Source organism: Choloepus didactylus, chromosome X (assembly GCF_015220235.1).
Source record: "Choloepus didactylus isolate mChoDid1 chromosome X, mChoDid1.pri, whole genome shotgun sequence".
NCBI lineage: Eukaryota > Metazoa > Chordata > Mammalia > Pilosa > Megalonychidae > Choloepus > Choloepus didactylus.
Genome location: NC_051334.1, coordinates 150,374,828 through 150,663,185, shown reverse-complemented (window position 1 = coordinate 150,663,185; position 288,358 = coordinate 150,374,828). Strand labels below are relative to the sequence as shown.

The window sequence follows — 288,358 nt, the reverse complement described above, 5'->3', positions numbered from 1 at the left end:
GGGCTCAGCAACATGGATTTCCACTCACCAAGGCTGACCTGCCACAGCCACTGCTGAGTGCCCAATCTGCCAGCAGCAGAGAGCCACCCTCCATCCCCAATATGGCACCATTCTGTGAGGTGATCACAATGCTACCTGGTGGCAGGTTGATTACATTAGAACACTTCCATCATGGAAGGGGCAGCAATTTGTTCTTACTGGAATAGACATGTTTTCTGGATATGGGTTTGCTTACTTGCACAAAATCCTTCTGCCAAAACTACCATGCATGGACTTACAGAATGCCTTATCTACCATCATGGTATTCCACACAGCATTGCTTCTGACCAAGGAAACCACTTTACAGCAAATGAAATGAGGTAATGGGCACATGCTCTTGGAAATCTCTGGTCTTACCATGTTCCCCATCATCCAGAGGGAGCTGGGCTGATAGAATAGTGGAATGGTCTATTGAAGACTCAATTATGGCATCAACTAGGTGGCAATACCTTGCAGGGCTGGGGCAGTGTTCTCCAGGAGGCTGTGTATGCTCTGAATCAACATCCACTCTATGGTGCTGTTTCTCCCATAGCCAGGATTCATGGGTCCAGGAATCAAGGGGTGGAAACAGGAGTGGCACCACTCACTATCACTCCTAGTGATCCACTAGGAAAACTTTTGCTTCCTGTGCCTGCAAGCTTAAGCTCTGTTGGTCTACAAGTCTTTGTTCCAAAAGGACTGCCACCTGGCCACTTTGGGCTTCTAATGCCTCTGAATCAACAAGCAAGGAAGGGGATTACTATACTGGCTGGGGTGAGTGGTCCTGACTATCAAGGGGAAATAGCATTGCAACCACACAATGGAGGTAAAGAAGTTTTCCTGGAATACAGGAGATCCCCTAAGGTGTCTCTTAGTACTACCATGCCCTATGATTAAAGTCAATGGAAAACTGCAACAACCCAATCCGGGCAGGACTACCAGAGGCCAAGAAACTTCAGGAATGAAGGTTGGGGTCACCCCACCAGGCAAAGAACCATGGCCAGCTGAAGTGCTTGCTGAGGGTAAAGGTAAAATGGAATGGGAAGTGGAAGAAGGTAGTGAAAAATATGAACTATGACCACATGATGAGTTACAGAAATGAGGACAATGATGGCATGAATAGTTCCTCCTTGTTTTGTTATGAGTATGTTCATATTTGTCTGTAAAGCAAATATCTTTTCTTTCTTCTCTATCTTATCCCTTTATCATATGACATAAGCTGTATTGTTCATTTTGCAGTATTTAAGTTAAAGGGAATCAATTTTAAGAGTTAAAGTCACCCAAGGACTTGCCTCCTATTCTGGAGAGATTTAGTGCATTTCTGGTTGTACACAGGACAGCAGAGGATTGTTAGGCAAAATATATGTGTGTTATTGTTCTCTACTTAGAGAGAAAGTATGGTTTAAGGTGATATGTATAACTGCCAAGTTGACAAGGGGTGCACTGTGATGGTTAGGTTTGTGTGTCAACTTGGCCAGGTGATGGTATCTAGGTGTCTGATCAATCAAGCACTGGCATAACCATTACTGCAAGGACATTTGTGGCTGGTTAATAAACCAGAAGACTGGTTTATTAAATCATCAGTCAATTGGCTGCAGCTATGACTGATTACATCAATGAAAAGCATGTCTTCCATGATGAGAGAATGCAATCAGCTGGTTTTAATCCAATCAGTTGAAGGCTTAAGCAAAACAGATAGAGGACCTTCACTTCTTCTTTGGCTAGCCAGTGAAGCATGTCCTGAGGAGTTCATCAGAATTGCCACTTCACTGCCTGAGGAGTTCATTGAACACCTTCACTGGAGTTGCCAGTTTGCTGCCTGCCCTACGGAATTTGGACTTGTGCATCCCCACAGTTGGGTGAGGCACTTTTATAAAATCTTTTATTTAGATATCTCTTATTGATTCTGTTTCTGTAGAGAGCTCTAACACAAGACCCAACATGTGGTCCATCCTAGAGAATGATCCATGAGCACTTGGGAAAAATGTGTATCCTGCTGTTGCAGGGTGTAGTGTTCTGTAAATGTCTTTCAAATCTAGTTGATTTATTGTACAATTCAACATCTCTGTTTCCTTATTGATTCTCTGTCTAGATGTTCTATCCATTGGTGAGAGTGGTGTATTAAAGTCTCCAACTATTATTGTTGAAGTATCTACTTCTCCCTTCAGTGTTCTCAGTGTTTACCTCATGTATTTTGGAGCACTCTGGCTTGGTGCATAAATTATGATTGTTATGTTTTCTTCATGAATTGATACTTATTAATATACAGTGTCCTTCTTTGTCTCTGTTTAACTTTTGAAGTCTAATTTGTCTGATATTTGTATAGCTACTCCCACTTTTTTCTGGCTTTTGTTTGCATGAAATATCTTTTTCAAGCTTTTACTTTCAGCCTATTTTTGTCCCTGTGTCTAAAGTGAGTTTCTTGTAGACAGCATATAGATGGGTCCTGTTTTTAACACATTCTGCCAGACTATGTATTTTTGTTGGGGAGTTTAATCCATTAACATTTAGTGTTATTACCGTAAGGGCAGTACTTTTTTCTACCATTTTGTCTTTTGGATTTTATGTCATATCTTACTTTTTTCTCTCTCTCCTTTTACCCTTCCTGATAATCTTCATTTCTACACTCTTCTCCAAATCTGTGTCTCCTGCCTTTTCCTATCAGCCTGTAGCACTCTCTTTAGTATTTCTTATAGTGCTGGTCTCCTATTCACAAACTCTCTCAGTGTCTGTTTGCATGAAAATATTTTAATCTCCCCCTTGTTTTTGAAGGACAGTTTTGTCAGATATAGAATTCTTTGTTGGCAGCTTTTCTCTTTCAGTAACTTAAATATGTCATACCACTGCCTTCTCACCTCCATGGTTTCTGCAGAGAAATCTGTACATAGTCGTATCAAGCTTCCTTTTTATGTGATGGATCACTTTTCTCTTGCTGTTTTCAGAATTCTCTCTTTGTCTTTGACATTAGACAATCTGATCAGTAAGTGTCTTGGAGTAAGTCTGTTGGCATCTATTCTGTTTGTGGTACATTGTACTTCTTGAATCTGTAATTTTATGTCTTTCATAAGAGCTGGGAAACATTCAGTGATTATTTCTTCTATTATTCTTCCTGCCCCTTTTCCCTTCTCTTCTCCTTCTGGGACACTCATAACATGTATATTCATGTGCTTCATTTCATCATTCAGCTACCTAAGACCCTGCTCATATTTTTCCATTCTTTTCCCAATCTGTTCTTTTGTGAGTATGATTTCAAATGTTCTGTTTTTCAGTTCACTAATCCTTTCTTCTGCCTCTTCAAATCTACTGTTGCATGTCTCCACTGTATTTTTCATCTCTTCTATTGTGCCTTTCATTCCCATAAATTCTGCCATTTGTTTTTTCCCAAGCTTATGAATTATTCTTTATGGTCATCCAGTGTCTTCTTTATATCCATCATCTCTTTTGCCACTTTTTCTTTCAGCTCTTTGATTTGGTTTAGAAGATTTGTTTGAACATCTTTAATTAGTTGTTTCAATTCCTGTATATCAGTTGAACTGTACATTTTTTCCTTTGGCTGGTCCATATTTTCATGTTTCCTAGTCTGGCTCATTATTTTTAGCTGCCTCAGCATCTGGTTTTCTCGATTAGTTTATTCTGGAGCTCATTTTCATTCTTTTACCTAGGGTTTTCTTGTCAGTTGGCTTTGTTCTCTCTCTGTTCTTTGGCATTCAGTTCAACTTTTTCTAAACCTCTAACATAGCTTCTGTTTAGTTGATCAGAATTTTTCTTCTCTTGTTTTTCTGATTCTTGTCCTGCCTCTATGTAACCTTGTTTTGAGAGGGTCTCCTCAGATATGGTTGACCCCAATCAGATTTTCCCAGTCCAGACAGGACCAATTCTAAGGAGGAAGGTATGAAATTTCCCTGAGAATGAGACCTTGAAGGTTGTCAGACCCTACTGTGAAGCCTCTAGACTTTGTGCTTTTCCTATCCTGTCTGGCAGGTGGTGCTTGTCAATCCACAGCTCCCCACCAGTGTACAGAGGTTCCACAGGTGCCTTTAATTCTCCAGAGGCCCTGTCCCTGCCAGGGGCCTGTCTGACTCAAGCTGGTTTCTGTTTTCCAGCCCCTGTGGTCTGAGTACTTTGAAGGAGGGCAGCCACTTGAACTGGGCCATGCCCCCCTTTTCTTGGGGAAGTTATGCCCTTTAGGGAATTGTCTCTCCCTCTATATTCATTTCTTTGTCTCATATCTTACTTCCACCCTTGCCTGGGTCCAGAGGCCAGTTGCAAGAATCTGATGCTTTCTCTAATGAGGTACTTGGAACAGTTATTTCAAAAAAAGAACAGAAAAGAAAAGAAAAGAAAAGAAAAGAAAAAAGAAAAAGAAATCCTCCCTTTTCAATGCCTTTCCCCAGCCACTAAGTTTTGTCAGTCCCAGTATAGACTATTTAAAGATATGCCCTTTAGGCTATTATCTCTTTCACCTGAATAGTTACTCTGAAACAACTTTAATTCCACCTTGCCCAGGGCAGTGCTGAAGCAGGAGCACTGATGGGCTATTGAAAAGCAAAAAGATAAAGAGTCAGAGAGCAAGAACAGAAGGGAAAAAAACCCTTTTCAGAACTGGACCCTAGCTTCCTGGGTTTGTGGACAGGAGTTAGTGTCCATTTCTATGTGCCCCTTTTTCTTGGAGTTCATCCCTTTTCCAGTATTCTGAACACCTCCAACTCCAAAAGACTCTGTTTCCTTTTTTGTTTGTTTGTTTCTTTGCTGTTGTTGTTAGCCCTGCCTCCTCTCTGCTGGACTGATTGCTCTCAGTTTCTTTTGTGCCCGCTCTCAGTTTATCTGTGCTTGGAACTTTATTCAGCAGTCTGAGTTTCTTAATTAATTCTGCAATTGGGGCCAGGTTTGAGGCCCATTCTTGCTCCCAGCACAAATTGTTTCTTTTTCCCTTGGGGAACAGCTACAAGACAGTCTTCCATGCCTGGTGGGAGGGGCATCATCCCCCTGGCCAGGGACATGTACAGTTTTTTGCTGCAATCAGCCATTCCACCAGTGCCAGACTGGTGTTAGATGCATGACTGGTCACAGAAGACCCCAAAAAGAGGGATACTTCTTAAAGCTTCTTTCCCCCTCTTTCTTTTGCCCTCATCTTCCCTCCAACTCTTCAGCTTCTCTGAAAGTTCCCCTGCTGAATATGCTGTCTTGACCATTGTGCCAGTTTGTGTGTATGTGTTTGTGTGTGTGTGTGTGTGTATAAAATATCCCACAGAAAAAGCCATGTTCTTTAATGCAATCTTGTGAGGGCAGACATATTAGTGTTGATTAGGTTGGAATCCTTTGATTGAGTGTTTCCATGGTGATGTGATTCAATGAACTGTGAATGAAACATTTGATTGGATTATTTTCATGGTGATATTGTAAGAAAGGGTTAAGTTTATCTTTCACATAAAGGCAACACAGAATAGGGGAAATGGCAGAAGAACTGGCTTAGGCTCTGTGGTAAGGGGAAAGAGAGAGAGAAAGCCATGATGTAAGCCTAGAATCAGCACCAGCTCCTTATATGGGAAAAATAACCAGGGTTACTGGACTGTAATGGGATATGGGGTATAATCAAAGGCAGGAACTCTCAGTGGGAAATTTAAACTAGTTAACTCTCTCTGATAGGCTGTACAATTCAAAATCTCAAAGGTGGGCTAGTTAGCTCTCTCAGATAGGCTGTAAACTCTGGAATACCCAGCCAATGGGGAAACAGGTGAGGGACCTGAGTATTAGTGGTAGGATGTAACTATCGCCATGTTCTTTTTTTGACATGACTGCCATGTGTCTGGCTGTGCATCCATTCTTGCAAGATTGTGAATAGATTCTTTTCTCCTCCACAACCAGGTGAACATTTTTAAGGTATAATGATTGTTTCTAACAATATAGACCCTGCCCATTCAAGGTGTTTCTTGATTTAATCACTGGAGTCCTATAAAAGAGATTACAAACAGAAGGACCACAGTGCAGCTGAGAGTGACATACTGGAGAGAAGCTGGGAGTGACATTTTGGAGAGCAGCTGAGAGTGACATTTTGGAGAACAGCTGAGAGTGGAGCTGGACCACAACCTGGGATCAGCAGATGACAGCTATGTGCATTCCCAGCTAATAGAGGTTTGCCAATGGCCTTCCTTCAGTGAAGGTTTATTCATGTTGATGCCTTAATTTGGATATTTTCATGGCCTTCAGATTGTAAATTTGTAACCATATGTTCTGGTTTGCTAATGCTGCCATTATACAAAATACCAGAAATGGATTGGTTTTTATAAAGCGGGTTTATTTGGTTACACAGTTACAGTCTTAAGGCCATAAAGTGTCCAAGGGAAGGCATCAACAATCAGATACCTTCACTGGAGGATGGCCAATGGCATCTGGAAAACCACTGTTAGCTGGGAAGGCACATGGTTGGCATCTGCTCCAAAGTTCTAGGTTCAAAAATGGCTTTCTCCCAGGATGTTCCTCTCTAGGCTGCAGCAGTGAGCTCCTTCTGTCTGAGCTTCTTATATAGGACTCCAGTGATTTAAGAGCCACCCTGAATGGGTGGGGTCCATATCTCCATGGAAATTATCCAATGAAACCTTTCACTCACAATTGATTGATTTACACCTCCATTAAAACACTCAATCAAAGGATTCCAACTTAATCAACACTAATATGTCTGCCCTCACGAGATTGCATCAAAGAACATGGCATTTTGGGGGAACATAACACATCCAAACTGGCACACTACATAAACCCCCTTTATAAAAGCCAATCTATTTCTGGTATTTTGCATAACAGCAGCATTAGCAAACTGGAATGACCTTCCCACCAAAACTTCCCTTCCCTGATTTCCAAAGTGCTCCTATAATGGTTTTTTAAGCCATTTGATTTTTAATTGCAGAGTTTGAAGCAATAAAACAACATGTTAAGGGAGAAAACAATTATGCACAATTTCACTCAAAAACCATGGGTTAACTGCAGCTCAGAAGAAAAGAGATACATCTGGATTCCTGTAACTCTCACCGAGGGTGGCAATTGTCAAGTCCATGATAGTTGACCATTGATAAAGACTTAAAGTATAGCCTATGTTAGACAATGAATTTGTATTATACTGCTTTTATTTCATTCTAATATACATATTACTATGGAGATATTTTCCTCAAAATGTTCACTAAGTATCCTGATGAGATCTATCCTTCTATTTTTTCCTTCAGTTGTGTTGCATTGCCTTTTTTTCTAGTTCATATCTGCAGCAGTCCTTACAGTATTGTGATCTGACCTTTTCTATTGATCCTGAAGGTAACACCTTTCCACCAACACCCAGATCTGCCTTTCAAATTCAGTCTTCCTTTTTGCCCCAAGCTTTGACTATTTAAATAATTTTATTTTCTACTAATTTAGATTTACAGATAATTTGCAAAGATTGTACAGAGAGTTCCCATATACCCATACCCAGTTTTCCTTAAGGTGAAAACCTTATGTAACCATGGTACATTTGTTAAAACCAAGAAACCAACATTGATTCACTACCAGTAAATAAACTCCAGGTGTATTCTGGTTTGCTAATGCTGCTGTTATGCAAAATACCAGAAATGGATTGGCTTTTATAAAGAGGGTTTGTTTGGTTACAGATTCACGGTTCTAAAGCCATAAAAGTGTCCAAACTAAGGCATCAACAAGAGGATACCTTCACTAAGGAAAGGCCGATGGTGTCCAGAACACTTCTGTCAGCTGGGAAGGCATGTGGCTGGCATCTGCTCCTCCTTTGCTCCCTGGTTTTGTTTCAAAATGGCTTTCTCCAAAATGTCTCTGGGCTTCTGCCTTTGCTCCTTTCTCTTAGCTCCAGTGCCTCCTTGCTTCTTTCTCCCTGGGCATTTCTCTCTAAGCATCTGGGGGTCCTCTCTTAGCTTCTCCAGGGCAAACTCTGGGCTTCATCTCTTAGCTTAGCACTCCAAACATCTTTCTTTCTACATCTCCAAGCACCTCCAAGCATCAGCATGAATCTGGGTCCATGTCAGTTCTTAGTTTCTCTCTTAAATTCTCCAGTGAACTAATCAAGACCCACTCTGAATGGGCAGGGCCACACTTCCATGGAAATAATCTAATCAAAATTATCACCCATAGTTGGGTGAGTCACATATCCATAGAAACAATCAAAAGAAAATATTCCACCCTAATCAAAAGACAAAAATATCTGCCCCCACAAGATTGCATTAAAGAACATGGCTTTTCTGGGGTACATAATATATCCAAATAGGCACATTCCACACCCTAGACCCCAAAAAGACATGTTATTTCCAAATGCAAAAATGCATTCATTACATCACAATATAATAAGTATAAAGTCCTAACATTCTCTTCTGGCTGTGGACCTGTGAAACTCAGAACAAGTTATGTGCTGTCAATATACAAGGGAGGGGCAGTCATAGGAATGCTGTTTTACCCTTGGGGCTTGAGAGAGCAGGAGTCCAACCCTTTCCACGGGACTTTGCAGCAGCCCTTTTTTCTCCAAACACTGCAGTGAGTGCTCCAACATATCCACACCTTGAGGAGACCACCTTCCTCTTGGCCCCACCCTCCTCAAGCACTGGGGTGCCACCCAGACTATCTTCCATTGCCAGGGCCCATAATCTCCCCTCTCCAAACAGTGGGGTGGTGGCTAAACTTTCCCCAATTCCTGGGGAATGTGCGCCACCTTCTCTGAGGCCTGGGGTGGCAGCATTCTTCCTGAGTATCAAGGCAGAAGGCCTGCCCTCTGCCTCTGGGACAAACTCACCCTTTCCATGTGCATGGGTTGCTCTGCTCTCCTTGCCCACAATTTCTTGGCTTCAGACCTTGGCTTCCATGATTCTGCCTTCTAAGAAATTTTTCCTTCAATCTGTCCCTTTTAGTCCAGAGTGGCAGTGGTTCCATCTATGCAGATCTCACAAAAAATTTGTTGGCTTGGCATACACCATACAGGGGTCAAAACTGTCAGACAATAGGACTTTCCACAAACACTTTCTGGATAACTTCATCTCCAATCCTAGCTTGCACTTAAATGGCTGGCTGGTTCCAGGTATTTTTAAATCCTCATGTGGGGCTGTAGCCTATATGGTTTCACTTTCTGGAATCCCAGAGTTTTCCAGACCATCAATTTCTGGTTTCTTTGTACCCAAGAGTTCAGTTCTCAGCTTATCACTTTCCTCTCACATTTTACTGAAATCTGCAAGGAGAAGCCAGGCTGCATTTTCCACATTTAGTTTTGAAATCTCTTCAGCTGTGTATCACAGCTCATTGCTTTCAAATTCTCTCTTCCAACAGACACCAGGACTCAATTTTGCCAAATTCCCCACCACCTTAAACAAGGATTACCTTTCTTTCCGTTGGCAATGACATATTCATCATTTCTGTTTAAGGCCTTGTTTTGGTTTGCTAATGCTGCCATTATGCAAAATATAAGAAATGGATTGGCTTATATAAAGGGGACTTATTCAGTTATACATTTGCAGTTCCAAGGTCATAAAAATGCCCAAACTAAGGCATCATCCTCCAGCATGCTAGTTCAAGTGTGTTCTCTTGTTGGCAGGGTCCCAAGAGACAGAAGGGCATAAAGCCTCTTGAGGCATAGGCTCAGAACTGGTACACATACTTCTACTGTATTCTATTGGCCAAAGCAAGTCACAGATTTAAGATATTAGGAAACAGTCTCCACTTCTTTATGGGAGAAACTGTGAATTTCATTGCAAAGGGTGTAGTGATGACCACAAATTGGACATGAATGCAACCAACCTACCACATTTCTGAGAGGTTTCTGGCTTCATATAGGTAAAAACATGGTAAACCTGATTAAAATAATAATTACAGCATGGAAAACCAGTAAAGAAAAGCATCATGCACTTCTCATTAACAAAGTAACAAACATAATGAAGAATATGAGTGATTTGGAAATCATAATCGTACAATTTTTTTCACAACTTACAACTGTGGGTTTAAACAAAAGTATAGAACAGTGTAATATAAACTATTACTGACCAAAAGCGGAAAGATAGTGGGCTACTTTAATCATTATTTTTCAGCCAAAGACATGACTTACAAAAGAATCTGGAACTGCCCTTCAAGATGTTCAAACAAAATAAAATGGCAGCTATCGCACAATTTTTAAGGCCACCTAAATAAGAGAAATCTTGCTTGCATACAACATTGTCAACATAGAACTTTCTAACTAGTGTCAGTACAATTCTTAAAAAGTTAAAAACATAACTCATAAAAATATAGAATGAAAATGTGTCAAAGAATTATTTAACTCATTCATGAGAGAACTATTAGGATAATAAAGCTGATAAATAATCCTAAGAAATAAAATTTTATCAGATTAGGGGACTTCTGGGGAAGATGGTGGAGTAGTGAGCTCCAGTACTCAGCCCTTCCACCCAAATGGCTGTTGAACATGCAAGTACTGTCTGAGGCAATTGTTCTGTGCTTCTAGAGGCAAGAAGAACACTATACAGCATCCAGGGAAGAGTGGGAGGAAGAGGCTGATAAACAAAGGCAGAGAAGAGTGTGTCACTCTCTCTGTGCAGCAGCAGCTGGTGCCCATCCCCCAATCTCACTGCAGGACACCTTGGGGTCCAGTTCCTGGCTACTTTGCTGAAGTCAGAAAGTAACATAAAAACTCTCTTCCCCAAGAACAGGGGTGGAAATGGCCTATCACTGATCATAGCTTTTGATTAACAAAGTCAGATCACTGGTTCCTGTATCTGAGTACTGTTTCAACCCACCCTGGGAAAAGGCAATGGCAGCCATTGTTTCAATCACACCCCAGACAGGGGCTGAGGCAGTAGAGATTTAAAGAGGCAGTGCTTCCCTCAGGGCTGTGGGGAACAGTCAGCTGAAGGGCCACATTTGCTGGGTAGGCCAGGAAAGCTCAGCTTTGAAGCCATCAAAGGGGCTTTTGACATCATTTCTTATCCCCTCCCCAGGGCATTTTGGAGCCAGTATGTGCACCCCTTTGTGGGTCCCTGGCACTGTTTCATCTGGGAAATACTGACTTAGGAAAGTCCTCTCTGGGGTGACCCTCCTCCCAGAATTTGGCCTCCAGGCAAAATTAGCAAGAGACAATGAAGTTAGTGTAAAAAAACTATAGAAGAAAAACAAAAACAAACATAACATCAAAATTTCTGAAGAAGGAACAAAGGAAAGGAATCTTTCTCCTGGAGGTGAAGCAATTGAACAAAAATTGCAATTGTAAAATTGTACTCCATATTTAGGGCAAGAATCATATGAAGAAGAGCTGAAAATATCTGATCAGTTAAACATGGGCTCTTCAAACGGTCTAGAATAAGTTGAACCAAGCATCAAAGAAGAAATTTAACACAAAACCAATCAACAATAAAACATTAGGCAAGAGAGAGAAACCAACCTTCAGAGTAATCTCATCAAAATAATCAGATGTCTAGACACCAGCAAAAAATTACAAACCATACTAAGAAACAGGAAGATATGACCCAGTCAAAGCAACAAATTTAAACTTCAGAGGAGACACAGAATTTGGAAAAACTAATCAAAGATGTTCAAACAAATCTCCTAAATCAATTCAAAGAAATGAAGGAAAATATGCATGAAGAGGAAAAAGATATTAAGAAGACAGTCTGCAAGCATAAAGAGGAATTTGAATGTATAAAAAGAAACATATCAGAAATTATGGGGATGAAAGGAACAATAGAAGAGATTGAAAATACACTAGAGTGGGAACTTCCAGAGAAGATGATGGATAAGGAAAATCCAGGACTCACTCCTCCTCCAAAACAGCTAATGGACAGGCAGGAACTGTATGAAACAATTGTTCTGGGGCTCTGGAGGCCAGCAGAACACTGTACAGCATCCAGAGAAGAGCAGGAAGAAGAGGCTGATAAACTGCAGTAAATTACTATCAGTAGCCCACTAGATGGCAGCTGCTGGTGCCCATCCCCCACACTTGAGGCATGCACCTTGGGGTCTGGTCTCTGGAAGGCTGCTGCAGATGCAGAGGGACATGGAAGACCTCTTCCCCAAGAATGGGGTGAGGGGAGCAGGCACTGCTGATCACTGATCATGGTTTTAAATGGAAAATTCAGTTTGCTGGGTCCCAGCTCCAAATTGTTTCAGCCCACCTCGGACAGGGATGGCCATGGCCATTGTTTCAATCACATCCCCAACAGGGGTCTAGACAGTGGAGGTTTAAAGACACAGTGCTCCCTAGGACAATGGGAAACAGTTTGGTGAAGGGAGCCATCTGCTGGGCAGGTCAGTAGAGCATAGCTTCAGGGACACATCAGAAAGACTTTTGACATCTCTCATGACCCTCTCCCAGGGGCTCTTTAGAGATGGTCTATGCCTCCTCTGTGGGTCCCTGGCTCTGTTTTGGCTGGGAAATACTGACTTGGGAAAGTCCTCTCCGAGGTGACTCTCTGCCCAGAATTTGTCCTTTAGGCAAAAGCAGCTAGAGACAGTGAAAGAAGTGTAAAAAATATAAAGACAAACAGAAACAAACAGAACAGATCAAGATTCCTGAAGAAGGAATTGAGGAAAATAAGCTTTCTCCTGGGGGTGAAACAATTGCACAAATAGTGCAATCATAAAAATCATACCACATATCTGGGGCAATAATCAGATGAAGAAGAGCTGAAAAAATCTGATAAGTTAAGCACAGGCAATTCTAATGGTCTAAAATAAGTTGAACCTAGTGTCAAAGAAGAGCATTAACACAAAGCCAATCAACAATAAAACCAGAGACAAGAGGGAGAAATGGACTTTAAGAGTTAATTCATCAATATAATCAGATGCCTAGACAACAGCAAAAAATCACAAGCCATGCTAACAAACAGGAAGATATGGCCCAGTCAAAAAAATAAATAAATAAAAAGTTGGAGGAGTTACAGAATTTGGAAAAACTAATCAAAGATGTTCAAATAAATCTCCTAAATCAATTCAGTGAGATAAAGGAAAATACAGCTAAAGAAAGGATATTAAGAAGACACTGGATGAGCATAAACAAGAGTTTGAAAGTATAAAAAGAAACATAACAGAAATCATGAGAAAGAAAGGCACAATAGAAGAGATTAAAAATACACTAGAGACTTCTGAGAACTGTCGGTGGAAGGATGGTGTGCGAGAAATGTGAAAAGAAACTTGGTACTGTCATCACTCCAGATACTTGGAAAGATGGCACAAGGAATACCACAGAAAGTGGTGGAAGAAAGCTGAATAAAAACAAAACTTTACATCAAAAAAAGCAAGATTTGATCCATATGGCAAGAATAAATTCTCCACTTGCAGAATTTGTAAAAGTTCTGTGCACCAACCAGGTTCTCATTACTGTCAGGGCTGTGCCTATAAAAAGGGCATCTGTGCCATGTGTGGAAAAAAGGTTTTGGATACCAAAAACTACAAGCAAACATCTGTCTAGTTGTGATGAAGTTTCTGACTTTCTATATGATTTTATTTTCTGCTTTAAATTTTTAAGGCATAACATAGTTGTTTAAGTTTAAAATAGCATGTTTTAAGACAAGTAATTAAGTTTAAACCAGAAAAGTTGATCAGTATTCATTCTTTTGCTCTCAAGAAGTTCTGAACAGCAAAAATACAATTAGTCTTCTGCCTTAAGTTATTTTCCTTACAAGCATTTTATCAAATTGGAATAAGTGACAAATTTAATGAAAAAATTCCAGTACTATAGGCACTTTTTATTTAATATTATTCATATAATTCCTGTTTTCCCCTCCCTCCACTTTATAGATATAGCAAAGGTGAGAAAATTATTGATATTTTGCTCTGAACTCAGCATCTAGGCTTATAATCCTTACCTCATTCCCTTATTGGTTGCATAGTTCTTAGAATCAGTAGCCCCTTAATTAATACCAGTTTCACAGAGTATTTAAATATTTGAGACCTTTATTGCTGAATGGTCCCTTAGTAATTAGCCCATACTCAAATCAAAGACAAGTTGAATTTGTGATTTTTTTAAATTTGTTCTTGAAGCCAGAATACCAGTTCCTTTTCATATAAGAACAAGAACACAAATAACCCCCATGTGTCCAGAGGCATGCACTGTATTTCAGAACAACACATACACACATTACCTTGAATTCAGACTGTTGTGAAAGACAGAAGAACAGTGTTTGTCCATGATGACATGTCATGAAAATGAATCACCACTCCTTGGGAAAGCTCTTTGAAGCAGAAACCAAACTTTTTGATACCCCCTCCCCCCCAAAAAAGAAATAAATAGAAATAACAAAAAAAATACACTAGAGGCATACAACAGCAGATTGGAACAGGCAGAAGAATCAGTGAATTAAAAGACAGGACAATCAAAATCTTACAGACAGAAAAACATAGAGTAGGGCCTTAGGGATTTGAATGACAGCACAAAGTGCACAAACATGCATGTCATGAGTGTCCTAGAAGGGAAGAGAAAGGAAAAGGGGCAGAAAGAATATTTGAGAAAGTAAGGACCAAAAATTTCCCAACTATTATTAAAGACATAAATATACATGCCTAAGAAGCACAACATACACACACACAAAATATCCTGATAGACCTACTCAGAGAAACATAATAATCATAATGTAAAATGCCAAAGACAAAGAATCCTGAAATAGAAAGAAAAAAGCGATTCATCGCATACAAATGCACCACAATAAGACTCATGGCTAATTTCTCATCAGAAACCATGGAGGTGAGAAGGCAGTGGAATGGTATATTTATACTAAAAGAGAAAAACTGTCAACAAGAATTCTTTATCTGGCAAAAATGTTCTTCAAAAATGAGGGAGAGTTTCAAATACTCAAAGATAAACAGAAACATAAAATTCATCATTAAGAGACCTGCCCCACAAGAAATACTAAACAGAGTTCTACTGACTGAAAGGAAAAGACAGGAGAGAGAGGCTTGGAGGAGAGTGTAGAAGTGAAGATTATAAGTAAGGGTAACTAAAGGGATAAACAGAGAGACAAAAATAAGGTATGACATATAAAAACCAAAGGATAAACTGGTTGAAATAAGTACTGCCTTTACAGTAATAACATTGAATATTAATGGATTAAACTCCCCAATCAAAAGACACAGATTTGCATAATGGACAAAAAAGTATGATCCAACTATAATCTCTCTATAGGAGACTCACCATAGATGCAAAGATAAAAATAGGTGGAAAGTGAGAGGCTGGAAAAAGATATTCCATGTAAACAGTAACCAAAAAAAAGAGTTGTGGTAGCTATACTAATATTGCACAAAATAGACTTTAAATGCAAAACTGTAATAAGAGACAAAGAAGGACCCTATATATTAATAGAGGCAATACAACAAGAAGTAACAATAATATTTTTGTAACTAACCCTTGTGTCTCAAAACATACGAGTCAAATACTGGCAAAACTGATGGGAGAAATAGACACCTCTACAATAATAGTTGGAGACATCAACATATCATTCTCATCAATAAATAGAACATCTAGACAGAGGATCAAAAAGGAAACAGAGAACTTGAGTAATATGATAAATGAACTGGTTATTACAGACATATATAAAACATTGCACCCCAAACAGCAAGATACATATATTCTAAAATGTGCATGGATTGAAGCTAATTTTTTAATGCAAGAGCTTTTTTTAAATTTTTTGATAAATAAAGTTAAAAATTTAAAAAAAAGTGCAAGGATCATTCTCCAAGATAGACCTAACAATTGATCAAAAAATGAGTCTCAAGAAATTTAAAAAGATTAAGATTTTAAAGAGCAATTTCTCTGACCATATGGAATGAAGCAGGAAATCAATAACAGGCGGAGAACTGGAAAAGTCATAAGTATATAGAAGTTAAACAACACACTCTTAAAAAATCAGTGGGTCACTAAAGAAATTGCAAGAAAAATCAGTAAATATTTCAAGACAAATGAAAATGAGAACACAACATACCAAAATTTATGCAATGCAGAAAAGGCACTGCTGAGAGGGAAATTTATAGCCTTAAACACTTATTTTAGAAAAGAAGAAAGAGCTAACATCAGACATAACTGTGCACCTGGAGGAACCAGAAAAAGAATGGCAAACAAATCCCAAAGCAAGCAGAGGGAAAGACATTATAAAGATTACAGCAGAAGATGGCAGACTGGTGAGCTGTATGTTTTAGTTACTCCTCCAGGAAAGTAGGTAGAAAGCCAGGAACTGCGTGGACTGGACACCACAGAGCAATCTGACTTTGGGCATACTTCATACAACACTCATGAAAACGTGGAACTGCTGAGATCAGCGAAATCTGTAAGTTTTTGTGGCCAGGGGACCCGCGCCCCTCCCTGCCAGGCTCAGTCCCGGGGGAGGAGGGGCTGTCAGCTCCGGGAAAGAGAAGGGAGAACTGCAGTGGCAGCCCTTATCGGAAACACATTCTACTGATCCAAACTCTAACCAAACCATAGATAGACTGAGACCAGACACCAGAGAATCTGAGAGCAACCAGCCCAGCAGAGAGGAGACAGGCATAGAAAAAAAACAACATGAAAAACTCCAAAATAAAACCAGAGGATTTTTGGAGTTCTGGTGAACAGAGAAAGGGGAAGGGCCCTGAGGCGCATATGCAAATCCCGAAGAAAAGCTGATCTCTCTGCCCTGTGGACCTTTCCTTAATGGCCCTGGTTGCTTTGTCTCTTAGCATTTCAATAACCCATTAGATCTCTGAGGAGGGCCCGTTTTTTTTTTTTTTTTTTTTTTTTTTAATCCTTTTTTCTTTTTCTAAAACAATTACTCTAAGAAGCCCAATACAGAAAGCTTCAAAGACTTGCAATTTGGGCAGGTCAAGTCAAGAGCAGAACTAGGAGAGCTCTGAGACAAAACGCAATAATCCAGTGGCTGAGAAAATTCACTAAACACCACAACTTCCCAAGAAAAGGGGGGTGTCCACTCACAGCCATCATTCTGGTGGACAGGAAACACTCCTGCCCATCGCCAGCCCCATAGCCCAGAACTGCCCCAGACAACCCAGTGTGACGGAAGTGCTTCAAATAACAGGCACACACCACAAAACTGGGTGTGGACATTAGCCTTCCCTGCAACCTCAGCTGATTGTCCCAGAGTTGGGAAGGTAGAGCAGTGTGAATTAACAAAGCCCCATTCAGCCATCATTTCAGCAGACTGGGAGCCTCCCTACACAGCCCAGCAGCCCAGAACTGCCCTGGGGGGACGGGACTCACCTGTGACATAGCACAGTCATCCCTCAACAGAGGACCCGGGGTGCACGGCCTGGAAGAGGGGCCCACTTGCAAGTCTCAGGAGCCATACGCCAATACCAAGGACTTGTGGGTCAGTGGCAGAGACAAACTGTGGCAGGACTGAACTGAAGGATTAGACTATTGCAGCAGCTTTAAAACTCTAGGATCACCAGGGAGATTTGATTGTTAGAGCCACCCCCCCTCCCTGACTGCCCAGAAACACGCCCCATATACAGGGCAGGCAACACCAACTACACACGCAAGCTTGGTACACCAATTGGACCCCACAAGACTCACTCCCCCACTCACCAAAAAGGCTAAGCAGGGGAGATCTGGCTTGTGGAGAACAGGTGGCTCGTGGACGCCACCTGCTGGTTAGTTAGAGAAAGTGTACTCCACGAAGCTGTAGATCTGATAAATTAGAGATAAGGACTTCAATAGGTCTACAAACCCTAAAAGAACCCTACCAAGTTCAGCAAATGCCACGAGGCCAAAAACAACAGAAAATTATAAAGCATATGAAAAAACCAGGCGATATGGATAACCCAAGCCCAAGCACAAAATCAAAAGACCAGAAGAGACACAGCACCTAGACCAGCTACTCAAAGAACTAAAGATGAACAATGAGACCACAGTACGGGAGACAAAGGAAATCAAGAAGACCCTAGAAGAGCATAAAGAAGACATTGCAAGACTAAATAAAAAAATGGATGATCTTATGGAAATTAAAGAAACTGTTGACCAAATTAAAAAGATTCTGGACACTCATAGTACAAGACTAGAGGAAGTTGAACAACGAATCAGTGACCTGGAAGATGACAGAATGGAAAATGAAAGCATAAAAGAAAGAATGGGGAAAAAAATTGAAAAAAATCGAAATGGACCTCAGGGATATGATAGATAATATGAAACGTCCGAATATAAGACTCATTGGTGTCCCAGAAGGGGAAGAAAAGGGTAAAGGTCTAGGAAGAGTATTCAAAGAAATTGTTGGGGAAAACTTCCCAAATCTTCTAAACAACATAAATACACAAATCATAAATGCTCAGCGAACTCCAAATAGAATAAATCCAAATAAACCCACTCCGAGACATATACTGATCACACTGTCAAACACAGAAGAGAAGGAGCAAGTTCTGAAAGCAGCAAGAGAAAAGCAATTCACCACATACAAAGGAAACAGCATAAGACTAAGTAGTGACTACTCAGCAGCCACCATGGAGGCAAGAAGGCAGTGGCACGATATATTTAAAATTCTGAGTGAGAAAAATTTCCAGCCAAGAATACTTTATCCAGCAAAGCTCTCCTTCAAATTTGAGGGAGAGTTTAAATTTTTCACAGACAAACAAATGCTGAGAGAATTTGCTAACAAGAGACCTGCCCTACTGGAGATACTAAAGGGAGCCCTACAGACAGAGAAACAAAGACAGGACAGAGAGACTTGGAGAAAGGTTCAGTACTAAAGAGATTCGGTATGGGTACAATAAAGGATATTAATAGAGAGAGGGAAAAATATGGCAAACATAAACCAAAGGATAAGATGGCCGATTCAAGAAATGCCTTCACGGTTTTAACGTTGAATGTAAATGGATTAAACTCCCCAAATAAAAGATATAGATTCGCAGAATGGATCAAAAAAAATGAACCATCAATATGTTGCATACAAGAGACTCATCTTAGACACAGGGACACAAAGAAACTGAAAGTGAAAGGATGGAAAAAAATATTTCATGCAAGCTACAGCCAAAAGAAAGCAGGTGTAGCAATATTAATCTCAGATAAAATAGACTTCAAATGCAGGGATGTTTTGAGAGACAAAGAAGGCCACTACGTACTAATAAAAGGGGCACTTCAGCAAGAAGAAATAACAATCGTAAATGTCTATGCACCCAATCAAGGTGCCACAAAATACATGAGAGAAACACTGGCAAAACTAAAGGAAGCAATTGATGTTTCCACAATAATTGTGGGAGACTTCAACACATCACTCTCTCTTATAGATAGATCAACCAGACAGAAGACCAATAAGGAAATTGAAAACCTAAACAATCTGATAAATGAATTGGATTTAACAGATATATAGAATATTACACCCCAAATCACCAGGATACACATACTGCTCTAGTGCTCATGGGACTTTCTTCAGAATTGATCATATGCTGGGACATAAAACAAGCCTCAATAAATTTAAAAAGATTGAAATTATTCAAAGCACATTCTCTGACCACAATGGAATACAATTAGAAGTCAATAACCATCAGAGACTTAGAAAATTCACAAATACCTGGAGGTTAAACAACACACTCCTAAACAATCAGTGGGTTAAAGAAGAAATAGCAAGAGAAATTGCTAAATATATAGAGACGAATGAAAATGAGAACACAACATACCAAAACCTATGGGATGCAGCAAAAGCAGTGCTAAGGGGGAAATTTATAGCACTAAATGCATATATTAAAAAGGAAGAAAGAGCCAAAATCAAAGAACTAATGGATCAACTGAAGAAGCTAGAAAATGAACAGCAAACCAATCCTAAACCAAGTACAAGAAAAGAAATCACAAGGATTAAAGCAGAAATAAATGACATAGAGAACAAAAAAACAATAGAGAGGATAAATATCACCAAAAGTTGGTTCTTTGAGAAGATCAACAAGATTGACAAGACCGTAGCTAGACTGACAAAATCAAAAAGAGAGATGACCCATATAAACAAAATAATGAATGAAAAAGGTGACATAACTGCAGATCCTGAAGAAATTAAAAAAATTATAAGAGGATATTACGAACAACTGTATGGCAACAAACTGGATAATGTAGAAGAAATGGACAATTTCCTGGAAACATATGAACAACCGAGACTGACCAGAGAAGAAATAGAAGACCTCAACCAACCCATCACAAGCAAAGAGATCCAATCAGTCATCAAAAATCTTCCCACAAATAAATGCCCAGGGCCAGATGACTTCACAGGGGAATTCTACCAAACTTTCCAGAAAGAACTGACACCAATCTTACTCAAACTCTTTCAAAACATTGAAGAAAATGGAACACTACCTAACTCATTTTATGAAGCTAACATCAATCTAATACCAAAACCAGGCAAAGATGCTACAAAAAAGGAAAACTACCGGCCAATCTCCCTAATGAATATAGATGCAAAAATCCTCAACAAAATACTTGCAAATCGAATCCAAAGACACATTAAAAAAATCATACAACATGACCAAGTGGGGTTCATTCCAGGCATGCAAGGATGGTTCAACATAAGAAAAACAATCAATGTATTACAACACATTAAAAACTCGAAAGGGAAAAATCAATTGATCATCTCAATAGATGCTGAAAAAGCATTTGACAAAATCCAACATCCCTTTTTGATAAAAACACTTCAAAAGGTAGGAATTGAAGGAAACTTCCTCAACATGATAAAGAGCATATATGAAAAACCCACAGCCAGCATAGTACTCAATGGTGAGAGACTGAAAGCCTTCCCTCTAAGATCAGGAACAAGACAAGGATGCCCGCTGTCACCACTGTTATTCAACATTGTGCTGGAAGTGCTAGCCAGGGCAATCCGGCAAGACAAAGAAATAAAAGGCATCCAAATTGGAAAAGAAGAAGTAAAACTGTCATTGTTTGCAGATGATATGATCTTATATCTAGAAAACCCTGAGAAATCAACGATACACCTACTAGAGCTAATAAACAAATTTAGCAAAGTAGCGGGATACAAGATTAATGCACATAAGTCAGTAATGTTTCTATATGCTAGAAATGAACAAACTGAAGAGACACTCAAGAAAAAGATACCATTTTCAATAGCAACTAAAAAAATCAAGTACCTAGGAATAAACTTAACCAAAGATGTAAAAGACCTATACAAAGAAAACTACATAACTCTACTAAAAGAAATAGAAGGGGACCTTAAAAGATGGAAAAATATTCCATGTTCATGGATAGGAAGGCTAAATGTCATTAACATGTCAATTATACCCAAACTCATCTACAGATTCAATGCAATCCCAATCAAAATTCCAACAACCTACTTTGCAGACTTGGAAAAGCTAGTTATCAAATTTATTTGGAAAGGGAAGATGCCTCGAATTGCTAAAGACACTCTAAAAAAGAAAAACGAAGTGGGAGGACTTACACTCCCTGACTTTGAAGCTTATTATAAAGCCACAGTTGCCAAAACAGCATGGTACTGGCACAAAGATAGACATATAGATCAATGGAATCGAATTGAGAATTCAGAGATAGACCCTCAGATCTATGGCCGACTGATCTTTGATAAGGCCCCCAAAGTCACCGAACTGAGCCATAATGGTCTTTTCAACAAATGGGGCTGGGAGAGTTGGATATCCATATCCAAAAGAATGAAAGAGGACCCCTACCTCACCCCCTACACAAAAATTAACTCAAAATGGACCAAAGATCTCAATATAAAAGAAAGTACCATAAAACTCCTAGAAGATAATGTAGGAAAACATCTTCAAGACCTTGTATTAGGCGGCCACTTCCTGGACTTTACACCCAAAGCACAAGCAACAAAAGAGAAAATAGATAAATGGGAACTCCTCAAGCTTAGAAGTTTCTGCACCTTGAAGGAATTTCTCAAAAAGGTAAAGAGGCAGCCAACTCAATGGGAAAAAAATTTTGGAAACCATGTATCTGACAAAAGACTCATATCTTGCATATACAAAGAAATCCTACAACTCAATGACAATAGTACAGACAGCCCAATTATAAAATGGGCAAAAGATATGAAAAGACAGTTCTCTGAAGAGGAAATACAAATGGCCAAGAAACACATGAAAAAATGTTCAGCTTCACTAGCTATTAGAGAGATGCAAATTAAGACCACAATGAGATACTATCTCACACCGATTAGAATGGCTGCCATTAAACAAACAGGAAACTACAAATGCTGGAGGGGATGTGGAGAAATTGTAACTCTTATTCATTGTTGGTGGGACTGTATAATGGTTCAGCCACTCTGGAAGTCAGTCTGGCAGTTCCTTAGAAAACTAGATATAGAGCTACCATTCGATCCGGCGATTGCACTTCTCGGTATATACCCGGAAGATCGGAAAGCAGTGACACGAACAGATATCTGCACGCCAATGTTCATAGCAGCATTATTCACGATTGCCAAGAGATGGAAACAACCCAAATGTCCTTCAACAGATGAGTGGATAAATAAAATGTGGTATATACACACGATGGAATACTACGCGGCAGTAAGAAGGAACGATCTGGTGAAACATATGACAACATGGATGAACCTTGAAGACATAATGCTGAGCGAAATAAGCCAGGCACAAAAAGAGAAATATTATATGCTACCACTAATGTGAACTTTGAAAAATGTAAAACAAATGGTTTATAATGTAGAATGTAGGAGAACTAGCAGTAGAGAGCAATTAAGGAAGCGGGAACAATAATCCAAGAAGAACAGATAAGCTATTTAACGTTCTGGGGATGCCCAGGAATGACTATGGTCTGTTAATTTCTGATGGATATAGTAGGAACAAGTTCACAGAAATGTTGCTATATTATGTAACTTTCTTGGGGTAAAGTAGGAACATGTTGGAAGTTAAGCAGTTATCTTAGGTTAGTTGTCTTTTTCTTACCCCCTTGTTATGGTCTCTTTGAAATGTTCTTTTATTGTATGTTTGTTTTCTTTTTAACTTTTTTTTTCATACAGTTGATTTAAAAAAGAAGGGAAAGTTAAAAAAAAAAAAAAAAAAAAAGAAAAACAAGGAAAAAAAAAAAAGATGTAGTGCCCCCGTGAGGAGCCTGTGGAGAATGCAGGGGTATTCGCCTACCCCACCTCCATGGTTGCTAACATGACCACAGACATAGGGGACTGGTGGTTTGATGGGTTGAGCCCTCTACCATAAGTTTTACCCTTGGGAAGACGGTTGCTGCAAAGGAGAGGCTAGGCCTCCCTATATTTGTGCGTAAGAGTCTCCTCCTGAATGCCTCTTTGTTGCTCAGATGTGGCCCTCTCTCTCTGACTAAGCCAACTTGAAAGGTGAAATCACTGCCCTCCCCACTACGTGGGATCAGACACCCAGGGGAGTGAATCTCCCTGGCAACGTGGAATATGACTCCTGGGGAGGAATGTAGACCCGGCAGCGTGGGACGGAGAACATCTTCTTGACCAAAAGGGGGATGTGAAAGGAAATGAAATAAGCTTCAGTGGCAGAGAGATTCCAAAACGAGCCGAGAGATCACTCTGGTGGGCACTCTTATGCACACTTTAGACAACCCTTTTTAGGTTCTAAAGAATTGGGGTAGCTGGTGGTGGATACCTGAAACTATCAAACTACAACCCAGAACCCATGAATCTCGAAGACAGTTGTATAAAAATGTAGCTTATGAGGGGTGACAATGGGATTGGGAAAGCCATAAGGACCAAACTCCACTTTGTCTAGTTTATGGATGGATGTGTACAAAAGTAGGGGAAGGAAACAAACAGACAAATGTACCCAGTGTTCTTTTTTACTTCAATTGCTCTTTTTCACTCTAATTAGTATTCTTGTTATTTTTGTGTGTGTGCTAATGAAGGTGTCAGGGATTGATTTAGGTGATGAATGTACAACTATGTAATGGTACTGTAAACAATCGAAAGTACAATTTGTTTTGTATGACTGCATGGTATGTGAATATATCTCAATAAAATGATGATAAAAAAAAAAATAAACTGTTTCGGTTGAAAGGATTTCCCTCTCCATAGGAATCAGTTGATAAGGGTGTATCAGGGTGGGAATATATTTCTATTGTTTTCAGAGGAAGTTAAAAGCAAGAGGTCTAAATGTTCCTATAACTAAAAACTCAGTAAAACTCTGGGTCAAAGAAACAGAAAGAATATATTTATTTTTTTCAGTTTTCATTTCCATGTTAGCCTTAGGTTAAAAATTCAATTTTAATACCATAATAAGTTTGTTTCTATGCAGAAATTGTGGCAGAAATGAATATGCTTGCACCCAGAGTTTGAATATATATATAGTTAAGGTGATCTGTTTGAATTTTACTATGAATTTTTCAATTGCATGATCTCACCAACTTATAGTTTAGTAATTTTTTTCCCCAATCTCAGTAGATTTCAGAGTAAAGTCCAGGAGCAAATTCCCTAGTAGCCTGGGTCTTTCATGATGCTGAATTGGAAATTAAGTGTTTATAGCTCTCATTCTGGCAATTAATCATAGACTACTTCTCTCTTCACTATATAGCTATCCTGTCTCCAAAATGGAATTATAAATTCCTGGAAAGTAAGGTTGTGACATTGTTATAATATGCAGAGTTTAGGACTTGATTGCTTTCTTTAAAATGTTACCAAAATTAGTAGTAATTTTTAGTGTTGCATTAGCTAGCACATACACATGCGACAACTGTTCATGACAAAAACAAGGGTGATTCAAACTTTGGGACTGGCGGTTTGATGTGCTGAGCCCTCGATCGTGGGACTTGCCCTTATGACGCTCGTTACTGCAAAGGAGAGGCTAAACTTGCATATAATTGTGCCTAAGAGTCTCCCCCTGAGTACCTCTTTGTTGCTCAGATGTGGCCTCTCTCTAACTGAGCCACCTCAGCAGGTGAACTCACTGCCCTCCCCCCTACGTGGGACCCAACTCCCAGGGGTGTAAATCTCCCTGGCAATGCAGGATATGACTCCCAGGGATGAATCTGGATCCAGCATCGTGGGATTGAGAATAGCTTCTTGACCAAAAGGGGGATGCAAAATGAGACGAAATAGTTTCAGTGGCTGAGAGATTTCAAATGGAGCCGAGAGGTCACTTTGGTGGACATTCTTATGCACTATATAGATAACACCTCTCAGGTTTTAATGTATTGGGATAGCTAGAAGTAAATACCTGAAACTACCAAACTCCAACCCAGTGGTCTGGACTCCTGAAGATGATTATATAATAATGTAGATTACAAGGGGTGACAGTGTGATTGTGAAAACCTTGTGGCTCACACTCCCTTTATCTAATGTATGGATGGATGAGTAGAAAAATGGGGATAAAAACTAAAAGACAAATAGGGTGGAATGGGGGGGATGGTCTGGGTGTTCTTTTTTTACTTTTATTTTTTATTCTTATTATGATTCTTTCTGATGTAAGGAAAATGTTCAGAAATAGATTGTGGTGATGAATGCATAACTATATGATCATACTGTGAACAGTTGATTGTATACCATGTATGATTGTATGGCATGTGAATATATTTCAGTAAAACTGAATTAAAAAACAACAACAACAACAAAAAAAAGAATCAACAAAAACAAAAGTTGGTTCTTGGAGAAGATCAATAAAATTGACAAACTCTTTGTTAGACTGGCAAAGAAAAAAAGAGAGAAGATACACATAAATAAAATCAAAGATGAGTGGGGTGACATTAACACTGACCCCACATAAATAAAAAGGATCATAAGACAATACTATGAACATGTGTTTATCAACAAATTAGAACACTTAGATGAAATGAACAAATTGCTAGATACATGTGAACAACCTACATTGGCTGTAGAAGAAATAGAAGACCTCATCAGACCAATTACAAGAAAAGCAATTGAATCAGTCATCAAAAACCTCCCAACAAAAGAAATCCCAGGACCAGATGGCTTCACAGGTGAATTCTATCAATCATTCCAAGAAGAATTAAAAACAATTATGCTCAAATTCTTTAATAAATTGAAGAGGAGGGAATACTAACTCATTCCATGAAGCCAACATCACCCTAATACCAAAACCAGATAAAGATATTATAAGAAAAGAAAATTACAGGCCAATTTCTCCAATGAACATAGATGCAAAAATCCTCAAAAAAATTTGCAAATCAAATCCAACAGCACATAAAAAGAATTATACACCAAAGGAACCCCTGGCCCCTGGTGTCCAGCCTCTGTATGGGGTCATCCTTGCTCTTAGTCCGCTTGCCCTCAGGCTGCCAGCAAAACCTCTCTTCTGCTGCTTCTTACCCTGCCAAGGGCTTGTCCTGTCCCATGCTCTGGGGCCTGAGAGATCTGTGCTGTGCACTCAGGGAGGCTGGGAGCACTGTGTTAGTGCATTGGGTGACCTGGGAAGGACACCTGGGAATGCCAGGGTACTAGGGCATGGGGCTGCTCATGGTCCCAACAGGGCCTCCTGCTCAGGGATGCACTGCCTGCACACTCAGAATATCAAAGATAGACACCACAGGCCTTCCTGAGGAGGTGCCCAGATGCCAAGGATTTCTCTGGAAGAATCACACTTAGCACCCTTTTGCCCAGCATCTGGGACTCTCCAAGAGTGACTTATCCCAGTACCTTTACTTGTGATGGAAACAAGAGAACCCTGAGCAGGGAAACAAGCCAAGGAAAGTCAAGGATTGCTGGCAGCCAGCACTGGGATATTACAGATTTTGGGGAGAAAGCATGGCCTTGCTGACACCTTGATTTTGGAAATTTCCTAGCCTCAAAATTGCCTGGGACTGAGAGTCAGGATTAAAAAAGTGTATATGAAGATTTCTCATGACTTCCAGGAAGATGGCAGAATAAGAGAGGCAGAGCAAACTTCTCCCCAGAGGAATAACTAAAGAAAAGGCAGAAAATGACTGGGACAGTGGTTCCAGAGTATGAGTGGCCAGAGAAGGACCTCTAAAATATATAGTGGGGACATGGATGAAAAAGTGGAGAAATTACAAATGAAAGGACAGGGTGAGTTTACTCAGTCATGACTACAGCTGGGGTTGGCAGCTATATGCAGGCCAGAGTAGGAGAGGAGGAGCTCTGTATTACCAGACTCCCATTTCAGCAACCAACTGGAGAGATAACCATTCTCAGCCCTGTTCTCAGTTCCTGTGAGGGAACTCAGAAACCAGTGGACTTGTGTTGGCCATGCACAGTAATCTTGGTGCAGCACATAGTGCCTAACCCCCTCAGTTCTGAGGCAGGTTGCTGCAGGGGCATGGCTCTAGGGAGGATGGAAGGGCCCTCCCCTCAGGAGGAGAAGGGATGCAGAGCTGAGCAAAACCAAGTCAACAATTAGCAGGTGAGAAAGACAGCCTTTGTGCTGCTGCCTTTTCTCTTCCTCCATGGAAGCCTACAGTGTGCACAGGCTGAGAAGCAGAGATGAGGGAGGGTGCCACACAGAAGCACCAGGAGCCCCTCCTACACCCCAGAGGCCCACAGATGCACAGCAGGCAGGGACCTTGTGGGTTGACTCAAAATGCACCTATGAGGTGGCTGAGGGTTGGGGAAGGTGAAACTTGCAGCCCCACAGCATGAGATTGACCCACTCAGGGACCTGGGAATCACCAAACCCAATGTGCCTTTAAGCAGATACTGCACCCAACTGCATAGTGCTTACCTCACGCCCAGGGCTGGCAGTTTCCAGTGTGCATGGGGAACTGCTGTGATGATTGGATTTCCACTTGGTTTGGACCCTGACCACCATGTAGCTGCAGTAAGGGAAAAGCAGGCTTGAGGGGAAGAGGTGATCCAAGAGCACCATCTGCTGGGAAGACACGGAAAGTGCATCCTGGCAAATAGCAATTCTGCCAAATTTTATACAGATGTCCAAATAGAATAGCATCTTCCAAAATAACTGTATTAAGATGAGGAAATGCCACAAAACCAACAGAAAATCACCAAGCTTATGAAGATCCAAAGAGATATAGCCAAGTCAAATGACCAAATTAAAAAGCTGGAGGAGACACAGAATTGGAACAACTAATCAGAGAAGTACATACAAATCTCCAAAACAACTTCAATGGATTGGCTAAAGATATAAAGGACATCAAGAAGACAGTAGAAGATTCATAAGGAAGAATTTGAAAGAGTAAAAAGAAAATAGCCGATCGTATGGAAATGAAAGATACTGCAGCTCAACATAAAAATACACTAGAGACACACAACAGCATATTTGAAGAGGCAGACAAAAGAATAAGTCAACTAGAGGATAAGGCAACTGAATGCAAATGCACAAAAGAACAAATGGTGAAAAAGATCAAAAAACTTGAAATAGAGCGCAGGGAAATGATGGACAACATGAAGCACACAAATATAAGAATCACTGATGTCCCAGAAGAAGAAGAGAAGAGTAAAGGGCTAGGAAGAGTAGTATATGAGGACACAGTTGGGGAATACTTCCCAACCCTTAAAAATGACATAAATATGCAAATCAAAGATGTCCAATGAACAACAAATAGAATAAATACAAATAGACCCACTCTGAGACATACTAACCAACTGTCAAAGCTGAAAGAAGAAGAAAGTCCTGAAAGCAGCAAGAGAGAACTGATACACCACATACAAGGGAAACCACATAAGACTAAGTACTGACTACTCAACAGGCACCATGGTGGTATGACACATTTAAGATTCTGAAAGAGAAAAATTGCCAGCCAAGAATTCTTTATCCAGCAAAGTTCTCCTTCAAAATTGAGAGAAAGTTTAAAATTTTCACAGACAAAGACTGAATTTGTTAACAAGAGACCTGCCCTTCAAGGAATACTAAAGAAAGTTCTGTTGGCTGAAAAAAAAAAAAAGAACAGGAGAGAGAGGTCTGGAGAAGGGCACAGGATTGAAGAGTATTAGTAAGGCTAATTTAAAGAATAAAAAGAGAGAAGGGAAAAAATATATCTGTCAAACAAAAACCAAAGAATAAGATGGTTGGTTCAAGTACAGCCCTTACAGTAATAACTTTGAATGTGAATGGATTAAATTCCACAACTAAAAGACACAGGCTGGCAGAATGGATTAAAAAGTATGATCCATCAATATGCTGTTTACAAGAGACTCATCTTAGACCCAAAGATACAAATAGATTAAAAGTGAATGGGTGGAGTTTTTCATGAAGATGGCACCAAAAGCAAAGAAGGAAGCCCCTGCCCCTCCCAAAACCAAAGCCAAAGCAAAGGCTTTGAAAGCCAAGAAGGCAGTACTGAAAGGCATCCACAGCCACAAAAAAAGAAGATCCACACTTCACCCACATTCTGGTGGCCGAGGACACTGCATCTCAGAAGACAGCCCAAATATCCTCAGAAGAGTGCCCCCAGGAGAAACAAGCTTGACCACTATGCCATCATCAAGTCCCCCCTGACAACTGAGTCAGCCATGAAGACTGAAGACAACAACACACTTGTGTTCTTTGTGGATGTCAAGGCCAACAAGCACCAGATCAAACAGGCTGTGAAGAAGCTCTATGACAGTCATGTAGCAAAGGTCAACACCCTGATCAGGCCTGATGGAGAGAAGAAGGCATATGTTCAACTGGCTCCTGACTATGATGCTTTGGATGTTGCCAACAAAATTGGGATCATCTAAACTGAGCCCAGGTGGCAAATTCTAAATATAAGTTTTTGACCATAACCAAAAGAAAGGAGGGGTAGCTATAATAATATCAGACAAAATAGACTTTAAATGCAAAGATGTCAAAAGAGACAAGGAAGGACATTATATATTAATAAAAGGGAAAATTCACCAAGAATAACAATCATAAATGTTTATGCACCCAACCAAGGAGCTCCAATGTATATGAGGCAAACATTGGCAAAAGTGAAGGGAGCAACAGACGTTTCTACAATAATAGTGGGAGACTTCAATACATCACTCTCTTCTACAGATAGAACAACCAGACAGAGGATCAATAAGGAAATAGAGAACCTAAACAATGTGATAAATGAATTAGACCTAACATATATATAGATCATTGCATCCCAAAACACAGGGATATACATTCTTCTCCAGTGCTCATGGAATATTATCTGGGATAGATATGCTGGGGCACAAAACAAGCCTTAATGAATTTTAAAAGATTGAAATTATTCAAAGCACATTCTCTGACCATAATGGAATGCAACTAGAAATCAATAACAAGCAAAGAACCAGATCTTTCAAAAATATATGGAGGTAAAACACACTCCTATACAACCAATAGGAAAAAGAAGAAATTGCAAGAGAAAATCAGTAAATATCTAAAGATGAAAGAAAATGAGAACACAACATATCAAAACCTATGGGATGGAGCAAAGGTAGTGCTAAGAGGGAAATTATAGCTCTAAATGCATACATTAAAAAGGAAGAAAGAGCTAAAGGCAAAGACCTAACTGAACTGAAGAAGCCAGAAAAAAAAAAAAAAAAAAAAAAAACAGCAAACTAACCCTAAAGCAAGTAAAAGAAAAGAAATAGCAAAGATTAAAGCAGAAATTAATGATCCGGAGAACAAAAACAACAACAACAGAGATAATAAACAAAACCAAAAGTTTGTTCTTTGAAAAGATCAACAAGATTGACAAAGCCTTAGCTAGACTGACAAAGTCAAAAAGAGAGGAGATCCAAATAAAAAAATCAGAAATGAGAGGGGGTCATTAGTATGGATCCCAAAGAAATTTTAAAAATCATAAGAGGATAAATATTAGAAATCTCTTTCATGAACTAGAAAAAATGTATGACACTACTAGAAGTTAATAATAGATGGGTATATAGGGAAAATATGTGCTACAGTTAGTAGTATTTTAACATTTTTTCATCAACAGTAACAAATTCACTATACCAATAGTGAGTCAATAATGGAGGGGGGAGAGATATGGGAAGATTTGAGTTTTCTTTTTTAGTTTTATTTCTTTTCTGGAGTAATGAAAAGTTCTAAAAATTGAAAAAAATAATTACAGTGATGAATGCACAACTATATAATGGTAGCATGAATAACTGATTGTACAGTTTAGATGATTGTATGGTATATGAACAATCTCAATAAAATTGAATTTTAAAAAAAAATCATAAAAGGATACTATGAACAACTGTAAACCAATAAACTAAACAACTTAGAGGAAATGGGCAATTTCCTGGAAATACATGAACAACCTAGACTGACTTGAAAAGGAATAGAAGACCTCAACAAACCAATCACAAGTAAAGAGATCCAACCAGTCATCAAAAATCTTCCTACAAAGAAAAGCCCAGGGCTAGATGGCTTCACAGGGGAATTTTACCAAACATTCCAAAAAGAACTAACACCATTTCTGCTCAAACTCTTTCAAAAAATTGAAGAAAAAGGTACACTACCTGTGCTGGTTTGAATGTATTACATCCCCCAGAAAAAGCCATATTCTTTGATGCAATCTGGTGGGGCAGACATATTAGTGGGGATTAAGTTGGAATGTTTGGATTAGGTTGTTTGCATGGAAATGTGCCCCACTCAATTGTAGGTGATAACTCTGATGAGATATTTCCATGGAGGCATGGCCCCACCCATTCAGGGTGGGCCTTGATCAGTGGAGCCATATAAATGGGCTGACAAACAGAAGGAACTCAGTGCAGCTGTGAGTGACGTTTTGAAGAGGAGCTACAGCCAAGAGGAACACTTTGAAGAACGCACTGGAACTGAGAGAGGAACTTCATCTTACAGAGACACTTTGGAGATGGCCTTTGAAAGCAGACTTTTGCTCCAGAGAAGCTAAGAGAGGACAAATGCCCCAAGAGCAACTAAGAGTGACATTTTTGAGGAGCTGAGGCCTAGAGAGGAACGTCCTGGGAGAAAGCCGTTTTGAAACCAGAACTTGGAGCAGACACTGGCCACGTGCCTTCCCAGCTAACAGAGGTTTTCCGGATGCCATTGGCCATCCTCCAGTGAAGATACCCGATTGCTGATGTGTTACCTTGGACACTTTATGGCCTTAAAACTGTAACTGTGTAACCAAATAAACCCCCTTTTATAAAAGCCAGTCCATCTCTGGTGTTTTGCATTCTGGCAGCATTAGCAAACTAGAACATTACCTAACTCATTTGATGAAGCTAACATCACTCTAATACCAAAACCAGATAAAGATACTACAAGAAAGGAAAACTACAGGCCAATATTCCTAATGAATATTAGGAATATTCTCAAGAAAACACTTGCAAACAAAATCAAAAGACATTTTAAAAGAATTATACACCACAACAAGGTGGGGTTCATTCCAGGCATGCAAGGGTGGTTCAACATAAGAAAACCAATGTAATACAACATATTAACAAATTGAAAATGAAAAAATCAAATGATCATCTTGATAGATGCTGAAAAAGCATTCAACAAAATTCAGCATTCTTTTTTGATGAAAACACCTCAAAAGGTAGGAATCAAAGGAAACTTCCTCAAAATGATAAAGGGAATATATGAAAAACTCAAAGCCAGCAGAGTATTCAGTGGTGAGAGACTGAAATCCTTCCCCCTAAGATCAGGAATGAGACAAGGATGCCCACTGTCACAACTATTATTCAACATTGTGCTAGAAGTTCCAGCCCGAGCAATTAGGCAAGTAAAAGAAATAAAAAGCATTTAAATTGGAAAGGTAAAACTTTCATTATTTGCAAATGATATGATCCTATATTTGGATAATGCTGAGACATCAACGCCAAAGCTACTTGAGCTAATAAAAAAATGTGGCAGTATACAAGATTAATGCACAAAAATCAGTAATGTTTTTATACACAAGTAATGACCTAACTGAAGAGGCAATCAAGAAAAAAATTTCATTCACAATAGCAAATAAAAGAATCAAATATCTAGGAATAAACTCAACCAAGGATGTAAAAGACCTCTACATGGAAACTTATAAAACCTTTGAAAAGGAATCAAAGGGGACCTAAAGAGGTGGAAAGATATTCCGTGTTCATGAATAGGAAGGCTAAATGTTGTTAAGATGTCAATTCTACCCAAATTGATCTGCAGATTCAACACAATTCCAATAAAAATTCCAACAACCTACTTTGCAGACTTGGAAAAGCTAGTTATCAAATTTATTTGGAAGGGAATGGCATCTTGAAATGCCAAAAACCTCTTAATAAGAAGAATAAAGTGGGAGGGCTTACACTTCCTGACTTTAAAGCCTACTGTAAAGCCACAGTGGTCAAAACAGCATGGTACTGGCACAAAGATAGACATATTGGTCAATGGAATCAAACTGGGGAGTTTGGAAATATACCTCAAGATCTATGATCAATTGATTTTTCACACTACCCCCAAATCCACCAAACTATGACAGAATAGTCTTTTCAATAAATGGTGCTGGGAGAGCTGGATATCCATATCAAAGGAATGAAAGAGGACCCCTCCCTCACATCCTACAGAAAAATTAACTCAATGTGTATCAAAGACCCAAATATAAGAGCTAGTACCATAAAACTTCTAGATAATAATAGGGAAACATCTTCAAAACCTAGTAATAGGAGGTAGCTTCTTAGATCTTACACCCAAAGCATAAGCAAGGAAAGAAATAATAGATAAATGGGAACTCCTCAAAATCAAATGGTTCTGTGCCTCAAAGGACTTGGACAAAATGGTGAAGAGCTGACAATTCAATAGGAGAAAATATTTGGAAACCATATATCTGATAAGGGACTGATATCCAACATATATAAATAAATCCTATGACTCACTGACAAAAGTACATAGAGCCCAATTATAAAATGGGCAAAAGATATGAAAAGACAATTTTCTGAAGAGAAAATACAAATGGCTAAAAAGCACATGAAAAAAATTTTTCATCTTCATTAGATATTAGGGAAATTCAAATCAAAACCACAATGGGATATCATCTCACACCTATAACAATTGCTTCCATTAAACAAACAGGAACCTACAAATGCTGGAGAGGATGTGGAGAAATTGGAACACTTACCACTTCTGGTGGAATGTGTAATGGTACAGCTGCTGTGGAAGACAGTTTGGCAGTTCCTCAGAAAACTAAATATTGAGTTACCCTACTTTCCAGCAATTCCACTACTTGGTATATACCCAGATGACTGGAAAGCAGTGACACAAATAGACATTTGCACACCAATGTTCATAGTAGCATTATTGATGATTGCCAGAAGATGGAAACAATCCAAGTGTCCTTCAACAGATGAGTGGATAAACAAAATGTGCTTTATACATACAATGGAATACTATGCAGCCGGAAGAAGGAATGAGGTCCTGAAACATGTGACAACATGGATGAGCCTTGAGGACATAATGCTGAGTGAAATAAGTCAGACACAAAAGGAGAGATATAGTATGATATCACTAATATGAACCCCATGGATAATGTAAAATTAGTGTATTAAAATATAGAATATAGGGGACCCAGACAGAAACTAGAATGGGGGAATGATTACCTAATATGTACAGTCTGGTTAATGAGGTTGAACTTAAAGGTATGGGCATGGACAGGCGTGATGATAGTTCATTAATAGGATTGTAAGGATCAGTGCCTTATTGAAGATGAACACGATTGAAAGTTGTTGTTTAAAGTCATGTATCTCATAGATTAGCACTACAAATATAAATAAGTTCTTGCATGATCTACTTCTAAGGTATGTCACTTGTACAAAGAGCTAACAACAGACTGGTATATGGGAAAAACTACCTATTTTATGCTATGGGCTATTTTAATAGGAATACTGTACTTGTAACACACCAATACTATGGGTAAATAATTGGGGGAGGGATAAGAGTTATGAGGTGTTCTGGGTTATGATAACTGTTTAAAATTAAGAGTGATGATGATCATACATCTAAGTGAGGATAATGTGAGACATTGATTGTTTATTTTGGACAGAATATATTCTATGTGAAACTAGGGACCCCCTCCTTAATAAGTAAAGCCCTTATCTTGAGGCTTGCTCTTATGAAACTTATTGTTGTAAAGGGGAGTCTAAGCCTATCTATAATTAAGCCTAAGAGTCACTTCCAGATAACCTCTTTTGTTGCTCAGATGTGGCCTTTCTCTCTCTAATCCCAACTCTGCAAATGAATTCATTACCCTCCCCCCAACATGGGACATGACTTCCAGGGGTGTGAGTATCCCTGGCAACATGGGACAGACTCTCAGGAGTGAGCCTGGCTTTGGCATCAAGGGATTGAGAATGCCTTCTTGACCAAAAGGGGGGAAAATGTAACAAAATAAAGTTTCAGAGGCTAAGAGATTTCAAATAGTGTTGAGACGCTATCCTGGAGGTTACTTTTAATGCAAGCTTCAGCTAGTTATTGCAAATGACTACACTAAGCCAAGCCCAAACCAACAGTATTCCCCTAAATCCTAAAGAATACCCAGTTTCCTAACTGAGACTCTATAAAAGTTCACTCACTAAGTTTATTTTTCAGAAACTTATAACTTCCAGATTGTCCCTATGCCAGATAAGTCCCAAAACCCAGAGGCACAAATCTCTTCAAGAACAGCAACCAGCTGCATCCCCCTTTCACATAATGTTGATACCCCTTTTCAATATGAACAAGTTAGAGTGGTCATTGCCCAGATATCCCTGTCTGAGACAATGATAAAATGAGAGGGAGGAGTTGCAACAGACAAGATAGGATTTAACAAAGAATTATGACTACTGAGTCATTATATAGATATTTTTAGTCTCTGGTGTATTAGAATAGCTAGAAGGAAATAACTAAAATTGTGACACTGTAACCCATGTGATACTTTGGAATTTGCACTATAACCACTTGTTAAATCCTACTTTGAAAGTTATTACTTTTCTGTATATATGTTATATTTCACAATAAAAATGTTTCAAAAAGAAGAATTATACACCATGATCAAGTGGGTTTTATCTCAGTATGCAAGGGTGATTCAACACAAGAAAATCATTTGACAAATTGATATTAACAAATTGAAAGGGAAGAACCACATGGTCATCTCGATTGACGCAGAAAAGGTATTTGACAAAATCCAGCATCCTTTTTTGATAAAAACACTTTGAAAGATATGAATAGACAGAAACTCCTCAACATGATAAAGGGTATATACAAAAAACCCACAGCTAACATCATACTCAATGTGGAAAGAATGAAAGCTTTCCCTCTGAGATCTGAAAGAAGAAAAGTATGCCCAATGTCACCACTGTTATTCAACATTGTGCTAGAAGCTCTAGCCAGAGCAGTTAGGCAAGAAAAAGTAATAAAAGGCATCCATACTGGATAAGAAGAAGTAAAACTTTCACTATTTGCAGATGACATGATCCTATATCTAAAAGGTCCCAAAAAATCTACAACAAAATTACAAGAGCTAATAAATGAGTTGAGCAAAGTGGTGGGATACAAGATCAGCACACAAAAACCAGTAGTGTTTCTGTGCACTGGTAATGAGCAATCTGAGGAAGAAATCAAGAAAAAAATTCTAATTACAATAGCAATGAAAAGAATCAAATATCTAGGAATAAATTTAATCAAGGATTTAAAGGACCTGTATACAGAAAACTACAAAAAATTGTTAAAAGAAATCAATGAAGACCTAAATAAATGGAAGGACCTTCCATGTTCATGGATTAGAAGACTAAATATAGTTAAGATGTCAATTCTACCAAAATTCATGTACAGAATCAAGGTAATCCCAATCAATATCTCAACAGCCTTCTCTGAAGAAATGGAAATCCGAATTACCAAATTTTGTAGAAATGGAAGGGGCACTGAATAGCCAGAAACAACTTGAAAAAGAAGAACAAATTGATTTACAAAATCAATGTAATCCCAATCAATATCACAACAGCCTACTTTGAAGAAATGGAAAAGCCAATTTCAAAATTTTGTGGAAGTGGAAGGGGCTTTGAATAGCCAGACATCTTGAGAAAGAAGAACAATGCTGGAGGACTCACACTTACTGACTTTAAAGCATATTACAAAGCTACTGTGGTCAAAACTGCATGATACTGGCATAAAGATAGATATATTGACCAGTGGAATCAAATTGTGAGCTCAGAAATGGACCCTCACACCTATGGTCAATTTGTTTTTGACAAGGCTGCCAAGTCCATTCCACCAGGACAGAACAATCTCTTCAACAAAAGTGCTGGCAGAACTGGGTATCCATATCCAAAAGAAAGATAGAGGACCCCTATCTCACACCTTATACAAAAACTAACTCTAAATGGATCAAATATCTAAATATAAGAACCAGGACTATAAAAGTCCTAGAAGAAAATATAGGGAAGCAACTTTAGGATCTTGTGTTAGGCAATGGTTTCTTAGACTTTACAACCAAAGCAGACGCAATGAAAGAAATAATAGATAAATGGGACCTAATCAAAATTAAAATGTTATGTGCATCAAAGGACTTTGTCAAGAAACTGAAAAGACAAACTACTCAATGGGAGAAAATATTTGGAAACCACATATCTGATAAGGATATAATATCCAGAATATATAAAGAAATCCTGCAACTCAACAACAAAAGACAAAGAACCCAATTAAAAAATGGTCAAAAGGCTTTGACTAGACATCTCTCCAAAGAGGAAATACAAATGACTAAACAGCCAATGAAAAGATGCTCAACATCACTAGGTATTAGGGAAATGTGAAGCAAAAGAACAATGAGATATCCTTTCACACCTACTAGAATGACTACTATTAAAAAAAAAACAGAAAACTACAAGTGTTTGAGAGGATGTGGAGAAATAGGAACCCTCATTCATTGCTGGTGGGAATGTAAAATGGTGCAGCCACTCTGGAAGATAGTTTGGCAGTTCGTCAGAAAGCTAAGTAGAGAACTACCATATGACCCAGTAATCCTGCTACTAGGTATATACCCAAAAGAATTGAAAACAAGGACTCAAACAGATATTTGCACACTGATGTTCATAGCAGAATTATTTACAATTGCCAAAAGATGGAAGCAACCCAAGTGCCCATCAACAGAAGAATGGGTAAATAAAATGTGGTATATACATACAATGGAATATTATTCAGCCACAAAAAGGAATGAAATTCTAATACATGTGACAACATGGATGAACCTTGAAGACGTCATGTTGGGTGAAATAAGCCAGAAACAAAAGGACAAATATTGTATGATATGTAAGCATACTAATTGAGTCAGAATCTAGAATATAGGTTACCAGGGGATGTGGTGGGGATAGGTAATGGGAAGTTGAGGCTTAAAATTTATAGCTTTCCTATTTGGAATGACAGAAATATTTTTGTATTGGATGATGGTGATGGTGGCACAACATTGTGAACACAATTAACAGCACTGAAATATATATCTGAATATGATTAACAGGGGAAACGTCAGATTGTATATATGGTAACAATGAAAATTTTTTAAAAATCCATGTAAGTACACTACACAGTGAGCCCTAAGTTAAACCATAAACTTTAATTAATAATACAATTATAAAAATGTGCTATCATCAATTGTAACAAATGTTCCACAGCAATGCAGGGTGTTGGTGGTGCAGTGGTATATGGGAATCCTCTATTTATTCATGATTGTTCTGTAAGCCCACAATTTCTGTAATAATAATAGTAATGATAATAATAATAATAATAATAATAATAATAAAAACTGGCCTAGGGGAAAAAATTTCATTTGCATGATTAAAAAAGAGTAAATAAAAAAGGCACGTCTCCTGGATAAATAAAAAATATAAGAAAGACACTGAAATTATATCCTTTGGCTTTATTTGTGAATTCGGATAAATTTTCTTAACCCTTATTATTATTTGAAAAGTAGTTCATTTGCTTGAATCTACTGAAATGCTACTAAACTGATGTGCCTCAGGAGAGAAAATATACCCTTTTAATACGTGTGGTTAGGATCCTTCCTTCATTCTATTATTGGGAGAAGCTGAAATACACGTATGCATGCAATGAATGCTAAGATACAGGCGGAATTTTATAGATGATTTCGCTCTCTTAAGAGTTACATTGCTCCATTGTCACATTTCTAGATACATGAATCAAGGACAAATTTTTTTCAAATGGTTGTACAAAACAGCAAGGGCTGGTTCCAGTTCCAGTTGAGATGTAGAAAGCACAGTCTACTTGTCTCTCTCACTGAAAGAAGCTATACACCCTTGAAAGAATGCATGGAGCAGCTATTTGAGGACTCTGTAAAGGATGTGTAGCAGACATCTTGAAAAAGAAGAAAAGAATTCAAAGCACCACCAAACTAGCACCTCCAAGCCATCCTATTGTAATAGCAGCAGCCGCAGGGTCCTGCAGGGGCCTAAAATTCTGAGGGAGGGGAACCTTCCTCTTCAGTCAGAGAAGCAGTGATCCCAATAGGGTAATACAACTCCCCATTGCTTCCTTTCTCTCTCCCAGATGTGGGCAGTTACAAGAAGCACACACACCACAGAACAGAGTAAGTAAAGCCCCAGCATTTTTGCCATAGGACTGAAAAGGGGAACCCCAGGAAAGTACCAGGGAGATCATGGAGAGGAAGGAAGACCACATGTGGAGGCAGACCATAACTTACCTCTGGAGAATTATATTGGCCTTGTCAGTGAGTATTCCCCCAGCTTGTCTCCATCTATAAGTTATAGAACTGTACACCCAAAAAGAGTCAATTGTACTGCATGTTAAATTAATAAATAACAATAAATGAAATTTAAAATAAAAATGAATCTGAAGAAAGAAAAAAAGGCAGAGTCTTACAAAATATCAGAAATAACACAAATGACGGCAACAATCTTAAGACTGCTTCTGAAAATATTCAAAAGCATTTTCTTTAAGCAGTGCACAAAATTGACAGAGCTAAGAAATTAGTGTTCCTGCATTGTAATATCAAAATTTTTAAATTTGAAAACCCAATTTTTAACAAAATAAATTTAATAATCTTAAATACAATTTTGGATTTACTCTTGTACTCCAAAAGTCTTTTCTCTGATGGTAATATTTGGTTTGGACCTTGGCTTCAAGTAAATATTGATTTTAACTCTTGGCCATTTAACATTTTGCCTAAATATGTATTCAGCGCACCTCTAGTCATCAATTAAACAAGAACATCAGAATCAGTAGGAATATTCCATTATCCCACTGGAAATTTTCTGATTCATCCAAGAGGAATGTCTTCTGGCTCAATTTTAGGCACACCTTCATAATTTAATACCACCTTGAGTTCAGAAGATATATGCTTAATCCATCTCCATATGCAGAAGCTTCTATTATCACAAACTAGGAGTGACAGATATAAAGAGGGGAATCAAACCAACCCTTAGAAAATCAAAGTCACCACTTTGGGTAGACATTCCCCAACATTTATCAAGTTTAGCACTAACAATTCTATTCAGCAAGTCAATTCATTCAGTTACCTAGGCATACCATTTACAGCCAGCTTCTCTTTGGTGGCTGGCTCATCAGGAAGTTACATTGTTCAAAACAAAAACCTTCCTGACATTCTTTTTCTTGACTGAGTTTTGTTTACTGTTTTAATTTTTTTTCCAGCCTAAAATCACTGTGGTGATTCTCTTTGGTTTAGAATTTTGGAGTCTAGTTCATCTGTGTACTAAAGCAGACCACAACTTACTTCTGGAGAATTATATTGGCCTTGTCAGTGAGTATTCCCCCAGCCTGCCTCCATGCAGAAGGGCAGCGGCTTTCTATTCAAGGATGTGTCCTTGTTTGGCTCATCTTTCACTTGGGTTGACTTTTAAAACACATGGCTCTGTACTTTGGCAGCAATACTAAAGAGTTGTGCTCTAAGGACTTGTCAGAGAGCACACCCTCAAACCCACAGCAGCTCAATACTCATCAAAACTCAGCTTGGAGAAATAATATTCATAGAGGATTGCCTGAAGGCTATGAAGTCAATCCATTTCTCTAATCTAAAATTCATCCTGGATAAAGGTGAGACCATTAAGGAAACTGTATCACTGGACTGAATTGATTTGGCCCCCAAGGAATTGCTGTTTTAATTGAGATATAATTCACATACCATAGAATTCACCTATTTAAAGTGTGCAATTCAGTGGTTTTTAGAATATTCAAAGGATTGGGCAGCCATCACAATAAATTTTAGTACATTTTCATCACCTCCCTCAAAAAATCCAAACCCATTAGCAGTCACACCCCTTTACCCTTCACCACCACTCTCCCCTACCCTCACACCTGGCAACCACAAATCTGCTTTCTGTGCTATGAATTTTAACCTATTCTGGAGGTTTCATATAAATGGAATCATACAATATGTCGTCTTTTGGGACTGACTTCTTTCAACGAGCATGTTTTCCAGGATCATCCATGTTGTAGCATGTATAAATACTGCATTCCTTTTTATGGATGAACATTATTCAATTGCATGCATATACCATGTTTTATTCATCCATTCATCACTTAATGGACATTTGAGTTGTTTCTGCTTTTTAGCTATTGCAAATAATACTGCTACGGAATTGCTTTTAATACTAATAGCCTACACTGAGGGATATCATAACACACATACTAGAGGTTTGATTCAATGTCAGGTTCTTCCTTCCATTGCCCAGGATCCCATTTATGAGTACCCATAAGAGGTAGGCTTAGTGTGAAAAACTGGTTTTGTTTTATATGCTGTGGGACATTGTGAATCCTGTAACTGATGAATTTTCACCCTTGGTGTTCACCTTTACAAAGTGGAGAAACAAATATATGGCCCACTTCTAGAAGGTGTACAGGCCCTCACTCCTGCCATTCAGTTTTAATTTTTATTACTCTTTGTCCTGATTACTTGCTTATTTTTATATTGTTGTATTATCCTTTTTTGAACCAAATGGAATGTAAACATTAGTGGCTGTTTTGCCCACTCTACAAACCATGACTGAAAAGCAATAGGATCTTGAATATCAGAGGAAAGCAAACCAGGCTTCAGCTGGACAAATGAAAACTGTATACCCTCCCTCTTACATTTCAATAACTGACTTCAAAGCCAAGGTGCAAAATTTCAAGTTACCAAGAAAGAAACAAAAAGCCTTTTGCCTTTAATCACATTTTCCAAAATGGGCTCCTAGAAATATTACAGGTTCTTCAGTTAAATATTTTTATCAAAGAATGGAGATTTAAACTACCTGTGGAAATCATTTGTTATTTTTATCTGTTTTACATATACAGGTTCTGTGTACTATTCATTTTACAAAGTAGTTCTTCTGCTAAAATGTTTGAAAACCCCTGGGAGTGAGGTAAACATGACACAGGCTGTCAGGAAAACCAGAGTTCTTATCTTGGCCCAACCTTTAGCCTTGTGGTTATTCCCCGGGCATGCTTCCTTCTGTGTAAAAGGAGGTGAGGTGGATTAGAGATTTCTGAGGTTCTTTCCAGCTCTGCAACTCTATAAGTCACAAAAATTAAATGGCTTTCTGATGCAGCCAAGGAACCGATTATTTAATGGCAAAATCATATTTAAACAGATTGGGTTGATTTAAGTTTGAGAAGTTCTGCCACAAGGGAAGTGAATAAGCCACCAGTAGTGTTTTGTTGTTGTTGAAGCTCTTAAATTAAAATTGCACACTTTTTAAAAACAATGGTAAATTAATTGGTCTTCCAACCATATATTATTTGTGTATGATAAGTTTACTACCTCAGGATCTATTTATTTGGTACCAGGAACAGGTTGCTAGTCTTCTGTGTTTCCAGACTAAATTCTCCTAGCTCAGAAGTTAGGGATAAGGGCTCTTTCTTTCCTTTCCTTTTATTCTGCTCTCTCTCTTCCTCCTTCCTCCCTTTCTCCCTAACTTCCTTATCAACATTTTGCTACAAAACTTTTCAAACACAAGAGAAATTGAATGAATTGCATGGTCAACACATATAAACCCACTTGAGTCTACAATTAACATTTTAATCCTGCTTTATCACATATCCAACTATCCATATCATCCATGAAATATTATATTTTTTACACATTTTGAAATAAGATGAAGACGTCAGTACAGTTCACACTTTAAAACTTCAGCACATTTATTAAATAGAATTAAAAGTTTGTTCACAGTTTTTGTTTTTAGGTGAAATGAAGAAATCTTAAGTTTAGGAGTTTGTGTTACACAAGTCAAAACTTACCATGAACAATTCTGTCACCATGGAAAATTCCCTCATGTCTCTTTCTAGTCAATCCTAGCCTTTACACTTCAGAGACAACCACAGTTATGACTTTTTGCACTACAGAATAGTTTCACCTGTTTTAGAACTTCACATAAATGGAGATATACACTATGTACTCCTTTGACTTCATTCACACAGCATAATGTTTCTGAGGTTTGTCCTTGTTTTGTATATTGTTAGTTCATTATGTTCTATTGCTGAGTCATGGAACATTGTATAAATAGACCTCAGTATGTTTACTGTTCTGGTTTGCTAATGCTGCCATTATGCAAAATACCAAAAATGTATTGGCTTTTATAAAGGGGTTTATTTTGTTACAAAGTTACAATCTGAAGGCCATGAAAAGAGTCCAGGTAAGGCATCAACAATAGGGTACCTTCACTGGTGAAAGGTCATTGGCATCCGGAAAACCTTTGTTAGCTGGGAATGCACATGGCTGGTGTCTTCTTCCTTTGCTCCCAGGTTGTGTTTCAAAAAAATGGCTTTCTTCCAGGATGTTTCTCTCTAGGCGTCTGGGGGTGTTCTCTTAGTTTCTCCCAGGCAAACTCTGGAGTAGCAAAAGTCTACTTTCAATGGCCTTCTTCAAAATGTCTCTCTTGGCTGCAGCAGCATCTGGGCCTGTGTGGCTCTTTTTAAAGTACTCCAGTAAATCAATCAAGACCCACCCTGAATGGGCGGGGCCATACCTCCATGGAAATAATCTAATCAAAGGTATTACCCACAGATGGGTGGGTAATATCTCCAGGGAAACATCCAATCAAGAGGTCACACCCTAATCAAAAAGATTAATCAATCTGCCCCCACAAGATTGCATCAAAGAACATGGCTTTTTCTGGGGGACATAATATATACAAACTGGGACATTTACCTATTCTCCTATTGATGGAACCTGGGTTATTTCCAGTTTGAGGCTATTATTAATAAAGCTGAACATTCTTGTACAAGTCTTCGTGTGGACATATGCTTTCATTTCTATTGAGCAAATACCTAGGAGTGGAATTGTTGGATCATACAGTATGTGAATGTTTAGATTTATAAGAAACTGCCAGACCTTTTTCCAAAACAATGTATGAGAATTCCACTTACCCAACAGCCTTGCCAATATATTATGTTATCAGTCGTATTGATTTTAGCCATTCTGGCAAGTGTGTAGTGTACCTTTTGTTATTTTAATTTGTTTCCCTCATGACTAATAATGTTAAACATGTTTTTCATGCATTTCCTGTCAATTCATCTATACTCCATCGTGAAGTGTATGTTCAAATATTTCGCCCATTTTCATTAGGTATTTATTTATTTTATTGGGCCATTAGGAATTCTTTATATATCTTGGATATCAGTCAATTTTCAAATATATGCTTTGTAAATGTTTACTCCCAGTTGGTGGCTTGCCTATAAATTTTATTAATGGTGTGATTTTATAAGCAGAACTTTTAAATTTTGATGGCTATTTTATCAGTTGTTTCTTTTATATTTATCTATATCCTAAAAAACCTTTACCTATCACCAAATCATGAAGATATATTCTCCTATGAGCATGAGGGATTTTGGCACGTAATTTACTTTTTTGTAGGTCTTTGTCAGGTTGTAGTATCAGGGTTATAGCTCCTAGAGCTAATAAATGAATTCAGCAAAGTGGCAGGTACAAGATCAACACCAAAAAATCAGTAGTGCTTCAGTACACAAGCAATGAACAATTGGAAGAAGAAATCAAGAAAAAAATTCTATTCACAATGGCAACTAAAAGAATCAAATATCTAGTAATAAATCTAACCAAGGATACAAAGGACTTATACACAGAAAACTACAAATCATTGCTAAAAGTAATTAAAGAAGACCTAAATAAATGGAAGGACATTCATCTTCATGGACTGGGAGACTAAATATCATTAAGATGTCAATCCTACCCAAAGCAATTTATAGATTCAATGCAATCCCAATCAAAATTCCAACAACATTCTTTGCAGAAATGGAAAAGCCAATCATCAAATTTACATGGAAGGGTAAGTGGTCCCAAACAGCTAAAGCCATCTTGAAAAAGAAGAATGAAGTTCGAGGACTCATATTTCCCAGTCTTACAACTTATTCCAAAGCCATGGTAACCAAAACAGCATGGTACTGGAACAAGGACAAACATATAGATCAATGGAATTGAATTGAGAGCTCAGAAATCAACCCTTACATTTATAGCTAACTTGTTGACAAGGTGGCAAAGACCACTCAATTGGGAAAGAATAATCTCTTTAAGAAATGGTGCTGGGATAACTGGCTCTCCATCTGTGAGGGGGAAAAAAAAAGAGGACCCCCCCCACCTCACATGATATACAAAAATCAAATCAAAATGGAGCAAATGCCTTAATATAGGAGCTAGAACTATCAAACTCCAATTTTTAAAAAAACTGGGCAAAGGACTCGAATAGACATTTTTCCAAACAAGATAAACAAATGGACAAAAGGCACATGAAAAGATGTTCAATGTCATTAGCTATCAGGGAAATGCAAATCAAAACCACAAGACACCATCTGAAACCCACTAGAATGGCTACTGTTAAATTGAAAATATCAAGTTTTGGAGAGGATGTGGAGAAATAGGATTGCTCATTCACTGTTAGTGGGAATGTAAAATGATGCAGCCACTGTGGAAAACATTATGGTGATTCCTTAGACAGTTAAGTGTATTTTGGATGTTCTTTTTTATTCTAATTTTTATTTTATTTTTTGGAGTAATTAAAATGTCCAAAGATTGATTGTGGTGATCAATGCACAACTATGAACAACTGATTGTACACTTTGAAAGACTGTATGTTATGTGAATATATCTCAATAAAATTGCATTAAAAAGAAAAAGAAAGTTAAGTATAGAATGACCATATGACCTGGCAATCCCACTTCTAGGTATATACACAAAAGAATTGAAAGCAGGGTTTATTCCCAATTGACAAAAGGTGGGAGCAACTGGAGTGTCCATCAATAGATGAATGGATAAATAACATGTGGTATATACACACAATGGAATAGTATTTGGCCATAAACAGGAATAAAGTTCTGATGCATGTTACATGGATGAACCTTGAAGGCATCATGTTGAGTGAAATACACCAGACACAAAAGGATAAGTACTGTATGATCTCACATGAAATAAGCAGAATATGCATATTCATAAATTCAGAAACTAGTATACAGGTTACCAGGGGAAGACTGGGGGAGGGGAATGGGGAGTTAATATTTAATTGGTATGGCGTTTCTATTTGGTGTGACAGAGAAGTTTTCATAAGATGATGTGGATGGAGGCACAACTTTGAAATGCAATTAACACCAGTGAATTGTATATTCAAAAAGGGAAAAAAAAGGAAAACCTTAGGTTGTGTGTAAGTTACCACACACACATACAAAAACCCATAGAATTGTACAACACAAAGCGAGAGCCCTAATGTATACAGTGGGCTGAAGTTAATAGCATGATTCTAATATCGTAACAAAGGTACAACACTAATGCAAAATATTAAGAGCGTAAACTGTGTGTGAGAGGGAGGCTTATGAGAACTGTACTTTCTGCAGGATGTTTCTGTAAACCTACAACTGCTCTAATAAGAAATAGAACGGGAGAAGAGGAAGTCAAGACAGGGAAAGGAGAGAAATGGGGCAGTGCCTAAAGGGGGATTTTTCGTCAAGAGAATGTTTGGTTTGTTTGTTTCATTTTGAAGATGGGAGCTGTTCATAGCTTATTAGAAATGACACAGTTGAGGGGAAAACTAATAATGCAAAGGAGATGAGTGTGGGGATAACTGCAGTGCCTTAGAAACAGGGACAATCTAGCCACTGTAACAGTAAAGAAGTACAGAATGTAAGGATACAGATGCAAGTAGATGGGTACATTTGATAGTGGGATGATGAAGAGTAGTAGTTAAGAGCATGGACTATGGGGTCAGATGGCCTGGGTTCAAATCTAGACATCATTACTTACGTGTTATGTTCCCTTAGGCAAGTTAATTTAAACTGTGCATCAGTTTCCTTATTGGTAAAATGTGGCAACAGCAATGTTTGTTGTGAGAATTAAGTAACACCAGTACAGCACTTAGAATACTGTTTAGCATGCAATAAACACCCAACAAAAATGTAAGTTATTATTTCTTAAAAGTTAATTATAATTTGGCTGTAACTATTGTAACATCATTTAAAAGCTAACTTGCGGGCGGAGGGAAAAATGGCGGACGGGGAAGGCAGGAGAGGAGGCCTGAGAAGCCGCAGCAAGCTGGAACCGTCGGAGTACGGGAGGGGAAAGTTCCAGTCGCAACGCTGAGAAGCGATCAGCTGAAGAAGTAGCTGGTGACCTCCCAACAAAGCCTACAAAGATCTCCAAGTTTGGGTTTGCCATAGGTAGTCAGATGACAAAGCAAGCATCAGTCACATCCATCAAACTTGGATCAAGTAAGCCTAAAGAAACTGTTCCAACTCTTGCTCCAAAAACCCTTTCAGTAGCAGCAGATTTTAATGAAGATGGTGAGCCAGAGGAAATGCCTCCAGAACCAAAGATGAGGATGAAGAATACTGGAAGGGATACACCAGTATCAGCAGGACGAAACTCCTTCAACAAAGGAAAGCATGGGTTTTCTGATAACCAGAAGCTATGGGAGCAAAATATAAAATCTCACCTTGGAAATGTCCATGACCAAGACAATTAAATGATGTGTTTTGAGATTGGGGTGTGGGGGTGGGTGTAAAGTTAAAAGGAACAGTTTCCTTTTTTAAAGAATGGTATAATATTATCTTTGGAGCTGTCTTTCTTTTTTTAAGATTGAGTGGTACACTAATAAATGAGAGTTTGAAATTAGAGGTAGTTTATGTTTTATATACAGATTTCAAGACATTTGCTAGTTTTGTAGTTTCATGTGATTAGTTTCCAAAGGTTACAGACAATAAAGAAATCAGAAATGGTACCTTTTTAAGAATTGCATACTTTTTTAGACACAATTATTAGCACATTAAGAGGGAAGCAAAAAGTTATTGCCTATTTAACCTGGTTCAAAATGCAAGCAGTTGCTCTCTTGACTCACTCATTACCTAAACTGTCTGGCTCCCAGAACAGCCTTATGGAAGGGGAGTATTGTATTGGGAGGAGAATGTTACTGGCTATTGACTGAAAGTAAATTTATATCAATGTAAAACACATTTTTTTTTTCCTATGGGCATTTTTTTTGTTTCAAGTCATCATAAACTAGGTATTGCATTGCTATTAGTGGATACAGAGGCTTACTCTTTAAAAATAAACTTTTTTTTTGAAATTTTATGTAAACTGTTGAGCATTTGAAATAGCTCACTTACCTTAATGGGTCTTGTTTACCTTCATTAGTCTTCAAAGAAGGAGCATTTGCTATCAAAGTAAATCAGTATTTTGAATGTGCTTCTGTTGGTTTCTGTTATTAGCTAGTTCCTCCAAACATTTCCACCAGAACTTGAGGTAAATCACAAAGAAGCTGTTTCTTTTAAAATACAAACCACCACTATGTCAAAGCATTTAAGTTACTAACTTGTGAAATCCAATTTCAATTGAACCTTCTTAATAATAGAATAATTTGGCTTATTTTAAGTGTATATGTATTGACAAATGGCCTCTCAAAAGCACATTTTAGAAAAATGGAAGGAAAATGCATTTTCAAACATTTCATGGAATCTCTGACTACATACACTTGATTCTCTGTGTTGTAGGGTTTGGTTTTGTTTTTGGTATTTTTGTATTGTATATGAACTTTTTTTTAATGTGACAGTTAAATGCATCTTTAAAAGCATAGTCACAAATAAAAGAAACATTCAGTAAAAAAAAAAGCAAACTTGCAAAAGGTTCACAATCTCAAGCATATCCTAAAGTTAATATGACAGAGGGCAAATAAGACCAAGTAAGAAACAGTAAGGTAAACTTACTGTAGCTAACCTTTATTTTCTTTTTGCATTTTCAGCCCAGAACTGACTTCAATTGAGGAAATTTCTTTACAGAAATTTGTTGCTCATTATTGATACAGCTACACAACTAATAAACTATAAAAACTATAAAAAGAAATAGTATTATTTTCCTCAATGGCAGACTAAGGCCTAATAATAACTGAGTCATATTAGTAAACCAATTAATTTATCATGACTCATTTAAAGGCACCCTGTCACTGTTTTGGATACTGGCCAATTCTGAGAACATCGCATACAAAACTAATACACTTAGGTTACCAAAGATATCTGGTTTTGAAAGACCTTTTTCCATTTTTGAGGCTGACATGAGTATCTTTCAGTCTTGTCCCACAAACCCCTTATCAGTTACTGAACAGTTCTTACATCCATGATGGTCCTTCATACTGTCTGCTTTGCCTAGAATTCTCAACTTTGGTCACTCTGCCCCCTTTTCTTTAAAATTCAACCCCAAGTAGCAGCTTTATTCCTAATAGCCAAAAAGCAGAAAAACCCAAATGTCCATCAACTAGTGAACAGATAAACTGTGGTATTATCCTTGTAATAGAATACTACTTAGGAATAAAAAGGAATAAACCATTGATACAACACTGATAAATCTCAAAAAACATTATGCAGTTTTTTGAAAGTAAACATACATGAACAGAATATATACTGTATGTTTCCATTTGCATGAAGTTCTGTAACAGCCAAATTTAATCTATGGCAGAAAGAAACAGAACAGTTGTTGCCTCTGTAGGAGAGATGGAAGCAGTCGCTAAGCATAAAGAAACTTTCTGGGTTGATAGTTAACGTTCAATATCTTTGATAGGGGTTTGAGTAAGCAGCTGTAAGCATTTGTCAAAACTCAGCAAATAAAGTTGTGTACTTCACTGTACATAAATTTTTTATCAAAAGAAAAAAAGGTAAACAAATATTAAACTTAGTGATAGGTATGCTTAAGTATTTAAAAGGTAGCGTACCCACATTTGAAATTTTCTTTGAAATACATCTTTAAAATGAGATGGATTGGTAGATGACCGTGATTAAGTATAGTAAAATGTGTTCATTGTAAAATTCTTTCAACTTTGCTGTTTGTGTGAAAAATTTCATTATAAAATGCTGGGAAAAAATTTCAACTTCACTGCTCAGCCTTACAGGAAGGCTTCCTGAGCACATCCACTGTTAAGAGTCCCTCCTCTGTGTTCCCATAACACCTAGTAAATGCCCAACATTGAACTGACTCCATTTTGTTAATTTTGTCTCTGCATCCTGAACCTCAGTGGAACTGTGAGCAACTTGAAAGGACAGTCTGGACTTATTGATCTTTGGCTGCTTAGCAACTAACACAAGGTCAGGCACACAGTGAACAGTCAATACAATTAGTTGACCTGAAGTGGTATGTATTCAATGAACTTCACCATCTAGTTTCCTTATGACCAAGTCTCATGCTTCATTGGCTTATTTTCTTTGGCTGAATCTTTACAGCTACCAGAATCACCTATATATGACCTGGTACTCATCCATATGAATCCTTGTAGGTTCCTCTTATGGCAGCATACTGAAGACATCTCTTCTGGGTTGTCCTACTCTCCTTCCCCAGCCCTCCAACTTATAAAAACTTATGTTATAGTAACTCTTGATGGGCTCACATTTAATTTATACCCTCTTTATAGAAGCCAGTTGGGTAGCATACTAAGGACAATATTTATTCACACCACTCAATTCTACAGCATCCTTAAAGATGCTCCATTTTCTCACCATGGTACAATGAATATACTATGTTATCTTCATGCAGTTATCTTCGTTACTCTATGTATCAAACAGTTCAAAGCTTCTTAGGACTTAATGCCACAGTAATATTACTGACTAATCAAGTTTAGTGGTTAATGGACTATCCAGCCTGACTGCCTAGGCTTACTAACCATCCCTTACTAGCTATATAACTTTGCCCAAGTTATTTTAACCCATCTTTGCCTCATTTTCCTCACCACCTCCACATTTGTAAAAGAGGAGTTAACATATATCACCTATTCTTGTGAGGCTTAATGAGGTATTATTACATGTAAGCAGCTTTAAACAGTACCCAGTTATTAGCTATCATGTAATATGTCCAGGTCTGTATCACCAATGACAGAAAACTGGTCTTATAATATGACCTACAAAGTAGCCCAAAGTGACCAATGTGCTCGTGTTATACTGACATGAATCGTTTTTTAAGAGTACAATGCAAACCTTATGAATATGTTGATCAGAATCTTTAGGAACTTGATTAGTAAATTATTTTTCATGTTGGCTTTCATTCACCTCCACTCCCTGAGCCCCTTATCTGTGCTTTACACACACATACTCATTCTCTAGCTCGGCACACCCTGCTAGTTTCCTTCCTAAGTTATTACAAGTTTAATTATTTTCTTTATTTGTCCTCCCCACTAGATCTATGAGGGAGGGACCTTGTCTGTCTTGTTCACTGTTAGATCTCTAACACATGCTAGCACATAGTAGGCATACATATGTATCCTGAATGAACAATACAGATATTTGAAAGGGTGTTTAACCCATTTCAGATAGAGTAAAGTAATAATGGTCACAAGTTTCTATTTTAAAGTGCTAATCCAACTAGGATTTAGTCTCATTTTAAAATGCATATGATTTATTAAAATATAAAATGGTGATATTTTCTATAAATTATTTCTACTTAAACATGTTAATGACATAACATAATTTCTAAACCATTTATAGCCACCCTCCCCCATTAATTACAAAAAAAAACATACAACATATTGTAGGTTTATTTTTATTCAAAAAGTTACTGTCTCAAGACATAAATACAAATCAGAAAACAGTACAATTAGGACAATAGAATGTGGAGGACAACAGGTTAGAGTAATATATAAAACATTTTTAGCTGGTTGAAAACAAAGCTGTAAGAACTGCTTTCACAAAGAAGTACTCCTTTCAAGAGTGAGAAAAAAAATCAACTTAGGTTTAAAATCATATATACAGTCCTCTCAGCAGTTCTAGTAAATGCAGTGGCATGAAAAACAACATAGGCAATACTTTTGCACATAACAATATTTGTCAATGGAAAATTTGTTAGACAAGTCTGGTTCCATTTGTTATTAAACATGATTTAACAAAATTGCATGTTATCATGATCTTTTAGCTAACCTATGGTTTTTGGCTACCACAGCCCAATGCTTGTTGATTTTTTACTCTAAAAAACTGAAAGCCTTTTGGTATTCACCCATCTGAAGATATTCTTGTATTGCAAGCATATTAAGGCATGGAATGATTAAAATAATATACCTCAAGAACTGAGAGATGACTGACGATAGATACACATGTAATATAAGTTAATATTTTGTTTTAAATGATGTCTAGCTGCCTAAGCATCGCAAAATGAGTTGATGTCAAAATGGCAAGTAGCCACTTTCTGTTTTAAACTAATTTACTTGTGAAAGGACAGAAAATGAAGTTTAAAGCTTAGCTTTCAAAGAATATTATGGGTTATGAATTCTATTATCCCATCTAATTTACAAACAGAGGAAATGTACTGTAACCTGTTAGAAGTATCTTTAACCTGAAGACTGCTTGCAAAGACAGATAGATAAAACAATATAAAATACAAATTTAAAAATCATTTTAAAGCATGAACACTCATGCTTTTCTATTTTTAAACATTGTTAAACTTTCAATATATTTCTGAAACCTCATAATTTTAAGTTGGAATTTAAAAGTAAGAAAAAACTAAACAAACTGCGCAATTATAAAATCAGCACCAATTTATATATATATATAATTTTATTTAAAATTTAGATCCCTATTCCCACACTCTAATAAGCTGTATAATTTTTGTTTAGAATTTTTCTGCAAACATACTACATAAGCTTCTTTTATCTGGAGACAAAATGCAGTGGCACTACTGGAAGGAATATCACAACATTACATTTTGATCTTAAAGGACAAGCAAACTTTCAGGGATGATAATGGGATAAGCATGTTTGAGACTGGTTACCTTCTGGCAGTTCACTACAACTGCGTATTTCCGAAAAGTATAGAGAAGCTCTTGGATTTTAAAAATATCTTAAAATACATTTTAGATGAAAAAATTGTAAAAGTTCTGCTTAGAAGTTTACTTTTCTCCACAATTAGAATATTTAAAACAAAATTTTGTTGATTCATGTTTTTAGCATTTAAATTGAGAATGCTAAAAAAGTTCTATCCTGTAATTTTGGGGTGAGGGGAATAAATTCTTCCTTAGCTTTATTTCTTGGATGTAAACAGAAATCCAGCAGAAATAATCATTATTTAGTACACCTAGTAAATAAATGTGAGAGGATTCATATTGGTACCGAATACCTCTTCAGATTATTATATTTTTTTTAAAAGCATGAAATAATTGATTCAAAAGCCAACTAACAGCGCATAAATAAAATATTTACTTTCTAAGAAAAACTGTAGCTTATCATCAAATTGTTTACTTGTCCTTTACTTTTTCAGGCAAACAAAACTGCCCCTCAATGCACTTCATCTTGGTAAGCATAAGCGTGTCTCATTCTCCTTAGAGAAAAATCTGTACAGAATTTCACTGTATCTACCACACTTTATTTTAAAATTTCCTCTTCCACTTAGGAAATGACTTCACCACAGATTTAATTGTGTATTGGTATTAAAACATTGACACCCCAAGAACCTAATGAGAGAGAGGAAAAAAAAACTCGTTAAAATAGCCATTTCTTTGCAAAATATATCTGTAACTATTACATTAAAAACACAAAAACATATTTAATACTTGGTTAATATTAATTTCAATAACATGCTAATACTAGCACTTTGAAAACTTTCCCTCTCTTCAGATATGTAATTCTAGAACTAAATTGGCCATCAATAATTAAATAATAAAATCAGGACTAATGAGGATGCTACTTACACCTTACAAATATAACTGAGAAAAGATTTCTACAGAGTGAGCTTCCTAAGAGCAGGAGCCATTTGTCTTACTTATGTTTATATACACCCCTAATGACTAAATAATGCCCTGAACAGAGGCACTCAACATTTGCCAAATGAATGAATGAATGTGCTTCCTGACATATACTTATGGCACAGGTTCACTGGAAAGTGTTTAAGGAAGCTTTATAAACTTGGTCATTTGCACTCTGAAGTAAGCCTGGATTTTGAAAAGGCATTTGAACATGCAGACCAAAAATATTCAAGAACAATACAAGTTTGTAGAAAATAGGAAGCTTTCTTTAGAAAATCTGGTCTGAGTGAATAAACAGAACCACAAATTTTAAGAAATCAAATAAGTAAGGTGAAATCTGGGCAAAATGACGTATAATGATGCTTTTCTACTCATTCCAGTTGGAAAAGGATATAAGCTAAAATCTAACTAAAAGTAAAAGCAGATAATGAGACAACTCCCCCTTGCTCATTAAACAAGAATGGGAGACATAACTTTTAGCTGAATATACTAAGTTAGGCTGGTTAATTAAAATTTCAGCACTTACTATAACAAAATAAGTAATATAATAAAATACTATAATGAGCCAATAAGAACTGATATTAAAGATGGAGGTAATGAGCTGAGACTGGGATCACAAAGGATTTTTACTTGTAAGTAATATCTCACTTTAACAAAAGTCATGGAACTCAAATTGTTTTTATCTGAAGGAAGTGAGGTGTTCAGATCAAAAAACAAGTACCTGACTGCAACATCTTTGTAATGAATTATCAAGGGAAGTGTTTTGAATCCCCAGTAATAGGAACCAACAGGATTAATATACCTCAATTCTTACCTGTCATCTACCATAACTCCCACCACCACTCACCCTCTGTCACCTCCCTGACCCCTCAAAAGCCTCCAAGTTCTCCCCTTTGCCAGTCAGAGCCAGAGTTTGAGTAATTAGAATGTTTCTACCAAAGACACCTACATGATGTGACTCTGGGTAAGGGAAGGTCTGGTTATTAAAAAAGGATAAAATCTTAATTAGCCATTCTTATTGTAGAGTGTGGCATTTACCAATTTTATACTATGGATAATCCTAATAAGAAAATTTCAATGCAGGAGAAGCACCAACATCAGTAATACTTATTCTTTCTGTGCTAACACGAACCACATCTGTTTCTGATGTTAATTAACATTAATAAACAAGTCAATGTGTGTGTGTGATGTGGCAATACTGGCCCACTAGTAGCAGGAAATGATCATTATCACAATGGGATGAACCTACTTTGTTTCCAGATGTGAAACTTACATTACAAATCTAGAAACATATATATATGCAACTGAAAAACAATCTGCTCAGAGATATTATACTACCACTCCTGAATGGTGTGAAAAGATATTAGAATTTATTTAGTAATAACCTCAAGTATCTATAAATGGGTACTTTGAGTTATTTCACTTAGAATCAGAGAATCTCAGAACTTGGCATAAAAGGATGTAAGTCTCAATTTTACTATTGTTTTGATGATTCACTTATAGACGAGTAAAAACAGGTATAGGCTACTGTATAAAGGTAAACACAGATTTTTTTACATTAAAAAATTTCCATTATTCCATTTTTAAAGTTATTGTTGAGATATGGGGTAAATTTTAATGTATACTAAAAAAAAAACTAATATTAACTTTGACCAAACATATTTTTAAAGACTTCTAAAGATACCTGAACCTTTAAAATTATTGAGCACTCAGTTATATGACAGAGTGCTGCCATCATGTGGTAATATTATAAAACTACAGGTATAGGCACATGTGCATATTTTCCTAATCTTAGTAGCAGAAGCAACTGAACTGCTAAACTACTATAAATTAAGAATAAATAAAGCTCTGATTATCCTAACATGTTAAATAAACACAGGACTGCCACAAAGTTGCCATTATTGACAAATAATTGTTAGATCCCCATCTTTGGCCTCAGATTATAGTTTTCTCTAAAGGTTAAGAGTCAAAAATAGATATATACACATTTTACATTGCTGTTTCATTATTTCAGTAATCTGAAGAACAATTTTCTGCAAATCTAGTAATGGACTAGGCAAACAAATGGTTAAAATTCTCCTGACTTCAGATACAGATGAAAAAATTATGGAGACCTCTACTGCCATTATCAATTTTTACTACAGTTAACCATTTCAATTTCTAAATTACTTTTTTTGGTGTTTCTTCCAAATGAGGTCTGATTTTTGTTTCAGGAAGTACAACAGCAGAGACAGCATGAGAATTTCAAATAAAAAAGAACTGAGATCCAAATACTACTCAAGATGCTAGTTATGAAACTGAGTCACTGAACCACCTCTTCAGTCTTAGTTTGGTTAATTGTAAAAGTGGGAAGGAATCCTATCACTTCTCTTCAAGGTTGCTGAGAGATCAAAATAATTAGTGCCTAGCACATTCAAGTTGGACAGACACATAAGCTCTCAAACACTAGCTTCTGCCCTTTCCATTTCAAATACTAGCTTCCATTCTTTCCATTCAAGGTACACAAGAATATAACCTCCTTGAGGACTGGGAGAATATCTTGTTCATTTTAGCACCAACTTCCAGCTCGATAAATTGTTTAATGAATGCAATTCATCACATCTGCTTGAAAAGAGTCTAGCTCTTTTATCCCTCATCACAATCACTGCCTTCATGTTTTAACAAATTGTGAAGATACATATGCTTAGGTTACCAGAAAAATCATATACTTCAATATGGACTCAAACTACAGACTTATGTGTAGGAGGGTCACCAATATGCTATGATTTAAAGTCTTGCTATTCAAAGTATGGTCTGTGGATCTTATGCATCAACAGCACTTGCTAGAAATGCAGAATCTCAGGCCATACTACAGACCTACTGAGGCAGTCATTTTAACAAGATCTCCAGATTATTCATATGCACATTAGAATTTGAGAAACACTGGTTTAAAGGATCCCAAGGCAACATGCCAATTCAAAGATTTCTCTAGCTGCTGCTCGACAAAACTGCTTCCTTTGGGTCAAGTAAGTGGCCTTATTAACATGTTAATTTGAGTTACGTTTTCAAAATATTTCCAAGAGCTATCAAAGCAGAATATGAGATGGGGAGGACAAGGAGGGAATAGCAGAAATTAGGGCATATATAGAAGGACTCAGAGGATGGATCGCAAATGTTAACAGGAAAGAGCATAAATGGGTAGACACTAAAAAGTGAGATGGAAGGGCAATTAAATGATTTATTCATTTGACAAATAAGACTAAGCACCTGCTATGGAAGGCAGAACTCAAGATGCACAAAATTGTCCCCATCCAGAGGAATTCAGTCTATTGAGGGACCTGGACATGTAATATCCTATCTCATTACACTACTCTGGTAATTACCACAATAAAAGCACACACAAAGTGTTTTGGAACTGAAAATAAAGTATTTATCTAGAGAGATCAGCAAAAACTCCATAGGTAATGTTACAGCTGGTATTAAAGAAGGAGTGCACTGAGAGGAAAGGGGGCATTCTTGGCAGAGAGATAAGCTTATACAAAGCCACATAATTGTGAAAAAGCAGTGTATTTGAGGAACTACAAGATTTGGTATGACTGGAGTACAAGAAACTACAAGATTTGGTATGACTGGAGTACAAGATTTGGTATGACTGGAGTACAAGGAAAAGGCCAAGATTAAGGTGGCAGAGGAACCAAATCATGAAAGAGATTAAGAGATTAAGAGGATTAAGAGAGATTAAAAGAGATTAAGAGATTAAGATTAAGAGATTAAGAGGAACCAAATCATGAAAGAGATTAAGGTGGCAGAGGAACCAAATCATGAAAGGCTTTTGTTTGACAGGCTGAAGAGCTAGAATTTTTTCTTATAGGCAATGGGGGAAATTAGTAAACAACTTAAAACTAAGTGAAAGAATCAGATTTGCATTTTAGAAAGATGACTCCAGCAGAGCCATAAAGGATGCTTGGGAGTAGGGTGAAGACAGCAAGATCTGTTTAAAAGCTACTGCAATTTGAAGGTGAAAATTGAGAACCTGAACTAAGGCATTGTCAGGGAGAATGTGGCCGAGTGGACTGATATGAGAGATACTTAGGGAAAAGAACTGACAAAACCTAATAATAATCAATTATGCCTTAGAGGGGGATAACTGATTCTTCATCCTAGATATCTTAATCCTGTTCTCTTTATTACCAAAGCCTTGGTTCAAGTTCTCATTATTTTTCACCATGACTTCTTATTACAATTATCCCAATTCATCCTACCCATCCATAAATGACAGGGAAATCTTTCTGAAATGCAAATTCTGATCATGCTATTCACTCATTTGAAATCCTTTAATGGGAAACCTGAGCCTACAAGAAAAGTCCAAATTCCTTTACATTCAAGTTCCAGTCTGCTAGGGATTCAAAGGCACTTATAATCTGTCACCACCACTGCACCACCTTCTCCCCCACTGAAATCCTGCTTCTTTTTCTCATGCCCAATTGTTTTCATCCATTCTCAATGTGCTGTCTCAGCTCTTCAACCTCAAACTTAGGATTGCCTATACTTTCGATTTTGCAATCCTGGGGTACACTTAAATTGAACCTACTGATTCATCCATAATTGAAGCTGGATCAAAGAAATCAGGCTTGAGTTCTGTTCTCTCTCGTCTATTCTTTGATGGTGGCTAAGGAAAAAAAGGAAACAAGTTGACATTTGCCATCTCTATAAACCAAATAGTAACTGAAAACAATCAAATTACTTATCATTAAGCGTTCATATGGCCCATGTAACTGCAAGTGTACCTTACAATACTTTAAATACTATAGATTCAAACTACAGAATGTTTAAAAGTACAAAAGCAATTGGCTTATGGAAAATTATTCTGAAAGACATTAACTAGAAAAGTAATTTGTCCTTTTACTTTCTTAATGCCTCTCTCAAATCTTCATTTTCCTTCAAAGGCTCCAAATTATACTACTCCAAATTATACTACATTAAATTATATGTTTGTTCTTTTAAGGAGGATATGCCATGACATATTAAAAAGTAGAATCAAGGTTCCGCCCCAGGGTGGGGGGCAGCCTGGGGGCCCTCGGCCACCAGAGCTCGGGTGGGTCGTTCAGCTTGTCTGAGTCCAAGGCGAGGGTGGTACAGGGAGCGCATCTCTGGTGTGGGGCGCTGGCCTGGGACAGCCGGGGTGTTCCCTTCCCCGGCACCCATTCGCTGACCCAGAGACTGTTAGAGCAGAGAGCACTTTCCCTCCCCTCTTGTTAACAAGCGGGACCTTTGAGATCCGCAAATGCAGTCCTGAGGATTTGGCTACTGCGTATAACAACAGGGGGCAAATCAAGTACTTCAGGGTTGATTTTTATGAAGCCATGGATGACTACACATCTGCCATAGAAGTCCAACCCAATTTTGAAGTTCCATATTACAACAGAGGGTTGATACTGTATAGGCTGGGATATTTTGATGAGGCTTTGGAAGATTTCAAGAAGGTATTAGATTTAAATCCTGGATTTCAAGATGTTACATTGAGCTTAAAACAGACAAAGAAGCAAAACAAAGAAGAAATTATTGAACATTTTAACTTATTTGAAATAACTCATAATCCTTATACCTGGCATTTAATTGTCTCTAATTTAAAATAGGTATTGAACTATTTTGATTTATAGTTAAGATAAAGAAATCGATGCATTAGCACCGAAGTTGCATAATGCATATAAGGTGGTTTCAGATTGAGAAAATATGTCAAACAGGTATGCTTTCTATAAAGTATAACTATTATATCAATGTATAATTGAATGTCATTACAGTATAATACTTGAATGTGAAGCATTTTCTTCTGTAAAATGATTTTTTTGCAATTTTTTATTCCCAGCTTTTTATTTAAAAAATTTTGTATCTACAGAGAAGTTGAAAGAATAACAGAATAAATACCTTTAAACTCTTAAATATGAAAATTTGTCTTGGTAATATTGAGTAAATATTGTTTTGATAATGGTAAATAAATGGAAAATTAAAAGTGATGTGATACTTAGTATACTATGTCATAAAGTATTTTTGAAAACTTTATACTCATTAAAATTTATTTGATTTTTTTGTAGTCAATACAACATAATACAAAGCAAAATATATACTTTAAATCTATTTATTCCTGAATTAACCTCAAAGGCAAACATACTACGTTTATCATCTAAAACTAGGATCTAATATAATACCCTCACCAACTTCACCCTCTCTTCAATCCCTTCTCATATACCTAAACACTAGGCAACTATTTTAATTAACTATTTTGTAAAATTTATTTTTTAGGGCAAGTATTTCTCTCCTCTAATAAACAGACATGGAATAAGACTAGCCATATTATAAAAAAGACTAACCAACTTAATTTCCAAAGGACCTAAACTGAAAATCTTACGGAAATCATTAAGTTTCTTACCAAGTCTATATCCATGGTGTCAAAATCTATTCCCTCGTTAAGATCCTCAATCCTCCCTTCTGAGGACATCATAACGTCTTCAACAATTGGCTCTTCATCATCTTCCATTAGGCTTGTACCACGCCGACTAGAGAAATACAAAACAAGGTCAAGATTTGAACCAATGTGGTGGCAGCAACTACGTGGCTCTCTCTATTCAATTATAATGGAAAATGATGAAATTAAAAGTCAGGGAGAATGATTAGGCATTGATCATGTCATCAATGATGTCAAAACCCCAATGATCACTTGTCTAAAAATGCCAAGGAGTTATGTTTATTCTACATTATTTCGAGGCATATAGCTGGATATTTCTGATATCCCATATGCAAGTTCAATGAGAAATTCCCACATGGGAAATACCTCAAATCCTTTTTGAAAGTAGGCAGGGTACAAATTAATAAACAAACATAAAACAGAGACCAAAGAAATGACATTTTCAGAATACATATGTTTTCATCAATATATAATGTTAATTCTAACCATCACTCACTCATTCACTCAGTGCCTAATGTGTACCAGCCACTCACTTATTCATTCACTCAGTGCCTACTATGTGCCAGGTTTCTACTGTGTCCTATGGATGCAAAAAAAAAGATGAATAAGACATGGTTCCTGCCCTCAAGGAGCTCACAGTCTACTATAGGAAACAGATACACAACTGATTATGACAAAATGTGATAAATACTGCCAACAGAAGTATGCATCGAGTGCTTATAAGGATATAGTGAAAGAGGAGATTAATTCTGCCTTAGAAAGAAATGAGCAAAATTTATGCTGGAACTTGAATTGTGTCCTATGAAACTCAAAACTAAGACATACATAGAAAAGTGAAATTAAAAATTAAGACCAACACTGCCTAGACACCCCTGAAGATCAAGAAAGTGATTAAACAAGAGGAAGGGGTAGCAACAGACAAGATAGGATTTAACAAAGGATTACAAATACTGAAACTATATATATGCTAGGGTATTAGAATAGCTAGAAGGAAATAACTGAAATGGTGGAACTGTAACCTACAACATTCTTTGAAATTTGCTCTATAGCTATTCATTGAATTGTGCTTTGAAAGTTATCACCTTTCTATATATATCCTATATTTCACAATAAGGAAAAAACTAAAACTGTGGAACTGTAACCCATAACATTTTTTGAAATTACCTATATAGCTGCTTGTTGAGCTATACTTTGAAAGTTAAAACCTTTGTGTATATATATTTTACAATACTGGAAATACTGAAATTATGGAATTGTAATCCTTAATATTCTTTGAAATTTGCTCTCTAACTACTTGTTAAATTGTACTTCGAAAGTTATCATTGTTATGTCTATATGTTAAAGTTTACGATTTTACAAATGCATAAAAAAGTTAAGACCAAAAGCTTGGTATGTTACCACATGATTGCAGAGAATAAGCTCAAGTTCACAAGTAAGCTCGGATCAGCATAAAGGAGTCAATGTAATAATGCAATTGAGCGTGACTTGTTCCCCAGTTTGACCAAAATTACCTTCTTTTCTCATGCAAAGACAAAAAGACCAACCAATTATTTACTGAATGCTTATTTTACAGGATACTATGCTGGATCTTAAAAGACATAAAGATAAGACATGATTTCTGATTGAGGCTACCTTTCAAGTTTCTTTTAGTGGGAAAGAGAAATGTGTTGACAGTGGTCCTCATTTCCTAAGAGTTCTGGACAGTAAAAGACAATTTTACTGTACTTGATAGAGGCAAGAGTGAAGGGAATGTGTGTGCTTTGTGGACGTTATGGAAAACCAGAAATTCATCCTGCACTTTCATTTGGAGTATAAGGAAGATATATGTGATACAAAATAAGAGAGAGAGAGAATTTGGAAATATTTTCAGTTACAGGGCAAACATGTTTACAGAAAACTTGCTGTAAAAAAAATATTTTAAAATTTAGGCAATATAACACTGATGGCACAACAACCGACAAAAGAATCCTCTGATAATAGTTATTTAACTGGAATATCCCCTGGAGGGGGGTACCTATAATTGTGAATTAAAACAATATGCAAATAAAAAAATTATAAATGGTACTGACTAATGAGATACTGTGGATGATCTTGGGAACTGGTGTAAAATTTCCAGGGGAAAGATATGGACCAAATGGTCACATGGCAGAATTCCGAAATGTCTGGATTGATGAATGACTGGAAGCTAAGAAATCAGTTGTAGATTCCAGCATGAAATAAGAATGTATAGTCTATGTGGTGACAGAAATAGAGAAAAGGGGACAGAACTAAGTGATATCATAGATGATCATGTTACCAAGTTAGGATCAGAACCTATACATGTAATAGAGTATACTTTGTTTCTAGAGGTTCTTAACACCAGTCTGGAGATAATAACTAAAGTGAATCTATATAGGCTACCACAAATGTGGTAAATGACTACTACTTAAGAAAAACAAGTAAAATTCTCATTATTTAAAAGCAAACAAAACAAAATATAAATTAAAAAAGAAGGTAACAATTACTATCTTCCTGTATGAAAACTATAACACATTATGTTACAAGTACAAAGCTTTCACACTTAAAAACTTAATCAGAATAATCATATTTTCCCTTTTGTACCAACCAAGGCATGAGAACATTATCTAAAGACTGTTTGCCCCTTCTTTTAGAGCCATATCTAATGAAGATCCCTAAAATTTTCATACAGATTTCAGTGAAAACAAAGTATTTAAAAGTTAAACTACAAAATTTTAAGTGCTGAACATTTATTCATTCAATGAACATTTATTGGGCACCTTTTATGTACCAAGCAATGACAGGCACTGAATGTGGTCCCTGCCCTTGAGGAGCTCACAGTCTAGAGAAAGGGACAAACTCATAAGCAAATAACTATAATACAATGTAATAAGTGCTACAAAAAATATGAATATACAAAGTGTTATGGGAGCATAGATGACCACAGCTTTAATAAAGTGACACCTGAGCTTGTTTTTTTTAGGATGATTTTACCAGTTGCCAGGGAATGGGATGACACTAAAACGTAAGCAGGGACGAAATTCTGAATGGTCTTGCGTGCCATGAGCTAAGGAGTTTGAACTTTATCCTGCAAGCAATGTGGTAGCCATGGAAAGGTTTTAAGTAGAAGAGTTTACGTGATAAGATTTTTATTCTAGAATAGTAATTGTTGATGGCAGTGTGAACGATGGACTGGTGGTGATGGTGGTAGTGGGAGGATGGTGGAAGGGGAGGGGTTTGGTGAGAGGGTAAATGGGAGATTTAAGAAGAAAACTAGTTATTAGGATGCTGATACAATATTTTAGGTGCGAGATGAGGGCCTGAAGTAAGGTGGGGAAGCAATTAAGATGTAGCAAAACAGGATTTTTGGCTACAATTTTGTGCACCAAAATAAACAAGGATTTATATTTAAACTTTTCCAACAGATCAAGCTAAGTTGGTCCTTTAGCTAACTAGTTAATATTTAATTTAAAAAGTATTTTTTTTTTTTTACTGTTGGAAAGACCAATTTTTCGTTCCTTCATTATTTCAGCTTAGTTACTCTAGAGAGTTTGCTGAAATTTTAGATAAGGCACACATTAAAACATGTTAAAATGAATTAGTGAACTTCCTAGACTCAGACAATAAGGCACTCTCACTTACATGGCATGCTGAAGATTAGTTCGCAGTTTAACATAGCTCATTGCTGCTCTCTCCTGCTGTTGCCTTGCTTCCTCTTGTTGTCTTTGAGCTAACATCCATGTTACCTGCGTGCTTCAAGGAGAATTTTATTCTTCTTTTAACTTAACTTTTTTCTATGTAATTAATAAAGTTATAGTACAGAAAATGATCAAATGTACTTACTTATAATCAAGAGGAGTTTGATGATGTTCAGTCTGCATTGGATAGACACTCATGAAGCTATCCTCAGGTCGTAATCTTTTGGGCTCTCTCATAATAGTTGAGGTGAGTTGGGGTGTCTGCATCATAACTGGGGTGTGCAGTGTTTGTTCTCTGCTTAACCACATACTGTCACTACTACTACTTTCTTCAGCTGAAAAAGAAAACAAACAGCAATGAAGTTCAGTCACTAATTTTGACTAATCAGATGTCTAATACAACCCATTCAGGTCAACAAACATCTGGCTGCTTTCCACATGCTATTGCTAGGAACAGGGGGATAAAAAGGTATGTAAAGCAGAGTCCCTACCCTGTCCTTACAGTTTAGTGGTGGAAAAAACAAACAGGCAATTACAATACAATGTGGTAAGTACTAGGAGAGAGGGGAACACAGATGGAATGTGAGCAATGAGAGAGATCAGATCAGACTATCGGGAAGTGATTTCTAACTAGAGTAGATGTTGGCTGGGCTGCAAACGTTTTTCTAGGCAGAGGAAAGAACATAAGCAAACACACTGACATTAAACAATGACTGAGCCATATTAATTTGCTGATTTCAGCTACTTTTGACCTACAAAACTGGCACTTATATATATGGCTCGACCTCATAGTTTGGTACTCCTGGAGTATAAAGACTGAAGAGAGTGGGAAAAGATAAGGATGGTTCAAGAAGCAGGAATCAATTTGTGGAAGTAGTGTATGTTTGCTAAGGTGACAGGGAACTGCTGCCGAAGATTTTAAGAAAGGGAAGGAATTTGGTGAGTTATACATTTTAGTCAAAATATGTGGAGGCAGTGTGGAGGTGGGCTTAAGAATAGGAAGACTGGTAAGCAAAGAGGCCAGTTAGGAGGCTAACTGCATAGCCCAGGTGAGTGAGAAGTAGTAACTGGAATGGACACAAGGGGCGAGTGGTTCCCAATCTATGGGATGCAAACCCCTGAGCAGGTCTTAAGAATAGCTGCAAGGTGTTCATAAATCCAAACGCAAATCAAATATTGGACTGAAAAAACCATGCTTCACAGGTGCAGATGCTTTCTTTCAAATGTCGGTAGATGTTGCCATAATTAATAAAGGATAAATTCACATACAAATGTAACTGAATAGTGGTTTTTAAATCACTGATTTGGGAGGTAAAATTGACAGCACTTGATGATGGAGAGTTTGGAGGAAAACCATTTTATTAAAAGATTATTTATATAAGTGCACATAAACATAATAAGTTTTTAAAGGAAGAGTGAAAAGAAGTAAAATGTGCCAATAGCTAACATCTTACTAAGAGATGGATCAGACATAAATTTCACAATTTGTAATATAATTACATAAGCCTTTAAGTTTTATAATGTCGAGGCTCCAATTTTGTCTTCGCAATCGATTGACCTGGCCAACCTATCAGTATTTTACCTTTCCTTCTTCTAACTTATTAACACCTCAATTTCTATGTCTATCTCCAGAAACCTTAGAAAGAGAATCTTGACTCTTTCTTTAAAAGCTGGAGTATTTCTAGGGATGAATAATTAGCAGCCGATAAGAGCTTTGGGATGTATTACGTTATGATAATTGTTTAAAGTTGAGAGGGATGATGATTGAAGATAATGTAAGAAACTGACCATTCATCTTGGGATAGAATATATATTAAGTCAAGTGAGGAACCCACTACATAATAAATCAAGCCCTTGACTTGAGACTTGCTCTTGTAAAATTTAGGGTTGTAAATAGGAGGCTGAGCCCTCCAGTAATTATGCTTAAGAGGTGCTTCCAGGCAACCTCTTTGTTGCTCAGATGTGGCCTTTCTCTCTCTAGGCCCAACTCAACAAATAAATTCATTAACCTCTCTCACCAAGAGGGACAAGACTCCCAGGGAATGAATCTCCCTGGTGACCTGGGACATGATTCCCAGGAATGAGTCTGGCCCTGGCAGCAAGGGACTGAAAATGCCTAACTGACCAAACGGGGAGGGGGTGAGGGGGAGGTAACAAGCTGAGGTCACAGAGGCTGAGATTCCAAATAGAGTCAAGAGGCTATCCTGGAGGTTTCTCTTATGCAAGCTCCAGCTAGATATCCCAATTGGCCACAGCATGCCATGCCCTTACCAAGAAAAAACAAAAACAAAAACAAAAAGCAAAACTGAAGTATTTGATTTGATAATCTAACTTTAAAATGTTATATAAAGGCCAATTCTTAAGTGTTCTATGAAATCTAAGGAAAAGGAGAGATTTGATGGCTCAGCACAAACCCATAATTATTAACTATTGGTTCAGATGAGGAAACGTTATCTTTTAATTTGATGACTGTTATACAAAAAAAAAAAAAAAAAAGAGGAAAACTCCATTTAGCTTCTTATAAACCTAAGTATTTTAACTGATCAGGGATACTATACAAGAAATTTCCCTATCGACAGGGATGTTGGGGCTAAATGAACAACCAAGTCTAAAATTGTACAAGCTATAAGTATAAAGTTGATGCCTTTATATTACTGGACAAAAGACATTGAAACCATTAGTACATAGAACAATCAAGTTTTGAACACTATGCACCTGATAATAAATGATGGCTGACTAAATATGTGGCAATTTAAAAATAGGTCCCCCAAATTCTTTCACATTCCTCATATCAAGAAGTGGAGGGTTATGTCTCCCCTCCCCTTGAATGTGGGCTCTGTGACTACTTGGCCAATAGAATACGGCAGAAATGACACTGTGCCAAGTTTCTGGGCCCAGGCCTTAAGAAACTGGCAGCTTCTACTTCCTCTCTCTTGGGACACTTACTCTTGGAACCCAGCCACATGCTGTAAGAAAGCCAAGCAGCCCCATGAAGAGGCCACATGTAGGTGTTTTGGCAGACAGCCCAGCAGTGGTCCCAGCTGACAGCCAGCATCAGATGTATAAGTTAAAGATGCCTCCAATTGATTCCAGCCCCCAGCCTTTGAGTCTTCTAAATTGCAGAAACAGATTTCATGGAGCTGTCATTCCAACTATGTCCTAAGTTTGTGGTGTAATTTGTTACCTAGCAATAATAACTTGAACTAGTTTTCACAAACATGCTAATTGATTTAAAGGTTCTTAAGAAAAGGAAAAGGTTCCCACTCCCATTTGAACCAACCCTAGAGTGCCAGGAGTCAAGAGCTTCAAGAACTGTAACACATTCCTTGCTCTAAAATTACAGACAGCACTTTGCATTTCTAACAAGTTCTTCATGATTAATTTACCTCTTCATAAGAATGCAAAAGTTGCAACTTCTCTGAATCTGTCACTCTACTAGATGATCTGATCTCTTAGGTAATGACTAGCTCTATAATACTGAATTTATATCCCTATGAGTACAGTGTAGCTCAGTGATTAAAAAGCAGGCCTTTTTAGTTTTTAGTTTACTAGAATAGCTAGAAGAAAATATATGAAACTGTTGAACTGCAATCCCGTATCCCTGATTCTTGAAAATGATCATACAACTATACAGCTTATGTGGTATGAATGTATGATTGTGAAAACCTAATGGCCCACACTCCCTTTACCCAGTGTATGGACAAAAGAGTAGAAAAATGGGGACAAAAAGTAAACGAATAATGGGGGGTGGGGTATGGGTGTTTTTTTTTTTTTAACTTTTATTGTTATTCCTATTCTTATACTTTGGAGTAATGAAAATGTTCAAAATTGATTGTGGTGATGAACGCATAACTATATGATGATACTGTGAACAACTGTTGTACACTTTGGATGACTGTATAGTATGTGAATATATTTCAATAAAATTGCATTAAAAAAGAAAAAAAGGCAAGCAGGCACTCTAGAGTTAGACGCCTGGCTCTGCTACTTAATAGCTGAGTAATACTACTTAATACCTTGAGTAAATTACTTAATCTTTCTGTACTTAGTTTTCTCATCTGAAAAATGGAATGTACCTCACCGGACTTGTGAGAACCAAGTTTTTACATGTAAATTGCTGAAAACACCATTCTTACACATAACTTAATGCACTGTGTACGCTATTATTAAACGACACAAATCCCAAATAAAAAATAAGGTGAACTTAATTGCACTTCAGTTGGTAAACATTAGGGATAAATATAAAGAGAATAAACTATATTCTTACTGAGTGCAAGCTGCATGCCCTCAACTACTTTCCGTTTTCCTGTAGATGGTTTTGATTTTTTACTCCGCACAGTTGATCCCCGACTACTGATTCCACTAATGACTGACATGGTGTCATCATCACCACCGGCTAGTAAAGAATTTCGGTAAGACATCAGTGGAAGCCACACATCTTCTCTTCGGAGTGACATCTGAAAGGTCATGAACTTTTCCAAATAAACATACCTTTAAAAGAAGTAGAAACCGTTAAAACAGTCACTGCCTTTTTATCTTTTCATTTTTTTCTCTCCTAATAATCCTAATGCATAAGTCCCATAGGGAACATTTAGTAATTTAATTAGAATTAAATAAAAAGCAAAGTAAGTAAGTATGGTAGATAGCCTACATTTCTCAAAGTATACACTAACAACTGAAGGCAGTTAGTATTTTCATTCCAAAGATGTCTATATATTGTCCTGACTTTTCAGGTCCTCTACTACAGAAGAACAAATCTGAGTCATATTTCTGGAAAGAACACTGGATTTAAAGTCAAACAACTTGGGTTAGAGTCCCAGTTCTACCAACCCATAGTTGTATGAACATTCAATCTCAGCCTCACCAGTACATTGGGGAAATTTTTTTGCTATCAAGATTCTTGCATCAAATTAAGTAAATCAGAGCACTTCAGCTTCATATTTATTAAGCATCTATATGTCCCAAGCACTAAGGATAGATACAAAGATAAATTAGATATGATTCCTATCTGCAGAAAAGTTTCAGCATAATGGAAATGATAAATCTACCCTTATTCAAGTATCACAAGGGTACTATGGCTTATATGTAATTTTGCAATCAAAATTCAACTAACATTTGTGTGGCTCCTATTTGCTAGTCATTTTGCTCTCAGATTCTTTAGTCTTACAATCCTGGGAGGGAGACATTCTCCCCACTTTACAGATGAGGACAGAAAGGATCAGAAAAGTGAAGAAGTAATATGCATAAAGTCATAAAATTGAGTAAGCAGCATAACCATGATCCAAATCCCAGGCTTCTGACACTAAATTCAGTGCTTTATTGCGAAATTATGCTTCCAACAGTTGTCATAATAATGACCAATTCCCACAACTCAAATTTACCAATTTTGAACAGCATTAAAAACAGGAGATAGCAGTTAAAGAATATACTGCTTTGTGTTAGCTGTTCAGTATTTCTTTTTAACCATGATACATTTCATACAAAGCAGTACAAAGCAGCACACTGTAAAGTATGGTCTGTGAACTGGCTATCAGTGTGAAAACTGTTACCAGTCTGTAACAAGTTAAGGAGCCTGAGTCAAAATGTACTCACTGGTGGAGAGATTTACAACTACGAACCCACCACACAGCTTTATAGAACATTACAGATAAGTAGCCCTCCCTGAATCTATTCCTCTTTCTCCTCCTCTCCATTAACCTGAATCTGTATTTTTAATACATATTTACATATAATGTCTGTAAAAATCATAGCAACATTTTCTACTTTGCTTTTTCCACTCAAAATTATGTTTTTAGATCTAGCCACATTACATATGTAAGTTTTAGTTCCTTCATTTTGACTGCTGTATGGTATTCCACTGTAATCAGTTTACTGATAAATTTTTATTTCGTGAAATTTAGGATGTTTTGAGGTTTTCCTTATTCAAACAATGCAACAAAGAGTATTCTTTTATGAGTCTCCAAAGTGCAAGAGTTTCTCTATGCTGTCTACCTACGAATGGAATTGGTGGATCATAAAGGTAGGGAGAATATTAAACTTTATTAGATATTGCCAACTGATTGAACAAAGTTGTCTTGTTCATGAAGACACCCTCACCAGTGGTGTACAAAAGTTTCTATTGCTCCACTCCCTTGGCAATACTTGGCACTATCAGACTTCTTAATTTTTGCCTAATCTGCTAGGTGAGCCATGACATTTCATTATTTTAATTAGTATTTGATTTCTAGTGTCTATGCAATTTTAACTATGATAAATTTATATATAATAAAATGCACAGAAATTAAGAGTACGGTGGGATCAGTTTTGCAAATGAATGCATCTGTGTAACCCACATACCTATGAAGATACAGAACATTCCCATAACCCCAGAAAATATCCTCATTTTCCCACACCTTAGAAGTAACCATTATTCTGATTTCTATCACCACAGATTACTTTTGTCTACTTTAAAACTTGTACTTATTTTAGATTATTTGTTTTTCTTATTCCTCTGTTTTGGTTTTGTTTGAAGTGTTTCTTTTTTGTTTGTATGTTTTTAAATTTTTTGATAAAGTTTAAAAAAATTTTTAAATATAAATAAATAAAACTTCATGTAAAGTCCATGCAAAATACTACTGGATTTTCAGAAGTGGTTATCTATACTATGAGTTATTCATATTCCTCTGTCCTTTTATATCTTAAAGCCGTGGGGGGAAGCATAAAGAAGATTTTGGGAATTTAACTTCATTTGTTTGGTTCTCTTTTGATTCACAATTTTAGCAGACTAAACCAGAGAATTACCCTGTTTCAAATGATTTGTTGAGAATGGGAATACTAGTTAAGGGAAAAAGATAAAACAGGGAGTTCCACTTTCCATTGTAGTCACAGCCTGGAGACACAGACTAACTAGGAGGCTCCGGATGGATCACCAATCTTATTGTCTTTTAAAGGCTCCCATTTTAGTCAAACTAAGATAAGAATGCAAATAAGAATACATAAAACATTTTCAAGTTACCCCCTAAAGCTCACAGATTACAAATGGAGTATCATGAATAAAATATAGTTATAATCCTTAAATTTAAAATTGCTGAAGTAAAAAGTTTTGTGCATTAATGCAATCCTACAATTTTAAACTGTGTGGAGGGGAGAGAGAAACCAAGTATAATGATTGCTCTTAAGAATTCTAAGTCTAAATTAAATGAAAATTTTTTAATAGATACATACACAGTCCTTTTGTCTTGTCGAAGTAGTTTAGAAGAAAATTCACTCAGAATATCAAGAAATGCCAAATTTAAAGGTGGATGGCTCTCCCCTTGTGGATTAGGCTCCTTAAAAGCAAATTCTATGCCATCTCTATAAAGAGGAAAAAAAAAAAGACTGAAATAAACATATAAGGGACTACCATACAAAATTTAATAACTTAGAAAGGAAACCTCTCTCTACTTTCTTCCCACTATTAAGACATGCATTTAATCTGAGGAATAGAGAATATGGCCATAGTATGAGAATGACCAAATCTACTTACCTTTTATGTAACTTACTTTCTTCAAAACAAAACAAACCACACATGCAAATTCTAGCAGTACGCTTCTCAAACCCTCAGAATTAAGGGGCTAGCTTTCAGATTGAATGTGCTTTAGCATATCTACATTCTTTCCTCAGTATTTTTTTTCCATAGAAAATAACCCAAATTCTCTCACACAGTGATCAGTACATTTTCTGCATTTTTAAGACATAAAGGAGACATACTGAAACACAGGATCAACTTTAAAACAATGAAGACTTTTTAACAACCCATTTAGGAGTAAATTTTTAAATTAAACTCCACCGAGGGCTCATTTTAACTGTATTTATATGGCAATATAGTAATACTTTTATTAATCAAGCCAACAACCCACATGGAATTGGAGAGGAACAGAAGACCATTACATAAAGAGTATCACATCACTTCACAAAATAATTACCACGTGTGGTCCTTAAATTTACCTAAAATTATTAGAAGGCATAAAAATTTAATTGTGAGTTTTAGAGCAAGGTGAAAGGAGAGAGAGAATTAGAAGTTGAGGAAGGTATGTGCATAACTTAACCAAGAGCAGGAGAATTTCTACAGGGAGACATTCAACACTTTATAAAAGTCAGCAAGGGGAAAAAAAGAGACACGAATAGAACAGGGAACTTTCAATGAAGGACAGTCCAAGCTGCTTGATTTTCCCAAAGGCAAGGATATTTAGACCACAATTGAGAAATAAAGGGTTTTAATAGGCAAATGTTGGTTTCATTAAAGCTCTAAAACATATCCATATTTTAAAAAGTATAATTGTTCACTATAAATTACATGCCCGATAAAAAATCAGATAATTTCCAACTTTGATAAGGCTGAAGAAAATATGCAGACAACTCGTGGCCCAAAACAAGAGAAAAGTAGTCAAACCTCAAAGATTTTTCTACCTAGAGGTAAGATTATAATCAACACTGATAAAAGAGATTTTGTAATGCTGATAAATGCATACTACTTTCCTTCATATAATTTATAAAGACTTTGTATTGTTTTAATTTCACAGATTTTCTTGTAAAGGGAGTTTTAGTCCCAACTCATTTGTTGTGCTAGCACTATAACTGGTCTTAAATTTAAGAAAGAAGAATACAGTATACATTCATAAATGAATAAAAAAGCATCAGTTTGGCTATTCCAAATGAAAGGGCTAGATACAAAACAATTTCATGATTATGAAATATGAGTTGAATAAAATATTTGGAGATTACTTGTGTAGCATGGCAATGGCTTCTCTTGTTTTCAACTGATCAAGTCCAAAAGTTAAAGCAAAACGTCGAGCAAGTTCTTTTATGCCACTGAATGTTGGAGATGATCTATCAAAATTATAGCCGTTTTCTTGTATCATTTCATTAAAAAGCTGTTTGGAAAGGAAAAAAAGTTAAAGTTTTTTTTTAATTATTAAGGATTATTAACATCTTTTAAATAACATTTTATATTTAAAATATAGTTAGGTTCATTAACGGGATTATAAGAATCAGTGACGAATTGAAGGCGAACATGTTCGTAAATGGTAGTTTAAAGGCATGTAACCCACAGAGTAGCACTACAAAAAATATACATATAGTAGGTGCTCAATAAATAAGGCATTATATTTTATTCTAAAACATGTACTATAATAACCATATGATATACAAATGACCAAAAATGTAGCACTTTGTACCTTTAGACCAGCTGTAGTTATTGACATTAGAAACTCTTCATGTTAGTTTTGCCAGAATACTGTTCTGCTGGTATTAAATGGATATTAACATAGCATATAAGAATATAAAGAAAAAGGAAGCCCACTAAATTATTAGGCAACTATTCTATGTTATTCTTACCATTTTTACAATTAAGTGATGAATCTTCAAATCAAGAACTCTCATCATGAAGTAAGCAAAACAAAAAATTATGTTTCAGGTCCTGAATTGACAAAGTTTTTAACAGACAATGCTCACTACTGATAATTCACTGAAATAAGCACCCTGAGCTACTGGGAGCACAAACCGAGATAACCTTTCTTCCTACAGAGCAATTTGGCAATATGCAGCGAAGCATTCATAATTTCGATGTCCTTTGACTAAGCTATTCTAATTCTAAGACTTTCTCCAAAAAAAAAAGATAAAAACATTTATGCACAATGCCTAAGTACCAAAATATTTTTAGTGCTATTTATAATGGCAAAAAATTGGAAAAGACCTCAACATCAAACAAGAGCTTGGTTAAATTATAGTACAACTACAAAAGAAAATATTATACAGGCATTCAAAATGCTGAGGAAGGTATTTAATAATGTGAAAATGTACATGATTTATTAATATGAAAATTTTAGCCTACAAAATAGAATGCAAAGTATGTTTTAACTTTTGTAAAACATAAATTTCAGAGGCATAAAAGAGACTAAAAGGCTATTAGAAACAGAAGGTTATGGTTAAGAAAAAAAATAGTTAATTTTTGTTTTTCCCATTTTCCTGTATTTTCTAAACTTTCTATAGAGAGTACTTATTATTTTATACTAAAAGTTATTTAAATGTTACCATTAAAACCTTTAAAATTTTAATACAGAATATTCAAATTTGCAAATGAAATTAAGAACTTTCATATCTACATTTCTAAGTAAGAAAAATTTTATCAAATTGGAATAGGATGGCTTTTGAATGCAGATTGGTCTCCAAAGACAAATTATACTAAGCAAATAATTTTTACCTAATTAACCTGCCTTACCATTACCAAAATGAAAATGGCTATTGCATTTTGTGGTAAAACTAATATATTCTCACTGAAAAAAAAAAAAAAAAGGAAAACAAGTAAAATTCACTTGAAACCTACCAAATGTATACACATTAATTGATAGACTACACTATTTTTAATTGCTTCACAATAGCCACTGCAGAGAAGTACTAAATAATATACTTATCTAATAACCTATTGATGAACATCTGGATTATTTCTAATCTTTTACAATTATAGGTAACATTACAATGCACAAGCTTGTATACCTATTTTAGCTTGTATACTTATTTTCCTAAACTTGTCTGATCACTGTCTTGGGTAAATTTTTTAAAGTATAACTGCTGCCTCAAAAGGCATACAAGTTTTAATTTTGACATGAATTGCTAAATTGCCTACCAGGAAGATTTACCAATCTATACTGCTGGCAGAACTTATTTTCTCCATACCTTAGACAGATATAAATTTTGTCAATCTTGCCAGTCGAAAAGCAAAACATGATTTCTCACTTGCACTTCTTTGTTTACTTTATGAGGTTGAATAGCTTGCATTTCTACTTCTATGAATTGTCTATTGCATTCTCTGCCAATCTTTTACTGCCACCTTGTGAACTATTAAGTGTTAATTATGTTAAAGCCAGGATTCTTAATGTCTTACCTGTTGTAAACTGAGAATAAGGGTCTTTGCACACTGAATTTTGTCTATCTGCCTTGTTTTACTCATTGTTTCTTTGATGATATCTCCATAGTCATTATAATACTAGGAAAAAAATGCAAAAATTAGCAGATACTTTATCTTTTTAAATTATTGGACAATAAGACTAATTTTAGGTTAGTCATGTATTAGTATGTATTTGGCTGAAATTATGCTTTCAAAGATGTGGAAGTAATATCAGTAATATAAGAAGTTCCAGACAGTTAAAATCTAATCAAATTAAGCTCTCGTCTTGGTTTTAAGTAAAGGAGGTATGGAATAAAATAATTAGGTTATGCAGATTTTCAGAACACAAAGGATATAAATAAAAACAAAGTTCTCATATTCTTTGTCAACTATTAATACAATATACTCACAGTTACTCTCATATATTTAAAACTTATTTACTGCTATTAGGGTATGTAGTTCATGTGCAGTTTCTAACTTTATTAACTTGGCTTATAAAAACTAACAGCCTGTTTAGTTACTCTTCCAGGAAAGTAGGTAGAAAGCCAGGAACTGCGTGGACTGGACACCACAGAGGAATCTGACTTTGGGCATACTTCATACAACACTCATGAAAACGTGGAACTGCTGAGATCAGCGAAATCTGTAAGTTTTTGCAGCCAGGGGACCCGCGCCCCTCCCTGCCAGGCTCAGTCCCATGGGAGGAGGGGCTGTCAGCTCCGGGAAGGAGAAGGGAGAACTGCAGTGGCAGCCCTTATCGGAAACTCATTCTACTGATCCAAACTCCAACCATAGATAGACTGAGACCAGACACCAGAGAATCTGAGAGCAGCCAGCTGAGCAGAGAGGAGACAGGCATAGAAAAAAAACAACACGAAAAACTCCAAAATAAAACCGGAGGATTTTTGGAGTTCTGGTGAACATAGAAAGGGGAAGGGCAGAGCTCAGGCCCTGAGGCGCATATGCAAATCCCGAAGAAAAGCTGATCTCTCTGCCCTGTGGACCTTTCCTTAATGGCCCTGGTTGCTTTGTCTCTTAGCATTTCAATAACCCATTAGATCTCTGAGGAGGACCCCTTTTTTTTTTTTAAATCCTTTTTTCTTTTTCTAAAACAATTACTCTAAGAAGCCCAATACAGAAAGCTTCAAAGACTTGCAATTTGGGCAGGTCAAGTCAAGAGCAGAACTAAGAGAGCTCTGAGACAAAAGGCAATAATCCAGTGGCTGAGAAAATTCACTAAACACCACAACATCCCAAGAAAAGGGGGGTGTCCGCTCACAGCCATCATCCTGGTGGACAGGAAACACTCCTGCCCATCGCCAGCCCCATAGCCCAGAGCTGCCCCAGACAACCCAGTGTGATCGGAAGTGCTTCAAATAACAGGCACACACCACAAAACTGGGCGTGGACATTAGCCTTCCCTGCAACCTCAGCTGATTGTCCCAGAGTTGGGAAGGTGGAGCAGTGTGAATTAACAAAGCCTCATTCAGCCATCATTTCAGCAGACTGGGAGCCTCCCTACACAGCCCAGCAGCCCAGAACTGCCCTGGGGGGACGGCACTCACCTGTGACATAGCACAGTCATCCCTCAACAGAGGACCTGGGGTGCACAGCCTGGAAGAGGGGCCCACTTGCAAGTCTCAGGAGCCATACGCCAATACCAAGGACTTGTGGGTCAGTGGCAGAGACAAACTGTGGCAGGACTGAACTGAAGGATTAGACTATTGCAGCAGCTTTAAAACTCTAGGATCACCAGGGAGATTTGATTGTTAGGGCCACCCCCCCTGCCTGACTGCCCAGAAACACGCCCCATATACAGGGCAGGCAACACCAACTACACACGCAAGCTTGGTACACCAATTGGACCCCACAAGACTCACTCCCCCACTCACCAAAAAGGCTAAGCAGGGGAGAACTGGCTTGTGGAGAACTGGTGGCTCGTGGACGCCACCTGCTGGTTAGTTAGAGAAAGTGTACTCCACGAAGCTGTAGATCTGATAAATTAGAGATAAGGACTTCAATTGGTCTACAAATCCTAAAAGAACCCTATCAAGTTCAGCAAATGCCACGAGGCCAAAAACAACAGAAAATTATAAAGCATATGAAAAAACCAGACGATATGGATAACCCAAGCCCAAGCACCCAAATCAAAAGACCAGAAGAGACACAGCACCTAGAGCAGCTACTCAAAGAACTAAAGATGAACAATGAGACCACAGTACGGGAGACAAAGGAAATCAAGAAGACCCTAGAAGAGCATAAAGAAGACATTGCAAGACTAAATAAAAAAATGGATGATCTTATGGAAATTAAAGAAACTGTTGACCAAATTAAAAAGATTCTGGACACTCATAGTACAAGACTAGAGGAAGTTGAACAACGAATCAGTGACCTCGAAGATGACACAATGGAAAATGAAAGCATAAAAGAAAGAATGGGGAAAAAAATTGAAAAAATCGAAATGGACCTCAGGGATATGATAGATGATATGAAACGTCCAAATATAAGACTCATTGGTGTCCCAGAAGGGGAAGAAAAGGGTAAAGGTCTAGGAAGAGTATTCAAAGAAATTGTTGGGGAAAACTTCCCAAATCTTCTAAACAACATAAATACACAAATCATAAATGCTCAGCGAACTCCAAATAGAATAAATCCAAATAAACCCACTCCGAGACATATACTGATCACACTGTCAAACACAGAAGAGAAGGAGCAAGTTCTGAAAGCAGCAAGAGAAAAGCAATTCACCACATACAAAGGAAACAGCATAAGACTAAGTAGTGACTACTCAGCAGCCACCATGGAGGCGAGAAGGCAGTGGCACGATATATTTAAAATGCTGAGTGAGAAAAATTTCCAGTCAAGAATACTTTATACAGCAAAGCTCTCCTTCAAATTTGAGGGAGAGCTTAAATTTTTCACAGACAAACAAATGCTGAGAGAATTTGCTAACAAGAGACCTGCCCTACTGGAGATACTAAAGGGAGCCCTACAGACAGAGAAACAAAGAAAGGACAGAGAGACTTGGAGAAAGGTTCAGTACTAAAGAGATTCGGTATGGATACAATAAAGGATATTAATAGAGAGAGGGGAAAAATATGACAAACATAAACCAAAGGATAAGATGGCTGATTCAAGAAATGCCTTCACGGTTTTAACGTTGAATGTAAATGGATTAAACTCCCCAATTAAAAGATATAGATTCGCAGAATGGATCAAAAAAAATGAACCATCAATATGTTGCATACAAGAGACTCATCTTAGACACAGGGACACAAAGAAACTGAAAGTGAAAGGATGGAAAAAAATATTTCATGCAAGCTACAGCCAAAAGAAAGCAGGTGTAGCAATATTATTCTCAGATAAAATAGACTTCAAATGCAGGGATGTTTTGAGAGACAAAGAAGGCCACTACATACTAATAAAAGGGGCAATTCAGCAAGAAGAAATAACAATCGTAAATGTCTATGCACCCAATCAAGGTGCCACAAAATACATGAGAGAAACACTGGCAAAACTAAAGGAAGCAATTGATGTTTCCACAATAATTGTGGGAGACTTCAACACATCACTCTCTCCTATAGATAGATCAACCAGACAGAAGACCAATAAGGAAACTGAAAACCTAAACAATCTGATAAATGAATTAGATTTAACAGACATATACAGGACATTACATCCCAAATCACCAGGATACACATACTTTTCTAGTGCTCATGGAACTTTCTCCAGAATAGATCATATGCTGGGACATAAAACAAGCCTCAATAAATTTAAAAAGATTGAAATTATTCAAAGCACATTCTCCGACCACAATGGAATACAATTAGAAGTCAATAACCATCAGAGACTTAGAAAATTCACAAATACCTGGAGGTTAAACAACACACTCCTAAACAATCAGTGGGTTAAAGAAGAAATAGCAAGAGAAATTGCTAAATATATAGAGACGAATGAAAATGAGAACACAACATACCAAAACCTATGGGATGCAGCAAAAGCAGTGCTGAGGGGGAAATTTATAGCACTAAACGCATATATTAAAAAGGAAGAAAGAGCCAAAATCAAAGAACTAATGGATCAACTGAAGAAGCTAGAAAATGAACAGCAAACCAATCCTAAACCAAGTAGAAGAAAAGAAATAACAAGGATTAAAGCAGAAATAAATGACATAGAGAACAAAAAAACAATAGAGAGGATAAATATCACCAAAAGTTGGTTCTTTGAGAAGATCAACAAGATTGACAAGCCCCTAGCTAGACTGACAAAATCAAAAAGAGAGAAGACCCATATAAACAAAATAATGAATGAAAAAGGTGACATAACTGCAGATCCTGAAGAAATTAAAAAAATTATAAGAGGATACTATGAACAACTGTATGGCAACAAACTGGATAATGTAGAGGAAATGGACAATTTCCTGGAAACATATGAACAACCTAGACTGACCAGAGAAGAAATAGAAGACCTCAACCAACCAATCACAAGCAAAGAGATCCAATCAGTCATCAAAAATCTTCCCACAAATAAATGCCCAGGGCCAGATGGCTTCACAGGGGAATTCTACCAAACTTTCCAGAAAGAACTGACACCAATCTTACTTAAACTCTTTCAAAACATTGAAGAAAATGGAACACTACCTAACTCATTTTATGAAGCTAACATCAATCTAATACCAAAACCAGGCAAAGATGCTACAAAAAAGGAAAACTACCGGCCAATCTCCCTAATGAATATAGATGCAAAAATCCTCAACAAAATACTTGCAAATCGAATCCAAAGACACATTAAAAAAATCATACACCATGACCAAGTGGGGTTCATTCCAGGCATGCAAGGATGGTTCAACATAAGAAAAACAATCAATGTATTACAACACATTAAAAACTCGAAAGGGAAAAATCAATTGATCATCTCAATAGATGCTGAAAAAGCATTTGACAAAATCCAACATCCCTTTTTGATAAAAACACTTCAAAAGGTAGGAATTGAAGGAAACTTCCTCAACATGATAAAGAGCATATATGAAAAACCCACAGCCAGCATAGTACTCAATGGTGAGAGACTGAAAGCCTTCCCTCTAAGATCAGGAACAAGACAAGGATGCCCGCTGTCACCACTGTTATTCAACATTGTGCTGGAAGTGCTAGCCAGGGCAATCCGGCAAGACAAAGAAATAAAAGGCATCCAAATTGGAAAAGAAGAAGTAAAACTGTCATTGTTTGCAGATGATATGATCTTATATCTAGAAAACCCTGAGAAATCCACGATACAGCTACTAGAGCTAATAAACAAATTTAGCAAAGTAGCGGGATACAAGGTTAATGCACATAAGTCAGTAATGTTTCTATATACTAGAAATGAACAAACTGAAGAGACACTCAAGAAAAAGATACCATTTTCAATAGCAACTAAAAAAATCAAGTACCTAGGAATAAACTTAACCAAAGATGTAAAAGACCTATACAAAGAAAACTACATAACTCTACTAAAAGAAATAGAAGGGGACCTTAAAAGATGGAAAAATATTCCATGTTCATGGATAGGAAGGCTAAATGTCATTAAGGTGTCAATTCTACCCAAACTCATCTACAGATTCAATGCAATCCCAAACAAAATTCCAACAACCTACTTTGCAGACTTGGAAAAGCTAGTTATCAAATTTATTTGGAAAGGGAAGATGCCTCGAATTGCTAAAGACACTCTAAAAAAGAAAAACGAAGTGGGAGGACTTACACTCCCTGACTTTGAAGCTTATTATAAAGCCACAGTTGCCAAAACAGCATGGTACTGGCACAAAGATAGACATATAGATCAATGGAATCGAATTGAGAATTCAGAGATAGACCCTCAGATCTATGGCCGACTGATCTTTGATAAGGCCCCCAAAGTCACTGAACTGAGCCATAATGGTCTTTTCAACAAATGGGGCTGGGAGAGTTGGATATCCATATCCAAAAGAATGAAAGAGGACCCCTACCTCACCCCCTACACAAAAATTAACTCAAAATGGACCAAAGATCTCAATATAAAAGAAAGTACCATAAAACTCCTAGAAGATAATGTAGGAAAACATCTTCAAGACCTTGTATTAGGCGGCCACTTCCTAGACTTTACACCCAAAGCACAAGCAACAAAAGAGAAAATAGATAAATGGGAACTCCTCAAGCTTAGAAGTTTCTGCACCTCAAAGGAATTTCTCAAAAAGGTAAAGAGGCAGCCAACTCAATGGGAAACAATTTTTGGAAACCATGTATCTGACAAAAGACTGATATCTTCCATATATAAAGAAATCCTACAACTCAATGACAATAGTACAGACAGCCCAATTATAAAATGGGCAAAAGATATGAAAAGACAGTTCTCTGAAGAGGAAATACAAATGGCCAAGAAACACATGAAAAAATGTTCAGCTTCACTAGCTATTAGAGAGATGCAAATTAAGACCACAATGAGATACCATCTAACACCGATTAGAATGGCTGCCATTAAACAAACAGGAAACTACAAATGCTGGAGGGGATGTGGAGAAATTGTAACTCTTATTCATTGTTGGTGGGACTGTATAATGGTTCAGCCACTCTGGAAGTCAGTCTGGCAGTTCCTTAGAAAACTACATATAGAGTTACCATTCGATCCAGCGATTGCACTTCTCGGTATATACCCGGAAGATAGGAAAGCAGTGACACGAACAGATATCTGCACGCCAATGTTCATAGCAGCATTATTCACAATTGCCAAGAGATGGAAACAACCCAAATGTCCTTCAACAGATGAGTGGATAAATAAAATGTGGTATATACACACGATGGAATACTACACGGCAGTAAGAAGGAACGATCTCGTGAAACATATGACAACATGGATGAACCTTGAAGACATAATGCTGAGCGAAATAAGCCAGGCACAAAAAGAGAAATATTATATGCTACCACTAATGTGAACTTTGAAAAATGTAAAACAAATGGCTTATAATGTAGAATGTAGGGGAACTAGCAATAGAGAGCAATTAAGGAAGGGGGAACAATAATCCAAGAAGAACAGATAAGCTATTTAACGTTCTGGGGATGCCCAGGAATGACTATGGTCTGTTAATTTCTGATGGATATAGTAGGAACAAGTTCACAGAAATGTTGCTATATTAGGTAACTTTCTTGGGGTAAAGTAGGAACATGTTGGAAGTTAAGCAGTTATCTTAGGTTAGTTGTCTTTTTCTTACTCCCTTGTTATGGTCTCTTTGAAATGTTCTTTTATTGTATGTTTGTTTTCTTTTTAACTTTTTTTCATACAGTTGATTTAAAAAAGAAGGTAAAGTTAAAAAAAAAAAAGGAAAACAAGGAAAAAAAAAAGATGTAGTGCCCCCTTGAGGAGCCTGTGGAGAATGCAGGGGTATTCGCCTACCCCACCTCGATGGTTGCTAACATGACCACAGACATAGGTGACTGGTGGTTTGGTGGGTTGAGCCCTCTACCATAGGTTTTACCCTTGGGAAGACGGTTGCTGCAAAGGAGAGGCTAGGCCTCCCTATATTTGTGCCTAAGAGTCTCCTCCTGAATGCCTCTTTGTTGCTCAGATGTGGCCCTCTCTCTCTGGCTAAGCCAACTTGAAAGGTGAAATCACTGCCCTCCCCACTACGTGGGATCAGACACCCAGGGGAGGGAATCTCCCTGGCAACGTGGAATATGACTCCCGGGGAGGAATGTAGACCCGTCATCGTGGGACGGAGAACATCTTCTTGACCAAAAGGGGGATGTGAAAGGAAATGAAATAAGCTTCAGTGGCAGAGAGATTCCAAAACGAGCCGAGAGGTCACTCTGGTGGGCACTCTTACGCACACTTTAGACAACCCTTTTTAGTTTCTAAAGAATTGGGGTAGCTGGTGGTGGATACCTGAAACTATCAAACTACAACCCAGAACCCATGAATCTCGAAGACAGATGTATAAAAATGTAGCTTATGAGGGGTGACAATGGGATTGGGAAAGCCATAAGGACCACACTCCACTTTGTCTAGTTTATGGATGGATGAGTAGAAAAATAGGGGAAGGAAACAAACAGACAAAGGTACCCAGTGTTCTTTTTTACTTCAACTGCTCTTTTTCACTCTAATTATTATTCTTGTTATTTTTGTGTGTGCTAATGAAGGTGTCAGGGATTGATTTAGGTGATGAATGTACAACTATGTAATGGTACTGTAAACAATCGAAAGTATGATTTGTTTTGTATGACTGCATGGTATGTGAATATATCTCAATAAAATGAAGATTAAAAAAAAAAAAAAAAAAAAAGAATGAATGAGAATAAACCAGAGTATAAATGTGAAAATTTGTTAGCAAACTATAAAAATATCATGCTACTAAATGAGAGTTACATGTTCAAAGTTACACCAAGGGAAAATGATGTTAAGGCTATTTTCCCAATTTGTTAATAAAATTAAATAAAATGTGAAAAAAAAAAAAAAAAAAAAAACTAACAGCCTGTAAACAACATTTACAAGAAAACTTATAGCATGTGACATTTACATTACAAATTGCAGGTAAATTTTTTCTAACTTAAGATCCTGTTTCAAAATAAATACATAAAAATTATCAGAGATAACAGGATAACCATTCCTCTATGGTTAATAAAATTGACTTTATTCTAGAATACCTAAAAGTTGAAAATTTGCTAAATGACTTCATAAACCTTAGTTTGTTTAAAAAAAAAAAAAACAACTATCAGTTATCATGCCAAATGACTTAAGTTCCAAAGTAATTTTTAAATTGCTCCATGATGCTAGAGTTTTATTACATAGCATTCATTACATAGAGTAAATTGGAACTGGTCAAATTTTATTACATATATTTTATTTCATGAATGCAAAGCTTTTTAAAAAAGTTTATATTCATAATTAGATTTTACTTGAGAAAGAGGTAAAGAAAAAATCTTAAGTCACTTTGTGTTAGTGCAATTAACGTTTATTATTGCTACTTAACATTAGAGAATCTTGCATATATTTATGAAAACTGTGAATGACCTACTGTGAAGCAAATCTGACTTTCAGAGTTAAAAGACACCTTGGCTATCTCAGTGAAACAAAAAAAGTGGCCGTAAAAGGTGTTGAGTTATTCAAGGTCACAAGCTGCATAGTAAACAAGTCAAAACTATACTATCCAGGTCTCCTGACTACTAGAGCAGCACGTTTTTATGCAACATCAAGCAGAGGAGGGGCACTACCCTGTTATCCTAAAGGAAATCACAAATACAGTTTCTGATAGTGACAGTTAACCTAAAACAGAATGTTTCCAATATTCCAAATACAAATGAACTCAAACTCAAAATGTCCACTGATTGGAAATGTGAGGGTATGAGGAAATGTGACTAAAAATATCAAAGATTTTAAGATAGAGAATTTACTATTAAAAGAATTTAATAGCAACCAAGCACAAAAGCTGAAGTGCTACATCATCTTTTAAGCATTTTAATAAAACTGTGTTGGCAATCTATTTTTTAACTTTACCTTCATATACTGCTTGAAGATATCTGCAGCTGTATTCATCTCCACCACAGTATATACAATTAGCTTACAAAATGCTGCAAGTAAATTCCTTCTCTTGTGCAGAGCTTCAATTTTACTGGCTTCATCCTCCTGCTGACCATCTGGGAAAAAAGTTCTAAACATTAAGCCATCTGTATTTTACTTCACCCATCTTTTCTTAAAAAAAACTCTTGCTATAAAACATCCTTACTTTGGAGTATTTGAAAAATAAGGGAAAAACACCTAAAATAAAATTTAAAATGACTCATAATCCTATAACTCAGAAACACTCTTAATATCTAAGTTAATGACCAGCCCATTTATGCCAATAAAAAATTTTTTGTGAAGCCAAATAATAATTAGAAGGTTGCCTGATGAACATGGAACAGGTACAAATGGAGTGAGGTGGTGGAAATGATGGTTAGTGAAGTCAATTTAAGCTTGCCTAATACATTCATCTACTACCCTAATAGAAATAGTTTACCAATGAGATCTGCACATTCAAAGTCTGTTGGTTAAGGCTCCTTCTTCCCTGGAAGCAGTCAACCTCAGAAAATCTCCTAATCCTTCCAAGGCTGATCCCATCCACCTCACCCCTGACCCTTACTGACACATTCCTCCTTTGCAGATACTACAGAGAGTCTGGCCAATGAATCATTCTGTCTTTATAAGATAACTTCGCATATTTCTGCTCTGATCCATTATGTGATCTTAACATTAGGTTTTCAGAAGACAGACTTATTTCCAAATTCTTTAGCAGGGGAAGCATTACTGCACCCAAGTACTGCCAAAGGATTATTTATAATTATTTGATATTGTAAATAAAACTGTGATAAAGCCTTTTACGTATTAAGTTGTATAAAGGGGGATTTTGAAAATAAAGAGGTGTGCTGAAAGAGGATTCTAGGCTAGGAGTATTACAGAAGCAGAGGCAAAAAGGAGTTGGCCCAAACTAAGATAGAGTAGAAAAAATGTGAACAATAAGTTTGGGTAGATGAGGTAGGGGACAAAGATGTTGGACCTTGAAACCCAGACAGAGAAGCTTGGCCTTGGCATGGAAGATGTTGACAAAGCAGTGAAGGCCGCAAGACAGGCTTTTCAGATCGGCTCTCCATAGCATACTATGGATGCTTCAGAGAGGGGACAACTAATACACAAGTTGGCTGATATAATTGAAAGGGACCGTCTCCTGCTGGCAAAATTTTATGGACGTTTAGATTTGGAGGTAAGTCTCTTTTTCAGACACTGGAGTCAATGAATGGTGAAAAACTAGTTTCCAATGCATATCTGATGGATATAGGAGGCTGCATAAAAACATTATGCTACTATGCAGGCTGGGCTGACAAGATCCAGGGATGCACAATACCGATCGAAGGAGACTTTTTTACTTATACAAAACATGAACCTATTGGCATATGTGGCCAAATTATTCCTTGGAATTTCCCATTGGTTATGCTTATTTGGAAGATAGGGCCTGCCCTTAGCTGTGGAAACACTGTGGTTGTCAAAACGGCAGAGCAAACTCCTCTCACTGCCCTTCATGTGGCATCCTTAATAAAAGAGGCAGGGTTTCCCTTGGAGTAGTGAATATCGTACCTGGTTATGGACCTATCACGGGAGCAGCCATTTCTTCCCACACGGACATAAAGTAGCCTTCACAGGATCTACAGAGGTTGGCAAAAAGATCAAAAAAGCTGCCAGGGAAAGCAACCTGAAGAGGGTAACCCTGGAGCTCGGTGAGAAGAGCCTCTGCATTGTATTTGCTGATGCCAACTTGGATAATGCCACTGAATTTGCACACTACGGCATGTTCTACCACCAGGGTCAATGTCATATAGCTGCATCCAAGCTTTTGGTGGAAGAATCCATTTACAATAAGTTTCTTCAAAGGAGCGTTGAACAGGCTAAGTAGTATGTTCTTGGAAATCCTCTAACCCCAGGAGTAAATCAAGGCCCTCAGATGGACAAGGAACAATATGATAAAATACTTCACCTCACTAAGAGTGGGAACAAAGAAGGGGCCAAGCTGTAATGTGGAAGTAGCCCATGGGGGAGTAATGGCTATTTTATCCAGCCCACAGTTTTCTCTGATGTCATGGATGAGATGTGCATTGCCAAAGAAGAGATATTTGGACCAGTACAACAAATCATGAAGTTTAAATCTTTAGATGAAGTGATTAAGAGAGCAAACAATACTCTCTATGGCCTATCAGCAGGAATCTTTACCAAAGACCTTGATAAAGCCATAACCATCTCTCCTCTGCTCTGCAATCTGGGACTGTGTGGGTGAACTGCTATAGTGTGGAATCTGCCCAGTGCCCCTTTGGTGGATTCAAGATGTCTGGAAACGGATGAGAACTGGGAGAATATGGCTTCCATGAATACACAGAGGTCAACACCATCACAGTAAAAATTTCTCAGAAGAACTCATAAAGAAAACTGCAAGTGTGGAGAGAAGAATCTTTGATGGCTAAGCATCTCCTATAGTCGCTAATATATCGTAGTGGGTTTTACATCCAAATTATTCTTTTCTTGATTTTTTAAAAAACGCTGATCATATTAGCATTAATATCACATGTAGAACACTTGACGTGTAGCTTATTCTGAATCATTTGCCGTCTGATATGTGGTACCAAGTCCTATCCTGGGTAAAATGGATGAGTTTAGATGCAGGATTTCTCTAACTCTCTAATAGTCATGCTCTTTCCTTTGTGGCTATTTGTTGAGGATAATCATTTTCTAGAAGAGGACCAGTTGCCATTTAGCTTTTTTCCCTTAAAGAGTTCTTGGTGAACTTACACGTTAACTGCTAAGCAGGTATGCTGTGTCCCAGTACTTGTTAAATTACTGAGTGCCTGAAACACTCAGCTGCAAATCTGAATATAAACCTCAATAAAAACAAACTTGCATGAAAAAAAAAAGTTGTATAAAGAATTTTCTTCTGGATAGATTTTATAAGCAAAATTACATGTGAAAAAACATTATCTCATATTAATTTACATGTCTCTGGTTACCAGTTAAGTTTGTTTATGTATTTATTCACCACTTATGGTTCCTCTTTTGTGACTAGTCTGTAGTTATCCTGTCAACTCCTCAATGTAAGATTCGCAACATCAAAAGATTTTGTGTAAAATAAGAATGTTAATTTAAATGAGTATTTTTTTTACACTGTCTCCAGTAATCCTTGATAGCTGCTAGTAAATCAAAATGAAATTGTGAGAATAAAAATTTAAAACAGACTATCAGGAAAAGTTTTAAATTATCACAAGTGCATGTTCCAGAATCACAAAGCCATTTGCTTAGACACTTAAAACATACCGTTTATTCTCTTAAAAAAGTGGAATATATTTAACCTAAACTTTTCTTAATGACTCTGTAATTATTACGGATGACTTCCATACAATATTGTTTCCAATCATTGTTCATAGGTATATTGCCTTCCCTCCCCTATAGAATAAATTACCCAGTTACTAAGTGTTTTTTGAGTCCTGATTAGTTTTTTTTACTTCTTATCAAAAATTAGCCACTGTTTCTTTAGTGGGGAGTAAAGAACTTTGGAGAAATACCTAACAGAGGGCCTTATGTAAGTGTTAGCTGTTATTATCATGTATTCTCAGAAACATCCCCTATTTAACCCTCTCTTTCTAATATGATACAGGCTAAAACAAATTAAATAACCAATGGTCTAAAATACTAAGAGGTGGATGAAGAGGAAAAGCAATGGAAACTCATATAAGTTGTTGGTGGGAGGGTAAAATGATAACAACCACCTTGGAGAATAATTTGGCAACATGTGGTCAAGTTTAAAATGCACATGCATACTACAATCCACCAATTCCACTTTCAGATATTACTAGAAGAACTCTCGAGACTATGTGTTCAGATCAGTTTAAGAATATTTCTTATAACACTATTTGGTCACAGGGAAAAAAATGGCAACAACTTAAATGTCCATCAATGGCAAAATGAATAAATTATGGTTAATTTATATCACATAACATTCAGCAGTCAAGATAAATAAACTATAGCCACATGTTAACACTGATAAATCTCAAAAATATTAACACAAAAGAGCAAGTAGCAAAATAAAATGTTCAATCATTTATGTAAAAGTTAGCAAGAGGAAAAAAACTATATATTGTTAACAAATACATAAATTCCTAGTAAAATAAATTTAAAATGCAAGGGCATAATAAACACCAAATTCAGGATAACAGCTATCTTTCAGGAAAAAGGGAGAATAGTGGGACAGGAGGGGGATACAGATGAGGGTTTCTATTGTAACAATGTGCCATTTCTTTAAAAAGTAATCTGAAATATATATAGCAATATTTGACAACTACTGGTGGTTGGGTATGTAAATATGTTATATTTTATACTTTTCCATAGGGTTGAAATAGTTACAAGTATGATCAGAATAAAGCAAACTCCAGAGAGACAAGAGTCTGTGGGTAATTCCAGGAAGTAACTAGAAAATTTAGGAGTATCAACAAACTTATTCTCATTCTACTTCCTATCCTCTAAATGAAGTAGGGGCTGAACCCAATCCATGATTATGTACCAAAAACGTGATCTGGTATCAGGTTTTTGATGGTTTTAATCTACAACTGCTTGTTTTTTTTAAAAATTTTTATTGTGGTAACATACACAACATAAAATTTCCCATTTAAACCACTTTCAACTATACAATTTCATTGAATTGTATACCTGAAAGTGGTTTAATTTCATTCACAATGTTGTACTACCACCTCCACCATTTGTATCAATTGCTGGAATGCAACTGTGCTTTCCTATAGAAGTCTTACTCATCTTTGAGGATCCCTTTCAGATGTTAGCTAATCTCAAAGCCTTTTTGATAACTGCAGACAAATTAGAACTTCCCTTACACTCCCACAACACTTTGTACCTGCTCCTGTTATTTATCAAACAGCACTGTAATTAATTGCTTATAGATAGAGATCTGTCTTTTCTACTTCATGGTGAATTCTTGAAGGAAGGGACTTTGTCTCATTTTCTGATATTTGTAGCACCTAGTATACTGACCAATAAATGTCTGTCAAATGAATGTTAAAAAAAAAAAAAGTATAACGAAATCATTAGATGAAAATAAAAGGTGAAAAGGAGAAAGGATATAAACTTTAATACATGGACTTTGACACCCATTTTGGCTGTTCCAGGTTTCTCAACTGTGTTCTGGGTAAGTTTTTAGTACTTAAGAAAAAAATTCTTTATTGATAAATAAGCTATAAGCCATACCTAGAATTATATATATTTATTTAGGTGCTGGTTTGCAGTGATTTGTCAGTTTATGTATGGATATACACATGCTAATGTTGTATTTTCCTTCAAATATACTTCAAATTAAAAAAAAAAAACAAGAAGCCAGCAAATATTTATTTTTTCCATGACCTCTTGTTCAAGCAAGGCATCTGTGTATGAAATCAGGGTATGAAGAAAAGTTAACTCTAGGCAAGGCTGGTTTGATTACTTTCTTGTGAACATTCTGTACTGCCCTAGATTTTACAGAGTAGTTTTCAAACATTTTCTAACATTCAGAAATCATATTAATAACTCAAAAATTTGAAAATTTATGTAAGTAAAATCATACAACAAAAATGTCACATTTTAAAGAAACATTTCATTCTTCTCAAAATACCTGAATATTGGTACTACTAATGAATAAGGGAAAAGGGTAGTAAACTTTATTGAATACCTACTATATGCTCAAGCATTCTTGAGGCACTTTCCTAAACTTCAATGAACCCTCATAGTAACTATCAGATAGCTACAAATTGGAAAAATAGGCTTAGAGTAGTAAGAAGCAGAGACCCCAAAGTTCATGCTCTGCAATACCAAATTGACTTTCCAATATCACAAGAAATGAACTCAAATGTGTTGGAACATGTGCATGTCTCATGTTTTAAAGAATATCATATATAAGGAAGTAACTGAAACTGTGGAATTATAACCTATAATATTCTTTGAAATTTGCTCTCTAATTGCTTGTTAAATTGCACTTGGAAAGTTATCACTTTTATATATGTATGTTACATTCTACAATAAAAAAGATAAAAAAATAAATAAAAGAATATCTCATAGTAGTGCAAAATCTTGCATCATTGTTACTTGAATTTGATTTATGAAGGATACAGAGATTTAACAAAAAGATGGCGATAAAATTACCTGCACTATTATTATCATCATCCTGTTCAATGAAGACATGATCCAAAATAAAGCTGAGCAACTCAGACTGCAATGAAGAATCAGGGGTGTAAACTAGTGGTTCTAACATGTCACGCCCTCCTGACATAATCTGATGGCTGAAGATCATCAAAATATCACATAGAATAGTGAAGGCCTGTTTAAAAAAAGAGGAGAGCATGCTAAACAAAGGTTTCTCACCAACTGCTACAAGTAACTTACATGTCTAACACAGAAATAGAATCTAATTTTCTCCATTTGAAGCTCTTAAGAAAAATCATGTTTAGTATTTTCCTAAGATTTTAAAGCTGAGAAGTATAATCTTAGAAGAATCATTACTAATATTTGGGTAGTGCTTTACTGACTGCAAAGTAATCTCACGAACATTCTTCTTTATTTTTGGCAACTTTAAGTGACTAGCACAATATGTTATCACTGCCAAAAAGAACAAAACCAGGACTCAGGTTTGCTGACCCAAATTCTATACTTTTTTTTGCAATATACCACAATGCCTCATGGTAAACATTCTCAAGTATGGAATAATCCATAAATTTGTTGCCATTCTTTCGTTCTATGGAAGAAAAAAAAAACCCTATACTAGAGATCAGTATTACAAGAGAAATCACAAAGTCTATGGTACTTTTTAAGAACTCTCATTGTCAATATGCTACAATGATTAAGGAGAGGAAACAAACCGAGGTATAGGCCTGCTTACCACTCATCAGGAAAACCTGATAATATCATAATAAACATATGGCTGAAATTACATCTCAAGGAACTTGAGCCCAATGGCTTGCTAAAAACCTTGGCAGGGGTTTAAAATGAGATGAAACACTGGTAAGATTAGTCACAAAGTAGTAGGAAAAAAGTTAATTATCTGTTGGGAAGGAGTAATAAAAATACAACTTTTAGGACACAGAGTCACCTGAAAAATACATTTAAAAATAAATACCACTGCTGGAAAGATAAGATTATAATACAGAACATGCAGCAAATCTTAATAATAGTTTTCTCATTTTGGAACTAACTGTGTTTACCTTTTACCTTTACTTCATGCTTTTATCCCCTTTATCAGTCTCTTCTTCTTTTATTACTATAGTTCTAATTTATACCTATCAGGATATTTGAGTTTAGTTTACAAAAGCTTTTGCCATACTATTCACTGAGGATATGAGGTGGTAAGTATGCTAATGTTTACTAATTAGGTGAACTAGCAGGTCAAGTGAGCTGACCAGAACACATTCCTGGAAGCTGTTGGGAAGACTGACATACTGGCTGTTTAATGACCAAATAATCTCCAAGGCTTACACAGGAGGCATACATAGGAGGTTACACAGGATAACCAACAAGGAATTATGTGTTAACAACGTAAAAAAATGGTGGGGGAATATTAAGATAATGGTGGCACTGGAAAATGATAATAATATCAAGTAATGTTTCATACATTCATTTTCGATCTGTGCATTCTTCCTCATAAAAATCCTACTCTAAGAGTTTCACTCTCAACTCAAGTTACTACCTTCAGAACCCTTGTTCTTTCCATCTGAATTGTAGAAATGAAGTCCCACAACCTTTACTGTTGCTACTACTACTTCAAAACTGCATACTTAAAATCAAAGAGAATTCAGCAATAGCTATGATAATACAATTTATACTTTTGCAGTAGATGCAAAATTCAGTAACTACTCAAAATAGAATGATACAGCAAAAGTGAAATGTGGAAAAATGTTAAAATTGGTGATCTTGGGTGTCTAGGGAAGGGGGATATGTTGGAGTTCTCTGTATGGGTTTTGCATTATTTCTGCAACTGTGCTACTGTAAGTTTGAAATTATTTCGAAATAACAAGTGTAAAGAAAAAAATTCAATAACTAGATCTTGGCCCATTTAATATCTTCTAATTTATGTGTGCCCAAGCATATGTGTTTGGGTGGGATGAGAGGGAGCTGGAAATGAAAAAAGAAAGAGACTAACAGGTATTGAAAGTAAAATTTTAACTACAGAAAATTCAAATATATTTCATTAAAATTAGCTTTGATATTTTAAAATGAATAAAGATAACTGGCAAACAAAAGGGTTGGCTGTATTTGAACAATGTTCTCGGTGACTAAGAATAAAAGATACTCTGAACTAAAATAAACAGTACCCAACATACCACAAGCTACCAAAAATAACACTCAGGACAACTACTGGGCTTCAATTTACAGATGGGAAAACTACTTCTGGCACTAGGTGACAATCCATTTGTTATCTAGTCTTGGAATCACGAAGGAATATGGAGTGAGAAGGTAATGCTTTGAAGGCAGGTAAGTGATTAAATTTTTTTTTATTTCAGAAAAGGTCCATATAAGGAAAAATAACTTAATCAGGACAGACAGGCAGTGGCTGGGATGTCAATATCTGATAATATTTTCAGAGGCGACAGAAACCTTATGCACTTTCCTCTCTGAAGCATATTTATTGCTTTCAGGAATAATAACTTTTGTGATTTACACACCTAGTTTGTTTTTAAATGGGTCTATTTACCAAGTGTGTCACAAAGAAACACTATAGGATAACTACAATATAAGGACAATCTATGATGCAATTATAAATTCCACATGAAATTAATAAATCAATTTTACTTGTGCAAGCCTGACACATATTAATCTACTTCTTGAGTGTGGTATACATAGGTAGACACAAGATATTTCTATTATATGCAACCATAGTACTACATGAAGTTTCTATATTAGTTCAAATTTTACAAGGGTTGCTTAAAAAAGATTACAATTTATAGTAACTACTAACCTGTTCCTTAACAGTAGTATTCACGTTGGTCAGGTAATGCTGACATATCTGACAAAATACCCTCATTTGTTTCTTTAAACGAAGCAAGTCCTCCTTGAAAAAATTTAAAATGAAAATTTTAAAACACTGTACAAAAAACATTCAATATTTTAAAAATATATTAAAGTTGTAAAATATCTAATTATGTTAACATAACTCTGCTTGTTCACTAGATTCATATTTCTTCTTTATAATTTGCCAGAAAGGAAAACAAGTAAAACTTTCCTTACAAATCTCACCATATTGCAGCCTTAAAAGTATCAGATATATTAATGGAAAATATCCTATGCATTCCTGGGTCCTTTAGAACTAGAGACTATGTATGGCTATCTTTAATGAAGCCACTAGTCCAGAGTGATTAAAGATTTATGCTCCATGATGACTTTTTATAATTTGAAGAGTGGCCAAGTCTAGAACAGAAGAAAATGGTTAATAAAAAGGATGGCATTTTCTATTTTTTTTATTTGTAGGATACTGGTGGTACTTTTCAGAAACTCAATGAAGGACAAAAAAATCAGTTTTGTGGTATTACTCCAGTCTAAAAAGCCTTTAAAATGCCCCTTAAACTTACACTAAAAAGATGAATCTTAGTCTTACACTTTGTCTATTTCTAAATATTTACCAGTTAATTTAGAATAGAAAATTATTCTACGACTATCAACCACATTAATTTATTTAAAGCTCAACATTTGGCCCATCTTCTGATACTGGATGCCAAATGCAAGAATATCAGTACATATCTGGTAAATGTAATAGACAAGTTAAAAATAATAAAAACAAGTTTAATTTGGAGATTCTATTTGGTGAGTAAAACCCAACTAAGCCTCAGCATAATTTTTAAAATAGGTATCATATTTTACCATTGTCTTGCTATTAAAAGTTATTAATTTTATTCCCATTTAAAAAATTTTAACTCAATGCTTTCAAAACTCAAGTGAGCAATCATATATATTAATGTACTGTTCCTAATATCAGCTTGATCTTTAGTTATATAAACTTCCTTGATATGTGACAAAATGTACACCATTTTAACAACAATATACATTGATTTTTCAAGGGGAAAAATCTATTTGTAGATATAATAGCATCTTAAAAGATAGAGAAATTCTAAGCATTTAAAATTTTTTTGTGGATCTATGCAATACAAACTTCTTATCCTAAGGAGGAAAATATGTATGAACAATTAATCCTATAACCCTCCCAAATTACTTTTATTTATAAAAATGAGCCCACATAATGTATCTACTACAAGCATAAGGTTTAAGCTTCTTCAATTGGAAAAGGCGGTAGTATTTAGTTCAATTACTAAACACATCAAGGATTAATCATTATGGGTCAAGTTTTTAAAGTTCTATGATCTGACAGCTGGTACATTATATTCAATCAGAGAATGATGTAACATGAATTTGGAACATCACTGAGAGATTTTCAGTATGAACAAAGTGATCCCAAACAACACCAGGGCATAAGAAGATCTAGGAGCAGCTGGCTTGTTATCTTCAAACTATGTGATCTAACAGCTTTTTCTATTTGTTTCGAAGGCTCTGGGTCATGATTTACAAATGCTATCTTTCTAGCTGTACATTTTTGAGAGTTATCATAATATTATTATTATGGAAAACTATAAATTATGCCACCTTCAAATATGAACAACAGCTTTGAATTTAAAATCGTATCCTGAAACAAAACATATTAATTTTGTTTTTTTGAATATACACCAAAATACAAACAGGACTATTTTAAAGGTATATGTACATAAATAGCAGATTTAAAATAAATAAAAATTTACTTAATTGCTCTTATTAATTAATCAATTAAGTTTGCTGAAAAAGTTAATATTTGATCTAATAAAAACACAACTGAACCACCACAAACCTTTGTAGAGCTGCTTTCAGTTATCTTTGCAAGCTGCCAAAGGATTACATAGTGAGTACACTGCAGTGCATGAATAACAATCTGTAAAAAGAACCAAGAGGATACAGTCAAAATTTAAAAAGTCACAATACTTCATTCTCAAAAGTTAAATATGCAACTTGTAAATAAATAAAAACCTGCTCAGGCATGTCTCCATTTTCAATTCCAGTTTTCAATAGTTTGTAATTACAAGCAAACAAATCCCATTTTGAAAGATCATGGGCACTGTAAAAATAAGAATTAAATTATATTTTTAAGCTAAACTTAATCAGAATTGTTTTCGGTTTGAGTATCAACAGAATGTTGTTAAAGTAGACACAGTAAACTTTTTAACATGTCCCCTCTACAACAAAAATGCATCATTTTTTAAAATAGTATGTTACAATGATAATTTGTCCGTCACCCCCCCATTTAAAACATAACTCTACCAAGCACTTTTTCCTCAAAAGTGCAAGAAACCTAGCAATCTGATAACTTTATAACCCATTAAATATGCAAGTTGATTTTGATTTTGCTCCAGTTTTTAATTAGAAACTCTAAGATCAACTTACTTATGAAAAGCAGTGATCCTCTTCAATGTTGACAATACCTGATAGGCATCATCTTCATCAGGTTCTTCCCCCTGTTAAGATAAATTACACAATATTGAACATTAAGAATCACTAAAGTGAAAAATTCTAGGCTATCAAAAATGGTGATAAAGTCTTGAAAAAAGAAATAACTACAAACTAACTTTGTCATTTAATGCTTAGATCTGGCCAAATTTAAAGCAGTATCAGTCAACACAGAATTGTTATCACAGTTACTGTACACTCAAGAGAGAAAAATAGAATGACAGTCTCCCTTTCTCCCTTAAGTAACTTTGACACAAAACTATGAAGACATCTACTGTTTCATGGGAATAAATGCATCAGGACAAGAAAAATAGAGAACATGCAAGAGATCATAAAGGCAACACCAAAATGACAAAACCTATGCACACTAAACATAGCATTCTTGAGAAAGATGTATTTACCAGACTAATCACAAGTAAATGGAGAAAAATCCTCTGAATAGAGAATAGATATTCTAATCCATTCTGGGCATCAATATTTGTAACCACATTTCCAAATTAGGGTAACCTAAGCTTTTGGAAATGTTTTACAAGTCTCACTACATAAAATTTTGAAAACACTACTGAATTTACTGTATTGAGCCCAAGATCTCTCAAAAAGCACTTACTTCTTTCTAAGCTTTAATTTTTCTACAAAATAAATTAAACTTAAGAGAGTATTGCTTGATTTTAAATTAACTTACCCTAGTCACACAATCATATTCAGCCAAAAGTAGAGCCACTAAAAATTTTAACCAAGAATGTGATAACTGTACATTAAGCCTCCAATTAGTAAAACTTAAGCACGGAATAATGTTAAACAAAGAAACAAAAGTTTAAGAAGTTAGTTGCTAAAACAAGATAATCACAACAAAAATATAAGAGAGTATCTGAGTACCATGCACTTAGCGACCCACTTTGGAAATAAAAGTGTACAACACAGGAAACTCTAGAAGCAACAGTGGCTATAACAACTTATGGAGGCATTATAATTGCAAAGACCATAATGGACTTACCTCACCAACACTGCCAAAACACTAAGAAAAACCCTACTTTTTGAGGTTACAAGACCACAGTATAGCCTTACTTTTCTGTTCTATTAGCACCCTGTTCCCTAGGAGCCCCTTGTTCAACTAACACTAGGTAACTTCTCAGATCATTTCTTTGAATTATAAAAAAAGAAAAATGTCAGTTTTCTTTGACCTTCTCCAAGTCACAGAATCTTACCACCTCCCTATTTTGGTGGTGGAGTTAACAGTAGCATGATGAGCATGATGAGTCACAGAACAACCTAAACATCTTTTCAACATACTGCTAACCAGGACTAACACTTGGGTAACTAATGAGGTCACTGGAGGGGGAGGGGGACGCCCAACTGACAAAATACTTCTAATATTACCTCTTGCAGAAAATCTTCAAGAAGTCGGTTAAATTTATCTGCTAATTCATCTATCATTTGACTTCTTGAAATATCTACTCTGTTGAAGATGGTGAATTCTTCATTACAGAGTGCATGATAAGTTTTAGAACATGCTTCCAAAACGTCTGTATCTGTGTGCTTCTCCACTATATTCCGGATCTGTCGCAATAAGGCATCCAAATGCTGCAAAATCAAAGTTTATCATTTAAACTAGGGTACATATAATAGGCATAAAGTGACTACACCACCCACAGTGAAATACTTCAAATACAGTAACTATACAATCAACGGGGCATACATTTTAAAGTCTTTCTATTTCTAGTCTTGATAAACAAATGGACACACCCATAACTATCTCCTCAACTTTAACTTTTACCTATCTCATAGGGATCTGGTGAGAATTTCAAGTGTTAATATATTCAAAGAACTTATAAAGGTTTCTAGAACATAAAGTACTCAATGAATATTAGCTACTGTTGTTTTGTAATTATTATTATCTAGTTACCCACCCTTAATCTCCATAAATCATCAGTGGTATATATAGTCACATAATGGCTAGAAATGAGTGTATGGGGCTAGGGACACAAAGCAAAAGGAAGACTCAGTAACACCATGCTCTAAATCAAAGTGATCTAAAATATGGAAGACATGTAAAAAAGATGTTTCCTTTCAAATAAGTTACAAAAACATATTTGAAAAAGAGGGAAAAACAATATGATGGAATGAATTAAACTAACAATTTCTCTTCAAGGTTTTTTATATGCAGAAAACATCTTACCTTTTCTAATCGTCCAGTAGTATATATTTCCAAATCAAAGTACTGTGGCAATTGCAACAAGTTAGTTACCTTTTCTGCATCTACAGAGTACTTTGAAAAGGAAAAAAAGAGGAGGTTAAAAACACTACAGTGGGCCTCATAGGGAGGTATTTAGTTAGTCTCCTAGAGCAACTAGTAAATAGCCAGGCACAACTAGAAAATATCTGGAACAACTGATGGGGGAACATCTGTGACCACACAACATCGTGCACCAGCCAGGAATGGGTGGAAAGGCTGAAATCACAGCACAGAACTGTAAGTAAAGCTCCCTAAACTGCGGAGTTGCCCCCACCCCCACCCCCACACCCACCCCCGGCACAGTAGGCTGAATTGCAAAACTTCTCTGTGGGAAAAAGCAGCAGTCCCTGCCGGGAACAAGGGAATGTAGCTCAACCAGGCTCCAACTGAGGTTTTAATTAACAAATCTGGACTACTGAATATATGCTATGAGCACAGGTAAACCCGGAGCAAGCAGGAAGGGAACCTGGAGGTTTATCCTGGCAGAGAAGAAGCAGGGCTGATGGGGAAAAAAATACATAAATAAATAAAATCAGAGGCTTTTTGAGTTCGCTGAGCTCAGAATACTGGAAAAGGACTCTGTCCCAAGAAAAGGGGCATACAGAACAGGGTACCAACTCTGGTTCTAGCCTCATGATCTGGAGGGCTAGGGACTGACTGGGAAAAGGGGACTTCTTGCTTTTTTCCCTTTTTTTTTTCTCTTATTCCAAGTAGCAAATTAGAGAAAGGCTCAGGCAGTTTCAATTGTCAGCAATGAACCAGGCAAGGGTGGAGTTAAGATACTCAGGGAGTCAAAGGAAAAAGTCAAGTGTAGGAAGACAATTCCACAAAGGGCATATCTTCCCTAAGAAAATGGGGGAGGGTGGGGCCTAGCTCAAGTGACAGCCCTCCTCAGAAAACTCACACCCCAGGGCCTGGGTGTGTGTGTGTGTGTGTGTGTGTGTGTGTAGAAACACAGATAGGATCCACTGAGAATTAAATGCACTGCACCTCTTTGCACCCCTCAGTAGCTGTGGTGTGACAAGTGCCAATTGTGGGGTAGGATAGGAAAAGCACAGAGTCTAGAGGTCTCACAGGAGTGTCTAATAATCTGCTAGGTCTCACCCACAGGGAAACCTGATACTGAATAGAGACTCTTCCTGAGACCTGGGCCCCTCTGGTCTGGGAAAATCTGACTGGGTTAATCAAGAAAACCAGATGCCTAGAAAACAAAAAATTATGGCCCAGTCAAAGGAACAAACTTACAGTTCAAATGAGATACGGGAACTGAAACAATTAATTATCTATCAAACAAAACTCCTAAATCAATTCAAAAATCAAATAAACGAGTAGAGGGAAGACAGGGCAAAAGAGGTGAAGGATATAAAGACAAAATTGGGCAAACATAAGGAAGAACTCAAAAGTTTGAAAAAAACAATTGGCAGAACTTATGGGAATGAAAGCCACAATACAAGAGATGAAAAACACAATGGAGACATACAACAGCAAATTTGAAGAAGCAGAAGAAAGGATTCAAGAAATGGTGGACAGGACAGCTGAAATCCTACACACAAAAGAAGAGAGAGGGAAAAGAACGGAAAAACATGAGCAGGGCCTCAGGTAATACAATGACAATATGAAGCACACGAATATATGTGTCATAGGTGTCCCAGAAGGAGAAGAGAAGGAGAAAGGGGCAGAAAGAATAATGGAGGAAATAATCACTGAAAATTTCCCATCTCTTATGAAAGACATAAAATTATATATCCAAGAAGCGCAGCGTAACCCAAACAGAATTGATTCGAGTACACTGACTCCAAGACACTTAATAATCAGATTATCACATATCAAAGACAAAGAGAGAATTCTGAAAGCAGCAAGAGAAAAGCGATCCATCACATACATTGGAAGCTCTGTAAGACTATGTGCATATTTCTCAGTAGAAACTATGTAGGCGAGAAGGCAATGGTATGATATATTTAAGACACTGAAAGAGAAAAACTGTCAACCAAGAATTCTATGTCCGGCAAAACTGTCCTTCAAAAATGAGGGAGAGTTAAAAATATTTTCAGACAGACACTGAGAGAGTTTGTGAAGATGATACCTACTCTACAAGAAATACTAAAGGGAGCACTACAGGCATACAGGAAAAGACAGGAGAAAAAGGTTTTGAGAAGAATGTAGAAAGGAAGACTATCAGTAAGGGTAAAAAGAGAGAAACAGGGAAAATAAAATAAGATATGACATATGAAATGTAAAAGACAAAATGGTAGACAGTAGATATTACATTGAGTGAAATTAGCCAGAAACAAAAGAATAGATACTGTATGGTCTCACTAATATGGACTAGCATTGATGAGTAAAATTTGAGATCTGACAGCACAGGTTATTAGGAGATAGAGGTTACTGATCAGGCATTTGATGCTGAAGGCGTACAGAAGGTTAAACAGGATTGATTGTATAGATCCAGAAGTGGAATGGATAGCATAGTGGTGTGTAATGGTAACACAACGCTGCAAGTACTCTGAACAAAGGTGAGTATGAGTATGGTTGAAAGAGGAAGGCTAACGGCAGGTATACAACAGATGGAAAGATAGAAGATAAAGACTGGGATTGTATAACTTAGCGAAACCTAGAGTGGTCAATAATGGTGATTAAATGTACAAATATAAGAATGTTATAAAATGAGGAAGAACAAATGAATGTCAACAATGCAAGGTGTTGGAAATTGGATGATATAGAAGAAAAATATAATCAATGGGAACTAGTCTATAGTTAACAGTAACATTGTAAGATGCTGCTTCCATTAATCATAGCAAAGGCAATATACCAAAGCTAAATGTCTATAAGATGGGGATGGATATAAGGGAGTGATATGAGATTCTTGGTAGTGGTGATGTTGTCTGACCTTTCCATGTATTTTATTTTATTTTTCTTCTATCTTTTGTATTTTTATTCTTCATTTTCCCCCCTTTTCCTCTGTCTTTGGGGAAGAGATGGAAATGTCCTCATATAAATTGTGATGCTGAATGCGATAATTATGTGATTATACTGGGAAATGTTGATTGCTGAGTTAGGGTGGATTATATGATGTTAAAAAAATAGGGGAATACAAGTGCTAGAAAAAATGTGGAGAGAGGGATGTACCTATCCACTGTTGGTAGGGAAGTAGAAGGGCGCAGCCCAGCTGGAGGGCAGTGTGGTGCTTCCACAGGAAGCTAATTATGGGGTTTCCATATGGTCCTGCAACCCCGTTCATGGGAATATACTTGGAAAAACTCAGAGCAGGGACATGAGCGGACATTGCACACTGGTGTTTCTGGGAGCTATATTCACAATTTGCAATGGATGGAGGTGGCCTAAGGGTACATCAACTGATAAACGGAATGGTGAACTGTGGTGTATACATACAATGGAATACTGAGCGGCTGCAAGGAGAAATGAAATTATGAAGTATGCACCTAGGTGAATGGACTTTGAGGACAGTATGTTGAGTGAAATAAGCCAGAATCAAAAAGACAAACATTATAATGCCTCACTAATATGGACTAACTATAATGTGCAAATTCTGAGAATTGAATCTGAGAGTATAGGTTATCCCGGGAAGGCTTATGGTAAAGGTTCCGAGATCGTAAGCTCTTTCGGCAGTCATATCTATTCATGAGTTGTAATGGTTATCTCTAAATTCTGAGATGCTGAGCTGCTCAGTCCCTGTAACTTCGGTTATCTGTGTGACACCTGAGACTCAGAGCCAGAGATCGGCAGCTATGAATGTCAGCATTACCCCATACAGCAATTGTTAAAAAAGCTGAAAAAGAGATCAGACTTCAATTAGAGGTGTGAACAAAATGGACTTGATTAGAACTAAGGTACAACAGAGTATAGGGAAAAGGAAGATATTGACTGTGTTTTAAAACCTCAACTTCCGTGTGAGTCCAGAGGAAGAGATGTTTATTTGGTGCAAAATGTATACTTTCTGTAGCATGTCATATAATTTAACTTTTACGGTCAGTTTATTCAAACAACATAATTACGTGGAACCTGGAATAGGGGGCGAGCTCTGGTTCATTTTTACAGGTTAGTGTGAAACTCGGCTACATCCCAGAGTAATTTGGGGAGAAAATAAAAAGTATTTGCAAAGCCCCTTTGAGGGCCTGGGGGAAAATGTGGAAACCTTAAACTTCTCCACCTGGGGAATTCCTGATATTCTCGCAAGCACTGGGGACTACCATTGCAGTAGGCAAAGTCCTCAATCTCAGGGCTTGCCCTTAAGAAGCTTGTTCCTGCAAAAGAGAGGCTAAGCCTACTTACAACAGTGCCCAAGAGTCACCCTCACCTCTTTTGATGCTCAGATGTGGCCTGTCTCTCCAAGATCACTCGGCTGGTAAACTCACTACCCTCCCCCCTACGTGGGACATGACTCCCAGGGGTGTAAATCTCCCTGGGAATGTGAGACATGACTCCCAGGGATGAGCCTGGACCCAGCATCGTGGGATTGAGAAAGCCTTCTTGACCAAAAGGGGGAAGAGAAATCAAACAAAATAAAATTTCAGTGGTTGAGAGATTTCAAATGGAGCCAAGAGGTCATTCTGGAGGTTTTTCTTACGCATTATATAGATATCCCTGTTTCTTAAATTCAATTTTATTGAGATATATTCACATACCATACAATCATCCAGTGTACAATCAACTGTTTACAATATCTTCATATAGTTGTGCATTCATCCCCCAATCTATTTTTTAATTTTCCTTACACCAGCAAGAATAAAAATAAGAATAAAAAATAGAAGTAAAAAAGAACTCCCAAATCATTCCCCCCATCCCACCCTATTTTTCATTTAGTTTTTGTCCCCATTCTTCTACTCATCCACCCATACACTGGATAAAGAGATACAATCCACAAGGTTTTCACAATCACACTGTCACCCCATGTAAACTACATTGTTATACAATCGTCTTCAAGAGTCAAGGCTACTGCGCTGGAGTTTGATATTTTCAGGTATTTACTTCTAGCTATTCCAATGCATTAAAACCTAAAAAAGGTTATCTATATAGTGTATAAGAATGTCCACCAGAGTGACCTCTCAACTCCATCTGAAATCTCTCAGCCAGTGAAACATTATTTTGTTTCATTTTGCTAGACTAGCTAGAAGGAATACCAGAAACTGTTGAACTGCAATCCAGTATCCTTGATTCTTGAAGATGATCGTATAACTATAAAGCTTATATGGTGTGATTGTGTGATTGTGAAAACCTCATAGCTCACACTCCCTTTATCCAGTGTATAGATAAATGAGTAGAAAAAAGGGGGACAAAAAGTAAATGAATAATACAGGGGAAAAGGGAGTATGAGATGTTTTGGGTGTTCTTTTTCACTTTTATTTTTATTCTTATTTTTTGGAGTAATTAAAATGTTCAAAAACTTGACTGTGGTGATGAATGCACAACTGTGTGATGATACTGTGAACAACTGTTTGTACACTTTGGATGACTGTATGGTATGTGAATATATCGCAAAAAAATTGCATTAAAAATAATTAAAATTTTTAAAAAACATTACAGTAATGGTAAGTAAACATTATGATAAAAATTTGTTTGTCCTTTCCAAACAAAACCTGCAATTTTTTAGTAACATGATGATAGTGCCACAAACTTACTTTTCCTAATAACTGAGGAAGAGCGACAGCGAAAAGTTCAGTGATTTTTGTCCTGTCATCCAACTGGGTCTTCTTCTCCTTTGCTGTCAGCACCTAAAGTAACCCAAAGATGTTTTTAAATGTTTATTAAGCACATCAACACTGTTAAGTGCTTAAGTGTTGGTTAAGATACACAAAATAAATAATTTTATTTTAAATGATGGATATGAAAATTTCTACATAAAACATTAACCCCAAAACTGACAACAAAGGGAGTAACTAACACATTATACATATAAAAAACAAACAAACAAACAAACAAACAAAGCCACCTAAAATAAGAAAATGCTTTCAAGAGTTCTAGAGGCAAAATCAATACCCAATTAGACTAACTAATTCTACCTTTGGATGGAAGCAGCAGCAGCAGTTTAGGAAATGAAAGTGTAGTTTAGGAGCTTATATAGCAAATGCATCAAGCAGCATTCCCGACTAGTCTAGGCTATTGGGCACAACCCATGGTTATCAATTCAATATAATAAATTGCTCTACAAAGTGTCTTGTAGTAAAAACATAAGATTTCTCAAATTGGGAAGAATAAACGAAATGCTTTAAATTTTAGTTCTACTTTGAACGAGGGTGACAATTCCATTCAATAGGAAAAGAACAGCCTCCTCAACAAATGGCACTGGAAAAACTGGACTTGCACATGCAAAGAATGAAGCTGGACCCCTACCTCACACCATATACAAAATTAGCTCAAACCTATACATAAGAACTAAAGCCATAAGATGATGATGTAGGGGGAAATCTTCAGGACCTTGGAACTTTTGCACAAAGGACATCATCAAGAAAGAGAAAAGATAACCTATAGAACAGGAGTAAATGTTTGGAAACCATATATCTAATAAGGGTTTAATATCCAGAACATATAAATAACTGCCACAACTCAACAAAAAGATAAACATCCCAATTTAAAAAAATGGGCAGAAGAATTCAATAGACATTTCGCTAAAGAAGATCTACAAATAGCCAATAAGCACATGAAAAGATGCACAACATCATTGGCCATCAGAGAAATATAAATCAAAGCCAAAATGAGATTATCACTTCACACTCATTAGGATGGCTCTTATTAAATAAATGGAAAATATGTGTTGGCAAGGAAGAAATCAGAACTCTCAGGCATTGTTGGTGGAAATGTAGAATGGTGCAGCCACCGTGGAAAAGTTTGGTGGTTCCTCAAAAATTGAAACAGAGTTATCATATGGCCTGTCAATTCCACTCCTAGGTATATATCCAAAAGAATTGAAAACAGGGACTCACATAGATATTTATACACCAATATTCATATAGCAGCATTGTTAACAGTAGCCAAAAGTTGGAAGCAACCCAAGTGTCCACTGATCAATGAATGGATAGACAAAATGTGGTACAGACATACAATGGAATATCTATTCAGCCATAAAAAGAAGTGCTGATACATGCTATAACATAGATGAACCTTGTAGACATTATGCTTACTGAAATAAGCCAGACACAAAGAGACAAATATTGCACAGTTCTGCTTATATGAAATATATGGAAGAAAATTCATAGAGAAAGAAGGCAGATTAGAGGTTACCAGAGGCTAGAGGGAGGGAGAATGGAGAGTTATTGCTAAATGGGTACAGAGTTCCTGTTTTGGGTTGATGAGAAAGTTTTGGTAATAGACGGTGGTAACTGCAGCACAACATTTTAACTGTAATTAATACCACTGAATTGTACACTTAAAAAGGGTTAAAATGGCACATTTTATGTTATATATATGTTACCACATTACATTTTTAAAATATAGTTCTAGCACATATTTATAAGCAAAGGTTATCTGAAAAATGACATGTAAGATTTAAAGTTTTTTGTTCTATGATTAAAAGCAATAAGAATTTTGAAAAAGATATTGGAAAAGGAGAAATATAGTTTAGGATACTGAAAATATATTTAGCATACCCTTTTGCCTGTTCCTCTTCCCACTGGAGGATGACATTCAGCTGCTTGTCTAATGGTACAAAGCATTATTTCAATCAGAGCACTCTCTTGTCTGTCTGTTAATGCTGAAAAAAAAATCAGCAAGAGTTAACCTATCTCTTCTCCTCTATGCCTCATGTAATCATTACATAACAATTTCTTCTTCCTGTGAGCAGAATCAGATCTAATGCACTAAAAAATATAAGATAATCCCCTTACTCCATCACTGAAAGGATCAGAACAAGTTAAACCTTGCTAAACCCCTTCGCATTCTAAGTCTGTCCACCACTGGTGCACAGATTCAAGCAAAAAAAAAAAAGAGAGAGAGAGAGAGAGAGAGAGAGAGTGAAAAAGAACCTAGGCACAAAAAAATTAAAAAATGTTGACAGCAATTACACCTTTCTACATAGCATAATCATGTGTGGAAAAAAAAGTATGCACTAAAATTTTATATCAATTACTTTAACAATAAAAGGATAAACAAATAGAATGAGAAAAATCTATTTTCAAAATTGTCTGAAAAATAAAAATTTAAAATAATTTTAAAAACCATAGTATTGTACAATACAAACAGGAAACCCTAGTGTAAATCAGAGTATAGTTAATAGTACAGTTATAATACTCTTTCATCAATTGTTAGAAATGTACCATACTAATGTAATGTGTTGATGTGGGGGCAGTACATGGGAACTATTTTCTGCAAACTTAAAACTTCTATAATTTTTAAAAAAGAAGAAGAAAAATATAAAATTTGTCCAGACAACAAAAATACCATCATTAAATGTCCTTACCTTCCTCTCCACTAAGTGGCTCCTCCAGCAGCAAGCTATTCATACATTCCCAGTCTTTCAGCAGCTCAGTAGCACAGTCCCACATGCTATCCACAAGGTATGCTGCATGCTCATGTAACTAAAATTTTAAAAAGAGCAATGCGCTCTTAGACAAATACCATACTAGCTTTAACTAAAAAGAATTGAAGCTTTGCTGGCGCCATGTGCAAACTCTCAAAGAGTGATGTATTTTTGAGATCAAGTGGAAGAAAGGACTAAGATAAAATCATAAGAGGAGAAACTGCCTTAGCTTGCTGTTCAGTATTAAGTAAACCTATTAGGTGGTATCATTAAACATTTCTCATAATAATCATTAAAACATTAATATGATAATTATTTTTTAAAACACTACAAGCATATTTACTGCCTATTTGGACCAAATTCTACATCAGTTAACTACTCTCTATTCTAAAACATACTATGTATTTATTTTAACTGAATGAGAGTGATAATGGCTGATTAAAACATAAAATGTGTTTACTTGTCAATTCAATTTTATAAGCAAATAATTTCTCATCATTCTGCAAAGCTTAAAAGGCTCTCCATTTCCCAACTTATTTTAGGGGTCCAGCATGAAAACTATAGACTAATACCCTCACAAACATAGAGGGTGTATCCTCCAAAATTGGCAAATTGAATCCAACAATAAATAAAAAGATTAACAGATCTGGACCAAGTAATGTTTATCCTAGGAATACAAATGGTTCAACACTGGAAAAATCAATCAACATAATTCAACACACTAACATAATAAAAGATAAAATCAAATAGTCGGGAAGACTGGTGAGCTGTATGTTTTAGTTACTCCTCCAGGAAAGTAGGTAGAAAGCCAAGAACTGCGTGGACTGGACACCACAGAGCAATCTGTCTTTGGGCATACTTCATACAACACTCATGAAAATGTCGAACTGCTGAGATCAGCGAAATCTGTAAGTTTTTGCGGCCAGGGGACCCGCGCCCCTCCCTGCCAGGCTCAGTCCCCTGGGAGGAGGGGCTGTCAGTTCCGGGAAGGAGAAGGGAGAACTGCAGTGGCTGCTCTTATCGGAAACTCATTCTACTGATCCAGACTCCAACCATAGATAGACAGAGACCAGACACCAGAGAATCTGTGAGCAGCCAGCCCAGCAGAGAGGAGACAGGCATAGAAAAAAAAAAACAACACGAAAAACTCCAAAATAAAAGCAGAGGATTTTTAGAGTTCTGGTGAACACAGAAAGGGGAAGGGCGGAGCTCAGGCCCTAAGGCGCATATGCAAATCCCGAAGAAAAGCCGATCTCTCTGCCCTGTGGACCTTTCCTTAATGGCCCTGGTTGCTTTGTTTCTTAGCATTTCAATAACACATTAGATCTCTGAGGAGGACCCTTTTTTTTTTTTTTTTTTTTTTAATCCTTTTTTCTTTTTCTAAAACAATTACTCTAAGAAGCCCAATACAGAAAGCTTCAAAGACTTTCAATTTGGGCACGTCAAGTCAAGAGCAGAACTAAGAGAGCTCTGAGACAAAAGGCAATAATTCAGTGGCTGAGAAAATTCACTAAACACCACAACTTCCCAAGAAAACGGGGGTGTCCGCTCACAGCCACCATCCTGGTGGACAGGAAACACTCCTGCCCATCGCCAGCCCCATAGCCCAGAGCTGCCCCAGACAACCCAGTGTGACGGAAGTGCTTCAAATAACAGGCACACACCACAAAACTGGGCGTGGACATTAGCCTTCCCTGCAACCTCAGCTGATTGTCCCAGAGTTGGGAAGGTGGAGCAGTGTGAATTAACAAAGCCCCATTCAGCCATCATTTGAGCAGACTGGGAGCCTCCCTACACAGCCCAGCAGCCCAGAACTGCCCTGAGGGGACGGCACTCACCTGTGACATAGCACAGTCATCCCTCAACAGAGGACCCGGGGTGCACAGCCTGGAAGAGGGGCCCACTTGCAAGTCTCAGGAGCCATACGCCAATACCAAGGACTTGTGGGTCAGTGGCAGAGACAAACTGTGGCAGGACTGAACTGAAGGATTAGACTATTGCAGCAGCTTTAAAACTCTAGGATCACCAGGGAGATTTGATTGTTAGGGCCACCCCCCCTCCCCGACTGCCCAGAAACACGCCCCACATACAGGGCAGGCAACACCAACTACACAGGCAAGCTTGGTACACCAATTGGGCCCCACAAGACTCACTCCCCCACTCACCAAAAAGGCTAAGCAGGGGAGAACTGGCTTGTGGAGAACAGGTGGCTCGTGGACGCCACCTGCTGGTTAGTTAGAGAAAGTGTACTCCACGAAGCTGTAGATCTGATAAATTAGAGATAAGGACTTCAATAGGTCTACAAACACTAAAAGAACCCTATCAAGTTCAGCAAATGCCACGAGGCCAAAAACAACAGAAAATTATAAAGCATATGAAAAAACCAGACGATATGGATAACCCAAGCCCAAGCACCCAAATCAAAAGACCAGAAGAGACACAGCACCTAGAGCAGCTACTCAAAGAACTAAAGATGAACAATGAGACCATAGTACGGGATATGAAGGAAATCAAGAAGACTCTAGAAGAGCATAAAGAAGACATTGCAAGACTAAATAAAAAAATGGATGATCTTATGGAAATTAAAGAAACTGTTGACCACATTAAAAAGATTCTGGACACTCATAGTACAAGACTAGAGGAAGTTGAACAACGAATCAGTGACCTGGAAGATGACTGAATGGAAAATGAAAGCATAAAAGAAAGAATGGGGAAAAAAATTGAAAAAAATCGAAATGGACCTCAGGGATATGATAGATAATATGAAACGTCCAAATATAAGACTCATTGGTGTCCCAGAAGGGGAAGAAAAGGGTAAAGGTCTAGGAAGAGTATTCAAAGAAATTGTTGGGGAAAACTTCCCAAATCTTCTAAACAACATAAATACACAAATCATAAATGCTCAGCGAACTCCAAATAGAATAAATCCAAATAAACCCACTCCGAGACATATACTGATCACACTGTCAAACACAGAAGAGAAGGAGCAAGTTCTGAAAGCAGCAAGAGAAAAGCAATTCACCACATACAAAGGAAACAGCATAAGACTAAGTAGTGACTACTCAGCAGCCACCATGGAGGCGAGAAGGCAGTGGCACGATATATTTAAAATTCTGAGCGAGAAAAATTTCCAGCCAAGAATACTTTATCCAGCAAAGCTCTCCTTCAAATTTGAGGGAGAGCTTAAATTTTTCACAGACAAACAAATGCTGAGAGAATTTGCTAACGAAACCTGCACCACTGGAGATACTAAAGGGAGCCCTACAGACAGAGAAACAAAGACAGGACAGAGAGACTTGGAGAAAGGTTCAGTACTAAAGAGATTCGGTATGGGTACAATAAAGGATATTAATAGAGAGAGGGGAAAAATATGGCAAACATAAACCAAAGGATAAGATGGCTGATTCAAGAAATGCCTTCACGGTTATAACGTTGAATGTAAATGGATTAAACTCCCCAATTAAAAGATATAGATTCGCAGAATGGATAAAAAAAAATGAACCATCAATATGTTGCATACAAGAGACTCATCTTAGACACAGGGACACAAAGAAACTGAAAGTGAAAGGATGGAAAAAAATATTTCATGCAAGCTACAGCCAAAAGAAAGCAGGTGTAGCAATATTAATCTCAGATAAAATAGACTTCAAATGCAGGGATGTTTTGAGAGACAAAGAAGGCCACTACATAGTAATAAAAGGGGCAATTCAGCAAGAAGAAATAACAATCGTAAATGTCTATGCACCCAATCAAGGTGCCACAAAATACATGAGAGAAACACTGGCAAAACTAAAGGAAGCAATTGATGTTTCCACAATAATTGTGGGAGACTTCAACACATCACTCTCTCCTATAGATAGATCAACCAGACAGAAGACCAATAAGTAAATTGAAAACCTAAACAATCTGATAAATGAATTAGATTTAACAGACATCTACAGGACATTACATCCCAAATCACCAGGATACACATACTTTTCTAGTGCTTATGGAACTTTCTCCAGAATAGATCATATGCTGGGACATAAAACAAGCCTCAATAAATTTAAAAAGATTGAAATTATTCAAAGCACATTCTCTGACCACAATGGAATACAATTAGAAGTCAATAACCATCAGAAACTTAGAAAATTCACAAATACCTGGAGGATAAACAACACACTCCTAAACAATCAGTGGGTTAAAGAAATAGCAAGAGAAATTGCTAAATATATAGAGACGAACGAAAATGAGAACACAACATACCAAAACCTATGGGATGCAGCAAAAGCAGTGCTAAGGGGGAAATTTATAGCACTAAACGCATATATTAAAAAGGAAGAAAGAGCCAAAATCAAAGAACTAATGGATCAACTGAAGAAGCTAGAAAATGAACAGCAAACCAATCCTAAACCAAGTACAAGAAAAGAAATAACAAGGATTAAAGCAGAAATAAATGACATAGAGAACAAAAAAACAATAGAGAGGATAAATACCACCAAAAGTTGGTTCTTTGAGAAGATCAACAAGATTGACAAGCCCCTAGCTAGACTGACAAAATCAAAAAGAGAGAAGACCCATATAAACAAAATAATGAATGAAAAAGGTGACATAACTGCAGATCCTGAAGAAATTAAAAAAATTATAAGAGGATACTATGAACAACTGTATGGCAAAAAACTGGATAATGTAGAAGAAATGGACAATTTCCTGGAAACATATGAACAACCTAGACTGACCAGAGAAGAAATAGAAGACCTCAACCAACCCATCACAAGCAAAGAGATCCAATCAGTCATCAAAAATCTTCCCACAAATAAATGCCCAGGGCCAGATGGCTTCACAGGGGAATTCTACCAAACTTTCCAGAAAGAACTGACACCAATCTTACTCAAACTCTTTCAAAACATTGAAGAAAATGGAACACTACCTAACTCATTTTATGAAGCTAACATCAATCTAATACCAAAACCAGGCAAAGATGCTACAAAAAAGGAAAACTACCGGCCAATCTCCCTAATGAATATAGATGCAAAAATCCTCAACAAAATACTTGCAATTCGAATCCAAAGACACATTAAAAAAATCATACACCATGACCAAGTGGGGTTCATTCCAGGCATGCAAGGATGGTTCAACATAAGAAAAACAATCAATGTATTACAACACATTAAAACTCGAAAGGGAAAAATCAATTGATCATCTCAATAGATGCTGAAAAAGCATTTGACAAAATCCAACATCCCTTTTTGATAAAAACACTTCAAAAGGTAGGAATTGAAGGAAACTTCCTCAACATGATAAAGAGCATATATGAAAAACCCACAGCCAGCATAGTACTCAATGGTGAGAGACTGAAAGCCTTCCCTCTAAGATCAGGAACAAGACAAGGATGCCCGCTGTCACCACTGTTATTCAACATTGTGCTGGAAGTGCTAGCCAGGGTAATCCGGCAAGACAAAGAAATAAAAGGCATCCAAATTGGAAAAGAAGAAGTAAAACTGTCATTGTTTGCAGACGATATGATCTTATATCTAGAAAACCCTGAGAAATCGACGATACAGCTACTAGAGCTAATAAACAAATTTAGCAAAGTAGCGGGATACAAGATTAATGCACATAAGTCAGTAATGTTTCTATATGCTAGAAATGAACAAACTGAAGAGACACTCAAGAAAAAGATACCATTTTCAATAGCAACTAAAAAAATCAAGTACCTGGGAATCAACTTAACCAAAGATGTAAAAGACCTATACAAAGAAAACTACATAACTCTACTAAAAGAAATAGAAGGGGACCTTAAAAGATGGAAAAATATTCCATGTTCATGGATAGGAAGGCTAAATGTCATTAAGATGTCAATTCTACCCAAACTCATCTACAGATTCAATGCAATCCCAATCAAAATTCCAACAACCTACTTTGCAGACTTGGAAAAGCTAGTTATCAAATTTATTTGGAAAGGGAAGATGCCTCGAATTGCTAAAGACACTCTAAAAAAGAAAAACGAAGTGGGAGGACTTACACTCCCTGACTTTGAAGCTTATTATAAAGCCACAGTTGCCAAAACAGCATGGTACTGGCACAAAGATAGACATATAGATCAATGGAATCGAATTGAGAATTCAGAGATACACCCTCAGATCTATGGCCGACTGATCTTTGATAAGGCCCCCAAAGTCACTGAACTGAGCCATAATGGTCTTTTCAACAAATGGGGCTGGGAGAGTTGGATATCCATATCCAAAAGAATGAAAGAGGACCCCTACCTCACCCCCTACACAAAAATTAACTCAAAATGGACCAAAGATCTCAATATACAATAAAGTACCATAAAACTCCTAGAAGATAATGTAGGGAAACATCTTCAAGACCTTGTATTAGGCGGCCACTTCCTAGACTTTACACCCAAAGCACAAGCAACAAAAGAGAAAATAGATAAATGGGAACTCCTCAAGCTTAGAAGTTTCTGCACCTCAAAGGAATTTCTCAAAAAGGTAAAGAGGCAGCCAACTCAATGGGAAAAAATTTTTGGAAACCATATATCTGACAAAAGACTGATATCTTGCATATACAAAGAAATCCTACAACTCAATGACAATAGTACAGACAGCCCAATTATAAAATGGGCAAAAGATATGAAAAGACAGTTCTCTGAAGAGGAAATACAAATGGCCAAGAAACACATGAAAAAATGTTCAGCTTCACTAGCTATTAGAGAGATGCAAATTAAAACCACAATGAGATACCATCTAACACCGGTTAGAATGGCTGCCATTAAACAAACAGGAAACTACAAATGCTGGAGGGGATGTGGAGAAATTGGAACTCTTATTCATTGTTGGTGGGACTGTATAATGGTTCAGCCACTCTGGAAGTCAGTCTGGCAGTTCCTTAGAAAACTAGATATAGAGCTACCATTCGATCCGGCGATTGCACTTCTCGGTATATACCCGGAAGATCGGAAAGCAGTGACACGAACAGATATCTGCACGCCAATGTTCATAGCAGCATTATTCACAATTGCCAAGAGATGGAAACAACCCAAATGTCCTTCAACAGATGAGTGGATAAATAAAATGTGGTATATACACACGATGGAATACTACGCGGCAGTAAGAAGGAATGATCTCGTGAAACATATGACAACATGGATGAACCTTGAAGACATAATGCTGAGCGAAATAAGCCAGGCACAAAAAGAGAAATATTATATGCTACCACTAATGTGAACTTTGAAAAATGTAAAACAAATGGTTTATAATGTAGAATGTAGGGGAACTAGCAATAGAGAGCAATTAAGGAAGGGGGAACAATAATCCAAGAAGAACAGATAAGCTATTTAACGTTCTGGGGATGCCCAGGAATGACTATGGTCTGTTAATTTCTGATGGATATAGTAGGAGCAAGTTCACAGAAATGTTGCTATATTAGGTAACTTTCTTGGGGTAAAGTAGGAACACGTTGGAAGTTAAGCAGTTATCTTAGGTTAGTTGTCTTTTTCTTACTCCCTTGTTATGGTCTCTTTGAAATGTTCTTTTATTGTATGTTTGTTTTCTTTTTAACTTTTTTTTCATACAGTTGATTTAAAAAAGAAGGGAAAGTTAAAAAAAAAAAAAAAGAAAAAGAAATACAAGGGAAAAAAAAAGATGTAGTGCCCCCTTGAGGAGCCTGTGGAGAATGCAGGGGTATTCGCCTACCCCACCTCGATGGTTGCTAACATGACCACAGACATAGGGGACTGGTGGTTTGATGGGTTGAGCCCTCTACCACAGGTTTTACCCTTGGGAAGACGGTTGCTGCAAAGGAGAGGCTAGGCCTCCCTATGGTTGTGCCTAAGAGCCTCCTCCCGAATGCCTCTTTGTTGCTCAGATGTGGCCCTGTCTCTCTAGCTAAGCCAACTTGAAAGGTGAAATCACTGCCCTCCCCACTACGTGGGATCAGACACCCAGGGGAGTGAATCTCCCTGGCAACGTGGAATATGACTCCTGGGGAGGAATGTAGACCCGGCATCGTGGGACGGAGAACATCTTCTTGACCAAAAGGGGGATGTGAAAGGAAATGAAATAAGCTTCAGTGGCAGAGAGAATCCAAAAGGAGCCGAGAGGTCACTCTGGTGGGCACTCTTATGCACACTTTAGACAACCCTTTTTAGGTTCTAAAGAATTGGGGTAGCTGGTGGTGGATACCTGAAACTATCAAACTACAACCCAGAACCCATGAATCTCGAAGACAGTTGTATAAAAATGTAGCTTATGAGGGGTGACAATGGGATTGGGAAAGCCATAAGGACCACACTCCACTTTGTCTAGTTTATGGATGGATGAGTAGAAAAATAGGGGAAGGAAACAAACAGACAAAGGTACCCAGTGTTCTTTTTTACTTCAATTGCTCTTTTTCACTCTAATTATTATTCTTGTTATTTTTGTGTGTGTGCTAATGAAGGTGTCAGGGATTGATTTAGGTGATGAATGTACAACTATGTAATGGTACTGTAAACAATCGAAAGTACGATTTGTTTTGTATGACTGCATGGTATGTGAATATATCTCAATAAAATGATTAAAAAAAAAAATCAAATAGTCATCTCAAGAGCTGCAGAAAAAGCATTTGACAAAATTCAACATCCATTCATGATAAAACCTCTCAGAAAAGAAGGGAGAGAAGGGAAGACCCTCAGTCTAATGATAATTATCTACACAACACCAATGGTTAACAATATACTTAATATTAAAATACTGGATGCTTTTTCCCTAAAATTAGGAACGATGCAATGATGTCCAGTCTCACCACTTCTAGTCAACTTCCTACTGGAGGTCCTAACCAATTCAAACAAGAAAAAATAAATGGCATAAATGTTGGAAAGGAAGAAGTAAAATTATCTTGATTTGCAAATGACATGATTGTGTACTGTAGAAAAGCCTAAGGAATCTATTTAAAAATTACTAATAAAAAGTGAATTAATAAACTTGCAGAGCATGAGATCAATACACAAAAACCAACTGTATTTTTACTTTCTAGGAACCAATAATTAAAAAATTAAATTAAAAGGCTCTAACACTCATTAAATAATGAATAGTATGAACACCAAAAATATATGTGAACCTTCTCAAAATCTGCTTAACAGGGAGATTTTCAAACTGAGGGAGATGTAAAAGCTGTTGCTAAATCTAAAACGACATTTACAACAATAGCAATAGCAGATACCAACTACTGAGAACTTACAATATGCTAAGTTGTGTGTTAAGAGTTTTATATGGATTACCTCAGTAATACTTGAGAAATTATTACCCACATGAGGCTTAGAAAGAGTAACTACATTAAGGTTGTACAAATTATTAAGTAATTGGTAACCAGGTCTTTCTGACTACAAAATTTTTGTTTTTAGCCTACACATAAATTCTATTATTTGAACATCTTACTAAAAGCAAAAAGCACTTAAAATCTTTTTTTGTGGAATGGGTAGATTGCCACTCTACTCAACATTTACTGCATATGCAGAAAAATTTTAAGACGTACATTATTTTAATCACTTCTCCAAATTTTTTTCAAGCATAAATATAAAATAAATAATATCAACTAACCTCACTTTCCAAAAAGAAAAAAACCAATGTCTTAACAAGGTTAGCATTTGGACCTTGTCTTCCCCTTCTTTTCATTATTCCATCCTCCTCTGGGTCTCTGCGACTGAAGAGCCTATGAACAAAGCAAAATGTTTACTTTCTTTAAAAAAAAAAAAAAAAAGTAAGTTATTTCCTAATCAAAAACACTTAACTGTCTGGATCCATATTCAAGTATCTAACAAAGGAGTTACAGAACACTTCAAGTATATAATCCTTTTCATTTTGCACTTGATTGTCCTCCTTAGTCCCCAGCTAAATTCTCAAGTTAAATGTGCTGAGTTGTGAATTCTTTTAGAAACCTTACTGCATTATATGCAACTGTTTCCTTTTGGGAAAGTATTACACTGATTAAGTTACACCATTTACACACATAGAACTAAGACATATATTCTTCTCTTTAAAATTGTACATATCTTTTCCTTTATCCTTCTTTTACAATTAATTATCCCAATGTCGGAACTTAATGGCCTCTTTCTATGGATGTGATGTCTGTTTTTCCTCAAACGCCAGATAATAATGAACAGAAAACTGTAGTATGACTGTTTTACACCATCTACTCTTTCTAATAACTACTTCTGCCACAATGGGCACCTTGATAAAATTTGACAATAAAGTTTACTACATGTGGTTAGTCAAACTGTTCTCTCCAAAAGCCACAGCATTTGCTGAATGTTTCCTGTGATCATAGTCACAATGCTATTCATACTACCAAATCTGAGATGTTAAATAGCGCCATTAAAGAGATGGTAGGATTCTTGGAGTTCTAATGTCAAACTACATTAAGTACTTGAGGCAGAACTTTTTAATATTTTCTAAAGCAAAGTAAACATAGGTTTAAGCAATATCTATTAAAGATATGGGTACGTTTCCCTTTAAAAGATTTAACTTAAATAAATTAAAGGAATTGGAGGGGGAAAATCTAAACTTTTGAAGGAAACAGTAAAGTGTGAAAACTTCACTTCGATTTGTATTGCATAATTTGTAAAGTCATATGTATTTTTAATATGATGTAGAACACAAATTACTGTTATAAAAGTGTGATTTAGAAAATGAGTAACAAAAATTTAGATTTACTTTTTGTAAAGAAATTCTCCAGCTGCTACTGCTACTGGCCGGTGAGCTGAATAAACCAAATGATATACATTTTCACAATCTTCTGCAGTAAGAACTTCTTCACTACTCCTGAAAAGAAATAAGCAGTATTAGTTTTTAATAATATCATAATTCTAAGGGTAATAAGAGTATAAAAATCCATGCTCATACATTTAAAAATAGTAAACTTTCATAAATTTGTGTTAAAGAAACTAAAAAAGAAGAAATCAATTTTATTTGATTATCATCTGCCAGTAAAAGCTTGCTGACAAAAGAGCAGAGTATTTTATTAAGATCCAAGAAAAATGGGAGGCAAAATTATTGAATATTGGAATGTAAACAAATATATTAAAAGAAGCAATAATGTGACACAGATGCTAAAGGGAAACAAAGACAAAATAATAAAAACTGCTATAGAAATTAAAGTGGAAGCACACTAAGACCTTAGAGTTAATCAGAAAGAACACTTTATATATAATTCAGAGTTATATTAAGGAAAGACAAACTAATGCCCCAAGTTATCTCATATCAATGAGGAGTACTTCATCTGCCATTTACTGAATACCATATAAGGCAATGCAAATGGATTTTCCAAATAATTAAAATTCAAGTGCCAAAGAACTCTAATTTGCAATCATTGAAAAATCTTATTAAAATATAGTACTCATTTTCCCGATTTTATTTTAAAAAAACACAATAAACCTAAGAAAATTTTCTTGGTGAATCACAGTCATTATCAGGTCGATCAACCACAGTAACTCAAGGCAAACCTTGTAGGGTTCTTCCCTTGCTGGCTACATTCAAGGTTCTAGCCTCTGGCAGTCCCTTCCATCCTAATATGCTTTTAACTTACTGTAATATACATTACCTAGGTTTCTAGCATTATATGTAAATATAGGATCATAGGATCACCTCGAGAGATAAAAGCCTAAAAACATTAGATGTTGAACTGAACGGCTCAGACCCTTTTTACTTGTTTTCTTTTGTGCTCAAGGCTTCCATAAATCTGATGTACAAGTAAATAGTACTTTTTGAGAGAAGCTAAACTAAAATATAGTTTTAAAAGCACTTTAATTTACTTAATTTGCATACATTGAATAAAATCAGCTAAAGTATTGTATATCTGTAGTAATTTATTAGTAAAGAAACCAGTAGTTTCTTCAACTTTTTAAGAAGGAATGTTCCCAACAAGTTTCTATTATTAGGTATATACTTTGCTGAATCAACATAAATAGCTATATGTATCACCCTTCATAAAAATATCAGAACAAAATGAGGAAAGATGCCCATAGTATATTATGGAGAACAGGGGAGAAGCTACAAAAATATATGTAGAATACTATTATTTCTTGTTTATATTACGAGCCTTTCAATATTTTTGTAACATGAATATATAATTTTTAAATCCAATTAAAAATTATGGAAAAAAATGCAGTAACAATGAAGACTGCTCAAAATGCCCCAGTTAAGTGAAGAATACTCAGAAAATGGTCCATGTCCAAGGATATCTAGAGCTGCCTTCTTTGTAGAGACTACAACATAACCCATTTCATATAAATGAGACTAACCATCACCACTGTCTCACAAAGCTATTCAGAGTATTAAATGACAAAATCCATATGTAAGATTATATCAGCTTTTCCCTTGCATAATTCTTTCTCTATTGATCAACATCTAGGTTATTTCTAAAATTCTGCTATAAAAAACAATGCTGGGTAAGAGAATGTGAACATTTTAAATTTTGATAGATACTCCCAAATCAGCAAACACTTTGCCAAGCAAATAGGTAAAAATGGTCTTATCTTACCATACATGTCTCTAATGTAAATATGGTTGAGTATCTTTTAATATACTTAAATCTGTATTTCCTTTTCTGTTAATGATCTGATTCCTAACTTTTAACTATTTTCCTCCTGGTTTTCTGGTCTTTTTATTGATTTACATAATTTAATCCCTGGGATAAAAAAATTTCACCCAATTTATGGAATTTTATGCCATGTAGACATTTTTAGTTTTTTATATAGTTAATATTCATTGATCTATTCTAGATTTTGTCATGCTCAAAAAGACCTGGCTCAGTCATGTTACACATGAAATAAAATTTTTAAATCTTTCCTGGTTTTCATCTAATACTTTTATGGTTTCATTTTTTACATTTAAATATTTCACCCATCTGGAAATTTTTCTCGTGTAAAGAATGAAATAGGGATCCAATTTTATTTTTCCTCCCAAATAGAACCTACTTCTCACAAAACCATTTACTGACTCTATTTCTTACTGCCAGGAAATGCCACCTTCACCCTATAGTAGACTCCTGTGTGTGTGTGGGTTTGTCTCTATTTTTATTCTGTTACACTGATCTCTTTGTCTACTCATGCACCAATACCAAAATTTAAAAATTACTATGGTTTTACAATATGATTTAAAATTGTATCAGTACCATGCTGCTTTGACTACTGTGGCTTTATAATAAGCTTCAAAGTCAGGGAGTGTTAAGACCTCCCACTTCGTTTTTCTTTTTTAGAATGCTTTTAGAAATTCGAGGCATCTTTCCTTTCCAAATAAATTTGATAACTAGCTTTTCCATGTCTGCAAAGTAGGTTGTTGGAATTTTGATAGGAATTAAATTGAATCTGTAGATGAGTTTGGGTAGAATTGACACCTTAATGACATTTAGCCTTCCTATCCATCAACAAGGAATATTTTTCCATCTTTTTAGGTCCCCTTCTATTTCTTTTAGTAAAGTTACATAGTTTTCTTTGTATAGGTCTTTTATACCCTTGGTTAAGTTTATTCCTAGGTACTTTTCCAAAAAACACATAAAAAAATGTTCAACTTTACTAGCTATTAGGAAGACGCAAATTCAGACCACAATGAGATATCATCTCCCACCAATTAGATTGGCTGCCATTAAACAAACAGGAAACTACAAATGCTGGAGAGGATGTGGAGAAATTGGAACTTTTATTCATTGTTGTTGGGACTGTAGATACTGTATAATGGTACAAACACTCTGGAAGACAGTCTAGTGGTTCCTTAGAAAACTAGATATATTTTAGGTTATTTGTTTTTCTTACTCCTTTGTTGGGTTATAGTCTGTTTATTTTCTTGGGGTAGGGTAGGAACATGTTGGAAGCAATGTAGTTATTTTATGTTATTTGTTTTTTTCTTATTCCTTTGTTTTGGTTTTGTAATTTTTTTATTGTTTGTTTTTTAATTTTTTGATAAACTAAAAAAACAATGCATGAGTGAAAAATAAGTAAATGAACAATGGGGGGAGGAGGGGAGTAGAATGTTTTGGATATTCTTTTTTATCCTAATTTTTATTTTATTTTTTGGAGTAATGAAAATTTTCAAAGTGATTGCAGTGATCAATGCACAACTGTGAACAACTGATTGTACACTTTGAAGGACTGTACTTATGTGAAAATATCTCAACAAAATTGCAGTAAAAAAATTGTGTCTGGTTAGTCCTTACTCATTACTTTTTATCAGAATTGCACTGGCAACTCAAACAATGAATGTTCTATATGAACAGCAGAATTAGTTTGCTATGATTTTTTTAAAAGATACTTTTGCTATTATTATTTCAATTAAGTAAACTGATCTAGGGAGATTGTAAATCCTTATGAGTTTTCCTAAGTAAACTTTCCAAAGAAGAAAGTACATCTACCCATTAATTCAAGTCTTCTTTTTAGTTGCATTTTATTAAAGTTTTTTTCATATATCTGGGAGATTTGTTAAGTCTCTTTCTAGGTATTTTTGTTGTTGTTTGTGTCTTTTTTTAAATATTTTTTATTGTGGAATATAACATATATACACAGAAGTGATAACTTTCCAAGTACAATTTAACAAGTAGTTAGAGAGCAACTTTCAAAGAATGTTATGGGTTACAGTTCCACAGTTTCTGTTATTCTCTTATTGTGAAATATAACACATATGCAAAAAGGTAATAACTTTCAAATTACAATTTAACAAGCAGCTATAGAGCAAATTTCAAAGAACGCTATTGGTTACAGTTCTACCATTTCAGTTCTTTCCTTCTAGCCATTCTAATACCCTAGCAACTAAGAAAAAGAAAATTATATAAGATTCAGTATTCATAATCCTTTGTTATATTCCATCTTGTCTGTTGCTACCCCTTCCTATATAGTTTAATCACTTTCCTGATCTTCAGGGATGTCTAGGCAGTGACCACCTATTCTGGTTTGGATGTATTACATCCCCCAAAATGGCATTATCTTTGATGCAATCTTATATGGACAAACCTATTAGTGTGGATTAGACTGTAATTCTTTGATTGAGTGTTTCCATGGAGATGTGACCCACCCCAACTGCAGGTGATAACTCTGACTAGATAATTTCCATGGAGGCATGGCCCCACCCATTCAGCATGGGCCTTGATTAGTTCACTGGAGTCCTATAAAAGCTCAGACAGAAGGAGCGAGCTTGCTACAGCCAAGAGGGAAACTTTGAAGAATGCACAGGAGCTGAGAGAGGAACTGCAGTTTACAGAGACATTTTGGAGACAGCCTTTGAGAGCAAACTTTTGCTCTGGAGAAGCTAAGAGGACAAACACCCAACAGCAGCTGAGAGTGACATTTTGGAGAGAAGCTGAAGCCTAGAGAGGAATGTCCTAGGAGAAAGCCATTTTGAAACCAGAACTTGGGAGCCACGTGCCTTCCCAGCTAACAGAGGTTTTCTGGACACAATTGGCCATCCTCCAGTGATGGTAGGTACCTGATTGTTGATGTGTTATGTTGGACACTGTATGGCCTTAAGAATGTAACTGTGTAACCAAATAAACCCCCTTTTATAAAAGCCAGTCCATTTCTGGTGTTTTGCATTATAGCAGCAAGAGCAAAACAGAATACCACCCTAACTTGCTCATGTTGAAAAGGGGTGCCCTAGGTATTTTTTAACAAAATGTTTGTCTCAATGCTTGGTTCAGAAACTAAACCTGATACATATATGTTGAACAAAAAAAATAAATAGCATCGCTATTACTTAACAGAGTAGTACATGTTTTAAATTCAGAATTTTTAAAGTTCCTATGAGAAGTATGACAGAAGTTTTATTAAATACTATTACTATAAAAGTATGAGAAAATAAATAATTTTTAAAAGTATAAAATATAACATATTTTAAAATATGCTAATGTCTAACTATTCAAAAGCATTTAAAGGCAGTAAAATGGAAAGGAAACCAGCCAAGAGAATTGAAACACATGAATTCCTATTTCAGCTAGAATTTCACTAAATCATGTCCTCTTCTAGTGTTTTCTCAACTTTACACGAGGAAATTAAATATCTAGCTGTAAAACTCCATGACTTAAGGTATTAAAATTTAGATGATTTAAACAAATTTGAACCAAAGATTCAAATGTATAATATAGATGTCTGCACATTAGTAATATGCAATAAATACATACTTACTGTAAAACAAGAGTGAGTAATTTTATTGCTTGAACTGCAACATCATATTCTTTGTCAAGAGTCATAGAGACAATTCTATCCTAAGGATAAAAAAATTAAAATATTTTTAAAGAGAGGGTAAGAGAAACGTTTTCAAATTGTAAGTAATTTTTAGATACTTAAGATAAGACCAACCTTGAACCGACTGGTAAAAAGCTCTAGTTTGGAATTAAGCTCTTTGTTATAATAAAGCCCTTGTAGAGCAGTAAGACATTTGAGTCTTACCTCACCTTGCTAAATGAAACAAGAGAAGAAAAATAGATTAAAATTTTTGAGTATTTTCAACCTGAATATGTCAGATCTATACAATGAAAGTCTTAAATATGTTTTATCCAATGGCATTTGTTCAGAAAGTATCATCTTTGATAATGTAACAATGGGGAGCAGTACAAACATTTAAGACTAAATGCTTTGGCTATATTTGTGTTTGTTCAGAGCAAAATAATTGTGAAAGACAAAAGTAGCACACTTCATGGAAAGTTTTCCTTTACAGAAATTAATACCTGTTAGGTGTATATGTCAGGAACTACTTCAAGGTTAGTGAAAACACAGCATAAGAAGAGGATTCAAGCAACAACAAAACGAAGTTCAGAGGCCAAGTTATAATCTGGTTAAGATTCATGTTTATCAAAAGACAATCAAAATTGAGGAATTTTTTTAACATATAACACTCAATAGCTAACATAAGGGCTCTTCTTACTAATCTAAGAAATGCCACACCACCACCAGCATGCCTAAATGATCCTAATATTTTGGTACAAAAATTAATTCAAGATTGAAGGTTAAATCAGTAGCCTGGATTCCAAATGTAATAGAGACCAAATTTTCATAGAGGAGATGGAAGAGAATAAGGAAAGAGGCTTATAGGAATGTGCCCCAGGTATCTCTACATGCAGACAATTCATCATGGATGAGAGCTGCAGGCAGCTATGCCTATGGTAAATAGACAAGTAATCTACAGGGCGCATCTTACCTTATCATGCATAGTCCAACCAACATATTTTAAATAACTGTCATTAAGAAAGGCATCACTATACATTTTCATCCAAATACCAATCTCTTCTATGCATATAGCTCGGATTTCAGCTATTGCATCACTGAATGAAGGAAAGAAAAATTATATATAATTAGTACCATTGTAGCACAGAACTCATGGTTTATTCAATGATACTAAATACTTCATATCTACTATGAGTATTCCACTATCTTAAGTATTACTGGAGTATGACCCTTGAACTCCTATGATCTTACAGTCTACTTAGTTAGATATAATTATTACCATATAAATATTTAAAATTAAATAAAAGTACAAGCAAAATTCCATTCCCACCTTTTACACCATGTCATATCCCAGCCTTTGCTCACACCTGCTGGGCACTGTGTGTTCAGAAAACAGTAGGCACACTCATCTGGCTAGAGCATAATTGTCAAGGCAAGAATTAGTTACACATGACACTGAGGCCATGCTCAGCTAGGATTTGAATGTCGATTAAATTATGTAAAATTTATCCTGTGCATACTGGTGAGTCATTAAACGTTTTTGAGAAGAGGAATGACACAATAAAAGGATATTTTGGGAAAAGTGAAATAAACTCTAGGCATGACATGATAAGGGAATGTACTAAGGTAATGTTAACAACAGAGATGAAACAAGAATGGACACAGGAAACATTCCAATGGAAGCATTAACCTGATTTGATTACTGCCAAGCTGAGAAAATAAGACAGGTGTTGCACGAAAATGCCACCAACACTTAAAAAATGGATTACAGTGAACGTGGTGGCAAAACTGATTTGTTTCTTCTGCTCATTCAAAATAACAAAAGAAAAAGTCCCACTTTAATTATCCAAATTTTTCCACTGGTATTAGGATGTAAGAGAAGAGAGTCAGGAGACTTCATGCACAGTCCCTACTAACATAGTCCATTCAAAAAGGAATGAAGAATTCTGTACCCTGGTTCCTAATAATAGCAATAGATTCCATTTGCTGGACAGCTAGTTACCTCCTATTTCAGATAGGAAATAAGTTCAGAGCAGTTAAATAACTTACCCTGAGTGTCTCATTCAGTAGTAGAGATTAGATTCTAATACAAGTCTTACTCTAAAGTGCTATCCACTGATTTATACTGTCTAAACCATTAAATATCCAAACTTCAATACAGTAAAAATTACATAGTGCTACTTATGAAAAAACCTGTCCTGACTTACCGGTATCTATGTACAAACACTCCTTTAAATATTGCATTCATCATATTTTCTATTTCATCTTGATTTTCCTGAAGCTGAAAAGAAGAATACACCAGTTCTCTTCAATGGTAAAGGAAGACAACCAAAAGAATATTTAGTTATTGTTACAAGCACAAAGGCAGATTTTCTCCAGTGTTTTCGTAATTATGTCTAATTTTAATTCTACTGGACAACAGTAACCACAAAAAGAAAAGAAAAAAAGAGAGAGAGAATTAACAGTGATAATGCATCAGGTAGATAAAGTCCCTTGATACCTGAAATATTTGGCATGGCTTTAAATATTTAGCTGGTAAATTAATTTCTTTAATGCTCACAAATTTACAGTGTGTAACAGTACTTTAAAAACCTAATAAAGTGATTTATTATTACTATAAGCATCATTTATCATATAACATATACATTCATATAAAAAAACATAACAATGTTTCATCTTGATATTTTATAGTCTAAAAAGGAAGAGTAATGTTAACTAGAGCCTTCTCAAAGAACAAAAGGGATTAGAGTAGAATAACTAGGTAAAGTTCATTCCTCCTAAATTATTTTAAGAGAAACAAGACTGACCTAAAATAATCAAGTAAACATTTCAAATCTTGAGTATCTATTCATGTGTGTGTGTGTGTGTGTGTGTGTGTGTTCAATTCAGATCCTGAGAATTAAGAGAAAATTATCTCTTTAACAATCTAAGAATAAATTAGTTTTCAAATTAAATTCTGTACACTTGTAAAATGTATCTTTTTCTTTTCATAAATACAACCTCACGTTTCCAAATAAGACTAACATAACAAGGCCATGCATTGCTTTCATTCATTAGTGCAGATAAATCCCCAAAAGGTACAGGCTGTCTCTCAACAGCTTTGAAAACTTTATCCCAACTCAGAAGTACTAAATATCTTCTATTTGTACAAGAATTTTAATGTCAAAATCCTTTTACCCAAATCTATTCATTCTATGTTCACAATCTTACATTTATGTTCAAGAAATTAGGCCAAAATTTCAAGGAATAGACTGCTTTATGTTCACCTAATAAATCATCTGCATTAAGGGGCAAGTGTCATGTCAATTCTCCATTTCAAATTATATGGAAAAGATGAGGAATTTAGGCATGGGGGAAATATGGGCAAGATTTTTCTGACTTTTATTGAACCAGAGCATTTTAAAGTCCTTGACTATTTCAGAGATGCTAGTTTAAAATTACAGCTACCACCCCTCCCTAAAATTCTGAGATCAAATAAGTGATTTATGGATTACCGTAGCAAGTATTTGAACTCAACTGCCTTCCTAATTTTTTGAAACATCACATCTTGCTATCAGAAATAAAACGAACATCACCATTATCAAATAGCAAAACACTCTATCATCAGTGAAGGAAGAATTTCAATTAGAAGTATAGCATTAAAAGATTTTAGTTACTATTATTTAGAATAAAGCTGATAAAAGTATTTTCCTCATACAACATTAAATGTAGTGGTCAGTCAATGTTAACCAATGCCTCCCACTGTACAAGAAAATGCTAATTTAGACACCATAAATAGTATATACTTTATTTCTCAAAGTGATTTCACATAAGCAAAACCTCATTTTATCCTGACAACAAGCTGAGGGAAGTAGTTAAGAGAGATATTTTCACAGTAGAAATGAATAAGTTTAGAGAACTTGTTAACTGGCCCAGAGGTACACAGCTGAGACTATACTCCCGAGTCTCCTTATTAAAGGCCAATAGTCTTTCTACTAGTACACACAGATAGAAAATACACACATAATGTATTGCTGGCAGGGATATTCAACAAAATTTTAAGTTAGACACTTAAACAATTCAAAATACCTTAATTTTTTCCAAAAATGTTATCTGATGAACTAGCAAAGTTGTATCATTAATAATGGTGGCCATGTTCCACTTGGTCACATATTGATAGCCAAAATATTCATAACATAGGTTTACCTCTTTCCGCTTTTGCAGCAGGAGTTCTAGCCTCTCATTGGCTCGTTTTCCAATCATTTTATTCCGTTCTGCCTCATACTGTCTTTGTGTATTATCCATATTAATGCTAAGATTTAGCGCCACATTCACCAAAGCTGTCATCAACTTCATAGCTATTTTTAAAGGGGTAAAATGTTGATTGAATTAGCCTAACAAATGCAAAAATTTACAATTTAAGACCAAATTAAGAGAAATTAAAAACATCAAGATGGGTTGCTCTGCTTTTAACAGAAAAATACAGCTGCTTCAAATGACAACAATAACAACACCTAACATGTATTGAATACTTACTATATGTATTACCTGTGTTAAGTACTTTTCGTGGATTATCTCTTAATCCTTACAACAGCCCTCAGAGGTGCGTATTATCCCCCATTTCATTCATGAGGAAACTGAAAGTCACGGAGCTTAAGAAATTTGACTCAGATTACAGCTGATATAATTAGTTAAACCAGGATTCAAAACCAGATAATCTGACCAGATTTCATGGAAATCCCACTACGCTATATGTCCCCTATAATGATTTGTTTTAGAGTCTGTGATTCATCTAAGAAAATTAGTTCATACAGCAGTCATTTAGCTATCTCAGTAACCAAAGGGAGTTCTGCTGTTTTATGTCAAATTAAACTGTGTAAAAATGTTTCTTTTATCAGTTATTACTTTCCTTTAATATTATGCCAATGCATATCATCAAGACAATGATGAAATTGTGAAGAACAGATCTAGCTGAAAAGTCAAAAGTACAAAGAGTTACAATGTAACTCAATGAAGTGCTTTCACTTTCCAGATAACCTCCTTCTGTTACTGAACTCTTGTACTCAAGAGAAAACTCTCATTGCCTGTACTTTTTAAAGACCTGATCATTTTATGCTTTCTTTAGGTAACTCCAGACTACCTCAAACCTAGTGCATTCAACAGTAGAGCAAAATGAAACTACATCTTAATTTGTGTTTACTGCCTCATTCAAAGAGAGATTTCCCAGTTTTCGGCTCTGAGCTATTTCATACCCTCAGCAAAGAAGCTGATCATTCTCATCTAAAATGATTCACCCTATGTCATTACACTTGTTTTAATTTACTTTAGCCATCAAACTCTTGACATTGAATGCTCCTTAAATTCATCAAGTGCAACCACATTCATATTTTGTGACTTCAAATCTAAAAACAAAAGCAAAACCTATAAAGGAGATTGCATTTTCTTTTTAAAAGTGGAGGACTAAGCAAAAGTACATCTTTAATCACAGCTTTAATTCTTTGGGAAAGTCTTCTAAAAAGATTTCCCCAGAATTAGAGGATGTAAGATTTTTGAAGTTAGGAATCAAAGTACTGCAAAATTAAGGCTTAGAATACTACAATAAACTATTAAATCCTAGTTGATTTAATCCAAACAAAAAAACAAATATCAATAATAGTGTATAAAGCAATTTTCCCTTTAGCACAAAGGAGGAACCAAAAGATTTTAACACCAATACCAAAAATCACCGTCCTAGAATTAAACATGTGAGGCTTAGTCACTAAAATGTAAATATCAAAGAATTTGATCCAGCCTAAAGTTACCCAGAAACATAAGAAAAAACATTTTGCAGTGTGATTAAAAGACTAGGCATCATCCAGTAGGGGCCATCATACCAGGAGGAGCTATGCATACAAGAGACAAAATACAGGATCATCAATCAGGACTACATATCCAAAAATGACTGTCTCAACCCTGTCTGTCTCCCCAAATTTGCTGTCAGTACCCTCCCTGATAACACATCCTTGAAAACCCCAAAACATACATATCCACCTCTATCCCCGTGCTCCAGCATAGCAATCAAGTAATTTCCAACAGGAAATTACCATATACTAGCTATAGTATGCCTTCAAAGAATCCAAACTGAAAATAGCATCCCATTGCCAGTAATTCACGGAGAGCGGCCCTATTGTGGTCACTTTATCAGCAAAACTAATTAATTTGTGTCACTATTATTTGCCTTCTCTCTTAATGAGAATCTTTTTTTATCTCCAAACTAAAGCACTACACACAAGATATTTCTAAATACTGACCTGCCAGGGTGCTTGTATGTCGAAATGCTCGGACTTGTGAGTCAGACAATCCTGTAAGAAGTGAAATGACTGTATCCATCATGTACTCATCATATATGATACTATACTGACACTGCCGTACTAATACGCCAATGAATTCACAAAAACTGGATTTGAACTTCTTCCACTGAGGACCAGCCATGGTAAGTGGATAATCTCCACTATCCTAAAACAAAAATTTTAAAACAGCAATTTCATTTAAAATGCAGGAAATAAAATTTTACTTATTTTTGAAATACCCTAGGCAGAAGCATGAAAGACTCCTTTATCTCACCTTTCTTGTCCAATAAATCCTCAAAGTAGGCAGAATAATATGCAAGGGTAGAGTTATCTTTGAACACTTGCTCTTTAATTTAAGCAGAATGGACATTCTAAATTCACTTTAACCAATGAAAGTATTCACCAATTACTGAGCTTAAAAATATCCCCCCCATCAAAGCTAACCATTCTTCTGAATAGCATGGATTATGCTTATTAAATTTCTTTGAAACAAAAGCAAAGCAAAACCAAACCCAAATTGTTTTTTAAATGGTTTCAAAATGATGATATCACATAGAATGATGTATGATGTATACGTCAACAAAAGACTACAATGTATATTTTCATTAGCTTTGGGACATCAAATAGACAACAGACCTCAACAATCAAATAATTTAAAAAAGAAATGGAAATGTAGCTAGTATAGGATAGAAAGACTGGTACTCAAGTTTTCCTGTGTACAAACATGGAGCATTCTCAAAGAAGTTAAACTGAGATTCTTCATAAATTAATAAAAACAAGTAAGTCCTTAAAAATAAAATAAAAAACCAATGCTATGTAGAACCTCTAAAAGAAAGGGTCTCTGACATGTTATCAGTATAATTTAGTAAGTTTTTAACAATTAACTTGTGCCATTAGAGCAATATTTAAAAAAAAAGTTTAAGGCATGCTTGGGAAATAGTAGTAAGTTCTATCCATATGGAGTTTTATGACTGTTATCTAGTTTGAAAAACAATGTACCATAAAAGGACTATCAGGGACACCAGGATGCTGTGGATAGTTTTATTTGCCCAATTGAAAAAAAAAAAAACAGACTGTTGGAGGCCAGATATCAACCAATATTAAGAATTAGAACAATTCTCCAACTCTCTATTCAATTGCAACTACAAACAGGAGCTTTCTCAAGAATTAAAATCTTGCAACTGAAAAAGCTACTACAACAAAATTGGCTATTACTAGTTTCTAGGAATAAATGGTGTGCAGGTTTGGATGTATTATGTCCCCCAAAATGCCATGTTCTTTAATGCAATCTTGTGGGGGCAGACCTATTAGTGTTGACTTAGGTGGCTGGAACCTATTAATTGATTGTTTCCACGGAGATGTGACTCAATCAACTGTGATTGGATAATTTCCATGGAGGTGTTACCCCACCCATTCAGGATGGGTCTTATTAAATCACTGGAGCCCTATAAATGCTCACAAACAGAAGGAGCTCAGACGCCAGCTACGTGCCTTTTGAGCTAACAGGTTTTCCAGATGCCATTGGTGTTCTTCAGTGAAGGTACCCTATTGCTGATACCTGAGCTTGGACACTTTTAAGGCCTTAAGACTGTTAACGCTGTAACCAAATAAACTCCCCTTTATAAAAACCAATACATTTCTGATGTTTTGCATAACAGCAGCATTAGCAAACTGGAACAAATGGCTACACATGATTTTAATGGGCAACTTCTTTTCCCTAGATTATTATGTTAAATCTACTTGGCTTTAAGATGTGCAGATTCACAGGTTATAAATAAAACTCTAAATGGGTGGGCTCAACTTTGCATTCATCTTTTAAAACTTTAATTCAAGGACTTTTGTAATATGAACAGAATTAAAACCAAGATGCACAAAAACTTGTTAAAAGAGAACTAGCATATCTCAATATCTTGTTATGCTATGTTTCATATGTAAGTTGAACAGTTTCTCATCTGGGTATAAGGTCCCAATACACCATGAAAATGTTTTCTTCCAAATTTTCTCATCAGCTCGTTTTACTGAATATACTGAAATGTATCATCTTCATAGCAACTTGATTTGCTTACATTTTCAAATCATTTCATGATTCCTATCTCAAATAGTTTTTCCCTTTTACCAAGAAGGTTCTCACTAAAACATTTAATATTAAAATGTTAAAAAGTACCATTAGTCATAATTACCACTCAACTACCTAGCGATTAACAACATTTAGTGATGATCGTTTTTTTAATCAAAGAAGTTGCAGACTGACATAAAAATCTAACAGAAAATACAGAGCTCACAACTAACACAACACAACCCACCCCAAAGTATTAACACCTTGGATTAGTGTGGTACATTTGCTATAACTGATGGAAGAATATTATTATAATATTCTATTAACTATAGTCTTTGGTTAATATTAGGGTTCCCTATTTTTGTTGTACAGTCCTATGGTGTTTTTTTTTTTAATTTTTATTCTAGTAATGTACATACAACCTAAAATTTCCCCTTTTAACCACATTCAAATATATAATTTAGTGTTGTTAACATTCACAATGTTGTGCTATCATCACCACCATCCATTACAAAAACTCTTCCATCACCCCAAATAGAAACTCTGTATAACTGAAGCATTAACTCCCCATTCCCTACTCCCACCACAACTCCTGGTAATCTATATTCTATTTTGACTCTACAAATTTGCTTATTCTAATTATTTCATATCATTGAGATCATACAATATTTCTCTTTTTGCATCTGGCTTATTTTACTCAACATGGTATCTTCAAGTTCATCCATGTTGTCACATGTATTAGACCTTCGTTCCTTTTTACAGCTGAATAAATTTCACTGTATATAGGTATCACAATTTGCTTATCCATTCTTCAGTTGATAAGATACTTGGGTTGTTTCTATATTTTGGCAATTGTGAATCATGCAGCCTTGAACATCGGTGTGCACATATTTGTTCAAGTCCATGCTTTCAACTCTTTTGGGTCTGTATCTAGAAGTAGGATTGCCAGCTCCAATTCTCTACTTAACTTTCTAAGGAACTGCCAAACTGTCTTCCACAGTGGCTACACCATTTTACATTCCTACCAATGAATGAGTGTTCCAATTTCTCCATATCCTCTCCAATACTTGTTTAATTTTCTTTTTAATAGTAGCCATCCTAGTGGGTGTGAAATGGTATCTTGTGGTTTTGATTTACATTTTCCTACTGGTTAATGATGTTGACCATCTTCTCATGTGGTTTTTGGCCATTTATACATCTTCTTTGGAGAAATGTCTATTTGAGTCTTTTGTCCATTTTTTAATTGGGTTGCCTTCTTGTAGAGTTGTAGAATTTCTTTATATGTTCTGGATATTAAACCCTTAGCAGGTATGTGGTTTCCAAATATTTTCTCCTGTTCTGTAGGTTGTCTTTTTACTTTCATGATAAAGTCCTTAAATGCACAGAAGTTTTAAATTTTGATGAGGTCTCATTAATCCATTTTTTTTTCTTTTGTTGCTCGTGCTTTAGATGTAAAGTCTAAGAAAGAAACCACTGCCTAACACGAGTACCTGAAGATGCATCCCTATATTTTCTTCTAGGAGTTTTATAGCTGTAGCTCTTATATTTAAGTCTTCTATTTCTTCTTAAGTCAATGTAGGTAGTAATCTGTGTGTTTCTAGAAATTTGTCCATTTCATCTAGGTTATCTAATTTGTTGGCATACAGTTGTTCATAGTATCCTCTTATAATCCTTTTTATTTCTGTGGGTTTGGCAGTGATGCCCCTCCTTTATTTGTGAGTTATTTGTGTCTGCTCTCTTTTTCTTTGTCAGTCTAACTAAAGATTTTACTGATCTTTTCAAAGAACCAACTCTTGGTTTTGTTGATTCTGTTATTTTTATCCTCTATTTCATTTACTTCCGCTCTAACCTTTGTTATTTCCTTCCTTCTGCTCATGTTGGGTTTAGTTTGCTCTTCTTTTTCTAGATCCTCTAGTTGTGAGGTTAGGTTTCTGATTTGGTTATCTTTCCTCTTTTTTAATGTAAGCTATAAATTTCACTTTTAGCACTGCCTCTGCTGTATCCAGTAAGTTTGGGTATGTTGTGTTTTTCATAATCATTCCCCTCAAGATATTTTCTAATTTTCCATGTGGTTCTTTTTTGACCCACTGGTCGTTTAAAAGTAAATTTTTTAATTGGCATGTATTTGTGAATTTTCCATTTCTCCCTTCTTTACATTGTGATCGGAGAAGATAAGATGTATCGTACAATTTCAATACTTTTGAATTTGAGACTTGTTTTATGACCTAACATATGTCCAACCGTGGAGAATGATCCATGACCCCTAGAGAAAAAGGTGTATTCTGCTGCTAGTGAATGAAGTGGTCTATATATGTCTGTTAAGTCTAATTAGTTTACAGTATCATTCAAGTCTTCTATTTCCTTATTGATCTTCTGTCTAGATGGTCTACATCTAAGCATTTTAACAACTCTATTTTGTAGAATGATAGTTGAAAGTTCCTACCAAAGTAAGCAAGGAAAAATGACCAAAAAAACCAAATGATACAAAGTTTTCTGCTTGAAAATTTATGGTGAAAATTTTTCTGAGAGTAAAACTAATGGCACTGGAAAACAGCTGTTAACAAAACAGACAGTATCTGTCAATGAAGGAGCTTACATTCCAGTAAGTCTAAATTTGTCCTTATTGCTAATAATACTTGCAAGAATCACTGGGATAAAGGATCAACTAAATCTAAGCCACTATTTCTTTTTATTGTTCATAGTACTCTTAGTTGAAATATAAAGGAATTTTTAACAATCTAATGATCTATATATTCCTTTCCCTAAGCTACCTGGTTCCTCAAACACTGACTAAAACTTCCTTTTACAACATATATGCTATAAAATATGTTCTTATGCTCTAAATTTTATTCCTCCTTGAAATTTGAATTTTTTTGACAGTAACAGCTACCATTAACAACCATTAAATTCTTATTATGTGCCAGGTATTGTAAAATGTTAAGCAATTTTCAAAAATTACTGAATTCAACTCACAAAACAGCCGTATGAGATAAGAATTATTATTCCCATTTTACAAATGATGAAACTGATGCTCAGACAATTATTTGCCCAAGGTTGCATAGCCATTGTTTGATAGACCCAGGACTAAATTCTGATTCCAAAGCTCTTCTCTACCCAACACTAATACTCAGACTCTAATAATATATCAAATCAAGATCAATATGCATAAATGTATAAAACATTTTGGGTAATAAGTTACCTCATCAAATTCTTCAGTCATTTTTCGAATTATTTCAGAGTTCTGCATATGTCTAAACATTTCCGCTGTGACAACTCCTGAAATTTGCAAGTGTCAGAAGTTAATATATGGTATAATGAAAAGAATAAAGAGAACATCTAAGTAAGTCTCTAAAGCTAAGAAGTCTACAGTCACATAATAAAGGCATACTTCTTCATGTGATCTTTGCTGTGATATTCAAGCCTATAAATAAAGCACAAACACTGATACCACTCTCAGCACATAGAAAACAGCCTGCACTTGTGACAGGCATTCTTTTTCTTAGTACAATCAGCCATAACCATTTCTACCTGACTTACTTTACTCACTCCTCTAATAAGTGTACTGCCTTAGCCCATTTAATATAAACCATATGCCATCAAGAGTAAGGCAGCATCCAGGATAATGTTTAAAACATTGAAGATAAACTTCTGAAGATTGGAAAAGGAATAATAGGTAGAGTTCACTTTAGTCAGGCTTCTAAATTCCAAAAAGATCAAGTTAATACTTTATTAAGCACAACTGTTGTAGGTCAACTACATTCTTAGATCATTTGAAAGAGGGCATGTAAATAATAAGTTGTAGTTCCCACCCCTCAGGGAGCCTGTAATCTAGTTGGAAGTTAAGATAAAAAATAACAACAAAAAGAATAAAAACAAACTTTTTAAAAAGAACAAAAACAAACTGTTAAAAGCAGTTCATAATAAATTCCCTGATGATTACAATGCCAAGAAATAACATAGTGCAGAAGAAGAAAAAAAAAAGGATCACCATAAGTTAGGGAATCAAGAATGGTTTCACAGAGAAGGAATCTGATAAGGACATTTAGAAGTTCAAAAGAGGATGGGAGAGTGTTGGAGGAAGGGTGAACATTACAAGAAGTAAAAATTAACTAGGTAGAGATCAAACATCAGAAAAGGAATGTCTAGGAAAAAGTAATGAGGAGATAATGCAGGAAGATGTACATGAACTTGTACAGATGGGGTGTCAGATTTATTTTTAAAAAAAAAGAAAGGAAAATATAAAAACTGGATTTTTAAAAACATAATTTCTATTGCTGGATTATTTGTTTGCCTGCCAGTCTTAGCATTGAGAATATCGTAAACATAGCAACATCTAAAAGAAGAATGGCTTGGTATAGGGATGAGGCTTATTTTAAAAACTGGATATAATTTACATTCAACTTACCACAGCAATATTTTGTATATACATGTATTTGTGTGTGTGTGTGTGTGTGTGTGTGTGTGTGCAACAAAAAAAATTTTTAAGCAACAATTAAATATCATGCTCTTTTTCCAAACCCAAACCTGAAAAAACAAGATACTTCAGCTCCTTCTCTATGGGCATGCAATTTAAGATTTTCCACTAGCATAACAAAGCCGAGAAGGCATCCTCTTATTCATGCCTTAATTTGCACATTTTCACAGCCTAAGAACTGTAAACTGTAACTTAATGAATCCCCATTGTAAAAGATAATCCATTTCTGGTATATTGCATTTCGGCAGCTTTAGCAAACCGAAACAGCAGGTACTAGGATCCTTGTACAGATGAGGAAACTAAGGCTAACAGAAGTTAAAAAATTTGTTCAAGATTACCCATCTACATCATGCTGTCGCCCCTAGCTGAGAATGATTTCTAATGGTGTCCTAGAGGAGCCCTTACTACAATCTTAAAGAATCAAATAATTGTTAAAAAAAAATATTGCCTAATTTAGAAGAAAGCACCACTTCCCTGGCAAAAGACACACATTCTCAAAAACCTTTTTAAGGGTTTTTGTTTTTATCCTAGAGCCACTGATATCTCTTCAAATCTTTCAAATACTTTATATCCAAGTGCAGTACACTTGGCAATGCTAGAGAAGGACAAGTAACTAAACCCCATAAACACTTTCTATGAAATAACATTTACATTTAAATGAATATCAAAGCAAACATGCATACATTTTGACAAACTTCCCATTTCTAAAGCCCCTGCCCCATCTCACAGTGTATTTAAGTCAGAAACCCAAATATAAGCAGAAAAAGGCCTCTGAACAGAAATAAAGTAGCTGTCACAAACTCCATGCACTCCTGAGGCAGGTGTGAAGCAACCAAGGCTATCAGGCCAGAGCCCACTGCCTTAAATGTGGAGAACATGAACCAAGAGTGCTAGAAACTGATAAAAACTGACCAGGAAGGAAAGAAGGAAACAAAAATGGCTGCAGAATCACCAACCATAGATCAGCCAGAGGTCATTCAGGATTGAGCCATAAAGCCCTCCACACCCCAGAAGGCATCAGTGTCCACAGGAAAAGGTTAAAGTATGTCAAGTATAGTTAAATAAATTTCTAATGCAATTATCAAAGAATTCTATCAAATTTCATGTGTGCTTTGAATGTTCTTAATGACCTAAACTTTAAGTACATGGCAAATTCCCCTTTATGCATATTACTTGAATCCAATATATTATGGTAGTGATTAAACACGGCTGATAATTTAAGTTTTCAACAGTGCAAATATTTATATATCTTGGTAACCTGGTTTATGACAAGGTATATTCAAACACTGAATTAGCAAGTTCCTTATCATAAAGATACCGATGCCAGAAAAGGAATGAATCTGATAAAGGGAAACTGCTCTGAACAATGGCTTTGTTTTAAAACTATGATTCACAAGCCTAATTAAGAAATTAAAACTGACCAAACTACACTGCAAGGCTGAAGTTAAAAATTAGAAGTCTAAAGTTAAAAATCAGAATTTCAACTAATAAAATTATTTCTGACACCTGTTCAGATGTTCTGTAATCAACTTCCCATTATCAAAGAATCAAAAGAAAAAGCACTTAGCCATTGATTAAATAACACAAATAGTTAATTGTACCCACTCTACTCCAGGAAGATGGACATAGCAAAAACAACTCAAACATTTCATTTTTTAAAAGAAGCAATTAGTTCAGAACCTTAAGAATACATTATCATGACTACATTTCGCTTAAGCAGAATCAATTTTCAAATACTGAATGGCAGATACCCTTAACTAAGTCAAGACTTAGTCAAACTAGGCAGCTCTCACTCTTAAGACAATTTCAAAAAATCCTCAAAGTTGACGAAATTAGGCCCCACATAGATAACATTTAATATGTATGATGTGCAGAATACTGTCAACAATCTCAAACAAAATTTATCAATTCTTACCATGTTGCTTGTTTCCTAATTGCAATTAAGGTATTTTTAAAGTATTGTTTTAAGTAAAGGAGGTAGACCTAAGTAAAACTGTTTCTTGGATTCTTTAATCAGACTTATTTAAATCAGTCAAGTTCTTTAGCATCTCAACTTTTTAGATCTATTTTGAAACAACCTACCCCTCTTGACTTCTAATGCCCATGCTTTGGGTGCCATTTTCATAAAAACTGTACCACCCCTGGAAAAGTTCATAAAACTTATTTCCCCTGGACGTCTTCTAGAATTTCAAGGATGGGCCAGTATTAGGTAGACATGGGATAGATTGGACTAGTCCATGATCTTGATTTACTCATTTCCTCATTCAGATCAGGATGTATGGCTCCTCAATTTACATAATTTTATTCCCCTACCAAATGTCTGTCTTAAATATTTTTGTCTTAAGATAACATTTCAATATTCTATAGTTTCTCCACTCCTACTTCAAAATCTTTTAAAATAAAGTAAAAACACTTTAAAGAAGTAACCACTCCCCACCCCAGAGTTTCTCAACCTTTTAGAATGTGCAATTTCACCAATACCTTACTTACTGTTATTCATGGCACTTTATAATTCCCTACACTTTACAGTTTCCTGCCATTTGAACCTGTATCTTTATTATCTTCCTCCTGCCTTCTTAACACATTTCTTTGTTCCTAAAACCAGATGCTGAAAATGGGAAATATATCTAATAAAAGTATTACATAACAGTAACAAATTTCCAAGTTTTTTTTGATAACTTTCACATATGAATTCAGCTGTCTCAATGGACTTTTTCTGTCTTCCTTTGTTCTTTGCTCTTTTATCCTTATACATTTTGTATGGGTATAGTGCAAATAATTCAATATCTTGCCATTATTTTCCATGTAAAATGCTAACATCTCTTTAGGTGGAACAAAGCAAAGAGACTATTTGAGGGCATTCTGCTTCCATAATAAATATATCTTACCTTTACAGCCTGAACACTGAATAAAAAAGTTGATGAGGTCAAGAAGTGCTATATCTCGGTCATGCTTGTATGATTCTATCCAATCATCTACCACCGACTACAGCAGAGAAAAAAAATAATATGTGGTATCATGTTATTTCAAGTTAAAATATACGCACTTGTATAAAGAAATACAAAGTTAAATATAATAAAAAATATAATCAAATTCAGCGAAAGAAACACCTACTACCACAAAATGAAAATCAATCTTCCTATTTATTTTGCAGTAAAAGGATGTGAAAACCAACTATGGGACCCAACTCTATAAAGAATTAAAAATTTGCTAATGACATTAAACATATCTAAGAAAATATACCCAAATTTATTTTTGACTAAACTTTTGTAATAAATTCTATTTAAATATCAACACTACGCAATAGAATCAAGATAATAATTTTAAAAAATAAGAAGTGAATGCCTGGATCAATGACAAAATGCAGAACAAATTTACAGAATTTAGTCAACAGTGAACACTAATAGACTCACATTAATAAGAAAGTTAAATTGAAGACTAAATAAAGGTCAGTTGAAAGTAGGGCAGTTCACGGATCTTTAGACTGAATATTGTTAAAATGACAATGCATCCTAAATTGATCTACAGATTTGACACAATCACTATGAAAATCCCATGTGGCCTCTATACAGAAATTGAAAAGCTCATCATAAAATTCTTTTGACAACACAAGGGACTCAGAATAGCCAAAACAATCTTTAAAAAGGCTGCACGAAACTCATACTTCACGATTACAAAAGTTTACTACTATGCTACAGTAATCCAGTGTAGTACTTGCACAAGGAAAGATACATAGACCAATGGAACAAAACTGCAAGTCCTGAAATAAGCCCTTAAATTCATAAACTGATTTCCATTGATTGCCTATTAACTGGAAAAAAGAATAGTCTTTTTTTAACAAATGATGTTGAGACAAGTGCATATTGATCTGCAAAAGAATGAAATTAGACCCTACCTCATACCATAACACACAAATTAACTCAAAATGGATCAAAGATCCAAATGAAAGAATTAAAACTATAAAATTCTTAGATAAAAAACAAAGAAGTAACTCTTCATGACCTTGGGTTAGTAAGCAAAGCCTTTGTAAATACTACACCAAAAGCACAAGTAACAAAAGAAAGAACAGATAAACTGGACTTCATCAAAATTTAAAGCTTTTGTGCATCAGAGAACATGATCATAAAAGCGAAAAGACAACCCACAGAATAGGAAAAAAATATTTGTAAATACAATAAGGGACTTGTATCCAGAATATATAAAGAACCTGTATAACTCAATAATAATTTTAAAAATTAACCCAATTAAAAATATACACAAGGGTTCTGAATAGACATTTCTCCAAATTAAATATAAAACTGACCAATAAGAAAAGAAGAGATCCTCCACAACATAAGTTATCAGGGAAATGCAAACAAATCAAAACCACAATGAGTTACTACTTCACACCAACTAGGATGGCTATAATAAAAAAGTCATACAGTAACAAGCGTTGTGAGGATGTGGATAAATTCAAACCTTCATACATAACTGGTGGGAATGTAAAATGGTGTAGTCGCTTTGCAAAAAGTTTGGCAGTTCCTCAAAAGTTTAAATACAGAGTTACCATACGACCCAGCAATTCCACTCCTAGGTATATATACCCAAGAGAAATGAAAACATACATCCACACAAAAACTTGTACAAGAATGTTTATAACAGCATTATTCACAATAACCAATAGCCAAAAAGTCTAAACTAACCCAAATGTCCATCAACAGATGAATGGTAAACAAAATGTAAGATACATATATAATGGCATACTATCTGACAATAAAAAGGAATGAAGCTGTAATACATGCTACATGATAACCCTTGAAAATGTTATTCTAAGTCAAAGAAACCAGTCATAAAAAATGCATACTGTATGATTCCATTTATATGAAATGCCCAGATTAGGCAAATTTAGAGGCAGAAGGTAGATTAGTGGCTGCCTAGGCCTGGGGTGGTAGAGGGACGGTGAGTAACTACTAATTACTATAAGATTTCTTTTTGGGGTGCTGAAAATGTTCTAAAATTAAGAATGGTAATGGCTGTACAACTCCCAATATACTGAAAGCCACTGGATTTTACGTTTTAAAAGAGTGAATTTTATGGTATGTGAATTGTACACTTATATTTTTAAAATAGAAAATTACATACAACTAAGAAATAAAAACACTACTTTATTCCTTTGGGGGCAGAAAAGGCAACCACAAAACTGATTATAAAAACTATAAATAAAGCAAATCAATAAAAACTACAGTGATGAATAGCTAATATGCAAGACTAAAAGGAGGGGAAAATGTTTCTAAGTTACATACCAATAAATATGGAACCAAGGTCCAAACTGAATGAATAAATTAAGCACAACTTAATGTATAACAAAGATAATATGATTACACAATAAAGAAATGAAAAAGGAAACATTACCTATGAATACCCTGGCTCAGACAGATTGACTATATGCTCTGAAATTTTCTTTAATTTCTATGTTTCAATACTTTGCTGTATTTTACAACAGCTTATATATATTAACTAACTAAATATACAAAAAATGTGTTTTAAGATTATTCCCAACTATGATATAGGCAATAAATACCAAGAGACACTATCATGGGACTGTGATGGTTTTAAAACATGGTCCCAAATTCTTTGACATTCCTCCCCATTAAGAGGTGGAGTCTAATTAAGTCATAAAAGGCCATGTAGCTTCCAAATGGGTCTCGTGGAGCAATACTGATCTGGACATTCTCTCCAAACCCAGCTGCCATTCGGTAAAGAAGACCAAGCCACATTAAGCTGAGCCCAGTCTTCAACTCAATCCAGACTAGACACCAAACATAAATGAAGAGCCTTCAGATGATTATGACCCCTAAATGCTTATGTCACCTCCAGCCTTATCCCAACTAAAGACCCAGCCATCACAGAGCAAAGATAAGTCATACCTACTTAGTTCTGTCATGATTCTAGACCCACAAAATCATTAAGCAAAATAAAATGGCTGTCGTCTTACACCTCTAAATTTTGGGTAGATTGTTACGCAGCAATAAACAGATAAATGGAATAGGTGCTAATCTCTCATCAATGAAGATACAAAAATCTTTGAGTCTTACAAAGAAACCACATCACATGAAAATGTTATTAATGAAGTTCAAGTAGAATACATGCTAGCAGAGTAAGGCTGCTGCAATATAATCAAAATTAATAAAAAGCCACTACATTAAAATTTTAATCATCTAATAGTATGCTGAGAATTTATTCAATAAAATTCAACATCTATTACCTCATAAAACTAGGAGGCATACGCATGGATATTCCTTTACTGTTAAGAAGGATTTCCATTGCTGATGTGCTCACAGACATAGGAGACTGGTGGTTTGATGGGCTCAGCCCTCTACCACAGGACTTGCCACTGGGAAGACTGTTGCTGCAAAGGAGAGGCTAGGCCTCCCTATAATTGTGTCTAAGAGCCTCCTCCCGAATGCCTCTTTGTTGCTCAGATGTGGCACTCTCTCTCTAGCTAAGCCAACTTGGCAGGGGAAATCATTGCCCTCCCCCATACGTGGGATCTGACACCCAGAGGTGTAAATCTCCCTGGCAACATGGAATATGACTCCCGAGGAGGAATCTAGACCTGGCATCGTGGGATGGAGAACATCTTCTTGACCAAAAGGGGGATGTGAAAGGAAATGAAATAAGTTTCAGTGGCTGAGAGATTCCAAAAGGAGCTGAGAGGTCGCTCTGGTGGGCACTCTTATGCACAATATAGTTACCCTTTTTAGGTTCTAATGAATTGGAATAGCTACCAGTAAATACCCGAAACTATCAAACTACAACCCGGAACCCTTGAATCTTGAAGACGATTGTATAAAAACGTAGCCTATGAGGGGTGACAATGTGATTGGGAAAGCCATGTGGATCACAGTCCCCTTTGTCCAGTGTATGGATGGATGAGTAGAAAGATGAGGGCAAAAAAAAAAAAAGGCACCCAGTGTTCCTTTTTACTTTAATTGTTCTTTTTCACTTTAATTTTTATTCTTATTATTTTTGTGTGTGTGGTAATGAAAATGTTCAAAAATTAATTTTGGTGATGAATGCACAACTATATAATGGTACTGTGAAAAACTGAATATACAACAGCCAGTACTGTACTTATTCCCTCACAATCACTGACCTAGTAATATCCTAGGAATAGGAAAATAAATAATACACAGTCCCCAATCAAGAAATTAACAATTTAGAAGCAAAATGGGACATTTATACATAACTAACTATAATACAATATATGTATGTGCTGTAATGGAAAGATAAGAGCAAGAAACACATCCAAAGAGAGAAGGAGACAGTGTCTGAGAATGCTTCTCTGAAGAGGAGTGATATTTGAGTTAATAAGTCCTATCTGATAAGGAAGACATGAAGAGAAGACTATTCCAAGCAAAGTAAAGAAAAGAAAGACATGGGGCAGAGTACATACTGTGGCTAGAGAAAAGCAAGTATGCCATAATGAAATCTGGGTCAAAACTTTTTGATTTAACGAAAACCCTTGGAAGTTACTAAGCAGGAAGACTTCCTTGATCAAATTTCAATTTTAGAAAGGCAACACAAGTGGGAGTACATATAATGAATAGAGAGAAAGAAGATTCAGGCAAAATCAAAGGAGTACAGAGGTGGAGAACTTAATATATGACAAAACATAAGCAACACAAACATAAGGAAAATATTCACTGTTCAAACATTGAAAAATCATTAATAGAAAAAAATATAAAGCTAAACCTTCACCATATTCTATTAAAAGAATCTTGATGAAACAAATAGGTAAACAAAAACCCTACAGACTAGACAAAAATAGAACAGCATAATTAGCTGTTGAAGTAAGTTGAGATTTTTGATGTTGACAAAAATGAGATATAAAAAAAGATTAATGCAGGAGGAGGATCTAAGATGGCGGCATAGAGAGGAATGGAAGCTAAGTAGTCCAAATAGAATAAATCCAAATAAACCCACTCCAAGACATATTCTGATCAGACTCTCAAATACTAAAGAGAAGGAGCAAGTTCTGAAAGCAGCAAGAGAAAAGCAATTCACCACATACAAAGGAAACAACATAAAACTAAGTTGTGACTACTCAGCGGCCACCATGGAGGCGAGAAGGCAGTGGCATGACATATTTAAAACTCTGAGAGAGAAAAATTTCCAACCAAGAATACTTTATCCAGCAACTCTCCTTCAAATTTGAGGGAGAGCTTAAATTTTTCAGACAAACAAATGCTGAGAGACATTGCCAATAAAAGACCTGTCCTACTTCAGATACTAAAGGGAGCCCTACCAACAGAGAAACAGAGAGGGGAAAGAGATATAGAGAATTTTAACAGACATATATAGAACTTTACATCCCAAATCACCAGGACACTCATTTTTCTCTAGTGATCACGGATCTTTCTCCAGAATGGACCATATGCTGGGACATAAAACAAGCCTCAATAAATTAAAAAACAAACAAAAAAAAACACAATTGACCATATTCAAAGCACAGTCTCTGACCACAATGGAATACAAATAGAAGTCAATAATTTTTGAATTGTAACTCCACTAGTTACTTCCTACATGATATAAAATACACAAACTCTAATGACAAATCAGTGGTTTTGAACTCAATGTAAAATACGTAACTTTTGAAAGAACTATATAAAGGTGGGGGAATGGAAGAGTATAGGTATATAGTTTATGTGTCCTACTGAAATTAAGTTGGTATCAAAGAAAGACAAGATTGTTATGGATTTAAGAGTCTAATTTTAAGCCCCACAGTAAACACAGAGAAATTATCAGAGAATATGACAACAGAGATGAAAAGTCGAGTTTGGGTTAAGAGAAATGAGGGAAGGGACAATGGGGAGTTAAGAAATGAGTGTAGGGTGCTGTGCCAGTTTGAATATATTGTGTCCCCCAAATGCCATTATCTTTGACGTAATCTTGTGTGGGCAGACGTTACCAGTGTTGATTAGATTGTAATTCTTTGAGTGTTGCTTTGGAATGCGCCCCACCCAGCTGTGGGTGATGACTCTGATTGGATAATTTCCATGGAGGTGTTGTTCCGCCCATTCAGGGTGGGTCTAAGTTGAGTCACTGGATCATGAGCTGACATAACAGAAGGAGCTCAGTGCAGCTGTGAGCGATGTTTTGAAGAGGAGCTACGGCCAAGAGGGACACTTTGAAGAAAGCACAGGAGCTGCAGACGAGAGATATTTTGAAGACGGCCGTTGAAAGCAGACTCTTGCTCCAGAGAAGCTACGGGAGGACAAATACCCCAAGTGCAACTAAGAGTGACATTCTTGAGGAACTGCAGCCTAGAGAGGAACGTGCTCGGAGAAAGCCATTTTGAAACCGGAACTTTGGAGCAGACGCCAGCCACGTGCCTTCCCAGCTAACAGAGGTTTTCCGGACACCACTGGCCATCCTCCAGCGAAGGTATCTGATTGTTGATGACTTACTTTGGACACTTTATGGCCTAAAGACTGTAACTGTGTAACCAAATAAACCCCCTTTTATAAAAGCCAATCCATTTGTGGTGTTTTGCATTCTGGCAGCATTAGCAAACTATTTGAGGTGAAGGGAAATTTCTAGTAATGGATGGTGGGACGGTGATAGCATTACAACGTTCTAAATGTGATTAATCCCACTAATGGAAGGCTAGGGAGGGGGTGGAATGGGAAGATTTAGGCTGTATATATGTTTCCACAATTGAAAAAAAAAAAAAAGACAGTCTAAATAGATGAGAATTGAATGCCAAGGATGAACCTGGATGGGATTGGAGGATGGAGGACAGGAGGCTCAAAGGGACACAGTTGAGACATAAGGAAAAGGAAATATAGAATGTAAGCTTTGTATCATTGTTGAATCTCTTGTACTTCTTAGCTGCACTTAATGGGATTGCATGAAAGAATGTTCTTGTTCATGGGAAGTGTATATGTGAATTACAGTGTTTGTTCAAGGATGTGTGCAGCTAGCTCTCATATGTTCAGAAGACAGAGCAATAGATGATGGATGATAAATAGGGAGGGAGGGAGGGAAAGAAATAGCAGTGTGACCACATGTTAACATTAGTGGATCGGGGTATCGGGGGGGGGGGGGTCAGGGAATGCTGGAGTTCTGTGTATGAGGTTTGTATTGTTTTTGCAACTGTTCCTATAACTTTGAATTTATTTCAAAATAAAATGTACAAAATAAATAAATAAATAAATGTAGGAAAAGAGGAAGATTAAAAAAAAAGATTAATGCATTTAACTACCTGGAACAAAGTATTATAGAGGAAAAGCATGATAAAAAGTGAAACAGAAAGTAATAAAATTGTACATAACGTAATAGATAATTTGTCCTTTTGATAAAATTAACCCAAAAAGGGAACTGGAGAGAGGAAGGTAATTTTTTTAAATTAGGGAATGACTGAATAATCAACAGCACAGTGATATAATATTATATAGCTATCAAAAATGTCAAATGTATATACAGAATGATCACTTAAACATTAAATGTGAAATAGAATCTACACGTCTGTATGAAAGCAAATCTTCATATATTAATAAATGAAAGTAAATTAGAATATGAATAATTTCATAACTATTAAGTTCTTTGCTCTATAAAATTGGTGAAAGCTCAAATTAACAATTATTTTGACAGTTTGCATTAAAACTGATCCTTATTAGTTCCAATTATGATATTTTAAAGTTTATCTGAAAACTACATGTATTCAGATAACTGTTTATGAACAAGATTTGAGTTTCAGTTATTTACTAATAACCAAAAACCTAAATGTCTGTTCTCAGTAAACCATCCATGTGCACCTTTTATAATTAATTCTATGAAGAGAAACAAAGTTTCTCTATAGAGTTTTGTAAGTTAAATTAAACTTTATTAAGTGTGTATATTTCTTGAGTATAGTATTTATTCAATTAAAAAAGCCATAGGTTTAGCCTACACTGTAAAGCCTAAATGCTTCTATTGTCATAAAATTATACAGAAGAAACATAATTGGGATATGACATGGATATGCCTCATACTTTTTACTCTTCTGCTACAAAACAAACACAATCAATAAAATTTTTAATAGACAACAGTAACCAAAATAATTCAATTTGCTAAAGTGGATAGTGATTATATTGGGTCACTCAAGTAAGAATTTTATAAGCACACAGGAATTCATATTTTAATGGCAACTATATAAATATAGTGGAAATTAAAATCACATAGTCAGGGTTTATATCGTAATTTTTGTCCAAATATTTTATTATATACTATTAAAAGAAAATGCAGCAGAAAATGACTCAAGACAGAGTTTAAACTCTTAGGTCTGAACAGATAGATCCCTAGTTTTCTGACTAGTTTTCCTGACTAGTTTTGACTAGTTATTACTTTTCTAATAAGCAGAGTTAGAAATATATTTTAAAGATATAATTAGAGAAACGGGGGATATATTATATATAACTCACTAAAGTTAAAATGTACAAATAAACCAGGACACAATATTACCTGCATAGCACTCTTGCCCATTTTAACAACTTCAAACAACATCATGTTTTCCACTCCATTCTGTTGGTGATGACCGTTCATTCGGTTTGGACCAGAAGGAGGTTTTCCTCCTCCATTTCCACCTTTTCCCTTTTCTCCTGGGCCTTTTTTGCCTTTTTTACAAGTCTGCATGAAGAATACAAGTTAGTAAAGTTATATCACTATCCTTGAGAATTCAAAATAAAGCAACAGCAGAAGCAGTTGACATAGTGCATTACTATATCACACTTAAACTGGACCTAAAGGAGAGTGCCAGCCCCATATATTGTAACAAACTCATATGGTTGTGACATAGCCTCTTTATAGCATCAATTTCTTCATTTATTCTATCACATGCCTTACATGACATTGTAGATTTCATTTAAGAGCACTGCCTCTGAAGACAGAGTGCCTAGGTCCAAATTTCTGCTTCTCCTATTAGTTGAATAATCGCAGGCAAGTTACACTGTGTTTCAGAGAGATTTTCTAATTTTTAAAGTGGGGATAAAACTGTGCCTGCCTCATAGAGTTGCTGTGATAATGAAAACACAAGGTACTTAGTGACATACCCAGCACTTAATTAAGTGTGAAAAAAATATTATTGCTATTATCATTACTGTAAAATGAGAATATATATATATAAAGAAGCTCAATAAATGTTGCTTGAATGTAAATTTGCCAGAAAGCCCAACTGGAATAGCTTATACAAAATCCAGATCTGTATCAAAGCACTCGAAATATCAACAAAGTCTGAAAACCACTGCAAAAAAGATCTGCAAGGTAGACTCTTGAGAAATTCCTGGAAAAGAGTAAATCAGGGTGGCTGCCCCCAAGCCCTATAGTCCCCTTTGCTGCTTTAGGGTACAGAGTGGAGGGAACAGCAAGAATAACAAAACTGGTATCAAATAAGAAACAAACTTTTTCAACACATTAAGTTGATTTGCATTGTTAGTCTTATAATTCATTGAAGTGCTTTGAACAAGGAATTCTGAATTGTATGAATGGGTATATCAATCTCATTCTTGTCCTAGGCCCTCTCTCCAACACTTCTTTATCATGAAATTTCAAATAATGAGTACCATAGAAACAAAGCCATTTGATGAGGCAATACTAGGAATGGAAGCTTCATAAACTAGTGAAAAGTTGCCTACATGCCTCAGTTACAAAATACCTCCCACAGCTTTTATACCTAGTTAAAGATAAATGAGCCACTCCCTAACTCATTTCTAAAATGCTGGGGAGTTAGATTAAAATCTTTTACAGAAAAGGTTTGCCAACCCCTGGATTAGATCATTTTAAGCTCTCTTTTGGACCTATGCATTTCGATATTCTAGACCAGGGGCCAGCAAACTTCCTGTAAAGGGCAAGATAGTCAATATTTTAGACTTTGTGAGACACATACCATCCATGTCACATATTCTTTATTTGCTTATTTTTACAACCTTTAAAAAATGCAAAACCCATTCTTAGCTCACAGACAGTACAAAAACAAGCCATAGTTTGCTAACCCCTTAATCTACAGCCAGTTCTACAAACTTATTTCCACTAATAGCCTGCATGTTTCTGTACTTTATTCCATAAAGGGTCCTTCCTCCTATTTCAGGAGTCCAAAACCACCCTGCTCTTAACAACTAGCTCAAACCACTTTCCAATAATTGAAAAATATCACTTGCTTATTTACATTAGTTTCTTAATGAAATTCAGTCTTTGTGAACCTGTTATTAATTCCTAATTGTAGAAGGAAGGGCTTTTGTTCCCAATTAAAGGAATTTCAGAGAGAAGGGTATAAGAAAAGTGTATACAAAGAGTATACCCAAAAAGTATAAAATGTTCATATTAATTAACATGGAGTTATATACTTGCAATTTATCATATGCTTTAATATTCCCCGTCAGTATGAAAAACTAATCAGTACAATTAAAATGGCTCAATGATGAAGCAGGTCTGGTTAAGACAAGGGCAAGCCAGGCCAAAGGGTAAAGGTTGAAACTGATTGTGTTTTAAAACTTCAACTTCCATATGAGACCAAGGGAATAGATATCTATTTGGTACAGGATCTAAATTTTCTAAACGGTACAACTCTACAGTCGATTTGTTCAAACACCACAATTGCATGGAACTTTGAATAGGAAGTAAGATACAGTCAGTTAGTATAGGCTGGAGTGAAATAGTGACACATCCCAGAGTAATTTGGGCAGATAATAAAAAATATATTTACAGCCTCCCCCTCCCCAGCCCCGAGGATCTGGGGGAAGGTGCGGACGTGTTGGACATCCTCACCTGGACTGGTGTTGATGTTGTCACAAACATGGGGACTGGCGGTTTGATGTGCTGAGCCCTCGATCATGGGACTTGCCCTTATGAAGCTCATTACCACAAAGGAGAGTCTAAACTTGCATGTAATGGTGCCTAAGAGTCTCCCCCTGAGTACCTCTTTGTTGCTCAGATGTGGCCCTCTCTCTCTCTAACTGAGCCATCTCGACAGGTGAACTCGCTGCCCTCCCCCCTATGTGGGACCCGAGTCCCAGGGGTGTAAATCTCCCTGGCAATGCAGAATATGACTCCCGGGGATGAATGTGGACCCGGCATCGTGGGACTGAGAGTAACTTCTTGACCAAAAGGGGGATGCAAAATGAGACAAAATAGTTTCAGTGGCTGAGAGATTTCAAATGGAGTCGAGAGGTCACTCTGGTGGATATTCTTATGCACTATATAGATAACACCTCTTAGGTTTTAATGTATTGGAATAGCTAGAAGTAAATACCTGAAACTACCAAACTCCAACCCAGCAGTCTGGACTCCTGAAGAGAATTATATAATAATGTCGATTACAAGGGGTGACAGTGTGATTGTCAAGACCTTGTGGATCACACCCCATTTATCTAGTGTATGGATGAGTAGAAAAATGGGGATAAAAACTAAAGGACAAATGGGGTGGGATGGGGGGATGATTTGGGTGTTCTTTTTTCAATTTTATTTTTTATTCTTGTTCTGGTTCTTTCTGATGTAAGGAAAATGTTCAGAGATAGATTGTGGTGATGAACGCATAACTATGTTATCATACTGTGGACAGTGGATTGTATACCATGGATGATTGTATGGTGTGTGAATGAATTTCAATAAAACTGAATTTAATAAAAAAAAAAATGGCTCAATGGACATGCTGTGCTAGAGAAAACAAGGTGCAAGGAATTACAAATAAACGTAATAAGCTTGGTACAGTCTTGTAGAGGCAAAAATATAAAATTTCTTAAAAAGAACTTAGGAGGTGGTATGTATATTGGGTTAAGAGCAACATCTTTAATCAGACCTGGGTTCAAATCTTTTAACCACTGAGCCTCCCAGGACCTCAGTTTCCTAATCTATAAAATAGGGAGGTTATCTAATGCAGAGTTTGTTTAAATACTAAATTAGACAACATATGCAAAATTATTAACACAATACATGGAACATACATTGTATAGTATAAATAAGCAATTGCTCTTATTATAATAAATCTTTATCCGACCTCTAACACCTCACCCACAGAAGTGGTTAGATATAATCAACCAAACTATGACACAAAGATATTGGGGAGTCTTCTATTCAGATGTCACCCTGGGTCATGCCCCAAATTGTAAACTAAATCAAGGCCAAATGTAGATTTAAAAAAATGATTTTCTAATAAAAACTGAATTACAGCTGTCTTTAGATAAGGCATAAGTTAACATTTTTGTACACATAACATGTCTCTCTCTTGAAACTTCTACTTTTTAAGGGACTAAGAAAGGATACGAATTTATGTAACACATAGATTATGAGCACTCTAACAAAATATTGCAAGAACTAGTTAAATACATTATGTTACATAAATAAAATGCAATGGCCATTAAAAATGATAGAGTACCATTTACTGATAGGAAAGTTGTTCAAAACATACTGTTGAGTTTTAAACACATATTCAAAATGGTGTGCATAGTTATGATTCCATTTAAGTAAAATTTCATGTACATTTTTATACATAGGTATATGTATAAAAACTACGTTCATCAAAATGTTTAAACTATAAAACAGCTCTGAGTCAGGATTTTGGGAAAGTTTTACTTTGCTCATTGTATTTTCTGTAGTATTTAGATTTTTTTAAGTAAATGTATCATGAGAAATTATAAATACTAAATTCATTTTGGGAAAAAAACGATGCACAAAAACAAGCCATCTTTTGCACAATGTATTTAAACACACAGAGTCAAAGGTATTTTCCAAACAATTATAATGATTTAACCATTCACACCAAGTTATCCATAATACTCAGGCTACCCACTCATACTCTAAACTTACATTCTATTAACAAAGAACTTAATTTTGTTAGTTCTTATCCTTGACATTACTTACATCAAAAGTAAAACAACAGTCATAAACCATTAGATTTACACTGGTTATATGTTACATTTCAGAGTGTTTGAAAATAAAAATATATATTTATTGCTTTGCTTTATAATTGACTCTTCATAGGAAAATTAAAATAAAGCCAACAGAACATCACATTTTGCACAGTGTACTGCTATTTACCAAATAAACTATTATAAACAATGACGTATTAATTTCAACTTTACAGCAGAAGAAATAATCAGAAACTATTTTGTCTAGAAGCCAAACAGACCCCATGTATTCAGAAGGCTTATCATATCAATCAGCAAAAAATAAGTCATCTTTAAAAGATAAAAGGCCTAAAATAATTGAATGTTTACATGATCTTGAGAACGACAATAAAGTCACAATTTTAGTACATACTTTTCCTTTCCCTTGCTTTTGGTTTTTTCCTTCAAGGTCTTCGAAATCTGTGTCAGAAGAAAAATGTGTCTCTGACTCCCTGCAACAGAAAGATAAGCAAATATTTAAATCTTCCTTACAAATGTAGATGGAGTTCCTAATTTTTACCACATTTTCTAAAAGAAATGCTTGGTTAATTCATTGCAAAACTACACATCAGCATAAAAGTAATTAAGATTCTTCCCCCAAAACATCATACTATAGCATATTACCAAAAATGCAAGATTACATAACTACTTGCAAAAACAGTAATCTAAAACACAAATATCAAAACATTTTTTAAAGATTTCATTCATTTTCAACCAAAGCATAAAAAATAACCACTGGCTCTCAAAAATTTAACCCTAGGAACTGTGGTGTTGCATTATAATGGCTGGTTTCATTTTCTAGTTCAAAGTCCATATTGCTGAGAGAAAACTTTTTAACACTACACATTCAGTGAATTCAATTACGGAATTTCAGCAATATTAAGGATCCTCTGACTTCTACTTCACTCAAAAAATATTTATAAGTCTAGGTGTAAGTCACTATACAAAACATATATTTCTGAAAGAGTATGTATAAAGCATATTTTTATAAACTAAATAATTTGAAATACAGTAGGGAAGTGTCCTAATTGATCAAAATCCTTTGTGAAGTAAAGAGATCAATTCTAGTGCTAAGTAACTGTATAAACTTTGACAAGTTACAACCGCTCAAGGCCTCCATCTTTTCATCTTTATAAACACTGTATCGCAGGAAAACAATGAAATATTTAAAGTTCCTTCAGCCTCCAACATATAAAACGATAGTACTAAGAAGCTGATCCTTGTTTGGGTTGGGGGGGGGGGCTGCAAATAATCTGGACTTTCTCACACATAAGAAAGAATGCTGATTTAAATATACATGTATGATGCTTCCTGTATGTGTAAACATAGGTCTGTCTAAACAGTAACAACATACCCTCATTTAAATGCTTAAGGCAAGGCACACTTATTTGGATCACACTGGATTTTAGAATTGAGCCAGATGCATCAAAAATAAAGGTTTTACCACCCTAAATGTGTTACGCTTAGTACCAGAAAAGGTAGTCTTCTCTAACTCAATTTCTTCTGTTTCCATTGTTACTGCTACAATAACCAGTTGTCCACAGGCTGTGAGGTAGGAATACTTTTCTAAAGTAATGGTAAAAATGCTAGTAGGGGAGGCAGGGCAAGATGGTGGCGTAGGGAGGTGTGGAATTTAGTTATTCTTCTATAGCAACTACTAAATAGTCAGGAACAACTAGTAAATAGTCTGGAACAACTATTTGGGGGACATCCATGACCGCACACACATTGTACACCAGTCTGGAATGGGAGAAAGGACCAAGACCTCAGCATAGAACTGCAAGTAAAGCTCTCAAAACTGCAGAGGCGGTGCCCCTTCCCCACTGCCACAGCAGGCTGAGTTGGAACAATTCCATGTGGGAATAAGAAGTGATCTCTGCTGAGAACAAGGGAAAGTAACTCAACCAAGCTACAATTGTGGCTTGAATTAACAAATCTGGTCTACTGAATATAAGCTATGAGCACAGATAAACACAGAGCACGCAGTAAAGGAACTCTGAGGTCTCAACCAGCACACAGAGGAGGCGGGGCTGACAGAAAATATAATAATAATAAATAAATAAAAAGAGAGGCTTTTAGAGATGGCTGAGCTCAGAATACTGGAAAATGGCTGTCTCTCAAGAAAAGGGTCCCAAAGAATCAGGTAGCAAAACCAGCTCTTGACGAGAGAAACTTGGGGGCTGGGGATTGGCTCTGAAAAGGGGATTTCTTTCTTTTCTTTTTTTCTCTCATTCTAACTATTTCATTAAAGAAAGCCTCAAGCATTTTCAATTGTCAGTGCTGACCCAGGCAAGCATAGTAGAGTTAAAATAATCAGCAAGGTAAAAGAAAAAGTCAAGTGAAGTAGATAATTCCCAAAAGGGCATATCTTCCCTAATAAAAGGTGGGGGGGGGGGGCAGGGCCCAGCTCAAGTGGCTGACCTCCCTCAGAGAAATCAGACCCCAGGGGGAGGGGCGTAGGACATTAAACAGCTTAAGCTTGGCTTCTGACCACCCTCATCTGGAACAGGGAGAAGGTCTGCTGAGATTTAAAGGCACTGCAGCTCCCCACAGCTGACAAGCACCACCTGCTGGGCAGGTTAGGAAAAGCACAGAGTCTAGAGGCCTAACAGAAAAGTCTGACAATCTGCTGGGGCTCATCATCAGGTAAGCTTGATACTGATTAAACCCTCCTCCTGAGACCTGGGCCCATCTGGTCTGGGAAAATCTGACTGGGGTAATCAAGGAAACCAGATGCCTAGATAACAAAAAAATTAAGAGTCATACTAGGAAAACCAAAGATATGGCCCAGTCAAAGGAACAAACTTACACTTCGAATGAAATACAGAAGCTGAAACAACTAATTAAAGATGTTCAAACAAATACACTAAATCAAATCAATGAGCTGAAGGAAAATGTGGCAAAAGACATGAGGAATATAAAGAAGACACTGGGTGACCATAAAGAAAAATTTGTAAGCTTGAAAAAACAAATGGCAGAACTTACGGGAATGAAAGGTGCAAAAGACAAGATGAAAAACACAATGGAGATATACAACAGCAGACCTGAAGAGGCAGAAGAATGGATTCATGAAGTACAGGACAGATCATCTGAAATCCTACACACAAAAGAACAGATAGGGAAAGGAATGGAAAAATATGAGCAGTGTCTCAGGGAACTGAATGACAACATGAAGCGCATTAACACACGCTACATAGGTGTCCCAGAAAGAAGAGAAGGGAAAGGGGGCAGAAACAACAGAGGAAATAATCACTGAAAATTTCCCATCTCTTACGAAAGGCATAAAATTACAAATCCAAGAAGTGCACTGTACCACAAACATAATAAATCTGAATAGACCTACTCCAAGACACTTTGTAATCAGATTATCAAATGTCAAAGACAAAGAGAGAATTCTGAAAGTAGCAAGAGAAAAGCAATCCACCACATACAAGGGAAGTGCTCAATAAGACTATGTGTGGATTTCTCAGTAGAAACCATGGAGGCGAGAAGGTAGTGGCATGATATATTTAAGATACTGAAAGAGAAACACTGTCAACGAAGAATTCTGTATTTGGCAAAACTGTCCTTCAAAAATGAGGGAGAGTTTAAAATATTTTCAGACTAACAGACAGTGAGAGTTGGTGAACAAGATACCTGCTCTACAAGAAATACTGAAGGGAGCACTAGAAGCAGACAGGAAAAGACAGGAGAGAGAGGTTTGGAAGTTAGGGGCATGTATGACACCAGAAGGAAATTCAGAAGATAAATACTGGGACTGAATAACTTAGTGAAACCTACAGTGGTCAGTGATGGTGATTAAATGTACTAATATAAGAATGTTTTTACACAAAGGAGAACAAATGAATGTCAACATTGCAAGGTGTTGAAAATTGGATGATATAGGGGAAAAAACACAATCAATGCAAACTAGAATCTATAGTTAACAGTAACATTGTAATATGTTTCCATGAATTTTAACAAAGGCAATATACAAAAGCTAAATGTCTATAAGAGGGGGATATAAGGGGATTCTTGGTGGTGGTGTTATATGACCTTTTCATTTTATTTTATCTTTTTCTTCTATCTTTTATTTTTTTACTCATTATTTTTCTCCTCTTCCTCCTTTGCGGTAGAAATGGAAATGTCTTCATACAAATAGTGGTGGTAAATGCATAAATATGTGTTTATACTAGGAATCACTGATTGTTTACTTAGGATGGATTGTATGGTATGTGAATAAAACTGCTAAAAAAATAAACAGAAGGATACAAGTGCTGGAGAAAATGTGGAGAGAGGGAGGTATGTATTCACTGTTGGTAAGGAAGTAGAAAGGTGCATTCCATAAGAGATGTTTATTTGGTGCAAAATCTATATTTTCTCTAGCACACTATATAACTTAACTTGTATGGTTAATTTACACAAATACCATAATTACATGGAACCTTGAATACAGAGTGAAATCAGGTTGGTTAGTACAGGTTAGTGTGAAACCCTGACACATCCAGGAGTAATTTGGGCAGAGAATTAAAAAGTATTTGCAAAGCCTCCTTGAGGGATTGGGAAAAATGTGGAAATATTAAACTTCCACATCTGGGGAATTCCTGATATTCTCGCAAACATTGGGGACTACCAGTTTAGTAGGCTGAGCCCTCAATCTTGGGGCTTACCGTTATTAAGCTTGTTACTGCAAAGAAGAGGATAAGCCTACTTATAATTGTGCCTAAGAGTCATCCCCAGAGAACCTCTTTTGTTTCTCAGATGTGGCCTCTAAGCCAACTTGGCAGGCGGACTCGCTGCCTTCCTCCCTACATGGGACATGACTCCCAGGGGTATAAATCACCCTGGCAACGTAGAACATGACTCCTGGGGATGAGCCTGGACCTGGCATCATAGGATTGAGAAAGCCTTCTGGATCAAAAGGGGGAAGAAAAATGAAACAAAATAAAGTTTCAGTGGCTGGGAGAGTTCAAATAGAGTTGAGAGGTCATTCTGGAGGTTATTTTTATGCATTATATAGATATCCCTTTTTAGTTTTTAGTTTATTAGAATAGCTATGAGGAAATACATGAAACTGTTGAACTGCAATCCAGTATCCTTGATTCGTGAAGACGAGTGTTTAAATATAGCTTATACAGTGTGAACGTGTGATTGTCAAAACCTTTTGGCTCATACTCCCTTTATCCAGTGTATGGAAAGATGAGTAGAAAAATGGAGGAAAAAAGTAAATGAATAATAGTGGGGGAGGAGGGGTATGGGATGTTTTGGGTGTTCTTTTTTACTTTTATTCTTATTCTTACTTTCATTTTTTGGAGTAATGAACATGTTCAAAAATTGTGGTTATGAATGTACAACTATATGATGATACGTGAACAATTGTACACTTTGGATGTGTGTATGTCATGTGAATATATTTCAATAAAAATGCATTAAAAAAAAGCTAGCAGGAATAAAATTAATATCTATAGCACTTACCTACAAAGTAATTTAAACAGTATATTAAAGATAGTGTCAATCCTAACTATGTTCAATAATGTTGAAAAGAAAGTGTCTACAATAAATGCCATTTCTCAGAAGTACTGCACCCCAAACTGAATGACTACTATAAGGATAACCCTGAAACTCATGCCTGTTACATCTTAAGATTGTTGTCATCAATATTCTTTGCACATACCCCTATGGCCTTGCAAAAAATTGAAAATGTTTAAAAATATCTCAGTGTATCATAACACTTCTTTCTTCCCAAGACATATGTGAGACACCAGCTCTTACAAAGCTTGGTAACCGCGGTCTGTAAACAATCACTATTCTTCCCAATATTCCAATGGCTCAATTATACTCTTAATCCTCATCTCCAGGTTATCCCAAAGTAAAGAATGAACCATCAGCATTTCAATTACTAATGGTAAAAGTCTTTTGAAGAAAGCTGAAGTGAATAATCAAGACAGAAATCTAAAATACCTCCAACTAGAGAAGAAGCGTTCTCCAGAGGCTTTCTTTCTCCAGTGCTTTCCTGGGCTTTTAAGATCAAAAGAACAGAACGGAACAGAACAAAACAAAACACATCTACCCTAGGTAACATACCACGATTATGGACCATATTGGGTTAACCGGTTAGTGGCTTGAAAGTTCATGAGTCCTCTATCACATGACTGAATCTTCCACTCCTTTCTCTTTCTCATCCCCTCTCCCCCACCCAATCAAATGCTGTCTATTCTACCTACGCATCAATTCCCTCTTATCCATTATCCTATTTCACCAGGCCTATTACCTGAAATAGTCTAATAGCCTAGTCTATGATGAAAACATTTTTAGTCGTCTCTAATCTTAACTAACGTATGAGATATTTTATAATAGTCTCTTCAAAACATTAACTCATAAGGGCCTAAGTCTCTAAATAACTCCTCATAGAATCTAATACAATATCCTATTTACATCGGATACTTAATATTTTTAACAACGGTAATAACTGTTACAGAAAAATTCAAAACTAAGAATATATGAAATCCTCATGAAAGATGCTGGTTTTAGGAAACCTTAATGCCTTTGATTGATAATTTGATACTAATCAAACCAAAATTTAACTTTTTTTCTCAGACTATCCCTCATCCTCCCTCAAAAATACAAACCAAAGGAAAAACAAGAAATGTTCCTCAAGAATGTAAAAACAGACTATACACTGTGATGAGAATCACACTTAAAATCATTCTTTGAAATATTAGCAGTGTAATCCCAATAGACCCAAAATCTCCACTGAAGGTAATATTATTAAAAATAATAAAACTTACATACCATTCAAAGCAGACACTGGCTACCAATTATGTACAATGGTTTCTATCACTTGTTTTCAAATTTTTAGCATCCAGACTCTCTATACATGAAGTCTTATACAGACCCTAATATGAAGTATATTATATATGTATATGTATGTGTGTGTGTGTGTGTGTGTGTGTGTGTATATATGAATATATGTATGTACAAAATAAAGTTACAGGTTCCACAGGCAGTTTAAAGGTTCACTTTTCACTGGAGGCATCTCATGAAACTGGAGCTTGGTATGAAAACCACTGTTACATATAGTATCTCAAATTCTTTCCCACATCAAAAAGCAAGGAGTAATTAGAATAAAAGTTGACTAAGGAATATAGGTAGCTTTTAAGACTAGGGTAAAGAAAACACCTGTGTTGAAATCACTTTATGAACCAATATGCATGTAACTTGATCTGCAAAAAATATGGGTAAGTTCCTACCCTCTTAAGATTCATTTTAGTCTACACCATTTTATTTTATAATAGAAATCTAACACTATGTTCTAAATAATACTGCATAGTATATATTCCCTACTAATGAAAATACCCTTAACTCTGAAGAATTTGATGGTGCTCCCTATAAACAGTTGCTATTGCAAAATCAAGTACAGAATCATAGAACTGAACAAAATTCATAAATTTTACAGTATATAAATTAAAAACAAAGTAAAAACACAGTACACACACAAAAAAAATATGTATGGAACAACTACTGCTACAGAAGCCAGTGAGTTTTGATATAAACTGTTTCAAAATATACATACTATCTTATATCTTCTCAAGCAAAAATTAATTTTAACTGAGTTCATTAATACATTTCCCATTTTGTGGAAAAAACAAGTAATTCAAATTACCATGATCTAGTTTACTTACTGTAGTAGATTAAAATCAGTTGGTATTTCTGGAGCTGCTATCATTTCTTTATCATCTTCTGGAACACTCCAATATCAGAAATAAATTCATATATTTACGTGGGTAAAATGATGATTTGCTTCTTCTTCTAAGCAGATGATACCTTCAAAGGGGGAAGGGGACCATATTTATTATAAATGCACCAAAAATATTGGGTGAGGGGGTAATCTATTCCCAAAAGCTAAATTCCCCAGAAACCTGGTAATGTGTTTCATTTAGTAAATAAGAATTTCTTCTCCTTCCACTTGACTGTTTTTTATAGATATGGATTTGTTACAACTGTTGTGGTCCCAACATAACAAGAGACAGAAAGAAACTTGTACCTCACACAATTATTTTTTTAATGTTACAATTCTGTAGCCTGACTTAAAGATTATGTAAATATATATGTATTATACACATATACCCTAAATAGGAACAGGGTGTGGCTCCTTTATTGGTCATGAAATCCCTGTGTCAAATTTAAGCCATAATTCGAGAGGCCTGCAAAGTCTGTAGCTTTTTGCTAATGGGGTACAGATGTAATTAAAAGGAGCTAATGAAGAACCTAATTTAAAAACTCTTAAAACTATGTGTTTCCACCCTAGAGAAAACATACAATCCAAATTCTGGCTTCTTAATAAACAACCATTTCATGATAATTCCACACAGTTGAGAAGAGAAGGGGAAAAAAATGTTAGATCTGATCTATTCCCTCAAGAAACTTAGAATCAACTTAAACACTAATAGTGTCATATGGACAACAGATGGATGCCATTTGTGACCAAAGCAAGTATAAGTTTGGCCATAGGCAGGGTATTATTTCTAGTTTTGAGCATCAATGATGTAGTTCCTAAATGAGAGAATGACACAAAGGCAAATGGAAACAGGCTGGCTCTGGAGCACTTAGCCTCACTGTATATATAATTTTCTTTTATTTCCAATTGAATCCAGTACTTGGTGGTCATCTAAAGAAAAAAGTAAGACTATATCCAGTTAATAATAATGTACAAATATAATATACTGATGAACTCAATAATCTAAAAGGGTATATAGGATTTGAAAAACAAAAATAATTCAATTTTTCCATTCATTTAAAATCTCTAGTAAGCATCAGAAGTAGCTACAAATATTTAATTACTATACTGAAATTTAAAACAGTGTTTCCCAGCTCATGCTAATTAAGCTGCTGTGAAAAGCAAAATAATGAGGTAAAAGGAAGAATAAGAGGATTGAATAATCCACGAATCAGATCCTGATTAATCAAGAGTTGTTCACATCACCAGTTTAAGTGTATTTTATCTTCTTTTCTAAAGAGTACTAATACTCATATTGCAAAATCTTTATTTAGATATGACTATTATTATGGTCTCCCTGTTGCCCTACATCAATGCCCCATGACTGTTCCTATCTAAGGCCACAATGTATTACTTATGGCTTTATTCTTATTGTAACCTAAGGAATTATTCAGATTCTGAGGATCATCATAAGACACATCCCAGGCTCCTAAATCCTAACTTATTGTTAAAATAAAACTATTTTATTTTTTAAAGGAAGACTGCAAAAAGTAGAGTTAATAAGTTTTAGACAACAGGTCAGGTCATCTAGATGGCAAAACAGAAATAAAATTGTCATGCCATGCTTGTTGTGTCTGTGTGTGTGCATGTGTCTCGCTGAGCATTTTATAAATGCTTCTAGTAAAAGGAACCTACCTCAGAGAATATTTCAATATTCTCTGACAATCTGAGTAAAATATATATATATATATTTAAAAAAGGAACCTACCTCTATTGCCACCTAATATTATTAAACAAATGAACACTAAATTCCGTATATCGAGTTTACTATTTTAATCATTCTCTAAATATCCAATGTGCCACCACAACAGTTCACAATTCATTAACAAATATTACTTAAGCTCCTTTGTAATTTAAAGGGGGGGAGGACAATGGGTGAGTTGACATTGGGGGTTATTTTTAAAGAATGTAGACTTTAATCTACATGAAGAGCTGAGAATGTTTCCACTTTTATTTTAAATATCCACTACTGTATGTTAATACAACTTGCCTCCCCCAAAGATTTACATTAAAAATTCATGAAAAACCTTTAAAAGTACTTTATACCAGTTGACCTAAGTTGGGAAACCCAAAATTATATGACTATATAATGCTTAAATAAAAGTATGAGTTTAATAAGCAAACTCAGCACACCATTTCTGGGTTACTACAAGTTATTAATTTAAAAAAAAAAATATGCCCAAAGATCACAAGGTGGAGCTCTCACCTAGCGTCAAGGAAAAACTATAAAATAAAAGTCTTTATCACATGTATCAAATATCTGTAACTAGTATAAAAGAATTAACATTCCAACAGCTTTGGAAGATAAAGCATAAAAATGAAATTTACATTAAGTCTCAATCACTACTTTCCTTCAGGGAAAAAAATTATATCCGATACAACTAGCATTTGCTTCTCCTTTCTGAACTCCCCGGAATCACATTTATGTTTAAAACATACTTTAAAGTATAAAGGAGAACCACTTTTTTAGGTTCATGTGTATAGGATGTTGTCATTAAAAGGTTTATTAAGAATAGTCACATACAATTATTGGATTAAAAATAGGTGATTATATATTTTTAATCCTAAATGTTAAATTCAAACAAATGCTCTCAGTAGCACTGCTTCTGATATAAACAGAGATATGAAAGCTGCAACTTGATCACCAAAACTTTTTCAATTATCTATCTATCTAGCTGGCAATGCTTATAGCATGAAGTTTAGATTCCAAGTTAAATTCACTAACAAAAAATTTTCTTCTTACACTTCTGAAGACCTGTTGGACAGCTATATACTTCAACATTTAACTAGAAATATGTAAAAATTACATGCAATTCCACTTGCATCTTTAACTCCAAATAATAATGACTTGCTAAATTTAATATACATAAATCCCCAATAAAATAACACACCAAAAAAACCCTACCTGACTTTTCTCTTTAACACTGTTTTACAATCAAGGTAATTCTGATTTTGTAAGAGACTGATTGTATTTTAATCCTTTTTAATTCAATCCCAAGTGGTCTCAAGACAGAAAATAGAGAGCTACAGAGCCATCACTGACAATCTTCCTCAGAATCTATATGTCATCAGGGAATTGGGGGGGGGGGGGGCCCACGGGGCGTATACAAGAAAAGTAGCTGGTGTGTTAATTCTCTCACTAAAAATCCAGAAATAGTTAACTGAAAAAAAGCCAGAAAATTCAACACAAACATCACACACCACCTGTTACCTTAACATTCCTCCCAAAAGGGTCACATCCTTCTATCTATAAGAACCACATGCAGAAAATATATATACCCTTCTAAAAATGCCACCATCATTATAATATAAAAACTTTAAAACCAGGAACTACTTACATGTCCAGCCATGGATTAAGCTGTGGTACAATAAATGCAGTTAATAGAACATTCACACACAAACTATTTATGATGACTATGTATCAATGTGGGTAAAGTTTGATACATTAAAACTCCTATATTAGGACACAACAGTAATAAAAAGATTTTACTTGTTAGTATAAAAGTAAACTATGAGTGGAGAAATTTTTTTAAAATCTAAACTATGAATGGAAAAATTTTTTTAAAATCTAAACTACCTGAGGAAATGCAAAGCCATCTATGTTAGTAAAAGCCGATCTATTCATATTTCAGGTCCATAGAGTCATGAAGCTGAACATCTACAAAAAACTATAAAAAGTTACATCATAAAACTGTCATAATTATGTTCACCTACTCAAGATTAGTAGGGAACATTTTCTTACAGGCTCCTGATGAGACCCAAAAGTTCCTTTTATCGGCCTATCAACTTTCTTAGGAGACAGCAAACGTAAGTCAGTCATCTAGTTTGAGACTGAATGTTAAAAGGTAAACTAGTTCCTGCACTTGTACATTTAATCAAAAAAGGAAAGTTTCTATCATTCCTTATGTCAAAATAATACATGGTAGAGAAAGAAAGCCTCAGAGAAAGAAGCTGAAAGCAACGAAACCCAGAAGAGAAGGGAGAGACCAGCAGATACCACCATGTGCCTTGCAATGTGGCAGAAGAGCCAAGGATTGCCCACAGCTGATCTTTGGGAAAAAAGCATCACCTTGATGATGCCTTGATTTGGACATTTTCTCACCCTCAGACTGTAAGCTAGTAAATCCCCATTGTTTAAGGCAACCCATTTCATGGTATCTGCTTTAAGCAGCTTGGGAAACTAGAACAGTGGGATTTATGGTTCTGTTACTTGCCTTCCATCTTCTAATACATCATGCAGTCACATTCTCTGACTCTCTGTCTTTCACATACACAAACACATATATACATGCACACACATACCTCATGTTTCTTTTCCTCCTTTCCTATCAAGCATCAACTCCATGGAACATGATTTTAACCATTCTTTACTCTGGGTCCAAGTTGGGGAGTTTGCAGAATGGGTGCGGCAGAAGGACAGGGGTGGTGGTGGATATTATTTTCCTTTGCTTCTTTTAATAACAGGACATAATAGAGATTGAAGAAAGAAGGTGGCATAGAGAAGTGTGAAATTTAGTTAGTCCTGTAGAGCAACTAATAAATACCCAGGAACAACTAGTAAATAGTCTGGAACAACTGCTGGGGGACATCCAAGACTGGACATGCATCATATACCAGCCTGGAATGGGTGGAATGATTGAGATCACAGCAGAGAACTGTTAAGTAAAGCTCCCCGAACTGCAGAGCTGGCGTCCCTCCCCAACAGGCATGACAGGCTGGTTTGTAACACTTCCCTGTGAAAAAAGAAGCAGGCTACCTGGAGCAAGGGAAAGTAACTCAACCAAGTTCCAATTGTGGTTTTAATTAACAAATTTGAACTACTGAATACAAGCTACAAGCACAGAAAACCCAGAACAAGCAGCAAAGGAACCCTGGGGACACTCCTGGCAGAGAGGAGACAGCGCTGACAGAAAAAAATTATAAATAAATAAAAACAGAGACTTTTGGAGATGGCTGGGCTCAAAACATTGGAAAATGGCTGTGTCCCAAGAAAAGAGGCACAGAGAACCGGGTACCAACACCAGCTGAACAGCCAAACTGGGGGGCTGGGGACTGGCTCTAAAAAGGGGCTTTCTTTCTTTTTCCTATTTTTTTTTTCTCCCATTCCAAGTAGCTCATCAGAGAAAGCCTCAGGCATTTTCAATTGTCAGGACTGACACAGGCAAGGGTGGAGTTAAGAGTCAGCAAGACAAAGAAGGAATTCAAGTGTAGGAGATAAGTCCCTAAAGGGTGTATCTTCCCTAAGAAAATGGGGCCTGAGCCAAGGTCAAGTGCCTGCCCTCCCTCAGAGAATTCAGACCCCAGGGTCTTGGCTTCTGACACCCTTGGCCCCTGGCCAGCACAGGGTCCACTGAGAATTAAAGGGACCACACCTCTTTACACCAGTAGAACACTATGGGCTGACAAGCACCACCTGCTGGGCAGGATAGGAAAAGCACAGAGCTTAAAGGCCTCACAGGCAAGTCTGACACTCTGCTGAGTCTCATCCCCAGGTAAACGTGATACTGAATACACCCTCTTCCTGAGACCTGGGCCACTCTGGTCTGGGAAAATCTGACTGGGGTAATCAAGGAAATCACATGCCTGTATAACAAAAAATTACAAGTCACATTAGATAAAATGAAGATATGGCCCAGTCAAAGAAACAAAATTACACTTCAAATGAGATATAGGAGTTAAAACAACTAATTAAAGGTCTTTAAACAAATATGCGAAATCAATTCAAAAATCAAAAAAACAAGTTGAGGGAAGATGGCAAAAGAGAAGAAAGATAAAAAGGAGACATTGGGTAAACATAAGGAAGAACTCAAAAGTCTGAAAAAAAACAATTAGCAGAACTCATGGGAATGAAACGCACAGTACAGGGATAAAAAAACAAAATGGAGACATTCAACAGCAGATAAGAAGAAGCAGAAGAAAGGATTCATGAACTGGAAGATCTGAAATTCTACACAAAAGAACAGATAGGGGAAAGAATGGGAAAATATGAGCAGCGTCTCAGGGAATTGAATGACAATGTGAACCACATGTCATGGGTGTCCCAGAAGAAGAGAAGGGAAAAGGGGCAGAAAAAATAATGGAGAAAATAATCACAGAAAATTTCCCATGTCTTACGAAAGACATAAAATTACAGATCCAAGAAACGCAGCATACCCCAAATAGAATTGATTCAAGTACACTGACTCCAAGACACTTAACAATAGGATTATTGAATGTCAAAGGCAAAGACAGAATTCTGAAAGCAACAAATGTTAGAGACCAAAAAAAAGAGATCAGACTTCAATTAGATATGAATGAAATGGACTTGGTTAGGATTAATGTAAAAAAAGACTAAAGGGTAAAGGAAAATATTGATGGTGTTTTTAAAACTTCAACTTCTGTGTGAGACCAAAGGAAGAGATGTTCATTAGGTGCAAAATCTGTAATTTTTGTAACACACTATATGATTTAACTTTTATGCTCAGTTTATTCAAACAACATAATCACATGGAATGTTGAATACAGAGTGAAATCTAGTTGGTTTGTACAGGTTAGTGTGAAGCCCCACTACACCCCAGAGTAATTTGGGCAGAAAATAAAAACGTATTTGCAAAGCCCTGTTGAGGGACTGGGGGAAACTATGAAAATATTAAAAATTTCCCACCTGGGGAATTAATGATCTTCTCACAAGCACTGGGGGCTACCAATTTAGAAGGCGGAGCCCTTGATCTTGGGGCTTGCCCTTATGAAGTTTACTACAGCAAAGGAGAGGCTAAGCCTACTTGTAATTCTGTCTAAAAGTCACCCCCAGAGAACCTCTTTTATTGCTCAGATGTGACCTCTCTCTTTAAGCCAACTCTGCAGGTAAACTCCCTGCCCTTCACCCTACATGGGACATGACTCCCAAGGCTGTAAATCTCCCTGGCAACCTGGGACATGACTCATGGAGATAAGCTTGGCCCTGTCATTGTAGGATTAAGAAAGCCTTCTTGGACCAAAAGGAGGAAGAGAAATGAAACAATATAAAGTTTCAGTGGCTGAGAGACTTCAAATAGAGTAGAGAGGTCATTCTGGAAGTTATTCTTATATATTAAAAAGATATCCCTTTGTATAAAAATGTAGCTTATGAGAGGTGACAATGGGATTGGGAAAGCCATAAGGACCACAGTCCCCTTTGTCTAGTTTATGGATGGACGAGTAGAAAAATGGGGAAGGAAACAAACAAACAAACAAAGGCACCCAGTGTTCCTTTTTACTTTAATTGCTCTTTTTCACTTTATTATTTTTGTTATTTTTGTGTGTGTGGTAATGAAGGTGTCAGGGATTGATTTTGGTGATGAATGCACAACTATGTAATGGTACTGTGAATGGTCGAATGTACGATTTGTTTTGTATGACCGCATAGTATGTGAATATATCTCAATAAAAATGAATATATATATATTAAAAAAAGACATCCCTTTTTAGTTTTTAGTGTACTGGAATACACAGAAGAAAATAACAGAAACAGTTGAACTGCAAACCAGTAGCTTTTATTTTTAAAGATGATTGTTTAACTATATAGCTTACACATGTGACCATGTGATTGTGAAAATTTTGTGACTCCCACTCCATTTATCCGGTGTATGGATCGATGAATAGCAAAATGAGGACAAAAAGTAAATGAATAATAGGCAGTGTTCCGGTTTGCTAATGCTGCCATTATGCAAAATACCAGAAATGGATTGTCCTTTATAAAGGGGGTTTATTTGGTTACAAAGTTACAGTCTGAAGGCCATGAAAATGTCCAAATGAAGGCATCAAAAGCATACCTTTAGTGAAGGAAGGTCAATGGTATCCGGAAAACCTCTGTTAGCTGGGAAGGCACATGGCTGGTGTCTGCTGATCCCAGGTTGTGTTACAGCTCCACTCTTAGCTCCTGTGCATTCTTCAAAGTGTCTTTCTTGGCTGCGGCACCTCCTCTGTCTGTGAATGCTTTTATAGGACCCAGGTGATTCAATTAAGAACCACCCTGAATGGGTGAGTTAAGACCTCCATGGAAATTATCCAATCAAAGGTATCCCCCATAGTTGATTAAGTCACATCTTCATAGAAACAATCAAGGGATTCCAAACTATATGTCTGCCCACACAAGACTGCATTAAAGAACATGGCTTTTTGGGGGACATAATACATCCAAACCCACACAGGCAGGGATGGGGAGTATGGGATGTTTTGGGTGTTCTTTTTTACTTTAACTTTTGTTCTTCTTCTTTTTTATGTGTATTAATGAAAATGTTCAAAAATTGACTGTGGTGATGAATGAGCAACTATATAATGGTACTGTGAACAACTGACTGTACACATTGGTTGATTGTATGGTATGTGAATATATCTTAAAAAATTGATTTTTTTAAAATGATACATGGTAACTTTGAAGACATACAGAAATGAAATGCTCACAAAAATTAAAATTAGACATTGTACTGGTTTCTTTATATTATTTCCCCCAGAAAAAGCCATTATCTTTGATGCAACCTTGTGGGGGCAGAAGTATTAGTGTTGATTACATTGGAATTCTTTGAATGTTTCCATGAAGATGTGACTCAATCAACTGTGAGTGAAATGCCTGATTGGATAATTTCCACGGAGGTGTAACCCTGCCCATTCAGAGTGGGTGTTAATTGGATCACTGGAGCTGTATAAAGGAGTTCACAGACAGAAGGAGCTCAGAAAAGCTAAGAGTGACATTTTGGAGAGAAACTGAGAGTGACATTTTGAAGAGGAGCTGCAAATAAGAGAGAACAAAATGCCCCAAGAGCAACATTTTGGAGAATGCCATTTTGAAACGCAACCTAGGATCAAGTAGATGCCAGCCACGTGCCTTCCAAGCCAACAGAGGTTTTCCAGATGCCACTGCCCATCCTTCAGTAAAGGTACCCAATTATTGATGCCTAACCTTGGATACTTTATGGCCTTCAGACGGTAACTCTGTAACCAAGTAAACCCCCTTTATGAAAGCCAATCCACTTCTGGTATTTTGCATAATGGCAGGATTACCAAACTGGAACAGACCTAAACACTTACCATCAAAAAGAGAAGAGATGTTGGGGTTGCAGATAGGATTATGGCCACGGGATGCAAGAATATCTATAGCGACTCGGGCAAGATGGCAGCATAGAGAGGAGTGGAAGCTAAGTAGTTCCCCTGGAACAACTACAAAAACCAGAAACAACTAGTAAATAATCCAGAATAACTGCGGGGGGACAAATGAGACCATCCATTCATCATACACCAACCTGAATTCGGAGGAATGCCCGTGAACACAGCATAAAATCTGTAAGTAAAACCTGCGGAACCAGGTCGGGAGACCCCCTCCCCCATAGCCCGAGCTGCGGAGCAGCGTGGTGCCACAGAGAAGCTCTCTCCCAGCAAGCGAATACAGCTCAGCTGAGCTCCAGCTGGGGTTTTAAGTAGCGAGTGTGAACTGCTCACTACAGGTACGCAGCCCCAAAAAACAGACAGAGGCTTTGGGTGACGACTGACCTGGGAGAGCCGGAGGGTCTCCTTGGACCGGGTCTGAAGGGGACTGTTTCTTTTTCGGCTCAGTGGAGAAAGCCCCAGTCATTTTCAGTTTCCAGGGCTGTGACTCCGGGAAGGGTGGAGACACCACAAGCAGAGAGAGAGACCGTTGAAATGCTAATGACCTCCACCTGAGGGGTCTGTCTTCTCTAGGAGGAAAGGGGTGGGGCCCTTTCCATTCAGAACCAGACCCCAGAGCCTGGGGGAACACGGCCATACCTCTTCACACCAGTCAAGAATTATAGGCTAACAGGCATCACCTGCTGGGCAGAAAAGCACAGTGACCTGAGGCATCAAAGGGTGGAGCAATTTTCTAAGACACACCCTCAGGGAAACAAGATACTGAATATTTCTTCCTTCTGGGACCTGAGCCTGTTCTGGTCTGGGAAAACCTGATTTGGATAACCAAGGAAACCATGCCTAGACAACAGAAAATTACAACCTACACTAAGAAAAACAAAGTTATGGCCCAGTCAAAGGAACAAACGTACACTTCAACTGAGATACAGGAATTTAAACAACTAATGCTAAATCAATTCAAAAAGTTTAGAGAAGATATTGCAAAAGAGATAGAGGCTGTAAAGGAAGCACTGGACATATATACAGCAGAAATCAAAAGTTCAAAAAACCTACTAGTAGAATCTATGGAAATGAAAGGCACAACACAAGAGATGAAAGACACAATGGAAACATACAACAGCAGATCTCAAGAGGCAGAAGAAAACACTCAGGAACTGGAGAACAAAACACCTGAAAGCCTACACGCAAAGGAGCAGATGGAGAAAAGAATGAAAAAATATGAGCAACGTCTCCGGGAACTCAAGGATGAAACAAAGTACAATAATGTACGTATCATTGGTGTCCCAGAAGGAGAAGAGAAGGGAAAGGGGGCAGAAGCAATAATAGAGGAAATAATTAATGAAAATTTCCCATCTCTTATGAAAGACGTAAAATTACAGATCCAAGAAGCGCAGCGTACTCCAAACAGAAGAGATCTGAATAGGCCTACGCCAAGACACTTAATAATCAGATTATCAAATGTCAAAGACAAACAGAGAATCCTGAAAGCAGCAAGAGAAAAGCGATCCATTACATACAAAGGAAGCTTAATAAGACTATGTGCGGATCTCTCAGCAGAAACCATGGAGGCAAGAAGGAAATGGTGTGATATATTTAAGATACTGAAAGAGAAAAACCACCAACCAAGAATCCTGTATCCAGCAAAGCTGTCCTTCAAATATGAGGGAGAGCTCAAAATATTTTCTGACAAACAGACAATGAGAGACTTTGTGAACAAGACACCTGCCCTACAGGAAATACTAAAGGGAGCACTACAGGGTGATGGAAGACAGGAGTGTGTGGTTTGGAACACAATTTTGGGAGATGGTAGCACAACAATGTAAGTACACTGAACAAAGGTAACTATGAATACGGTTGAGAGGAAGATGGGGAGCATGTGAGACACCACAAGAAAGGAGGAAAGATAATGACTGGGACTGTGTAACTTGGTGAAATCTAGAGTATTCAACAATTGTGATAAAATGTACAAATATGTTCTTTCACGAGGGAGAGCAAGCAAATGTCAACCTTGCAAGGTGTTAAAAATGGGGAGGCATTGGGGGAGGGATGCAATCAGCATAAACTAGAGACTGTAACTAATAGAATCATTGTATTATGCTTCCTTTAATGTAACAAAGGTGATATACCAAGGTGAATGCAGATAAGAGGGGGGGATAGGGGAGGCATGTTAGACACTTGACATTGGTGGTATTGTCTGATTCTTTATTCTACTTTGGTTTAAGGTTATTTTTCCTTCTGCTGCTTCCTAGCTGTCATTTTTTTGTTTCCTCTTTCTTTTGCCTCTCTACCCTCTTTGACTCTCCCTCCTGCCTTGTGGAAGAAATGTAGATGCTCTTGCTTAGTATGAGCAGAATGTTCAATTAGGATGAACTTAAATGTTTGGAAATGAACAGGGGTGTTGGTAGCAAGATGTGAGAATAACAGTGCCGAATGGTGTGTGAATAAGGTGGAAAGGGGAAGCTCAGAGTCATATATGAAACCAGAAGGAAAGTTGGAGGTCAAAAGATGGAAATGTATAAAACTGAATCCTATGGTGGGCAATGTCCATGATCAACTGTACAAATACTAGAAATCGCTTCATGAACCAGAACAAATGTATGACAATACAATTAGAAGTTAATAATAGAGGGGCATATAGGGAAGAACTATATACCTATTACAAACTATATACTACAGTTAGTAGTATTTCAACATTTTTTCATAAACAGTAACAAACGTACAATATCAATACTAGGAGTCAACAATTGAGGGGGGTTGGTTAGGGATAGGGGAGGTTTAGAGTTTCCTTTTCTTTTTTTCTTTTTTCATCTTTCACTTTATTTCTTGTCTGGAGTAATGAAAAGTTTCTAAAAATTGAACAAAAATTAAGTGTGATGGATGCACAGCTGTATGAGGGTACCCGGGGGCAAGTGATTGTACACTTTGGATCTTTGGATAATTGTATGGTATCTGAACAATCTCAATAAAAATGGAAAAAAAAAAAAAAAAAGAGAAGAAAACCTACTGCCCTTTTGATGATTAATAACCTTAAAAAATTTCCTCCTTGCCAAAAGATATTTTCCCTCACAGTTTAATCTCCCTAATTTCTGCTATAGTTTTCTGAGTAAATGACAGCAAGAAAAGAATGACAAATAAGGCAGTGATCATGTATAGTAATACCACTAGCAAAATTTTAAGTTCCTTGATAGCATTCTCAAATTGCAGCTACCATATATATCATTTGCAAAAGATGTTTTCCTTTACAAAAACCTGGATGGGAAAGAATTCCTAATTAAAGTCACTGCTCTACTAGAGGAATTGCAGGAAGAGATAATCTGGCAAAGGTACGCCTGAAGGAAATTCGCATTCTTAAGAGAATTAATGACTGTATCTAAATTTCCTATCTAATTGTAAGACAGGTCCAGTATTTGCCCTGATAAACATAAAAAATAACATAATGAAAAAAGTGGGGAGGTCAAAAGTAAAATAACTAAGTAGATAAATTAAACATGCCTAAGACTACAGCACTTCAAAATCAACTTTTACTTTCAGGAAGAGGGAAAGGAGCAAACTGGCGATCAGATACAGCATTCTCTACATTCTACAAAAACTAAAGACAGGCAGAACTGAAACATCCACCTGTTCCCCTCCTATTTTTAAATGTACAATAGTAGGTGTTCAGCAATCTTGCTGATTTCCTGTCTACCTAAATTCTCCCAACATTTTCAAAATATGGCTGAAGCCCTCACTACAAATAGGGACCACCTAAGCCAACTCGCCTACACAGCCATGACCAAGTTATCAACCAACATTTCTGATATCCTTAGAGAATCTAGCCTGCCACTCTTGAACTTAGCAACAAGTGAACACTAACCATATTTTTGGTGGGGAGCAGAAGTGACATCACAAGAAAAAGTTTCTGCCTTATTCCTGTAGACCCTTTAACACCTGATACTCAAGATGTACCCTGTGCCTGAGTCACCCAAAGGATCTAACCACCCCATTTCTAAGAAGTGGAATACTGCTAAGCCCACCCTAAAAGCAAACTCTCTCACGTTGCCCTAATCTAAATGTCACAACATTGTCTTCTCATCTGTCCGACCATATGGGCACTGGCTGCTCCTAGACACTGGATACCATGTCTTACATGACAGATTGGACATATATCTGCTATCTGAGTCCAAGTCTACTAATTTCCCAGTTTTCCCTAGCAAACAGCAGTTGACTGGACATTATCTGGTTCTATCCCAAGATAAATATCAAAATAGGTAAACTATTTTGTTTTATCATATACAATCAACTTAAAATCATTTCAGTTTGCCAAAGTCAACAACTAAACCACGAATAATTTTCCAAATTATTGTCAATGCTCACTTTTCATCTCATTTATTCCTGAATACTATACCACCACATTGAGTCTTTGCAAAGAATTAATTAAACAAATATATACCATGAACATAACTTTTGGTATGTAAAGCCATTATTAAAAAATAGGGATAGGAGGGGGAAAGACGGTGGCATAGAAAGGAGTGGAATTTAGACAGTCCCTGGAACAACTAACAAACAGCCAGGAACAACTAGTAAATAATTTGAAAGAACTGCTGGGGGACAACTGTGACTGTCCACACATCATACACTAACCTGGATTGGGAGGAATGCCTGAGATCGCAGCATAAAATCTGTAATTAAAAACTACGGACCCGCTCTGGGACCCCCTCCCCCCATGGCAGGCTGAGCTGCAAAACCTCGCTGTGGTAGAAAGCAGCACTCTCCAAGCAAGCTTAAATATAGCTCAACCAAGCTCCAACTGGGGTTTTAACTAACAAATGTGGACTGCTGAATACAAGCCACAAATCCCCACAAGCAGAGAGAGGCTTTTAGTGACAACTGACCTTAAAGAACCAGAAAACTCATCTGTCCCGGGAGGGGGAGCCCAGAAAACAGGTGTTACCTATGGCCAACGAGTGAAACAAGGGGGCCATGTACTGGCTCTAAAAGGTGACTTTCTCTCCCTTTTTCTCTCTCTAAACCTGAGGCGCTCAGTGAAGAGAGCTGCAGCAATTTTCAGTTCACAACGCTCTGACATAGACAGGGGTGGAAACAAGAGTCCCAGAGATGACAATTCAAATGCAGATGACAACTCCCTAAGGGGAGTATCTTCCCTAAGAGTACAGAGGTGGGGCCCAGCTTTCCCTTCAGAACCAGACCCCAGAGCATGGGGGTAAATAGCCAAAACAGAAACTAAAGGGACCACAACTCCTTACACCAGTCGGGAGTAAAAAGCTGACAGGCACCACCTGCTGGGCAGGTTAGGAAAAGCACAGCATCTAGAGACCTCATGGGAAAGTCTGTCAAACACTAAGACACACCCCCAGGGAGACTTGAAACTGAATAACCCCACTCTGAGATCTGAACCCATCCTGGTTGAGGGAAATCTGATTGCAGTAACCAAGGAAACCACATTGCTAGACAACAGAAAACCACAATCTACACTAGGAAAAACAAAGATATGGCCCAAAGGAACAAACTTACACCTCAGTCAAGACACAGCTGAGATACTGTTTCACTTTAATGAAACACTCAAAGATTTTCATAGAAATACGCTAAAAAATAAATCAAAGAGTTCAGGGAAGATATGGCAAGACATGAAGGCTATAAAGGAAACACTGGGAGAACATAAGGTAGAAACTGAATGTTTCTAAAACATAAAAATATATATCAGGGCTCCCCTGGGGAGCTGGGGGAAAATGCGGAAGTGCTGGACTTCCTTACCTAGACTGTTGCTGATGTTCTCACAGACATTGAGGACTGATGGTCTGGTATGCCAAGCCCTCTATCCTGGGGCTTGCCCTTATGAAGCTCATTACTGCAAAGGAGAGGCTAAACCTGCTTATAATTGTGCCTAAGAGTCTCCCCCTAAGTAACTCTTTGTTGCTCAGATGCGGCCCTCTCTCTCTAGCTAGGCGAGCTTGGCAGATGAACTAGCTGCCCTACCCCCCTACGTGGGACCTGACTCCCAGGGGTGTAAATCTCCCTGGCAACGCAGGATATGACTCCTGGGGATGAATCTGGACCTGGGATCATGGGACTGAGAACATCTGCTTGACCAAAAGGGGGGTGTGAAATGAAACGAAATAAAGTTTCACTGGCTGAGAGATTTCAAATGGAGTTGAGAGGTCACTCTGGTGGACATTCTTACACACTATATAGGTAACCTTTTTTTTTTTATGTTTTAATGCACTGGAATAGCTACCAGTAAATACCTGTAACTATCAAACTACAACCCAGAACCTTTGAATCTTGAAGATGATTGTATAACAATGTAGCTTATGAGGGGTGACAATGTGATTGGGAAAGCCATGTGGATCACACTCCCCTTTGTCCAGTGTATGGATGGATGAGTAGAAAAACAGGGGCAAAAAAAAAAAAAAAAAAAAAATTAAAGAAAGAATGGGAGGGGGACAATATGGGTGTTCTGTTTTTACTCGTTTTTTTAATTCTTGCTTTCACTTTTACTGGTAAAAGGAAAATGATTAAAAAAATGATCGGGGTGATGAATGAACAACTATATGATGGTAATGTGTTCAATGGATTACATACTTTGGATGACTGTATGGTATGTGAATAAATCTTAATAAAAAAAAATAAGAAGAGCAGAGCAGGCCCCAGGCTCTTAGCATTTGGCAGACGATGGCAACTAGCTTGAATTTAATCACATAATATTGTCTTTATTACATTTATGGCAAAAGAATTTTTTAACCTTTTATTTACGTCAAGTTTCCATTCATGATTGACCTACACATTTTTATTTACTCATTTAATAAATTAGTCAACTGAAAAACAACAACTGTCAGAAACCATGGAAATGAAAGGCACAACACAAGAGATGAAAAACACAATGGAGACATACAACAGCAGATCTCAAGAGGCAGAAGAAAGCACTCAGGAACTAGAGAACAAGATACCTGAAATCCTACACACAAAAGAACAGACAGGGAAAAGAACAGAAAAATAGGAGCAACGTTTCAGGGAATTGATGACAACATGAAGCGCATGAATGTATGTTTCACGGGTGTCCCAGAAGGAGAAGGGAAACGGAGTAGAAGCAATAATAGAGGAAATAATCAATGAAAATTTCCCATCTCTTATGAAAGACATGGTTACAGATCCAAGAAGCGCAGCATACCCCAAACAAAGCAGATCTGAATATGCCTATGCCAAGGCACTTAATAATCAGATAATCAAACAAAAGATAAAGAGAGAAACCTGAAAGCAGCAAGAGAAAAGTAAACCATCACATACAACATACAAAGGAAGCTTGATAAAGCTATGTGCGGATTTCTCTGTAGAAACCATGGAGGCAAGAAAGAAGTGGTGTGATATATTTAACACTGAAAGAGAAAAACCACCAACCAAGAATCCTATACCCAGTAAAACTGTCCTTCAAATATGAGGGAGAGTTCAAAACATTCTCTGACAAACAGACAATGAGAATTTGTGAACAAGATACCTGCGCTACAGGAAACACTAAAGGGAGCACTTCAGACAGATAGGAAAAGACAGCAGTGAGAGGTTTGGAACACAATTTTGGGTGATGGTGGCACAACAATGTAATTACACTGAACAAAGATGACTGTGAGTATGGTTGAAAGAGGAAGGTTAGGAGCATGTGGGACACCAGAAAGAAAGAGGAAAGATAAAAACTGGGACTGTATAACTCAGTGAAACTTAGGGTACTCAATAACTGTAATAAAATGTACAAATATGTTTTTACATGAGGGAGAACAAACGAATGCCAACCTTGCAAGGTGTTAAAAATAGGGTGGTACTGGGGAAAAATACAATCAATGCAAACTAGGGACTATAGTTAACAGAAACATTGTATTATGCTTCCTTTAATGTAACAAAGGCAATACACCAAAGCTAAATGCCTTTAAGAGGGGGACATAAGGGAGGGTTATGGGACTCTTGGCATTGGTGATGTTGTCTAACTCTTTTATTCTACTTTAGGTTAACTCTATCTTTCCTTTTGTTGCTTTTTAGCTGTCTTTTTTTAAATTTTTACTTATTTTCCTTTTGTTTCTACCTTCTTTGACTCTTCCTCCTTCTTTCTGGAAAAAATGGAGATGTCCTTATATAGATAGTGGTGATGGTGGTGAATACATAAATATATGACTTGTACAGGGAACCATCGATTGTTTACTTAGGACAGAAAGTATGGTGGGTGAATAAAACCGTCTTTAAAAACAAAAAACGAGATGATGAAGAAACCTTCAGGGCACTACATTAAGTGAAATAAGTCAGACACATAAGGACAAATATTTCATGGTCTCACTGATATGAATTAATTATAATATGCAAACTCATAGACATGAAATGTAAGTTACCAGGATATAGAACGAGGTTAAAGAATGGGGAGCAGTTGCTTATTATGAGCAGAATCTTCAGCTAGGTTGAACCTAAGTGTTTGGAAATGGACAGAGGTCATGGTAGCATGCTAATTGTGAGAATAACTAACAGTTCTGAATGGTGTGTGACTGTGGTGGAAAGGGGAAGCTTAGACTCAACATATGTCACCAGAAGGACAGCTGGAAGCTAAAAGATGGGAATGTATAAAACAGTGAATCTTGTGGTGGACAATCTCTGTGATTAACTGTATAAATATTAGAAATCACTTCCATGAACTAGAACAAACGTATGACGCTATAACTAGAAGTTAATAATAGAGGGGTATATAGGGAAAAATATACCTATTGCAAACTATGTACTACAGTTAGTATTTTAACATTCTCTCATCAACAGTAACAAATGTACTATACCAATACTATGAGTCAATAATGGAGGGGCAGTGGTTAGGGGTATGGAAGGAACTGAGTTGTCTTTTTTTGTCTTTATTTATTTTCTGGAGTAATGAAAATATTCTAAAAATTGAAAAAAAAAATAATTGTGGTGATGGATGCACAGCTGTATGATGGTACCATGGGCAACTGATTATGCACTTTGGATCCTTGGATAATTGTTTGGTATGTGAACAATCTCAATAAAATAAAAATTTTTAAATGGGGTAATTAAAGCTAGGTATAGTGGCTATCAACATTACAGAAATGAAAACCAATTACCTGGTATAAATGAATATCTAGATCTAAAAATCAAATTGATAACAATGAGCTTAATTTATATGTTAACACTCATAAATGGCATACAGCATGGTATTAAGCACAATGAATTAATACCATCAAAACCATTCACACTGGGCACCATTGGCTTATTAGCAGATTTTGAACAATGGCAGATATTAAAGCAAAGTAGATGAAGACAAGATAATTCTGCCTGGATTTTGGGGAAAATCTAACTTTTTTTCACATATTCTCAATGGATTGCACCAAAAGCACCCATACTTATTTATTCAATTAGTAATATGCATCTAAGTAAAACAAGGACTACTTAATAATAATTCACAAGAAGATGGAGATACAACTGTAACAGTACAATTCAGTTAATGAAAACAAAACAGAAGTGTAAAATAAACCACTTTAACAACTTATTTAAAAAATCTTAGCATCAGTAGTCACATGATATATCCCTCTAACATTCTGGCTAATAACCACAGTCTCAAATTCTCAAGGTTGAATTATATTCAATTTCTGAAATTAAATATGCTTTTACTGTTAAGTTTGTGAATATATTATAGGTAGTCTGATTTTTATTACTGATCCAAGAAGCTGTTGGTTCTTTAGTTCGTGTATCTGTATGACAGCAACACCAGGAGAGTCAAGCATGTACTGTACACTAAATTTATTTTGGCGGGGAGGGAGGTGGTTAAATGGAATTTTACTGAGATTTATTCACATACCATACAATCATCCAAAGCATACAATCAGTTGTTCACAGTATAATCATCAAGTTGTGCATTCATTACCACATTTTGAACATTTTCATTACTCTAAGAAATAAAAATGAAAAGATTAAAAATAAAAATAAGACAAAAGAACACCCAAAACACCTCATACTCCTTTCCCCCCCCCTTATCATTCATTTACTTTTTGTCCCACTTTTTTCTACTCATCTGTCTATACACTGGATAAAGGGAGTGCGAGCCACAATGTTTTTACATCACACATTCACACTATATAAGCTATATAGTGAAACAATCATCTTTAAGAATCAAGGATACTGGACAGCAGTTCAACATTTTCAGGTATTTCCTTCTAGCTATTCTAAAACACTAATAACTAAAAAGGGGTATCTATAAAATGTATATGAATAACCTCCAGTATGACCTCTTGACTCCATTTGAAATCTCTCAGCCACTGAAACTTTATTTTGTTTCATTTCTTTTCCACCTTTTGGTCAAGAAGTCTTTCTCAATCCCACGATGTCGGGTCCAGGCTCATCCCCGAGTGTCATGTCCCATGTTGCCAAGGAGATTTACACCCCTTGGAGTCATGTCCCACGTAAGGGGAAAGGTAGTGCGTTTACTTGCAGTGCTGGCTTTGAGAGAGAGAGGCCACTTCTGAGCAAGGAAAGAGGTTCTCTGGGGGTGACTCTTAGGCACAATTATAAGTAGGCTTAGCCTCTCCTTTGCAATAATAACCTTCATAAGGGCAAGTCCAAAAATCGAGGGCTTGGCTACTACTACTCCAATGCTTGCGAGAATATCAGGAATTCCCCAAGTGGGGAAGTTTAATTATTTCCAATTTTTTTTGGGGGGGGGTGGATTTTTTAAATTACGGAAGTTGCGGGTTTACAGAACAATCATGCACAAAATACAGCATTCCCATATACTGCCCTACTATTAACACTTTTCAATGGTGTTGTAAATTTGTTAAAATTGATGAAAGCCTGTTTTTATGATTTTACCATTAACTATATAGTCCACGGTTTAGCTTAGGGTTCACTGTTTGTGTAGTACAGTTACATGGATTATTTCTTTAATTTTTATTCTATTACCATATATAACACAATATTTCCCTTTTCAGCCACATTGAGATATATATTTCACAACTGTTAATTATGTTCATAATGTGCTACCATCACCACCATTCATCACCAAAACATCTCCATCATTCCAAATACAAACTCTGCACATTTTAAGCCTCAACTTCCATTCGCTACCCCAGCTGTGCCCTGGTAACCTATATTCTAGATTCTAACCCTATCATTTTGCTTATTCTGATTATTTCGTATATGTGAGATCATACACTATTTGTTCTTTTGTGTCTGGCATATTTCACTTAACATGGTGTCTTCAAGGTTCATCCATGTTGTTGCATGTATCAGGATTTTATTCCCTTTTCCAGATCAATAATATCCCATTTTATGTATATACCACATTTTGTTTATCAATTCATTATCTGGGAGGCGGGGCAAGATGGCAGACTGGTGAGCTGTAAGTTTTAGTTACTCCTCCAGGAAAGTAGGTAAAAAGCCAGGAACTGCGTGGACTGGACACCACAGAGCAATCTGTCTTTGGGCATACTTCATACAACACTCATGAAAATGTGGAACTGCTGAGATCAGCGAAATCTGTAAGTTTTTGCGGCCAGGGGACCCGCGCCCCTCCCTGCCAGGCTCAGTCCCGGGGGAGGAGGGGCTGTCAGCTCCGGGAAGGACAAGGGAGAATTGCAGTGGCTGCTCTTATCGGAAACTCATTCTACTGATTCAAACTCCAACCATAGATAGACTGAGACCAGACACCAGAGACTCTGAGAGCAGCCAGCCCAGCAGAGAGGAGACAGGCATAGAAAAAAAACAACACGAAAAACTCCAAAATAAAAGCGCAGGATTTTTGGAGTTCTGGTGAACGCAGAGGGGGGAAGGGCGGAGCTCAGGCCTTGAGGCGCATATGCAAATCCCGAAGCAAAGCTGATCTCTCTGCCCTGTGCACCTTTCCTTAATGGCCATGGTTGCTTTGTCTATTAGCATTTCAATAACCCATTAGATCTCTGAGGAGGGCCGTTTTTTTTTTTTTTTTTTTTTTTTAAATCCTTTTTGCTTTTTCTAAAACAATTACTCTAAGAAGCCCAACACAGAAAGCTTCAAAGAATTGCAATTTGGGCACGTCAAGTCAAGAGCAGAACTAAGAGAGCTCTGAGACAAAAGGCAATAATCCAGTGGCTGAGAAAATTCACTAAACAACACAACTTCCCAAGAAAAGGGGGGTGTCCGCTCACAGCCACCATCCTGGTGGACAGGAAACACTCCTGCCCATCGCCAGCCCCATAGCCCAGAGCTGCCCCAGACAACCCAGTGTGACGGAAGTGCTTCAAATAACAGGCACACACCACAAAACTGGGCGTGGACATTAGCCTTCCCTGCAACCTCAGCTGAATGTCCCAGAGCTGGGAAGGTGGAGCAGTGTGAATTAACAAAGCCCCATTCAGCCATCATTTGAGCAGACTGGGAGCCTCCCTACACAGCCCAGCAGCCCAGAACTGCCCTGGGGGGACGGCACTCACCTGTGACATAGCACAGTCATCCCTCAACAGAGGAACCGGGGTGCACAGCCTGGAAGAGGGGCCCACTTGCAAGTCTCAGGAGCCATACGCCAATACCAAAGACTTGTGGGTCAGTGGCAGACACAAACTGTGGCAGGACTGAACTGAAGGATTAGACTATTGCAGCCGCTTTAAAACTCTAGGATCATCAGGGAGATTTGATTGTTAGGGCCACCCCCCCGCCCCGACTGCCCAGAAACACGCCCCACATACAGGGCAGGCAACACCAACTACACACGCAAGCTTGGTACACCAATTGGGCCCCACAAGACTCACTCCCCCACTCACCAAAAAGGCTAAGCAGGGGAGATCTGGCTTGTGGAGAACAGGTGGCTCGTGGACGCCACCTGCTGGTTAGTTAGAGAAAGTGTACTCCACGAAGCTGTAGATCTGATAAATTAGAGATAAGGACTTCAACTGGTCTACAAACCCTAAAAGAACCCTATCAAGTTCAGCAAATGCCACGAGGCCAAAAACAACAGAAAATTATAAAGCATATGAAAAAACCAGACGATATGGATAACCCAAGCCCAAGCACCCAAATCAAAACACCAGAAGAGGCACAGCACCTAGAGCAGCTACTCAAAGAACTAAAGATGAACAATGAGACCATAGTACGGGATATGAAGGAAATCAAGAAGACCCTAGAAGAGCATAAAGAAGACATTGCAAGACTAAATAAAAAAAATGGATGATCTTATGGAAATTAAAGAAACTGTTGACCAAATTAAAAAGATTCTGGACACTCATAGTACAAGACTAGAGGAAGTTGAACAACGAATCAGTGACCTGGAAGATGACAGAATGGAAAATGAAAGCATAAAAGAAAGAATGGGGAAAAAAATTGAAAAACTCGAAATGGACCTCAGGGATATGATAGATAATATGAAACGTCCGAATATAAGACTCATTGGTGTCCCAGAAGGGGAAGAAAAGGGTAAAGGTCTAGGAAGAGTATTCAAAGAAATTGTTGGGGAAAACTTCCCAAATCTTCTAAACAACATAAATACACAAATCATAAATGCTCAGCGAACTCCAAATAGAATAAATCCAAAAAAAACCCACTCCGAGACATATACTGATCACACTGTCAAACATAGAAGAGAAGGAGCAAGTTCTGAAAGCAGCAAGAGAAAAGCAATTCACCACATACAAAGGAAACAGCATAAGACTAAGTAGTGACTACTCAGCAGCCACCATGGAGGCAAGAAGGCAGTGGCACGATATATTTAAAATTCTGAGTGAGAGGAATTTCCAGCCAAGAATACTTTATCCAGCAAAGCTCTCCTTCAAATTTGAGGGAGAGCTTAAATTTTTCACAGACAAAGAAACGCTGAGAGAATTTGCTAACAAGAGACCTGCCCTACTGGAGATACTAAAGGGAGCCCTACAGACAGAGAAACAAAGACAGGACAGAGAGACTTGGAGAAAGGTTCAGTACTAAAGAGATTCGGTATGGGTACAATAAAGGATATTAATAGAGAGAGGGAAAAATATGGCAAACACAATCCAAAGGATAAGATGGCCGATTCAAGAAATGCCTTCACGTTTTTAACGTTGAATGTAAATGGATTAAACTCCCCAATTAAAAGATATAGATTCGCAGAATGGATCAAAAAAAATGAACCATCAATATGTTGCATACAAGAGACTCATCTTAGACACAGGGACACAAAGAAACTGAAAGTGAAAGGATGGAAAAAAATATTTCATGCAAGCTACAGCCAAAAGAAAGCAGGTGTAGCAATATTAATCTCAGATAAAATAGACTTCAAATGCAGGGATGTTTTGAGAGACAAAGAAGGCCACTACATACTAATAAAAGGGGCAATTCAGCAAGAAGAAATAACAATCGTAAATGTCTATGCACCCAATCAAGGTGCCACAAAATACATGAAAGAAACACTGGCAAAACTAAAGGAAGCAATTGATGTTTCCACAATAATTGTGGGAGACTTCAACACATCACTCTCTCCTATAGATAGATCAACCAGACAGAAGACCAATAAGGAAATTGAAAACCTAAACAATCTGATAAATGAATTAGATTTAACAGACATCTACAGGACATTACATCCCAAATCACCAGGATACACATACTTTTCTAGTGCTCACGGAACTTTCTCCAGAATAGATCATATGCTGGGACATAAAACAAGCCTCAATAAATTTAAAAAGATTGAAATTATTCAAAGCACATTCTCTGACCACAATGGAATACAATTAGAAGTCAATAACCATCAGAGACTTAGAAAATTCACAAATACCTGGAGGTTAAACAACACACTCCTAAACAATCAGTGGGTTAAAGAAGAAATAGCAAGAGAAATTGCTAAATATATAGAGACGAATGAAAATGAGAACACAACATACCAAAACCTATGGGATGCAGCAAAAGCAGTGCTAAGGGGGAAATTTATAGCACTAAACGCATATATTAAAAAGGAAGAAAGAGCCAAAATCAAAGAACTAATGAATCAACTGAAGAAGCTAGAAAATGAACAGCAAACCAATCCTAAACCAAGTACAAGAAAAGAAATAACAAGGATTAAAGCAGAAATAAATGACATAGAGAACAAAAAAACAATAGAAAGGATAAATATCACCAAAAGTTGGTTCTTTGAGAAGATCAACAAGATTGACAAGCCCCTAGCTAGACTGACAAAATCAAAAAGAGAGAAGACCCATATAAACAAAATAATGAATGAAAAAGGTGACATAACTGCAGATCCTGAAGAAATTAAAAAAATTATAAGAGGATATTATGAACAACTGTATGGCAACAAACTGGATAATGTAGAAGAAATGAACAATTTCCTGGAAACATATGAACAACCTAGACTGACCAGAGAAGAAATAGAAGACATCAACCAACCCATCACAAGCAAAGAGATCCAATCAGTCATCAAAAATCTTCCCACAAATAAATGCCCAGGGCCAGATGGCTTCACAGGGGAATTCTACCAAACTTTCCAGAAAGAACTGACACCAATCTTACTCAAACTCTTTCAAAACATTGAAAAAAATGGAACACTACCTAACTCATTTTATGAAGCTAACATCAATCTAATACCAAAACCAGGCAAAGATGCTACAAAAAAGGAAAACTACCGGCCAATCTCCCTAATGAATATAGATGCAAAAATCCTCAACAAAATACTTGCAATTCGAATCCAAAGACACATTAAAAAAATTATACACCATGACCAAGTGGGGTTCATTCCAGGCATGCAAGGATGGTTCAACATAAGAAAAACAATCAATGTATTACAACACATTAAAAACTCGAAGGGGAAAAATCAATTGATCATCTCAATAGATGCTGAAAAAGCATTTGACAAAATCCAACATCCCTTTTTCATAAAAACACTTCAAAAGGTAGGAATTGAAGGAAACTTCCTCAACATGATAAAGAGCATATATGAAAAACCCACAGCCAGCATAGTACTCAATGGTGAGAGACTGAAAGCCTTCCCTCTAAGATCAGGAACAAGACAAGGATGCCCGCTGTCACCACTGTTATTCAACATTGTGCTGGAAGTGCTAGCCAGGGCAATCCGGCAAGACAAAGAAATAAAAGGCATCCAAATTGGAAAAGAAGAAGTAAAACTGTCATTGTTTGCAGATGATATGATCTTATATCTAGAAAACCCTGAGAAATCAACGATACACCTACTAGAGCTAATAAACAAATTTAGCAAAGTAGCGGGATACAAGATTAATGCACATAAGTCAGTAATGTTTCTATATGCTAGAAATGAACAAACTGAAGAGACACTCAAGAAAAAGATACCATTTCAATAGCAACTAAAAAAATCAAGTACCTAGGAATAAACTTAACCAAAGATGTAAAAGACCTATACAAAGAAAACTACATAACTCTACTAAAAGAAATAGAAGGGGACCTTAAAAGATGGAAAAATATTCCATGTTCATGGATAGGAAGGCTAAATGTCATTAAGATGTCAATTCTACCCAAACTCATCTACAGATTCAATGCAATCCCAATCAAAATTCCAACAACCTACTTTGCAGACTTGGAAAAGCTAGTTATCAAATTTATTTGGAAAGGGAAGATGCCTCGAATTGCTAAAGACACTCTAAAAAAGAAAAACGAAGTGGGAGGACTTACACTCCCTGACTTTGAAGCTTATTATAAAGCCACAGTTGCCAAAACAGCATGGTACTGGCACAAAGATAGACATATAGATCAATGGAATCGAATTGAGAATTCAGAGATAGACCCTCAGATCTATGGCCGACTGATCTTTGATAAGGCCCCCAAAGTCACCGAACTGAGTCATAATGGTCTTTTCAACAAATGGGGCTGGGAGAGTTGGATATCCATATCCAAAAGAATGAAAGAGGACCCCTACCTCACCCCCTACACAAAAATTAACTCAAAATGGACCAAAGATCTCAATATAAAAGAAAGTACCATAAAACTCCTATAAGATAATGTAGGAAAACATCTTCAAGACCTTGTATTAGGAGGCCACTTCCTAGACTTTACACCCAAAGCACAAGCAACAAAAGAGAAAATAGATAAATGGGAACTCCTCAAGCTTAGAAGTTTCTGCACCTCAAAGGAATTTCTCAAAAAGGTAAAGAGGCAGCCAACTCAATGGGAAAAAATTTTTGGAAACCATGTATCTGACAAAAGACTGATATCTTGCATATACAAAGAAATCCTACAACTCAATGACAATAGTACAGACAGCCCAATTATAAAATGGGCAAAAGATATGAAAAGACAGTTCTCTGAAGAGGAAATACAAATGGCCAAGAAACACATGAAAAAATGTTCAGCTTCACTAGCTATTAGAGAGATGCAAATTAAGACCACAATGAGATACCATCTAACACCGGTTAGAATGGCTGCCATTAAACAAACAGGAAACTACAAATGCTGGAGGGGATGCGGAGAAATTGGAACTCTTATTCACTGTTGGTGGGACTGTATAATGGTTCAGCCACTCTGGAAGTCAGTCTGGCAGTTCCTTAGAAAACTAGATATAGAGCTACCATTCGATCCAGCGATTGCACTTCTCGGTATATACCCGGAAGATCGGAAAGCAGTGACACGAACAGATATCTGCACACCAATGTTCATAGCAGCATTATTCACAATTGCCAAGAGATGGAAACAACCCAAATGTCCTTCAATAGATGAGTGGAGAAATAAAATGTGGTATATACACACGATGGAACACTACGCGGCAGTAAGAAGGAACGATCTCGTGAAACATATGACAACATGGATGAACCTTGAAGACATAATGCTGAGCGAAATAAGCCAGGCACAAAAAGAGAAATATTATATGCTACCACTAATGTGAACTTTGAAAAATGTAAAACAAATGGTTTATAATGTAGAATGTAGGGGAACTAGCAGTAGAGAGCAATTAAGGAAGGGGGAACAATAATCCAAGAAGAACCGATAAGCTATTTAACGTTCTGGGGATGCCCAGAAATGACTATGGTCTGTTAATTTCTGATGGATGTAGTAGGAACAAGTTCACTGAAATGTTGCTATATTATGTAACTTTCTTGGGGTAAAGTAGGAACATGTTGGAAGTTAAGCAGTTATCTTAGGTTAGTTGTCTTTTTCTTACTCCCTTGTTATGGTCTCTTTGAAATGTTCTTTTATTGTATGTTTGTTTTCTTTTTAACTTTTTTTTTTCATACAGTTGATTTAAAAAAGAAGGGAAAGTTAAAAAAAAAAAAAAGAAGAAAAAAGACAAACAAGGAAAAAAAAAAAAAAGATGTAGTGCCCCCTTGAGGAGCCTGTGGAGAATGCAGGGGTATTAGCCTACCCCACCTCCATGGTTGCTAACATGACCACAGACATAGGGGACTGGTGGTTTGATGGGTTGAGCCCTCTACCATAAGTTTTACCCTTGGGAAGACGGTTGCTGCAAAGGAGAGGCTAGGCCTCCCTGTATTTGTGCCTAAGAGTCTCCTCCTGAATGCCTCTTTGTTGCTCAGATGTGGCCCTGTCTCTCTGGCTAAGCCAACTTGAAAGGTGAAATCACTGCCCTCCCCCCTACGTGGGATCAGACACCCAGGGAAGTGAATCTCCCTGGCAACGTGGAATATGACTCCCGGGGAGGAATGTAGACCCGGCATCGTGGGATGGAGAACATCTTCTTGACCAAAAGGGGGATGTGAAAGGAAATGAAATAAGCTTCAGTGGCAGAGAGATTCCAAAACGAGCCGAGAGATCACTCTGGTGGGCACTCTTACGCACACTTTAGACAACCTTTTTTAGGTTCTAAAGAATTGGGGTAGCTGGTGGTGGATACCTGAAACTATTAAACTACAACCCAGAACCCATGAATCTCGAAGACAGTTGTATAAAAATGTAGCTTATGAGGGGTGACAGTGGGATTGGGAATGCCATAAGGACCAAACTCCACTTTGTCTAGTTTATGGATGGATGTGTAGAAAAGTAGGGGAAGCAAACAAACAGATAAAGGTACCCAGTGTTCTTTTTTACTTCAATTGCTCTTTTTCACTCTAATTATTATTCTTGTTATTTTTGTGTGTGTGCTAATGAAGGTGTCAGGGATTGATTTAGGTGATGAATGTACAACTATGTAATGGTACTGTAAACAATCGAAAGTACAATTTGTTTTGTATGACTGCGTGGTATGTGAATATATCTCAATAAAATGATGATAAAAAAAAAAAAAAAGAACAGCAGGACACATGCTTCATTCCAAGACTGGAGGAAAGAAGTGAAGGGTGAATAGAGAGTTTTAGGTGTGAAGGAGCAAAAGGCCTACTAGGAACTGCAGTTGCTCCCCCCCTAACATAGATGGGTCACAGTGCTTAGTAAGACATCAATAAATTTCTTTAATTTGAAAAAAAAAAAAAAAATTCATTATCTGATGGACATGCTTCCATCTTTCGGCAATTGTGAATAATGCCACTATAAGCATTGGTAGGAAAATACCTGTTCAAATTTGTGCTTTAAATTCTTTTGGGTATATACCTAGTAGTTGGATTCCCAGGTCATATGTGAATTCTATACTGAACTTTCTGAGGAATTGCCAAACTGTCTTCCACAGCGGCTGCACCATTTTACATTCCCACCAGCAGTGGATGAGTGTTCCTTTTTCTTCGTATCCTTTCCAACATTCGTAATTTCCCTTTTTTTTAACAGCAGGCATTCTAATGGATGTAAAATGATATTTCACTATGGTTTTGATTTGCATTTCCCTGATGGCTAACGACACTGAACAAATTTTCATGTGCTTTTTGGCTGTTTATATATCTTCTTTGGAGAGATGTCCATTCAAGTTTTTTGCCCATTTTTTAATTGGGTTGTTTGTCTTTTTGTTGTTAAGCTGAAGGATTTCTTTATATATTCTGGTTATTAAACTTTTATCAGATGTGGTTCTCAAATATTTTCTCCTATTGTGTAGGTTGTCATTTTAGTTTCATGATAAAGTCCTTTGATGCTCAATGTTTTTTTTCACTTTGATAAGGTTCCATTTATTACTTTCTTCTGCTACTTGTGCTTTGGGTGTAAAGACTAAGAAACCATTGCATACCACAAGGTCCTGAAGATGCTTTCCTACATTTTCTTATGGGAAAAATTATTTTAATTCTCTCTCTAATCTTAAACTTTCCTAGACAAAGAGTAAAACATGCAAATTACTTTTTAAAAATTAAATTTAAACACCTTTTCATCAAGTAACTTTTCTCAGATGGCATAACTCACAAGATTTTACTTAAATCACCAAATCATGAGAACACCTGTCTGCTGAACAAGCATATTGTACACCATAAACTACTGGTATCTTTTGGAGTGGATTTCTTTTTACATGTTTTACTGTGAAAGATAACATATACACAGAAAAGTGATAACTTTCAAAGTATGATTTAACAAGTAGCTATAGAGCAAATTTTGAAGCATGTTATGTGTTACAATTCCACCATGTCAGTTATTCCCTTCTAGGTATTCTAGTACCCTAGAAACTAAAATTAAAAAAATTTATATAAAGATTAAGTATTTGTAATCCTTTGTTAAATCCTATCTTGTCAGTTGCTACTCCTCTCTCTCATTTGATCACTTTCTCAATCCTCAGGGATATCTGGACAGTGACCCCTAACTTTTTCATATTGAAAACTGGGGTCAACATTATAGGGAACAGGGATGCATCTGGTTGATGTTCTTGGAGAGGATGTGTAATTTTAAAAATAAAGACACTGACAATTGATAGCTACACTCAGAACGCTTTGACAGATTTTTGTCTACTAAATACAGTAAAAATGAGCCAAAGCTTACCTAATTTTACAGCAAAAGATCAAAAGGTGTATCAGGCTTTTCCTGAAAACATGGAAGCACTTGTTTAAACAATGTGCGCTAATCCCAAATACATTTTAAAAATTACTCACCATAGGGTATGGAAACTATCATTGAAACCCATTCAATCAATGGTCAACATTTCTCTCCCTTGCTCAAAATTTGATAGCACAATAGTCAAGTCTCATAGTTACCCACAAGAAAACAGCATCACACAACTTAAAGGCTGGAAAAGAACCTTCCACTAGCAGTACAGGCAAGCTGCACTCCAGAGCAAGCATGTTAGAACAACCTCAAGTGATAACACCAGGGATTATGAAACACTGATCCCTAAAATCCATTTCATATTATTAAATTTTGGGGAAAGGTGGCTTACTATTAGTGTATATAATAAAGAATGAAAAGAGATATCAAAATGTGGTATCATCAAGATGGAAGAGTAAGATGCTCCAGGGTTCCAAACCGTCAGAATTTTTGAACAATCAAAGCCTGGCAAAACCATCTTTCTCAGGCTGTGGAAACCAGTCAAAGCATTCCAGTAACTGGGTGAGTGCAGAATAAAGAAAAAGACATCTTAAAAAGTAAGAAAACCACATGGCACCTTTGGTGGCCCTTCCTCCAACCCCTCCCCATCTTGGTGGAGAGCCAGCCTGTGTTACCAGGGCAGGTTCCCGGTCCTGATTCAGGAGGAAGCTGAATAAAGCTCATGCATATATTGGGGTGAATGTATACCTGTACCAATACATCTGGTGGCATCCTAAAGTGTGAAGAAAAACAGAAGACATACAAAGAAACAGGAAACTATGGTCCATTTAAAGGAATAAGATAATGAGTTCAAAAACATCAACAAGGAAGCCCAGATTTTTGACATACCAAAAAAAGATTTTTTAAAAGAAGTCATAAATATGCTCAAGGAGCTAAAGGAAAACACAAAGAATGAAAGGAAATTGGGGAAACCATTCACGAACAAAATAAGAATTTCAGTAAACAAAAAAAATCATAAATAGGAACCCAACATAAAGACTGGAGCTGAAGACCAAACTAACTGAAATTTAAAACTCTCTACAAGGGTTCAACAGCACATAGGAACTGGAAGAAGAAACAGTCAGTGAATTTGAACATAAGACAATTCAAATTATCCCATCTTAGGAAAACAAAAAAAGGAATGAAGAAAAGTGAACAGACCCTAAATGACCTGTGGGATAACATCTGGTGTACTGAGAAGGAAAAGAAAAGAGAAAGAGCAAGAACAAATACTCGAAGAAACAATAGGTAAAAACTTCCCAAACATGAATACACACAACCAAGCTCAATGAACTCCAAACAGGATAAATTCAAGGAAATCCAGACTATTTTAATCAAGCTGTCGAATAACAAAGACAAACAGAAAATCCTGAAAGCTGTAAGAGAGATGCAATGGGTCATGAAGAAGTGAGCTGCGAATGACATTGTCAATTTCTCATCAGAAATGGTGGAGGCAAAAAGAAGTTGAATGATGTATTTAAACTACTGAAAGAAAAAAATTGCCACCATGAATTCTCTATCTTGCGAAACTGACTTCCAAAACTGAGAGAGATTAAGAAATTCCCAAATAAAAGCCGACAAAATTCATCATCACTTCATTTGCCTTACGTATGCTAAAGGGAATTCTTCGGGTTGAAAGGAAAAGACACTAGACAGTAGATTGATGCCACATAAAGAAATAAACCTGTCCCATTAAGGTACTTATATGAGTAAATACTAATGCCAGTATGATTGCATTTTTGGCTTGTAAGCCCACATCTTTAACTCTTTCAGAATCTAAAATATAAATGCATAAAAAGTAACCATATTTTGCCCAAGGCATTCTGGGTTGGTATTTCACAACAGCAAAACATTTTGTCATTAAAAAAAAAGAACATTATAAGCTCTTATTGGATTCGGAGTTCTAAATCTGAACAATGGTGAACTTATGCACATAGGCAATGTGTGTTTTCAGAGATATTTATGCTTGTTTAAGTGCCTTTCCTGTTTTAATCAATGTTTGCCGAATTTATTTTAAACCTGAAATGAATTAAGAAAGCATCTTCTTTCTTCAATAAAAACTGCTAATGGCAAAAAAAAAAAAAAAAAAAAAAAAACCATAAATCTACGGTTAAGGACACAATTTAAAACACATAAGTTCTGACCAGAATGAACAACATAAAGGTGGGGATACACAAATGAAATTTTTGTGTGCTGAAGTAAAGTTGATTAAGTTGTTACAGATTTAGGATGTTAAATTTAAGACCCACAGTAACCACAAAAAAAAAAAAAAAACTGAAAAATATACACAGAAGGAAATGAAAAGGGAATCTAAATGATTCGCCACAAAAGATCAACTGGGTATCAAAGCAGTCAATAATAGAAGAACTGGAGGACAAAAAGGTGTAAAGACTTATAAAAACCAAATAGCAAATTGGCAGGAGTCCTGCATTATCAGAGTAGTTACTTTGAATGCATATGGGTTAAACTCTCCAGTCAAAAGGGAAGGAATGGCAGAAAAGATAAAAAAGCATGACCCAGGTATATGCTTTTCACAAGAGATGCACCTTAAATTCAAAGACACAAGTAGGTTTGAAGTGAATGGATGGAAGAAATATTCCCTGCAAATAGTAACCAAAAGAGAGCTGAGGTGCCTATACTAATACCAGAAAAAATAAAATTTAAGTCAAATCTGTTACAAGGTACAAAGAAGGACACTATATAATGATAACAGGGTCAATTCATCAAGAATATATAACAATCACAAACATATATACAACTAAAATCAAGACACTTAAATATATGAAGCAAACACAGAATTGAAGGGAGAAAAAGACAATACTTCAATAATAATAAGACTCCAATACACCACTTCCAAAATGGGAAAAAATATCTAGAAAATAGATTAATAAGGAACTAGAGGGCTTTGAACTATACTATAAATCAAATAGACCTGAAAGACCTTAGAACATTTCACCCAACAATAGCAGAATTCACGTTCTTCTTGAGTACACACTGATCATTCTCCAGGATAGACAAATATTAGGTCATAAAATAAGTCTCAATAAACTTAAAATACTGAAATTATACAAAGTGTCTTGTCTGATCACAATGGAATGAAGCTACAAGTCAGTAACAGAGGGAAAACTGAAAATTTCACAGATAGATGGAAACCAAACAATATACTCTTGAACAACCAATGAGTCAAAGAATAAATCAATGGGAAATTAGGAAATATCTTGAGGTGAATGAAAATGAAAAAACAACACGCAAAAAATTACGGGATGCAGCAAAGAGAGCAATTTACAGCTGTAAATGCTTACATTAAAAAAGAAGGTCTCAAATCAGTAAGCAACCTCATACCCAGAGCAATGAGAAAAAGACGACCAAACTAAACCCAAGGGTAGCAGAAGGAAGGAAAAGATTAGAGTGAATATAAATGCAATAGAGAATAGAAAAACAAGAGAGAATCAATGAAAACAAACAGTTCATCTTTGAAAACATCAATACAATTCACAAACCAGTAGCTACGCTGACAAAGAAAAAGAGGACACAAATAATTAAAATGAGAACTGAAAGGAGTGACATTACTACCAACTCCACAGAAATAAATAGGAATGTAAGAGGATATTGTGAACCACTGTATACCAACAAATTAGATCAGATAAATACATCACAAGAAAATTACAGCCCAATATCCCTTATGAATACAGGTTCAAAAATCTTCAATAAAATACCAGCAAACCTAACCCAACAGCTCTCTAAAAGGATTATATATCACACCAGAGAGTTACTCCAAGAATGACATATGGTTTAACATAAGAAAATCAATTAATGTAACGTACATAGCAAAACAAGGGAAAAATCGAAATGTTCATCTCAATTGACACAGAAAATATATGTGAAAAATCCGGCACTCCTTCTGGATACAAACACCCAGAAACTTAGGAATAGAAGGAAACTTCCTCAACATGATAAAAGGCATATATGAAAGACCTACAGCTATCATCATACTAAACAGTAAAAGACTGAAAGCTTCTCCATAACATCAGGAACAAGACCAGGATGCCCACTGCCACCACTGTTACTCAACACTGTACTGAAAGTTCTAGCCAAAGCAATTAGGCAAGAAAAACAAATAAAAAGCATCTGTATTAGAAGTAAAACTTTCCCTATTCATAGATGATGAAATCCTATATAGAGAAAATCCTGAAGAATATACAAGAAAGCTACTAGAGCTATTAAGCAAATTCAGTAAAGTGGTGGGATACAAGATCAACACATTTTATCAGTGGTTTTCCTGATCAGCAATGAACAACCCAAAATGAACAATGAAACTCTAACAAACAATGAAAATCCACAATGAACAATCTAAAAATGAAATCAAGAAAACAACTCCATTTACAAGAGCAACTAAAACAATCTAGGAATAAATTTAAACAAGATGTAAAGAACTTTTACACAGAAAACTACAAAATATTGCTGGAGAAAATTACAGAACTAAATAAGCAGAAAAACATTCTATATTCAAGGATTAGAAGACCAAATATCATTAAGATGTCAATATTACCCAAAGTGATTTGCAGATTCAGTGCAATCCAACTAAAGATTCTGACAGCCTTTTTTGCATAAATGGAAAAGTTAATCATCAAATGCATATGGATGGAGGACTTCCAGGGAGATGGCAGAATAGGGCATTGCAGGACTCACTCCTCTTCCAAAAACAGGTACTGGACAGGCAGAAACTGTCCAACATAACTGTTCTGGGGCTCCAGAGACCAGAGGAGTATTGCACAGCACCAAGAGAAAAGAGGAACAAAGAGACTGAGAAACTGCAGTGAAAATCTGTAAGTAACTCCCTGGGCCACAGCTCCTGGTGCCTGTCGCCCACCCTCAAAGCAAGCAACATTCAGTAGGCCAAGGTCACTTCCCAACAGCTACTGTAAAACAGGACCACAGAAGCCTTCCCCCCTCAAAAGAGGGGAACATGGCCCAATATTGATCCAGCCATTGGCTGGCAAACACAGACTGCTGGGTCCCACTACTATCGACCATTCCAGACTGCTGCATCATTGTTTCAACCCCCGACACAGGCGGAGCCGCCAGAGGGCTAAAAATACCCTACCTTCTTAGGGCTGAGGGGAATAGGTTGCTGAAGAACGCCCTGTGCCGGGCAGGCCAGGAAGCACACCTTCAGGGAGCTATCAAAAAGCCACCCTAGCGAAGAGCAATATCTGTTGGGCAGGCCAGGAAAGCACAACCTCCTTTTTAGTGTCTTCCTGACCCTCTCCCCAGGGCCCTTTGCAACTGGTTTATGCCGCAGTGCTGGTCTCTGCTCAGTCTTGGCTGGGAAATAAGTTGAACCAAGTGACAAAGAAGAGCATTAACACAAACCCAATCAACAACAAAATCCTACACAAGAAACTAACCATCAGAATAATCTCATCAAGATGATCAGATGCCCAGGTATCAACAAATAATTACAAGCCATTCTAAGAAACAGGAAGATATGGCCCACTCAAAGGAACAAATTAAAATGTCAGGGGGTATACAGAATTTGGATTAACTAATCAAGGATGGTCAAATAAATCTCCTAAATCAATTGAAGAGTTGAAGGAAATTATGGCTAAAGAGATAAAGGATATTAAGAAGATGAGGAAACTGGGTGAGCATAAAAAAGAATCTGAAAAAGTGTGGAAAAAAAACTTAGAACTTGAGGGAATGAAAGGCACAATAGATGATTTTTCAAATATGCTATAGGCATACAATAGTAGATCTGAACAGGCAGAAGAAAGGACCAACAAGCTAGAAAACAGAACATCTGAAACAGAACAGACAAAAAAACAGAGAAAAGAGTGTAAAATATTTAGCAGGGTCTCTGGGCACCATGGGTAACCCAGAAAGAGACGAGCAGGGAAATGGGGCAGAAATATTTGAGGAAATAATGGCCAAAAATTTCCCAACTCTTATAAAAGATACAAAGATATGTACAAGAAGTACAGCATAAGCCAAACACAATAAAATCCTAATAGACATAATTTAAGAAACATACTAATTAAAATGTCAAATGCCAAAGACAGAGAGAATCCCGAACATAGCAAGAGAAAAGCAATTCGTCACATACAAGATAACTACAATAAGACTTAAGTGCCAAATTCTCATCAGAAACCAGAGGCAAATAATAATAATAATAATAATAAATTGAAAAAAGAAACCATAGAGGCAAGAAGGCAGTGGTATGGTATATTTAAGATACTGATAGAGAAAAATTGCCAGCCAAGAATTATTTACATGGCAAAACTGTCACTCAAAAATGAGGGAAGAGTTTAAAATATTCACCGACAAACAGAACAAGAGACCTCCCCTACAAGAAATACTAAATGGAGTTCTGCAGGCAGAAAAAGACAGGAGAGGGAGGTTTGGAGAAGAGTACAGAAATCAAGATTATCAGCAACGGTAACTAAAAGGGTGAAAAGAGAAAAAAACAATATATCACATACAAAAGCTAAAGAATAAAATGGTTGAAGGAAATACTGCCTTTACAGTAATAACACTGAATGTTAATGGATTAAACTCCCCAATCGAAAGACACAGATTTGCAGAATGGAAAAAAAATAAGACCTATCTATATGTCATCTACAAGAGACTCACCTTACACTCAAGGATACAAATAGCTTGAAAGTGAAAGGCTAGAAAAAGATACTTCACACAGAGTAACCAAAAAAGAGCTGGTGTACTGATACTAATATTGGACAAAATAGACTTTAAATGCAAAATCGTTATAAGAAACAAGGAAGGACATTACATATTAATAAAATGGGCAACTCACCAAGAAGAAATAACAATCATAAATATCTATGCACCTAACAAATGTGCACCAAAAGTACATGAGGCCAACACTGGCAAAACTGAAGGGAGAAATAGACATCTCTACAATAATAATTGGAGACTTCAATACAACACTCGCATCAATAGACAGAACAGCCAAACAGAGGATCAATAAGGAAACAGAAAACTTCAATAATTTGATAAATGAACTAGACCTCACAGGCATATATAGAACATTGCACTCCAAAACACCAGGATATACATTCTCCTCAAATGCTCATGGATGATTCTAAAGGATAGACCACATGTTGGAACACAAAACAAGTCTCAATAAATTTAAAAAGACTGAAATTATACAAAGCACTTTCTCTGATCATAATGGAATAAAGCTGGAAGTCAATAACAGGTGGATAATTGGAAAATCCACAAATATATGGACGTTAAACAACACACTCTTAAACAATCAGTGGGTCACTAAAGAAATTGCAAGTGAAATCAGTAAATATTTCAAGTCAAATGAAAACGAAAACACAACATATCAAAACTTACAGCCCTAAACGACTGGATTGAGAAGGAAGAGTTAAAATCAAAGATCTAATTGCACAACTGGAGGAACTGGAAGAAGAATAGCAAACTAACTCCAAAGCAAGGAGAAGATTAGACAAGAAATAAATGAAACTGAGAAGAGAGAGAGAGAGAGAATCAACCAAACACTGGATCCTTGAGCAGATCAATAAGTCAACAAACCTTTAACTAGACTGATCAAGAAAAAAGGAGAGAAGATGCAAATAAATAAAATAAAAAATGACACAGGGGACATTACTACTGACCCCACAGAAATAAAAAATGATCGTAAGAGGATACTATGAACAAAAATTTTTGTCAACAAATTAGACAACATAGATGAAATGAACAAATCCCTAGAAATATGTGAACAAACTACACTGACTGTAGAAGAAAATAGAAGACCTCAACAAACCAATTGCAAAAGACTGAATTAGAGGGAACACTACCTAACCATACTATGAGGCCAACAGGACCCAAATACCAAAGCCAGATAAAGATACTACAAGAAAAGTACAGACCAATTTGTCTTAAATAGATGCAAAAATCCTCAACAAAATACCTGCAAATTGAATCCAACAGTACATTAAAAGAATTATACAACCTGATCAACTTGGTTTTATCCCAGGTAATCAAAGGGGGTTCAACATAAGAAAATCAGTTAATGTAACACTCCACATTTTAAAAAAATGAAGGGGAAAAACCACTTGATCATCTTGGTTGATGCAGAAAAGGCATTTGACAAAGTTCAGCATCCTTTCTTGATAAAAAAACACTTCAAAAAACAGGAATAGAAGGAAAACTTCCTCAATTTAATAAGGGGCATCTATGAAAAACCCACAGCTAACTCAATGGTGAAAGATTGAAAGCTTTCCCTCTAAGATTTGGAACAAGACAAGGATGTCCCCTGTCACCACTGTTATTCAACACTGTGCTGGAAATTCTGGCCAGAGAAGTTAGGCAAGAAAAAAAAATAAAGGCATCCAAATGGGAAAGGAAGAAGCAGTAAAACTTTCACTATTTACAGATGACATGATCCCATATATAGAAAGTCCTAAAAAGTCTACAACAAAGATACTAGGGCTAAGAGTTCAGCAAAGTGGCGGGATACAGGATCAACATTCAAACACCAGTAGTGTTTCTATACAGCAGTAATAATCTGAGGAGGAAATTAAAAAAAACCATTTACAATAGCAATTAAAACAACCAAATACCTAGAAACAAATTTAACCAAGGATGTAAAGGACCTGTATTCAGAAAAATACAAAATATTGCTAAAAGAAATCAAAGAAGACCCATGTAAATGGAAGGACATTCCATGCTCATGGATTGGAAGACTAAATGTTGTTAAGATGTCAAGTCTACCCAAACTGATTTACAGAATCAACATAATCCCAATCAAAATTCCAACAGCATACTTTGCAGAAATGGAAAATCCAATTATCAAATTTATTTGGAAGGGTAAGGGACCCCAAATAGCCAAAAACATCTTGAAAAAACAAAGAACAAAGTCGGAGGACTCACACTTCCTGTCCTTACCACATATTAGAAAGCTACAGTTTGTCATAACAGCACTGCACCGGCATAAAGATAGACATACTAATCATTGGAATCAAACTGAGAGTTCAGCAATAGACCCTCACATGTATGTTCAATTATTTTTGAAAAGGCTGCCAGTCTGCTCAACTGGGACAGACCAGTCTCTTCATCAAATGGTGCTGGCGGAACTGGTTATCTGTATCCAAAAGAATGAAACAGGACCCATATCTCACACCTTATAAAAATAATGAACTCAAAATGCATCAAACACCTAAATATAGAGCTAGGACCATAAAACTCCTAGAATAAAATGTAGGGAAGCATCTGTGGTTTCTTACACTTTATACCCAAGGCACAATCAACAAAAGAAAAAATAGATAAATGGAATCTCCTCAAAACTGAATACTTTCATGCTTTAAAGGACTTTGTCAAAAAGGTGAAAAGGCAGCTTACTCAATGGAAGAAAATATTTGGAAACCACACATCCGAGAAGGATTTAATATCCAGAATATATAAAGAAATCTACAACTCAACAATAAAAAGACAACCCAGTTTTAAAATGGGCAAAAGAACTGAACAGACATTTTTTTTCAAACAGGAATTAGAAATGGCTAAAGAACACATGAACTAGCTATTAGGGAAATGCAAATCAAAACTCCAATGAGATATCATTTCACACCTACTAAAATGGCTACAGCCTGTATCTTTCCTCTGGACTCTAGACCTGTATATCCAACCACCACCTAGATACCTAGATGTTCCAGTCAGCTCACACTTACCACACCCAAATTTTAATTTATCTTCCTTCCCTTTCTTTTCTCAAACCAAGTCCTCCTCCTCAGTTTGTATCCTTGAATGTCACCAGCATCTACTCAGATAGATGCCCAAGCCAGAACCTGGGAGTTACCAAGAATTCCTAAAGCACCTCTGCAATCCACTGATTACTAAATCCCATGGATTCTACCTTCTTAGGATTTCTCAAAACTACACTCACCTTTCCATTTCCTCTTCCCCATTTTAGCACATGCCCACCTCCTTTTATTCTTTGATTAAAGTAACAGGTTCTGAACTGATCATCCTCCCTCAAGCCTTCTATCCATCAGCACAAAATCCACTCTCCACAGAGATAGTAGAACAGTGTTATGACAAGAAAATCGGATCCTGTCACATCTCCTCCCTTTAAAACTCATCATTAAAGTAGAAGGCCCTTCAGAATAAAGATCAAATTCCTTCAGTGGGCTCACAAAGAAGGCTCCTCTCCCTCCTCTCTCCCTATCTTACTCATGTTCCACCCATGCCATTTTACTTATAACTCCCTAAACATTCCACTTCGCCAGCATGTTGTTGACAGGCTGCTTCCTGTGCTTGGAATGCCTCCTACCCCTCATATCTAACGTTTATTTAGAGTTTAAGATTCATCAAAATTGTACCCCTCTATTTATAGCAGCACAATAAAGACTGAAAATTACAGTACATATTATAGTACAAGCTTCCGTATAGTTATCTATTTTCCTACATTAGACAGAAGCTCCTTGAGGGCAAGGGCTATTTGTCCTTGTATTCTCCATGTTTAGCAAACCATTTATCAAGGAATAGGCACATAAGAATTATTAATTGAAAGAATGTCTCTAATTCTTTAAGTTCAGTGTAACAAAAGAAAAAAGGTAGAGTCAAAGGAAATTAAAACCCACAAATATTTATAGGGATGACTTAAAAATAATGGTACTATCATTCACCTAGCCACCCCTACCCCAAAAGCATTCAAACAATTATCACTGATAAGTCTAAACTCATGACTCAATACTATATAACTTTTTCTCGTATGATGGCTACTAATGTTTTGAAAGAGAACAATTACGTGACATTAATTTTCTTCAAATTCTTATAACAATAGAATTATAGAAAGAATAGATATCAAAAACTTTCCCTAATCAAATAAAAATGCATATGGATAGGCAAGGCACTCTAACAGTCAAAACCATATTGAAAAAAAAACAACAAAGTTGAGATGATTCACACTTCCCAATTTCAAAATTTATTACAAAGCTACAGTAATCAAAACAGTATGGCACTGGTATAAGGACGTATAAACCAAGGGAAGAGAATGGAAAATTCAGAAATAAACCTACACATCTATGCCCAATTGATTTCCAACAGGGGTCACATCTACTCAATGGGTCAAAAGTATTCTCTTTAACAAATGTTGCTGGGGAAAGTGAACATCCTCATGCTATAGAATGAAATTGAACTCCTATTTCACACAGCATACAAAAATTATCTCAAAGTGGACCAATGAGCTAAATATTTTTATATAAGCTAAAAACTCTAAAACTCTTAGAAGAAAACATAGGGGAATATCTTCATGACCTTTTATTAGAAAATGTATTCTTAGACTTTCCACTAAAAGCACAAGCAACAGAAGAAAAAATAAATAAATTGGACTTCATCAAAATTTAAAACTTTTATGCATAGGATATTATCAAGAAAGTAAAAAAAAATACAAACCTACAGAATGGGAGAAAATATTTGTAAACCATATATCTGATAAGGGTTTAATATCCAGAATATGTAAAGAACTTCTACAACTCAACCAAAAAAGAAAACAATACAATTAAAAAATGGCCCAAGAACTTAAAATAGACATTCCTCCAAAGAAAATATACAAATGGCCACATGAAAAGATGCTCAACATCATTAGCCATTAGGGAAATGCAAATCAAAACCACAAGGAGATACTACTTCATACCCACTTGAATTATTCATAAAAGGAAAATAACAAGAGTTGGCGAGCATGCAAAGAAATAAGAACCCATTTAAATTGTGGGAACACAAAATGGTACAACCACTGTGGAAAACAGTTTGGCAGTTCCATATAACCCAGAAATACCACTTCTAGATATATACACAAAAGAATGAAGGTAGGGACTCAAAATGTACTTGTACACCCATGTTCATAGCAGCATCATTCACAACAGCCAAAATGTGGAAAAAACCCAACGGTCCATCAACGGGTGAATGGATAAACAAAATGTGGCATATATACATACAATGGAATAGTATTCAGCCATAAAAAGGAACAAAGTTCTGGTACATGATACAATATGAATGAACCCTGAAGATATCATGTTAGGTGAAATAAGTGAGATAAAAACGGCCAAAGACTGTATATTTCACTTACATGAAATAACTAGAATATACAAGTTCATAGAGACAAAAAGTAAATGACAAGTAATCAGAAAGAGGGAGGGGTAATAAGGAGTTAATACTAAATCGGTACAGAGCTTCTGTTTGTGGTGGTGTAAAAGTTTTGGTGTAATGGTAGCTGAATTGTATACTTGAAAGTGGTTAAACCGGGAAATTTTGTTTGCATATATGGTACCACAACCCAATTTTTTAAAGAATGTTACATATTTAGTTAGATTATTGGTGGTAGATATTACCAGGGGTCCCTTCCACCCCATTCTATCCTGTTACCTGTTTTACTTTCAATGCCTTTATGCAACCGTAAATGTATTTCAGCCACTTTGGTATGCCATTCAATGGTGAAAGAAGGGAACAACAATCCCAACTCTCAATCTACCTCTAAGGTGACAGTAATCTTTAAAACTTTCCTAGAGCACCTGAATCCAAAAAAGACCATCTTATTTTATTTCTAAACCACCACTAATATATTAAATCATCCTGCAAAACATCCCCAAAAGGACTATCTTAGTGCAAAGGAAGCAAACTAATGATTTAGTAAACATTTAATATAAAGGTCAACATTATTATTAAAGACAAATATATACATGATGATAGAACTATTGTTCTGTTTTAGACTCACATACAAGTCCATAACGCTACTGCAGAAAACTTGAAACATTTTACTTTATCTTAAGATTTATCTTAATTTATAGTTATTGCAACTTTGCTTTTATGATATAGTCTGTTATACCAATAATTCATCTGCTAGTAAGTCATTACTCAGGGAAGAAAATTCTCAATTAGAAATTTCTTTATACAGAAAATCACCCATTATAATGTTTCACTTAACAAAAAGGCTTCTGCCAAACTTCCAAATAATGTAGCACAATTTGAGAACATGTATTAGAAGATTCTTCATATTCAAGTTTCTCCCGTCTTATGCTACTATTACTACTTTGACAAAAATAATCAAAAATCACTTTTCATCTTGAAAAAAAACCTATACCATTAAATGATTGTGTTCAGTTCTCCTGAGCAAGAAAGGGAAAAACTTTTCTTCTCTAAATGCTTTATGTAAATTATTCTACAGATGTCTGTCACATACCCAACTCCTACGTCATTTTTTTCTTGAAAGTACTGCTTTATTAAGTCCCCCCCCCCCCCATGGGTTAGACCTGTGTCACCTGCTTTGGCTAACCACAATTACTTACTAGGTATTCAGCTACATTGCATTTGTTCCTTTTTCTGTCAGAAGGTACAGAGCAACAGGCAGAGTTTCTCCATTGCTGAAGTGGCTATATAATCATAAGCATGGCTATCAGTTGATCTATCTCATGATTTGTAGACCAAAAAACGGTCCAGAAGTCAGTGTGGCAGATTCAACTCTCACTCACACCATGGATCTTCACAACCCTGAAGATCTTCTGTTAGGTGTGGAACTTAATATCAATGTTTACATCAAATTTTGTTGATTGGTATGCTACCTTTCACGTAACAAAGAGATGTAAATTAGAATGAATATACGGATGTATTTCTATGCACAAAAAGAAATCCTAGAAGGTGTGCTGGTCTGAAGCTGCTATGTACTCCAGAAAAGCCATGTTCTTTTAATCCATTCCTGTGGGTGCAGATTTATTGTAGGTGGGATCTTTCAGTTAGGTTATTTCAACTGAGATGTGACCCACCCCATTCAAAGTGGATCTTAATTCTTTTACTGGAGTCCTTTATGAGAGGATAAAGACAGAAAAAGCCCAGAGAGCTAACAGGAAAAGCCCCCAGAGGAGCTGGAAGAGGAAGCCGCTGAAACCAGAAGCTGAAAGCAATGAAAACCAGGGCAAGGACAAGCAAACTCCAGCCATGTGCCTTCCCATGTGACAGAAGCACCCCAGATGCCTGCAGCCTTACTTCAGAGAAAGTATCCTCCTGTTGATGCCTTCATTTGGACATTTTCAAGGCCTCAGAAGTGTAACTTGTAAGCTAATAAATTCCCATTGTTAAAAGCCAGTCCATTTCTGCTATATTGCATTTTGGCAGCTTTAGCAAACTGAAACAGAAAGATTATCAAAAAACTATTTTTAAAAAATGTGCCCATGGGGGTAGGGGATGAGAAAAGGAATTATAGGAGGCAGGAGTTAAAGGAGTCTCTGAAAAGACTTCTATATATACCTTTGCATATAATTTTAACCTTTGGATTATGAAAATGAATTATCCATTCAAAAAACTGAAACCGAATTCTAAGCATTCCTAAAACTGAAAACAAACTGGAAAAAATAAACCTAATCATTTACATATTAGTAGTAATAAGCATAACAAGAAAGCTTTTGTATCAATTGAGTTTAGAACACAACACTGTTTACCCTTAGTTGGATAAATTATAAAGATAAAACTATAAAGAAAATTTAAATTTCACTCAGTAGTTTTTTGTTGTGATACCAATCCTGTTTATTCTGAAGTTTTCTCTATATTATAGGAGAAACCAAATAAGTAACCATCTTCACAATGTCAGGAATCAAGATTTTCAATGTAAAAGAATTAAGATAATTATCTATGAATCTTTAAACACACGTTAAAATTGAATTGAGAGAAATCCAAATAAAAGCCATAATGAGGCATCACTATCACCTATCAAAATAGCCAAAATAAAAAATGACAACACCAAATGCTGGCAAGGAAGCATAGAAACTGAATCACTCAAACTGCTGGTAGAATATAAAATGATACAGCCACTCTGGCAAAAAAAATTAGCAGTTTCTTAAAAAGCTAAACATGCATTTACCATACATACAAGCCCAGCAATATTACCCGAGCATATATTCCAGAGGTATAAAAACCTAAGTCCACACAAAAACATGTACACGAATGTCCACAGCAGCTTTATTTGTAATTGACAAAATCTGGAAACAACCCAATGAGTGAGTGATTGTACAAATGCAGTACATCCATACCATGGCATATGACTCAGCAACAAAAGGAATGGACTGTTGGTATATGCAACAACTTAATCTCAAGGGAATTACGTTGAGTGGAAAAACTCAATCTGAAAAGGTTATGTACTGTATGATTCCATTTATATAACATTCTCAAAATTACAAAATTATAGAGAACAGATTAGTGGTAGCCAGAGATCAGGATGGATAGGGAAGGGGAGGAGGGGAGGAGAGGGGAGGGGAAGGGAGAGGGATGAGGGTAATTGTAAATGGGTAGCATAAGGGATGTTCATAAGGATGGAACAGATCTGTATCTTGATTGTGGTGGCAGTTACACACAACTGCTTGTCTGATGAAATTGCACAGAAGTATACACATACACACACAAATGAGTACATATGTATAACTGATAAAATATGAATAAACTGCATTGTACAAATATCAATTTTTCCTGGTCTAGAGATCATACTACAGTTATGCAAGGTGTTACCACTGGGGTAAACTGGATGAATGAAGGGTACATGGGACCTCTCTACTACTTCTGCAACTTCCTATGAAACTATTATTATATCAAAATTAAAAGTTTAAAAAAGCAATTAGTAGAGGACTTCAGATAATTTAAACTGAAAATATCAATATGAACTCAAGATTTCTAAAAAATATGTATCTATCTTCTAGATCTGTCCACTGAAATGACATAAAAGAAATGTTATCCCAGTGTCAATGAGCCCCTTGGCCCCCAGATTTTGTTCTAAGCCTCCTTGGAGAAATAGCTGATTCCAGGGCTGGAACTGGAAAGTACAAGGTAGGCCTGGAACATGTTCTGCCAGAAAGCAAGGAAGCTTCTACAAAATTTATAGGCTTAAGTCAAAAGGATACAGAAGCCAATATGAAGGCCCTACTAGTTAAATGTGATAATTTGTGTATCAAAAATGATTGTAGTTTACTGAAATACACTGAGTTAATGAAAATCTGTAATAAAACTCAAAAAGAGAAGCCACAAAAAAATCCACATACTATCATTATAGGTAATTATTAAATCAAAACCTTACTTTGAAAATTGGTAACTAAAGGAAAAAAATAAGCATTTATCCTGCCTTTCCATTAAGAATTATATTTCAGCTGTTAATTCCAGTTGATGAAGGAAAGCTCTAAAGAAATCATAATGGTAGTACAACATTGTGAATCTAATTAATGTCACTAATTGTATACCTGAAAGTGGCTAAAGTAGGAAATTTGAGTTGTATATATGTTACCACAACAAAGAGTTTTTAAAAGCCAGCTAACAGAATTAGAAAATTATTCCATAACCCCTAATGAAATTAGTGACCCAAGGAAGGATTATCAACTGTTTAAAGTATTAGATGTATGGTGGTTGCAGAACTGGCGATCTTTAGTTTCCATCACACAGATTATTTTCTACTGATAAGGCAAAAACCTAACAGTGCAATGGGAGCATCAGACTATCACCCTAATCCAAGGATTACTTTTAGCATCACTAATGTGTCTTCTGATGAGATACAATTTGGGATATACAAAATCACCTAGGATGTACTCTAAACAAAAATCTTTGAACTGAATTCATGAAGGTTTTAGATATAACTTCCAGTACAGGAAATACAAGGACAGGTTGAACAAGTCTAAATGACACTTAGAGGAAGAACAACAACAAGAAAAAAATAAAACAGAAAAAGAAACCTCTGCAGAAAATTGTCTAAGTCTATTCAACAAGATGAACTGGGGGGAGGGGGAACAATATGGCTATGGTTGACTCTCAACAAGCTGAGTGAATGAAGCAAGACCTAAAAAGAGTACCTACTATGATTTCATTTATATGAAATTTTACGAAATTCAAACTAACCTACAGTGACAGGAAGGAGATCAGTGATTGTCCAGACCAAGAGGTAGAAAGGATTAAATGCAAAGAAGTAGGAAGAAACTTTGGGGCTGATAAAAATGTTCCATACCTTGACTGTGGTGGGTAGTTACCATTTGTCAAGAACACAGAATGGCATGCTATAAATGGCTGAAGTTTACTGTATGCACATTACACCTCAATATGGTTGACATAAAAGAAGGGTGAGCTGTGCTAGATTATTAGTTAAGGGGAGTTACTGCCTAATGGGTAGAATTCCTATTTGGGGTGGTAGAAAAGTATGGATGGTGGTAATGACAACACAACATTGTAAATATAGTGACTACTGCTAAACCATATACTGTAAAGTGCTTAAAATGGGAAATTTTATGTTGTATATATGGTACTACAATAGAATTTTTTTTTAGAAGAGCATGATAACGGTGAAAGAATAGACATACAGATCAATGGGATAAAACAGAAAGTCCCCAAATAGACCTACACATATATGGCCCCTTGATTTTTGACAAAGATGGCATGGCAATTCAATGAAGAAAGGATAGTCTTTTCAGCAAATGGTACTGGAACAAATGGAGATCCAAATGCAAAAAAAAAAAAAAGTACCTTTACCCATACCTCTCACCATATGCAAAAACTAACCCAAAACAGATGCTGAAGCCAAATGTAAAAATCTAGAAGTATAAAATTTTTCATGTGGCTGTATTTGTAATCACCAAAAGCTGCGAACAACTCAAATATCCTTCAACTGGTGAATGGATAAGCAAATTATGTTGCATCCATTCAACTGGAATATATGCAGTATTAGCCACCATCTGAAGTCTTGCTAATGAAATCAGGAATCAAACAGGTCTAGTTAACAAGAAATAGTTGTAGATTTAATTCACATTTTTCTTATTTTCATGTTTAAGGAGTCATTCCTATTTTCTATAAACTCTATGCTCATGTCCTTTGCCCATTTTTCTAAGTGGTCTATTATCTCTTTCTTATTGTCTTCAAAGAGATCTTTATAATATTAGGATAGTCTTTCAGGCTTCATAAGTCAAAATTTTCTTTCCACTGCTTCCACCGAGACCACTTCCTGTTAAAATGGCTTCTTTTCCGGGAAAATGGTAGAATAGGAAGGGAGTTGCAGGGCTCACTACTCTCCCCAAAACAGTGAATGGACAGGCAGAAACTGTACAAATCAATTGCTCTAAGGCTCCAGAGACCAGGGGAGTTCTGTGCAGCACCCAGGGAAGTATAGGTCAAAGAGACTGAGAAACCATAGTGAAGAACTCTGAATAATTCTGACTATGCCCTTCCCACATCCTTGAGGCAAGCAGCGATGGACAGTGGCAGCTGCTGCAGATTCAGATAGTCACCAAAATTCTACATTGCAAGTAGAGAAGGGGACACAGCATAGTATCCATCCAGCTATTGGCCAGCGAATTTAGACCACTGGATCCTGCTATTCTAGCCCTTCCAGGACAGGCACCACTAGGCCACTGTTTCAACTATGTCAGTAGCAGAGCAGGCAAAAGGCTAAAAATAGTCTGTTTTCATAGGGCAGAGGGGAATAGGTTGCAGAAGAGCGACATCTGCTGGACAGGCCAGGAAAGCGCATATTCAGGAAATGGCAAAAAGAAGTTTGGCAAAGAGCACCATCCATAGCCTGGCATGGAAAGCACAGTGTCTTGTGCAGTAGAAGGGAAAAAAAGGAGGGTGGGGTAGGGTTTGGAGTCTTTCCTGATCCTCTTCCCAGGGCCCTTTGGAACTGGTCTGCGACCCCCTGTGTGAGTACCTAGCCCTGTTTTACTGGGAAATACTGACGAACCAACTATCAAAGGAGACCCTTAAAACAAACTTAGGCAACCACAAAATCCCAGAAAAGCAAGAGATACTGACCTTCAGAATAAACCCATCAAAATAATCAGATGCCCAGATACCAACAAGAAATTACAAGTCATACTAAGAAACACGAAGACATGGCTCAGTCAAGGGAACAAATTACAACTTCAGAGGAGACACAGAATTTGGAACAACTAATCAAGGATGTTCAAACAAATCTCCTAAATCAATTCAAGGAGATGAAGGAAAATATGGTAAAGAGATAAAGGATATTAAGAAGTCATTGACAGAGCAATAGATGATGGATGATAGATAGGGAGGGAGGGAGGGATGGATGGAGGGAGGGAGGAAAGGAAAGAAATAGCGGTATGACAGCATGTTAAAGTTGGTGGAATGGGGTATCGGGGGAGGGGGTCAGAGTATGCTGGAGTTCTGTGTATAGGGCTTGTATTGTTTTTGCAACTGTTCCTATAACTTTGAATTTATTTCAAAATAAAATTAAATTAAAATAAATAAAATAAAATAAAATAAGTCATTGGATGAGTATAAAGAAAAATGTGAAAGTATGCAAAGAAAAATGAGATCTTATGGGAATAAAAGGCACAACAGACGAGATGAAAAACACACCAGAGGCATACAATAGCAGATTTGAATGGACAAAAGAAAGGACCAGCAAGCTAGAGGACAAGACAGCCAAAATCAAACAGACAAAACAACAGATAGAGAAAAGAATGGAAAAAATTGAGCAAGTTTACAGTGAAATGAATGACAGCACAGAGCTCACAAACATATGAATCATTGGTGTCCCAGGGGAAAAGAAGGGAAAGGGGGGGCAGAAAGAATATCTGAGGAAATTATGGCCGAAAATTTCCCAAGTCTTATAAAAGACATAAATATGCATATCTAAGAACTGCAGCTTTCTCAAAAAAAAGAGAATAAATCCAAATACCCCATTACAAGACATACTAATCAGCTGTCAAGTGCCAAAGATAAGGCAAGAATTCCTAAAGCAGCAAGAGAAGAGATTCACCACATACAAGGGATGACCAAAAAGACTAAGGGAAGATTTCTCATCAGAAACCATGTAGGCAAGAAGGCAGTAGTATGATATATCAAAGATACTGAAATAAAAAAAATTGCCAGCCAAGAATTCTTTATCTGGCAAAACTGTCCTTCAAAAATGAGGGTGATTTTTAAATAGTGGCAGACAAACAGAAGCTGAGAAAGCTCATTAACAAGAAACCCGCCCTATAAGAAATACCAAACGGAGTTATGCAGGCTGAAAAGAAAATTCAGGAGAGAGAGGCTTAGAGAAGAGAGCAGAAATGAAGATTATCAGTAAGGGTAACTAAAAGGATAAAAAGAGAGAAAAAAACAATATATCATCACATATAAAAGCTAAAAGATAAAATGGCTGAAGTACTGCCTTTGCACTAATAACATTGAATGTTAATGAATTAAGCTTCACAATCACAAGACACAGATTGGCAGAATGGATAAAAAAAAATCCATCTATATGTCATGTACAAGACATTCACCTAACATTCAAGGATACAAATAGGTTGAAAGTGAAAGGCTGGAAAAAGATTTCACTCAGTAAGCAAAAAAAGAGCTGGGGTACTGACACTAATATAGGAAAAAGTAAGACTTTAAGTGCAAAAATGTTATGAGACAAAGAAGGACACTGCATATTAATAAAAGGGGCAATTCACCCAGAAGTAAGTCATAAACATCTATGCACCTAACAAAGGTGCCCCAAAGTACATGAGGCAAACACTGAGAAGTAACAATCATAAATATCTATGCACCTAAAAAAGGTGCCCCAAAGTACATGAGGCAAACACTGACAAAACTGAAGGGAGTAACAGACATCTCAACAATAATAGTTGGAGACTTCAATACACTATTCACATCAATAGATAGAACATCTAAACAGAGGATCAATAAGGAAACAGAAAACTACAATTTGATAAATGAACTAGACCTAACAGACGTATATATACAACACTGCCCCCCAAAAAACCAGGATATACATTCTCCTCAAGTACTCATGGATCATTTTCAAGGATAGATCACATGTTGGATCACAAAACAAGTCTCAAAAAATTTAAGAAGACTGAAATCATACAAAGTACCTTCTCTGATCATAATGGAATGAAGCTGGAATTCAGTCAACAGGTAAAGAACTGGAAAATTCACAACCATATGGAGGTTAAACAACACACTCTTAAACGATCAGTAGGTCACTAAAGAAATTGCAAGAGAAACAGTAAATATCCTAAGATGAATGAAAATGAGAACACATCAAAACTTATGAGATTATTTACATTTCTCTAATAACTTAGTGATGCTCAGCATATTTTCATGGGCATTTTAGCCATCTGTATTTCCTCTTTGGAAAAATACCTGTTCATGTCTTTTGCCCATTTATAAATTGGGCTGTTTGTCTTCTTACTGTTGAGTTGTAGAAGTTCTTTATGTAGTCTAGATATCAAGCCCTTATCAGAATCGTGGTTGCCAAATATTTTCTTCCACGGAGGCGGCTGCCTTTTCACTTTTTTGATAAAGTCCTTCAAAGCACAGAAGTATTCAATTTTGAGGAGGTCCCATTTATCTATTTCTTCTTTCACTGCTTGTGCTTTGGGTGACAAGTCTAGGAAACTACCTCTTATTACTAGATCTTGAAGATGTTTCCCTGTATTTTCTTCTAGGAGTTTTATGGTACTGGCTCTTATATTCATGTCTTTGTTCCATTTTGAATTAATTTTTGTATACGGTGTGAGATGGGGGTCCTCTTTCATTCTTTTGGATATGGATATCCAGTTCCCCCAATACCATTTGTTGAAGAGACTATTCTTCAGGACATTATGTTAAGTGAAATAAGTCAGACACAAAAGGACAAATATTGTATGATCTCACTGATATGAACTAATTATAATATGTAAACTTACAGGCATAAAATATAGAATATAGGTTACCAGGATAAAGGATGAGGCTAAAGAAGGGAGTGGTTGCTTAACGTGTACAGAATGTTTAACTAGGATGAACTTAAACGTCTGGAAATGAATAGAGGTGACCGTAGCACGTTATTGTGGCAATAACTAATAGTAGTAAATGGTGTATGAATATGGTGGAAAGGGGAAGTTTAGTGTCATGTATGTCATCAGAAGGAACACAGGAAGTTAAAACATGGGAATGTATAACACAGTGAATCCTGTGGTGGAATATGTGTGATTAACTGTACAAATATAAAAAAAATATTAAAAAGTTCTTTCATGAACTAGAACAAATGTATGACACCATTACAAGGAGTTAATAATAGAGGAATATAGGGGGGAAGTGTGTTTACTGCAAACCATGGACTAGTGTTACAGTAATATTTTAACAGTTTTTCATCAACAGTAACAAATGTACCACACCAATACTATGAGTCAACAATAGAGGGGGGGGAGATTAAAGGGTATGGGAGGATTTGGGTTTTCTTTTTTATTTTTATTTCTTTCCTGGAGTAATGAAAACATTCTAAAATTGATCGGGATGTATGTACAACCATGTGATTATACTATGAGCCACTGATTATATACTTTGGATGGTTTGTATGGTATGTGAATCTATCTCAATAAAATTACAAAAAAAAGTACAGGGTTCCTATTAGGTAATGAATGGTGGTGATGGTAGCATGACACTGCGAACACAAGAGTACTGAAATATGTATCTGAGTATGATTAAAAGGGGAAATGTTAGATTATATATATGGTAACAGAATAAAAATTTTTAAAAACCAATCATTGAACTACACTACACAAACCATGAACCCTAAGTTAAACCATGGATTTTAATTAGCAGTACCATTATTAAAATGTGCTGTCATCAATTGTAACAAATATTACACACCAATACAAGGCGTTAGTCATGGGGTGGGATATGGAAATCCTGTATTTTATGCATGTTTGTTCTGTAAACCCACAACTTCTCTTAAAAAGAAAACAACAACAAAAAAAAAACAGGATGGCAGTGAAGGGAGCACTAAGAGAGAAATATATAGCACAAATGCCTATATTAAAAAAGAGCTAAAATCAAAAATCTAATTGCATGCCTGCAGGAACCAGGAAAAGAACAGAAAACTAATCCCAAAGCATGGGGTAGGAAAAATAACAAAGATTAGAACAGAATTAGAAAAAAAAACAATTAACAAAACCACAAGTTGGTTCTTTGAGAAGATCAATAAAATTGACAAACCCTTAAGCTAAACAGACAAAGAAAAAAAAAGAGAGATGAGGCAAAAAAAATCAGAAATGAAAAGGGGGTCATTACCACTAACCCCACAGAAATAAAGATCATGAGAGGACACTATGAACAACTATATGCCAACAAATTACACAACTTAAAGGAAATGGACAATTTCTTAGAAACATATGAACCTCAAGAAATACAAGACCTCAACAAACCAATCACAAGTAAAGAAATTCAATCAGCCATCAAAATCCTCCCTACAAAGAAAAACCAAGGACCAGATGGCTTCACAGAGGATTTTTCCCAAACATTCCAAGAATTAACATCATTCCTGCTCAAACTTCCAAAAACTTGAAAGGAACACTACCTAACTCATTCTATGAAGCTAACATCACTTTGATACCAAAACCTGATAAAGATACTACAAGAAAGGAAAACTACAGTTCAATCTCTCTAATCAATATAGGTGCAAAAATTCTGAACAAGCCAGATGACGGTTAGGAGAGAGAGGGCAAAAAAACACCTCCGTGAAAAATACTATATAAAAGCCAGAAAGTGACACAGAACACCAGTTCCAGCGATGTACCAGCTGGACAACATCTGCTAAATCCACAGGGACTGTGCACTTGGTGAAACCGGGAGTCTGCGCTTTGAAACGAGTGAGTAAGCCTGCTGAATATCCGGCAGCCACGCTGCAGTATGGGGAAACCATGTGTTGGCGTTTGGAATTAGACTAATTTTCTTTTTTAAAAAACCCAAAAGTGGCTGCGGATACGGCAGCGAGAACCACACAGTGAAGCGCAGCAGGAATGGGCTGTGGGTATGCCACAATATCTGGCATGAATGATAGCCTTTCGCGCACCCGCTGCTAACTGTCTCAGAGTGAGGCAGGCAGAGGTTAGCGAAAAGGGGAAAATAACCATGCCCCTTACAGCCATCGTCCCGGTGGGCTGGGAATGCTCCTGCCCGGCGCCGGTGCCACAGCCCAGAAACGCGCCAAAACACCTAGTGTGACAGGAAGTGTTTCCAGCATGACAGGCCCATGCCACAATATAGGGGGCGGACAATAGCCTATCGCACACCCACAGCTAATTTTCCCGGACCTAGAAAGGCAGAGCTGTGCGAATAGGGGAAAATTAACTCGACCCATACAGTCATCCTTTCAACAGGCTAGGAACGCCCGTACATGGCCTGGCGGCCCAGAACTTCCCTTGAGGGATGGCGTGCACTTGTTACATAGCACAGCCTTTCCCTCAGCAGAGGCCCTGGGAGGGCAGGGCTTGGAAGAAGGACCCACTCGGAAATCCCAGGGACCATATGCCGATACCAAGCACTTGTGGGTCAGAAGCAGAGACAACCTGTGGCGAGACTGAACTGAAGGTTTAGACTCTTGCAACAGCCTGAAATCACCAGGAACACCTGGGAGGTTTGATGATTAAAGCCGCCCTCCCTCCCTAACTGCTCAGGCACACGCCTCACATTCAGGGAGGACAGCACCAATAACATACCCAAACTTGGTGCACCAATTGGACCCCCAAGAATCAGATGCCCACACAACACAAAGACAAAGTTGGGGAAAACTGGCTTGAGGGGAATAGGGGCCTCGCGGACACCACCTGCTGGTGAGTTAAGAGAAAGTTTACGCCACCAAGCTGTAGATGGACAAATTAGAGATTAGACCTTGTATTAGCCTACACATCCTAAAAGAACCCTATCAAGTTAAGCAAATACCAAGAGGCCAAAAACAACAGAAAATTTTAAAACACACGAAAAGACCAGACAATATGGACAACCCAAAACCAGACACCCAAATGAAAAGATCAGAGGAGATGCAGTACTTGGAGCAATTAATCAAAGAACTAAAGACAAACAATCAGAACATGGCACAGGATATAAAGGACATGAAGAAGACACTAGAAGAGCATAAAGAAGAAATCGCAAGAGTAAATTAAAAAATAGCTGATCTTGTGGAAATAAAAGAAACTGTCGACCAAATTAAAAAGATTCTGGATACTCATAGTACAAGACTAGAGGAAGCTAAACAACGAATCAGCAACCTGGAGGATGACAAAACAGAAAATGAAAGAATAAAAGAAAGAATGGGGAAAAAAATCGAAAAAAAATCTAAATGGACCTCAGGGATATCATAAGATAAAATAAAACGTCCAAATGTAAGACTCATTGGTGTCCCGGAAGGAGAAGAGAAGGGCAAAGGTCTAGAAAGAGTATTCAAAGAAATTGTTGAGGAAAACTTCCCAAACCTTCTACACAACATAAATACACAAAGCATAAATGCCCAGTGAACTCCAAGTAGAATAAATCCAAAAAAACCTACTCCGAGACATATTCTGATCAGGCTGTCTAAATACTGAAGAGAAGGAGCAAGTTCTGAAAGCAGCAAGAGAAAAGCAATTCACCACGTACAAAGGAAACAACATAAGACTAAGTAGTGACTACTCAGCGGCCACCATGGAGGCGAGAGGCAGTGGCATGACATATTTAAAACCCTGAGAGAGAAAAATTTCCAACCAAGAATTCTTTATCCAGCAAGCTCTTATTCAAATTTGAGGGAGAGCTTAAATTTTTCACAAATGCTCAGAGATTTTGCTAATAAAACACCTGCACTACTTCAGAAATTAAAGTAAGCCCTACGAACAGAGAAAAAAAAAGAGAGAGAGATATGGAGAAAGGTTCAGTACTAAAGAGATTCAATATTGGTTCATTAAAGGACAATAAGACAGACAGAAAAAATATATCTGAAAAACATAAACCCAAGGATAGGATGGCTGACTCAAGAAATGCCTTCACAGTAATAATGATGAATGTAAATGGATTAAACTCCCCAATTAAAACATACAGATTGGCAGAATGGATCAAAAAATGGGAACCATTAATATGTAGCATACAAGAGACTCATCTTCGACACACGGACACAAAGAAATTGAAAGTGAAATGATGGAAAAATATTTCATGCAAGCTACAGCCAAAAGAAAGCAGGAGTAGCAATATTAATCTCAGATAAAATAGACTTTAACTGTAAGGATGTTACGAGAGACAAAGAAGGCCACTACATACTAATAAATGGGGCAATCCAACAAGAAGAAATAACAATCATAAATATTTATGCACCCAATCATGGTGGCGCCAAATACATGAGACAAACACTGGCAAAACTAAAGGAAGCAACTGATGTTTCCACAATAATTGAGGGAGACTTCAACACATCACTTTCTCCTATATATAGAGCAACCAGACAGAAGACCAATAAAGAAATTGAAAAGCTAAACAATCTGATAAATGAATTTGACTTCACAGACATACACAGAACATTACATCCCAAATCACCAGGATACACATTCTTCTCAGTGCTCACAGAACTTTCTCCAGGATAGACCATATACTGGGACATAAAACAAGGGATGGGGGGGATGATTTCGGTGTTCTTTTTTTCACTTTTATTTTTTTATTCTTCTTCTGGTTCTTTCTGATGTAAAAAAATGTTCAGAGATAGATTGTGGTGATGAATGCATAACTATGTTATCATACTGTGGACAGTGGATTATATACCATGAATGATTGTATGGTGTGTGAATGTATTTCAATAAAACTGAATTTAATAAAAAAAAAAAAAAAAAAAGAGTAGACAGAGGGAAATACCTGAAACCTGAAATGTAAAAAAAAAACAGAAAGAAAGAAAGAAATTATTCAAAGCACATTCTCTGGTCACAATGGAATACAATTAGAAGTCAATAACCATCAGAGACTTAGAAAATTCACAAGTACCTGGAAGTTAAACAACACACTACTAAACAATCAGTGTGTTAAAGAAAAAATAGCAAGAGAAATTGCTAAATATATAGACATGAATGAACATGAGAACACAACATATCAAAACCTATGGGATGCAGCAAAAGCGGTATTGGGGGAAGTATACAGCACTAAACACATACATCAAAAAAGGAAGAAAGAGCTAAAATCACAGAACGAATGGAGCAACTGAAGAAGCCAGAAAATGAACAGCAAACTAATCCTAAACCAAGTAGAAGAAAAGAAATAACAAGGAATAAACCAGAAATAACTGACACAACAAAAAAACAATAGAGAGAATAAATAACACCAAGAGTTGGTTCTTTGAGAATATCAACAAGATTGACAAGCCCCTAGCTAGACTCACAAAATCAAAAAGACAGAAGACCCATATAAACAAAATTATGAATGAGAACGGTGACATTACTATGGATCCCAAAGAAATTTAAAAAATTATATGAGGATACTATGATCTGTATGCCAACAAACTGGATAATGTAGAGGAAATGGACAATTTCCTGGAAACATATGAACAACCTAGACTAACCAAAGAAGAAACAGAAGACCTCAACCAACCAATCATAAGCAAAGAGATCCAATCAGTCATCAAAAAACTTCCCACAAATAAATGCCCAGGGCCAGATGGCTTCACAGGGGAATTCTACCAAACTTTCCGAAAAGAACTGACACCAATCTTACTCAAACTCTTTCAAAACACTGAAAAAAATGGAACACTACCTAACACATTTTATGAAGCTAACATCAATCTAATACCAAAACCAGGCAAAGATGCCACAAAAAAGGAAAACAATAGGCCAATCTCCCTAATGAATACAGATGCAAAAATTCTCAACAAAATACTTGCAAAGCGAATCCAAAGATACATTAAAAAAATCATACACCATGACCAAGTAGTATTCCTTCCAGGTATTCATGGATGGTTCAACACAAGAAAATCAATCAATGTAATATAACACATTAACAAACCAAAAAGAGAAAAATCAAGTGATCATCTCAATAGATGCTGAAAAAGCATTCAACAAAATCAACATCGCTTTTTGATAAAAACACTTCAAAAGGGAGGAATTGAAGGAAACTTCCTCAATATGATAAAGAGCATATATGAAAAACCCACAGCCAGCATAGTACTCAATGGTGAGAGACTGAAAGCCTTCCCTCTAAGATCAGGAACTAGACAAGGATGCCCACTGTCACCATTGTTATTCAACATTGTGCTAGAAATGCTAGCCAGGGCAATCTGGCAAGACAAAGAAATAAAAGGCATCCAAACTGGAAAGGAAGAAGCAAAACTGTCACTGTTTGCAGATGATATGATCTTATATCTGGAAAACCCTGAGAAATCAACCATACAACTACTAGAGGTAATGAACAAATTTAGCAAAGTATCGGGATACAAGATTAATGCACATAAGTCAGTAATGTTCCTATACACTAGAAATGACCAAACTGAAGAGACACTCAAGAAAAAGATACCATTTTCAATAGCAACTAAAAAAAATCAAGTAACTAGGAATAAACTTAAACAAGGATGTAAAAGACCTATACATAGAAAACTACATAACTCTACTACAAGAAATAAAAAGGGAGGTAAAAAGATGGAAAAATATTACATGTTCATGGATAGGAAGGCTAAATGCCATTAAGATGTCAACTCTACCCAAACTCATCCACAGATTCAATACAATCCCAATCAAAATTCTAACAACCTACTTTGCAGACGTGGAAAAGCTAGTTATCAAATTTATCTGGAAAGGGAAGATGCTTCGAATGGCTAAAGACACTCTAAAAAAGAAAAACAAAGCAGGAGGACTTACACTTCCTGACTCTGAAGCTTATTATACAGCCATGGTAGTCAAATCATCATGGTACTGGCACAAAGACAGACATACTGATCAATGGAATTGAATTGAGAATTTGGAAACAGACCCCCAGATCTATGGTTGACTGATCTTGGATAAGGCCCCCAAACCACTGAAGAGGGACGTAACAGTCTTTTCAACAAATGGGGCTGGGAGAGTTGGATATCCATATCCAAAAGGATGAAAGAGGACCCCTAGCTCACACCCTACATAAAAATTAACTCACAGTGGATCAAAGATCTCAATATAAAAGACAGTACCATAAAACTCCTAGAAGATAATGTAGGGAGACATCTTCAAGACCTTGTATTAGGAGGCCACTTCCTAGACCTTACACCCAAAGCACAAGCAACAAAAGAAAAAATAGATAAATGGGAACTCCTCAAGTATAGAAGTTTCTGTAACTCAAAGGAATTTGTCAAAAAGATGACGAGGCAGCCAACTCAATAGGAAAAAATTTTTGGAAACCATGTATCTGACAAAAGACTGATATATTGCACACATAAAGAAATCCTACAACTCAATGACAATAGTACAGACAGACCAATATAAAATGGGCAAAAGATATGAAAAGACAGTTCTCTGAAGGGGAAATACAAATGGCCAAAAAACACATGAAAAAATGTTCAGCTTCACTAGCTATTACGGAGATACAAATTAAGACCACAATGAGATACCATCTCACACCAATTAGAATGGCTGCCATTAAACAAACAAGAAACTACAAATGCTGGAGAGGATGTGGGGAAATTGTAACTCTTATTCATTGTTGGTGGACTGTGTAATAGTTCAGCCACTCTGGAAGACAGTCTGGCATTTCCTTAGAAAACTAGATATAGCATTACCCTTCAATCCAGCAATTGCATTTCTCGGTATATACCCGGAAGATCTGAAAGCAGTTACTCAAACAGATATCTGCACGCCAATGTTCACAGCATCATTATTCACAATCGCTAAGAGATGGAAACAACCCAAATGCCCTTCAACAGATGAGTGGATAAATAAAATGTGGTATATACACACAATGGCATACTATGCAGCAGTAAGAAGGAATGATGTTGTGAAACATATGACAACTTGGATGAACCTTGAAGACACAATGCTGAGCGAAATAAGCCAGGCACAAAAAGAGAAATATTATATGCTACCACTAATGTGAAACATTGCTGTAGGAGAATGCATGGGGTGTTGGGCTTCCCCACCTTGATGGTTGCTGATGTGCTCATAGACATTGGGGACTGGTGATTTGATGGGCTGAGCCCTCAATCACAGGACTTGCCCTTGGGAAGACCGTTACTGCAAAGGAGAGGCTAGGCCTGCTTATAATTGTGCCTAAGTGTCTCCTCCTGAGTGCTTCTTTGTTGCTCAGATGTGGTCCTCTCTCTCTAGCTAAGCCAACTTGGCAGATGAAATCACTGCCTTCCCCCATACATGGGATCTGACACCCAGGTGTGTAAATACCCCTGGCAACGTGGAATATGACTCCCGGGGAGGAATCTAGACCTGGCATTGTGGGATGGAGAACATCTTCTTGTCCAAAAGGGGGATGTGAAATGAAATGGAATAAGTTTCAGTGGCTGAGAGATTACAAAAGGAGCTGAGAGGTCACTCTGGTGGGCACTCTTACACATAATATAGATAACCCTTTTTAGGTTCTAATGAATTGGAATAGCTAGCAGTAAATACCTGAAACTATCAAACTACAACCCAGAACCCATGAATCTTGAAGACAAGTCTATAAAAATGTAGCTTATGAGGGGTGACAATGTGATTGGGAAAGCCATGTGGATCACACTCCCCTTTGCCCAGTGTATGGATGGATGAGTAGAAAAACGGAGGCAAAAAAAAAAAAGGCACCCAGTGATCTTTTTTACTTTAATTGTTCTTTTTCACTTTAATTTTTATTCTTATTACTTTTGTGTGTGTGGTAATGAAAATGTTCAAAAATTAATTTTGGTGATGGATACACAACTATATGGTGGTACTGTGAATACTGATTGCACGCTTTGTATGAATGTATGGTATGTGAATATATCTCAATAAAATTGAATTATTCAAAAAAAATTCTCAACAAAATACTTCCTAATCAAATCCAATGGCACATTAAAAGAATTAAACACCATGAACAAATGTGGTTTATTCCAGGCATAGAAGGGTGGTTCAACACAAGAAAATCAATTAATTTAATACAACATATCAACAAATCGAAAGAGAAAAATCACGATTATCTCGATTAATGCTGATAAGGCATTCAACAAAATTCAGTATTCTTTGATAAAAACACTTCCAAAAATAGGAATAGAAGAATGCTCACTGTGACCACTGTTATTCAACATTCTGCTAGAAGTTTTAACTAAAGCAATTAGACAAGAAAATGAAATAAAATGCACCCAAACTGGGAGGAAGTAAAACTTTCACTGTTTGCAGGCAACATGATTGTATATTTAGCAAGTCCCAAAAAAATCTACTAGAGAGCTATTAGAGCTTATAAACGAATTCAGCAAAGTGGCAGGATACCAGATCAACATGCAAGAATCAGTACTTTCTATACACTAGTAATGAGCAATCCAAGGAGGAAATGAGGAAAAAATTTCAATTCACAACAGCAATGAAAAGAATCAAATATCTAGGAATAAACTTAACTAGGATGTAAAGAGAAAATATAAAACATTGCTAAAAGAAATCAGAGAAGACCGAAATAAATGAAGGACATTCTGTGTTCATAGATTGGAAGGGCTAAATGATGTTAAGATGTCAATTCTACCCAAACTGATTTACAGATTCAATACAATGCCTATAAAAATTCCAACAGCCTACTTTGCAGAAATAGAAATGCCAATTATCAAACTTATTTGGAAGGGTAAGGAGCCCCAAATAGCAAAAAACATCTTGAAAAAGAACAAAAGCTGGAGAACTCACAATTCCTGATTTTAAAGGATATTACAAAGATATAGTGGTCAAAACAGCATGGTACTTGGCATAACAATAGACACAATGATCAACAGAATCCAACCGAGAGTTCAGAAACAGACTCTCACATCTATGTCCAGTTGATTTTTGACAAGGCTTCCAAATCCACTCAACTAGTATAGAACAGTCTCTTCAACAAACAGTGCTAGGAGAACTGGATATACATATCCAAAAGAATGAGAGGGCCCCTATCTCACACCTTATATAAAAATTAACTCAAAATGCATTCAAAGACCTAAATATAAGAGCTAGTACCATAAAACTCCTAGAAGAAAATATAGGGAAGCATCTTCAAAATCTTGTTGGAAGCAGTGGTTTTTAGACCTTACACCCCAAACACAAGCAATGAAAGAAAATACAGATCAATGGGAGCTCCTCAAAATTGAATAGTTTTGTTCCTCAAAGGCCTTTTTCAAGAAAGTGAAAAGGCAGCCTACTGAATGGGAGAAAATATTTGGAAACCACGTATCTGTTAAGGGTTTAATATCCAGAATATGTAAAGAAATTCTACATCTCAACAACAAAAAGACAAACAATAAAATTTTAAAATGGGCCAAAGGCATGAATAGACATTTTTCCAAAGAGGAAATACTAATGGCTAAAAACACATGAAAAGATGCTCAACATCCCTAAATGAGATATCATTTCACACCAGTTAGAACTGCCACTAACAGAAAACTACAAGTGTTAGAGAAGATGTGGAAAAACAGAAACACTTATTCACTGCTGGCGGAAATGTCAAATGGTACAACCGCTGTGGAAGACAGTTTGACGGTTCCTTAGGAAGTTAAACATAGAACTGACATATGACCCAGCAATCCTGCTACTAGGTATATACTCATAAGATCTGAAATCAGGGACATGAACAGACATTTGCACGCCAATGTTCATAGCGGCATTATTCACAACCGCCAAAAGATGAAACAACCCAAGTGTCCATCTGTGGATGCATAGATAAACAAAATATGGTATATACATACAATGGAATGTTATCCAGCTGTAAGAAGAAATAAAGTCATGATGCATGCGACAACATGGATAAACCTTGAGGACATTATCATGAGTGAAATAAGCCAGACACAAAGGATAAATATGGTTAAGATCTCACTAATATGCACCAAATATAATAAACTCATGGAGTTAATATCTAGAATACAGGTTACCAGAAGATAGAATAAGGATAGAAAATGGGGAACTGATGCTTAATTTGTGAAGAATTTTTTAATTAGGTTGGTTGCAAATGTTTGGAAATGGATAAAGGTCATGATAGCACAGTATCATGTGTGTAAATAACAGCACTGAATCATGCGTGTGATTGTGGTTGACATGGGAGGGTTGGAGTTGTGTATATCACTAGAAGGAAAGCTAAAGGATGAAACAAGGGACGGCATAATATAGTGAACCCTGCTGTGGATGATGAAGGTGGTTAATAGTACAAATAAAAGAACGTTGTTACATGAATTAGAACAAATGTATGTCACAACCATAAGGTGTTAATAACAGGGTGGTATTTGGGAAAAAATTCATGTAATGCCAACAATGGACCACAGTAACAGTAATATCTTAATGTTCTTCCATCAATTGTAACAAAGGTCTCACACCAATGCTGTGTCAAAAATAGCGGGGTATAAGGGTCATAGGGTTTTTCTTTCTGGAGCTATGAAAGTGTTCTAAAATTGATTGTGGCAATGAAAGGACAGCTCTGTGATTATACTGAGAGCCACTGATTGTACACTTTCTATGGATTGTATGGTATGTGAATAAAACTGTTTTGGAAAAAAATGACTTCTCTGTTCAAATATTTGTTACTGTATATAGTGTCCTGCCATCTCTACTTGTCTGACTAAATCAGGTCTATGAGGGCTTTATCTTCCAGCCTACTCACTCCTTTACCTGCTCCCACTGTCACACTTAGAGGATATACCTTCTGCACAAGCTTTCTGAAATCAGCCAGGGCTAACTTCCTATTCTCCATGTCTCTTTGATGTACTACCCACTCCCCCCTTATATCTGTAATCTGAATATTTTATCTGTCTCCAAAATAAGCTAAAAAAAGAGCTTTCAGAGGGTTTTTCCCTGTTTTCCTTGTTGTTTCTCTTTTATACCCAAGAAAAGAAAAATGTTCTCACACCACCATGCTAAGACCAGAAATCTCACCAAAATATTTAAGCAAGTAATGGCATAAAATGGTTTCCAAAACACATCATCAACTTTTCCTAAACACTGAACACTGAATATTTTTAAAAAGGTTAAGAGCCTTGTCCAAGTTCACAGCTAGTAAGAGGCAAAGATCTTGGCTTGAATCCGTCTTAGGTACATTTGTCTCACAGATATTTGGTTGTCTTGTTAAGATAATTCAATACCAGTTCTTCAGAACATAAATGAGATTATGTTCTTAAATTATTCTGAATCAATTTCAAAAATAAGACAGGTGTTAAGTTTTCTTCCTTTGATTAAAGTGTCTAAAACCATCACAAAGAAACCCCTGAACTATCTTATACCCTTGTTAAATACATGCAACTTTCACTGTAACTGTGTACACAAAATGATCTCTATCAAAACCTTGAGCAGCAAAAAATCCTCAACAGCTACACTTTACCATCAATCTTATTATAAAGCAAACAGGCACGTGTTACCTGTAACTGTACTTTCCTGAAGGGGAGCAGCAGCCCCACTATAATACTTTCATGTGCTCGCTTAACTAACAGATAATGGAAAAGTCCATCTACAGGAGAGTGGTTCTCTCAAATTTCAATGTATATAGGAATCACACATAAAATCCTTGTTAAAATGCAGGGCCACAGGACCTAGATTCAGAAGATCTGTGTACAAGTCTCAGGAATCCATACTATTCACAAGTCCCCTATAGTGTTTTATACCTTACTTTAAGAAAAGCTGCTGTATAAATCATGGAATCAACAACCTGTGATGTACAAGATGCACAGTTTTAAAGACACGGCAGGCAAGAATAGTTAGGGGAAAGAAGCAAACACACTGTCCCCTTCCTGCATTGGGCTACTTAATCATTTGAACATCATTTACTCAAATGTCAGGAACCCACAGTTCAACAATACATTTCCCCAAAATGTCCTTAAGGAGCTTCCCAGAGACTAAGCCACCAGTGGTCATGCCACTCTTCTTTCCACAAGAAAGAAATGTGCCTCTACTGAAAGGTATTGCCCAAGTTTAAGCTACCAAAGATTGAAAATATCCATGAAGTCCATTCCATAAAGACCTGAACTCACCACTGGGATCTTCCTCTTTCCATTTTCTATCTCCTACAGAAACACTAAGGGCTACCAGTTTCTAGTCTGAACATCTCAAGACAAAAGTTTACTTATTTGGAAAAACCTATCTGGTAAAAAGAGTATATTTTTTAAACTGTGAAAAAAGAAAACACAAGATAACCTCTTCAGGTACTTGTAAAATTTCTGGTATCATCAACCCCCATCTCAACCCCAAAGAGATGAGGCAAAGGCCAAACAAAGACGAATGCCTTACAAAATGAAATCGGGAGAGCAAGGCAAGATGCCAGAGTGGTGAGGCGTGAAATTTATTCTCTCCTCTAGAGCAACTGGTATTACCCAGTAAATGTATGGAACAGTGTTTTGGGGGTCTCCAGTGACCAGTCACACATCGTACACAAGTTTGGAAATCGTAGAAAAGCTGAGATCACAGCGAACTTTGTAAGTTTCCCCGACCAAGGGTCTGGCACCCCTCCCACCCAGACCCCACGGACTGTTTTGTAGCTCCCTGAAAGGAAAAAAAAAAAACAAAAACCCAGCCTCAACTGCAGAATTAATTAACAAATTAACTAATTTTGGGGAGCTGGAGGTGGTAGAGAAGGGCTGGGCTCTGGGAATGGGGGGGGGGTTATATAAAAGCAAGCACCCACTCCCTGGCTCCAAAAATGCTTTTTTGACCCTACATTTCGTCCCTTCTCCTTTCTCAGGGACTCCTTATCTTTTTACACTTCAACGGCCCCCTGCAATGGCAGAATTAAAGTTGCTGGAGAGTAATTATCCAGATAATAGACGAAAGTGCATCTTTAAATACTCTATTCTGACACTGACAAAACTTCTAGGCTGGGGAAAGGCTTTTAAAAGGAACTTTCTTTTTCTTTTTTTTCTTCTTTCTTTTCAATTTCAAAGTATACATGGTTATTTTCTATAATTCAGCCCAAGTTGAAGGTCTAGGCTAGTCTTGGGGGGAGACAGAGTACCCAGAACTTCTGTGAATTTCAGATTCATTTCTGAAGAAAGTCTCCATCCCAGTCTTTAATTGGCAACTCAGGCTGACCAAGGCATTAAGTTGGAGTTGCCCCAAAGAGGAGATGGGGGAAGGGAATCATGCCCCTGGGATAGAGTTTGAGTTCCTAAGATTGGGAGAGTGGAGGGAGGTCCAGCTCAATTGGCAGCCCTCCTTCTGGGAACTCAGACCCAAGGGGCTGGAATTCAGATTCCACCTTCAGTCAGCCATGCCCCTGATGGGCTCAGAGAATTAAAGACACTTCACCTCCTTACACTGGTGGGGAAACTGTGGGCTGGCAAGTGCCACCTGCTGGACAGGACAGGAAAAGAACCAAGTCTAGAGGCCTCACAGGAGGGTCTCGTTCTCAGGAAAACTCCACACCCTCCTCATGAGACCTGAGCCACTCTAGACAGGGAAAACCTGACTGGGGTCGACCATATCTGAGGAGACCCTCTCAAAACAAGGCTACATAGAGGCAGGGCAAGAAACAGAAAAACAAGAGGTGAAAAATTCTGATTAACTAAATAGAACCTAAGTCAGAGGTCTAGAATAAGGTGAACTGAACAACAAAGGTTAGAAAACAAAGGCAACCAACAAGAAACCCCTAGGTAAAACAGTGAAAATGACCTCCAGAATAAACAAATCAAGAAAATCAGATGCCTAGACAACTTAAGATAATGAGCCATACTAGGAAACACTAAAAAACAGATCAGCCAAAGGAACAAACTAATAGTTCAACCAAGATACAGGAGTTGAGGCAACTAATGCTAAATCAACTCAAAAAGCTGAGGGAAGATATGGGAAAAGACATGAAGGATATAAAAAAATATGAGCAGGGTCTTAGGGAGTGGAGTGAAGATAACATGAAGAGCACAAATATACGTGTTATAGGTATCCCAGAAGGAAAAGATAGGGGAAAAGGGGCAGAAAGAATAATAGAAGAAATAATCACTGAAAATTTCCCAACTCTTATGAAAGACAGAAAATTACACACTCAAGAAGTACAGTGTACCCCAAAGAGAAGAGATCACAACAGACCTACTCCAAGACACTTGCTGATCAGATTGTCCAATGCCAAAGACAAAGAGAGAATTCTGAAAGCAGCAAGAGAAAAGCAATCCATCACATGTAAGGGAAGCTTGATAAGACTATGCCCTGACTTCTCCGCAGAAAGCATGGTGGCAAGAAGACAGTGGCATGATATATTTAATATACTGAAAGAGAAAAATAGCCAAACAAGAATTCTATATCTGGCAAAACTATCCTTCAAAAATGAGGAAGATGTTCTCCATCCCACGATGCCGGGTCTACTTGACCAAAAGTGGGATGTGAATGGAAATGAAATAAACTTCAGTGGCAGAGAGATTCCAAAAGGAGCCGAGAGGTCACTCTGGTGGGCACAATATAGACAACCCTTTTTAGGTTCTAATGAATTGTGGTAGCTGGTGGTGGATACCTGAAACTATCAAACTACAACCCAGAACCCATGAATCTTGAGAACAATTGTATTAAAATGTAGCTTATGAGGGGTGACAATGGGATTGGGAAAGCCATAAGGACCACACTCCCCTTGGTCTAGTTTATGGATGGATGAGTAGAAAAATAGGGGAAGGAAACAAACAAACAAACAAACAAAGGCACCCAGTGTTCTTTTTTACTTTAATTGCTCTTTTTCACTTTAATTATTATTCTTGTTATAATGAAGATGTCAGGGATTGATTTTGGTGATGAATGTACAACTATGTAATGGTACTGTGAACAATCGAATGTACGATTTGTTTTGTAATAAAAAAAAATGAGGAAGAGATTAAAATATTTTCAGACAAAAAGACACTGAGAGAGGTTGCGAATAGGAGACCAGCGCTACAAGAAATACTAAAGGGAGTGCTACAGGCTGATAGGAAAAGACAGGAGAGAGAGGGTTGGAGAAGAGTGTAGAAATGAAGATTATCAGGAAGGATAAAAGGAGAAAGAGGAAAAAATAAGATATGACATATAAAATCCAAAAGACAAGATGGTAGAAGAAAGTACTGCCCTTACAGTAATAACACTAAATGTTAATGGGTTAAACTCCCCAATAAAAAGACACAGACTAGAAGAATGGATTAAAAAACAGGACCCATCTATATGCTGTCTACAAGAAACTCACTTTAGACACAAGGACAAAAATAAGACTGAAAGAGAAAGGTTGGAAAAAGATATTTCATGCCAACAACCAGAAAAAGGCGGGAGTAGCTATATTAACATCAGACAAATTAGACTTCAAAAATAAATCAATTAAAAGAGACAAAGAAGAACACTATATATTAATAAAGGGTCAATTCATCAAGAAAACATAACAATCATAAATATTTATGCACCAAGCCAGAATGCCCCAAAATTCATGAGGCAAACACTGAGAACACTGAAGGCAGAAGTAGATACTGCTACAATAATAGAGACTTCATTACACCGCTCTCATCAATGGATAGAACATCTAGATAGAGGATCAGTAAAGAAAAGGAGATGTTGAATTGTACAATAAATGAACTACACTTCAAAGACATTTATAGAACATTATACCCAACAACAGCAGGATACACTTTTTTCTCAAGTGCTCATGGAACATTCTCTAGGATAGACCACATGTTGGGTCACAAAGCAAGTCTCAACAAATTTAAAAATATTGACATTATACAAAACACTTTCTCAGACCAAGATGGAATGAAGTTGAAAATTAACAGCAAGCAGAAGGTCATAAAATTCACAAATATATGGAGGCTAAGCAACACCCTCTTAGAAAATCAGTGGGTAAAGGAAGAAACTACAAGACAATTTAGTAAATACCTCGAGTCAAATGACAATGAAAACACAACATATCAAAAATTATGGGATGCAGCAAAGGCGGTGCTGAGAGGCAAATTTATTGCCCTAAACGCCTACATTAAAAGAGACGAGAGAGCAAAAATTGAGGAATTAACTGTTCACCTGGAGAAACTAGAGAAAGAACAGCAAATTAAAGCTAAAGCGAACAGAAGGGAAGAAATAACAAAGAGCAGAAATAAAAGAAATTGAGAACAGGAAAATAGAGAGAATAAACAAAACCAGAAGTTGGTTCTCTGAGAAAATCAATAAAATTGATGGACCGCTAGCTAGGCTAACCAAAAAAAAAAGAAAGTGGATGTAAATAAATACAATCAGAAATGGGAAAGGAGACATAACTACTGACCATGCAGAAATAAAGGAGATAATGAGAAGATACTAAGAGTAACTATATGCTAATAAACCAGACAACTTAGACAAAATGGACAATTTCCTATAAAAGCATAAACAACAAAGATTGACTCAAGAATAGATGACATCAACAAACCAATCACAAGTAAAGCTATTGACTTAGTCATCAAAAAGCTACCAAAAAAGAAAAGCCCAGGACGAGATGGCTTCACATGTCAATTCTACCAAGCATTCAAGAAAGAATTAATACCAATCCTGCTCAAACTCTTCAAAAAAGTTGAAGAGGGAAAGCTACCTAACTCATTGTATGAAGCCAAAATCACCCTAATACCAAAGTCACACAAAGATACTACAAAAAAAGAAAATTATAGACCAATCTCTTTAATGACTATAAAAGCAAAAATCCTCAACAAAATACTCACAAATCGAATCCAGCAGCATATTAAAAGAATTATACACCACGACCAGTTGGGATTTATTCCAGGTATGCAAGTCTGGTTCAACACAAGAAAATCAATTAATGTAATACACCAAATTAATAAATCAAAGCGGAAGAACCACATGATCAACTCGATCAATGCAGAAAAGGCATTTCACAAAATTCAACATCCTTTCTTGAAGAAAACATTCAAAGGATAGGAATAGAGGGGAATTTTCTCAATATGTAAAGAAAATATATGAAAAACCCACAGCTAACATCATAATCAATGGGGAAAGACTGAAAGCTCTCCCTCTAAGATCAGGAACAACACAGGGATGTACACTGTCACCACTGTTATTCAACACTGTGCTGGAAGTTCTAGCTAGAGCAATTAAGAAAAAGAAATAAAAGGCATCCAAATTGGAGAGGAAGAAGTAAAACGTTCACTGTTTGCAGATGACATGATTCTATATGCAGAAAATCCAGAAAAATCTATAGCAAAACTACTACAGCTAATCAGTGAATACAGCAAAGTCGCAGGCTACAAGATCAACACACAAATATCTGTAGTGTTCCTATACCCAAGTAATGTGCAACAAGAGGGGGAAATAAAGAAAAAAACTCCATTTACAATAGCAACCAAAAGAACCAAGTATTTAGGAATAAACTTAACCAAGGCCACAAAAGACCTTTACACAGAAAATTACAAGAAACTGATAAAATAAATCGAACAGGACCTTAAAAAATGGAAGAACGTACCATGTTCATGGATTGGAAAACCAAACATAGTTACGATGGCAATTTTATCTGAACTGATTTTTATAGATTCAATACAGTACCAATTAAAATCCCAACAACTCACTTTGCAGAAATAGAAAAACCAATAACCAAACTTATTTGGAAGGGCAAGGTGCCCCGAATAGACAAAGTCTTTTGAGAAAGAGGAACGAAGTGGGAGGTCTCACATTACCTGACTTTGAAACATATTACAAAGAGACAGTGGTCAAAACAGCATGGTACTGGCATAAGGCTACATATACCGACCAATGGAATCGAATTGAGTGTTCAGAAACAGACCCTCGCATCTACGGACAACTGACCTTCGTTAAGGCAGTCAAGCCAAATCAAGTGGAACAGAGCAGCCTCTTCAACAAATGGGGTTTGGAGAACTGGATATCCATTTCCAAAACAATGAAAGAGCACTCCTACCTCACACTGTATACAAAAATTAATTCCAAGTGGATCAAAGACCTAAACATAAGTCCTAAGACCATAAGACTCTTAGAAGAAAGTGTAGGGCAATATCTTAAAGATCTTATGATAGGAGGTGGTTTCCTAGACCTTACACCCAAAGCGTTAGCAACCAAAGAACAAATAGAAAAATGGGATCTCCTCAAATTCGAACACTTTTGTACATCAAAGGACTTTGTCAGAAAAGTAAAAAGGCAGCCTATGCAATGGGAGATGATACTTGGAAACCACATATCAGATAAGGTTTTATATCCCAAATATACAAAGATATTCTACAACAACAAAAAGACAAAAAATCCTATTTAAAAATGGGCAAAAGACATGCAAAGTTTTCTGAAGAGGAAATACAAATGGCTCAAAAACATGAAAAAAATGCTCAACTTCACTGGCTATTAGGGAAATGCAAATCAAAACCACAATGAGATATCATCTCACACCTACCAGAATGGCCATTATCCAAAAAAAACAGAAAATTACAAGTGCTGGAGAGGATGTGGAGAAAGAGGCACACTTATTCATTGTTGGTGGGAATGTAGAATGGTTCAACCACTCTGGAAGACAGTGGGGAGATTCCTCAGGAAGCTAAGTATAGATCTGCCATATGACCCAGTTATTACATTGCTAGGTATATATACTCAGAAGAACTGAAAGTTAAGACACAAACGGACATTTGTAAACTGATGTTTATTGCAGCATTATTCACGATTGCCAAGAGATGGAAACAGCCCAAATGTCCATCAACAGACGAGTGGATAAACAAACTGTGGTATATACACATGATGCAGCATTATGCAGCTGTAAGACAGAACAAAGACCTGGAACATATAATAACGTGGATGAACCTTAAGGACATTATGCTGAGTGAAGTTAGCCAGAAACAAAAGGACAAATACTGTATGGTCTCACAAATATGAATGAACATTAATGAGCAAACTTTGAGAGTTAAAAGCTGATAACACAGGCTACCAGGAGATAGAAAGAGGGTCGAGATCAGGCATTTGATGCTGAAGGACTACAGAATGTTCAGCAGGACTGATTGTATATATCCAGAAATAGATAGCATAATACTGTGTGATGGTAGCACAATAGTGTAAGTACATGGAACAAAGATGTCTGTGAGTAAAGCTGAAAGTGGTGGGATAGGGGAATGTATGACAACAGAGGTAAAGATAGACGATAAAGACTGGGACTGTATAACTTGGCAAAAACTGGAGTGGCCAATGACTGCTACTAAATGTACACATATAAAAATGTTTTTACATGTGGGAGAACAAATGAATGCCAACCATGCAGAGTGTTGAAAAAGGGATGGTATTTGGGAAGAAAACAATCAAAGCAAACTGGAGTCTATGGTCAACAGTAACACTGTAATATGCTTCCATTAAATGTAACAAAGGCAATATATCAAAGTTAAATGCGTATGAGAGGGAGATATAAGGGAGGGATATGGGATTCTTGGTAGTGGTGTTTTCTGTACTTACTATTATAGTGCATTGTATGACATTTTATTTTTCTTTTTATTATCTTTTTTATCATTCACTAAAACAAACCTTTTTTTCATAGTAATGAATATGTTCAAGTGCTGACTGTGGTGATAAATGTACAACTATACAATGATACTATGAACAACTGACTGTACACTGTAATAATTGTATGGCATGTGAATATATCTCTATAAAATTGTAGGGAAAATATATAAATAGGGGTAAAAGTGCTGGAGAAAACATAGAGAGAGGGATGTACTTATATACTGTTGATGAGAAGGCAGAATGGTGTAGCCTTTCTGGAGGTCACTGTGGTGGTTCCACAAGAAGCTAAGTATGTGGGGCCATAAGGTCCTGCAACCTCTTTATGGATTATGTACTTGGAAGAGGTAAGAGCAGTGACATGAATGGACATTTGCACACTGGTGTTAATGAAGGAAGTATTCATGATATGAAATGGGTTGAGGTGGCCATGGGTACATCGACTGAGGAACAGAATAGTGAACTATGGTGTACGCATACAATGGAATACTCAGTAACTAAGAGAAGGAGTGAAGCTGTGAGACAAGCAACGAGGTGAATGGATCCTGTAGAAAGCATTTTGAGTGAAGTACACCAGAAACAAAGGCAAACACTATAATGCCTCACCAATATGGGCTAGCTACAATGTGTAAACTCAGAATTGAATCTTAGAGCACAGCCTAACAGGGGAATGATTATTGTAATGGTCCCTAGATTGGAAGCTCTTACAGCACTCAAATCTATTCCTGAATTGTAATGGCTACCTCCAAACACTGAGATGCTGATCCCTTTGTGTATAACCTGATCAGTGTCTGGAACATTGGGTATCTGTGTGACACCTGAAACTCAGAGCTAGAGCTCTGCACATATGAACGTCAGTATTAGCACATACAGCAACTGTTAAAAAAAAAAAAAAAAAAAGCTGAAAAAGAGCCCCGACTTCAATTAGAGATATGAATAAAGCAGATCTGGTTAAGACTGGGGCAAATTGGGCCAAAGGGGAAAGGTTGAAACTGACTGTGTGTTAAAACTTCAACTTCCATGTGAGACCAAGGGAAGAGATGTTTATTTGGATCTATATTTTGTAAACAATATAACTTCTACGGTCAGTTTGTTCAAACACCACAATTACAAGGAACTTTGAATAGGAAGTGAGATATGGTAGGTTTGTATAGGTTAGACTGAAATAGCGACACATTCCAAAGTAATTTGGGTAGAGAATAAAAATATATATGCGGGGACCCCCTGAGGAGCTGGGGGAAAATGAGGAAGTGTTGGGCTTCTTCACCTGGATTGTTGCTGATGCCCTCACAAACCTTGAGGACTGGTAGTTTGATGTACTTAGCCCTCTATCATGGGACTTGCCCTTATGAAGCTCATCACTGCAAAGGAGAGGCTCAACCTGCTTATAATTCTCCCCCTGAGTACCTATTTGTTGCTCAGATGTGGCCCTCTCTCTCTAGTTAAGCCACCTTGGCAGGTGATATCACTGCCCTCCCGCCTACTTGGGACCTGACTCCCAGGGATGAATCTGGACCTGGCATCACATGGCATTGAGAACATCTTCTTGACCAAAAGGGGGATGTGAAATAAAATGAAATAGAGCTTCAGTGGCTGAGAGAATTCAAATGGATTCGAGAGGTCACTCTGGTGACCATTCTTACTACACAGATAACACTTTTTAGGTTTTAATGTATTGGAACAGCTAGAAATAAATACCTGAAACTACCAAACTCCAACCCAGTAGCCTTGACTCTTGAAGATGATTGTATAACAATGTAGCTTATAGGAGGTGACAGTGTGATTGTGAAAACCTTGTGGATCGCATTCCTTTTATCTAGTGTATGGATGGATGAGTAGAAAAATGGGGACAAAAACTAAATGAAAAATAGGGTGGGTTGGAGGGGATGATTTGGGTGTTCTTTTTTACTTTTATTTTTTATTCTTATTCTGTTTCTTTCTGGTGTAAAGAAAATGTTCAAAAATAGATTGGGGTGATGAATGCATAACTTTATGATGGTACTGTGAACAGTTGACTGTATACCATGGATGACTGTATGGTATGTGAATATATCTCAATAAAACTGAATTTAATTAAAAAAGTGAAACTGAACCCATAGCTCCAATTACAATGCTTGTCTAATTCCAAAGTGCTTATTCCCACCTCTGCTTCTCCAGCCTTTAACCATCACTGCCACCCTTTCCATTCAACCTAAAATCACTTTTTAAGGTCCAGTTGAAACATGAGCTGCTCAGGGGTGTAAATCTCCCTGGCAACATGGGACATGACTCCCAGGAATGAGCCCAGACCCAGCAATGTAGGACTGAGAACGCCTTCTGGACCAAAAGGGGAAAGCGAAATGAAACAAAATAAAGGTTTCAGTGGCTGAGAGATTTCAAATGGAGTCCAGAGGTCATTCCAGAGGTTATTGTTTTGCACTATATAAATATCCCTTTTTAGCTTTGAGTATATTAGAATAGCTAGAAGGAACTACCTGAAACTTTTGAACTGCAACCCAGTATCCTTGATTCTTAAAGACTGTATAACTATATAGCTTACATGGTGTGACCTCGTGATTGTGAAAACCTTGTGACTCGCACTCCCTTTATCCAGTGTACGGTCAGATGAGTAAAAAAAATGGGGACAAAAAGTAAATGAGTAATAGGGGAGGAGGAGGGGCATGAGATGTTTTGGGTGTTCTTTTTTACTTTTATTTTTATTCTTATTTTTATTTTTTGGACTAATGTAAATGTTCAAAAATTGATTGTAGAGATGAATGCACAACTACATATGATGATACTGTGATCAACTGACTGTACACTTCAGATGATTGTATGGTATGAGAATATCTCCATAAAACTGCATTAAAGAAAAAAAAAAAAAAAACACTAGCTGCTAGATCAGTTCCTGGTATCCTCCCAGTACAACTATCCCCAATCTTAATCTAAATCCATTACCTGGCTGTCCTTTTCTCTCCTTACCTACCATTTATTTCAGCTCTTTAAACAATAAATTCTTCTAATAATCATAATTATCCCTGCTCCATGAGAGTCTCTCTACTCTAACCCTCACTGGATTATTCCTTTGAAGTACAATACACTTTGTAGTCAAAAGCAAAAAATTAAGGATTTCAATTCAAATATTAAGCACCTTTGTGCCAGCAATGTGATAGCCCTGATGATAAAAATAACATATGCAATTTTCAAAGTGTTAAGAAAAAGTTAAAAATGCATAAAACATGAACTCTAGTTAAGAACTGGCATGCTGAAGTCTTCAAGAGTGAAATGTACTAATGTCTGCAACTTACTTTAAAATGCATCCAAAAAAAATAAAGCAAAATGTTAAAGGTAGAATCTAGGTGACAGTGTATGAGTGACCACTGTAAAATTCTTTGAAATTTTCTGTATGTTTGAAATTTTTCATAATAAAATGTTGGGGGAAATGAATAAAACAGTGTCATTCCCTACCCCACCCCTAAATGTGCTTACAGTACAGTGAAGGTGCCATACAAGCAATTACATATTAGAGTATGTTAAGCACACTAGCATAGATGTGCATAGGAAGCCCCAAGGCAGAGAGATGGCACTTAACTAAAAAGGGAGAGCTCAGGTAGGGTTTCCAGGTGATCCCAATCTAAATCTGGAAGCACATATACTGTTATGCTGGAAAGTGGGTGCAGGAGTATTCTAGGCATAAGGAATAACCCAAAAAAAGGTCGAGGCATCAAAAAGCCTGGTGTGTTCAGGGAACTAAGAGCAATTGGGTATTACTGGAATGTATGAGTAGAGAGAGGGGGAGGGGGAGGAAGGCAGAGTGGGGAGAGGACCGGGGCTGGGAAGATTGGTTTAAAATGCCCTGCCTCTCATAAACTCCTCCTGAACCCCAATCATTACCTCCACAGTAAGATGCACTCCCTGAATTCTCCCAGATAATCACTACCTCTTCCTTCTCCTATATAAGCTTCCATCATTACAATAATGACCTTGTATTTTAATGTTTTTGTTTCCTTAGAAACCTTCTGTATTAAGACTGTGAACTCTCTAAGGACAAAAACTGCATTTTATACACAATTAACTTTGAAACGCCACCATTAGAACACCTTCATAGTAAAGTTTATTCTTCTGACATAAAGTATGCCCTAAATCACACCCCCATGACCTACTCACAACAAAAAATGTCTAGACTAACTTAGTACAGAGAAACAATCATATGACACCACTTTTTCTAAAAGAAAAAACACTAGATGATATATATGTGCCCAGAAAAATTTTGCATATTTAAAAGCCACAGAGATGATTATGTTCATAAATACAAAGTACACACTGCTAAAAATGTGCTGATAATGTAAAATGCAAGATAGTATCATTAGGTGAAAAGAACAAGTTACAAAGTACTACACATAAACATGATCCCATTAGTTTATGCATAGAAAATTTCTGGAAGAATATAAAGAAACTATCAGTAGTGGTTAACTCTGAAAACAAGGAATGAAGGGGTTGGAATTTTTTACTTTACAGCCCTTTTGTGATATTTGAATTTTTACCATGGGCAGGAATCATTATTTTTATACAAGTAATAACAAAGTTCTTCTCTATTTTGAAGTAGTGTACTCCAAACATTTTTAAAAATCCTTTGAAGGCATGACGACCATGCTACAGAATCTAGGTCTTCCTTATATAGCTTCCATAAAATGCCCAACAACCCAAGAAAGGCAAACATTCCAAGGAATTAGGAATACAGGGAACTCTCAATGGTTTCAACTGCAAACATACTCCCTGAAGATGTTTAAAACAAATGGAGAGGTAGGGAGTGGGGGAACCTGATTAACATTAACTTTAACTGGAAACTGAAAACGCATTCTAAGTTTTCAAACCACCAAGACCGGAATACCATATGCCCAGGCTAATTCTTTTAACAAGATTATTTCAAAATCAGAATATAAATGAGGACTACAAGAATCAATGGTATATGAATATATCAATAAAATTGCATTAAAAAAAAAAAGAATCAACCTGGCATCATGGGATGGAGAACATCTTGACCAAAAGGGGGATGTGAAAGGAAATGAAATAAGTTTCAGTGGCTGAGAGATTCCAAAAGGAGCTGAGAGGTCACTCTGGTGGGCACTCTTACACACAATATAGACAACCCTTTTTAGGTTCTAATGAATTGAATAGCTAGCAGTAAATACCTGAAACTATCAAACTACAACCCAGAACCCTTGAATCTTGAAGACAATTGTATAAAAATGTAGCTTATGAGGGGTGACAATATGATTGGGAAAGCCATGTGGATCACACTCCCCTTTGTCCAGTGTATGGATGGATGAGTAGAAAAATGGTGGCAAAAAAAAAAAAAAACACCCAGTGTTTTTTTACTTTAATTGTTCTTTTACACTTTAATTTTTATTCTTATTACTATTGTGTGTGTGGTAATGAAAATGTTCAAAAACTAATTTTGGTGATGGATGCACAACTATATGGTGGTACTGTGAACAACTGATTGTATGCTTTGTATGACTGCATGGTATGTGAATATATCTCAAAATTGAAAAAAAATATTCTATCCTAAAAAAAGAATCAATGGTACACTGTCTTGTAGTACTCACAGATGAATGGAAAAGGAGAAGGAATCAAACTAACATCTCAACCAGTCTTTTTTTATGGAAACAATGAAACAGAAAAGAACACACATACCATAAAGTATATCAACCACAAAATACATGAGGTAATTCAAAAGGCAGAGAGCACTAAAGTATTTGCTTTGCTGAATGACAAGACAAGCTACACAAAATGCAATGGGCATAGAAGATCATGATGGATGATCTTCGTCATAATACTGCAAAGGGAGGTATATATTGGGCTTAAAATACGTTTCTTTACTGACACAAAGTAGTTAAAGATTCTCCAAAAACCTCCATTGAGGAACAAAAATAGTTATACAATATAAGCCTACTTACTGTAGCTATAATTTTTAAGAACAAAAATAGAATAATAGTAACACTAAAATGTCATGGCAATATGCAATGGGTTGAATGATAATATGTGTTGAGAGTTTACTAACAAAGTAAAAAGCCAGTAGCTGAGACTACTAAAGTCCCCCAAGCTATAAGAAGCAATTCGGTGGAGTCGGGGCAAGATGGCAGACTAGTGAGCTGTATGTTTTAGTTACTCCTCCAGGAAAGTAGGTAGAAAGCCAGGAACTGCATGGACTGGACACCACAGAGCAATCTGACTTTGGGCATACTTCATACAACACTCATGAAAACGTGGAACTGCTGAGATCAGCGAAATATGTAAGTTTTTGCGGCCAGGGGACCCGCGCCCCTCCCTGCCAGGCTCAGTCCCCTGGGAGGAGGGGCTGTCAGCTCCGGGAAGGAGAAGGGAGAACTGCAGTGGCAGCCCTTATCAGAAACTCATTCTGCTGATCCAAACTCCAACCATAGATAGACTGAGACCAGACAACAGAGAATCTGAGAGCAGCCAGCCCAGCAGAGAGGAGACAGACATAGAAAAAAAACAACACAAAAAACTCCAAAATAAAAGCGGAGGATTTTTGGAGTTCTGGTGAACATAGAAAGGGGAAGGGCAGAGCTCAGGCCCAAGCTCAGGCCCTGAGGCGCATATGCAAATCCCGAAGAAAAGCTGATCTCTCTGCCCTGTGGACCTTTCCTTAATGGCCCTGGTTGCTTTGTCTCTTAGCATTTCAATAACCCATTAGATCTCTGAGGAGGGCCCGTTTTTTTTTTTTTTTTTTTAATCCTTTTTTCTTTTTCTAAAACAATTACTCTAAGAAGCCCAATACAGAAAGCTTCAAAGACTTACTATTTGGGCAGGTCAAGTCAAGAGGAGAACTAGGAGAGCTCTGAGACAAAACGCAATAATCCAGTGGCTGAGAAAATTCACTAAACACCACAACTTCCCAAGAAAAGGGGGGTGTCCGCTCACAGCCATCATCCTGGTGGACAGGAAACACTCCTGCCCATCGCCAGCCCCATAGCCCAGAACTGCCCCAGACAACCCAGTGTGACGGAAGTGCTTCAAATAACAGGCACACACCACAAAACTGGGCGTGGACATTAGCCTTCCCTGCAACCTCAGCTGATTGTCCCAGAGTTGGGAAGGTAGAGCAGTGTGAATTAACAAAGCCCCATTCAGCCATCATTTCAGCAGACTGGGAGCCTCCCTACACAGCCCAGCAGCCCAGAACTGCCCTGGGGGGACGGCACTCACCTGTGACATAGCACAGTCATCCCTCAACAGAGGACCAGGGGGTGCACGGCCTGGAAGAGGGGCCCACTTGCAAGTCTCAGGAGCCATACGCCAATACCAAGGACTTGTGGGTCAGTGGCAGAGACAAACTGTGGCAGGACTGAACTGAAGGATTAGACTATTGCAGCAGCCTTAAAACTCTAGGATCACCAGGGAGATTTGATTGTTAGAGCCACCCCCCCTCCCTGACTGCCCAGAAACACGCCACATATACAGGGCAGGCAACACCAACTACACACGCAAGCTTGGTACACCAACTGGACCACACAAGACTCACTCCCCCACTCACCAAAAAGGCTAAGCAGGGGAGAACTGGCTTGTGCAGAACAGGTGGCTCGTGGACGCCACCTGCTGGTTAGTTAGAGAAAGTGTACTCCACGAAGCTGTGGATCTGATAAATTAGAGATAAGGACTGCAATTGGTCTACAAATCCTAAAAGAACCCTATCAAGTTCAGCAAATGCCACGAGGCCAAAAACAACAGAAAATTATAAAGCATATGAAAAAACCAGACGATATGGATAACCCAAGCCCAAGCACCCAAATCAAAAGATCAGAAGAGACACAGCACCTAGAGCAGCTACTCAAAGAACTAAAGATGAACAATGAGACCACAGTACGGGAGACAAAGGAAATCAAGAAGACCCTAGAAGAGCATAAAGAAGACATTGCAAGACTAAATAAAAAAATGGATGATCTTATGGAAATTAAAGAAACTGTTGACCAAATTAAAAAGATTCTGGACACTCATAGTACAAGACTAGAGGAAGTTGAACAACGAATCAGTGACCTGGAAGATGACAGAATGGAAAATGAAAGCATAAAAGAAAGAATGGGGAAAAAAATTGAAAAAATCGAAATGGACCTCAGGGATATGATAGATAATATGAAGCGTCCAAATATAAGACTCATTGGTGTCCCAGAAGGGGAAGAAAAGGGTAAAGGTCTAGGAAGAGTATTCAAAGAAATTGTTGGGGAAAACTTCCCAAATCTTCTAAACAACATAAATACACAAATCATAAATGCTCAGCGAACTCCAAATAGAATAAATCCAAATAAACCCACTCCGAGACATATACTGATCACACTGTCAAACACAGAAGAGAAGGAGCAAGTTCTGAAAGCAGCAAGAGAAAAGCAATTCACCACATACAAAGGAAACAGCATAAGACTAAGTAGTGACTACTCAGCAGCCACCATGGAGGCAAGAAGGCAGTGGCATGATATATTTAAAATTCTGAGTGAGAAAAATTTCCAGCCAAGAATACTTTATCCAGCAAAGCTCTCCTTCAAATTTGAGGGAGAGCTTAAATTTTTCACAGACAAACAAATGCTGAGAGAATTTGCTAACAAGAGACCTGCCCTACTGGAGATACTCAAGGGAGCCCTACAGACAGAGAAACAAAGAAAGGACAGAGAGACTTGGAGAAAGGTTCAGTACTAAAGAGATTCGGTATGGGTACAATAAAGGATATTAATAGAGAGAGGGGAAAAATATGACAAACATAAACCAAAGGATAAGATGGCTGATTCAAGAAATGCCTTCACGGTTATAACGTTGAATGTAAATGGATTAAACTCCACAATTAAAAGATATAGATTCGCAGAATGGATCAAAAAAAATGAACCATCAATATGTTGCATACAAGAGACTCATCTTAGACACAGGGACACAAAGAAACTGAAAGTGAAAGGATGGAAAAAAAAATTTCATGCAAGCTACAGCCAAAAGAAAGCAGGTGTAGCAATATTAATCTCAGATAAAATAGACTTCAAATGCAGGGATGTTTTGAGAGACAAAGAAGGCCACTACATACTAATAAAAGGGGCAATTCAGCAAGAAGAAATAACAATCGTAAATGTCTATGCACCCAACCAAGGTGCCACAAAATACATGAGAGAAACACTGGCAAAACTAAAGGAAGCAATTGATGTTTCCACAATAATTGTGGGAGACTTCAACACATCACTCTCTCCTATAGATAGATCAACCAGACAGAAGACCAATAAGGAAATTGAAAACCTAAACAATCTGATAAATGAATTAGATTTAACAGACATATACAGGACATTACATCCCAAATCACCAGGATACACATACTTTTCTAGTGCTCATGGAACTTTCTCCAGAATAGATCATATGCTGGGACATAAAACAAGCCTCAATAAATTTAAAAAGATTGAAATTATTCAAAGCACATTCTCTGACCACAATGGAATACAATTAGAAGTCAATAACCATCAGAGACTTAGAAAATTCACAAATACCTGGAGGTTAAACAACACACTCCTAAACAATCAGTGGGTTAAAGAAGAAATAGCAAGAGAAATTGCTAAATATATAGAGACAAATGAAAATGAGAACACAACATACCAAAACCTATGGGATGCAGCAAAAGCAGTGCTAATGGGGAAATTTATAGCACTAAACGCATATATAAAAAAGGAAGAAAGAGCCAAAATCAAAGAACTAATGGATCAACTGAAGAAGCTAGAAAATGAACAGCAAACCAATCCTAAACCACGTAGAAGAAAAGAAATCACAAGGATTAAAGCAGAAATAAATGACATAGAGAACAAAAAAACAATAGAGAGGATAAATATCACCAAAAGTTGGTTCTTTGAGAAGATCAACAAGATTCACAAGCCCCTAGCTAGACTGACAAAATCAAAAAGAGAGAAGACCCATATAAACAAAATAATGAATGAAAAAGGTGACATAACTGCAGATCCTGAAGAAATTAAAAAAATTATAAGAGGATACTATGAACAACTGTATGGCAACAAACTGGATAACGTAGAGGAAATGGACAATTTCCTGGAAACATATAAACAACCTAGACTGACCAGAGAAGAAATAGAAGACCTCAACCAACCCATCACAAGCAAAGAGATCCAATCAGTCATCAAAAATCTTCCCACAAATAAATGCCCAGGGCCAGATGGCTTCACAGGGGAATTCTACCAAACTTTCCAGAAAGAACTGACACCAATCTTACTCAAACTCTTTCAAAACATTGAAGAAAATGGAACACTACCTAACTCATTTTATGAAGCTAACATCAATCTAATACCAAAACCAGGCAAAGATGCTACAAAAAAGGAAAACTACCGGCCAATCTCCCTAATGAATATAGATGCAAAAATCCTCAACAAAATACTTGCAAATCAAATCCAAAGACACATTAAAAAAATCATACACCATGACCAAGTGGGGTTTATTCCAGGCATGCAAGGATGGTTCAACATAAGAAAATCAATCAATGTATTACAACACATTAACAAGTCAAAAGGGAAAAATCAATTGATCATCTCAATAGATGCTGAAAAAGCATTTGACAAAATCCAACATCCCTTCTTGATAAAAACACTTCAAAAGGTAGGAATTGAAGGAAACTTCCTCAACATGATAAAGAGCATATATGAAAAACCCACAGCCAGCATAGTACTCAATGGTGAGAGACTGAAAGCCTTCCCTCTAAGATCAGGAACAAGACAAGGATGCCCGCTGTCACCACTGTTATTCAACATTGTGCTGGAAGTGCTAGCCAGGGCAATCCGGCAAGACAAAGAAATAAAAGGCATCCAAATTGGAAAAGAAGAAGTAAAACTGTCATTGTTTGCAGATGATATGATCTTATATCTAGAAAACCCTGAGAAATCGACGATACAGCTACTAGAGCTAATAAACAAATTTAGCAAAGTAGCGGGATACAAGGTTAATGCACATAAGTCAGTAATGTTTCTATATGCTAGAAATGAACAAACTGAAGAGACACTCAAGAAAAAGATACCATTTTCAATAGCAACTAAAAAAATCAACTACCTAGGAATAAACTTAACCAAAGATGTAAAAGACCTATACAAAGAAAACTACATAACTCTACTAAAAGAAATAGAAGGGGACCTTAAAAGATGGAAAAATATTCCATGTTCATGGATAGGAAGATTAAATGTCATTAAGATGTCAATTCTACCCAAACTCATCTACAGATTCAATGCAATCCCAATCAAAATTCCAACAACCTACTTTGCAGACTTGGAAAAGCTAGTTATCAAATTTATTTGGAAAGGGAAGATGCCTCGAATTGCTAAAGACACTCTATAAAAGAAAAACCAAGTGGGAGGACTTACACTCCCTGACTTTGAAGCTTATTATAAAGCCACAGTTGCCAAAACAGCATGGTACTGGCACAAAGATAGACATATAGATCAATGGAATCGAATTGAGAATTCGGAGATAGACCCTCAGATCTATGGCCGACTGATCTTTGATAAGGCCCCCAAAGTCACCGAACTGAGCCATAACGGTCTTTTCAACAAATGGGGCTGGGAGAGTTGGATAGCCATATCCAAAAGAATGAAAGAGGACCCCTACCTCACCCCCTACACAAAAATTAACTCAAAATTGGCCAAAGATCTCAATATAAAAGAAAGTACCATAAAACTCCTAGAAGATAATGTAGGAAAACATCTTCAAGACCTTGTATTAGGCGGCCACTTCCTAGACTTTACACCCAAAGCACAAGCAACAAAAGAGAAAATAGATAAATGGGAACTCCTCAAGCTTAGAAGTTTCTGCACCTCAAAGGAATTTCTCAAAAAGGTAAAGAGGCAGCCAACTCAATGGGAAAAAATTTTTGGAAACCATGTATCTGACAAAAGACTGATATCTTGCATATATAAAGAAATCCTACAACTCAATGACAATAGTACAGTCGGCCCAATTATAAAATGGGCAAAAGATATGAAAAGACAGTTCTCTGAAGAGGAAATACAAATGGCCAAGAAACACATGAAAAAATGTTCAGCTTCACTAGCTATTAGAGAGATGCAAATTAAGACCACAATGAGATACCATCTCACACCGGTTAGAATGGCTGCCATTGAACAAACAGGAAACTACAAATGCTGGAGGGGATGTGGAGAAATTGGAACTCTTATTCACTGTTGGTGGGACTGTATAATGGTTCAGCCACTCTGGAAGTCAGTCTGGCAGTTCCTTAGAAAACTAGATATAGAGCTACCATTCGATCCGGCGATTGCACTTCTCGGTATATACCCGGAAGGTCGGAAAGCAGTGACACGAACAGATATCTGCACGCCAATGTTCATAGCAGCATTATTCACAATTGCCAAGAGATGGAAACAACCCAAATGTCCTTCAACAGATGAGTGGATAAATAAAATGTGGTATATACACACGATGGAATACTACGCGGCAGTAAGAAGGAACGATCTCGTGAAACATATGACAACATGGATGAACCTTGAAGACATAATGCTGAGCGAAATAAGCCAGGCACAAAAAGAGAAATATTATATGCTACCACTAATGTGAACTTTGAAAAATGTAAAACAAATGGTTTATAATGTAGAATGTAGGGGAACTAGCAATAGAGAACAATTAAGGAAGGGGGAACAATAATCCAAGAAGAACAGATAAGCTATTTAACGTTCTGGGGATGCCCAGGAATGACTATGGTCTGTTAATTTCTGATGGATATAGTAGGAGCAAGTTCACAGAAATGTTGCTATATTAGGTAACTTTCTTGTGGTAAAGTAGGAACATGTTGGAAGTTAAGCAGTTATCTTAGGTTAGTTGTCTTTTTCTTACTCCCTTGTTATGGTCTCTTTGAAATGTTCTTTTATTGTATGTTTGTTTTCTTTTTAACTTTTTTTTCATACAGTTGATTTAAAAAAGAAGGGAAAGTTAAAAAAAAAAAAAAAAAAGAAAAACAAGGAAAAAAAAAAGATGTAGTGCCCCCTTGAGGAGCCTGTGGAGAATGCAGGGGTATTGGCCTACCCCACCTCCATGGTTGCTAACATGACCACAGACATAGGGGACTGGTGGTTTGATGGGTTGAGCCCTCTACCACAGGTTTTACCCTTGGGAAGACGGTTGCTGCAAAGGAGAGGCTAGGCCTCCCTATGGTTGTGCCTAAGAGCCTCCTCCCGAATGCCTCTTTGTTGCTCAGATGTGGCCCTGTCTCTCTGGCTAAGCCAACTTGAAAGGTGAAATCACTGCCCTCCCCCCTACGTGGGATCAGACACCCAGGGGAGTGAATCTCCCTGGCAACGTGGAATACGACTCCCGGGGAGGAATGTAGACCTGGCATCGTGGGACGGAGAACATCTTCTTGACCAAAAGGGGGATGTGAAAGGAAATGAAATAAGCTTCAGTGGCAGAGAGATTCCAAAAGGAGCCGAGAGGTCACTCTGGTGGGCACTCTTATGCACACTTTAGACAACCCTTTTTAGGTTCTAAAGAATTGGGGTAGCTGGTGGTGGATACCTGAAACTATCAAACTACAACCCAGAACCCATGAATCTCGAAGACAGTTGTATAAAAATGTAGCTTATGAGTGGTGACAATGGGATTGGGAAAGCCATAAGGACCACACTCCACTTTGTCTAGTTTATGGATGGATGAGTAGAAAAATAGGGGAAGGAAACAAACAGACAAAGGTACCCAGTGTTCTTTTTTACTTCAATTGCTCTTTTTCACTCTAATTATTATTCTTGTTATTTTTGTGTGTGTGCTAATGAAGGTGTCAGGGATTGATTTGGGTGATGAATGTACCACTATGTAATGGTACTGTAAACAATCGAAAGTACGATTTGTTTTGTATGACTGCCTGGTATGTGAATATATCTCAATAAAATGATGATTAAAAAAAAAATGAAGATAAAAAAAAAAAAAAAAGAAGCAATTCACTGGAGACCATGTCACTTAGGTTGAACCCCTTGAAAGTTTGAATGCCAATTTTCTTCAGTGCACACTACATCTGAACCATGTCACCTTGGTTTTCCCCACTTTATTTCATGAAACTATCACACACATACCAAAAAAATCACATAGCATTCCAATACCCTGATAAATGACCTATTTTCATTTATCCCAGTCTCTGTCCATATATGCATGCATGCATGCCTCTGTGTAGATTTTTCAAAACCATAACTACAAAATGGACAAAATTGTGCATACGTTTTCATCTCCCTGTGCATCCTATCATCTCTGTAATATTCATTACTTCTATAGTTTTATGAAATTCCACGTAATTTAATGTCCTACAACCTACTTACTTATATTTAGACAATCAGATTGACCTCAAGTATTTCATTATAACAACTAACATTGCTAGCAACATTTTATTGCATGTAGATTTTACATTAAACTGTTTCCTATTTTCTCATTATTAGACCCAAGTGGAGCAACATTTATTTTAGGGCTTTTGAATAGATAGTGTGCATCTCCATGGTTTTTTGCTATTTGTAAAATGGGGAGATTTGCACCTATTCTTTGCAAGGCTACTGCCTAAGGATTTAAAATAACAGATGTGAAGCACTTAGCTTAGTACCTTCACTTAGTAAGACTCAACAGATGGTAGTAATAAGTTGTTTAAAACCTCATGTCCACTAAAATTTTTCAATCATATTTTTTATTGCAGAATATAACATATATACATAAAAGTGACAACTTTCCAAGTGCAATTTGACAAGTAGAGAGCAATTTTCAAAGAATGTTATGGGTTACAGTTCCACAGTCTCAGTTATTTCCTTACTGTGAAATATAACATATATGCAAAAAGGTAATATCTTTCAAAGTATGATTTAACAAGTAGTTATATAGGAAATTTCCAAAAATGTTATGAGTTACAGTACCATAATTTGTTATATCCTTATTGTGAAATATAACATATATACAAAAAGGTGATAACTTTCAAATTACAATTTAACAAGTAGCTATAGAACAAACTTCAAAGGATGCTTTGGATTACAGCTCCACCATTTCAATTCTTTCCTTCTAGCTATTCTAATATTGTAACAACTAAGAAGAAAATTATATAGAGAGAGATTCAATATTCATAAACCTTTGTTAAATTCCATCTTGTCTGTTGCTACCCCTTCCTCTAGTTGAATCACTTCCCTGATCTTCAGGGATGTCTAGGCAGTGACCACCCCAACTTGTTCATGTTGAAAAGGGGTACACACCTGGTTGATGTTCTTGAAGAGGCTATTGCTCTGGGTTTTGGGACTTAGCTGGCATAGGAGTTCTCTAGTCCACTAACATTTAAGATCATAGTTGTTCATATATCGATCTGTATGAATGCTAAGTAACATAAAATTTTTGGTTGTATTTGCTATAGATGTTTTCCCAAATTTGATTTCATCTTAGTTTTCCCTTTTTTTTTACCATAAGAAGTGAGTTTTGTCTCTAACATTTTGAAAAATGATGTTATCATCATCAAGCACTTTCATGTGTCAGACTTAAAATAATATACTATCTTTAATTCTTTCAAGGTAAATGATATCCTGCCCATTTTACAGATGGAGAAACAAAGAAGTTAGGTAATTGCCACAAGGTCATACAGCTTATGAGGAAAAGAGTCATAGGAGTCCAACTTAAATCTGCTTGGCTCTAAGGCTTAAGATCTTTCTACTACCCCAAGCTCCTGCAAAATATAATCAAATGTGTTTTGGAAGCAATTCACCTTTCCAAGCACAGGCATGAACCACAAAACTATTAAGAAACCCAAAGCCCTTTGTTATCAGCCAATCAATTCATCCAGCAGCATACACATCTCCAGGATCAAAGACATGGAAGATTAGAAAGAACACAGAACTGATCCGAGGAGGAAACATGGTTTGGTGTCCTGGCTCTGCCATATTAGCTTTACAATTTTAAACAAATTAATTTCCTCATAGTTACACATAAAGGAGATTAGAAAACTGCTCCTTAAAGCTTTTCCCTGCCCTAGAATTCTATGGTCCTTAAAAAAACAGAACCAGGAAATACAGGATATATGTTCTAATGCTTATTTTACCAATCCTAGTTGTGTGACCTTGGACCAGGTTGCCTGGCTCCTCCGAGCCTCTAAAATCTCATCTGTAAAACAGCATCAATACCACAATGACCTCCCTCCCTGAAGGATTATAATTACAAGGACAGAGTTAAAGTGCTATGTAAACTCTACAATGCACTAAAACTACAGTAGAATCATCATTATTATATTTGATTAAAACACATAAAGAACTGAACACTCAGAATTTGATATTAGGTAATACCTTCAACACTGGGGATTCCTGTACAAGCAAACATACCTCTCCTCTGCCCCCATCCTCCTACAAGATGGTGGCAAAAAAGGAACACAGTTTTAACTACTCTTTTCTCACCTGCTTCCAATTTCTCAACTACTGCAACTTGCAAAAGAAACTTATCTACGTCTGGAAATACACCAAATCAAATGCTTAAGGAGTAAAAGCTTGTCTTAACTTGTGAAGATAAAACTGATCAGAAGAAAATATGCTAATAGTCATAGTTCAGATGATAAGTTCAAACACAGCTTAATACAGCAAGAAATGTATTTAATGAACTTTGGAGACTTGTCTCTTTTATAACCTTAGGCTTCGACTTCTTGTATTCTATAGTAATACTCACATCTCAAACTTTTTCCTGCTTCTCAAACTGAGTTTAAAACAAAAAGAAAAAAGGAGATTTCTAAAAGTTTGGAAGTTTAGTTACATTTACAACTAGGACTGAATTTATTTCTAAATATTTTAGTCATTATTCAAATTACCAAATTAAATAATTCATTCATTCTGCAAATATTTCTTGAACACATACCATGTACCAGGCACTGTCAGAGACACCAATGTTATAGCATTGAACAGAAAAGTATCTGCTCCCATGGAGCTTAAATTCTAGTGTGGAGAAGAAAGACTACAAATAAACAAGAAAATCCCAAAGTAGTGGTCAAGTTCTATGAAGAAAATAAAACATGATGATCGTGTTGAGAGGGGTTGGGGCTCTATTCAAATATAACGTAATATGCATGATCATTTTAAGCAAAGCAATAAATAGTACATTCTATCTTTCTAAATAGAATAATTAAGGGTATTTGAAAACTAACTGTTCTATATTCCCATTTGCTCCTAACCTCTCTTCCCAGACCTCAAAAATTTTTCCCTACGTTGCCAGTGTTTCAATCACTCTAAAGATAGCTAGTCCAGAACATTCTCAGATGTTCTAAAGAAGGATCTCTTTTTCCATAGGTTTCACAATGCCTTACCACTGAGAAATCCTCTATACAACCTAGTATAAACATAAATGCAAACATGAAATTATTTTTAAAAGAATGATGTCAAACAGCCAATTTTACTTTTATCTAACCTGCTCATGACTTTTTAAAAATAATCATCCAACTATCAAGAAACAGGCTAAACTACTAGTAACAACTTCGTTTCAGTGTAGGCTTCACTACTAAAAAGATTACACTGTAGTGAGAGAAAAAAAATCTAGATGTTTCCCACTGGTTCTCTCATACTCTATTTACAAAACACTTGAGCACAGCTCACCCACAAACTAGTTGTCTGCTGAGCTAGACAACAGGATGGATAGATTATTACAGGTTTCCTAAGCAACTGCTGTGTGTGTAGTGAAATGAACTAGAACCGCAAATAAGGTGAACAGATGTTACAAAATAATATACAAATCCAACTTAAAATAATTAGATACATCTACTAGTACTAAAAACACCACCACCAGCAATTACCCAGAAAACTACTGTATACTCATAATTAAAAGGCCGTCAGGTTAAACTGAAGTGTTGTCTGTCACATTGAAAATACCTTACTGAAAAACAAGGGGAAATGTTCATTCTACCTAGTAGTCAAAGAAATGCAAATTAAAGGCACTGGGTATACTACTTTACAAATACTTAACTGCAAACACTGTTTAAAATAGTATCTCCAAATCAGGGATAATGTGGTTACCATTATCACAGCACTAGTGGGTATAACCCTATTAGAAAACAGTACAGCTTCAGTTACCAAGGGCTTTAAAAATGTTCATATTGATTGACAGTGTGATCTCACTGCTGGACATAATTACATAGAAAGGGGGAAAAAAAGCTAAGTAGAAGCTGTGCTATCTAAAACAGAAGGGAAAGAGACAGGTAACTTAAATGTACAAGGAAAATAATTAGGTAGTTCATGGTATGGCCAAAAATAAAAGGGGGAAAAGTGTATATAGTCCTGCCTCACATCATATTCAAAAACAAATTCCAGATGTGTTAAATTTTTTAATGTGAAAGCCTGAAACGATATTTTCTTCTATATTTAATCATCTTGGAGTGGGGAGAGTCTTCCTAGTCCTAACACCAAGGCTCTGACAAGACGCAACCACATAAAAATTTTAAACTTCTATATGGTAAAAAGACTGTAGTAACAGATAAAAAACAACACATCAGAGGAAATTTTGTAACGAAAATGACAGGCAGCAGTTAATTTTTGTTATATACAAAAACCTTACATAGGAGAGACTGACTGCTGCAGAGAGAAGCAAACACACTTCCATGCTTGGGGCATCTACTCACCTGGATTTCAGAAGCACAGAAGAAGTGCTGGACCTGCCTGCCCTGGGTTAGGCCCTGTGGCTGCAGAGAAAAGTTTCAGTGGAAAACTCAGGAATAAAAATGGAGAAAGAGACATTTCATCCTGAAATTACTAGAAACCTCCAGGAAGTGAAGGAAAAATCAACTCATGAACAAGAGAAGACTTCAGGCCAGTTCATTAATCCTTGGATTGATTGGGAAATCCAGAGTTTCATCCAAGAATGGGAATTCTTTGAACATGTGGTGTATCCTGGGGTGAGGATAAAGGATCATGTGCTATCGAAATCAATTGCTCAGCGGCTCAGGCTGAGGGGCATGAAGAAGAGCTGGCGACAATGTCTCTACATGCTGAAAGGTTTGAAGGACTTATACTGGACCATAAAGGAGGCCAACCAGAGACCAAGGAGTGAACCCCTGCTCTGTCCTTATGGAGAGGCCCTACACAGGATAATTGGCTCTAAGTGGGAGCATGAAGTCTTCTCAGGTCCTCCCTGCACAGGTTCAGCCACCTTCCTACCTCCTGAGTTCCAGCTGCAGGCCTGTCCCATCTTTGCTCCGGTTGAACAGCCTCTGTGGGTCCCCCCACATGTGATCTATGTGGAGTACCCTCAGGAATCAGGATGGGAGCCCTGGACTCTGAGCCCTCCATGGCCATCTCCAAACACATTGCCTGTCTTTTTCTCAGAAGATGCCAACTTCCAGCACCAGTAGCCAACCTCTCCTGATGCTGAAATAACCCTGATCAAGAAGAGAAATTGAACCTGGATCCCAATTCCATGTGAGATAACAGTGTATCACATTTCACATGCTCTGGATTCCTTGCCTTCTCCAAATCTGATGTAATGAAAATAAAATTTGCAACTGAATGAGATGAACCTCATTTCCTTCTACTTGATTGGACTTAGATTGAAACTGGAATTATAAAGGGAGGCCTGGGGGCAAGGGGGAAACCCAAATTCCTGAGTCACCTGAGATCTGTCTTCCTTCTCTCACTGGTCTCCCCATCATTTTTCCTGCATTAAGGCTCCTTTACTATCATGGGTGTGCCAGTTTGAATATATTGTGTCCCCCAAATGCCATTATCTTTGATGTAACCTTGTGTGGGCAGATGTTATCAGTGTTGATTAAATTGTAATTCTTTGAAAAAAAAAAAAAAAAAAAAAAAAAAACCTTACATAAATACCAACGAGGACAGCCCCAATTTTCCAAAGGAAAAGAATGGAAACAAAAGAATGCAAATAGCCAATAAACATATGCAAAGTTGCTCACTCTCACTGGAAACCAAAAATATGCAAATTATGACCCTGAGGTTTGTTGCATTTTTTTAACTGAAATTAAATATTTAAAAGATTGATAAAGGCTATGATTAGCTAGATAGATTGTGGGAAAATCGGGCAAACAATGATCCAACCTTTCTGGGGGGTAATCTGGCAGTATGTATTAAACTTTTAAAAGTAAACTTTATATAACCCAGCAATTCTACTTCTAGAAATATACCATAGAAAAGACTGAGACCAAGGGTCACAGATGCACATCTAGCAAGAAATTAGTTAAATAATGTAACACACCTAAGAACAATGCAGCTGTCAGAAAAAATGAGGTAGTTCTATATGTACTGAGATGGCAAGCTGTCCAAAATTCAACACGAAGTAAAAAGGCAGGTTACAGGACAGTATATTTAGTGTGATCCACTTTATATTTAAATCATATATACACACATGCATACATGTACACAAACATGGTAGGATAAACTGTTCAGTGGCTTCACTGGGGGGTGGGGAAATGTCATTAATTAGAATTAATTTCTCTGCTTAGAATAATCTAAAACAATACGAATTTCTTTAAGATAAACAAGAGAGTTCCATGTAGTGGGGGTGGGGTGAGCAGGGGATTATTTTGGAACGTGGCAAAGCATTTGATGTTTTATATACTCTTCATTTAACAATATATACATTATTAAAGCCATATAAAACATACATTATCACTCTACCTCCCCTTTTATAACACTTAACATACTTAATCTTCCCCTTTTGTAGTTCTTAAAGTACTTAATTGTAACTGATTATTTAATATCTTTCTTCCCTACTAGACACCTCTCTGAGGGCAGAAACCAGACCTGTCTTGTTCATTGCTATATTCCCCCAGTGCTTAGAACAGAGCTTGCCACATGCTAAGTACTCAAATATTTGTGGAATGAGGAGAGTAATGGAATTACGAGTGGATTTTCTGATGGATAACAATAATTTCTCTTTGAAAAATTATTCCAAGAAGCAGAAAAATAAGATTTTAAGAGAGTTATGTCCACCATCATTTCTACTCAAAGCAGCTTTTCCACAAATTTGAAGGAAACTCAAGTAGTTGCCTATACATTTATTTCACAAGGAAGTGCATAGTGGGAAAAAAAAAGAAAAGGTTTTCCCTATCAAAATAGACTCCAGCAAATCCAATCATATTTATCATAGCTATTTTGAAAAGGACATCACACTGCTAATACTGTCCTAATACCACTGACATACTTAAGCACAGTCAATTCTTTGATTATCCACACTATTTCATAGAAAACAATATCAAATTTTATTTGACTCTTTAAATTGCAATAAGACAGACATGCCCTCCCTTCCTGTCTCTGACCACTTCGCAGCTCAGTCCTATCCTTGGTAACCTGGGACTCAGTGTGGGAAAAGGAGAACCCAACTTCATAAGATCCCACAAAGAAAACAATCTACATAAGGATAATTGACTACATCAGCTTTAAAGATAATGTTGACATAACTGGAGCAACAGTTTCTATACTGTACCCAGTTTAAAAGCATCTTCCAGATGGGAGAACATGCCAACTGGATTCTTTTCAAAATTTGAGATTCTTATGGATTTTATGCTACATTATCAGATCTCCACCTACTTCCCTGACCACCCTTCAATGGTCCCACTTCTTCCTCCTGCCCAGTTAATGATGAAGTTTTCACCCTTGACCCTCTGCTCCTCTTTTTATTTCTCCCCTCTAAAAGTCAACATACTCTATGCATAGGATCCCCAATACACATCTGTTCTTATATCTGAACTCTAGTTGTAGAATATCAGTTTAAGATTGAAGTATCTAAGATTCATCTATTTCTCTCCAAAATCAGCTACCATTTAGAAGCAAGACTACTGAATATCACTACTGTATTCTAACTACATACATTCTTCCAATAATTTTTTTGAGAAGCAGAAACAAAGAAAAGAGCATGAATTCTAGGACATCATAAAAGAATGGCTATGTGCTACCAAAATATTAATTATTAACTAATACCTAACTATTGAAAGTTTCAATACAAGACAGATTTTTAATTTACACATGCACATGTATGCATGCATGTATAGTGTATGTTATCTCCTCCTAAATTGCAAAGCTAGGAATTCTGTTTTGAAGCAACCCCCTGCTAGCTCCATGTTGTGCATATCACAAATACACTATAAATGATCACTTTAAAAATCTTTAGGCAAAATGAGGAGTCAAAAGTTAAGACCGTTAAGGAGCTGGAGGGCACCCCTGTACTAAGAGAGAAACGATTCTGCAGAACCTAGGAGCTTGAAAGCACATACTCCTCCTGGAACTCAAAGCAATTCATGAGGATAGGGCTCTAAACACCGTCTACATCTGAGAGTCAACCGGCTCCCCAACCCCATCCCAACCCAGGCCCAAGCACTGGTCCCTGCAGTTCTCAGTTCCAGGGCCATTCAAGACCATGTTGACCCATTAAAGGTTAAACTGGTTTGCTTTCATATCAGTTTGCAAGTAAGTCTAGTGTGTCTCGGGACACACCATAATGCATTCATTCAACAAATATTAAATGCCTACCATATCCTAGGCACTGTTCTAGGTGCTATGGTTAAGGCAATAAACAAGGCAGACAGATATCCTTGCCCTCACTGAGTTTACATTCTAGTGTAAGGAAGACAAACATGTAAGTGTATGTTTTATGATGGTAAGAGTTATGGAGAGAAATAAAGCAGAGTAAGGGAGAGAGAGGATGTGCTGGGAGCAAGGGCGGAAAACCCAGGGAATGAATGCTTCACTGAAAGGGTAGTATTTCAGAAACCCCCCCCCCAAAAAAAAAAACAAGGAACTAAGACAAGCAGAGGGATCAGCAAGTGCAAAGATCCTAAGAACTTACTTGGGCAGGTTACTTGGTATCTAAGCCTTAGTTTTCTCATCTATAAAATGGGTATTAATCCCTACCAGGTAAGAAATAAAGGTAGTGATTTTATCAAGTTTCTAACACATGGAACGGACTCAACAAATGGGAATATTATTATGGTTATCTGCGGGCCTATCATGCTGACAAAACCCTCAGTATACTGTCTGGCACACGCAAAAAAACCTCGGGAAAAAGGTACTGTTCTCTATTTACAATATTAGATATCAGTATTGTTATCTAAATGGGATTATACACATTTTACAGGTAGGAAGTCTGATGATCAGAAATTTGCCCAATTCCTACAAGGGTGAACAAACATACTCCACAATTAAATAGAGGACTTAAAATACACTGTCAGGATGAGGAAACTAGTCACGTAATGTCAATGAATCAGCAGTATGGTAGTACAGCATTAAGAACATGGACTGTGTAGTCAAACTGCCTGGGTTCATATCAATGCCCTACCACTTCCTAGATATATGCCCTTGGGCAAGTTTAAGTTCTCTGTCCCTCTGTTTCCTCACCTGTAAACATGAAATAATAAAGGTACCTACCTCACAGGTTTATTGGGAGAATTAAATGGATGAAATTTTAAAATCACTTCTATTTCACTGCTTTGCACTTAGGGTTATCTAATGTTAGTATTAATAGCATAAAAGTAAAATAAGGAAATCATCATCAAGATATTTCTACATTCTACGGAGAACCTTAGAAATTGTATAGACACTGTAGGTGGAAAGGCAGCAGAAAAGGGATGCCAGAAGAAAATGAAAAAGTAACAGCACCACAAACTGGCATCATAATGTTGCATGGACTTAGACCAGTTTACCTGAACACACTGTTCCTATCAGTATTATTGTCCTTTAGCAGGAACACTACCCCTGAGCCAGTGAGACATAATGCCAACAATGCTTTGGTCAACATTTTGTTCTAAAGTTTATTTTTTTAAAAGGTTAATTTCTTAAAACTAATTCAGATGTTGCTGTACTTGAAGATTAAAACAAGTAGAATTTAACAATCTTTATCATCCCCCAACCCTTTTCTAGATGTTACTTGATGCTTATTATAAAATATGAAACATCACATGTAACTTCAGACTGAGAATAATTTACCCTTTATCAGTTCTCAGCAGAAAATAAGCTTTTCTCTTACTGAATCCCCCAAAGTTTTCTGACTGCTCTGTCCCATTCATTTAGGATTCTTATCTCCTTTTACGCTTTCCCCAAAACATGTATCCCTATGAAACCTATAAATCAACCCACTGAGAGGCAGTGTATCACCGTGTAAAAAACTGTCCTGGAGTTCAGCAGGACTGGATTCAAAAGTAAGCTCTACCACTTACTTACTAGCTGAGTGATCTTGGGCAAGTCACTTAACTACTACAAACCTCAGTAAATGGAAATGCCACCAACTACCATATAAAATTGTTGCAAGAAATAAAAAATTAAATTTTAGGGAGCCTAGTACAACTTGTCATGAGGCAGATATAAATGGTATCCTGTAGATAGAAAACTTTACCATTACTGCAAAGCCAACTAGAGGAAACTAATCTGACTACTTCTCTTGCAACATACAGCTCTTGAAAATGAATACTAATAATGTAATTATAATGCAGGATTACTGTGAGCAGCCACCTTCCGGATTTGGCCTAGTAGACAAGCTGCAGCCTGCCCTTGAGTTCCCCCCGCCCATCGAGTGGTGCCAAGATGGCGCCCACATCCTGCTTCCGGCTTCTGATGTATGTAACCACCCGCTGTATTCACCAATCATGCTTGTGTGCGTGGCGTTAGCCCATTGGATACACGCAAGGTTTATAAGAAAGTTCCCGGGCAAAGCTCGGGGAGACAGCCCACAAGGAGCCGTACCTGACGGCCGCATCGAGGTTGTTCTCCCCCGAGGTGTCTCGCCCCGGGTGGAACCTGTAAAGATGATGATTGCCTAGTCCCATTAAAAGTTTATCTGCTTTACCACCGCGAGTCCTGAGTGATCACAAGTGCTCCGGGTAAGACGTTGTCCGCACCCTCTCTCCCCTTATCTCTCTGGTCCCCATCGCCGGCCGACCGAGGACTCGAGGCGGGGCGGAGAAGCGCCGGACAAGTGGTGGCCCGTACGGGGAACTTCGAACCCGCAACCTCATTTGCGTTCCCCTCGCCCCGACGGAGACGTGCTCCCGGGATCCGTGGTTTGACCTCCGCGACTGATCACCGCGAGAAGGTAAGCACCCCCTTTCCATACGAGGACTAGGGCCCGTGGGCGTTCAGGTAGCCCCGGGGACTCGGAAGAGCTCTCCGAGTGATTACAAGACAGTGCCGGCTGCAAGCATGGGGCAGTCCGGGAGTTCACCCCTACTAACCCCCTTAAAGACCCTTTTGAAACAGTGGGGTATCTCAGTTAAGAAAAGCTCTCTCCAGCGATTTTTTGATGATGTGGCCACTTTTGCCCCCTGGTTTCCTTGTTCTGGCAGCCTTAATCTGCCCTCTTGGATGAAACTTGGTCGTGATATAGACCGAGCGCGCCAAACGGGTGTCTGTTTGGACCCGATTCTAGTCCTTATATGGGAGACCGTTCGTGCAGTACTTGAGTTAGAATCAGCCACAGGCCTAACTACGCCTACCGCCTTGTTGCAGGCGCGACATGCACTCCAAGAGGCTCAGTCTGTTTCATCTGCGGAGGGCTCCCATAAGGGCAAGCCGCCGGAGTCGAGTGCTAGTTCTGATAATTCTGACTCAGAATCTGAAAGTGAGGCAGATGAAGGGCCGGAAGCGCCTCCGCTGATTGACCTAGAGGGGCCTCCTGTCTCACCCACGCGGCCCTCCGCCCCACCAGCAACGGCTGCTGCGCCTCAGAGGATGCACCTGCATCCGGTGGATGGTTTCAGCGGTTCCGTAAAGGGCCCTTATAGAGGGCTCCCTCTGGCGGACATGCCGAGTACATACCCTAACCTTCCCGCGCAATGCCCAGAATCCCCACCCGACTACGCGGACCCTCCGCACCCTTCACCCAATAGGAGGCATTTTTGGAGGTGGAGCCCTTTTACCACATTCAGACCTTTTGGCGTTCTTGGCGGCTACCGACCGCTGCTCAATGAACCCGAACCAGCCTCCGAGATGTTCCCAGTCATTATCAATCAGCAAGCTCGTAATCATGAACCCTATGATTACAAGCTCTTGAAGGAGCTGAGGCAAGCCGTCCATCAGTACGGCCCTAACGCCCCTTACACCCTGAATATGGTTGAAAACCTCTCCGCCCTAAATCATACACCTGCAGATATCCTTCAGCTGGCTCGCTCTTGCTTGCCTCCTGGCAGGTTTATCGATTGGAAGGCGTGGTTTGAGGAGTTAGCTGAGGAACAAGCCGCAAGAAACGCTGTGGCAAGGCACGGCGGGTGGAATGCGGATATGCTTTTAGGGAAAGGTGCTCACGCCCAGAATCAGACAGGATACCCCCAGGAGGTTTATGCCCAAATTTTTCGCTGTTTCATAGGGGCTTGGAAAAAATTGACAGGGGAAGGAGAGGCGCAGGCTTCGCTTAGCGGCATACACCAGGGTCCCACAGAACCTTTTGTAGATTTTGTAGCGAAAATGCAGACTGCGGCTGAGAGGATTTTCTCAGATCCAATGGTTGCAGAAACTGTGGTTAAGCAGATGATTTTTGAGCAATGCAATAAGGAGTGCAAGGTTATCCTGGCACAGAATAAGGGAAAGAGCTTGACAGAGTGGGTTCGGCTTTGCAGGGACGCTGGCAGCCCGTTAACTAATGCGGGGCTGGCTGCTATGTTAGCCAGCTCCTTACAAGTAAACACAAAGGACCCCAGAGCTTTAGAGGTAAAGCCAAAAAGATGCTATGGCTGTGGCCAGTCTGGGCATTTTAAGAGAGACTGCCCCAATAAAGATCAACCGCCTGCCCTACAACATACCACCCCAGGTCCTCCGCATAGAGGCCTGGTCCGTTGGAGGGATGTTCTGTCGGGGCAATGGAAAGGTCCTGACCCAGTGCTCAGCTGGGCCAGAGGCTCTGTTTGTGTCTTTCCCCAGGAACCAGGACGCCAACCAGTGTGGGTACCGGAGAGATTGGTGAGAACCGTGCAGTCGCCTGAGAACACCAAAGAACTGCAGCCTGACGGGTCGTTAAACCCCCAACGTGACTTGTTGGATCCAGTCCTCAACTCGCGTGATGAGCGGTCAAATGATGTCGACGGTGTCGACCACTCCCCAGCAGACCGGGAAGAGGGCCAGGAATATTGACCTTTTTTCCCTCCTGGTTCTCTTGGCCTAATCTGACCAACTGGGTTCTTCTTGCTGTGGGGTTATTAGTAGGTTTGATCATTGTTAAGAGTTTGCTGGAGCGTTTGTTTCAAAGACAACAGCAATTACGTGTTACCGCCATGATGGCCATGTCCTCTGCCTGTAACCCTCCTGATAACTATAGTCCCTCTGCCCAGCACCCATCCCAACCACTCGAAGCTGGGCATTCGGGGGTAAGGTTCGCAGCTAAGTATATGAAAAAATCTCGTATATAAACATTCGGTACCAGTGGCCCTAATTTTTGTCTCAGGTGGACCTCTTACGCAGAGTCCTAGTTGTGGCCAGACGGGACCCTTGGCGTTTGCACAGAGGCTCCTAGTGACGCCCTCGGCACTGGCTACCTTCTCCTAATCCTCCTGTCCCCCAGTTGCGAGACTGAGTACTGCAAGGAGGGCCACGTGGTTTCCGGCTCACGGGTTCTCCGGTCTCTATATGAAGTGAGCATTCTGGTCGGTGCCAGAGGTCCCACCTTGGTATGGCCGGGACCTAGTCCAGACTCCCCAAAGCACCAAAAAATACGTTGTGGGCCATCTTGGTCCACGGGAGCACATTCATCACTGGAGACACTGGGGCATAAAAAACAAAAAAGGGGGAGATGTGAGCAGCCACCTTCCGGATTTGGCCTAGTAGACAAGCTGCAGCCTGCCCTTGAGTTCCCCCCGCCCATCGAGTGGTGCCAAGATGGCGCCCACATCCTGCTTCCGGCTTCTGATGTATGTAACCACCCGCTGTATTCACCAATCATGCTTGTGTGCGTGGCGTTAGCCCATTGGATACACGCAAGGTTTATAAGAAAGTTCCCGGGCAAAGCTCGGGGAGACAGCCCACAAGGAGCCGTACCTGACGGCCGCATCGAGGTTGTTCTCCCCCGAGGTGTCTCGCCCCGGGTGGAACCTGTAAAGATGATGATTGCCTAGTCCCATTAAAAGTTTATCTGCTTTACCACCGCGAGTCCTGAGTGATCACAAGTGCTCCGGGTAAGACGTTGTCCGCACCCTCTCTCCCCTTATCTCTCTGGTCCCCATCGCCGGCCGACCGAGGACTCGAGGCGGGGCGGAGAAGCGCCGGACAGATTACATCACCAAAAAACCTAAAGTTTTAATTCAATTACTGTTTGAGAACCTGTCACTGCAATGAGACAAGGATTCAGAATCAGATAAAAATATAGTTCCTAGTATGAAAAACTTAATATAGTTTGATCAATTTGGATATTTCCCCAACATTGTACATATAAACACTATATATTTTATAACTTCACACACAGAATTACTTCTCATGTTGGGAATGCTATTTTTCTGCAGCAATCTGGATAACTGTTTCAGTCTAACTTCAAAGGATCAGGGACTAAACACCCTACTAAAGGATCTTTTCTAATATAATCTCATATTGTCCAAATAATCCCTCTGAAATTTTTCAAGTGTATTTAGAACACGCAAATATGAATGCAACTACTGAATATTCTTCAATGAACAGTAGCACTTTATGCACTGATATTTAATCAAAACTCAAAAAAATACATATACACAGAGCTGGAAAAATCCATTTGTCATTGACAAGTTTGCTTTTCAAAAACAGACCTCCATGCTTCTGCATCCCTGCCAACCATGGCTACCACCACTTCCTCAATTCTCCTGCCAGGTATAAAGTCTGAGGAATGTCTTTTGGCCTGAATGAGTGGTAGAAAAAGGGAGCATCATATCCCAAAGGAAAAATATTATCGCTTTTCTAATGTTTCCTACATTTTCTCTACTTTTTTAGTGTCAAAGGGAATTCTCATAAGTTCACCTTCCTAACTATCTTTAATATTATTTCATTAGACCAAAAAGCTGCCTTTTTAAATAAGAGGATAATTAAGCTTGTTCTTTGTAATAACATTCTAGTCACCATAAAGTTGGCAAATTAGGTACAAGGCAGTAGACACACTGGTGAGTGGAAAACTACTCCTTGTTTTTGAAAAGATTAAAAGGTTAGAAATCTCAGAAAAGAAATATTAACATAGATCTCAATCCTGAAATGGAAACACTTCAAATACACCAAACCTTAAAAATTATATATAACTTATATATGGAATGAATTTAATGAGTATCATATACGGCTACAAAGATAGTTCAAGCTAACATTCCAACAAAAAATCCAAGGTCAAAAAGTAAAACACAAGCATGTATAAATTTAAATTCCTTTAAAATCAAGCATTTAGAATTTGAAATGAAGAAAGGCATAACAGAGTGATTACTGATTGTCTCTTTTGCTTTTACACAGAACCATAATACCATTTAGAAGGTCTCAACCTTTGGCTAACAGTAACTGGTTATATAGGATGATCATGGGCTCTTTTACTTAATTTATTAACAACCACCAAAGACTGCAGCATTCCAAGGCTACATTAACAGCCCTTCACTGTTATTTTTCCCCTAAAGTTTTTCAGAGCAATCCTTATTTTTAAATACTTGTCACTAATCTCAAACTAAGGACACTGTACCAAAACTACAATGATGGCTATTGGTTTGAGCCTAATGTTCTTTAATATATAGTAATCCCAGTACATAATGTAAAAACCAAAAAAAAAAAAACAAAAAAACAGGGGGGTGGGGCACAGTAACCCTTTTGGAGTAACAGTGCCCAACTGACAATATTCCCTGAAGGCAGAGACTATGTAATCTAGTTTACCATTTTATAGCGAACTTCTCTAGTAGGTACTCTCTAGAAGGCATGTTAAGTACCAGCTGAATTAACAAATGGACACTTTTACGAACTTGATGAAATGCACTTACACATTTTGCTCATCATTTCAGAGGTTTCACACACTTCCACCCATGGGCCTCAGCTTAAGAACCAGCAATACAATTTTTTTTTAAATCAACTGCATCATATAATAAATCAAATACCCCCCTCGCCCAATAACCTTTACTCTACCACAGTAACTATGCTGTCCACAAGTTCCTTCATCTGGTCAGAAATGCAGTCCCCCTTCAAGCTATAACTTCTCCTTACAATGGCTTTAATGCACTAAATAAAAGACTTAATTTAAAAAATTGAATGGACCTACTTAATGACTTCTCAGTTATGTTTGTAAAATAGGGACACCCACAAAACCTCCAAAAGTAAACAAACTGGGGAAAAACCACACACAAATCACTCACTGAAATATTGAAATAACCAGGTATGAAAACAAAACTCAGAATCCTCTTAAGATCAGCTTTCTACCACTCACCCCCTTCAAAGGAAAAGAAGAAAAAAAAAGATCTTCATTTGGAACACAGTAGCTCCACAATTATACTGAAATCACTTTTCCAAATATTTGGATTTGTATTCAGTAATCATTTTGGGTAGTGGGAAGATACCACAAATATAAACAGGCCAAGAACACAAAACTACTACAAAAGTCACCAAAAATACAATTCACATTTCCTCCTAAGAAAATGATAAAGGGAGTCTGAATATTATGTAAGAAAAACAAATTCAGATATAAACAGCAAAAACAGTTTCTTTTAATTAGGAGGACCTCAGGGAAGTTGCTTTTTATCAGTAAGGCATACAATCACCCCAGTCTAAGAGTCACTTAAAAAAAAGGTTAACTGGAGATTCTACTGGGTTTTAAAATAACACTGTAACTGGTCTTTTACTATTAATCCTGTACCAATAAAATCTCTCCCAAAAGAGTAAAAGTAAACAAACTCAGAATTTGGCAGTTTAAAGCAATCTAAATCACTTTCATGCCCACAGAAATCTCCTTGGGGGTTTGAATCTCTTCTTATCACTTACTAATGTGTAACCTTAGGCAAGTTACTTGGTCTCCCTATGCTTCAGATTCCTTTCCTGAAAAAGAGGGTATTATTTAGGGTCATCATACATCTTAAGTTTCTCTGGAACAGTCCTCATTTATGCCTATTATTCCAGTATCACATCCAGATAGTGTCCCCCTTTCACTCTCAAAAATATTCTGATTAAAACAATAAATTATATGGTCATCTTACCTCATAGGGTTATGAGGATTAAAGTGAGCTAATACAGGTAAAGCATTTATAAGGGTCTGGCATACAGTAAGAGTTCAGTTAGTATGGGTTATTTTAATGCTAGTCACTATCGATTTCTTTTTTATTAAAAAGTTTTGGAATGTATAATGAACAATATTCCCACAATATTCTTTTTTACAAATAAAATTAAGCTTTTATCTTCCCACATTTGATTCTTTAAAAAGCTGAATAGCACTAACCACTTGAAATCAACACTAACCAATTTACCCCACAGAGATGGCACTGCTATCAATTGTATTTCTATTTTATCATATGTAAGTTTTAAAGAGGTTATATTAGGGTTACTGGCAGGAGAGTGTCTGTGAAAAGTAAAACTTTCTTTAGGGCCAAACCAAGTCCCTTAATATTCCAGAAGCCTTTCTCAACCAGGGTTCCTCATGTTAACCACAGAACACAGAAAATGATTTGAGTGACAATTTCCTCAATTCTCCCAAGGAAGGTATATAACTAGTATCAGTATCATTCCAGATGTACAAGAGAGAAATTAATTCATTACATACAATGGATGCCTTAGGGCTTAATTCTGTGATAGAAGACCAGTTCTCGGTATTCTTGGAATACAAAAGAAAAAGTACGGATGAAAAGATTCAATATTAAACAAAGAGTCTGGGCAGAAGACTGCTGTCCATCACCTGGAAAAAAAAGTATTTCCTACAGGAAGAAGCTTAAGGTAAAGAGCAGCCTAAATGTACAGACTTGACTCATCGCTATGAAAAGCACTAATATATTCAGTTTTATCTCATCTCCACTAATTTATCTTGGGTCAGATATCCAACATCCAGTGTTTCTTTAGATTAGAAAACGTCTAGATACAGTTTATGAAAACAGAAAAGAAAAAGAGGAAAAGGAAAGAAAATTGAGACCAAAATACTGAGCCCTAATAAACCTAATAATCTGCGGCATTGATAAAAACAAGAACAAGAAATTTAATAAAGTGAAAAGATGAACTAAAATAGAAAGTAGAAGCAAACAGAAGAAATATTAACACTGAAAGGAAAGGGAATATTTTAAAGGTGCCATTAAATAACCAAAAAAATCCCCCTACAAAACCAAACAGAGCAGTGAATTATTAAAAGATTTGCCTAAATTGTTACTTCAAAATCTAACCAACCAAGCTGAATGATTAGGAAACTATTTTCAGACACATTCAACCTCCATTTTGGATTAAAGCATAAATGACATAAAGGAAACAATAAAATCAGTGAAACCATTAGCATGACTCAAAAAAAAAATCAAGAATACCATTTAACATACTATCCCACCTTTTGCATAATAAACAAACTCAAAACCAAACTCAGATTTATTTAGACTATTAGCATAAAACACAATTTAGACCTTTTATCAGACAGCAATTTATCTGACCCTGTCTAAAACTCAGCATTTTCCTTGCCGCATACACGAAAAAAACTTGATTTTGTAAAATTAAAATGATGTATGCTTTCTGGTGATAGATAACCTAAGGCTTAAACCAGATAAGGGAAACAACTGAGTTTAACAGAAAGGCACAAAGGTTTTGAGGCCAGGCTAATCTGGGTATAAATCCAGGCTGTTATTTGCATGTGATTTGGGACAAGTCACTTAATCTCCGAAAGCCTCAATTTCCCCATCTGTAAAATGACAATAACCACCTTTCTTGCAAGGTAATTGAGAAAATTAAACAATACCTGTTAAAACACATAGCACAGCTACTGATATTTAAAAGGAACCTAAATGGCAGCTAAATTAAGTTTCTTAGGATAAATCAATATTCAAAAAATTATAGGTCAAATTCCATTTCAGTAAATGCTATTCATGCAAAAATGTTTGTGGTGGTTAGGTTCATGTGTCAACTTGGCCAGGTGACCCAGCTGTCTGGTCAAGCAAACACTGGCCTAACAATTGCTGTGAGGACGTTTGAGGCTGGTTGATAAACCAACAGGCTGGTTTATTGGATCATCAGTCAATTGACTGCAGCTGTGACTAATGACTCATCAAAGGGTGCGCCTTCCACAATGAGAGAATGCAATTGGCTGGATTTGATCCAATTAATCAGTTGAAGACTTATAAGCAAGACAGATAGAGGACTTCACTTCTTCTTCGGCTGCCCAGTGAAGCATTTCCTGAGGAGTTCGTCGAAGTTGCTGGTTCGTTTCCTGAGGAGTTCATCGAACACGTTCATCGAAGATCCCAGTTCATTGCCTGAGGAGTTCGTCAAAGTTGCCGGTTCGTTTCCTGAGGAATTCATCAGACATCTTCCTTGGAGTTGACGGTTTTTTGACGGCTCTACAGAATTTGGACTCGTGCATACCCACAGTTGCATGAGTCACTTTTACAATTTGATAATCAGAGACACCTCTCATTGATTCTGTTTCCCTAGAGAACCCTAACTAATACAACTTGGTACCAGAGAAATGGGGTGCTTTTGCTGCTGAGTCTGCAAATACCAAACATGTTGGAACAGCTATTCAAATGGATAAGGGGAAGATTCTGGAAGAATTGTGAGGAGCTTGATAGAAAAGGCCAAAACTGCTTTAAAGAGACTGTTTGTGGAAATATGGACTCGAAAGATACTTCTGATGAGGTCTTGAGCAGAAATGATGAATGTGTTGTTGCAAACTGGAAGAAAAGCGAACCTTGTTTTAAAGTGGCAGAGAATTTGGCAAAATTGAGCCCTGGTGTCACATGGAAGGAAGAATTTGCAAGTGACAACCTGGAATACTTAGCTGAGGCAATCTCCAGACTACCTGTGGAGGATGTACCCTGGCTTCTCCTTGCAGCTTATACTAAAATGCAAGCAGAGAGAGATAAGCTGAGAAATGAACTCTCGGTTTCAAAGAAAGCAGAAATTGATGGCCTGAAAAACTCTGGGCTTCCAGGGGGTGGAATTCCAGAAGCTACAGCCCAACGTGTCAATGTAACCAAACATGGAACCCAGACGCCATTTCAGTACAAGCCAAGATTGGAGATGGAATTATCCAGAAAGGATTTGTGGAAACTCCTATTGTCTGATGGCTTTGACCCCTGCATGCTTCATGCGAAGCCAACAGAATTTTTGCAAGATCTTTAGAGACAGAGCCATTGCCATTCTGGACTGGAGAAGACAGACAAGGAACAAACTGAAGGAAAAATTTCTTCAAAGACAGAGCCATGGAGGTTGAGGTCTGGAGTCAAAAGGTCTTGGGCTGGGAGAGCGGAGTGGCCCACACACATGGAAAGGGTGAGTTTGCCCTGGAGGTCGAGGGCGGGCCTTCCACCTCAATGCTCAGGAAATGTCTTGCCACCCCAAGCCCCAAAGAGGGTGGAGCACATTCCCAGGGAATTGGGGAGAGCCTGGCTGCCACCACACTGTTCTGAAGGGGTTGAGCATGTGCCCCAGAGATGGAAGGGAATCCGGGAGCTGCCCCGATATTTGAGGAGGGTGGGGCCAAGAAGGTGGTCTCCCCAATGTGTGGATATGTTGGAGCACTCACCTAAGCATTTGGAGAGGAAAAGGCTGCCACAAAGGCCCTTAGGAAGGGTTAGACTCCTGCTCTCTCAAGCCCCAAGGATGCAACGTCATTCTGTTAATGACTCTCAGACTTTGAAATCTAATGGAGTTTGTCCTGTGGGTTTTAGGAACTGTTTTTGTCCTGTTAACCCTGTTTTCCTTACTCTTTCTCCTTATGGCAATGGGAATGTTTATCCTATGAATGTCCCTCCTTTGTATATTGGAAGCATATAACTTGTTCTAAGTCCACAGATCCAAAGCTAAAGGAGAATTATGCCTTAGGACCCACCACACCTGTAACTGATTTTGATAGGATCTTGTACTTAACTTTTGTTACTGAAATGATTTAAGTTTTTGTGACATTGTGATGGAATGAATGTATTTTATATTTGGAAAGATAATGTCATTTTGGGGTCCAGGGGGTGGAATGTGCCAGTTTGAATGTATTGTGTCCCCCAAACACCATTATCTTTGATGTAGTCTTGTGGGGCAGACGTTTTGATGCTGATTAGATTTGCTTGGAATGTGCCCCACCCAGCTGTGGGTGATGACTCTGATGAGATATTCTCATGGAGGCATGGCCCCATCCATTCAGGGTGGGCCTTGATCAGTGGAGCCATATAAATGAGCTGACTCAAAGAGAAGGAACGCAGTGCAGCTGTGGGTGACGTTTTGAAGAGGAGCAAGCTGGCTAGAGAGGAATGTCCTGGGAGAAAGCCATTGTGAAACCAGAACTTTGGAGCAGACGCCAGCCACGTGCCTTCCCAGCTAACAGAGGTTTTCCGGACACTATTGGCCATCCTCCAGTGAAGGTACCCGATTGCTGATGTGTTACCTCGGACACTTTATGGCCTTAAGACTGTAACTGTGTAACCAAATAAACCCCCTTTTTATAAAAGCCAGTCCATCTCTGGTGTTTTTCATTCCGCAGCATTCACAAACTAGAACAATGTTTTAACTTACTTTTTCCTTCTCTAATAAAACATTCAACAGAATTTAAAATTTAATAAATGAAATTTTACTTTTGAGTTGCACATTAGATTATCCAATTTATAGAAATCTCCCTATTTGTCTCATCAAGCCTAGTTATATATTTTCCAGTATAATTTTTTTTTAAAAAAAAAACAGACCATTGACATTATTTACCCTTTTTTTCTTGGGAAGGAGGTGGTTTAAAACAATTTCAATAATCAATCTCTTGACTAGGTTAACCATATGTAAAGACTTCTTGGTTTCTTCTGATGACTATCAAAGACAGAATTATAGCAAGCATACATTTAAAAAAAACAGTTCTGGTAGCACACTACCACAGCTGCTAAAGAAATGTCAATTTTTAAAATGCACATACCCAAAAATTAAAACTCTACCAAGCAACACTATTTACACTGAAGAAATATAAAATTTGGTTAAATTAAGTACAAAGGGAGCAACTCAGAAGAGTGAAAAATCAATTTTGTTTTCTCACATATCTTCTCCACACAGAATATGCAATAGCCATTGTTTATGATAGCTAGAAATATTATATAGGGACAATATAGAACCACAAGTTAAAAAGTCCTAAGTACATTATATCAAATATAGAAAATTACAAAAGAAAAATGTAAAAAACGTTTTTAATAGCCTCTATCCTTTAAAGCTCTTACTTTACTCTCCAATGATTAGTCGCATTCCATTATATACTGATACCTAGAGCTAACTGGGATTATTCCTTTCCTTTGTTGTGCTCCCCAATTCCCAAAATAGGTATATAACAGTGCTCCACTATACAGTAACTGTCATGCTCAAGTCTTTGAATAATCACCAATGGCAATTTCAAAGTGCTAAAAAAAGTCTAAATTTTTTAATAAGCATTTAAGACGCAAGAAAATTCACAACACTAAAAAATTATGAATGTAATGCCACTGAGATGTAACGGACAGATAAATGCATGCATTTAATGTAAATTTTAAGCTCAAACGTCAACTTGTGGCACTGAAAGCTCAAGTCTTCTATTATAAAGAACCCAAAGCAAAAAGAATATGCCATCCACTGTTTACCTCTTCTCACATATGACTGTGGGAGGTATTAAACATGCAGATAATAAGCACTATTAAACTGTCCAAGGCATATTTTCACATCTAAACCTCTATTTCCAAAGGATAAATTTGAGTCTGTGCCTTAGCCTGTCCCCCACTCCACCCCACCCATTTCAATTCACAGGTCCTCAGGAGACCACAGAAGTCAATAAGGTCAAAAAGGAAAAGAAGGAAAAAGGAATGTGAAATTTAACTTCATTCAAACATTATTTGAGTGTTAAGACTTTTAAAAATCTTAACTAAATAGATTTGAAAGTTACCAAATTCCTAATTATTGTTAGTTTATTAATTTCGCCGTTGCCGCACGGCAATAAACCTGATATCGCAATACTCATCACCTACCTAAAACTATATTTGCATACACATAAAAATTCAAAATACCTAATGTCTTCCCTTAACATCCTTCTAGAGCTGAAATGTTGAATATGAAATATTATGAGATGTCTGTTCCCAGATTGGGATGGAATTTTGCTACAGTATATACAAAATAATATGTATAAAATAAATATAAACATATACAATATAAAAATATGTAAATGCATAAATTATTCAAAATGTATAAAATAATGATTAGGGAACACGCTTTACCAAAATTAAACTTCCTTCAGAAGTTTGACATATATTCAAAAATATATCTCATAGGGAAAAAACCTGACACTGAACAATACAAAATTATAGAAAGACACTTACCTTAAAAGAATTTTGGAGCAGTTCACAAACACACTAATTAAGGAGACGGAGGCCTTTACCTGCAGTGCTCTTTTACTGCTGAAGGGTCATGGTCAGAATTTCCAGAACAGAAAACATTAACATATTTTAATAACAACTTTTAACTAGTTATGGGTTAAAAGGGGAGGGTGAGGTTTAAGTCATTTTAAATGTAAACACTCACTTTCACACCAGTTTAAAAAAAAAAGAACCCACCCACCCCCAATGGCCAATCTCTGATACCTTAAAATACCACTACAGTTATTTCACAGTGGGAAGGAATGGCTAATAAGTACACTTATTTATTTTCCAATCCTCTTCTCTACCCATTCATTAAACACCAAATACGGAAACTGAATTCAGCTCCTACCTCATTTTCCTACCAGGAATGCTACTGACAGCACCCCAATCTCTTCCACTGTCACTTATTCCAACTGCCAAAGCCCCTCCTATTAATAGTAAATCCCTTTCATACTGACTCATTGTAACTCCAACTTGATGAAATAGACACCAAGCAGAATTTATAAAATGTGCAAGTGGAATTTTCCTATTTTCGAAGGATTAAAAAAGGAACTAAAAATAGAGCGCATTCAGACTAAGCTAAAAACATTTAAAGCTCAACCAATTTATAAGCACTTATGTTGCTTATTCTATACAGCTTCAGTTCAAATACTTTGTGAAAGTTTATATGCCAGGCAATGGATAATTTTCTCAGGCAAATAATTTTGATATGAACATATAAACTTAAGTCATTACACCAAGATTGCAAGACTTGAATTTTTTTCTTTAATTTTATTTAATTACGGAAATTTTCAAATGCACACAAAAGTAGAGAGAATAGTACAATGAGGTCTCCTGTAATCATAATCCAGCTATCATCAACTCAAGGCCATTACTGTTTGATCTCTACTTCCAACCCACCCCTCCTCCCATTAGTAATCTTCCATAAAGAAACAAGAGGAAGACACTGTGCTCAATAAGTACACTGAGCAAACCTAAAGATAGCTAAAGTATCAAAAACTAGCAAGTTAATAAAGTCAAGAATCCAACAATGTAACTGTACCGCCACCCTACACAACTCCTCGTTAGGTGATAAATTTAAGAATTCATTTAAAAATTTTTCATTAAGTCCATAAAATCCAAAGGACATTTAAAATTCTATCTAATAGTATAAATACGAATACGTGATTAAATGAACTTAAACATCTGCAATTAGCTTGCATTCGCAACACCTTAGCTCAAAACGAAAAAAAAAAAAACAGACCATTTAACAAAATGTGTCATAATATTACAATTCAACCACTTGAAAAACCGCTGAACACTTACGCCTTAACTGGTCCTTCTAATCCCTAATTACAGATTGATATCAATGTAGAAAGGAAACCAGGCATTTTAACTAAGTGGCTTAAAATGTTCAAAATTAGCCCCACTGTTCATTGGAAAATATATGAAAGCAAGTCTAAACTACCTGAATTGTATGTCATTAAAGAGAAATGTATCCACTTTCCAGGCCTTTTTTTTTTTTTAATAAGTTCACATATACCCTTAAACGCAACGCGCTAGGCTCCAGATAGAATTAGGAGACCGCCTCCTGCTTTTCCTCCCAACCAATACGCAGAGAGAGAAGGTTGGCAGGAAAGTGCTGCGAGGACAGTAACAAACACCAGCAGCTCCCGAGCAGGCCCTGTTAGAGCCAGGAATGACGCACTTCGGTAACCCGACTCTTTCTCCCCACTACCCCCGCCCCCAGCAGCGGTGCTGACACCGTGAACAGCCCGGAGTAGGAAAAAAGACAACAGAAAGAAAGGCAGAGGTTGGACCACACCAGGTTTCATCAAGAAACCTCGATTATTCCTCTTTCGACACTACTAGTACTAAACAGGAAAAGAAGCTTCGTGCTTAAGCAAGTCCCATCATGGTGGTTAAAGAGTCACTAAATTAAGCTGATAATGAGTCCAATCCACAGAGACAAATGCAGGGTGTGGCTGCTGTGAAATACCGCGGTCCACGGGAGAAAAGGGGTATGGAATTTACACTCCAGTGTGAAGGGAAGATGGGGCTTTACCGGAGTGGGGGGGGGAGGGGGGTTGGCGGCCCGCGCATTTTAAGGAACCATTGCAAATCAACACAAGCTTTTCGTTTACTTAAACCTAACCCTACAGATCAAAAGTTTCTAATACATATTATATGAATCATGTAAACTATAAATAACTACTTAACCAAACACCACGACCCCCAATTTAAAAACTATATCCAAGAGAAAGGAGGGAGAGAGAAGGGGGGGGTTGGTCAACAACATAAAAACATTTCTAGGCCACGGAGGAGAAAGTCTCAACAAACCAGAGGAAACTACTAATGCAATATTAAAAATTAAAGCTGAACACCGCAGCCCGAAAAATCACCCGATAAACCATTACAATTTAGCATTAAAAATATAATGACATACACACCAAGTGGGAGGAGAAAATAAACGTCGAAAGTATAGCAGCTTATAAAAACTAAAGGCAAAACAAGACATTCTCGCGACGGCAAAAAAAAAAAGCAGAAATCAACAATACGTTTACGAATCTAGGCCAGAAGAAAATGGGAACGGGGCTCAAAGTTTTGCGGAACTACTTGATGCTGTTTCCCACACCTTCTCTCCCGTGGCCCATCCGACCCTTTCAGTCCTACAATCATCGTCTACATTATAGAAGGGGTGAGAAAGTCAACCCCAAACAAGAATAAAAGTGTGGAGGGAAAAAGCAGATGCTGCCTACCTGGGGCAAGGATCAGTTCAGTTCGTGCCTTGAGAAAGACAGTGCGGATGGGGGTGGGAACGAAAAGCAGCACTAAAACTAAAACAAAAGTGGCGCCAAAACCCCCCAACAAACAGCCTTCCACTCCCGCCCTTCCCCCCTCCTCCTATGCCAAGTAGGCAGGGCCCCCTTAGGGGCACGGTCTACACGCGGTGGGGGGGGGGGGCAACGCCGCAAGACCCCAATCTATTTATAAAATTGTTGCCCTAAGAAAACTGACCGAAGTCGGGCCTCGGAAGGGATGGAGAGATCGATGCCAATCGCTTTCCCAAGCAGTTCCCCCACCACGCGCTGGAGATGATGGGGCGGGGGAGAAGCAGAGGGGCCCGTCACATGAATGTTGTTCCCTCTCTAGGAAGGGAGGGAGAGGAGGGAGGGCGAAAAGGAAGGAGGGGAAGGGAGAGGGAGGGGGCACGAGGGAGGGGTGTGATCAGAGTAGATTTTCCCTCGCCTCCCTCGGTCCGAGGCCCAAATATACACAGCTGAGCCTCCTCTTTCTCCCCTCCCCCCTTGGTTCCCAGCACCACCATTTTGCTCTCTTCCTTCCCCTACCACGATACCGCGCTCTCCCCAACCCCAACCACAGCCTCCCGGCTGTCCTCCCCTGGGCTTGCACCCCACCCCACCTCCAGTTTCGGCTCTCCTAGGCTTAAGAGCCTTCCGGAGAAAAGGAGCCTAAATCTAATGCTACACAGAAAAGCGGAGCCTCCATCTTGCGCTGCTCTGCGTTCTCCATTTTGGGCCACCCATGGTGGGGGGGGGTCTCCGTAGAGGCCCCGAGGAAGAGTTGGGTGAGGGAAGGAAGAGAAATCTTCAGCGAAGGTAGTAGAAAAGAAGAGTCCTGCAGTAGAAAGCCACTCTAGAAGTAGGAGGTAGGCAGGAAGGGGGGCTGAAGTTCCTTGGTAGTGTTCGCGTAGCGACTGGGGGGAAAAGGGAGAAAGGAGGGTTGGGGGTTACGCGGGAGCGAGGGAGAATTCTCTCAGACTTGACTTGACCACCCGCTCCATGGAAAAGGAAGAAGAGGGGAAATTAAACAGCAATAGAGTGCCCAGCCTCTTTCCCTCCCAACACCTCTCTCCTGCCCTATTTAACCATACACACCTCACGGTGGGCCCCGCGCCCTCCGGGTGCCCCTCCAAACTTCTAGAAGCTTCGCCTCCGCCATTTTATAACTTACCTCCCCCCTCAGCGTACACAGAGGCAGCAACGAGACTGTTCGCCTCCCCCACTCCTCCTTCCTTCTTTCTCAGGCCGGGGGCTTCTTCACCCCTGGGCTGGTACAAGGTTTTTCCCCTTCCTCTTCTTTACACCCTCCAATTCTACTCAGGGACGGAAGCTCCCGCGGTTCTAGAGCGGTGGGGGGTTTTGAAAGTGGCGGTCGGATCCGGCGGGTTTTTTTTTTTTTGTTTTTTTTTTTTTTGTTTTTTTTTTTGGTGGCGCTTCGGGATTGTTTGGGGTGTTCGCTCTTCGGCGACTTGGAGGCGAATGGAACGCGCAGGCGCCATCTGTCGGCCACGAGCCCGCGCCTGGCTACCGTTAGGAGGGAGCGGCATCTAGCGGCAGAGAGTTAGCACTGCAGTGCCTGGCTCTCAGCCCTCCCACCAAGCGTCCTCCTCCCAATCACTAACCAATGGCGGCCGACTGACTTCCAGGTTCTTGGTCTCCGACACCGCCTCCAAACCGCGCTGCCGCCGAGTGGGATAAACAAGGTGCCGTGCCCGCGCCTGACTTACTCATTCGTTTAGCTGTGCTTCTGCCGCGGACTCCGTCAGTCGGCAGTTCCTCTTTCTTTACTCCGGGGGCAAGGCGGCAGGAATGTCTGGCGGAGTCCCAGGCCGTGGGAATTCAGGAGGTGGGCTCACTCGGGGAGTTGTCCCGCGCAGCCCCGAGAAGGCTACCCGGTCGGGCATCACTTTTCGACGTCCCCAACTCTGACACGCTCCAACGAGGGCCCTTCGGCTCTGGTTCCAGGGTCCTCATTTCACCCCTGCCCCTATCCCTTTCCACCAAAAGAACTTAAGTCGCGTTAACTCTGGCGCCTGATCCTAGGTGATTTGAGGGAATTGGGGAGTTTTGTTTTTGTTATGTTTTGTTTTGTTTGCTTTTTGCTTCTGGTGCGGAGAGAAAACGAACTGATTCTCCAGAAAAGACCTGAAACTGGGGAAAAAAAAAAGTTTTTCATTTTATTTTTTTTTCTTTGCAATCCAGTGTTCCAGTCTCCAAGAAAACGTGTTCTCTGCCTCCAAGGACTAGGAGACTTGGGGAATTGGGCTACTAGGCTAGGCCGGCGCTGGGCCAATTTATTCTCCCCCGCAGTGTAAGGGAAAGGAGGGAGCGAAGTGCAGGGAGATCGAAATTTGGGCAGAAGTCGAGGGAGACCTACCCGGTCTTCCCCGCCTCCCCCGCGCTTACCGACTGCTTTCCTGTGCGGAGGCGGCCTCTGGACTTTGTTAGGAATTTAGGTCCCTTCTTATCCTGCCTCGCCACCACTCCCCCAAGATGTTTGAAGTACGAATGAACCCCTTCTACTCCTTGGAGCCCTCTTAACTCGTCTTTATCGCCCTTTTTAATTGTTTTGTTTGTTTGGAATCCAATGTACTGAACCGCTAAGGGCTCTCTAAATGGGGGAGAAAAACTCCCGGAGGGCCTATCCCCTCTGAAGCGCCGCTCTTCCTAGGACAAGTGACCTATTACAGTGTCTCCATTGCTGATAGAGAAGTTCCCATATTCATACGATGGTGTTCACTTAAGAGCTCTTTCTGTTTGTTTTATTTTTAATTTAGTAAAAAATTCTTTAACATTAAATTATTTTTCAGTTAGAAAAGGATAAAATGTTCCAAATGAGAAATAGTGCAAGCCCGGTATAAATCGCGATTTCACACAATATCCCTTCTAAAGCATTCCTAATGCAGTATAATGATTATTTTCGGCCCCTAAAAGATATTCATTCCTTCCACGTCTGTGTCTTAGTTTTTCCCATCCTCTGTGCTTATTCTTTTTTCCTGTAACTTTAAAAAAAGAGTTATGGTATATTTAATCAACTGAACAATAAAAGTTAAACAGAATCATCTAAATATCAATAAAATGAAATAAAGTCTGAGACATTTTTACTTACCTCTAAAGCTTCAGGGAGAAGAATACTATTCAAAATAAATTTCCATTTCTTTTATAGACTATCTTTGGTAGAATGATAAACAGTTTTTAATAGATTTGAGTTACAAAATGATGCATCCAGAACATTAAATAGGGATAGTGGAAAATGCAAAATTCCACTTGAAGTAATAAACAGGGCTCCATATCAAATCATTTTATATTAATTTAGTTCAGTTATGCCACTTTAATGTCAATTGATATTAAATGATTTCCTGTTTCAGTATTAGCTGAAAACTACTGATTTTCTGCTCCAAACACATTTATACTACATGTTGCAGTTTTTCATCTATTGTATAATTTTATGTCCTTAGTTAATTGTGTAGTGATTGAGATTTTAAACAATTTTATACTTTGAAAAAAATTGAAAACTTCCTCCGTTTAGTAAACTTACTTTCATTTTGAGAAAAATACCACTAAAGAAGATTAATAATGCTAACTGGTATAACATCAGAAATAAATTTTGTAGCACATTTATACTGTCATTTGAGAATGTTTCACAATATCCCCTCTACCATAACTTTTTTACCCCCTTTTTTTTTTGCTAGAGCTCATTCAAAAATAGTTTATTTATTGAGCCTTCAATATGTGCAGGGCACAATGCTGTGTGCCCCAGTCCTATACTAAGAAGTGACATTTATTTCATAGGATACTAAAAGACCAAAAAAGAGTTCACCCTTTGGAATTTAAGGGCAGAATGAGAAAATACCATCAAATTAAATACATAACCAGTATAAAACAAGCTTTAATCTCAATTTTTCTAACATATCCTTCATGAGGTAATATTGTAATGGTAGAAGCTTTTGGTGCCTGATAAGAAATATTCAAAATAAAGAGTTGAACGGTTAGAAGTTCTGAACATTTGATAATGTGTAGACAAGACACAATTTGATGCAAAAATATTCCCATCACTAGAAATGTGTCCCACAGTGTAGCAGAGATAATCCTCCATGTTTACCGTAATCTGAACAAAACATCCCACAATTCTCTTTGCTCTGGCTCCATGCAAATAGGGCACCCATCTGATTATAAATTAGGCAGACTAGATAGTCACCTACTCTGGACTCTATATATATAGTATTTTCTAACACTGTTCTAAACGTGACCTAAAACCCACAAACCTAAAGATGGATAAATTTGAGTTCACAGAAATTTAAAATTATGTCTGTAAAAAATATAAAATCAAAAGATGAACTATAAGCTGTGAGAAAATATTTGCTATATGAATGAAAAAGGCTAATTTCCTTAACATATAAAGAACTCACAAATCAGTAAGATAAAAATCAATCCTCCAATAGAAAAATTTGCAAAATATGTAAACAGTTGGCTTAGAGAATAAATACAAATGGCTAATAAATGTATAAATCAGTGCTCAACTTCCTTCACCTTTAAAAAATCCAGTTTAAATACCATTTTTTCTCCTACCAGATTAGCAGAGCTTTAAAATTTTGATAATATTCAGTGTTGGTGAGATTACAGGAAACTAAAAGCTTTTGTGTGAATTACACCAAGATATATGTACAAAGATTTTCATTATAGCTTTGTAATAGAAAGAAACTGGCAACAGTAGAAAAGGCTATCATTAGGGGACTGGTTAAAGAATTTATGATACATCCATACCATGGTGTCCTGTGTCCACCAGTAAAACAAATTAGGTGTATCTTTATCTACTTATCTACTCACATGGAAATATGTCCAATATAAATTAAGTGAAAAAAAATCAAGTTGCAGATAACTTGTGTAGTTTAATCCCATTTGTGAAAAATATATACATACACACGTAAGTGCTTGCATACATACAAAACATCCTTGAAGAATCTACAGGGAACCTAACAGTTACCTCTCAGGAGAGAGGCAGTACAGCGTCCCAGGGCTTGAAATTTTACTTGTTATGTTATATATTATTATTATTACCTTATTTTAATTTTTTTCAGTGAACATGTATTACTTATTTAATTTTTAAGATGTTATACTGGTTACAGCCACCCTGGAAAACAGTTTGGCAGCTTTTAACATAGAATTACCATCTGACCCAGCAGTCTTAGTCCTGAGCATTTATCCTAGAGAAATTAAAATGAAAATTAATGTTCACACAAAAACTTGTACATGAATGCTTATAGCACTTTATTTGTAATAGGCCCAAACAAGAAACAACCCAAATGTCCATCAACTGATTGTTAAACTGTGGTACATTCATGCAATGGAATACTATTGAGCAATATAAAGGCACAAACTATTGATGCACACAAAACTTGGATGTATCTCAAGGGCATTGTGCTAAGTAAATTAAAAAGCCAACCCCAAAGGGTTACTCAGTGCATGATTCCATTTATATAATATTTTCAAAATGAGAAAATTACAGTAATGGAGAAAAGATCAGTGGTTGCCAAGGGTTAAGTTTGGGGAAAAAGTTTGACTATTAAGGGGTAACATGAGGGAGTTGCTTTGTGATAATGGAACAGTTCTGTATCCTGATGTGGTGGTTACTCAAATCTACATGTGATAAAATTGCCTAGAAATGTACCCATCCAACGTACACACAAATGAGTGCATGCAAAAACTGTTGATATCCAAATAAGATCTCTCCTTGAGTTAATAGTATTGTACCAATGTCGATTTCCTGGGTTTGACAATGCACTATGGTTATGTAAGATACTTTCGTTGGGCAAAGCTGCGTGAGGGGTACATGGGAATGCTACTATTTTTGAAACTTCTTGTGAGTCCTAAGCTATTTCAAAATAAAAGTTATAATAAAAAATCTAATCCTGGTAATAAAAGAGAAAAATCTCTAGTTAGTGGAAAGGTAAATTCTCCATTGTAATTTAATAAATTGAATTTCTAGTTTATAAATCAGATTTTTTTATGAATTTGGATATAATGACAATTTCAGAGATCTTTATCATCGCCCTTGTATGAATTTATATGCTTAAGGACCTGATACTGCAATATTCAGGAAGAGACCATGGACCTGTGGTATCAATAAGAATTAGATATACCAAAAAGCCTTGTCTAGAACATATAGCTACCACCTTCTGTGACATCTTAAACACCATATTACTGAATTTGCTGATTTTTTTCCCTTTGAATAACATGCACTATTTCTAGTATGAGTTAATGGGACTGAAGCTATAGCTATACACAAAAGGTACTATCTCTCATATCCAAGTCCTCCCACTTCTCATCTGAGCTACGGTTAATAGTCCTGTCTCCAGTTTCTTTTGCATCTAACCCAATGCAAATTAGATTCTCCCTTATACTTATACTTTTATGCTTACTGGCTCCCGTACTGTTTTTGGCTTAGCATAGTCTACAACAATGCTTCTCAAACTTTAATGTGCATAAGAATCACCTGGAGATCTTGCTAAAATGCTAATTCTGATTTAGCAAAGTTGGAGCTGGACCTGAGATTCTGCATTTCTGATGCACTCCCAAGTTATGCCCATGCTGCTGCTCTAAAGTCCACTCTTTGGGTAGTCAGAGCCTGAAGAACAAAGTACAAACTCTTTAGGGTGGTTTTCAGTGCCTTCCACAGTCTTATCTAAATCTCATCACTCATAATTGTGAACTCTACTGAGGTAATGCCTGTACAGTTAACTATTTTACCCCCAGTGCCTGGAGCCTGAAACAGGAAAAGTGTTCAAAAGCTATTTGTTGAATGACCGAAGGAGTTAATGAATAAACTAATCAACTATGCCCTGCTCATATATCATGCTTTTTTTTACATTTTTATTTTGAAATATAACATATATACAGAACAGTGATAACTTTCAAAGTATGCTTGAACACATAGTTAGGGAGAAAATTTCTGAGAATATTATGGGTTACAGTTCCACAATTTCAGTTATTTCCTTATTGTGAAATATAACATATATACAGAAAGTGATAATTTTCAAAGTACAATTTAATGAGTGGCTATAGAGCAAATTTCAAAGAATGTTATCATATGCCATACATTTTAAGCTAACTAAATTCCTTACTATTTTCCAAGTACTTTACTGCCTCTGTACGTTTGCTCACATTATTTTCTCTCCTTTCTCAAGATCCCCCCATTCAGATTGTCTCCATCCTTAAACACCTAGTTTAGATGAAAATCTTTCCATAAAGCCTTCCCCTACTCTCAAGTCTTTTCCCCATCAGATTTTGACTGCCTTGTAAATAATCATGAGTTATCATGTTTTGTTCACATTTACTATAACCACAGTCCTAGCACAAATGTAGTATATAGTAGCCAATCAATAAATATTTGTTAAATTGAAAATGGGGGAAGAATTACTTATTTGGTTCAGCACTGTCAATCAGAACTTTCTATGATGATGGCAATTTCTATTATCTGTGCATCTGGCATGGTAGCTCCTAGCCACGTGTGGCTATTGAACACTTGAAATGTGGCTGAGGAACCGAATTTTTCATTTTATTTAGTTTTAATTAATTAAAATGCAAATGTAAATAGCCATATATGGCTAGTGGTTGCGTACTGGACAGTGGCAATCTAGATCATTCTGGTTGCAATTGTTCTTCATTCAACAGTATTTATTGAGTGTTTCTTATGTGCCAGACACACAATATTATAGGGACTGGTAATATAAAGATGAATAATTCATGGTCCCTGACCTCAAAGTGCTTGCAACCTATTAAGATAGTCAGGATCAAATAAATACAATCAAGTATTATAGGTGCTATTATAGAAGACTGACAGAGTAAAATGTGTGTGCAAAGAAGAGTATGGACAAGAGTCAGAAAAGGATTTATAGGGAAGATAAGAGTTTAAATGACATAGTATTCATTAAGCAAACAAAAGATAAAGAGCTTTGCTAAGGGAGGAGTATGAGCAAGAGATGAAAAGTTAAAACAGAGAGCCCCTCTCTTCCTGGGACTACAAGTAGCCCATTTGGCTAATGCCTAGGAAGTGGAGGACAGACAGTGCTAATAAAAGGAGAGCTGGAAAAGCTTATGCTTCATAGGCAGGAGCCCAATCACCGAGGGCCCTTGTATGCCATAGCAAGGAAGAAGCTTGTTATCCTGTATACAATGGAGAGCCATAGAAGCGACATGCTCAGATTGACATTTTAGAAATGGAAAGAGAAATTGGAAAGGGATAGACAGACAGAGAGATTATGGGGCTTGAACTAAATAGTGGCAGTGAAAATGTAGTCAGTGTTCAGATAGGATATATGCTCTTTTTAGCCTGAAATAGCTAGATAATTAGAGTGGACACCTTTGTTTTGTCTTTATCTGATTATCCGTTCAGTTTTCCTTTTCTTTTTGCTTATAGAGGCACAGATGTCACTGAATGACTAGGTCTTCACAAAAGCAAAGTCAAAACTTGGTACAAATATCTAGAGATTTCAAGGAAAGAACTGCTTTCTGTCTAAATCATTTGAAAAATACTAGCCAAAATCATTCATTTCTATCAGCAGCTAATTCTTTCAACACTTAATGATGGCACTGGTCCTAGCTTTTTGTATTAAGTAGTTAAACATGTCATAGGGTTTGTTTGTGTAAACACATGACTTTTGCATTTTCTTCAGTCAACCTTTAATAAACAACAACAAAATAGACTTATCAAGGCATAAGCAGACCTATCAATTCAGACTTATGGATTACTTTAAAGGTTCTATTGTGATGCAGGATTTTTCAATATATTCAGGAGACATTTATCATTTTAAACCCCCACACACTTAATGATTACAATAATGTTTATTTTGTTTGCTTCTTTTATGGAACTGTTGCTGGGTGTTAAGTTTTTTACAAATAGCAGTAGTCTTTGGTAGCAGAAGCATTGTTCCTCAGCAGAAATAATAGACCCCTTCCTCCCCTTCAAAAACACCCACTCTTTGGTGATTTCCCTATATTGCTGCAAATGCTTTGGTTAAAATTAACACTGAGCAGAATCTCCAAATAAGACTCTTTTTTTATTGGTGCGTGTGCCAGTTTGTATATATTATGTCCCCCAGAAAAAGCCATATTCTTTGATGCAATCTTGTGGGGGCAGATTTATTAGTGTTGATTAGGTTGGAACGTATTAGTTCAGTGTTTCCATAGAGATGTGACTCAATCAACTGTGGGTGAGACCTTTCATTGGATTAGTTCCATGGTGTTGCCCCACCCATTCAGGGTGTGTCTTTATTGGATCACTGGAGTACTTTAAAAAGAGCCACACAAGTCCAGGCACAGAGCAGCTTCAGCTAAGAGAGGACAAAACACCCCAAGAGCAACACTTTGGAGAACGCCATTTTGAAACGCAATCTGGGAGCAAGCAGATGCCAGCTACATGCCTTGCCAGCTAACAGAGGTTTTCAGGATGCCAATGGCCTTTCTCCAGTGAAGGTACCCTTTGTTGATGCCTTACCTTGGACACTTTATGGCCTTAAGACTGTAACTTTGTAACCAAATAAACCCCCTTTATAAAAGCCAATCAATTTCTGTTGTTTTGCAAAAGGGCAGCATTAACAAACAGGAACAGTGCGCATGCAAGCTTATAAAGCCAAGGTCATATTAATAGCTAATAAAAACACTAATGTGATTAATAACAATTGCAATAAGTATTTGTTACTTGTAACTGCCAGCATTAAGTAAAATGCAAACACTGAAACCACTGTCAGCATTTGATTATCATTGGTAGCAAGTTTACTGTTATATGCTGATAGCACTTATAATGTTAGGCACTAGAAATTAATGCTAGCAGTGCTTGTGGAAAGATTATGAGGTGTGAAGGCAGGATATGTGGAGATTTGCAAATGGAAGAGGGCTAGAGATAGAAACTTCTGAGAAAGTACTTTTTATCTTAAATAATATAGACACTATTGTATTAGATTCTGGACCAAATCTTTTTTTAAAAAAGATATAAAAGACGTTATTGGGACAACTGGCAACATTTGAATAAAGTCTAGTAGATTATATAATAATATTGAATCAGTGTTAATTTCCTGATTTTGATAATTGTATTGCAATTATGTAGAAGGATGTCTTTTTTCTTAAAGAATACACAATGAAGTATTTAGAGATAAAATGGGCATTCTGACTGCAACTTATGCTGTAATGGTTCAGAAAGAAAGGTGATGTAAATATATTTCTTACATATACCTTATATATAGTGGTGGTTTGCTGGAGCCTGCTAGCAATGGCTCATGAGAGCTGATTGTCACATCTCTTCCCAACTTCAGTTCAGTGACTTCCAGTTAGTAGCTGGAAATAAGCCATGGTATCAGCATTTACTCTAGAAATCAGCAAACACTACATATCAGGGTTATTATTTTTCCCCATAGAGAGCCAGTTGTCATAAGTATTTGTCATGGGTCAAAATCAAAGATAATGTCCAGATTCATCAAATTATTTGTTGTTATAATTGATGGGTTATTCTATTTTGCTTTTAATTGAGGTTTATGCATTCAAAAGAATCTAGTACTGTTAAATACTCAGTAATAACATATTTTAATATGTAGTCTTCTAATCACCTGAAAGTATCTTTCAAACTTATCTTTTCAAGGAAGTAGATAGATGTATACATTATCCTAGTTTTATAGTTATTTATTGTACACTGTAAAATAAAAGCAATCACATATCTAGCAGTAGGAACCAATTTAGCCATGCCCAAACTCACTGCTTGCCTCCCAAGCATCCGAACCCTTCTTTCTTGAATACCCCATTACACATTGGTCCCTTCCTTTCAGTTCATAGAATTGTGTGGCAGATACAGAGGAAAGCATCCAGACCAACTCTCTCATTTTTTTCAGAGGAAAAACTGAAGAGACAAGAGATTAAGTAATTTCCCTAGTAAAACATGATGTCCAGTGAAAGAGTTAGGAGCAGCACCCATACCTCTCATCCCCTCCTCCTATTTCCTTGACCCCTCCAGAGGACACGCTTTTTAAACTGGATTTAGGTATAGGATCACATTCTTCTGCTTCCTGACATACTTAGTATGCTTATTCATTTAGAGAGTAGAAACATCCATCTAGCACAGTAGGTGCTCAATAAATAAAACAGTGCTCAATAAATACTTACTATAGCCACTAGTTTGGAATGACTTTCATGTAGTTTTTGTTTTTCAAAGATGCTTTTTGTTGCTGCCTAGACATCCCTGAAGTTCAGAAAAGTGATTAAACTAGGGAGGGATAGCAACAGACAGGATGGAATTTAACAAAGGATTATGAATATTGAATCTCTATATACTTTTCTTTTTCTTAGTTGCTAGGGTATTAAAATAGCTAGAAGGAAAGAATTGAAATGGTAGAACTGTAACCCATAGCATCCTTTGAAATTTGTTCTATAGCTACTTGTTAAATTGTAATTTAAAAGTTATCACCTTTTTGTATATATGTTATGTTTCACATAAAGGAAATAACTGAAACTATGGTGCTGTAATTTTTGGAAATTTCCTATATAACTAGTTGCTAAATCATACTTTGAAAGACATTATCTGTTTGTATGTATATTTCACAATAAGGAAGTAACTGAAACTGAAATTGTAACCCATAACATTCTTTGAAATTTGCCCTCTAACTACTTGTTTAATTGCACTTGAAAAGTTATCACCTCTATGTGTTTATGTTATATTCTACAATAAAAAATATAACTAAAATGATGCTTTTTTGTTTATTTACAAATCTGTAAAATCTGACATGTATTTTCTTAGAGATATAAATAAGAGCTGGCTACTGCTACTCTTGTTTCACAGAGGGTTGGGCATCCAAATGTCTAGGTGCCAAAGTTATAAAATGAGACCAGCTTTGGAGTCTTTACTGTGTTTTTATTCTTTTGCAATTTAAGTATGGCTTAGAGAACACTTTGAGATTCAATTTAAAGTCACTTTACAAGGCTAAACATTATAGACATTTAGATATTCTTAAAAAGGGTTTCACATTTGCACACCAATGTTCATCATGGCATTGTTCACAATTGCCAAGAGGTGGAAACAATCCAAGTGTCCTTCAAAAGACTAGTGGATAAACAAAATGTGGTATATACATATGATAGAATACTATGCAGCAGTAAGAAGGAATGAGGTCCTGAAACATATAACAACATGGATGAATCTTGAAGACAAAATGCTGAGTGAAATAAGCCAGACACAAAAGGAGAGATAATCTATGGTACCACTAATGAACTCCCTGAACAATGTAAAATCAGTGTCTTATAATGTAGAATATAGGGGACCTACTAGATTGTAAGCTCCTACAGCAGTCATAACTATTCCTGAGTTGTAATGGTTATCTCTAAATTCTGAGATGCTGAGCTCTTTGTGTATAACCTGGTTAGTCCCTGGAACTTTGAGTATCTGTGTGACACCTGAGACTTAAGAGTTAGAGTTTGGCAGCTATGAATGTCAGTATTACTTCATACAGCAACTGTTTAAAAAAAGTTGAAAAAGAGGTCAGACTTCAGTTAGAGATATGAATGAAATGGACTTGGTTAGGACTAAGGCAAATCAGACTAAACGGTAAAGGATGATATTGACTGCGTTTTAAAACTTCAACTTCTGTGTGAGGCCAGGGAAGAGATGTTTGATGCAAAATCTGTATTTTCTGTAGCAGACTAAATAATTTAACTTGTACAGTTAGTTTATTCAAACACCATAATTACATGGAACTTTGAATAGGGAGTGAAATCTGGTTGCTTTGTACAGGTTAGTGTGAAACCCCGATATATCCCAAAGTAATTTGGGCAGATAATAAAAATGTATTTGCAAAGCCCCACTGAGGGACTGGGGGAAAATGTGGAAATATTAAACTTCCCCACCTGGGGAATTACTGATTTCCTCACAAGCATTTGGAACTAACAATTTAGAAGGCCGAGCCCTCAGTCTTGGAGCTTGCCCTTATGAAGCTTGTTACTGCAAAGAAGAGACTAAGCCTACTTATAATTGTGCCTACGAGTCTCCTCCAGAGAACCTCTTTGTTGCTCAGATGTGCCCTCTCTCTCTAAGTCAACATGGCAGATAAACTCACTGCCCTCCCCCCTACATGGGACATGACTCCCAGGGGTGTAAATCACCCTGGCAATGTGTAACATGACTCGTGGGGATGAGCCTGAACCCAGCATCATGGGATTGAGAAAGTCTTTTTGACCAAAATGGGGAAGAGAAATGAAACAAAATAAAGTTTCAGTGGCTGAGAGATTTCAAATGGACTTGAGAGGTCATTCTGGAGGTTATTCTTATTTGTTATACAAATACCACTTTTTAGTGTATTGGAATAGCTAGAAGGAAATACCTGAAACTGTTGAACTGCAGACAAGTAGCCTTGATTTTTGAAGACGTTTGTATTACTGTGTACCTTTACATGGTGTGACTCTGTGATTGTGAAAACCTTGTGGCTCACACTCCCTTTATCCAGTGTTTGGACAGATGGGTAGAAAAGTGGGAACAAAAATTAAATGAATAATACAGAGGATGGGGGCATAGGATGTTTTGGGTGTTCTTCTTTACTTGTATTTTTATTCTTATTTTTATTTTTTGTTTTTTAGAGTAATGAAAATGTTCAAAAATTGATTTGAGTGATGAATGCACATCTATATGATGGTACTGTGAACAATTGATTGTACACTGTGGATTATTGTATGGTATGTGAATATATCTCAATAAAACTGAATTGAAGAAAAAAGCATATAGGGGACCTAGAGATAGAAGCTAGTGAAGGGGGGAATTAAAACATAATATGTACAGACAGGATTATGAGGGTGAACTTAAAGGTATGGGAATGGAAAGGGGTGGTGATAGTTCGTTAATGGGATTATAAGTATCAGTGTCACATTGAAGGTGAAAATGATCAAAAGTGGTTGTTAAAGGCATGTAACCAAACAATGAAAAAATATGCAGAGACCCCTTGAAGAGCTGGTGGAGAATGCAGGGGTGTTGGTCTCCCCCACCTCGATGGTTGCTGATGTGCTCACAGACATAGGGGACTGGTGGTTTGATGGGCTGAGCCCTCTACCACAGGACTTGTCCTTGGGAAGACTGTTGCTGCAAGGGAGACGCTAGGCCTCCCTATAATTGAGCCTAAGAACCTCCTCCTGAATGCCTCTTTGTTGCTCAGATGTGGCCTTCTCTCTCTAGCTAAGTCAACTTGGCAGGTGAAATCACTGCCCTCCCCCCTACATGGGATCTGACACCCAGGGGAGTGAATCTCCCTGGCAACATGGAATATGACTCCTGGGGAGGAATCTAGACCCAGCATCGTGGGATGGAGAACATCTTCTTGACCAAAAGGGGGATGTGAAAGGAAATGAAATAAGCTTCAGTGGCAGAGAGATTCCAAAAGGAGCCGAGAGGTCACTCTGGTGGGCACTCTTATGCACAATATAGACAACACATTATAGATTCTAATGAATTGGGGTAGCTGGTGATAGATACCTGAAACTATCAAACTACAACCCAGAACCCATGAATCTTTTATAAAAATGTAGCTTATGAGGGGTGACAATGTGATTGGGAAAGCCATAAGGACCACACTCCCCTTTGTCTAGTTTATGGATGGATGAGTAGAAAAATGGGGAGGGGGAAGGCACCCAGTGTTCTTTTTTAGTTTAATTGTTCTTTTCACTTTAATTTTTATTCTTATTATTTTTGTGTGTATGGTAATGAAAATGTCAAAAATTAATTTTGATGATGAATGTACAACTATATAATGGTACTGTCAACAATTGAATGTACACTTTGTTTTGTATGACTGCATGGTATATGAATATATCTCAATAAAAATGAATTTTTTTAAAAAATAAAGGCATGTAACCCACAGAGTAGCACTACAAATATAAATAAGTGTCTGCATGATAAACTTCTAAAGTATGACAGTGATACAAAAAGTTAGCAACAGAGTGTTATATGGAAAAACTACCTGTTCTAGTTTGCTAATGCTGCTGTTTTGCAAAACACCAGAAATGGATTGGCTTTTATAAAAGGGTGTTTATTTGGTTACACAGTTACAGTCTTAAGGCCATAAAGTGTCCAAGGTAACACATCAGTGATCAGGTACCTTCACTGGAGGATGGCCAATGGTGTCTGGAAAACCTCTGTTAGCTGGGAAGGCACGTGGCTGGTGTCTGCTCCAAGTTCTGGTTTCAAAATGGCTTCCTCCCAGGACGTTCCTCCCTAGGCTTCAGCTCCTCAAAAATGTCACTCTTAGTTGCTCTTGGGGCATTTGTCTTCTCTTAGCTTCTCCAGAGCAAAAGTTTGCTTTCAAAGACCATCTCCAAAATGTCTCTGTAAGCTGAAGCTCCTCTCTCAGTTCCAGTGTGTTCTTCAAAATGTCCCCCTTGGCTGTGGCTCCTCTTCAGAATGTCACTCACAGCTGCACTGAGTTCCCTCTGTTTGTCAGCCCGTTTATATGGCTCCACTGATCAAGGCCCACCCTGAATGGGTGGGGCCACACCTCCATGGAAATTATCTCATCAGAGTTATCACACACAGTTGGGTGGGGCACATTCCATGGAAACACTCAAAGAATTACAATCTAATCAACACTGATAGGTCTGCCCACACAAGATTACATTAAAGAATATGGCTTTTTCTGGGGGACATAATACATTCAAACCAGCACACTACCCATTACATATTATAGATTATATTTACTAGGAATACCTTACCAGAACTAAACTAATACTAGAGATGAATAATTAGTGGCCGATAAGAGCTCTGGGATGTTTTGTGTTATGATGATTGTTTAAAATTGAGAGTAATCACTAAGTTTATTAGTCAGAAACTTAAATCCTTCAGAGTGCTCCTATGCCAGCTAAGTCCTGAAACCCAGAGGCAATAGCCTCTTCAAGAACATCAACTAGATGTGTCCCCTTTTCCTCATAAAGTTGGCACCCCTTTTCAACATGAACAGGTTAGAGTGGTCACTGCCTAGACATCCCTGAAGATCAGGAAAGTGATTAAACTAGAGGAAGAGGTAGCAGACAAGATGGAATTTAACAAAGGTTTATGAATACTGAATCTCTATATAATTTTCTTTTTCTTAGTTGCTAGGGTATTAGAATAGTTAGAAAGAAAGAATTGAAATGGTGGAAATGTAACCCATAGCATCCTTTGAAATTTGTTCTATAGCTACTTGTTAAATCATAATCTGAAAGCTATACCTTTTTGTATATATGATAGAATTCACAATAAGGAAATAACTGAAACTATGGTTCTGTAACTCATAATAACTTTGGAAATTTCCTATATATCTGCTTGTTAAATTATACTTTGAAAGATATTACCTTTTTGTATATATGTTATATTTCATAATAAGGAAGTAACTGAGACTGTGGAATTGTAACCTATAATATTCTTCAAAATTTGCTCTCTAACTACTTGTTAAATTGCACTTGGAAAGTTCTTACTTTTATGTATATGTGTTATATTC

The 288,358-nt window shown here is 37.0% G+C and overlaps 2 protein-coding genes and 3 pseudogenes across 6 annotated transcripts; 4 read left to right on the top strand and 1 right to left on the bottom strand.

Annotated features, from left to right (window-relative positions):
• Positions 1 to 13,139: 13,139 nt before the first annotated feature.
• Positions 13,140 to 13,444, top strand: LOC119522564 (annotated as a pseudogene).
• A 33,519-nt stretch (positions 13,445 to 46,963) lies between these two features.
• Positions 46,964 to 47,799, top strand: LOC119522396 (PEST proteolytic signal-containing nuclear protein-like). Its single transcript, XM_037820900.1, has 2 exons — positions 46,964 to 47,025; positions 47,312 to 47,799. The coding sequence occupies exons 1-2, from the start codon at positions 46,964 to 46,966 to the stop codon at positions 47,724 to 47,726; spliced, it is 477 nt and encodes a 158-aa protein (XP_037676828.1). The 3' UTR covers positions 47,727 to 47,799.
• Positions 47,800 to 51,761: 3,962 nt separating this feature from the next.
• On the bottom strand, positions 51,762 to 273,275 carry STAG2 (stromal antigen 2). 5 transcript variants are annotated; one of them, XM_037822197.1, is made up of 34 exons: positions 273,040 to 273,275; positions 159,347 to 159,488; positions 152,059 to 152,137; positions 147,271 to 147,435; positions 138,675 to 138,771; positions 134,512 to 134,588; positions 129,218 to 129,422; positions 127,134 to 127,285; positions 125,156 to 125,229; positions 123,922 to 124,045; positions 123,084 to 123,182; positions 122,910 to 122,989; positions 117,457 to 117,564; positions 116,344 to 116,455; positions 106,721 to 106,838; positions 105,912 to 106,015; positions 103,947 to 104,039; positions 98,254 to 98,343; positions 97,455 to 97,658; positions 96,015 to 96,085; positions 95,601 to 95,688; positions 95,425 to 95,505; positions 93,511 to 93,603; positions 90,705 to 90,879; positions 84,504 to 84,643; positions 75,003 to 75,104; positions 72,845 to 72,993; positions 71,306 to 71,434; positions 68,370 to 68,593; positions 64,248 to 64,437; positions 64,047 to 64,157; positions 60,372 to 60,498; positions 58,536 to 58,613; positions 51,762 to 53,674 (listed from the first exon to the last, which is right to left on the bottom strand). In XM_037822197.1, exons 2-34 carry the CDS (start codon positions 159,388 to 159,390, stop codon positions 53,651 to 53,653), a joined length of 3,807 nt encoding a protein of 1,268 aa, XP_037678125.1. In that variant the 5' UTR covers positions 159,391 to 159,488; positions 273,040 to 273,275; the 3' UTR covers positions 51,762 to 53,650. The 5 variants fall into 5 exon arrangements, with proteins under 5 accessions (XP_037678125.1, XP_037678126.1, XP_037678127.1 ...); XM_037822198.1 differs by lacking the exon at positions 273,040 to 273,275 and adding an exon at positions 272,083 to 272,420; XM_037822199.1 differs by lacking the exon at positions 273,040 to 273,275 and adding an exon at positions 269,047 to 269,220.
• On the top strand, positions 58,707 to 59,510 carry LOC119523274 (annotated as a pseudogene).
• On the top strand, positions 85,645 to 86,954 carry LOC119523431 (annotated as a pseudogene).
• Positions 273,276 to 288,358: the final 15,083 nt, after the last annotated feature.

Coding starts and splice junctions, on each gene's coding strand:
- LOC119522396 (XM_037820900.1), top strand. CDS start 46,964: ATGGGGTCAGATGGCCTGGGTTCAAATCTAGACATCATTACTTACGTG. Junction 47,026..47,311: donor TACGTGTTATGTTCCCTTAG/GCAAGTTAATTT, acceptor GAACCGTCGGAG/TACGGGAGGGGAAAGTTCCA.
- STAG2 (XM_037822197.1), bottom strand. CDS start 159,390: ATGATAGCAGCTCCAGAAATACCAACTGATTTTAATCTACTACA. Junction 95,689..96,014: donor AGGATCACTGCTTTTCATAA/GTAAGTTGATCT, acceptor TTATTTTTACAG/TGCCCATGATCTTTCAAAAT. Junction 71,435..72,844: donor GCCATTGCCATGCTACACAA/GTAATCTCCAAA, acceptor TCCTCTTTATAG/AGATGGCATAGAATTTGCTT.